Here is a 288358-nt window from a genome sequence, read left to right as displayed (position 1 = left end):
CAAAAATTAAAAAAAAAAACTCAAACCTTTTGAAAAATAGTTTTTCTTCGTTATAACATTTTGCAAATAAATAATAATTTTTCATAAATGTTGGTTAAATGTATTCTGCATTTCTTTGGTGAAAATAACCCAAATCGGAGTTTATTACCGAGTCTGTAGGGAAGTTTTAGTCTGAAAACTATGGTGTATGAGGGAGAGAGAGATTTCATTTCTTCTCAAGTTATTTTTTGTCTCAATTATTTTGAAAATGAAAAAAATGAAAGAATATTTTTTTTTGTTTTTTAACATTCTGTCACCAGTGCAATACAGCATTGTCATAGTAGTGGTGTGGCAGTGATCAGGGACATTGACTGGTGACGGTATGAAAAAAAAAAATAAAAATATATATATATATATATATATATATATATATATATATATATATATATATATATATATATATATATATATATATATATATATATATATATATATATATATATATATATATATATATAGTGTTTGTATATAATCATCATTATTTTTTTTTTTACTCTTTTTTTTTTTTGTCATTTTCAAACACATTGCAACCAGGCCAATACAGTAACACTGTACTACTCTGGGGAAGAGATCAGGAATTATTATTTTTTTTACATTTTTTCTACATTACAATTGCTTATACCAATGAATTTTATTGGTATAAGCAACTATTTTTACTACTAGTAAAACTAGTTCATTCAGTGTCTTGTGATTAGCTTTGATTGGCCAAAGCTAATCACATGGTATAGATGGGCTGTGATTGGCCCTGTCTGAACCATGTGATCACTGTGACCAATCGCAGCTAGCGACACAATTGTATACAATGCAGGCATGAAAGGAAGCCACCCATTGTCATTACAATTGTCATTTTGATCTGCTGTGATTTTTCACAGCAATCGTATGGTACTGGCAGTGGGCTGGTACAGTGATCAGTCATCAGCTGTGTCTGATGGACATGGTCAGTGACAGTTTGAGGTGATGCATGGCCCAGTGGAAGGCTTGTTCTGGGGACGTCCTCCCAGAACAGCAGTTTTCCCGCCCGGCCATCATTGTACTATAGGCCAGGTGGGAAGGTGTTGAGCATCTTGATACTCACAATCTATAGATTACCATTCCTCGGCACAGTACCTCTTGCATGTGTGTGCGCCCTGTTACTGACAGCTGCCAGTCTATACTAACAGATAGGGAAAAAAATCTGCATAGTTTCTGATCATGTGATCAACTTGAAAGCCAATCACTTTTCACGTGAAAAACAAATCTGCCAGCTCCAGCCATCACTGTAAATCAATGTGTGTAAATACATATTCATTTAAGTGATAATTATACTTTTTAATCGAAAAATTTAATATTTCACCATGCAGTGAAAATTTTAATAGTCAACCAACACTGTTATGTGAATCACACATCATACGGGAAAAAAAATAATGAAGGAAAAAAGTGTGCAGCGCTCAAACACAGAATCGAACCACTCAAGTGAATACATGTCAAATTATGTACAACCAATTATAATCCAACTGTGTAGACATAAAAATAAATAGGAAATATGTGCAGTGATTGAATCCATTTTTGTTTTTTATTGTGATTCAACCAAAGTCCCAAACCAAGACCAGTTTGTCATATTTTTATATAAATCAAACACAACAAAGTCCCGACCCCATTCTTTCAGTAAATTGCAATGTTCTTCTTTCTTCTTCAAAAAAGGAAATCTCCACCTTCCAACAAGTGACCACCTCCACACCTGTGTAATAACTAAACGTTTACCCTCATTTATTTGTCTTAGTCTCTTAGTGTAAGCGTTTAGTTATTACACAGGAGTGGAGGTGGTCACTTGTTGGAAGGTTGAGGTTTCCTTTTAAGAGGACAATAAATGACCTGGATCCCATGGGATACGACACCATATGGTGTGGATTCCACAAGCATGGACCGGTTTAATTCCCTAAGTGTCCATATCATAGCCACAGATTTGTTTTGTCATTTTTTTTGATGCAGCCATTGTATGTGGCTATTAAGAAATGTCTTAGAATGTGTACTTGATTTGGACTGCTGACAGCATTAATTCAGCTTTGCCCTGTTCACTTGCAGTTATGCCAAGCACAGAAGATGAGGAGTTGGAGCAGAATGGAATTCTTGTGTATGATGTGGACACGTTCATCAGAAGAATTCAGAAAGTAGATGCACAGCTTCAGCCTTCTGTTTGGTGAGTATAGTTTAGATTACAAAAGTATGCTGTAACTACTGTATGTATCAGTTCTGGTAGGCTCTAAAAAGTGAGGGTTAAACTTTTGCAATGCATAGTAGCCCATTATGCTTTACCTTTGCAGGTAGACAAAGAGGAAGTAAACCCATCAGTGTTTACTTCCTCTTTAATCTCCAAACCGATGACAACAAAATTGAGTACACCCCTAAGTGAAAATGTCCAAATTGGGCCCAAAGTGTCAATATTTTGTGTGGCCACCATTATTTTCCAGCACTGCCTTAACCTTCTTTGGCATGGAGTTCAGAGTTTCACAGGTTGCCACTGGAATCCTCTTCCACTCCTCCATGACGACATCACGGAGCTGGTGGATGTTAGAGACCTTGCGCTCCTCCACCTTCCATTTGAGGATGCCCCAGAGATGCTCAATAGGGTTTAGATCTGGAGACATACTTGGCCACTCAATCACCTTTACCCTCAGCTTCTTTAGCAATGCAGTGGTCATCTTGGAGGTGTGCTTGGGGGGTTATGTTGGAATACTCCGAAGGGAGGGGATTATGCTCTGCTTGAGTATGTCACAGTACATGTTGGCATTCATGGTTCCCTCAATGAACGGTAGCTCCCTAGTGCAGGCAGCACTCATGCAGCCCCAGACCATGACACTCCCACCACCATGCTTGACTGTAGGCAAGACTCTTTGTACTCCTCATCTGATTGCCACCACACACGCTTGACACCATGAGAACCAAATACTTTTATCTTGATCTCCTCAGACCACAGGACATGGTTCCAGTAATCCATGTTCTTAGTCTGCTTGTGGGCTTTCTTATGCATCATCTTTAGAAGAAGCTTCCTTCTGGGATGACAGCCATGCAAATCAATTTGATGCGGTGTGTGGCATATGGTCTGAGCACTGACAGGCTCGCCCCCACCCCTTCAACCTCTTCAGCAACGCTGGCAGCACTCATGTCTATTTCCCAAAGACAAGCTCTGGATATGACGCTGAGCACAATTTCTTTGGTCGACCATGGCGAGGCCCGTTCTGAGTGGAACCTGTCCTGTTAAACCGCTGTATGGTCTTTGTTACTGTGCTGCAGCTCAGTTTCAGGATCTTGGAAATCTTCTTATAGCCTAGGCCATCTTTATGTAGAGCAATTATTTTTTTTTTTCAGATCCTCGGAACGTTCTTTGCCATGAAGTGTCATGTTGAACTTCAAGTGGCCAGTGTGAGAGAGCGATTGCACCAAATGTAACGCGCCTGCTCCCCATTCACACCTGAGACCTTGTAACACTAAGGCCGCGTACACACGCGCGGACTGTTTGCCCAACCTTGTTCGTCAAACAGTTTCGGCAAACAGTCCGCTCAAAATTTGCATGAGCGGACTTGCCCACACACGAGCGGACTGTTTCAGCGAACTGTTTGCCAAACAGTCCGCTCAACTTTTGAAATGAACGGACTCGCCCACGTAAGGCGGAGGGCGGCGACGGCGACAGCGGCGACAGAAGACCGGGCCACCGCCTGTAAAAGAGCTACAAGAAGGCGCGGTGGCCCGGCAGAAGAACCGAAGGCGGCGACAGAAGAACGGAAGGCAGCGGCGACAGAAGACCGGGCCACCGCCTGCAAAAGAGCTACAAGAAGGCGCGGTGGCCCGGCAGAAGAACCGAAGAGGGGGACAAGACCCCCGAAGTCGGGAGAAGAGGCCGGCGGCGGGGAGGAAGAAAGCCGGACTCCTCCGCTAGTAAAAGAGCTATACACAGATAGCGGAGGAGTCCGGCGAGAAGACCCCCGAAGACGGAAGACCCCCGGAGCTGTGCAATAAAATATTTTTTCCCTGTGTTGTGTTTTTTTTTTGTACTTTATTTCACAGGTGAATGGGTAGGGGTACATTGTACCCCATACTCATTCACATAGGGTGGGGGGCCGGTATCCGGGGGCCCCCTTCTTAAAGGGGGCTCCCGGATTCCGATAAGCCCCCCGCCCGCAGACCCCGACAACCAACGGCCAGGGTTGTCGGGAAGAGGCCCTTGTCCTCATCAACATGGGGACAAGGTGCTTTGGGGTGGGGGGGCCGCGCGGCCCCCCCTTCCCCAAGGCACCCCCCCATGTTGAGGGCACGCGGCCTGGTACGGCTCAGGAGGGGGGGCGCGCTCGCTCGCCCCCCTTTCCTGGCCGGCCGGGTAGCGTGCTCGGACAAGGGTCTGGTGTGGACTTTGGGGAACCCCCACGCCGATTTTTTTCGGCGTTGGGGTTCCCCTTTAAGCCCATTCCAGGCGGCGGAGCCCGCGACGTCTCCTTCGCGGGCCCCGCCTACCTGTACACGCGCTCGAAATGGGCGGACTTTCCGAGCGGGAACAGTTTGCTCATTTCGAAAGTAGCCTACACACGGGCGGACTGTTCGCTCAAACACAGTTTCAGCGGACAGTTTTTCGGAATTTCCGAAAGACTTTGTCCGTCCAACTGTCCGCTGAAACTGTCCGCTGAAAGCCCACACACGGGCGGACTGTCCGCCCAAACACTGTTCAGCGGACAAGGTTGGGCGAACAGTCCGCCCGTGTGTACGCGGCCTAACGAGTCGCATGACACCAGGGAGGGAAAATGGCTAATTGGGCCCAATTCTGACATTTTCACTTAGGGGTGTACTCACTTTTGTTGCCAGCGGTTTAGACACTAATGGCTGTGTGTTGAATTATTTTGTGGGGACAGCAAATTTACACCATTATACAAGCTGTACACTCACTATTTTACATTGTAGCAAAGTATCATTTCTTCAGTGTTGTCACCTGAAAAGGTATAATAAAATATTTACAAAAATGTGAGGGGTGTACTCACTTTTGAGAGATGAATATAGGTGTCTCTAGTTGCCTACGTTTTATTCATTAAAGTATTATAGCATTAAATGGACAGGTGGTCTATGTCCATCTGTGGTGCGTATTCCTGTCTACAAAGATGTGGGGGTTCCAGAGAGATGCTGTCTGTGACTATTCAAAGATAAATTAATGATCGTTGTTAACTGATTGGTGTAGACTTGCATTGTTGACGTTCATAAATCTTTCTAGAAACCTTTCCAAACATTAAAAAGGTGAATATTTGCAATTGGCCTCATACCCACGATGGTTTATATGCAGCAGGGTAGCTTACTATGCACTGCATCCCACATTAGTAAAGGAAGTATCAAATCTGATGAGAAGCACCCTTCCCTGTAAACACAGAAGGCTTTGATAAATACAGGAGAAAGAAAATAGGATTACGTTTTCATTATTTCATTATCGATCAAGGCCTATTGGTAGAAAGAGATGTACCATTACAGAGCCAAGCAATGCACTGCACAAAACCGAGAGTTTTTTATTTTTTTTTTATTTTTTTACACAGAACTGTGAAGCTTATTAGTGCTCCAGCAACATAAGTCACACCACTTCTGTTGTATTTCATTTGTATTGGTGCTTGGAGGAAAAGAGGGATGAGTGGAGGCACTTGAACTCCTTTTTTTTTTATACTTGCATATATAAGCAATTCAAATACAGCCAGAATTATAAATAGATAAAGGGACAATAGTAGTTTCAAGAGTACTACTTCCTTCCAGATAGTGTATGTAAAATAACAACAATGAGAGCCTGGATTAACACAGGGATGGCTCAATCCAAAAATCAATACACAATACCTATGGAATGATCTAGAGACATATATATATATATATATATATATATATATATATATTAATAGGTGTGCGCCTCCTATTGAATTGGGGTATGCGCCTCAAAGCTCAAAAACAGAAGCAGTGGCTAGTGGCATACACATGCCATGGCTGCAATGCTATTCATTGCAGTAATGGCAAAAATTATAGAAGCACATGTGATATTTGTTTTATTTTTTATAATTGTATTTGGTTTTTATTTTATTTTTTACATTTTTTTGTCTGACCTGTTAGGGGGGCTTTGGTGAAATATCAGGGGCCTAACAGACCCCCAATGTTTCACATTTAAGACTGAGAAATGGACGGAGGACATAAATGCATCAGTCCCTTTCCCTATGCCCTCAGCTGCACAGATGAATGAATACAAAGCGCTGACAGACTATTCATTCACAAACTGAAGCATAATAAACATAGTTAGGGGTTGGGGTCCCTGACAGGAAGGGGAAGGGTTGCAGATACTAGAACTGATCCCCCTGCAGCGCAGCCAGAGGCAGAGGAGGAGAAGCCAGCAGAGGATTGGTGTCTGCATTAAGGCAATACAGGCGATCCTCCTCAGCCCCGGAGGGCCAGTTTTATTGCCTTATCAGGGGCCCTGGCGCGCTGGGTGATAAGGATGTGCCCCGGCACACCCTTTGCGCATGCCTATGTATATATTATACAGGATTTATATAGCGTCAACAGCCTACTTGACGCTTTACAACAGGGCAGTTATAATACAATTCAATACATCAGGAATCTGAGGGCCCCGCTAGTTAGAGCTTACAATCTAACATATATTTTATAATATAAAAATGTTATTCAATTTTAGTACTTCATTTGTTTGCTTTTATATACATGTATTATTTTAATGCTGCTTTTACGTGACTCTCTTGCATATGCAGTTATAAAAGGGGTACTGGTATGTGCAGCACATGGGCCTATTATCACTAAGCATGAAATGAGTTAGTGGTGGATGTGTGGCAGTCATGTTAGGTGCTGCAATGAAAACCTAAGGAGCACTGAAATGTTTGATATTGGTACACAGTAGAGCTGCACGATTAATCGTCAAGAATCGTTATTGCGAGAGATATATATATATATATATATATATATATATATATATATATATGTTGCGCTCTTGACAAAGCGTTTTGATTTTCCCTGTCTTTGATATGCAGAGACTTTTCTCAGCAGTCAGTCTGGGAAGTCTGCCAAGTTTTAAATCATTCTATCAGTGGAATGTTAAGTCTAAACATTGTATCAATTTGTCTTTTACATCAAAGGAATAGACTTCTGTATGTAAATTAGGAGCTTAAACACTAAACCTTTTTCTGACCGTTGTTTTCAAGTTAAAATTATTATATATTTTTTTTTGGTAGACATTACTTGGAACCCCCAAACATATAGATATATATAGATAGATAGCTATATATATATATATATATATATATATATATAATCTATCTCTAGCTATCTATGTGTGTATCTATCATTATATATTTTAGTAGAGACCATAGAGAATAAGATGGTGGTTGTTGCAATATATTATGTTGCACAGTATTTGCGCAGCAGTCTTTTAAATACAATTTTTTTGGGAAAAATTACTTTAATGAATTACCAAAAAAAAAAAGCAAGCAAAAAAATTGATTCTCATTTTGGCCAGAATCGTGCAGCTCTAGTACACAGATTGGAAATATCCTTCCATGTAACTATAGCCAGAAATAAGTAGCTGGCTTGATGCACTTGGTTTGTATTGCTAATTGCACAAAATAGTGTATAATCACTAACTCATTGATACAATACATGAAATGTATGCTTGCTGATTCAGTTTAACTTCTTATTTTTCAGGTCGTGAAGCATTGGGGAATTATTGAGAATACACATAGGAATACAATATTTTTATCAGTATAATTTTTGTACATAAATATAGAAGCAAAGAAAACAGAAATGCACTTGATCATCTGCTTTAGTGGAAAGAGGAAAATGTTTGAGACGGAGTCCGCTCCTAGGACCTGTGCAGTAAAACCTGCTTATTTTATGTGTGGATGTTTTTTTCTTCGCACTTTTCATTAGTCCGATGTATAAAAGTGTTTGAAAGAAACACTGCTGCCAATAACATTCCAGCTGTCACTTTCCATAGGAAGGGAACACTGCGGCTGGTTAGTATGGTACGCAAATCACCTTTTAGACTTTTTCATGGTTGACATTTTCTGTTTCCTGACACTGAGAATCTGGCACTTTGTTCTCATTTTCTTCTGTTTCAAACCCATACAATAATCTTCTTGTAGTGTACAAAATCCATCTTGCCCACTGCTGAAAATCAGCAATATATATATATAATTTTTTTTTTTTTTTTTAACCATTTTTTTTTTAATATGTAAATTTAAGTGTTTAGCGGAATCCTGATAGCAGACTCTTTTGCAGGAAGCTATTTATACAGTTAAAATATTTCTTTATGTACATCACAATTTAAATATCTATATTTTTGTTTTTTGTATGTTCTGTAAATTATTATATGCACAACAGTAAGCTATTCTGGCTTAAAGCTAATATCAAACAGTATATGTTATTATAAATCGAACCTTGTACTATAATATGTATTGGTATATTTATCCCAAGCCTATTTTTTTTTTTTTTTTTTGGTTTCTTACAAGTGTCCATGTTGCAGTGCGTTTAGATAGATGTTGTAAATAAGTACACAGGGAAGGATTATTTCTGATACTTTTTTCTATAAAACCTGTACAGTGAATGCATTAGAATTACTTTACTGACCTGTTTGGAAGAACCTTTGTAAACAATTTTATAAATAAAGCGTGCTGAGATAAATGTTGCAAGGCGAAGCTTACGCATTCATTAAAATTTTAGAGTGTTTTAAACAGATGAACTGTGCGTCATTCTATTTACACTCCATCCTCCTGAACTGAAATGTTCCTAAAGGGCTAAAGAGGAGACGGAACATTTGGAATGGGGGAGGGTGTAAGTGAGGCTGGTTTATCACTTATTTTTGTGTTGGATTCTTATTATCTGCTTTAAAAAGCAGCAGAGAGAAGCATTTGCAGCTGGAGATCCACCTGATGTGTCCCATGGTCATAATGCTCATTCAACATCTAGATTTCTCTTATATTCGCCGACTGACACAGCTTCTTCTTTAGACCATTGAGTTGTTATGCCACCTTCAGGAGAAGACTAGGCATTACATGTTAACATGTGATAATAAAACGGGAACTTTCTAGTTCCGCCCAAGGGGCAGTCCCTTAGGTAACAACCCCTCAACATGCTACTGCAGCCTCGGTTTAATTTTGCCTAGTGAAGGAGAAGGACCTAGGAACCCTGACGGGCCCATCGGTCCATCTTTTTTTCTGCAGAAGCTTGGCTTTTTTTGCAAGATGATAGATCATGTGATCTGCTATCAACAGCTGGCTGGGTGACAGGCTGGATACCCTTATCCTTGTAGTCTCCCCAGCCTGGCCATCGAGCGTGTGCAGACCAAACCTCCACGCTGGGTCAGCCACAACGAAATCTCGGCTCTAGAGGTGGTCGGTGAGCTTTTATGCTCCGGAGCACACATATGACCGGGCTACTCATTTCTGCGTCAGTGTGCCGAGGCCAGCAGCCACCCTGTACCGATCAGAGAGTGGGTCTGTAAGGGAATGTCTCCCAGCTCTTCAGGACAGGTAAATACAGCTCTCCCTGCCTCGGTGGGGCTGAGCAGCTGGGCATTCCCTGGGAGGTCGATTCAGGGGTCCCTTACCTCCCTCTCTTCTCGCCCTATCTTCCCCCCCCCCCCCCCCCCCCCCGTGGGGGATGCTGCAGTGTGTGTGTGTGTGTGTCTGTACAGGGGCTCTCCGGGGGGGGCTCACCTGTGGGGCTGCTCTGGCTGTCTGTGTCCTGAGTCCTGTTTCTCATGTCCCTGGAGGTGCCTGTGTCCCTTGCAGCGTTGATCACCACCATTTGTTCAGCTCTGTCCCTGATGGTTTCAGCATCATCGGCCATCTTAGGTGTGGGCAAGGGAAAGCATGCTCTCCTCTGCTTCGGCGGCCATTTTCCCTGTGATTCGTCTTTATACTGGACGCCGGCAGCCCTTTTCTAGAAGCCTGAACACGTTTTTCAGCTTTCTCTAGCGGCAGCATGTGTCCCTATGCTCTGACGGACATTTTTCCAGTGTTTTATGTTCTTATACTGGATGCTGGGCAGCCATTTCCTTTGAGCCTGAGCACTTTGCAGAGCGGTTTCAGCACCATTAGCAGCTTCCACTGACACAGAGCGGATCCCTTTGCACCTGGTAGCCAATAGAGACCACAGGCACTACTTGCTGGATAGCGCAGAACCCTTCAGGGGGGTGAGTCCTGTGGGAAAGAGCCCCTCAGCCAGCAGGAGGCTGGGACTGTCCTAAGTCCCCTTCATGTGGCAGACAGGGTAGGGTCAGCATGGCTTCAGAAACTGGTGTTTCTTCCCCCGAACTCCAGGCAATTGCAACCAGTTCGCCTGCGGAATGCGCAGTGCCCTTGGACGCCTTGTCATCGATCCTCAATTAGTTTGTTGCCAAGATGGAGGCGGTGCGTGGGCACAAGGTACTAAAAAGCGGACCCTGCCCCCCCCCCCCATCCTCTGGGGAGAGCTCTGACGCTGCTGAGGCTGGTGACCCCTGTCGTTTCAGATGACCAGGACCATTCGGACAGTGAGGATGAGTCCCTGTATGGGTCCGTGCGCGACAAATCGCTTGTTGGAACACTTATCACAGGTGTGCGTGATACCCTGAAGATTCAGGAGCCAGCAGATCCCTCTAGTGATGTAGCAGTCCCTTTTGGGTCCCGTAAGACAGCCATTCACCTAAGGTGTTCTCATATCTGACGTACTTTGACAAGTTCATTTACATGGAATGGGGTCGAACTCAACAGACCTTTCGGTCCCCAAATACATGGCGGTGCGTTTGCCCCTTTGAAGAGAGCCTTCTCAAAAAGTGTTCGGCTCCTCCGGTCGTGGACCCCCCCCCAGTATCCAAAGTAACCATGATCGCGGTAGAGGGGACTCCTGCATTTAAGGATCCCACGGACAGGAAGGTCGAGGCAGTGGCTTGTTCCTTGTTTACAGTTGTGGGGTCAACCATGCGACCAGTACTGGCATCCACACTTGTGTCTCAGACACTGAGTGGGCAAAACTGTTGCACTGCAAATTGGGAGAACAGCAGGCTTCTCTTGTCTGCATGGAACTAGCAGACCAACTAGTGCATGGCCTTAAGTACGTTGTGGTGTGGCCCTGGATACCCTCCCCCTGTTATCCAGGGCTTCAGTGTCAGCAGTGGTGCTGAGGCACCTGATTTGGTCGAAATGCTGGTCTGCTGACCAGGCATCCAAAAAAAGGTGGTAAGAGTACTCTACTCCCACAGGCCAGGAAGGCTAAAGCCCCGTACACATGAGAGGACTTATGTCCGACAGACTTCCGAAGGAGTTCCGTCGGAGTTCTGCCGGAGTTCTGACGGACTTTTCGGCGGAGCGGACTTGGCCACACACAATCACACTAAACTCTGACGGATTCGAACGTGATGACGTACGACTGGATTCGAATACGGAAGTTCATAGCCAGTAGCCAATAGCTGCCCTAGCGTCGGTTTTAGTCCGTCGGAATAGCATACACACGAGCGGAGTTTTCGAAGGGACCGGGTCCGGCGGAGTTCCGTCGGGAAAATTTGAAGCATGTTCCATATTCTAAAGTCCTTTGGACTTTGGCGAGTCAAAAGTCCGTTGCAGCCCACACACGATCGAATAGTCTGACGGACTCAGTCCGTCGGACTTTGGATGTTGAAAAGTCCGCTCGTGTGTACGGGGCATAAGGAGCCATGCTGTAGGCAAGGGCCCTCTTTTTCCGCTCATAAACAGCTTTTTCATCTGCCCGGAGCTTTCGGCTAAACATTCTCAGCCCGACAGGACAGTAATGTCCCTGGAACCGCAAGCCTAATAGGCCTGCAAACAAAAGTGCTACCGCATGAAGATTTGCCCCCACCCATGACTCGGGTGGAGGGTCGCCTTCTGGAGTTTGCAGCCCGGTGGTCCTCTCGACTGTCCAATCAATGGGTCTGTGATCTGATTTCATACGGCTACAAGATGGATTTCCTCTCTTGGCCGCAAAACAGATTCTTCCCCTCCAGCATACCCGTTCTCCCGGCTCGCCGGGAGGCCCTCTTGGAGACAGTAGGGGACTTGCTGAATCAGGGGGTGATTGTACCGGTTCCGGAATCGGAACGCTTCCAGGGGTTCTACTCAAATCTGTTTGTGGTTCCCAAGAAGGAAGGGGTACGTCCAATCTTGGACTTAAAGGCCCTCAATCACTTTGTAAAGGTGCAGAGGTTCAGAATGGAATCGGTACGCTCAGTTGTCGCTGCACTCCATCAAGGGGACTTCCTGGCGTCCTTGGACATCCAGGATGCTTACCTGCACATACCCATTTGCCTTCGGCATCAAAAATTTCTGCGTTTGGCAGTAGGGGAAGCCCACTACCAATTTGTGGCTCTTCCTTTTGGCCTGGCATCAGCCCCCCGAGTCTTTACCAAAGTACTGGCTCCAGTATTGGCGTCGCTGAGGCAGCGTGGGATCGCGATCGTGGGTTACCTAGACGATCTCCTCCTGAGAGCTTCTTCGGCCTCAGAATTAGAAGAGGATGTGTGGCGATCACCAGGCAGACCCTGCACGAATTTGGGTGGCTGTTGAACCTAAAAAAGTTGTTGATAGTACTGACTCAGCGTTTGGAGTACCTAGGCTTGCTGCTGGACTCCAGGGAAGCGAGAGTGTTTCTCCCTTCAGACAAGCTGCAGACTCTCGGAGCCACAGTAAAACTGCTGATGAACCGCAAGTGGTCGATGCTGTGATAGTCAATGAGACTGCAAGGGCGTCCGATCAGGATCCAGTCAGACAACGCCACTGCTGTGTCATATTTCAATCACCAAGGAGGAACAAGAAGCTCGGCCGCCGAACGGGAGGTCGCTCACATACTTCGGTGGGCAGAGCGACATGTACTGGCCCTGTCTGTCATTTACATCGCGGGTGTGGAGAACTGGCAGGCGGACTATCAAAGTCATCGGATGCTGGACCCAGGAGAATGGGCGTTGCATCTGGAGGTGTTCAGGCTACTGTGCCTGTGGTGGGGCACACCAGACGTGGATCTTCTGGCCTCCTGTCTCAATCGGAAGGTGCCGAGATTCGTGTCCAGGATAAGAGATCTGTGGGCAGATGCCCTGGTGGCTCCGTTGGATCAGTACCAGCTGATCTACACCTTTCCTCCACAGAAACTGTTACCACATCTGCTTCGCAGAGTGGAAGCTGAGGGGATCCCAGTAATACTGGTTGGCCTCGGCGTCCTTGGTATGCAGACCTAGTGCGCCTGGTGGCAGACGCTCCCTGGCAACTGACGTTGCTAGAGGACCTTCTGTCTCAAGGTCTGATTTCTCCATTCTGCTTTACCATTGCTGGGTTTAACGGCATAGCTATTGAGAGCCAGGTGCTGAGGAACCGGGCTCTGTCGGACTCGGTGCTCCCAGCTATGTTTGTACCTGGAAGGCCTGCATCTCCATGTGTGAGGAGAAAGGATGGCATTCGTGTTCCTTTTCTATATCCAGGATCCTGCTGTTTCTTCAGCAAGGGGTGGACCAGAAATTGGTGTTAAGCACCATTAAAGGACAAATATCAGCTTTGGCTGTCCATTTTCAGTTACCCCTGGTGTCTCACTCTATAGTGAGTACTTTTACTCAAGGGGTGCGACATGTAGTCCCTCCGGTGCATCCACCGTTATCCACCGTGGGATATGAACCTGGTTTTACTGGCGCTTCAGAAACTGCCATTTGAAAATATCAGTTTCCCCTGTTGACTCTTTCCCAGAAAGTGGTCTTTCTAGTGGCCATTACATCGGCCAGGAGGGTTTTCGGAACTGGTGGCCTTGTACTGCAAGTCGCCCTATCTGGTTATCCACAAGGGTAAGATGGTGTTGCGTCTGCAACCGTCTTTCCTAGCGAAGGTAGTCTTGGCATCACATCAATGAGGACATTGTGTTACCATCTGTGTCCTAAACCGACACATCCTAAGGAGGTGGCCCTTCATGTTCTGGACATGGTTCGGGCTCTGAAGGTGTATTTGTCTGCCACGGTTCCCTTCCGGAAGTCAGACTCACTGTTTGTTTCAATGGCTGCTCCACAGAAAGGCATGGCGGTCTCGTCTGCCACCATTTCCAGGTGGATTGTAGAATAAGTCTACGCTTGAACGGGCAGGTGCCCCCCGTTTCAGTCACGGCTCACTCTACAAGGGCAATCGGAACGTCTTGGATCTTCCGACATCAAGCATTTGACGCTCAAGTGTGTAAAGCGGCGACCTGGTCGTCTGTCCACGCGTTTACAAAGTTCTACAAGGTAGATGTCAGTGCATCGGGTGATGCCTGTTTTGGCCGCAAAGTTTTGCAAGCGGCTGTATAGTTGCAATTGCATATGCAATTTTTTTCAGTTTTTTTGGGGTAAAAACGCATTACCTCTAAGTTAATGCACTTTCATTCGTTAGCACAGTTTTTGGTTTGAGGGAAGTGCTTCTCCATTTGAGGAGCACCCTGTTTTTTTGTGGTGGTTTTTCCACACACTAGTTTTTTTGTGGGTAAAGTTTGTACTAGCTCCCACATGCCATGTGGATGAAGTTTTATGCTGTTTTCCCACCCCTCGTTTTGGCACTGCTTTGGGACGTCCCAATGGTCTAAAAAGAAGCTGTGTCAGTCCGTGAATATAAGAGAATATAGGATTTTTTTTGTACTCACCGTAAAATCCTTTTCTCTGCAATTCACCAACTGACAGCACCCGCCCCTCATATTTTTCTTTGTTATACCGCTTGTTGACGTACTGAGGCTGCAGTAGCATGCTGAGGGGTTGTTACCTAAGGGAACGCCCCTTGGGCGGAACTAGAAAGTTCTAGTTTTATTATCACATGTTAACATGAAATTCCTAGTCTTCTCCTGAAAGTGGCATAACAACCCAATGGTCTAAAGAGAAGAAGCTGTGTCACTCGGTGAATTACAGAGAAAATAATTTTACGGTGAGTACTAAAAAAAAAAAAAATCCTATTTTCCCTGTACATTTAGGCCTCATGTACACGGCTGCTGGTAAACAGATGTTCAGAGGCAGTTGGATGCTTTTTTTCAGCTGCCTCAGAACTTATCTTATGTGTACATGTACACAGGTTTGTTTAATGTTGTTTTTAGGCAGTTGCGTTTTAGAGGCTTTTCTTTGAAGGTAAAAAAAATGAGTTCAGGGGCCGATGTTTCAGATGCCAAATGCATCTAAAAGCGGTACTGGCGTTTAGCTGCATTTTTGTTTCGAATCGGTTTTTTAAAAGTGCCCATTTTTTTTTTTTTTTTACATTACAAAACTTAAAAAAAAAAAAAAAAAAAATTATAGCAAATGATGAAAAACCACTCAATTTTTTTTCTTTTTTTTTAAAACTTGTAATTGCTTGCAATGCTTCATAGACCATTTATATCCCCCTAATGAGCCCATGATCCAATCCAATCCACCACTAGTATTGCTGTATATACATGTTGAAAAAAATATCCTACAGACATGTGATGTGCAATCAATGGATTGAATTTGAGCTTAAAGCGGAGATCCACCCAAAAGTCTCCTCCCACTCCGGTGCCACATTTGGCACCCTTTGGGGGGGGGGGTTACTTGTCTCTGACCCTTTCCCCACTGCTGTGGTGAATTACGTCAGCAGCTCAGCTCCTTCCTCCTTTCCCCACCGCCGGGCCAGTAGGAGAGTGCTGCAGTTCCTCCCGCATTTGCAGTAGGGACCCAGGGTGAAGCCGTAATGTTGTACTGCTGGGTTCCCTTACCTGCAATGGTGCCAACAGCTGATAGAAACATCAGCTGCGGTGCCGATATCGCTGGACTCTAGGACACGTAAGTGTCCTATTATTAATAGTCAGCAGCTGCAGTATGTGTAGCTGCTGGCTTTTAATGTTTGTAGGGTGAGCGGACCTCCGTTTTTAAAGTAGTATTAAATAAATCCTGTGTGTGTGTGTGTATATATGTATATATATATATATATATATATATATATATATATAGCTTAAACACTCGCCACACTACAATAAACATTTCCCCATAAACAATTTCTGCGAAATCTTACCTTAGTGCTTGCAGTTTACAACTGCTGGCTATTATTAGTCTATCCGTGCTCCTTCCTTACGACACACTCTGAGTCCGTCTTTTAACTTTGCGGGGGCGGCAGGGGGGAGTGTCTTGTCATTCAATGCTACAGGGCTGTGTTTCTATTGATGCATGCAGTGTAGGGAGACACAACTCTAGTCTCTGCATGCAAGGGTGGCTCCATAAGATACTGTAAGAGAAAGGAGCCCCCCTGAAACCAGAAACCTGAGGCAGCAGCTTTAACTGGAACATAGGCAAGTTTCAGAAAATATTGGAGCTGCAAATTCCTTAAGTGAATAATCAGCTGCTGAAAGTTCTTTAAAAGGTTTAATATTTTAAACTGCTTATTCCATAATGTTGGCAGTCACCATCTGCATCCACTGCTGCTAAATGGCATGGATGACTTGGTTGAACAGAAGTATATACCATATCCTTTTTACCTCTGAGACGGCTTTTAGTTTCTGTTCTCCAGCTCCCTCTAGTGTCCTACCTGATCACAGTAGGTTTATAACATTGGTGGCAAAACATGGTTACCAGCAAGGTACCCCTGGCTTCCATTCTATCGGGATGCTATCATTATTGCATGTTGTTTACCTATTAGCCAAAGGTATGTTTGTTTCCGCCAATGTTTCCATTTTCTCCCACAATCCGAGAAATAAATGACTTCTGCCTATATACTGGCTTGTGTTTGTCACTGTGTTTGGGAAATGAGTGTGTAGCCGGTGACTGATGTGTTGGGTAAAGCACAGCATTGTACACTGGAACAATATTAAAGTTATTAAACATAAACTATAATGTTAGCCTTGATCAGGACATCATGCAGCAGCAAGCTATCTGTTGTACAGGAAATTAACGTAAACATCTGGCAAAGTACACTTCCGCTTATGGGTTGGCTCCACTACCCTACAAGATCTTCCTGGAGCCACTTCTACTTGCATGCTCCTGAATGGAACTACAGCTGCACAAAAACATAATCTGTTTGCAGGTTCTCGGTAACAAGGGCTCCTCCATCTCCTGACTGACGGCTGGCTTACTAATCTTACCCTACATCAGGTCAGGTGGCCCCTCTGTAACTGCACTGTGCCTGTTGCTGTCAGGAGGTTAAGAATACTGCAGGAAGATGGAGAGAAAGGTAGCAAAGTTTTAAAAACGGGGGGAGAATCTTGGGCCCTGTTCACACCATGTGCGGAGACATGAGTTTTTCTGCAAGGAAGCAAAGAAAACAATTGTTTATGTGCCCTGTTTACAGCAAAACAATGGTATCGTGTGGAGTTTTTTTCTGCACATAAATTTGCAATGTGTATGCACTTTTCTGCACAGAAAAAAAAAAACACTTGCATGACAGCAACACTGGTGTAACCAGGGCACACAGAAAACTATGAATCTATTTCTATCCTTGCAGAGACCTACCTTTAAAAAGAAACACATCTCTGCACATGGTGTGGACAACGCCAAAAAATATTCCATGTGGATCAAATCTGCATGTTTTTTCCCATCTGTTTTTATTTAATTATTTATTTATTTATTTTGCTCCTTTTGGGGCTCCATTCACGAAAGCATATCATGTGTTATTTAGGTGCCCAGACAGATTCTCCCTAAACATCACATGCGATCCCAAAACTGTCAATTCACTATGTCCGTTTGCCGTACTTGCCGCAAAAATGCTGAAAAGTAAGTACCGCATGAAAAGGTGTTATACTCAATTCACAGAAGGAAATAAATATTTGAAGTGGTAGTAAACAGCAGTCAAAAAAAAAAAAAAAAATCCCCTGTAAGGCAATTGCATAATGTGCTAGTATGCATCGCATCCTAGCACATTATTAAATATCTACTTGCAAAGCCCTCCAGCAGTGCACTGTCACTGCTGACAAGGCTTCAATCTTCCCCCGGTCTTCCTTCCAGGTTCATGGGTTTCGGCTGTATGAGTGGTCGGAGCTGTGATGACATCACCCCACGCTGGTGATGTCATCGGCTTCAACCAGTGTTTATATCTCCTATATGGTGCACATTTTGGGAGATATTCATTTTGCGTACAGGTAAGCCTTATTATAGGTCCGATTATTACAAGCGAAGTCCGACCGCCAAAAACGCAGAGATGTACAACACGTACAATGGGACTAGAAAATGGAAGTTCAATAGCCAGTAGCCAACAGCTTCTGTCTCGTACTTGCTTCAGAACATGCGTCGTTTTTGGTCTGGCGGAGCAGCATACAGACGAGTGGTTTTCCCGGTAGGAATTGGTTCTGTTGGAAATATTTAGAACATGTTCTATTTCTAGGTCTGTCAGAATTTTTGAAGTAAAAAGTCCAATGGGGCATGCACACGATCGGAATATAAGATGAAAAGCTTCCATCGGACATTCCGCTCATGTGTACGTGGCATAATGAGCATTCTTTCCACTGATCATCACACCAATGTATCATGAGCTTAGGTAGAGGAATTTTTAGCAGGGGTTTCCTGAGACTGGAAAAGTATTTTCAAGGGATCCTTTGTGTTGGAAAAGTTGGGAAAGGATGCTTGAATGTGTAATGAAAGGCAAAATTTCGTTTTCATTTTGGATACAGTAATGGAGGGTTAGAATCTGTCAGTTTTTTTTTTTTTTTTTTTTTTTTTTTTTTTTTAAATCTGTGTCTCGGGGATATTTGCCTTTACTTCCTGTCCCATTGCCAAAACAGGAAGTGAGACCCCCTAGAACGAGTGCCTCCATTGGAAGATTTCTCCTCTATTACTCTTCTGGGGACAACCCAAAATTTGGGATTTTCTTTTAATTTCACTTTTAATGATAATAATAAACAGGACAAATAGAGAGGGTGAATCTCCCTAATGGGTGTTTGGCCTCTCCATCTTATCCAAAACAAAAACAAAAAAGTTTTTTATTTACTTATACAAAGTAACAAGAAAACAAAACAACAAATACACAAGTAAATACAAAATATCTATAAATGCAATCACACAAAAAAAAAGACAACTTTGTATTGGTGGAAAAAGGGTATTTATATAAGTTTGTGATTGTTTTTTTTTTTTTTTTTTAAATACCATTTTCATTCAATATTTGACATTTATAAAGATATTTTGTTGTCTTTGCTATGTCATGTGTGTACTGTGAAAGCAGCTTCCCTTTGACTGGTATTCTAGTCCCTGGTTTTTCTTCTGTATTAATATATATGTGGCAGGGCCCGCACTGACTTAGTGAGTTGGCATATTTCTATGGTTTAACCTCCCTGGCGGTATGATTATTTCAGATTTTTGATGCTCAAAGTGGTCCGATTGTTTTGCATGGAAATTTGGTGTTTTATATTGTAGTCCTGTAATTCTTAGGAATAACACATTTAAATCTGTCCAAACAAGAGTCTAGTAGACATCCTGGGTATGATAAAGTTTGAAACATGAAATCATAAAATATAATAAATAACTATAACAAATAATAATATTATAATAATAAAAATGATTCAATAATGTAGTCAAATCAAAGACTGAAATTTGCTCAGTTGCAGAATTGTCGCTGTCATTACTTCCAGTGTTTGATGACGAATTTCCCCACAAATCACTATCCCTCAATTCTGCAAGTGATTCCAATTTATTAACCACTTAAGGACCGCCTCATGCAGATATAACGTTGGTACTTTGAAGAGGGAGATCTCGGTAACGGTAGCAGCTGCTGCCACAACCGAGATATCCTTCTTTACAGGAGGCGGTCCTGCGTGCTATAACGGTGGTCTCTGCGGCGGGTTCGCCGCGAGATCACCATTATCGGCGGCGGGAGAGGTGCCACCCCCCTCCTGCCACTCTCCCGCGCCCTCTGCCGCTACCGATCGGGTTCTTTCATCTGCTGGGTATGGAGACGAGTGAGGCTAAGCTGGCCCCCACCCATCTCTATACCATAGGAGGGCGGAAGCGAAGGTCAAAACATCACTTCCGCCCATACCTCTTAAAGGTACATTTTTTTTCAATGTCCATTTTTTTTCAAATTAAATTTTTTTTTATTGCATTTAACCATGTAAACACCAAATCTGAAAAAGAGGCCTGGTCCTTAAAGAGGGATTCCACCAAAAAAATTTAATATTATAAGTCAGCAGCTATAAATACTACAGCTGCTGACTTTTAATAAATGGACACTCACCTGTCCCGGGTTCCAGCGATGCCGGCAGCCGAGGCCGATCAATCGCTCGGCCCTCGGCTGCTGCCGCCACCATTCTAGGTGAGGGAATCAGGAAGTGAAGCGAATCGGTTCACTTCCCGTTTCCCGACTGCGCATGCGCGAGTCGCGCAGCACAATAGAAATTCTCCGCGCTGTCACTGGGACCCGTGTGTGTCCCAGCAGACAGCGCGGCAGGACAGGAAATGGCGTAGACTCCCACGGGAGTCTATGCCCGGAAGTGGGTGTAAATACCTGTCTTTGACAGGTATCTCCACCCCCCTCCCCCCTGAAAGGTGCCAATTGTGACACCGGAGGGGGGGAGGGATCCGATCAGCGGAGGTTCCACTTTAGGGTGGAACCCCACTTTAAGTGGTTAAGTAATATATAAAAGGACTTCTGCGCTACTATAAAAACCTATTATAATTAGAAAATATTAGGAAATGCTGCCAAATCAAAAGTGATCACCAATCACATAAAAACTGAAGAATATTATACATAAATGAACGTGACTCAGCGCATAACCTCAGTGATCCGTCTACTGCACAAAATACACAGATAATACTCTACCATATGTGCATCAAAAAACATTAATTCAAACGTGTTCAATAAATAAAGTGCATGCAGTAGTCCAGTATATAAAGTGCACTCCTGCTGGTAGTAATACTAAAGTGCATCCAGTATAGTCCAGTGATAAAGTGAATTCATATGGTGCACTCTGCTACAGGCAGAGATAAAGTGCTAATCAAATAAATATGCGATGAGTGTGGCTCAGGCTTAGCGCTTTTGGTACTGAAAATCCACCCCGAGCCCCACTCGGGATTACCGCCAGGGAGGTTAACATCTTGCCGACCAGCAGCCTTCATTATGCTGTGGCAGGTTGGCTCTACGTCGGGCTGTGGGTCCTGTGGACTCGATGTCCGCTGGTGACCTGTGATCGTGGTGTATAGAGGCAGAACAGGGAACTGCCTATGTAAACAAGGCAATTCCCCGTTCTGCCTAGTGACATGTCAGAGATCTTCTGTTCCCAGTCATCGGGAATAGTGATCTCTGTCATGTCCTAGGTAGCCCACTCCCCCCACCTACAGTTAGAACACACCCAGGGAACACAGTTATCCCCTTGATTCCCCCCCCCCCCCCTAGTGTGAAACCCCTCCCCTGCCAGTGACATTTATACAGTAATCGGTGGCTATTTTTCTCTTTCATTCAATGGACACAGCACCTCCTTAATCTTGACCATTGGGTTATAGCGCCTCCGCAGGAGTAGGACTATGCAGAACAAAAACACACCTGGCTATGCTCATGGGCTGTCCTCAGTCAGTATATAAGCCCCTTCCTGCTCTAGATAGTTTATTTCTGTCTAGTCAGGAGTAAGTACCTAGCACCTTGCTGGGATCTTTTGGTCCTACCAAATTTTACTTTTTGTCTCTTTCTTACATGCATTTTCTCCTGGAAGATCTGCAATCAACTGCTGAGCTGGGCGATGGACTGGATAATCTAGATCCAGTGGTCTCCCCAGTCCAGCCAGTGAGCGTGTGCAGACCGCAGCTACGCACTAGGTCGGCCACGACATAGCCTCAATTGATGGAGGTTGGCCCACGAGTTAAACATCTCGCAGGGTTGCATACGAACTGGTTCTGGTCCGTGCAGCAGCAGTCCCTTGGCCGACAGCCCCCACTTCAGTGGCAAGGAGTTCTGCCTGGAGGGTCTCCTGCACCATGAATCGGTAAGTACAGTCCCCCTTTGTGCGGCAGCACAGACTGTGTGTGCAGTGGTAGTGTGCAGTGTGGGGGGGGGGGGGGGGGGGGGGGGTCCCATTGCAGAGAGCACAGCGGTGTTCCCTTAAATGTTCACCCTGCCTGGTGGAGTACAGTACCTTTTTGGAAGGGGGTCCCCTTGCATAGGGTGCAGCGATGTTGAAGGCACAGAGAGGATCCTGGCAGCATACTTCAGCATGTCAAACGGCCCACAGCCCTATTTGGGTGGTCCGATGACATGGCCATTTTCCCTAGGTCTGGCTGGTCTCCGGCCGGCGGCCATGTTTGTGTAGCCAATGATGTCACAGTGGCCCTTTTTCGTTAGTCTAGTGCAGGCATGTCCAAAGTCCGGCCCGCGGGCCAATCGCGGCCCGCAGTCCGGTTTTGAACGGCCCGCCTGGTGTGCTGCGGGATCAGGGCTGTCAAATGAGCCGATCCCCGGCACTGTGTGAAGCTCCGTCGGCTTCAAAAGTGAAAGTAAAGTGCAGAGGAGTGTGCTGTGCTCTCTGCTTCCCCCTACAGTGCAGTACCCGGCTGAATGAGGAAATGGAATGGAAAGGTACTGTACTACAAGCTAGATTAGTTTTAAAAAGGCTTTATTTATGTGTATGTGTGTGTGTGTGCATGTGTGTCTGTATGTATGTATGTGTGTGCATGTGTGTCTGTATGTATATGTGTGCATGTCTGTCTGTATGTATGTATGTGCATGTGTGTCTGTATGTGTATGTGTGCATGTGTGTCTGTATGTGTGTGTGTGTGTGCATGTCTGTATGTGTGTGTGTGCATGTCTGTATGTATGTATGTGTGTGTGTGCATGTCTGTATGTATGTATGTATGTGTGTGCATGTCTGTCTGTATGCATGTGTGTGCATGTGTGTCTGTATGTATGTGTGTATGTGTGCATGTGTATCTGTATGTATGTGTGTCTGTGCATGTGTGTGCATGTCTGTATGTATGTGTGTGCATGTGTCTCTATATGTGTGTGTGTGCATGTCTGTCTGTATGTATGTGTGTGTGTGTGTGTGTGTGTGTGTGTGTGTGTGTGTGTGTGTGCATGTGTGTGTCTGTGCATGTATGATTGCATGTGTGTGTGTGTCCATGTATGTCTGTATGTATGCGTATGTGCATGTGTGTCTGTATGTATGCGTATGTGCATGTGTGTCTGTATGTATGTGCGTGTATGTCTGTCTGTATGTGTGTGCATGTATGTGTGTCTGTATGTGTGTGCAGCATGTGTGTCTGTATGTATCTGTGTGCATGCATGTATGTGTGTGTGTGTGTGTGTGTGTGTGTGTGTCTGTATGTATGTCTGTATGTGCGTGTATGTCTGTATGTATGTATGTATGTATGTATGTATGTGTGTGTGTGTCTGTATGTATGTAAGTATATGCATGTGTCTATATGTGTATGCATGTGTCTGTATGCATGTGTCTGTATGTGTGTATGTCTGTGTGTATGTGTATGCATGTGTGTTACTTTTAATCCAGACCCCCCCCCCCCCCCATTCTTGTACCATCAGAACTGCTTTTTTGGTGCTTGTGTGTGTGATAGCAGCCAGGATTGCTGCTCCTCTGAAAAGCAATCCATATACAGATCGCTTTTCAGAGGCATTTGAAAGGTGGTAAAGAGGCATTATGTTGCCTCCTTACCACCTGTTTTAAGCCCGTAAATGTAGCATCACTATACCGCAACTGTGCAGTCCACACAGTTGCGGGGTAGTTGCAGTGCAGGCCCATTCACCCTGAGCATACCTCCAGCTGCAGCCACAGCATGTGTACACCCCCAGCTGCTCCCTCTGCAGCTAAAGGGGGAGAAGTTGGGGGTGGTAAAAACAGCTTAACCATGTAGTTTTACTGCCCCTCCAATAAGCCCTTGGCTCACATCTGCATGGCTGCATGCTGTGTGTAGGGCAGCCCATGCATTTCAATGGGCTTCCATACCCACAAAAATGCAGGGAAAGAAGTCCCAGAGCTTTTTTTTTTTTTTTTATTGCGCTGCACCAAAAGCACCCCATGTTTCCAATGTGTGGGGTACCATTAAGACCTAACGGTACCCCTAAAGAACAGAGCATTCGTCTGTGTGTCGGGCAAACGAGCGCGACAAAGGCACAAGAATTTTTGTTGGGCCAGGTATGAGTGCTCGAATGACCGAATTTTAATGGTTCAAAGAATGTCAGGCAAAATGGTCGGCCCTCACACATGTTCACTTCATCGAATCTGGCCCTCTTTGAAAAAAGTTTGGACACCCCTGGTCTAGTGAGACTAGAGATGGCCGGAACCTCATGAAGATGCCAGAGCTCCTCCTCTTTCTCCCCATGCTTCTCTTCCTGTCCCGGGATATATGAAATGGACACCGACAATGGTACTGCTGAGTCTGAAATGTGGCGCTTCTCCGTTTGGTGGGGTGAGCCTTTGGGGGTTCTTGTGTATCTCCCTCTATGCTGATAGGTGAATGGGCCAAGCTTTTGTGCCAGGGTCTGGGTAGTGAGCAGGTTCCTGTTGATTTAGTGGACCATTTGGTCCATGAGCTGCAGTATATTTGTGATATAGCTCCTGTACTGTCTAAGCTTTCTGTTTCAGCGATGATTAGACGTGTGCTGTGGCTTAAGAATTGGTCGGCAGACCAAGCCTCTAAAAAAGCTCTCATTGATCTGCCCTTTCAAGGTGACCGTCTGTTTGGGGCTACCCTGGATAACATCAATAAGGGTGTCACAAGGGGAAAGAGTACCTTCCTGCCTCAATCTAGGAAAGGGAAGGAGCCTCATCGCAGATGGGGGCCTTCCTTCTCAGCCCATGAGAAATTCTTCTGGGCTCCCGGGACTGCAGATAAAGGAAACAGCTCTCTCAAGTCTTTCCCGGAAGTTCCAAGTAATCTTGGTCTGGTAAGCCTAGAGCAAGCTTCTCCGGATCCACTGACAAGAATGCTTCAGCATGAAGGTCTGCCCTCACCCATTGCTGGGGTGGGGGGGGACATCTTTGCTGGTTTCCAGATTCAGGGACCTCCTTCATGAACGTCAAGGGGGTCCATGAATTGAACTTTTTGGGGGGTCCTGTGTTTCCTTGTGTGGGTATAATTCCTGTAAAGATTCGGGTGATGTCCAAACTACTCAAGGTCCCCTCTAGCCCTGGAATTGGGCTACCTGGGTCTGGCTCTGGAGTGAATGATGACCAGGTTAGTAGTTTTTCTTCTCAAACGTTGGCCCCTTCAGCAGGTTTGGTTCAATGGAAAGTAGCTGAGCTTGTGGCAATCTCACAAGTTCCTCTGGTTAGATGCCGCAGTCATCCTAGTGCCACTGCGGGGCCAACACCTTCCTCTTCTGCGGTGCCTGCAAAGGACCGAGGGTGAAAGTCTTCTGGTGGGCTTAAACATCTCTCTCTTAAAGAGGACCAGTTGTACCGAGTGCTGAGCTTCCATCTTGCTTTGGAGTAACACGTTTTAATGGCCTAGCCATTGAAAGCCAGGTACTGAGAGATAGAGGTCTGTCAGGATCAGTGATCCCTACTATGGTGAAGGCGAGGAAGTTGACCACTAGTAAGATATACCATTGTATGTGGAAAGCATACATTTCTTAGTGTGAGTGGATTGGCGTTCATCCTCGATCCTTTTCTGTGGCTCGGATTTTAGCTTTTCTTCAACAGGGCATTGAGCAGAAGTTCGCTTTGAGCAATATCAAGGGCCAGGTGTCTGCCTTAGTAGTCTTCTTTCAGCAACCCCTAGCCACTCACTCTTTAGTTCGTACCTTCATTCAAGGAGTCTGGGATGTGGCTCCGCCTGTAGGTCTCTTTTCCCACCATGGGATTTAAACTTTGTGCTATCTATTCTCCAGAAATCTCCATTCGAGAATATTCGGGAGATTCCCTTACCTACGTTGTAGCAGAAGGTGGCATTCTTGGTGGATATTACCTCGGCCCGCAGGGTTTCATAGCTGGTGAAATTATCCCATCTTAGTCCCTATTTAGTACCCCATAGGGATAAAGTGGTTCTTCATCCCTGTCCGTAATTTCTGCCGAAGGTTGTCTGTAACTTCCATTTGAATGAGGACATTATGTTGCCGTCCTTGTGTCCCAAGCTGGCTCATCCCAAGGAATTAGCTTTGCATACCTTGGATGTGGTTCGTGTGATTCAGGTGTATCTGGTAGCCACGAGTCTTTCCAGAGATCAAACTCACTTTTTTTTGGTTACACAGGGACCAAGGAAGGGCTGGCCACTTCTTTGGCTACCATCTCTACATGGATCAGACAGACTGTGACTCAGGCCTATTCTAATAAGAATCAGATTCCTCCTTTCCCCGTCACGGCGCATTCTACTCTGGTGCTTAGTACTTCTTGGGCCTTCCGTCATCAAGTGTCAATATCACAGGTTTGCAATGCGGCCACTTGGTTGTCAGTGCATACCTTCGCAAAATTCTATAAAGTAAATATTTTGGCATCTGCGGATGCTTCTTTTGGCCGTAAGGTTTTGCAAGATGCTGTTTAAGAGGGGGGTTCCCTCTTGAGGGGTGTTTTTTCTTTAAAAATGATTATTTCAGATAGGTCTCCTGTGTCCTGGTTAGGGCTCTTGTGGTTAGCCTTGGGTTATTTTGCCCACTCCTCATTTTTCTCGGCACTGATTTTGGATGTCCCAATGGTCAAGATTAGGGAGGTGCTGTGTTCATAGAACAAAAGAGAAAATGTGATTTTTGTACTCACCATAAAATCCATTTTCTCTGAGTTTATCGATAGACACAGCCCCCACCCCTCTATGGAATTTTTAATACTTCTATTACTGCTTGCTACTAAACTGAATACCTAGAGCAGGAAGGGGGTTATATACTGAGTGAGGATAGCCCATGGGCGTAGCCAGGTGTTTTTTGTTCTGCATGGAGAGAATAGAGTGCACAGCCATAAACCAACCTATGAGTGTACAGGTGAATAGTTCTCCAAAGATCGTTGGGTAAGGAAAACAATAAAAAAAAATTACTTTCAGCATAGAAAAGAATCTAAATAAGGTAACAAGGTATTTTCTGCATTATTAGTAGATGGGGGGTATATAGAAGGTAAGCTCTAGACAGGAATCTTTCTATAAACTTGAAATTACAGTATTCGTTTTATCTTCCAGGGTTACCCAATCTTCTAGAGAACTCAAATGGGGTAATAGGGAAACCCCCTAAACTCATGTTATAACGGATGAGGCAACCAATTAGCACATTTACGCTCAAAGACGTGCAGGGTACCCACGAGGGTGTGGTGTACCCTTTCCATCAATTTAATGGATTCCATACAAAGGAGCACCTGTGACCATGAAACAGAGGGACTCTGCCAGTTTAGGGCAATTACCCAGTGGATGGCACTAAAAAGTGTGTGTGCCAGCTTGGGATGGGGACGACCTTCGGGAGCTCAACAAATAAGATGCACATCCGGTAAGTCAGGGTCACAAGTGCACCTGTTATCTGGAGCACCAGCGAGGAGGCTTTTTGCCATATGAGTTTCAACACCGAATGTATGGAGAAGAGTGCTTCTGTCTTGACAACCCCTAAAACATGTGTAAGGCACTAAGGGGAAATTCTTATTCAATCTAAAGGGGGTAAAATATCAACAGGTATGCAGCTTGACCAGTTTCCTTAATGGAGATGGAGTGTGTGCATTTGTGCATGTTGGAAACCATGTCATCCCAATCCTCCTCCGATATCTCCTGGCCAGTCTCCGCCTCCCATCCCAGTATAGCTGGTGATTTGGCTGTACTATTGTAGTCATTAAAGTGGAGGGCCACCCTGAAAAAAAATATATAAAAAATTACAAAAAAATCTAAAAAAAAAAAAAAATGAAAAGAATTATTTTTTTTTTTTTTTACTTACCAGAAATGCCTGTTGTCAGGCACATAATCCTAATCTTCCTCTTCCTCCTCCGCGGAGATCTTCTTTCTTCTCTCCTCGTCGCGTTGTCTTCTAGGTAATGGGTCACGCTGTGTTCTGGGAACTGTGTGTTCCAGAACACAGTGCGTCCCATTCACAAAGCGCTGCGCGACTCGCGCATGCACAGTAGGAAACGGGCAGTGAAGCCGTAAGGCTCCACTGCCTATTTCCCTTAGAAGGAATGGCGGCGCCGGGACCCGAGAGCCAAGGGACGGGTCGGCCTCGGGCGGCCGACATCGCGGGCGCCCTGGACAGGTAAGTGTGCTTATTAAGTCAGCAGCTGCAGTGTTTGCAGCTGCTGACTTTTAAAAAAATTTTTTTTTAAACGGCCCTCCTCATTAAGGTATTGATAGAAAAAGTTGAGATAGTCCCCTTGTCTCTAGAGGCCTCCCCACAGAGGTTGTCAGATGGTGTTACAGCCCCATCATGAGCTTGAGATAACAAATTAGAGAAGAAATGTCTAATTTGTAGGTATTTATAAAAATAGAGGCGCTTTACCGCCGGCGCCTCAGTGTGAAAGTAGCCTAATTGTATTAGGCATGAAGTCGAGACGTATTTCCATAGATCAGGGCAGCCAAGGCCGCCTCTAGACTGGAACCTATACATCATCTGTTGACTCATACAGGGGTTTCTTGTTTTGGCAGATAAATTTAAACACATTGGACTGTATAACCATTATCGTGGAGCGGGGATTTACTGCATTTTTTTAAAAAGCTGTAGATACCACTTTATGAATGGAGTCCAACGTGTGAACGAGGCCCAAGGTATTCAAGCACTTACTCCTATCCTTTTTGCTATGAAAACTTTGCTACAGGACAATCGACACCTGGATTGCTGTGCATCTTACTACAGACGTGCTTACCCTGTGTCCACACACCTTACTTCATTAGTACCTTACAGTGAAAAACCCTTACAGAGAGCAATGACTGAAACCGGATGCAAAAGAACCATTGCAAAAACTCACGCAAACACTTGGCCGAAGCTTTACAAAACATTCAAACCACTCAAAGTGATGCTAGAGGAGGCCATAGAAGATTTCTCACTCGCAGGCTTCTAAACACCTGATACTATTTGCTGCACGCATATAGATTTGCTCACTTCTGCTGTGTGCTAAAGCTTCTGAAAAATAAGAGGCCTGCAAAGTCTATAAAGGCGTTCCCCTTTCATGAACAAATAGAACAGGCAATTCATGAGAATTGAGGTACTCCTGAAAAAAAAAATTCACTTTGTGAGAATCATTGCCGTGCTATATCCAGTAAAAAAGAATTCACCAAAAAAGTGGACTGTTCTGGTAGTAGACCCTGCTGTCACAGTCATAAACATCTTGCTGTTTCTATAGTAGATGTTCCTTCATTTTGGATTATGAAGCCCTAATATTTGAGATGCTCTTCAGGGGTCTCTTTGCTCTTCCAGGTCCAGCTATTGCTGCAAGTTGTTTGTCAAACTGCAGCTAATTGGACTAGGGCAATGAACAATCAACATGATCCTGTATTCCTGGACTAAATTCTGGTGGAACACTTAAGCCGGCCATACAGGGTTCAAATACACGATTTGAACCCTGTATGGGCAGGCTGACTGTACCAAAGTTGAGCAATCGATCCCCTGCCATGAGAACACATTGGCTCTGGGGGAGGAATTCCCACAGCAACACTGACTGACACGTGGTTGCAGGAATGAAAATAACTTGGACTATGGCCAGCTTTACAAGCATTATCTTCTGCCCTACTTTTCCCACATTGATCCCCTAGTCATGAGACAAATTTCCAGATTGCCTCTAATTTCTGTCCATATGCACCGAACCTTAAAGCAAATAGCATGAAAAGCAGAAGTTGCCTGCAAAAGACACCTCATTTTCATGTCTTTTAAGGGAGGATGTCTCTTTATTAACTTGTGAAGTGCATCACCAGAGGTCACAGCAGGACAAGTTCTTTCGAAGATTCCACCCCCCCCCCCTTTCTCTAGGGCTTCTCCCTTCTTTAAACAAAGAGTGCTCCAACGCTCTCCCCAGGCTTGTGGCAGCATTACATGTGCTCTCAATTGCTGTTTCCTGTGTGTACAGGACGCTAGATGGCTCCTTGCTGAATGCTGAAACTAGCTCTGCAGAACATTTCACCACTGTTATAAGCAGCTGCTGCTGACACAGTTTTCTCCTCTCTGCAACTGGGAACTTCCTGGGGACTACAGGCACTGCTAGTGGCATTCACAGAACGCCCCAGGGTGCTGAGTCTAGCGCTAAGCACCCCCCACCCCCCCACGCGGCGGCAGCAGGAGGGTGGGACCTTTGCGGGTGGCACACAGGCTAGGGTCAGCATGGATTCAGAAACTGGTGTTTCGTCCCCCGAAATCCAGCCTATAGCAACCGGGTCACCTGCGGACAGCGCGGTGCGCATGGACACTCTGATGGCGGCCCTGGACTCCTTTGTTGCCAAGATAGAGGTGGCACGTGGAAGGAAAGTTGCACGTAAGAGGCCCCTGCCCGTCCAGTCCTCTGGGGAGAGCCCTGCTGTGGCTGGTGACCCCTGCTCTGACCTATCAGGCGTGGCTGACCAGGACCATTCGGACAGCGAGGATGATTCCCCGTCCAGGTGCGACAAAGCGCTTGTTGGAGCACTCATCCCAGCTGTGCGTGATACCCTGAAGATTCAGGGGCCAGCGGATCCCTCTGCTGATGTACCGGTCCCTTTTGGGTCCCACATGACAGCACGTTCACCTAAGGTGTTCCCGTATTTGACTTATTTTGACAAATTCATCTACAGGGAATGGGGTCGCCTGCAACGGACCTTTTCGGTCCCCAAAATTTGACGGTGCGTTACCCCTTTGAGGACAGCCTTCTCAAAAAGTGGTCGGCTCCTCCGGTCGTGGACCCCCCAGTATCCAGGTTAAAAAAAAAGTAACCACGATCCCGGTTGAGGGGACTCCTGCATTCAAGAATCCCGCGGATAGGAAGGCCGAGGCAGTGGCTCGTTCCTTATTTACGGTTGTGGGGTCAGCCGTGCGACCTGTACTATCATCCGCACTGTGTTGCAGACACTAAGTGGGCAAAACGTTTGCACTGCATTTTTGCGAATTAGGAGAGCAGAACGCCTCCCCTGTCTGTGTGGAGCTAGCAGACCAACTAGTGCAAGGCCTTAAGTACGTTTGTGATGCGGCCCTGGATACTCTCCCTCTGTTATCCAAGGCTTCAGTGTCAGCTGTGGTGCTGAGGCGCCTAATTTGGCTGAAATGCTGGTCTGCTGACCAGGCATCCAAGAAAGCCCTGACGGATCTTCCCTTTCTTGGCAAGCGGCTCTTTGGAGCCTCGTTGGATGACATTATTAAGAATGCCACTGGTGGTAAGAGTACACTACTCCCACAGGCCAGGAAGGCCAAGGAGCCTCGCCGCAGGCAAGGGCCCTCTTTTTCACAAGCGGCTTTTTCGTCTGCCCGGGGCTTTGGCAAAACGCCCCCAGCCCGACAGGACGCCCATGGACGGTCAGAAGCGTCCCTGGAACCGCAAGCCTAACAAGCCTGCGACCAAAAGTGCTACCGCAGGAAGGTTTGCCCCCACCCACTTATCGGTGGGGGGTTGTCTTCGGGAGTTTGCAGCCCGGTGGACCTCCTGGGTATCCGACCAATGGGTCTGCGATCTCATTTCCACAGGCTACAAGATAGAGTTTCTCTCTTGCCCGCCAAACAGATTCTTCACCTCCAGCATACCCGTGTCCCCGGGAGGCCCTGTTAGAGGTGGTAAGGGACTTACTGAATCAGGGGGGGTGATTGTACCGGTTCCGGAATCAGAACGCTTCCAGGGGTTCTACTCAAATCTGTTTGTGGTTCCCAAGAAGGAAGGTGTACATCCAATCTTGGACTTAAAAGCCCTCAATAACTTTGTAAAGGTGCAGAGGTTCAGAATGGAATCAATCAGTTCGCTCAGTTGTCGCTGCACTCCATCAAGGGGACTTCCTGGCGTCCTTGGACATCCAGGATGCTTACCTGCACATACCCATTTGCCTTCGGCATCAAAAATTTCTGCGTTTGGCAGTAGGGGAAGCCCACTACCAATTTGTGGCTCTTCCTTTTGGCCTAGCATCAGCCCCCCGAGTCTACCAAAGTACTGGCTCCAGTATTGGCGTTGCTGAGGCAGCGCGGGATCGCGATCGTGGGTTACCTAGACGATCTCCTCCTGAGAGCATCTTCCACCTCAGAATTGGAGGAGGATGTGGCGATCACCATGCAGACCCTGCAAGAATTTGGGTGGCTGTTGAACCTAAAGAAGTCGGTGTTTGTACCAACTCAGCGTCTGGAGTACTTGGGCTTGCTGTTGGACTCCAGGGAAGCAAGGGTTTTTCTCCCTGTGGACAAACTGCTGACTCTCAGGTCTGCAGTCAATCTGCTGATGAATGGTAAGTGGGTCGTCGCTCCGCTTTTGCATGCGAGTGCTGGGGCTCATGGTGGCCTCCTTTGAGACAGTAGCTTATGCCCAGTTCCACACCAGAGTCCTGCAGAAGGAGATATTGACAAAATGGGACAAATCTGTTGTCCCTGGATCAGCAGATCCAGGTGAGCCAACCAGTCAGGGATTCCCTGATCTGGTGGTTGAGGTCCCCGGTGATTCAGTCAGGAAAGTCGTTTCTTCCTCTGAACTGGACGGTGATCACTACGAACGCCAGTCTGTCCGGCTGGGGCGGAGTGATGGGGATTCAGTCGGCTCAGGGCCTCTGGTCCAAATCCAAGTCCAAGTTGCCAATCAATCTGCTCGAATTGAGAGCGATCAGGCTGTGCCTCCACACGTGGTAGATGTGTCTTCAAGGGCGTCCGACCAGGATACAGTCAGACAATGCCACAGCTGTGGCATACATAAGTCACCAAGGGGGAAAAAGAAGCTCAGCCGCTGCTCGGGAGGTCACTCACATACTTCGGTGGGCAGAGCAACACGTTCCGGCCCTGTCAGCCATTTACATCCCGGGGTGGAAAATTGGCAGGCGGACTACCCGAGTCATCAGATGCTGGACCCAGGAGAATGGGTGTTGCATCCGGAGATATTCCAGCTGCTGTGCCTGAAATGGGGCATGCCAGATGTGGATCTCTTGGCCTCCCGTCTCAATCGGAAGGTGCAGAGATTCGTGTCCATGACGAGGGATCCGTGGGATCAGTACCAACTGATATGTGCCTTTCCTCCACTAAAACTGTTGCCACGTCCACTTCGCAGAGTGGAAGCCGAGGGGATTCCAGTAATCCTGGTTGCCCCAGATTGGCCTCAGCGGCCCTGGTACACAGACCTGGTGCGTCTGGTGGCAGACGCTTCCTGGCGACTGCCACTGCGGGAGGACCTCCTATCTCGAGGTCCAATCTTTCATCCTGCTTTACCATCGCTGGCTTTAAAGGCATGGCTATTGAGAGCCTGGTGCTGAGGAATCAGGGTCTGTCGGACTCGGGGATTCCAACTATGCTGAGGGCGCGGAAATCTTCTTCACGGAAGATATACCATCGTACCTAGAAGGCCTACATCTCCATGTGTGAGGAGAAAGGGTGGAATCCGCGCTCCTTTTCTAGATCGAGGATCCAGCTGTTCCTAAGAAGGGCATGTCGGTCTCATCGGCCACCATTTCCAGGTGGATCAGACAGGTTGTAGTCCAAGCCTACACCTTGAAGGGGCAGGTGCCCCCTTCCCAGTCACGGCCCACTCTACAAGAGCAATCGGAACATCTTGGGCCTTCCGACACCAAGAGTCTGTCACTCAGGCATGTAAGGTGGCGACCTGGTCGTCTGTCCATACGTTTACCAAGTTCTACAAGGTAGACGTCAGTGCATCGACTGATGCTTGTTTTGGCCGCAAAGTTTTGCAGACGGCTGTGTAGTTGCAATTGATTTTTTTCCTGGTTTTTCGATAAAAATGCAGTACTGTTTTCTGTTAAATGCACTGTTGCATTACTTCCGCAATGTTGTGGTTTTGGGGATCACTCCTGTTGAGGATGCCCAGTTATATGGTGGAGGTTTTCCACACACTGCTGTTTTTTTGTGGGTTTGGTTTCACTAGTTCCCACTTGCCATGGTGGATGAAGGTTTTTTTTTTATGCCGTTTTTTTTCCCACACCTCGTTTGGCACTGCTTGGGGACGTCCCATTTAGTTACAGAGAGGAGCTGTGTCGGTCGGTGAATATAAGAGAAAATAGGATTTTTGTACTCACCGTAAAATCCTTTTCTCTGTAATTCACCGACCGACACAGCACCCACCCCGCCTTTTTTCTACGTTATAATGCTTGTTGACGTACTAAAGCTGCTGGGAGCAGTGAGGAGGGTTGATAGCACAGGGTCCGCCCCCCCGGGGCAGGATTAAAAGTTCTGTGTATTGTGTAACGATTTTGCCTAGTTCTCCTAATGGCAGGCTATACAACCCATTTAGTTACTGTGTCGGTTGGTCGGTGAATTACAGAGAAAAGGATTTGACGGTGAGTACAAAAATCCTATTTTTTTCCAGCAATTATTTTTTTTGTTTTATTCAGCTGTCAGCAGGGAAGGCCATTGCCAGCTGTTGATTCATTGGTTGTTAAAGAATTTGCCAACCCAGATGTGCAAATCAATGCCAGCCCCTTTTATTTGGGAGGGCATAGCACACTGCATTAGTCTTTTTTTTTTTTTTAAACAAGCATTGTAAATACTGATTTAGGGCGATCTTCAGGCCAGTCACATGACTCACAGCCACTGTATACCTCTGATATATGGCTTCTGCAGAAGTGGTCGAGCTCTCCCTCTGACGTTAGCTGGGGAGATTACATGGCCACTCAGCCCCTCCTGCAGTAGCCCTGGAGACCGGCCACAAGTCACGTGACTAGCCTTAAGATCACACTAAAAAAAAAAAACGTTATTTTCACTGTTAGTTTTCATAAAATACTTATACAGTGTGCTATGTCTGTCTATAATAGAGGGGCTGGCAGTGACATTTTGGCAGGGGGGGGGGGGGGGGGGAGGTGACAGAGCCACACTCACAGAGCTTACAGGTAGGGAGGAGGGGGAGAGCAGAGCTGAGAGCAGATAATGGAGGGATGTACACTGACCACAGTGGTCAATGCAGAGAGGTGATTCAAGAAGTGGCAGGTTCACTGTGCTGCTTAATCTGCCTTAAGGGACCGGGTGTGTTTAGGTTAACACTTTAACCACTTTCCATCCAGCTTATAGCAAAATAACAGCTGGGAAGTGGTTCAGTTATCCTGACTGGGCATCATATGATGTCCAGCAGTATAAACAAGCAATCAGGGGCATGTGGGTACGATCGGTGGTGTGGGGTGTCAGTCTGACACACCACATATCCGATCGTGGTAAAGAAGCTCCAAAGGAGGCTCTTCACCACATGATAAGCTGAGATTTTCTTCCTTTAATAGCAAACATTGAGGGACTATTCGCAGCTTCTTTCTTACAATGCAGGTGTGCGGCGCATTACAAGACAACTGCAGTGCAGTTATGCTGGTCACAGTGCATCACACTTTTCCCTTTACCAAATTTTAGTGAAAAAAAAAAAAAATCTGTGACATTTCATAAAGTTCTACTGGCAGCTGGCAATGTGAGGTGGTGGATTGCCTAGCACTGCATGGCGCTGAAAATACAAGGCCTGCTGTATTTTAATTTTTTTTTAGCACGCACCTCCAGAACACAGTGGGGTGATCCAGGTATATAGGAGAGAAGCTATTTTGCTTTGTCTTGTGGTGGGACTGTGCTGGAAAAGGCATTCAATGCAATCCCACTGCACCTGGTGTGACCAAGACCTAAGTGATACCATTTACACAAGGCAGCACTAAAAAAAAAAAAAAAACAAACACACACACCACATTCTGTGATCCTATTTTATTCAACCCTTCATCGAACCCCGAACATTCATATTCCAGGGTGCTTGAAGATCTTTAAGCTTCTGAGCCTAAATGTGCTTTCACACTTTCAAATACACCCAGTTACCAATTAGATGCAAGAGGCAGCCCCTTTAAAAACAATAGGAGGCTGATGGCTCTTGCAGCTAATCATGCCCACACGCATGTAAACGCTCAAGCAGTGATCACATATGAGTGATTGACCCTGGACAGAGGCTGCCTGCATCCAGGGCTGATCAATGCATGAGCAATTATATGCCAATAAGTGCAATCGGCTGCGAGAGCAGTCAGCTTCCCATTGCATTCAATGGGGCTACATCTCACACCTAGTCACCAAGCAAGTGCATTCACAAATGTGAAAGCACCCCCAACTCCTTGGATTTTATGCCCAAATGCTGATGCTTCTCCCTTTCAGTTATTCTCACATCCATCTCAAGCTTCTCCAACAAATAAACTCTCCAACATACCTGGAACTAATACTTATATTCTCCTGCAGCAGAACATATGTCTAGTTCCATGTTCCTGAAATGTTTTGCACCCTTGGTTGTCCCTTTATAAAAAAAATAAAATAAAAAAAATGTATTGTAGGCTATGCTGGGTGACCCCTTTGAAACAACCTAAGCTCAGTTTTCTCCACTCTGGGAATCTTCTCCCTCTGCACGGAGGTTAGCTCCACTACCTAGAGCCCCTTTTACTCCACAAATCTCCCTGGCTTACAACCATGAAACGCTGCCCCGAACTTTGATGTACCGTTCCCTCCCTTTAGCAGGGTTACAGATTGGCAAGTCACCCATTTTACAAGCTAGGCAGCCATTGTTCTCCTACCGTCTCAAACACCTTGCTTTTGCAACAGTAAAATCTATTTTCTACTTAATACTGGAAAAGGTCTCCAATTATACAGCTGCCTTGCAGACTTTTTTCTTGAAGATCTCCTAGCTTCTGCAATTCACCTATATCACCACTTAGGCATATTCCAAACTCTAAGAGGTTTGGGTGACCCTTGCTCCTTGGGGCATGCAGGTCACTTCACGCAGGCTATCAAATCTATAATAGGTGGTAGTTTTCTCCTAGTGTGAGGATAGGCAACTTCATCTCGCAACTTGTTCTATTTGGAATTGCTAAAACTACTCCTTAGTACTATTGCTGGTATTGATTTTTACATTGTACATTCTCTTCCTAAAACCTTGGCTCTTGAACTCTTTGCAAGAATCTGCTCTTCCTGGTCACCCACTGCAACCCTCTGGGGCCTTCTTTGAGTGCTCTTACTTTGCATTTAAGAGGGTTACTTCTTTCAAAGGCCCCTTGTACAAATGGGACCTTCTTTTCTTCCTTTCCCCCTGGCAGCCTCAGCCCCCTCCTTTTCTTAGGTTACATGGGAACGAAGTATCCTAGAAGCCAGGTAATCTTGCTCCCCTTATCTAGGACTATTATTCTCCCTCCCCATGCTCAACCTGAAGGCATAGTCAGTTGTCCCTTCTCATTTTTCTGTGGGTCTTTTGTAGCCATTTTGCTGCTCCTCACTCAAATAAGTGCTTGGGGACATCCCGTGGTCTAAGAATCCATTTCTGTGTGTTGTACTGTTTGATTAAGGCAATAGCAATTTTAACATGCCTATAAATTCCATATTGTGGACTACTTCTTTAATTCTGGAAGTAACAAAAAAGCATACACAACACTCAAGGGGGAAATTTTTGCTGTAAATATTAGTACATCTTCTGTGCCCCAAACGAACCATGTTCTATGAATTCTATGTGGTGTTGCACCTGTCACAACAAATTATGGCTGCAACTAAATTATTTTCATAATCGATTAGTCGGCCAATTAATGTTTCGGTTAACCTTCCAAAAAAAAAAAAAGTGTTGTGTATAATTTAGTGAATATGTAAAGTAAAAAAAAAAAAAGGCAATTTAGTCCTAAATATCTCTATACACAGGGGTAAATATAAATATCCAGCTATATGGTTAGGGAGTACTCTTTAATCCACTCGGAGAATAACAGATAGAAGAGATATACTATAAGAAGGTTGAATCTGGTAAAAAAAAAAGGACCTGGGGGGGGGGGGAACACAACATTAAAAGACTGTTCTGCAGATTTTTTAAACAGGACTGGTATATATGCTGGCCATACAAAAACAATGTCTTGCTTAAAAAAAACAAAAAAAACAAAAAACAGTAATTTTAAGAACTTTGATTTTTGATTTTTTGATTTTCTAATAGTTTGTGTGGTCAAAGCGACATTTGTTTTCCACCACACTGACGGGAATATTTAGAAATTAAAATTCCTTTGACCAAGAAGTTTTCTAGACAGTGTATGGTTTTTGTTATAAGCAAGTGAAAATGTCAAAACATCCTTTCATTCAAATGTACAAAGATTTTTCATATGAATATTCTTGTCTGAAAATTGATCCGTGAGGCCAGCATAAGGCTCGGTACACACCTATGCAGTTTGCTTTTGATCAATTTAGGCAGTGCCTTTTGCTGTGCATGTATATTTTTTTCGCACGTGATTTTGCTGCAATTTGTGTTTTTGCTTTTTTTTATGCTTTTTTGGCCAAACAAAAAAAACAACACAAAAAAAACCCATAAAAATTGCTGCAAAAAACGCACTACATGCTTTTCTGCAGCTTCTCCATTGACTTATATTGAACCAAAAAAGCACCGTTTTGCATTGAAAAAAAGTCCTCGACTCTTTTCCAAATATGCAGCACCTGAAAAAAAGCATAGATGTGACCATTAAAATGAACTGTAGTGCATTTCTGCAAAAAGCACAAAAACACAAAAACACATGGGTGGGAACCAGTCCTAAGACATTTAGTAACATCATTGAGTAGAAAAGAAAAATAAGCCCGTCATAGTGCAAAAAGAGCAAATCACTACTGTAAGGGTTTTTTTTACTGTGCAACAGTGAAAGTGATATTTACAGTAGCGATTTGCTTGTTTTGTACTATAAGAGAGCAAATTTTAGTTTTAACCCCATTAGGTTACTGGCCAATCAATTATGAAAATAGTAATCGATTAATTTTATTATCGATTAGCTGTTTCGGTCCTACAACAAAATCATAGCGAACGTGCCTTTGCAAGTTTCTAACATAGTCCAATAGCATGCACCAAATGAATCAAGCACTTGCCTCATGCTATAACTTGTAAAGTGTTCTAAAATGTATGCCATTAGCACAGAGGCATAAATACTTTTTGAAGGTGCGAGTTGTGAAGTGGAATATATGGACATTAGTCTAAATAATAGCAACTGTCTTAATTTACAAACGGGAATTGAAAAATATTTTATCCAATTTCTCCACTTTGAGAAAAAAAAAAAAATAAAAAAAAAAAATGTATGATCTGCTAACCAGTGTCTACGGGCAAAGCACCTACAATTGGCACATGAGCATCAGAAGTGGACAATGGAGCAATGGAAGAAGGTGTTGACTTGGCCTTCAAAAATATTCCAGATGTCTGAGCATCTGGTTTGTGGCACATGCTGGAAAAATTAAGTCTGATCCATGGAAGCCCCCAGCTCGCAACTGGTGCCAGATACCACAGGAGTGGTATCGACAGGTTATGGTGGGTGGGTATGGTTGATCAGTGTATATACACAGTACCAATATGAAGCCCCAAATGTTTTTCTTTTAGCTAATTTTACCCATCTATCTTAGATTAAACAATTACATGTGAAGGTTAGACTTCCTTTACCAGACTGTCTTTTAGACTATTGTCACATCAAACACATTCCTTCTATATCACCCCCCTTAGAACAGCTATATAAAACATACATTGACAATCCAATAAAAGCTTACTTGAAATGTTGTGATGTCTGCCTGCCATCTCTTTTCCCCACTCCCTAGATTCCCTAAATGCTTTGCAGATCCTCTGATGTTTACTTTTCATTTCTAAAAGGATTATAAATACCACTGTACCTTGCTGCCTGCAAGCAGAGATTCCTGTACCGACTCTACAAAACTCCTCTCCGCATCTATGCAAGTCAGAAGGCAGGCTCTGTTCATTCTGTGACACAACAGTACCTATTCACTGGACATGCCACAGACCGCAAGGACGTAATTATTTCTATCCAGTTCCTATGTATCTATGAACCATTTTGAAATTTGTCAGCTTACTTTGAGTATCCCCACACATTTAGGAGGCAGACATTTTTCTTCTTCAACCCACGCCCCCCATTTATAGATCACATTTCATTGATAAGAGACTATAGTATAGTCCAGTGATGGCGAACCTTGGCACCCCAGATGTTTTGGAACTACATTTCCCATGATGCTCCACTACACTGCAGAGTGCATGAGCATCATGGGAAATGTAGTTCCAAAACATCTGGAGTGCCAAGGTTTGCCATCACTGGTATAGTCTCTCTGAATTGAGAGAAGCAGCAGGGTTGTCATCCTTGAAAAGTCCCTTAGCTCAAATTAACACCCACAGCACCGGAAGATTAGCCCTACAAGGATTGGGGAGTCCGAGGACTTCAAACCTCAACCAGCAGCACAAGAGACACTTTGCATCATCCCCTGTGCCACACCAAGTTATTTAGGGCTGCAAACAGCTTTCCAATCTTACATCGGGAAAGTCTTTGTATCCTTATAAGTTTGAAAGAAGCAAAGACGGAAATAGCACTGGTAGAAGCAACATACTGATCCTCTATTAATGTGGTGTGCACCACTCAAACTAAACACTATAAAAAAAAGATCTCCTTAAATTATGAAAAATAGCAGTAGACTGCAACTCCACAAGATCATCAATCGGGTACTGGAGCGATTCTGAATCAGTCACTGCAAGTGACCAATTGGTTCAATACCCTCTAATTCCACAGGCAGATCAGATATATAGAATCAACAGGAAAGTAGTGGCACGTTTGTTGCCTCTGCAGTCAGTCTGCAAATATTTGGTTGACTTGGGTTATAAAGTCTTGTATCATTGCAGTGAACACTTCACAAAAGCCTAGAGGAGAGGATTCAGCCACCGCCCAATGGAGCAAGAGGACTCCTGCAAAAGGGTAAACTTTAAAAAGCATAGGGCAACAGAATTCCATGCCGACACAGCCAGTAGGGACACTGCAAGCAGCCCAAGAGCAATAGCCAGCAGCTCTGAATCTGGAAGATACTTAACAGCTTACTATAATAAAATCTGGAAAGGGCTCCATGCAGAACCCAGTGCCCACTTCAATGTGTTTATTTTCACAGCAGCAAATTTTATAATATAGAATTCCAGGCTAAACATAACTAGTCTTAAAAATCTCCTCCTACCTTGACTACCCTACCAAGATAGAGGTGTATATACTTGCCTATTTTCAGCCCGCTCTGGTCACCTGATCCGGCTCCCCTGTGTCAGAGAGCAGCAGCTGCAGGAGATAGGAGGGAACATCAACAACAGATAGGCCATGGAAGCCTATGGGTGATTTTACTGCTCTTAAGCATTCCCAGCCATCGCCAAGCCCTTTTTCCTCCCCCCTGCTGGCTAACAGGTGATCACGTGACCAGAATGGAGCAGAAAACTAGTTAGGTTTAGCCTGGAATTCTACATTTAAGTCTTGTAGCCAATGAGCTTCTTTCAGCATAGGTGAAAGTGGTTTAATGTGAAAAGGAGGGGAACATAAATATGAATACAATGCTGTCACCGAACAGCAACACATTGATAAGTCATCAACTCTGCTCTCCTCCTCTCCGCACACGTGCACAAATCACAGCTCAATGGGCTCCTAGTGCTGCCTCTCCCAGTCCAAGGAATGATAGAGGCAGATCTTGAAAATCAGGTACAAAAGCTAGTTGTATGTAAAACAAACAAATCTTGTTATTTTTAAAGGAATACAAAAATGCATTAAAGGTTTTCTATCTTAAAGTGGTTGTAAACCCATGGGGAGGGAAGCTACCTGCAAGGCAAAGGCATAATGAGTTAGTATGCATAACATACTAGCTCATTATGAATAACTTACCTGAGAACGAAGCCCCCGAAGTGGTCCTCCATCTTCATGTCTGCCGCTGCCATGGATCCCAGAGTGACCTCCGGGTCTCGCAGCTCCAGCACCATGATTCGCCGGAGCATCGATGACGTCACTCCTGCACATGGGCACGGGAGCCGATACTTGCGGCATATCGCTGCGTTCTGTGGCGTGCCCAGTGCGCCTGCGTGCCGCTGTCTACAGCGGTGGCTGTCTTTTTGGAAATATCTCCTAAATCGTATAGGTTTAGGAGATATTTCTTGGACCTACAGGTAAGCCTTAAATGAATTTAAACACTAGGGTAAACAGGACAGCTTACGCAAATAGCATTATCAGGAGACCTCCACAATGGCAACCTCTATGTTTGGTCACTACTAGTCATTTTAGGAGATGAAGCTTAAGCATACAGTTTCCTTTTAAATATTACAAAGCATACTGGGTAGCGGGCATACACACAGTTCCATAAAATTTGTGCCAATAAATGAAAAGTCTAAGGCCCCTTGTAGAATTTTGCACTGGACAGCACAGCAAAAATACCCTTTGCTGATGTTTTTTGTGATACAAACAACTGCATTAAGTATTTTAGGCCATTTTTTATACTAAAGCTATACTTGAACATAGGTCATCTCTAGTTTGTGGTTTTAGCACTGAAAAGGAAATGGACTCTAAATATAACAAGATAAAGTGACCCATTTTTTGCATGTTCCAAAAGCACTTTTCAAATGCAATTATTAATTTTATGACATAAGAAAATGTTAGATATTTCCATAAAATCACATTTTTGCTGTGACTTGAATGCAAGCAAAGAAAAATGCTGAACTGCATTCAAGGGGTACGGCTGGCTTACGTTACCTGCTAGGCGATAAATGACACCCACTCCTCATCCTACTAACAGTGATTGGATACGGTATCATGTGCAACTGACGTTAACACTTCAGCTACTACCACTTTCTCTCTGTAATAGAGGTGTTCACCCTTACAGAATTGTTCCAGTACTACATAAATACAAATACAAAACACAGTGCTGGTTTCCACAATTTGGCTTTACTTTGCAGTACAGAAATCATCTTAAACCCTATTAAGCAACAAGTCAGGGTAGGACTCTGTCAAATCAATACTGCGTTTCTGTTTAATCCTGCCAGAAGCTGTGAGGGAATACAGAAATACAGGCAAGCTTGGCCTGCATAATACTAATGGCTTGGTACTTCATTACAATAAAAAGGAAGCAATCTTTCCCAGCTGGTGTCAAAAAAATGTGCACACCTGGTGCTCCATGTCACACTCTAAGCCCGACTATGAACTAATTAAAGCGGGGAGAAGCAGGGGCAGAGAAGCTGCCCAAATACTCTCAAGTGTTTTGCAGCACACAAAGAGTAATCTGCCAAACGTTTCTTATAATCCTGGTATCTTTATATATATAAAAAAAAAATAATATATATAAGGAAAGAGTATGTGTACCAGTGATGGCACCAAATTAAAATTCAGAGATAAAAAGTCAATATTGAAGACAGATACTTCATTGCAGGATGTACATTTTCTATTAAACTGGGGAGAAAATAAATGTGCCTTCTGTAGTATTTATGACTAGGCCAGATAGCAGCAGCTTCATCAGAAAATGAACAGGAATGGGCATAGAGCAATTACCAGTGCAGTATTCTTGGATTTCCAGGACTTTTTACAAAAAGCAGGCCTTACAATATTGAGTTTCATACAGTGTTCCTAATTTCCAGAAATATGTTTGTAGCAGATTTAGAAATTCTCCTAGGCTTGGGCATTGTATGCCTAGTTATCACCAAAGATGTCCTCTTTCTTGCGTTTCATTTCTTCAAAGTCAAATTCAGAGCCCATCACTCTCTTATAGATGTCCTTGATATCATTGCAGGTGGTTTCAAAGTGGGTGGTAGCATCATAGGAGCGTGAAATAAAGATCTGTGGAAAAGATCAGGGTTATTTGCTTCAATAAAAAGTGAATTGGAGAATGGCTTTTGTAGCAACACTTCAGGATGTGCATTTCTTTATTCTGCCAATAGGAGAAATAAACAGATTTTATGGTCAAGTGGACCTTCAGACAAACTATAATTTTAACTTGTGGAAAGAAAGCAGATGGGCAAGAAACTTCTGCCAGCCTTTTACCATCGAATGTGTTCCTGTTGGAGGATCCCTCACTTCCTGACCCAATAATGCAACAGAAGTAAAGGAACGTTTCCCTACAGAGTTGCAGAAAAAAAAAAAAAAAAAAAAAGAAGAAGAAAAAAAAAAGAAAAAAAAAAAAAGAAAATGAAACCCCACCCTCTCCCCAGAAAAGTATTAGAGGGGAATTTTTAATGGGGACACTAGTTCTGGTGACTTGAGGGTCCCAAGGGATTCCCTTAATTTGCTGGGATTTTCTCTCATTTGTGATAGAAGTAAAAGGTAAATCTCCCCAATGGGACACAGATGGCACAAAAAAATAAAAAATAATATAATATATCATATCTGACCCCTCCCTACTCTAAAATGGGGTGGGAAAGAAAAAAAAAAAAAAAATAATCGCAATAAGCAATTGGTTTGCACAAAAGTTATAGCGTTTACAAAATAGGGGATAGTTTTATGTAATTTTTATCTTTTTTTAAATGCCGGCGATTTGCGATTTTTATCGTGACTGCAAAATTATGGTGGACACATCGGACATTTTTGGGACCATTGTCATTTATACAGCAATCAGTGCTATACAAATGCACCCATTCCTGTGTAAATGACACTGGCAGTGAAGGGGTTAACCACTAGGTGGGCAGTGTAGGGGTTAAGTGTGTCCTAGGGGCATGTTACTAACCGTGGGGGGCGTGGCTGTGTTTTACAGATAACCGATCTCTGCTCCAATCACAGGGAGCAGAGATCAGTGTCACTGTTGCTAGGCAGAACAGGGAGATGCTTGTTTACTTTAGCATCTCCCCGTTCTTCCTCTCCGTGAGGCGACCGAGGGTATCCCAGCGGCGATAGAGTCCGCGCGACCGGACTCACGGCGCTTCCTGCGGCCGCGTGTGCCCCCAGCGCCTCTTAAAGGGCAACGTACGGGTATGCGATTATGCCTGTACATCAGTGTGAGGCAGTCGGGAAGCGGTTAACCACTCAAGGACTGGAAGATTTGAGCTGAGCGCGCCGCGCTCAACGGCGATATGCCGCGAGTGGCGGCTCCCGTGCACATGCACGGGAGTGACGGCTTTGCCGAATGACAGCGGCGGAGCAGCGAGACCCACGGAGAAGATGGATGCGCCAGACTACAGGGGACAGCAGTGACTTCGCCGACTCCTGTGTCAGGTAAGTGACACATAATGGACTACTATGCGATGCATAGTAGTCCATTATGCTTTACCTTTGCAGGGAATGAAAGAGGAAGTAAAACTAAATCAGGGTTTACTTCCTCTTTAAAGACCACGTAAAACTAACTTTATCTACTACGCACATATAGAAAGACAGAAAAGATAGGGCAAGCATTGAATGGTAGCAGCAGCAGCTACGTACAGGAAGGAAGAGTTTTTCAACAAAGTCAAATCAGGCATAGATCTGTATGTAGGCAGATATGCAAGCTATGTAGAGGTGAATAACTAATGTGCCATCCACACCTAGAAATATTGGCACCTCAGATATGCTGCTGTAAGGGCTATGTGACCTGCTCAGGTCCATTGACTTCTAGGCATAGCATGTCAGGGGGATAGTGCACACCATGGCTTCCTGGCCATCTCAGAGAACAGAGGGGGGGGGGGGGGGGAATATATCCAATGACTGCTTTTTTCTATATTTGTACACTGCTCTGTGAGATGTCCGCAATCACTTTTTTCCTCTTTATTATAAATTACTTAGAGCGACATTAAACCTTCAGGTTTTCTTCCTTTAAACAAAACACATCATACTTACCGGCTCTGTAAAATGGTATTGAATAGAGCAGTCCATATCCCCCTCTGCTGGGGTCTCCTGGCTCCTACTCTTAAGTGCTCCACACATGCAGTGATCATTCCCGTGTCCATTGATTACCTTTTATAGTAAATCGAGTGTTGCTATACAGACTCCTTATTAAAAAGTACTGCAGAGAGAATGGGACCATCTGTAGTTCCTTTTTCAGTCACACACAAAAAAGGGTTAATGTAGTAAGGCCCCTTTCACATGGAGTGAAATGTCAAGCAGATCCGTCTGCTCAGCAGGGATGTGTCCGCTGTGCAGGCGGATGACCAGTTAGTGTCCACTCTGCGGGCACAGTAGACACAGCCCTCTGTTCTCTATGGGGCTGTCGGATGGACACAGACAGCCTGTCCGTTTTTTTTAGAGAAAATAGCAATTTGATGAACATTTGCGCAATTAATGCGGAGTCAAAAAAAAAAAAGGAAGTAAAGAAAGAGGTTATCAGTAGCACTTTTATTCTACAGGTCATGTGCTTTCAGAAAGCGTATTTATTTATTTTTTTGGTGGGGGGGAGCATGTCTTCAAATTCTGGAAGCTGCAAAAATGATAAACCATCGGATTTTGTTCTTATTTGCAGTTTGCAGTGTGCATCTTCCGCATGTTCGCTTTTCTGCATTTCACAAAATGGTGCAAATTTAAAATGTACAAGTATTTATTAACTCAATACAGTTTTAACTTTTATATTCAGTGGGAATTTAGCAGGAAATTTATGTAAAATGTTGCCATGTATGAATCCACGCTAAATGATTTTAGTGTATTTTTAGCAAAAATATTGTTTTGGTAAACATTTGCACAAATATTGTGGTGCCTTAAAATCAGCACCTTTATTCTACTGGCCATGTGATTGCAGAAATTTGGGGGGGGGGGGGGGGGGGGGGGTGTTTTTTTTACAAACTCTGAAAGCTGTAAGTGAAAAAGGAAAACCTCCAGATTTTTTGAGAAATGTTTGCATACATCTGGTTTTTTCACCATTTCTCAAAAAGCAGCAATTTAAAATTTACTAAATATTTGTTATTTATTATTAACTCAATACAGGTTTAGCTTTTTATATTTAGAAGGAACTTGGATATAAAACAGCAAGTTTTGCAAAATTCCTGTGAATAATGATTTTATAGTGCATTTTTAGCAAAAATATTGATTTGGTAAACAGTTGCACAAATATCACGGGGCATTAAAAATCAGTAGCACCTTTTCATTCTACTGGTCCTCCGCTTTCAGAAGACATATGGTTTGGGTGGTCTTTGGCAAACTCAAGCCGTACGAGAAAAATTAAAACCTTCAGCTTTTGAGAAATGTGGTTATTGACATTTTTCCGCAAGGTTAATTTAACATTTTGCAAAAAAAAAAAAAAACACAATTAAAAAAAAAATTTACAAATATTTGTTATTTATTAACTCAATACAGGTTAAGCTTTTATATTCAGTAGGAATTTAACATTTGCTGTGTTTATATCTACTAATAATGTTTTTAGAGAATTTTTAATGAATATATTGTTCTGATATATTTTTGTGCAAATATCGCAGGCCGTTAAAAACAGCAGCGCCCTTTATTTATTCTTACAGGGTCCTCAACAAAGTCAAGCCTGCAAGTGGAGGAAAAAAAAAAAAAAGGGAGTAAAATCCTAGATGTGTTTAAATTTTTATTTTAGAGAAATTTGGATATTTTATATATTTTTGCGCATGTTCGCTTTTCACCATTTTGCAAAAAAAAAAAAAAAAAGAAAAAAATATTGGTTTGACAAATTTGCACAAAGATCGTTGTTCTCTAAAAATCAGTAGCACCTTACTTGTATTCTACTGTGGTCATGTGCTTTCAGAAAATATATGGTTTGGAGGGGTCTGTTACAAACTGAAAGCTGTAAAAGGGAAAAAATAAAGCAATGGAAAAATGGTCTGGCCAGGTAAGTTTAGTTTAAGTGGAGCACAGGGCCTGACAGCGAAAAGGTTAAACAACAAATAAAAAGAACACACAAAACACCACACGCGGACTCTTACCTGACTGTCTGTTCCCAAATCAGTGGGGGCATATAGGTCGCTAATACTAACAAATCTAGAGGGGAGAGATGAAAAAATAGATAAAGCACAAGTACAAACTTTTTCAGGACAAAAACACCTAACATTCCCTGACATACAAGGTGGTCATGTATGATTCGACCAAAATGATAACATGTATTTCATAAGATCTGTATGAATGCTATGCATGATCATCAGCGACTACGGGAAGGTACTACCTGGTCAGGATGTTAAGCATGACATGAATGAGATCATTACCTTTTTGAACATCTCAGGTGTAGCTAGCGTGCACTATACAAACATATGTAAACAACAGAAAATATATTACAAATTCAAGTTTATGGTAAAGACTAAACTGACTGCAAACAACTTGAGACACCAAAAAAAAAAAAAAGGAAAAACAAAATACATTGCTTTGTATGACATGTCCAAACTTATCAGTAATCCAACAGTGCAGAACAGTTGCATTGTATAGGCAGCTATGTTCCTGCTTAATCTTCACTGAATGCAAAAACGTAGCTTTTAAGCCTGCCACATCATATGCTTATTTTATTAAAGCGTTGTAGTACTGAAAAGTTCATCTTCACTTCATGTACCAACTGTGCCTTACTTCTGCTCAATGGGTTCCAGGAGTTCAATTGCAGGCCCGATTTCCTTCTCTGGATCATTAGTTTCTACAGTAGTGCTTACTATAGCAATATATTTTCCTTGAGCAGCCACGTTGTGTGCATATGAAATCATACACACATAGATATCTAAAATAAAAAAAATAAAAAATATATAATGCTATAGAAATACAAGTGAACTAAACAATGACAACATACATTTCAGCAAACGATTAGCAAAACCTGGCTTACACGTTCAAGCCAATACAGGTGAATTCGCGTGCTATCAAGTTGATTTCATAATTCTTCTACCCATTTGTATACACTCATCTTCACCATCAATGGATGAATAAAATAAAAAAATAAATAATAATTGCTAGGCAGTAAAAGTATGAACCCATTTGCAGTAATTATATGCCAAATAGCCTGACTGCTAAAACAGTTTTTACAATGAGCCAACTCGTGTGCATGTGCACTATTTGTTTACTCTTATTCTGCCTTCTCAAGGATGAAGACAGAAGGCAGGCTGCCAGATTGAAATTAATACTTACAGTTATACTTTCCAGACCATCCCTGCAATTATGCAGAAGCACTGAGGATGACAAGTTAAAGGAGCAGGGTGTATTACGGTGTAAAGAACATCCAGCTCAATAGACTACCTACCATCTTAATCTTTTTTTTTTTCCTTCAAACTGTCAGCTCTGGTCGGAGCCGCTGTACTAACTACCGTATGCAAAGTTAGTATAGCGATCTCCCCTGCTGGGCTGTTGTGTTTTCACAAGGGGACACCCCCCTCCACAAGAACACTCCGATCAGCACTCTCTGCCATTGGCAGAGTGTGCCGATCGGGAGTTGGTCGGCTGCTGGTTTTCCAGCCTTTATTTTTATTTTTTAACTGGCCTCGACATTTGGCCTGTGTGTACAGAGCTTTACAGAATGTGGGCGTTAGGAAAAAGATTGGCAGTACAAAACAGTCAAGCTTTTAAAATATGGCTTAAAATGGAAGTAAATAGTAAACCCAACTCTAAACCTACTCAGCCACATTCCAAGCATAATCTAGCTAGATTTAGGTCCACTTTAATTACAGGACAGAAAATGTATTTTTTTGTTGATGTTCACTAAGGAATGCATAGACACCCATAGGTGATCTGACACTGGGAAAATGAAAAAAAAAAAAAAAAAACAAACAAACAAACAAACCAAAAACACACACACAAAGTTAGGCCATCTTTAACCACTTGCCGACCGTCGCACACACACGTACGTCGTCGACACATACTTCGTCAGAATGGCAAATGGGTGTACCTGCAAGTCCCTTAGAATTTGTTGCTTATTGGGAGTCCCACGGGATAGTGCCTGCGAATCCCACAAACTCTATGTGGCTCACGTTTGCCCCGAGGAGACGCAGAACAGGGAGATGCCTATGTAAACAAGGCATTTCCCTGTTCTGCCTAGCAACACGACAGGGTTCTACTGCTCCGTCATCGGGAGCAATGATTCGCCATGTTATAGTGAGCCCCCCAGCTAGAATCACTCCCCAGGACACACTTAACCCCTAGTGTTTAACCCCTTCCCTGCCAGTGTCATTTATACAGTAATCAGTGGCTATTTTTAGCTCTGATTGCTGTATAAATGGTCCCAAAATAGTGTCAAAATGTAGCAGTCCCAATAAAAAACAAAAAATGCCATAAATACTTTTAATTATATATATTTAATAAATACATTTAATTTTACCAAAAATATGTAGAAGAATACATATAAGCCTAAACTGTGGAAGTCTTTTTGCATGCATGCATATATACACATATATACACACATATATACACACACACACACACACACATACATATATACACACACATATTCTAGCAAAAAAAAAAAAAAAAAAACTGCAGAGGTGATCAAATACCACCAAAAGAAAGCTCTGTTTGTGGGAAAAGGAGGACATAAAATTTTGTTTGTGTACGTTGCACGACAGCGCAATTGTCGCAAAAAATGCTCTAGGCAGGAAGGGGGCAAATTCTTCAAGGCTGAAGTGGTCAACTGTATTGCCTCCATTTTGTGAGCAAGTAGAACATAAGGCCAATAACACAGATGAGCCTCAATAGATTTAATTTTTTTTTTACCCAAGTACACACAAAAAATAAAAAAAAAAAAAATAAAAAAAAAAAGGAGGATTTTTGTACTCACCGTAAAATCCTCCTCTGAAGTTCATTGACGCCCAGGGGGCGGTCCCTACTGGCTATAAACCCTCACACTGCATCCAGCAGCTCAGTTTGTCAAAAGTAGTACAAACATAAATAGGAGGGGTGGGTGTTGTGTCCGTCAATGAACTTCAGAGAAAAGGATTTAAACGGCGAGTACAAAAATCCTATTTTCTCTTTCGTTCACTGATGAACACAGCAGCTCTTCTTGACCTTAGGGACGTCCCCAAGCAGTGTCAAAGAAACGAGGGGTGGGAACAGCAAACAATAACTCCACCCATAACAACCAGGGCTACCTCAACAGAGGAGTTGTGACCTTAAACAGCCACCCGCAAAACCTTGCAGCCGAAGCAAGTATCCGAAGATGCGCTCACATCAACCTTGTAAAATTTTGTGAAAGTGTGAACAGACAACCAGGTCGCCACCTTACACACCTGGAAACGGATGCTTGATGTCAGAAAGCTCAAGAGGCACCAATTGCTCTGGTAGAATGTGCCGCGACAGAAAAGGGAGGCACCCGTCCCCTTATGGAATAAGCCTGAACCACAATCTGTCTGATCCACCAATAAATTGTGGCCGATGAGACCGCCAGTCTCTTCTTTGGACCAGCCACCGATATAAAACAGAGTCAGACCTCCAAAAAAGGAGGAGTCGTAGCAGACAGATACACCTGCAGAGCCCAGACCACGTCCAAGCAATGCAAAGCCACCTCTTTGGGGTGCGACGGCCAAGAACATAAGAACGGAAGCATAATGTCCTCATTTAGATGAAAGGCCGAAATAACCTTTGGAAGAAACTAAGGCTGTGGATGCAGCACTGCCTTATCCTTGTAGAGGATCAAGTAGGGAGAGTTGCAAGACAAGGCCACCAACTCAGAAACCCTCCTGGCAGATGTAGTGGCCACTAGAAAGACTACTCAGAGTGTCAATAAGGGAATCTCCCTAAGGTTTTCAAACGGCGGTTTCTGAAGCACTGAGAGCACCAGATTCAAATCCCACAGACGTATCGATGGTCGAACTGGAGGGGCCACATGTCGAACCCCCTGAACAAAAACGTACTCCCCAATGAATGAGTCGCCAAGGGACAGCCAAAGCAGATATCTGCCCCTTAATGCAAGTTTCTGATCAACTCCTCGCTGCAAAAACCAGTAGGATCCTGGAAACGGATTATGTACGTAGACGCCACACCCCATCTCCTCACACACGGAGATGTAGGCCTTCCACGTACGATGATAAATCTTCAGAGAAGATGACTTCCGTGCCCTCAATATAGTGGATATTACCAAATCAGACAGACCTCGGTCACTTAGTACCTGGCTTTCAACAGCCATGCCATTAAAGCCAGTGACAGTAAAGCAGGATGACGTATTGGACCTAGCGACAGAAGGGCCTCTCACATCGGCAGTCGCCAAGGAACATCCGCTACCATTCTCACTATGTCGGCGTACTATGGATGCCGAGGCCAATCTGGGGGAATCAGAATTACGGGAAACCTCTTGGCCTCCACTCTGAAGCAGACGTGGTAGAAGTTTGAGTGGGGGGGGGGGGAAGGCATAAATCAGTCGATAATGCCCCCATGGAGACACCAACGCATCTGCTGCATCCGCCCAGGGATCCTTTGACCTGGCCACAAACTTCTGTACCCTCCAATTGAGTCGAGAATCCAGGAGATCCACATCTGGTGTGCCCCACCTTAGGCAAAGGAGCCAACATACATCTGGATGTAGCAACCATTCCCCTTGGTCCAGCATCAGGTGACTTGCCAGTTTTCTACTCCCGGAATTGTACATGGCCGACAGCCGGCACGTGCCGCTACCACAGGACGTGAGCGACCTCCAGTGCTGCAGCCAAGCTCCTTGTTGGTTGACTGCCTGGATCCTGACCGGATACCCCTGCAGCCTCTGACCATGTGGAGAGGCACCGCCTGACTGCCCAAAGTTAAAGCACATTGATTGGACCCAGGAAGAATCCTGCCTGCCAACGACCCTGGGCTGACTGTATGCCCCAAACTCCCCTCCAACTGGTCAGGCTGGCATCCATTGTGATCACCGTCAAATGAAGAGGAAGGAACAACTTCCCGGACCAAAGAGCCGGCAACCTCAGCCACCAGAGCAGGGAGTCCCTGACTAGCTGGCTCACTCGAATTTGACAATCTAGGGACAACGGAGATTTTTCCCATCTTGACAGGATCTCTTTTTGCAATACTCGAGAGTGGAATTGAGCACACAGTACCACTTTGAAAGTGGCTACCATGAGACCCAGGACTGCAGGACACAAACAACTTCACCGCAGCTTGTACAAAGGAAGAAAGACTCTTGCCTCCGAGGAGTCCAGAAGCAGGCCCAGGTACTGCAGGCATTGAGTCGGCACCAACACAGACTTCTGTAGTTTCAGTACCCAACCAAACTCCCGAAGAGTTTGCATGGCGATTGCCACATCCTCCCTTAATTCTGAGGCGGAAGCTGCCCTCAGAAGAAGGTTGTCCAGGTAACCCACAATTGCGATCCCTCGCTGCCTTAGCAAAGCCAAAATTGGGGCTAGCACCTCGGTGAAGACCCTCAGTGCTGACGCCAGGGTAAAAGGGAGAGCTACAAATTGGTAGTGCTCATCGGACAGCAAATCGCAGAAACATCTGATGCTTGATGCATATGGGGACATGCAAGCAAGCGCCCTTGATGTCCAGGGATGCCAGAAAATCCCCTTGATGGAGTACAGCGACCACTGAGCAAACTGATTCCATCCTGAACCTTTGTACTTTCACAAAGCAGTTGAGCGTCTTGAGGTCCAGGACCGGATAGACCCCTTCCTTCTTTTGGGACTACAAACAGATTGGAGTAGAAACCCTGAAACCTTTCCGGTGTCAGTACAGGTACTATACTGCGCAGCAACAGGTCCTGTACTGCCCCAAATAGGGCCTCCCGATGAGCCGGAAGCTGATGAAGGTTGGAGGGGAAAAAAAATAAAAAATAATCAGTTTGGCGGACAAGAAAAACTATTGTACCCTGAGGAAACCAGTTCAGTTCGCAGACCCACTGGTTGGAAAGCACCAGGCTGCAAACTCTCGAAGACAACCCCCCACCCGAGAGTCAGGCGGGGGTAAACCTTCATGCGGTAACAGATTTGCTCGCAGGCTTGCGAAACCAGGGACGCTTTCGTCCCTCAGCAGGCACGTTGTCAGACTGGAAACACTTACCTACCGACCCAGGCGGGCGAAAAATGCGCTTCTGAGCGGAAAAGGAGGGCCCTTGCCTACGGCGTGGCTCCTTCCATTTTCTGGACTGTGGGAGTAACGTACTCTTACCCCCAGTAACATTCTTAATGTCATCCAGTGAGGCTCCAAATAGCCTCTCTGCCTGGAAGGGCAAATCCACCAGTGCTTTCTTAGATGCCTGGTCCGCAGACCAGCATTACAGCCAAATCAGTCGACGTAGCACTATTGCTGATACTGAGGCTCTAGAGAGCAAGGGGGCCGTATCTAAGGCCGCATCACAGACATACTTAAGGCCCTGCGCCAGGTCCCCAGACCAGGGAAGCCTGTTGCTTCTTAAATTCACGGGGCAACAATTTAGCCCATTCAGGAAGCGTCTGCAATACCAGGGCCGTGGCTAACACTGGCCGCAATGCTGACCCCCACCACAGTAAACATTGATCGGGCAACCGCCTTGGCCCTTCTGTCGGCAGGGTCCTTAAAAGCAGGAGTCCATTCCGGGGGGGGGGGGGGGGGGGGGGGGGGGGCTGGTCAACAATCTGTGGAGTGTGTTTTTTCTTCAAGAGGAGACTCTCCTCAAAAAGGGGCAACACACCGCCATGCGTTTTGGGACTGAAAAGACCAGCTTTGGTTTTTCTCCATTCCTTGTAAACAAACGTATCAAAATAAGTTGGGAAAAACAAACACCTTAGCCATGCGGGCCAACTTGTGGGACTCGAAAGGGACCGACACCTCTGTAGATGCCCCTGCCGTATCCTCCATTTTTAGGATATCCTGCACTGCTGTAATAAGTGCTCCTATAAGCGCCTTTACCTGCGCTGATCCGGACACGGAGTCATCCTCACTGTCCTGGTCAGCATCCTCTGATACATCAGAACAGTGGGGCATTTTTTTTTACACCCCCTTGTGCCCGCATTCCACTTCCACCCTGGCAACAAAGGCCTCCAGGACTGCCGACAGAGCGTCCACAGGCACTGCAGTTGCAGGGCAACCAGTTGCAATAACAGGGATGTCTGGGGAAGAAGCGCCAGCTTCTGACGCCATGCTGACCCACACTCGCCTGTCACGATTTAGGGACCTAAGGCAAGTCACACAAAAAGTCCACCCTCCTAGCTGCACAGACTGAGACCCCCCCCCCCCCCCCCACAGGACTCGCTAACCTGACCCAGTTACTGTGCTGTGCTGCCCGCTCTCCCGTGTCATCCACGAGGTGTCTGTGTGGAAAGCGAGCCATTCTAGAAGGAAACAAGCACCCAGCGCTAGAGGCAAAACTACCCGAGGCTACTAGAAAATGGCCACCACGGCAAAAACGTCTGCGGGTGCCAAGAAAACTGCTACCAAACTACTAGAAAATGGCTGAAAAGGCAAAAGACTGGCTGTGGCTACAAAAAAAAAAAAAAAATGGCCGTGGCAGGAGGAAAATGGCCACGGAGAACGCAGTGGCCTCCCTATGTCCCACATAGCACAAACACCCCACCGTGGCCCAGAAACAGGGAAGAGGAGAAGAGGACAAGCGGGACACCCCCCCCCCAGGACCCAAAGCTCCCCCTATGGACCCCCAGCAAGGTACGTGCACCACAATGTGCCCAGTCAAATGGCGGCACATAGCATGGGGAGGAGGAAAGGGACAGGAGGGAAGGAAGGGAGAGCGAGTCCCCTAGTCGACCTCCCAGGGAATGCCCAGCTGCTCCATCCTGCCGAAACAGGTGGAACCATACTTGGCCCTCCTGCAGGGACTGCTGGACGCATTCCACAGACAGACACAGGAGTGTAAAAGATCCTAAAATATGGGGCAGTTCACCTGAGGGGTGGACAACACACAAATATCCAACAGATATAAAAATCTCACTAGAAGGATAGAAAATGGGCAGCTTCCTATGGGGGATCCCAGAAGGAGGAGGATCAGGGCTGCTCTGTGCAAAACAATTTTTGGTATTAACTAAATTATTAACCTTTAATATTATTTAAAAAAAGGATAAGTTCACACTTGAGAATACATTACATGTTTTACCCATTTTTAGGGTGGAACATGTTCCCAATGCTGCAGCCGCTGCCTGATTGGACTACCCAAATGAATCTTTGAAGAAGAAAAAAAAAAAAAAAAAAAAAAAAAAAAGGAAGTGGTCAGACTTCGAGAGACAAGCTCTCCAGCTTTCTGCCGTACCTTTATATAGGCTGTCTGTTGAATGCAACAGGGCTTGTGAGTGAACTACGAGAGCGCTCATCAGCAGTTTATGCAGAACTACAAGCCATCAGTCACAGTGTGGGTGGATTTAGAAAGTGGTGGCAGAAGCATGTTACACGTTCCACCCTAAAAAAGAGCGGAAGATGTTCCAAAAAGTGAACTTAGCCTATAATGGATGGAGCATTCCCCCATGCCGGGACAGCAGGACAAGCTGCTGTCAAAATACACTGATCAGCGAGTGCATCCTCTAAATCAACAGTTTTCCAGAATGTGCTTTCAACAGAAGAAATCAAAATGGGCAAACACCAATTGTGATTTGGCTGGTCCCTGCTGAACTGGCCAAATTTCACACAACGCATGTCCAGTTTTGAATGGTTATCACTCGAGCAGGTATCCTGTAGCTAGCATTTACCTTCCCCTATGGTTCTGGAGACCACTCAAACTTCATCACTTTGATAATTTTCCCAGCACTTCTTCTTGGTAAGAAAGGTCACAAAAACCTATGGAAAGGTTAATTCAACTAGCAAGAACAAATATAGCATAACAGGGATCTCCAATCCTGGGCAGCCTGGCCGTCTAGGGGGTGCGTGCCCGCCACGTCACTCGGGAGCCGATGAGCATGCCCAGCGGCCGCGATGTCCACCGGGCACCCAAGATTGCTGGTAACAGAGCCGGGATGTGGATCTATGTGTGTAAAACACAGATCCATGTCCTGTCAGGAGAGAGGAGACTAATTGTGTGTTCCCAGTACAGAGAAACACTGATCTGTCCCCTCCCTTGTGAGTCACCTCTGCCTACAGTTAGAAACCCTCCCTAGGTAGTATTTAACCCCTTCCCTGCCAGTGATATTTATAAAGTAATCAGTGCATTTTTATAGCACTGACTGCTGTATATATGGTTTCAGAAACCGTGAAAAGCATCCACCACAATGTCACAGTGACGATAAGTAGAAAATAGTTGGCCTAAACTGAGGGAAATTTATTTTTTAAATTGGGTTATTCTAGCAAAAAGTGTTTTTTTTTTTTATTTATATAAAATAAACGTTTTTAAAAACGTGTCACTCCTCCTATTTATAGAGCAAGAAATAAACGCGGGGGGGGGGGGCCCGATTCTAAAAAATAATTTGGGAACAGTGTTGCACGACTGCGTCATTCAAAGTGCGAGTGCTGAAAACTGAAAATTAGTCTGGGCAGGAAGGGGGTGAAAATGCCCAGTATTGAAGTGGTTAATAGATTTTTTACTCCAAAAGTATTCTAAAGATAGAGTAATTAAGTTTATTCAGCATGAAATGGAGCTTAGTTATGTAGCACGAGGCTGTATATTCTGCAATATTTACTTTTTGGTAAACTCATTCAATGAATCAAAGCTCTGCAAGCTGAGATAACATGAACTGCATTGATGCATTCATACAATTTCAAAACAGTAACCATGAGATAAAACAAAGTTCAGGAATATTCCTTTAGTCCATTATTTTGCAAATCTATGTGCACTACAAACTGTACGATTGAATCTGCTCCGATATTGCCGTTTTACGAAACGGACAGCTTATTCTAAATAGCTGCTTCCCACCGGCGCACGACGATGTACGTCAGCAGAATGGCACGGACAGGCAAATGGGCGTACAGGTACACAAATCTAAGCTGGAAGCACCTATATATTTTCTATACTTACAAGTGCAAGAGTAATTTCTAGAAAAACTCACCAGACTTCCTGTTGACCTGGTTTTGAGGAATGATGATCTGGCAGGAGTTGGCATCATTTGTGTTCTTAATTGGATGGTTTAGAATACAGATGAGACGAATAACCTTCCCTACTTTAGTGACACGGTCTGCAACATAACTAGGGTCACAAATCAGCTGCTTGCATCTGGCAACCTGGAAGACAGAATAGACGGTAAAATGCATCCATTAAAAATTAGTTTTAATTTTCTAGAGCGCAGCACTAAATTATAATAAAAAAAAAAAAAGCTTTTCACCGCAATAAAATAACGTTCACACAGCACCTTATAGTACATTGTAATCTCAGCACTGCTGGATCTCCAACCATAACTTATACGCCAGCCTCAGGGCAGCTGAAAGACCAAGAAAATGTAAAAAAGCGGGGGTTCCTACTCTTAGTTAAGGCAAACTATATCATAGATTTTCTCAACTCTTACTTTAGAGAAACCCATGAAACAGTTTATAGCAGGGGATCCCTACTGGCCATTTTCTTTTTAATACAATTTTCTTAATCAATTTTCAACGTTAACTATGAACTCCAAGGGTTGGTCTGATTGTATACAAATTGAATGTGTTGAGGCTTGACCTCATATTATATGGTTTTGATAAATCTAGAGAAACATTGTACAAGAAAATTGTTTTACGTGTGGCCAGCCTAAAGTTAAATAGTTGGTGCCTCCCCTGCTTCGAGGGTCCAGACCCCACATTACTACCTGATCCCTTCTTATCCACACTTTAGATCTGGTGACTTTTGTTATCTAAAATTAATAGCTCACAGCACATTTGTAAGATTAGTAGGTTGCAGATATAATCATACATAAACGAAAGAAAGTGGTGTGCTGTAATGGTCAGTGGGAAGAATGAACTCATTACATTAGGATTCATTGAAGACTGACACTTACATCCGTGATCAGCATGACCAAATGCCAACACTACAGACAACTAAAATGGGTCACTGTTTACTTTCCTATCAAGGTAAGCTCTACCAGTCCCATGCCGATGGCTTTACCTAATAACATTGGTACTAGAATTTTGCAGACATTGTCAAGCAGCAGTCACTGCGTTGGAAATAGGTATATAAAAAGGAAAAGCTGCAAATAAAATCCAAAAGGGCTTAGGTCCAGGTGTACTGGTATTACCTGGCATAAAACGTGGGAATACCAGTTTTGTAAACAAGTCGTAGTTTATTGAAGTAAAAAAAAAAAACATGAAGTCATGCAATCACATGTGTCGGATGTTATAACCAACCTCTGGGGCTATGTAGTGCTTGCTTGTCAGTTGGAAAAGTCCGAGATGTGTCTCAAGTTCCAGTGGGGGATGTGCGTCAGCTGAAATTGGCAGGGGATTCCAGGAGCTGCGGGGGAGCCACTGTGGGACTGGCCATAATGGTCATGGGGGAGAAAACCACTGCAAGCTGTGGCAATTCACACCGTGGAGAACGCTGGTAGTGGTGTCCATCGATGACATCACCCACTGCGCCGGCGGGTGGAATGCCATTGCTATGACAACCTGTTTTGCGATCCTGCACCTTGAATCCATGATTTGATGACATGACAAGGTGCAGGGAGCACAAAACATGTCGTCATAGTGACGGGACCAATATGTTTGGCTTGCCTTCCAAGTATTCCCTCCACCCTGGCTTCCGCCCACTGGCGCAGCAAGCGATGTCATCGCTAGACACCTCTACCAGCATTGTCTCCACGGTGTGAAATGCCACAGCTTGCGGCGGTTCTCCCCAGCACAGTTATGGCCATTCTCACAGTGTCTCCCACGCAGCTCCTGGAATTCCCTACCTAGCTGACACACATCCCCATGGGAACTTGAGTGGTGAGACACATCTCAGACTTTCAACGGGGGCAAGCAAGAACTACATAGCCCTGGAGGTTGGTTATAACATCTGACACATGTGATCCCATGACTTTTCATGTTTTTTTTTTTTTACGTCAAACTACAACTTGTTTACAAAAATGTTATTTTTGCCATGTTTTATGCCAGGTAATACAAGTAAACCTGGACCTAAGCACTTATGGATTTTATTTGCAGCTTTTTTTCTTCTGATTCTTCTCCCCAGGAGCAAGTCCTAGCAGCCAAGGTCCACTGGTTTGCCAATTTGTCATTTTCTCCACAATGCTGTCCCTCCCCATCAGGCACCTGATCATTTTGTGATTGAGAATATATATATATTATAATTTATATAAAGGAAAACCTACCTCTCCTTCCGATTTTACGCCAACAATCCTTCCATTCTCCATAACCAACTCTTCTATCGGCTTGTTAAGCATATAAGTTCCTCCATAAATGGCACTCAATCTGAAAAATAAGAAGACCACAAAATTTGTTGGTGGGCAGCACTCCTAAATAGTATTGTGGGTGCTGACCACTAGAACTTACCCAATCAGCAGTATAAAGAAAAATCACTTCAAATTATCCAGGTAACTGCACCCCCCTCCCCCCTGAAAGGTGCCGATTGTGGCACCGGAAGGGGGGGGGGGGGGGGGATCAGATGAGTGGAACTTCCACTTCAGGGTGGAGGACCGCTTTAAAAAGAATCCCAATGTTTGTATTACCCCATGTAAGATTTGCACAGTAAATATCTCAAATACTATATTTCTGTATTGCCATAGTTTGTTACAATTTGAAGGTCATCCTTCATTATATTTAAAGCTGTAAGTAGTAGCCATGTTCTCTAGTCACCGATGTCTCTATTGACAGCTACAAAAGGTTTTTCTTTGGAAATGGTTACATACATGTCTTTTCCGGGAACCAGAGATTTAAACCAATATATTGTAATTACTACTCAAGGTGTGTCCAACCCGAGGAAGGGCTACAGAAAGCTTTAAACGATTGTCTTATGAGATTGCACAGGTTTACCTAATGAGCGGAGTTCTGAATATGCCGTTTTACTGAGGATTGAGGATTCCTCAAAAGGATCTGGAGCACTAACATATTTGATATTGTATATACATACATACACACAAAACGATCAGCCACCATAACCCACCAAGGCATGAACTCCACTAGACCTCTAAAAAAAAGGTATGATGCGTTATCTGGCACCAAGCCATCAGTAGCAGAGCCTTGAAATCCTGCAAGTTGCTGAATTAACTTATTTAGCATATGCCACAGGTGCTCAATTGGTTATGGAGAATTTGTAGGACAAGTCAACACCTCAAACACATTGTGGCGTTTCTTAAACCATTCTTAAATTCATCAGCCCAGGCCACATTCTTCTATTGCTCAGTGGTCCAGATCTGATGCCGACACAGTCATGACAAGCACTTTTGGCTGTGGACAAAAAGGTCAGAATCATGGGCACCCTGGTCCCTGACTGGTCTGTAGCTACACAGCTCCCAACATAAACTGATGTGAACTGTGTGCTCTGAAACATTTCTATTGGAACCAGTTTTAACTTTTTCAGCAATCTCAACTACCATAGCTCTTTCATTGGATTACACAGGCCAGGCCACCCCATGTGCATCAAAGAGCCTTGGCCACCCATGACCCAGGCACTGTTTTTCCTTCCTTGCACCACCTTTGGTAGGTCCTGACCACTGCAGACCAAGAACATCCCACAAGAGCTGCAGTTTTGGAAAGGCTGACCTAGTCTTCCAGTCATTACAAATTGGCTATTGTCTAAGTCGCTCAAATCTTTATGCTTTGTACACATCGACTTCTGGGACTACATGTTCAATTACAGATACCGTTGTAATGACATGCACTTTACCTGTCAGTGGTTATGTTATGGCTGGTGTGTGTTCGTTCGCACACACAAATGCAAAAAATTAAAAACAAACCAAGCATTCTTTAAACTCGCAGCACACAGTTTACATCTCTGCGAATTGTTCACTGTGCCTCCTGAAAATTTGCACCACATAGGACAAAAAACAAAAACAGATCAAATTTGCAGTACATCGCATCGCAGTAGTGTGAACCTAGGCTCAAAATTGATTGGTCCTGCAAAAAAAAAAAAAAAAAAAAAAAAAGGAAGAAGAGGGGTCCATAGGCAACACCTTTAGCCCCCCCCCCCCCCCCGTTTACACCAGTATGGCTTTGAAATCGCACTCTGGGTTGCTCGGTGATCGCCAATATACTGGGTACAATCATCGTTTTAGAACGTGTGCATCAAAACACACAAGTTTGCCTTCTTATGTGGATGTGAAACACCTACAAAATTTTAGGTTTAATTTCATTAATTTTTCAAAAGTAACTTCATTATTCTTACAAGGGAGTTTACCAAATCTCTGATAGCTGCAATATTAAACTAGAGAGAAAATCACTTCCTTACCTTGCAAAACCTTGTGGCAGCTCTCCAAGGCCATAGAGTGGATAAAGGTAAGGGCTTTTGCCATATCGTGCAAGGGATTCACTGTAAAGCTTAATCCTGTTTAAAGTCTCAAGACAGGGCTGACTGAGATAGCTAGCCAAAAAAAAAAAAAAAAAAAAAAATTAACCAATGCACAAGGACAAAACTAGGTTGGAAACATTTTGGTGTAAAATAAGCCAACATGAACATATCTAACTTAAGTGAGTGAATCAGTGGTTTATTTAGGAATCATCATCAATGTTCCAAGTGACAGACATTAGCAAGTCAACACAGATAGATATACAAGTATCATGCAACACTGTACCTTAGTTAAAAAGGTAAACACTGGGCACAACCCCCCCCCCCCCCCCCCACAAAGCACACCAAAATAAGAATACTCTTGCATTAAGATGGCATTTGCTTATCCTGGAGTTCAAAAAATTAAAAAAGGAGGTTCTGTATAGCCCAAAAACACCCCCCACCCCCTCTCAGTGTTCAAGGAGATAGATATAGATATATATATATATTTTACACATATAGTCTGTGTATAGTCCAAGCCAGAACAACATGGTGCTACAAACCTCAACAAAATATGCACATTGAGATGTATAACAGCCAAGTACCTTTAGGGATAGACTTTTTTTCTTTTTACACAATGGCCTAAAATCTTCACGGAAATCTTGGTTTGGCAGGTAAGATATGGCTATGAAATATCAAAGACCCCACACCACATTATCATTTGGGTACATAATGGATAACTAAATTGAAATAAAGCTGTGCCAACGTCCCTGAAGCCTATGTAGCTTACTGAGATTACCTGGAGGATGTTCCTCCTCTGTTGATGTGGTGTATGTCCGTTATTCCTTATTGAACCAGAAATACCATATACACACAAAAAAAAAAAAAAAAAAAAAAAAGACAAACTCACTCGTCAGTTCTGTACAGAGCAAGAGCATGGCCTGTGAAGTCAACGACATCCTGGCCCAAGTCAAACTTTTTGTAAACCTCTTGCATGGTTGTTTTTTTAGGATCAACTCCTTCCATTGTTTTTGGATCATTTTCATCAAAATTTGCAACAAAGCCAAGGAACTTTTTAAACCTCCTCTTCTCGAACAAGCCCATCAAACCTTGAATAGCATTATAAAATAGTTAAAGACATACACCAAACAAGTACATTACCACTGTAACTAACTAGAAATTACCATAAAGTTTAACCACTTCAGCTCCGGAAGTTCCCCCCCCTTCCCGACCAGGCCTTTTGTAAATTCGGCATGGCGTTACTTTGAGAAATGGGCGGCCGTACAACGCTGTACCCAAACACAATCCCCTCCCCCCCACATAAAAAAAATAAAATAAAAAAAAAGCCCCCCCCCCCCAATAATCGTATATAGATTTTTGCGCAAAAAAGTTTTAGGGTCTACAAATTTTTTACACTAGTAATAGCAGCAATCGCGACTTATAGCAGGACTGCGATATTGTGGTGGACAGAAATCAGACACCTGACACTTTCTGGGGATCAGTCACACGAATACAGTGATCAGTGCTTGGGGGAATGTGCTTGTACTGTGGGATCCATGTTCCTGCTCATCAGAAACACAGAATCACTACCTTCCCTCCTCACAGAATAGTGATCTTCCTCGTTTACCGCTGTTCTGCTTCTCTCAGGAATGATAGGTTAGCTCTCGCCTTTTCCAATCAGTGGGAGCAGATCACGGGTGGGGCCCATGCACTGCAGACCCAGAAGTGTCAGATCACATGATCTGGCACAGAGCTGCCGCAGTACATGTGCGTGGGGTGATCAAACACACAAACTAAGGACTGGTAGTAAGCCTTAAGGCTAGTATTCCCAGACTAAAAACACAGCTGTACACAGCTAGTACTGCACTGGCTTCTGTTGAAGGTCATGCTGAAAAGCCTGCATTTGATCAGCGTGTGCAGCCAACGGCTATAGCATTTAGTGTATTCTAACAGCAGGGGGAGTGCCCACTGTCAGAATACAATAAGCAAAGCAGGAAAGATCGCCATCGATCCACATCGCTTGTGTGGATGAGAAGATCTGTCAGTTTTTTTTTTTCATTCAACCCACTTGAATGAAAAAATTCCCTGCGTTTTACTGTTAGCCGAAAGATACTCACTGGATGACAGAGCCTCGGTTTCTGTTGAAGGCACCTTGTAGATCTTTCCACCTTTGTAGACAAAGCTGCCTTCAACTACTTTGAAATCCAGATAGCGTGTAACTTCAGTAAATAGCAGCATTTTTACCAACTGACCTAAAAAAAAAAAATTAAAAAATTAAAAAGGGAAGAAGAATGACACCTCAAAACAGGGTATTACTATAAAAAGTTACACATCTAAAGCCCAACTCCAGACAAATGGCTCCAATCTTTGGATAAACAAGAGTAGTGCTTTAAACAGAGTTGCTGTCGGTGACCCCAGCGGGTAGGCATCTGAAACAAGAGGCGTCAAATAGAACAGTAAAGGAAAGCTCCCCAAAAAAGGGACACTGACAGCATTTAAAAATCTTATAGGATAGGACCCTTACCTATTCTATGTATTGAAGTTGGACTTTAAAACTGGAAGTTAAAAAGGGCTATAATGCAATATCATATTATATTTAGAAAAACTAAAACTTGAGTAAAAATAGGTCCAAAGCAAATCAAACTGAGCAACTTGCCTTCAAATGTCAGATTTTTCCTACATTCATACACAAATCTTGGTTTTCCAGTATAAAAGGCTCAAATATTAGGGCAGCAAAAGGGCCACAAAGTACATACATAGGCATTTTAAAAACTGTAATTTCAAGTTAAGACAGGGCTGTTGAATCTTGGAGCCAGGTTTTCTCTTTTTAAACCAACAGCTTTATTTTAAGCAACAAAACTCTTATTTGGCCCTGATGTGTTTACAGATGGCCGTCACAGGTTTACACAGGAGGTGCTGGTATGTTGAGAACAAAAAAACAAAAAAAAACAAAAACACACACACAAACACACACTTTTCGGAAAACTACTTTTTTGCTAAATGTTCTGCACTGATGAGGCGGCTCAATTAGCTGACACTGCAGGAGCCACCGCTGCATTTTGCCCCCCCCCCCCCCCCCCCCAGTTTCTCAATCCTCCTGTGCAGCTTAGGACAGTCAGCGCAGATCGAAAACTTCTACTAGTTTTAACCAGACACTGACAGAAGTCACAAGACTGCTCTAACTTCTGATGAAAAAACTATATTTAGCAGTTTATATTTACTAAAATAATGGCCTTCCCATGTTCTGTGTACTATGGGAAATCAGGTATAGTGAATGCAGGCTCCTTTAGTAACAATTAGTAACAATTACATTTTAGCAGTTGCTCTCATCTGCTGAACAGCAAGAAATTGCAGTAAATGGACTGCCAACAAGGTCTGTAAAACAAGGATATATTTAACAATTCAATGTATTGGTGTTTGTATAAATATTTATCCAGAACCAATTCATCTGCATATGAACTGCTGCTAAAAACTAACGCCAGAAGGAAGGATTAATGTTGTCAAGCTAATCTATTAGTCATAAAAGGTTTACAAGAAGATAAACTGCATCTTACCACATGCCATAAGAAATTTAGGAATCAGATCCACATTCCAGTCTCGTCCCCGTCCCATTGACTCTGGGGGGCATCCAGGGAGGTTAAACCTTTTGTACAACTAAAAATTTAAAATGACATTTATAAATAAAAATAGTCGACATGTTACACATAATTTTTTTTTTTAGAACTTTGGTCATAAGAGCATGTGTAAAGAAACCCCTAACACCCCCCCCCCCCCCCCCAAAAGAACAGAAAACAAAAAAACAAACACCACAATGTGTGCAGTACATCTCTGCACTCATCTACTGCACTCTGCCCACACATGCTTTCAGTTACTGAGCTGGATAAAGTGTCAATGGGCTAAAGAGTTTTGATTGGGATTACTACTAGTTCACTTAGATGGCAGATGGGACTTGTAGCTCAATCATTCACAGCATTCATTTGCACCTCAAAATACAGGTGTAACATGGCACAAAAGATGAAGTTGTCCATCAATACTGCACTGAAAGATATTAAAGTAACATTCTACCAAAGTAATGTTATAGTTGGCAAATAATCAAGTTAAAAGGTCACAAATTCCTTCGTCTCTATATGGGGCGCCAATAAAATATATATATTTTTTTTAAATGTGAACAAAAAGGTGTCTTACATCTTCCAGAGGTGTGATGGAAGCACTTTCTCCCCCATAATAAGAATTGCGATCCATATGCAATACCTTCTTCCCATTTACTGACATGATTCCTGACAGGATACATTCCTACAGGGAACAAGACAGGTAAGGATTATGAACAGAGTAAAATATACAAAAAAAAAAAAAAACACACACACACACACATACACATACACCACACACCACACCACACACACAACTACTAAATTAATTTAAAAAAAAATAAAAAAATTTAAAATTAAGAAGGGGTTTGTAATAGAGCTGCATGATTAATAGTTAAGAATCGAAATTGCGATTTTTTTCCCCCCTTCCCAATCTTCAAAACAGCATGTCACAATCTTTCTAACAAGTGCAAAGTTCTCACAGCTGGGGAAAAAAGAATAAAAACAATCCAGGCAGCCTGCCAAGTTTTATTACAACACTCAAAGTAGAAACAAAGCATATTTTCCTTCTTTTATCAAAAAGGAAAGAAGGGTGTGGATGAGGGAAGTTTAAAGTGGTTGTAAACCCTTACAAACCATTTTGACCTACAGGTAAGCCTAGATTAAGGCTTACCTGTAGGTCCAAGAAATATCTCCTAAACCTATACGGTTTAGGAGATATTTACCTGAAGACAGCCACCGCTGTCTACGGCGCATGCGCCGTAGACGGCGGCAGGCGCCCTGGGCGAGTCGCAGATCGCGGCGATATGCAGCGAGTGTCGGCTCCCGTGCGCATGCACGGGAGTGAGCAGCGAGACCCGCCAAGAAGATGGATGCTCGGAACTACAGGGGACAGCGGTGACTTCGCTGGCTCCTGTGTCAGGTAAGTGACACATAATGGACTACTACACGATGCATAGTAGTCCATTATGCTTTACCTTTGCAGGGAATCAAAGAGGAAGTAAACCCATCAGAAGTGACCTTAGGCCAGGGGTGCCCAACCAGTGGCCCACGGAGCCCTCTGATGTGGCCCGCGACCTCCTGGCTCTGGGATAGAATAGAATAGAAAGAAGACTGTTTATTACATCTACATCAGTTTATTACTAAAATCAGTGTTTATATGGGCATATCTGTTCTGCAGTGGTTACTGGGCTGCTATCAAACTGATCCGCAGGTGCAGAGCAGTTTACCTGCACTGAGCCATTGACTTCTATGATTACCTGTGAGTTTGGTTTGGTGAGCTTTCTGAAAGTGCACCAAACCTGCAGAATATAATATAAGTCTAAGTCTATTGCAAACTGCAGGAAACCAAAAGGTACACTGCGTTGCACACGTGGTGCGGGTAAACCATAGTGCATCAGTGTGAAAGCAGCCTTGGACCCCTTTCACACGGTCAGTCCGACAGTCCAACCAATTGGACCCTCCATTCACCTCTAAGTAGTGGCAGACATAAACCTACTTGTGTTCTACCTCCAATATGATCCGCCAAAAAGTATTGTGGGCTGCGTCTGTGTCCGTTCTGCAAATGCGGAGTGGATACGGACATGCCATCCACCCTCTCCGCTCATTGTGGCCCGCAACCAGTTACCAAGTCGCTTAAGTTGCCCTCACTCTTCAAAAGGTTGGGCACCCCTGCCTTAGGCTGTGCTAATTGCAGAGTGCTTGTTTGAAGTTTAATTCTGGATATGCCAGCACTCATTTTGTTGACACTTGCTGTTGTGGTCTGCTGCAGGAAAGCACATTTAGGTTTCAATATTGGGGGGTGGTGGGGGGGTGGTATGTACACCATACCCCCTGCCACCCCTTTTGGGAGCCAACTGGGGGGGGCTACACAGTTCCTAACGTTATAAATTTTTGTTGTTTACTATGCAGAAATTGTCATAACAGTGGTACAAAAGAAAAATTAGAGCTTAAGTAGCGATGCCAAAACAAAGACAGATCGCCAAATCTTTAGAGAATCCCATGTGTTGCGAACAACAGAAGATAGTAGATCATAAGCTCAATCATAGCAATGCCAAGCTGTGGTTTCCAAAGCGAGCAAAGTCCCTTCTTGTATTGAGAAGTATGGACTCCAGAGGGAGATAGAAATTTTTTCCCCCATACAAATCATTAGCAAGACCTCATCTGGAATATGCAGTTCAGTTTTGGGCACTTGTTCTCAAAAAGGATATTGGGGAACTGGAGAAAGTGCAGAGAAGGGCAACCAAACTGATAAGAGGCATGGAGGAGCTCAGCTATGAGGAAAGATTAGAACTGAATTTATTCTCTTGAGACAAGGAGATTAAGGGGATATGATTAACATGTATAAATATACAAAGGGTCCATATAGTGAACTTGGTGTTGAATTATTCCCTTTACGGTCAACACAGAGGACACGGGGCACTCTTTCATCTCCAAATACGGAAAGGTTTTTTCACAGTAAGAGCTGTGAAAATGTGGAATAGACTCCCTCCAGAGGTGGTTTTGGCCTGCTCAGTAAATAGGCCTGGATTTTTCCTAAATGTACAAAATATAACTGGGTACTAACATTTATATGTAAAGTCGATCCAGGGAAAACCTGATTGCCTCTCTGGGATCAGGAAGCAATTTTTTCCCCTGCTGTAGCAAATTGGATCATGCTTTTCTGGGAGGTTTTTCTCCTTCCTATGGATCAACTGTGGGTATAGGATTGCATGATTATTTTATTTTTTATGGTTGAACTAGTTGGACTTGTGTCTTTTCAACTCAACTAACTATATAACTAAAGAGATGGATTCTCTTATTAGAGAATGAGAGAGAATTTCTCAGTGTTGAAAAAGATAAGGGGAAGGAGAAAGGACAGAAGAGGGGGGGGGATAGATATATATAAAAACACCCACAAGAATGGGTGGGAATTCTAATCCTCAAAACAAGGAGAGAACTAAGGCAAAGATGTAGAAATATTAGGAGGAGGCGAGCTCGGTCACCACATGGTACCTGGGGGTCGCAGACAAAAGTTACGTGACTATAATGACACCCAGGGTTCCCATGTTCGTTCAAACAGAGCCCTTTGGTCGTTGATAATACTAGCATTTTTTGATGCATTATAATCCATGATATTTTGTGTTTAAATAATTTAAAGGATACCAAGGGTGTCTTCTATGCTCCCGCTATAGTAGTTTTTGCCACCAGTAATATAAAGCAAGTAAAATGTTTCAACGTACGCAGCCACTCAGGGAAAGCAGATTTAACGTGAAAACCCTGGTGCTGCATGCAAAGCAATTTAAAAGAAGTATGGGGTGTTTTTTTTCTCCCCCCATTCCTCTGATGCTACACATGTCCCCTGGCATCTCCAACCCTGAGAACCAAGCAAATACCACAGATTGCTCGGTTCTCACAGCTCCCTGAGCAAAGAGCTGCTGACTGTCAGCAACGATCTGCCCCCAACGCTCACTGGAGCTCTGGGCTGTGGAGGGGGTGGCTGCTCAGGTTCTCAGCAGCTCTCAGCGAGCCTGACCAGGTGCTGGTCCAGGCATGTGGGAGGACCAATTGTCGCAATCCTGCCTAAGCCTGGACCGGCTGTGTGATGTCATACAGCGGGCTGAAGTCTGCTGGAGAGCAGAGCGGACTGCACTCCTGTGATGCACAGGAGAAGTAAAGCCAAACAAGCTTTGCCTGTAATTCTCCGTTAAGACAGTGTTGTCACCCTTAGACAGGAAGTGCTGGGACAAAGTTTTGTGCTTTTTGTACTGAGAGATAAACAAAAAAAATAATGTTTATCAACATTGGTCAGCGCTGAGAGAGATAATGTATGATTTGGTTCTTTTAGGCTGGGTTCACACTGCTGCGGGGGGAGATCCGGATGTGATTCGCACCGCAAATCACATCCGATCTCCGTAGCGATGCGAGTTCAGCCATACAGATAGTATGGCTGAATTCGCAGCGTTCCCGCAGCAAACTCGCACGGGACGCTTTTTTTGGTCCGCAACAGAATCGGATCGCATGGGGGTTCACACCATGCGATTCGATTCCTGTGCGAGTCGGCAGATCGCACTGCGATATGCGGACGGATCTGGGGGTGTCATTAACATAACATTGACACTCCCAGCCGTCCGCATAGGGCAGTGTGAACTGCCGGCGGGAGGTGTGCGATGCGGGAAAACGCTGCGGATTCACGGCGTTCCCGCATCGCAGCGGTGTGAACCCGGCCTTAGATCAAAGGGATAAACTCCTGGCTGTAAATGAGGTCTGTTTAACCACTTGGGTCACTGCCTGACAGCAGCGAGAGCCAATGGTGCTTCGCTGTTGTCTCAGCCAATAAGAAGGGAGAGTCCCGGATAGCTGAGTCTCTCGTGCAACATTGCTGGATTGAGATGGGGCCCAGGTAAGTATTAGGGAAGCTGTTGCACACAGAAGGCTTTTTTATCTTAATGCATTAAGAGAAAGAAAAACCTTCTGCCTTTACAACCAATACTACAATTAACTTGGGTGGGGGGAGCACCTCATTACTTGGACAGATATTGAGGGTATGCATAAAAAAATTTAATAAAAAACAACTATGCCAACAATTTAGACCATGTCAGACTCTTTCAGAAAGGAACTCAGCCCTGACTCAACATAAGGATTTCCCCTTTTACAAAAACAGGATGCCCAACAATCCTTCATTTACCAGGAAGAGAAACAATTTAATGCAGGCTGAAAATGGAGATCTCAGGACTACAGCAATCACATAACATGATAAATCCTAATGCACCATTTATGTGAAAGAAAAATTGGTAAAAGGTGGTACTCTTAGCAAAAAATAAAAATAAAAGGCATAATGCTGTATTCTTTAACAGCCAGTACAACAGAGCTGGATAAGTCAACATATAGCCTGTTATACGGTTCCCACCCTGCAAGTAACACCTAATCTAAAGAAGTACAGTTCTATTTACCAGTATAATGTACTTTTTAACGAAGCACAGCTTGTATTTACTTAATAGGCAGCAAAGGAACAGAAATAGGTCCTGGGAGATTGTCTGTGAGCAAATACTGCCTCTGCTGCACTAAAAAAAAGCATGTTTGGGGAGGGGGAGAAACGCACCTTCTCATTGAAAGCAGTGGAAAACAAAAAAAAAAAAAAAAAAAAAAAAAACTTGCACATGCGATGCGTTTTTGAGTTACATCCTTTAACTACCGCACCAGACATGGCAAGATCGCAACAAAATCTTTTTTCAGCAGATCAGTGTGAAAGCAGCCTAGGGTTAATAATAAATGTGTGACAGGTTTGTGTTCTCACAGCAGTCAAATTCTACAGCCTCTGTATTTATTGAGCAACTCCTGGCTGTAATTTGGGGAACTGCGGTATATGGACAGGCCGTGCTACATGCATCCCATGTACTTTGATGGACGTGTGTAGCACATTCACACTTAAAGTGGATGTAAACCCAAATCATGAAACTTGAGCTGCAGTGTTTTCTTATCTCTTCAAATCCCCATGTCATGTAGCTTTCTCCTGCTCAGTAGCTCTGTTACCAGCCTGATAACTTCTGACAAGAATAAAAGGATATCATATAAAAAATATAATATCCTTCCCTACATCACATTATATTCACTTTGTTGGAAAGTTTGGCCTGTCTGGCAGAGACAGGGTTATATTTCCTGTTCTAATACAGAATGTTGAAAATCACTGGTGTTCAACACAAAAATCTAAGTACAACAATAAACAGTGTAGAAGGATCCTATTCTAAACTGTATACAATATTGCTTAGAACACCCCCAACAGTCAAAGAGGACACTGGAAACCTTTTACAAGATGACTTTGCCATTCTCTCTACCATTACATAAACTGCAAAGGTAGAACATACATATAATTCAGCCTTTGTGCAGGAACACTGTTGCCTTTGTAGTATTGAAGCAGTGGCTTATGTCTTGAGCTTTCCTAGGGCAACCCAATTAATGGAAGGCATTTCAAATTCCCATTCCCAGGAAAATAACGGGAACACATTTCTGATCATACAAGAAACATGAAAAAAATGCTGTGCATTTAGTGTTAACCATATCAAACCCAAACAAGTGATTACATAATCAAATGCCACTGGAGGCAGAATTAAAGAAGGGAGGTATTTAATGCCGAGTGTAAAGACCCTCCCTGTGTAGAATGCACACAGAACTGAACAAGCTGCCCACAGTAAAGCTCCTTTCACTCTAATACTGTTTAAAGCTGATCCCCACCTTTCATTTCACTTTAGTTTGTTTGGACCCAGCTGATCCAAATGAACCATTTACTTCAACAGTTGCAGTGGCTGGGAACACTGTACAAATTGTATCTAGCCTCGGCTACACACATTATGTGGCACTCTGTTCCAGCAGTTAAAGGAGAATTTCACAATCAAAACAAAAACCGAGTTGGGCTGAGTGCTGCTCAGCCAGAGGAAGGCATTCTAAAAAAAGGAATACAAACCTTCCTCTGATTGGAGAAAGTGTGTCTGGATTTGGTGGAGAGACAGGCTGATTTAAAAAAAAAAAAAAAAAAAAAAAAAAAAAAACAACACACGCACACAATTCGAGGAAGCTTGGTTTTTTCATTCATTGAAAGAAAGCCTTGTATTCTATGGTAGATTAGAGCTCAACCCGACTCCATTTTGCTACAGGGGCAGAACGAAGTTCTCATCTTACTGCCATAACAATGCTGTATACTGTATGTAGATGAGCTACATACAATTTATACAGCCACTGCAACTTAGTGAAGTCAATTGTTTGGACCAGCTTTAAATTAAATATGGAAATGCTTCATGCAACTAGGACCGGTCATTAAACACTTGATGAATGAGCCTTATGTAGATAAACCAGTGACAAGTCTAAATTAGAACGTTGCCTCCTTCCTGCTCTCACTAAAAATCCCAGATGCACTGTTGTCAGTTTCTAAATTAGAAGATGCTTAGTGCAAAATGAGCAGAAATCTGTCTTTCATACTTCGTCTTGCTGAATACTATCATGGGTAGACACCTTTCACACTGACGCAGTTTTCAGTTGTTTTAGCGCTAGAAATAGCACCTGAAAAGTGCCTCCCCATTAATTTGCACAAGTGCTTTCACATTGTCACGCAACAAAAAAAAACAAAAAAAAAACACAAAAACATCCCACCCACTATCGCCCAGACACAGTCGTAAAACAAACAAAAAATTTCTGCCCCTTAAAGAGGGATTCCACCAAAAAAAAAAAAAAAAATATTAAAAGCCAGCAGCTATAAATACTACAGCTGCTGACTTTTAATAAATGGACACTCACCTGTCCCGGGTTCCAGCGATGCCGGCAGCCGAGGCCGATCGATCGTTCAGCCCTCGGCTGCTGCCGCCACCATTCTAGGTGAGGGAATCAGGAAGTGAAGTGAATCGGCTTCACTTTCCGGTTCCCTACTGCACATGCGCAAGTTGCGCCGCGCAATAGGAAATCTCCGCGCTTTCACTGAGACCCGTGTGTGTCCCAGCAGACAGCGCGGCAGGGCAGGAAATGGCGTACACTCCCACGGGAGTCTATGCCCGGAAGTGGGTGTAAATACCTGTCTTTGAAAGGTATCTCCACCCCCCTCCCCCTTGAAAGGTATCAATTGTGACACTGGAGGGGGGGGAGGGATCTGATCAGCGGAGGTTCCACTTTAGGGTGGAATCCCGCTTTAAAGTGGTTGTAATCCCTCTTAAGAAAAAAACAAAAAATAAAAAAAATAAAAACACAACAAACATGTCATACTTACCTCCACTGTGTAGTTACTTTTGCACAGAGTGGCCCCGCCCCAATTCACCTCTTCTGGGGTTCCCTGGCTGCACTAGCAGCATTTGCATCCATAGACACAGAATGCCGACTCAGCCCCGCCCCTCACATCATTGTATTTGATTGCCAGCAGTGAGAGCCAATGGCTGCGCTGCTATCAATCCATCCAATCAAGAGCCAAGGCAATGGGTACAGAGGTAGAGCACGTCTCCGCCGTGGGAACCAACGGGTTTGGGTGACTAAAAAGGAGGGGGGCCTGGTCAGTGTCAGAAGTTTTTTCACCTTAATGCATAGGATGCATTAAAGCGGAGCTCCACCCTAAAGTGGAACTTCTGCTCATCCCTCCAGGGGGAGGTGCAGATACCTGTATAATCCAGGTATCTGCACCCACTTCTGGGAATATCCCCCCCCCCCCCCCGTTGTGTTCTGGGAACTGCCCAGTTTTTGTTTCAAGAGCTTTACAGGCGCTTTTTTTAACGCTAAAGCGCCTGAAAAACACCCCAGTGTGAAAGGGGTCTTATAAACCATTCAGAGGGGGACACCGCAATAGGAGGAAGAGCAGCAGGAAGGGGGGAGGGGCGGCTCACCCACAAACAGCAGAGGGGAGGGGAGAGGGCGACAGAAGCAGAGATGAGAGCAGATAGCAGGCTGCCGATAACAGAGGCATGTAAACTGACCACGGTGTCTGGTCTCAGCAGCCATGATATACCATGGTCAGAAACTGGCAGGATCAACCATGTTTTTTAGGTGTTACAGGGGGCTAAATGACACAGGACAACCACTGTCTCATAACACGCTTTAAAGGCGCAGGATCCATTTTTCTTTTGGTTGACAAACGCTTTAATTGATTTCAATGGCCAGAATGCAATTGTTCTACCCACCGGGAGAAGACAGTGATTATTGCTATAGCAGCAGCTAGTGATAATCGGCAGAGAATCTGGCTGGCTAGTTGTATCCCAAGTTGATCGATCAACTTGGTACATGTAGCCTGCCCATTAGCGGGTCAATTCTCATCCGGTTTCTGCTGAACTGGTTGAGATATGAACAGTGTAAGGCCGGCCTTACAATTCTTCACAAGCGGCAAGCATTTGTTCTCCCAGAATGCTGCTGCATGAGGCCTTACTATATACAAAACAAATATGATAATTCTTCAGACGTGTACACAATGCAAAATAGCTTGCATTTTTAAAGATTTTGGGTTTAACGCAGAGCTTGAATCTAGGATCCAGCTGGTGAGGGGAAAAAAACAAAACAGTTTTTTTTCCAACTACCTCAACTACCCGCAGTCATACAAAAACACACACACACACACACACACACACACACGTCATTTTTTTCCCCCCACACAAAAAGCTCTCTTTTGGTGGTAAACATCACTGGGTTTTTATTTTTACTAAACAAATTAAAAGAGGAAATTTAGAATAAAAATAAAAACCCTTTTTCTTTATTTCTGTTACTAATGGGAGTGCCCGGTTATCAGTTTAAATGTTCCCTGTCACAGGATAGCCATTATCGGCTTTCCTTTCACTGTAACAGCGATGATGAAAGGAAATGCCGATAGCTGGCTTTTGTTTAGCTGTGTCCAATCACATCTGATCAGATGGTAATGGGCTGCAGTGGTCGGTCCTTTAGCACGATCTGTAATGAGCTGTGTCCAAAGGGCACAGCGATCAGAGCACGTGCGACGTGCCCTCCCCTCCTAGAACTGGACAACCATGCTATAGCCTTCTTTGACTATAGAATGGTCGGCAAATGGGAGGTGGATGCAGACAGCCGACAAAAGCCCAGGCACCAGGATGCAATTTCTACTTGGCAACCTGGGATCTGTCAAGGCCTGGTTTAATGACGCTTTAATGTGCAGATGTAGCTAGTGTTTACCTGTACACCTGGCTTAGTAGATTAGCTCTAAGCTCTACATAACAATGTTAAAAACGTCAGGCGATTCTTGAGAGCAGGTATGGACAGTGAGGGAAGGGGGAGTAATAGAAAGTATCCAACTAATTATTGCTTTCTGGGTCCCCATTACAGAGATGCACCCCCCCCCCCCACCCCCCACTAATAGTGAAAAAAAAGCACAAATTTTGGGTCACCAAACAGTAATGGGGGAAATGGCCAATGGAGACACTAGTTCTGGTGAATGCCTTGTACTTTCCTCATTTTAAAGGGATTTTCTTTCACTTCTTGTTTTAGCTTTGAGACAGGAAGCGAAGGAAAATCCCTCTAAAAAAAAAAAAAAAAACAGGGGCAAAAAATAAAAAAACAACCCGGACTTCTTTATTGAAAAATAATAAAGTTTTCCTTCAAGTGAGACTAAACGATTCTGCCTAAATAGACATTCCAATCCTGCAAAATATTGGAAACTACATTCTTTTACTGAAAAATTAAAATAAAACAAAACAATCTGATTGGGCCCCTTGTATGTGCCCCAGTGTGTCTCTCTTACTGTATATTCCTGTGCACAACTAGACATCCAAGAGCCATTGTGATCCAACTGCACATGTGTCCCTGACATTTGTTGTGGATCTCCCCCCCCCCCCCCCCCCCAAGTTTGTTTTTACATGCAGCAAAGCCAGTGGCGCCACATGGAAGCACAATAAACCACCCATTGATAAACTTGAGTGTGGAACCACAATGAATGATGTCAAGAACTCATGCGCAGTTGGATCACATGCAGAAATCTATTTTGGGAGTGTGCCAAGGAGGGCGGCTACCTTCCTACATAATGAATGTAGTCATCCTCCTAAAAGGAAGCTGGAGCCATTTTCCAGATGTGCTGTCCAAATCTTCATTTAAAAAGGGATTAAAAAGGGACAAAGATCAATACAACTGATGCTGTGGATATTAATTTATTTTTTCTTGAATTGTGTTTAGTGACACTTTCAGTTCTACTTTAAAACTGAACTCTGGGATAAGCAAATATTGTTGAAATACAAGACTCATGTGTATTCCTCTTGAATCCAGGGGCGTTTGTATATGTTTTCCCTATCTGTGCAATAATCCAGTGGAGGGGCTTCCTGTAAAAGTCCAGGCACTACCACTCTCTCCTTGGGCGGGGTCACCATTATGGTCTCTGCCCTCTCCTGTAGGTTTTGCTCATGCATCCTGTAGTGGGAGGAGCCTGCTAAGCCCCTCTCTGAGCCCCTACTCTGCACAGGCTATGTAAGACAGCAATGTCAATGCTCCTTTTAAAGTGGTTGTAAACTCTTTCCCACAACTTTGTCCCATATAAAACCCTAATGAACACTGCTTGTAGATATCTCCTTACTTGATTAGTATTGTTGTCATTCTAAAGAACAAAAAGGATTACGTCACTGAGCGTGCCCAGATCTCCTGATTCATGGCACACTCTCTATGTGCTTGTCCATCTGTTGTTATCAGGACTCCCTACAGGACACTACTGAAATCCCAGGAGGCTGCATAATCACTGAGCTTCCTCCTACACCCCATGTGACATCACATGCAGTGTAAACCTGGCCATTACTGCAGTCTTAGCTGAAGCTGATAAAACTGACATAGGCAAACATTAGACAATCGGCACAAGTAAACACTATGAAATAAAACAAGTCAGCTATGAGCAGGGTTGCCATAGAAACGTTTGATTGAGAAGGAGGCTTGTACAGGAAGTGCTCAATGTAAGGGCAGAAATACACTACACTGTGGACTCAGAAAACAATACTTAAGATGGCGCTGCCTAACTCCTAGAAACAAGTTTTTTTTTTACAGTTTCTTTAAACAGCAAGTAATATGCAATGTGGGCTGGATTACAGTGGCTATAGTCTGATAATTATAATGGACTAAATGAAAAGAAGCATCAGAGTGGGAGAGTTTACTTCCTCTTTATAAAAGGTAAAACATCTCAATTACTGTTTGCAAAGGCATTTGGTGTACAAATCAATTTTAATTAACTATGGCTGTTAAGACATTTACTTAAAGTGATTGTAAACCCTTACATATATCAGGTAATGCACAAAAAAAAAAAAAAAAAAAAAAATAAAAAAAACATCCTACACAAGTTCTGCCTTTTTATCTGCAGCAATTTCTCATGTACACCCTCCTAAAGCACACTATTTACACAGAATTTCTGAGCTCCAGAAGGCAGGGGGCTGGGATGTCATACACAGCACAGAATTGAGCAGGAAGTGTAATCCGAGACCCGAGTGTAAGAAATGGACATATCCTCTCTGCTGTCTCAATGAGAAACATGCACAGTTGAGGTCAATCACCTGCTGTGTGCTGGAGGAAGTCAGAAGTCACATTCGGTGCTGTGAATTAAGGCAGGTACAGGCCATAGAAGAAAGTTTAAAGTTTTCACTTCACCACTTTAAGCCCCTGTTCACACCTATGCGAATTAGATGTGTGTTTTCCCGCATCTAATTTGCATAGCAGGAGGTGACCGGCACCCTATGGAGCTGGTTCACATATCTCCAGGGTAGCTGCAGAGCGCACTGCACAAAAAGCTGTGCGTCTTTGGCTGTGTTTCAGGTAAGCTGGCATTCAGGAGGAAATACAGTCACCTGCTGGTGCCTGTTTTTTTACCACCAAATGGCAACTTAACTTTGCAGGACTGCACCTCAACTGTGAGCCATTGATTTTGCTCACAAGCGTGGGGCATACATTTATTTACATGGGTAAGTTCAACCAGGGGTTCCACCTGTTAAACTGTGCATGAAGTGTAAGCCCACGTTCACATCGGGCCGCTTTGACATGTCAAATGGCTGTCAACGGCACCATCCAAATCAATGCAGCGCCGCACCAGTTCCCAAAAGTAGTTCCTGTACTACTTTTGGTGTCTTCGGGGTCAAATGGACTAGACATCTGTGCATGAACCCGTACATATGTCTGGGCAAGCGTTCCAGAGTCAGACTGCATTGCTGGTTTGAAATCGTGTGCGCTCAGCTGAACTCGCACGATTTCAAACCCGCCCTCAATGTGAACCTGGGCTTAAAGCTGAACTTCAGGAATTCAGCCAATGTAATATATACATTCTATAAGTCCAACAAGGTGTATGCCTCCTCCTGGACCTATCACTTTTATAGAGTTCCGGAAGGATAGTTATCACTACACTCCAGGGTCTGAGAGTAGAGATTATGTTCTCCTATGCAGCAGTAATGCTGCCTAACCCAAAGATTAGTTTCATTAGATGCTTGTTTAAGCCAGTAAAAGCTGCTTTACATGAGACCGATATCAGTAGTGACAAAATCCTTATCACTTCCATTTTCTGATGTCACACAGCAGGGGAACAATGCGAGTTCCTCTCACTGTGTCCCAGGAGCTGGATACCACTGGTTGCATCCTTACCAGGCTCCCCAATTGTACAGGAAAGTCCAATAAAGGCACTGCTGAGTTTGTAGATCTGCTGACAGACAAAGCGGAATTAAACCCTCTTATCCTTTACAGCCAAGGAAGCTGCTTCTGTTTGTTCTGCAACTGCCATGGTGCTGCACATGTGATCAGTTATGACACCAGCCATTTGATGGTTTGGTTGAGGAAACAATGCAGCAGTTCACAATCCCAGCATTCCAGGAGTGTAAACATTTTATGAATTGATGGGTTTAGTTCCTCTTTATGATTTACTGTTGTTCATGGGCTTTGGATTTCAGCAAAATGGCAGGCTCAACAAGAAACAGGAGCAATGCTGGAGGCAATTTACAGCACAATTATTAGTGTGGAATGTATTATTTTTTTATAAAGAATAGTGCGGAAACTATTCAAATACAAAATTATATCAGAAACAAATACTAATTACATATCCAAAAAATGTCCAAATGTCACTAAAATCACACTCTGTAAATGAGGGGTTAATTAGTCCACTCTCCAAATCCAACGGTGTTTCTTAGAACCGCCAAAGTGATGTTACACACAATACCCAAGAAGAGGTGCCATAGTAAAGTAAAGGGTAAAGGGATCCTCCACCAATAAAAATACTGCCACTTACCATCTGATCAGATCCCTTTTGCGAGATCTGATATTGCCTTTGGCTTATCCCCCAGCCAGGGTCATTTTTTGGATATGCAATTAATATTTTTGTTTCTGATATAATTTGTATTTGAATAGTTTCCGCGCTATTCTTTATTTTTACACTATATGGGTTAATGCTATATGGTTTCTCAGAAATTATAGCGCAGCTTTTCTTTTTAGTTTATGGTATTATTGTGTGCATCTCACATTGAGCTGCAGCTATTACGTTATTCACGCGCCACTTTAGTATTTGAGTTCCTATATTGTTTGGAGCAATATTTCTTCAGTCACGTTTTATTTCATTTTTTTCTATTGGTGAAATTTAATAGACAGCGCTGTATTGCCACTTTTTAATGTATTTTTTATCTAATTATTATGGGTAAACTTCCACTTTAAACCAGAGAATTCATTAGACAAAAAAAAAATAAAAAATGACCTTCCATCATAAGTTAGTATAGGTCTTAGAATGGGGGTGGGGTCATGTTTAAGCTTGGATAGCATGAGATTGGCCTTCCACTTTAACATTTCATTCTTTAAATGTACATAGTACTTTTATAGAGATGAACTAGTTAACCCCTTGGCGCTGGCTCCCACAGCCCTTTTAAGGGATTTAAAATGTGGAGAAGCAGGGCGGGGCTTTTGGCCATGTGACCACAGCGATTGGCCATCACACGATCGGAAAACTCCCAATTGCAAGCAGAGATCGCAGCTGCTGGTTGCCACACATGCTCTCACCGCTGTTGCACGCAAACATTCAGCAGCTCAGCGTCAAGGACCTGTTGCCAAGAAGCTGCTTATTTGCATGCGCTCTGTGCCAACAAGAAAAAGTGAAGCCCAGGAGGTGGCATGCACCTGGTTGAGGTGGGGCTTTTGGCCACCATGATTGGTGGTCACATGATCGGAAAACTCCTAATCACAAGCAGCGATCGGATGTTTCTGTTAGCCGCTTGTCACTGTCAGGAGTGCGCACCTTGCACGCAAATATACAGCTATTGAGCTCCAAAGCCCTGCCACAGGGATGCCGCATATTTGTGTGTGCTCGGTGACAAGATAAAGAGGAGCCCAGGAGGTGGCATGCACATGGTTGAAGCAGGGCTTTTGGTCACATGACCGCCATGATTGACCACCCAGGAGGTGGCATGCACCTGGTTGAGGAGGGGCTTCTGGCCACGTGACCGTCATGATTGGAAAACTCCTAATCGTAAGCAACAATCAGGATGTTTCTGTTAGCGGCTGGTCAATGTAACATATTTGGCACCAATGTTGGCACATATTTGGTGCCAACAAGATAAAGAGGAGCCTCGAAGGTGTCATGTACCTGGTTGAGGCAGGGCTTTTTGCCACGTGACCACAGTGATTGACTGTCATATGATCAGAAAACGTTTAGGTTTCCGTTAGTCGTCGGTCACTGTCGAGAGCACCCAAAGTGCACATTCTTGGTGCTATTTAACGTAAACATGCAACGCCAAGAGGTTGCATATTTGCGTGTACCCAGAGGCCAACCGTTTAAAGATGAGCCAGGAGGGGGGCATGCACCTTGTTGGACTTAACACATAGCATGCCATGGAATTCAGCTTAAAAATCATTGCAAAGCACTACAGCCGCAGCAATGCGTACTCCAATGAGCGCAATTAGGTAGGCAGTAAATTGGCTGATCAATTGCCCATTTTTACCACCTGTAAGGAAGGATCCCAACAGATGAAAGGTTGTCACCTCCCCTCCATAGGGATACAGAAGGGGATGATGCAGGTTAGAAGAGGTGTAGTCAGTGCACACAGCCGGCCGCCATTACCGGTCATCGTCCAAGGGAGGTCACGTGTCATGAAGACACGGCGCTGTGTGCACTGTCACCAGCGGGGCCGGACCGTGTGGGGAGTGTCCACCGTCTGTAGGCCCGGCTCTGCTAGGGAGTAAAAGACTACAAGACGGACGGCTGTCCGGACACGTTCTCACCGTCAGGCCGGTACCGAGCACGATGACGTCGTACTCCTCATTCATGATGTCGGGCTTCGGAGAAGTTGACGTGACACAAAGCAGGAACAACCGGGGACGCGCTCACTGACTGCACGTATGGCGGCTCCGGAAGCGTTAACAGAAGCGGAACGGCGGCGCGCACGGATCACCACTCCCAACTTACACCCGCACGTCACTAAGCAGCCAATCAGGGATTTCGATAGGGGCGTGCCGCTGTCAATCTGTGCGCTCGCTGTACGACGGTGTTCTGTCAATATCTCCAACCTATCAAAAACTCCAACCGCTTGTACTGCACTTCCTGCTACGTCACCCCAGTTAAGATCATTGGCTGCTGGCTTTGCTAGAGCATAGGCGGTGTATTGTCATCTGATTACTCAATAAACTTCATTAAAAAAAATACTGTATGTGGGGGCAGGGGGAGTACTAAACTGTCCGGTTCTGAAGTCTGTCACACCTTTCTTCAGAGAGATTAAAATGCCCTACAACTGGCAATACACACTACAATCTGATTGTACAATCTTCTTTAGCTTTACCAAAACTTTACAATAGTATAAACCTAAGCATTCCATCCAATTAGCATGACATCATACAGGCCCCTACACTACACAGTTGATGGTAGTTCCAAGATGGCCACACATCGCTCCCAACTGTCCATGATTTCGAGGGACTGTCCCTGATTTGGAAGAATGTCCCTCTGTCCCTCCTCATTTTGGTCTGATCTATATATTTCTATATAAAATGCACTATTTATCTTTCAAAAAGTGTTTCCCAGTGCTAAACCTTTCATCCAATTTCCAAATTTCTGCATTTGTAAATGTAAAAAGGCAATATAAAGGAATAACAGTGGTAAAAAAAGAGGCACTTAAAGTGGTTGTAAACCCTTACAAACCACTTTGACCTGCAGGTAAGCCTAGATTAAAGAGGAAGTAAACCCTGATGGGTTTACTTCCTCTTTCATTCCCTGCAAAGGCAAAGCATAATGGACTACTATGCATCGCATAGTAGCCCATTATCTGTCACTTCCCTGACACAGGTGCCAGCGATGTCACCGCTGTCCCCTGTAGTCCGGCGCATCCATCTTTTCGGTGGGGTCTCGCAGCTCCGCAGCTGTCATGCGGCGGAGCCGCGATGACGTCACTCCCGCGCATGCGCACGGGAGCCGACACGCGCGGCAGCTCCATTGTTGGAAATGCCGCGCTCAGTACGCATGCGCCGTAGACAGCGGTGCCTGTCTTCGGGCAAATATCTTCTAAACCGTATAGGTTTAGGAGATATTTCTTGGACCTACAGGTAAGCCTTAATCTAGGCTTACCTGTAGGTCAAAGTGGTTTGTAAGGGTTTACAACCACTTTAAGGCTTACCTGTAGGTCCAAGAAATATCTCCTAAACCTACATGGTTTAGGAGATATTTACTAAAACACAGGCACCTCTGTCTCTGTAGACAGCGGCACGCAGGCACACTATCGCGGTTAGCAGCATGCTGCTGCTAACGGCGATATGCTATTAGTGGCGGCTCCCACGTGAATGCGCGGGAGTGACGTAATCGCTGCTCCGGCGCTGTGAGTGGCCGGAGCAGCGATACCCATAAGAAGATGGACGCTCAGGGACAGCGGTGACATCGCTGGCTCCTGTGTCAGGTAAGTGACACATAATGGGCTACTATGTGATGCTTTACCTTTGCAGGGAGACAAAGAAGAAGTAAACCCATAAGGGTTTACTTCCTCTTTAACTAATGATTCAAATAATTTTCCTTTAAGGGGGCGTGGCAGGGGGTGTGCCCTATATCTACATACTTTTGCCAATAGGTGTCCCTCGCTCCCATCTCAAAAAGTTGGGAGGTATGGCCATACACACTTCCATTTTTTCAATTGATCCATGATTCAATCAAAATGATTAAGGTCCCTTTCACAGAGGCGCCTCCACTAAGCGGAATCCGCTTGCTGGGGATCTCTCTGCTATGCAGAGCAAACACGGACACAGTTCCGCTGTCTTCTATGGGGCAATCAGATGGAAACAGAGAGTGGGACTGTGCCCGTGTTTGCTCTGCATAGCAGAGAGATCCCCTGCTGAACAAGCGGATCACCTCTCTGTTTCTTTCCAATCCAATCTACCAGACAGATGGGGAATAGGACCACCATCCGTTTTTGGCAGACAGGATCGGATTGGATGGTGGGGTGGCGCTGACATTTGCCACACCATAAAGAGAACGGAGGGTCCGATCAGGTCCACCTAAAAAACCGACAGACAGACCTGATTGGACAGCCCGTGTGAGAGGGGCCTTAAAGAGGTTGTAAACCTCCCTGCATTATTTGAACCTATAGGTACTGTAAATATCTCCTAAACGTGCGCCGTTTAGGAGATGTTTACTGTATACTGCGCCAAAGATGTCATCCGTGCATGCACGCTGAAGGAACGGCTGCATGCGCCATTTCTGGTGGCTCCCACACACATTCGTGGGAGTGACGTCACATGGCTCCGGCCAATCACAAAGCTGGAGTCCAAGGCCCTAGAAGGAAGAGGGGCAAAGATAGATGCTGCCTGCAGTGGGGACAACGCAGGCTTCATTTGCAGGTGTCACGTAATGTGCTAGTATACGATGCATACTAGCACATTATGCCTTTACTTTGCAGAGTAGAAAGAAAAAGTGAAAAAAATAACTACAGCATTTACTGCATCTTTAATCTGAAAATTATCAAATAGCCATAACTTATTATCTATTGTTTTGCACCAATCGGTAGCACGGAGATAATCATAAACATAAAAATAAGGTGCGGTGCTCACACACTGAATTCATACAAAAAAACTCCAATTCAAATACATAACATTACTTAGTGACTAATAATTTTCCAGTTTTTTTCTTTTTTTTTTTTTCTCTTTTTCTCCCTTCTTTTGTAAATTTTTATTTTTTCATATAATTCGTGGATATAAATACACTTATATGGTGCAGGGATGGGGGGAAGTTAGAAAGAGGGGGGGAAGTCAGGAAGAGGGTGGGGGGTTGTGAAGAAAGTATTTTTCATAATTGTTATTTTTTTATACTGTAATTTCTGTTATTGCTATGTTCTTGGTGTAAAATTATTATATAAATGAATAAAAAAATTATTACGTTAAAAAAAAAAAATTCCAGTTTACCAATAAGAGTCTCACACCAGAGTGTGAAAAAAAGTGCTCTTATCATAAATACAATTTTCTCCACTTCTTTTTTTCTTATTACACCAGCGCTCCTCCACATGCGAGACTCCAATGCACTCACCACAGGTTTATGACCCCTTAAAGCAGAGTTTTACCCATAACAACTTGATAAAAAAAAATTATGTTCTTTAGCAATGAGCATACATTCCACAATAATAACTATGCTTCCAGTTAATGTGTGCTGTAAATTGCCTCCAGCATTGCTCCTGTTTCTTCTTGCTGGAGGCTGCCATTTTCCTGAAGCCCCTGAAATCATAAAGCAGGAACTAAACACATCAATTCAATTGTTTCAAAAAAACTGTTATGCAGGGATTGCTAACTGTCACCTTTGCTTGTGCCCTCATCCAAACTGCCAAACCATCAAATGGCTGGTGTCATAACAGATCACATGTACAGCATGTCAGGGCTGGGCTCAGCCCTTCCTTCTCTGAGCTGGCCGCTCAGCTGTTGGCTAATTGCCAGCTCCTATCTCTCCACATTTACTCATCTGTTGATGATATCCTGCTTGTTAGTCCTGCCTACTTAAGCCATCCAGCCTAGAGGATCTCTGCCTTTGCCTTGGTCAACATCATAGAGACTATCTCCTGCGGTCCTGTTTAAGATTTGCTTGGCTGACATCTCTTCTGGCTCCAGATCCTGCTTGCTGTTCCATTACACTGATCCCTGACTTTCTGGCTTGGCTGACTATTCGTTCCGGTTACCGAACTTTGGCTATGTTTTGACTACATTTAGTCTATTTACTTTTATTATTAAACAAGTGTGATTTAACTGTACTTCTGCCTCGGTCTGATTCATGGTTTCTGGCATGGCACCGTGGCAGTTGCAGATCAAACAGAAGCAGTTTTCTTGGCTGTAAAGGATAGGAGGGTTTAATTTAGCTTTAAGGCTGTCAGCAGATCGGCCTCTACAAACTCAGTGCCTAAAAATGGAAAGGAATTGAACATGTGCAGAGCAGGGTGAGACAGTGTCTTACTGGATTTTAAACACTATAGACACTTCTTTTTAAAGTGATTGTTACCTCCTCCCCTAAAAAAATCAAAAAAAAAATCATGTTCCTGTCCCTTTTCCTTAGCCCCTTTCTATCTTCTACAGTACCTGGTTGATCCTGTCTGGTCCTGACTTCCCCTCTGTGAGCTGACCACGTTTATCATGGCTGCTGAGCCATGAAAGCGTAGTCAGTTTACGTGCCTCCTTCATCCCAGCTCTCCTCTGTGCATCTCTGCACCCCCCCCCCCCCGTCAGTTCCGTGGTCAGCAGCGAGAACACGGTCTCCTTCACTCCCCGCCCCTAAATGCCTTTGTTTACATCACTAATGTGCGATCCTGTGCGATGTGATGTCAGAGGGGAAATTCAGCCCCTCCCACTAGAGAAGATATAGTACACATTTTTTTTTAAATTCAGCATCTAAATACCTTGTTTTTTTTATATCGCCTCTCTCCTTCTCTGATGTACCAGTGCAAGGTTAAGAGTGATTCACACGCTGATTGCTTTTCAGAGAGCAAAGCACATATGTATGAGCAAAATTTTAACTTATTTTTTACATTTTCTTTTTTTACATTTTTGAGAATTGTATTTTTTTTCACAATATTTTAACTGTCTTGTTGGGTGGCTTGGTGAAATCTTGAGTTGCCACTGGAACAAGATTGTATAGTGTATGGCCAGTTTAAGAGAGCATTTGCCTAATTTTGGAGAGATTACCTCGTGCCTTATTGTGTCTATTGGGCATAAGGTAAAGGTAAATGTACCAATGCTACACAAATTGCAAAAACACACAGGGTCAAGGAAGTAATCCCTAGCATTTGGCATATGGTTGTGAAACTGCCCCATTCACTAGAACAGTACTGCCAGCAAAATGCTAGGGGAGATCATTTTTGCCACGCTCTGATGCTTTGCGTGTGCCACCCTGTCTGGCTACCCTTGCAGCCACAACTCGACTACCTATATTTACCACCCTTCAAACGCAACTGTAAACTAAGCCTAACAGCTTTGGAAAACCTGCAAAGATCTGATCTCATAGAAAATCACTGTTGTGAACAGAAATGAGTTTCTTCACAATGCTTATATAAATTGAGATGAATGAGGGCTTGTTATAGGCTTACAGTAGTTTACACCTGAATCACTCTCTGCAACGCGATCCACAAGGCCTCCTGGATACCTGTTTTTTGGGGGGTTTTGACAGTCAAACAGAGGTTTGCATCCGGAGTACTGCCCCGCAAGCTTAGTGTTTGGCTCATGGTTGCAGAATGGCCCCATTAACGTGACAGGGGGTATACATTTTGAGTGTGTACAATCCCATCTGGCTACCTTTGCACTTATGGCAAAAACCTTACCCATGGCAGCTTGATAACAATTATTGTTCTTTAAATATGCCCAGGGCAGTCACTTCCTTATTGGAAACTCTCTCCCTCTCCTTAGTCTAAAAAAATGAAAATTTATTGTCAAATACTTACCGTAATTTTCCTTTCCTGATGTACTCCATTTAGCCTACGTGTGGGTTGACCCCGCCTCCACTCCAATGCTATAGGACCCCATTCAAATAAAAGAGCACTCACCACTCCACACAGTGTTCCGTAACTAGCCTCCTCATAAGACTTATGGGTGGGAACTCCGTCTGCCATGGAGTCCATCAGGAAAGGAAAATTACGGTAAGTATTTGACAATAAATTTTCCTTTTTCCCTGACAGACTCCATGGCAGCCCACGTGTGGGAAATAACTAGCCGACCACACAGGAGGGTATGCTTTAAACAGAAAACATTTAATTTGCTTTATCAACCGATAAGATCTTTAAACCAAAATTTACAAAGGATAGAGAAGCAGGCTCAACACAGTAATGTGACATGAACGTATTAATAGAAGACCAAGAGGCCGCCTTGCAGATTGTGTCAGGAGCCACATGCCGAGCCGCTGCCCATGAGGCTGCCATTCCCCTGGTAGAGTGAGCCGTCACCGCCACTGGAGGAGCCAAGCCCTTTGCCCTATATGCCTGTTGTATAGTTCTTACAATCCAGCTGGCCAGCGTCCTAGTTGAAGCTTTCTTGCCCTTGTTGCTACCTGAAGGTAGGATAAAGAGATGCTCCGAGCGTCTGAAGGGGGAAGTGATAAGAAGATATTCTTTCAAGGCTTCTCCAACATCCAAAGGGTGAACGTCGTTAGAATCTGAAGTCCTAAAAGTAGGCAAGACAATTTCCTGGTTCTGGTGAAACACCGAAGTAACCTTTGGATTAGATCCCAACATGGGAATAAGGACTACTCGGTCCGGAAAGAACGTCAAAAAAGGCTCTTTGAAGCCCAAGGATCCAATTTCCGAAACCCTTTTGGCTGAGGTGACTGCAACTAAGAAAACAACTTTTGCTGAGAAATCCTTAATAGAGAGCGGGGATGGCCCCGTCATACTTAGACCGGAGATTGAGTCCAGGACCAGAGGAAGACCCCACTTGGGGAATCTAGGCTTTCTTTGGGGTTTGAGTCTTGAAGCTCCCCGGAAGAACTGACGAATCAGTGGATGCACTGCCCAAGATGTACCTGAGAAAGCCGATAGAGCCGACACCTGCACCCTGAGGGAGCTTACCGATAAAGGAAGATCGAGGCTGGACTGCAAGAAGCTAAGAATGTCCTGTACTCCTGGATGTTCAAAAGGTCTATTCGAAGAAGAGCAGAACTTAACAAATTTGTCCCAGATTCTGCCATATACTTTGTTTGTACTTGATCTCGTTGCACTCATCAGAGTGGAAATCACACTTGATGCACAACCAATGGATTCCAGCCTTTTCCTCTCAAGAACCAGACCATCAGTCCCAGAACTGCTGGGCAAGGGTGCAGAACTGTACCCTGAGAAAGAAGGTCCGGCCTGAGAGGGAGAGGTATGGGATCTCGAACACTGAGTTGGACCAGGAGGGGAAACCAAGGCCTGTTGGGCCAATAGGGAGCTATCATCACAACTTCTACTGCTTCCACTCGGCGCCTCTGAAGGAATCTGAGGATCATGGGAAGTGGAGGGAAAGCATATGCCCTCCCGAAGCTCCACTGGTCCGTCAGAGCGTCCGTCCCGCAGGCCTGACTGCAACGACTTTGCGTGTAAAATTTCTTTATTTTGAAATTGCAAGGAGAGGCGAAAAGATCCACTTCTGGACTGACCCCTAATGACAGGATCCACTTGAAGGTTTGAACATGAAGAGACCATTCGTTGTTGTCCAGTTGAGACCGGGATAGAAAATCCGCCTGAGAGTTCTGAACTCCTGGCACAAAGACCGCTGAGATGTTCATCAGGTTTTTCTGTGCCCATGATAGGATGGGTTCGACCTCCCGTAGAAGAGTAGAGCTCCGAGTACCCTCCGGCCTTCTCACGTAGGACACTGCCGTGGTGTTGTCCATCCGTAATAACACTGACTTCCCTTTCAGAAGGTGAGAGAATTGCTGGAGAGCACACCAGGCTGCCCGAAGTTCCAGGACATTCGACCCTGGTAAGGGGAGATGAGCGTCCCACTTGCCTTGTGCAAGATTTGATCCGTAGAGAGCCCCCCAACCTGTCCCACTGGCGTCGGTCGTGACCGTGACCCAGGAGATGGGGATGATGGAATGACAGTTCAGCAGATTCTTGCGCTGTAGCCACCAAAAGAGGCTCTCATGGTTGAGGTTATACGAATACTCTGATTTTTGTCCCCTGACTTCCACTGCTTGAGAAAACCTGCTTGGAAGGGGCAAAGCCTCCACAAAGCCCATTTCACCATCGGGGCTGTCGAGACCATTGTACCAATGATCTTGAGACACTGAGAAGCTTTTAGGTGCTGAGTGTATAGAGCCCGAGAGACTCTTTCTCGTATTGTCGGTATTTTTTTGTCTAGGAGAGAGATAGTACTCTGCAGAGTGTCGAATTGGGCTCCTAGATATATTAGCCGTTGGACCGGCTCTAGCTGACTGTCACGGTCGTCTCCGGAATCCAGCGGCTCAGGGAAGACCTATCCGCAGAATCCCTTCGTTGAGCGTTAATAGGTTTCCCTGGGCGCGCGTTGGCGCGAATGGACACACGCGGGTGCGAGCAGGTACGAACGTGCGCACGCGGGTGTGCGAGGTTGCTAACGAGCGCACGCGGGTGCGCGGGGTCACGAACGGCTGCACGGTTTCACGTGGGCGCGCGCGGGCACGCCGTGCGACCGTTCTTGGCGCCCAGAGGGCTTCTTAAGGAATCCATTCTAGTGCCCCGGTGCTGTCCAGTCTACAGCGTTCCCGTGACTTACCTCTGCTTACCTGATTGTTCCTGCTCTGTTCTACCCGGCCTGTTCCTGACTACTCCTGCTTGCTGCCAGCCTTGACCCTCGGACTGTCTGACCACACTTCTGCCTTATCCTTTGTACCGTTGCTGCCTGCCGACGACCCGGCCCGTGTTTGACCCTGCTTGTTCTGCCAGCCGTTCCAGTCTGCCATCGGTGACCGCTGCTGTCTGCTGCCTGCCTGCCAGCCGCTCCAATCTGCCATCTGTGACCGCTGCTGTCTGCCTGCCAGCCGCTCCAGTCTGCCATCTGTGACCGCTGCTGTCTGCTGCCTACCTATCAGCCGTTCCTGCGTGAACACCTGTACCCGCTGACAGCCGCTGACTGCTCACCAGCTGTTCCAGAACCACCTACCAGTACCCGCCTCTGTCTGACGCCAGTTCCAGGGCCTATCCTACTACCACCTGTTTGGCACTTGTGCCCTCTGAACTCTAGAGTCCCTGTTCCCACTCCCAGGGAATCTCGAGCCAGAGGCTTACGAGAGGCCGCTCCCTGCACTCCGGGCTCCTTCCACCAGGTACGTGACAGTACTGGACAGCCATGTCTGAGCCCACGCAGGGAGCCTCTCCTATGGACGAGCTCTGCCGCCACCTTGCAGGACTCACTCAAGCGGTGAAGGATCTACAGGAGGGCTATAGCCAGCTGAAGGAACGGGTTCTGGCCCTGTCTACTTCCCCTCCAGCTGCTTCCGGGACTTCTGTTACCCCTTCAGTGGTGATGTTGCCCCCTGAACCTAGGGTACCTACACCCGAGAGATTCTCTGGAGACCGTGGGAAATTCCGAACTTTTCGCAACTCCTGTGAACTCTTCTTTGCTCTCCAGCCCAGGACCTTCTCCCTTGAGGCTACCAAGGTGGGATATGTCATTTCTCTATTGACTGGCGAACCTCAGTCCTGGGCTCACCGCTTACTAGAAAAAAAGGATCCTTCCCTTGAAACGCTGGACATCTTCTTTCAGGCCATGTCGCGGTTATATGAAGACCCACAATTAACCGCCACCGCTGAAGCAGCCCTGCATTCACTACAGCAAGGCCGCCGACCTGTAGAAGACTATGTGTCGGAATTCCGACGCTGGAGTTCCGACACAGATTGGAACAATGCGGCTTTACGTTATCAGTTCCGTATGGGCCTGTCGGAACCCCTGAAGGACGAGCTTGCCCGAGTGGGCATTCCAGAGACTTTAGAAGCCTTAGTGGAGCTCGCTATCCAAATTGACAGACGGCTAAGAGAACGTCGTTTGGAGCGGTCCTCAGCAACTCCTCGTCCAGTATGGATGCTTCCCCGGGTTCTCAGCTCTCCTCATCCTACCTCTTCCGCTGCCACGAATCAGGATCTCCCCGAACCCATGCAGTTGGGCCTACTTAGGCCTTCCTTGACGCCTGAAGAACGCCAGCACCGTCGGGTGGGAAATCTCTGTTTATACTGTGGAGAACCAGGACATTTTGTGCGCAATTGCCCTGCCAAGCTCCGTAAGTGCTTCTCCGTGTCTCCTGCCCTTACGTCTGACTTTCCAAGTACCACTTCCCATCTGACTGTGTCCATTTCCTTGCAGCTACCAGGAGGGAACGTCCGGACCAACGCCATTATTGATTCGGGAGCTTGCAGTGGCTTTATAGACTTATCCTTCGCCTCAAGACATAACGTTCCCCTTCGGCCCAGGGCAAAGGGACTTTCTATACATCTGGCCAATGGTTCCACTCTCAGATCCGGTCCTGTAACCCAGGAGACTCAGCCCTTATTGAATTCTATTGCCGGGATCCACCAAGAGTTGCTGTGTCTGGATGTCATCACGTCCCCCCTTTTCCCTATCATTCTCGGCATGCCCTGGATGAGGGCACATAACCCCCAGATTGACTGGTCCACTGGAGAATTAAAGTTCCTTTCACCTTACTGTCTCCAACACTGCTTGTTGGGAACCGACCAGGCATCCTCCTCATTGCTCTGCCTGGAAGTTGACGCAGAAACCCGTCGGGCTGTACCTCCTGCCTACCACGACTTCCTGGATGTGTTTAGCAAGAAGGGTGCAGAGACCTTACCCCCTCACAGACCATATGATTGTCCTATAGAATTACTTCCAGGGGCAGAAATTCCCTTTGGGAGGATTTTCCCACTATCAGAGACTGAGTTGGTGGCTTTGAAAACTTACTTGGATGATAATCTAAGGAAGGGATTCATACGTCCCTCCACTTCACCGGTGAGTGCGGGAATCTTTTTCGTGGAGAAGAAGGACCAAACCTTGCGCCCCTGCGTTGACTATCGGGCCCTTAACAAGATAACTTAACAAGATAACTATTAAGAATCGTTATCCCTTGCCGCTTGTGCCGGAACTCTTCCAAAGACTGGGGTCTGCAGCAGTATTTTCGAAGCTGGACCTTCGGGGGGCCTATAACCTGGTCCGCATCCGTGATGGTGACGAATGGAAGACTGCTTTCCGTACTCGCTTTGGGCATTTTGAGTACCTGGTTATGCCCTTTGGTTTATGTAACGCCCCTGCCACATTCCAGCACTTCATCAACGACATTTTCAGAGACTACCTAGACCTGTTCGTCATCACCTATCTAGACGACATCCTGATCTTCTCCTCCTCCCTGGCAGAACACCGGGAACACGTCAGGAACGTATTATCCCGACTCCGACTTCACGGGCTATATGCCAAACCGGAAAAATGTACCTTCGAACAACGGAGTATTCAGTTTCTGGGGCTGGTAATTTCCGTAGATGGCATCGAGATGGACCCTCAGAAGATCTCCGCCATTCGTGATTGGCCCGCTCCCACTGACAGAAAAGGGGTCCAGCGATTCATCGGATTTGCGAACTTTTATAGGAAGTTTATTAAAGGATTTTCTACTATTATAGCTCCCATCACGAAATTGACTAAGCAGGGCCTGAAGTTCCGGTGGTCCCCAGAGGCTCAAGAAGCTTTCACCGTTCTGAAGAACTTATTTGTGTCGGCCTCCATTCTTAAACACCCTGACCCGACTCGGCCTTATATTCTAGAGGTCGATGCCTCTGAGATCGCGGTTGGGGCGGTTCTATCACAAAGACATGGGCTTAGGTCTCATTTGCACCCAGTCGCGTTCTTTTCCCGCAAGCTATCTGAAGCAGAGGTGAATTACGACGTCGGAGACCGGGAACTATTAGCCATCAAAGTGGCCCTTGAAGAATGGCGCTACCTACTGGAAGGGGCCACGCACCCAATCCTTATTTACACAGATCATAAAAATCTGGAGTATTTGAAGTCCGCCAAGAGGTTGAGGCCACGTCAGGCCAGATGGGCTCTTTTCTTCTCCCGATTTTCTTTCCACTCTGCCACAAGTCAGTCTCCGTTCTTCGCTAACTACGGCTTCCACCCCTCATTTCTGTCCAACGACCTGCCAGAAAGCCCGGTACCAGCGGTTCAGGAGAGTATTGACTTCTTCAGCTCCAACAACAGATTGCTGTAGGAGACCATGACAAGAACCTAGAGATATAATAAGGAGGTTTTTGACAGAAAGAGAAGGGGAGAGCTTGAACTCAAAGTCGGGGATCAAGTTTGGCTCTCCACGTTGAACTTGAAGATGGCTTGTCCAACCAAAAAGTTGGGGCCAAGATTTGTGGGTCCTTTCCCAATCGTGAAGAAGGTAAATGACGTGGCGTACGAGCTGAAATTGCCAGAGTCGTTCCGGATTCACCCCGTATTTCACGTAGCCTTGCTCAAACCAGCTGTCCCAGATCCCTTTGACAACCGGAGGGTTGCCCCACCTGAACCTGTGATCATCGACGGTGAAGTCGAGTATGAGGTGGAATCTATCCTGGACTGTAGGCGTAGACGCAATCAAGTTCAATTCCTGGTGAAGTGGAAGGGGTACGGACCCGAAGAAAACTCTTGGGAACCTGAATCTAACATTCACGCCAGAAGACAGATTCTCGCCTTTGAGAGGGCCCATCCGGGTAAAATGGCTCAGTTGGGCATCCGGAGGCTGCCCCTTGGGGGGGGGCAATGTCACGGTCGTCTCCGGAATCCAGCGGCTCAGGGAAGACCTATCCGCAGAATCCCTTCGTTGAGCGTTAATAGGTTTCCCTGGGCGCGCGTTGGCGCGAACGGACGCAAGCGGGTGCGAGCAGGTACGAACGTGCGCACGTGGGTGCGCGAGGTTGCTAACGAGCGCACGCGGGTGCGCGGGGTCATGAACGGCTGCACGGTTTCACGTGGGCGCGCACGGGCACGCCGTGCGACAGTTCTTGGCGCCCAGAGGGCTTCTTAAGGAATCCATTCTAGTGCCCCGGTGCTGTCCAGTCTACAGCATTCCCGTGACTTACCTCTGCTTACCTGATTGTTCCTGCTCTGTTCTACCCGGCCTGTTCCTGCTTGCTGCCAGCCTTGACCCTCGGACTGTCTGACCACGCTTCTGCCTTATCCTTTGTACCGTTGCTGCTGCCTGCTGATGACCCGGCCCGTGTTTGACCCTGCTTGTTCTGCCAGCCGTTCCAGTCTGCCATCGGTGACCGCTGCTGTCTGCTGCCTGCCTGCCAGCCGCTCCAATCTGCCATCTGTGACCGCTGCTGTCTGCTGCCTGCCTGCCTGCCAGCCGCTCCAGTCTGCCATCTGTGACCGCTGCTGTCTGCTGCCTACCTATCAGCCATTCCTGCGTGAACACCTGTACCCGCTGACAGCCGCTGACTGCTCACCAGCTGTTCCAGAACCACCTACCAGTACCCGCCTCTGTCTGACGCCAGTTCCAGGGCCTATCCTACTACCACCTGTTTGGCACTTGTGCCCTCTGAACTCTAGAGTCCCTGTTCCCACTCCCAGGGAATCTCGAGCCAGAGGCTTACGAGAGGCCGCTCCCTGCACTCCGGGCTCCTTCCACCAGGTACGTGACACTGACTTTTTGCCAGATTTAGAAGCCACCCGAAGCTGGACAGAGAAGAGATTACTTGTTCCCGGTGCTTCAGCAGTTGTTCCCTGCTTTGGGACAGAACCAGCAGGTCGTCCAGGTAATGGTACAGTCGAATACCTTTTAACCTGATAAAGGCCACTACAGCCAGGAGGACCTTTGAAAAAACTCGGGGAGAGGTCGTCAACCCGAAGGGGAGGCAAATAAATTGGAGATGGCCTTGACCTACGTGAAATCTTAGGCCGCGTACACACGGGCGGACTGTCTGACGGACTTGGTCCGCTGGAACGTGTTTCAGCGGACAATCCGCTCGTGTGTGGGTTTCAGCGGACTTTTTCAGCGGACAGTCTGGCGGACTAAGTCTTTCGGAATTTCCGTAATATTGTCCGTCCAAACTTGGTTTCAGCGGACAGTCCGCTCGTGAGTAGGCTAGTTCGACGGACTAAGTATGGCGCATGCTCAGAAAGGATTTACACGGCCGAAGGTTGCATTGCAGTGTATTGGACGTCGTATTTCTAGTCCCGTCGTACGTGCTGTACACATCATCGCGCAAACTTTCAGCGGACTGTCTGTTCGTCGTGTGTGGTCAAGTCCGTTCATTCAAAAGTAGGACGGACTGTCTGTCGGATTGTCTGACGGACTTAGTTGGACGGACAGTCCGCCTGTGTGTACGCGGCCTTAGGAATTTTTTGAAAATCCTTTTCTACTGGGACATGGAAATAGGCGTCCTTTATGTCGATCGAAATCAACCAGTCTCCCGTCTGTATGGCTTGTTGAATGGTCGAAAGAGTTTCCATCTTGAATTTCCCATACTCTATGTATTTGTTTAGATAGGTGAGATCTATCACTGGGCGCCAGGAACCGCTTTTCTTTCGAACCAGGAAAAGAGGAGAATAGACTCCCTGAAACCACTCTTCCTTTGGCACCTGAATTATCGCTCCTTGAGCCTTCAGCAGATCCACATAAGAAGACAGTACTTGACTTTGTTCCTCTGAGCGAGGGAGGAGGGTGGGCACGAATCTGGGAGGAGGGGAGCTGGAGAAGGTCCATCTGTGGCCCACCGAGACCGTTCTGACTACCCAGTAATCCGAGATCGAGGCCACCCAAACGTGCCGAAAGAGGGATAGCCGAGCCCCCACCCGACCTGTCTGGGCGGGCGCAACCTCAGAAAGACTTAGCCTGCTCGTGGCCACTGGATGACTGGTTCTTGCTGGGCTTACGAAAGGAAGCCTGTCCTCTGTACCAATTCCTTCTGAAGTCCCGACCCGGTTTGTAGGAACGTGCGTCCCTTGTCCACTCTGGGCTGCATTTTTTATACTGTAGTCTCTTTCGACCTAAAAGTCTTCTGTCCTGGGGAAGGAAGCCAGACTTGCCACCTGAAGCACGTGTAATGGCGTCATCTAACTTGTTACCAAATAATGTAGAGCCCTCGAAGGGGATCTTACACCACGCCTGCTTAGAAACCGGGTCTGCTAGCCAGGGACGTAACCACAAGGCCCGCTTAGCCGTAACTGACGACAGCATCACACGTGCCAACAGACGGATTAGATCAATGGACGCCTCCCCCAGAAAGACTGCCGCCAGCTTCAGTTCTGCTGCTGCTGAATTCTTAGCCAGATCCTCGGAAACGCCCTTAAGGAAGGATTCCACATTTTCAGACCAAGCTTCCATGGCCTTAGACATAGCTGCTAGTGCCAGGGCAGGTTTGCAGGCCATCCCAGCCAGACCATAAATCTTCTTAAGGTCTTGGTCAATTTTCCTCTCCAGGCAGTCCTTAAAGGACACTGAATCCTCCAATGGGAGGGTAACGTGTTTGGCCAAACGCATCAAAGCCGCATCCACAAGGGGGGCATTTTCCAGATGCTTTACATCTTCTAATTTGAAGGGATACAACCTGGAAGTTTTATTAGTCATAGAGGACTTCCTGTCCACTTTACTCCACTCTTCCTCAAAAATATCTTTGAGTTCAGTAAGAAAAGGAAAGTTTGGACGTTCCCTCCCCAGCTGTTTGAAGAATTTCTTCTGCTTGACTGGAGGAGTAGATGAGTCTTCCCACTTAAGGGCTTCCTTAACTGCCTTAATCAGAGGGGAGACCATAGCAAAGTCGAAATCCCCGATATCTTCCTCACCTAGGAACTCGTCTTCCGAAGTCGCATTAGATGCTGCATAGAGCTGGGAAGTGCCCGGATCATCACGGGCCTCATCAGCCTGAGGGCCAGACAAGGAAATAGATTGACTCAGCGTGTGAGAGGTGTCCATGTCTCTCAGAGACTGCTGCACCACACGTTTCACCAGGGATTCCATACGCTGGCTTTCTGATTCTTTTTCTCCAACCGCCTGGGCATAGCATTGATTACACAGCGATTTGCCCTCCGGGACTCAAGTCCCAAATCCCCAGCAGGCTCTGTGATCAGAGCGACTATCATGGCGGTGAGAGCGGTGTCTGGAGGAGGAATGTGAACTTCTCCTCTGATGATGAGATCCATGCGGTGATTCCCTTCTGGATCTAGACGAATGGCGATGTGGCCTGGCAAGGTCTTTATCCTGAGGATCCAACCTGAAAGGGCTAACACAAGACAGGAAAGGGGGAAAAAATGGCATCAAAAAGAAAACGCAAACAAATGCGACTGTTAATTCCACCCCTCTCCTTATCAGCACATACCTAGTGCGTAAGGGCTGGCTACTTAAAGAGGAAGTAAACCCTGATGGGTTTACTTCCTCTTTCATTCCCTGCAAAAGCAAAGCATAATGGACTACTATGCATCGCATAGTAGCCCATTATGTGTCACTTACCTGACACAGGAGCCAGCGAAGTCACCGCTGTCCCCTGTAGTCCGCTGCATCCATCTTGCTGGTGGCGTCTCGCAGTTCCGCCGTTGTCATTCGGTGAAGCCGCGATGACGTCACTCCCGCGCATGCGCACGGGAGTCGACACGCGCGGCAGCTCCATTCTTGGAAATGCCGCGCTCAGTGCGCCTGCCCGCCGCTGTCTACGCCGCAAATATCTCCTAAACCATATAGGTTTAGGAGATATTGCTTGGACCTACAGGTAAGCCTTAATCTAGGCTTACCTGTAGGTCAAAGTGGTTTGTAAGGGTTTACAACCACTTTAAAGGCGGTGATTTGTCCATAATTTTAGGACGAAGAGCATCACGATACAAGATAGTCTGCAAAGAAAAGATGAGGTCCCAAGGGAAAGCACATAAATATATCTCACTTAATAATATTTAGAAAGAATTCATTAAATATATATTATATATTTTTTCTTTCTTTTTTTTAAACAAGATTACCAAATTAAAACTTTTTTTTTTTTAAATACATGTATTCCAACATGCACACACTGCATCTAATTATCCATAGTAACGATGCTCACCTTTGCAGACTGGGGCTGGAGAAAACAGGCTTGCTGCTTCCGATGCACTGACATACCCAGTGAGACTGAGGCAGCAGTCTGGTTTTTAAAATCCCCGCCCATGACGTCACCGCCCCCTCACCACGCACTTGCGTAGTAGAGGGATGGCCAAACTGCGCCTGTGCGGCCGCTTTAGCTCAGTCGAACTGCGCACACGCACACCAAGCCTCAATATTGAAAGAGCTCCAGCCGCCATACAGGGGGAATAAACAAATGCCAGGGAATAGCCACAAACATATACAAATATGTGACTGCCATGGAGAAAGAAAAAACTCTTCAGACCTTGCCAGCCGTAGCGATTCCTCCTGAACGTTCATCCGGGGCATACTGAGGCAACCACCCTCATACAGGGGACCGTCCAGCCTCAAAGCTACTCGCCCGCCCATGGCTGGGTACTGAGCTTGCACCGCATAGGTATGCAAAGAGAGAAATCCGAAATCCAACCGAATAGCAAGTGTAGGTCCAAATGGAGGAGGGCAAAAAAGGAACACCGTGTGGAGTGGTGAGTGCCCTTTTATTATAATGGGGTCCTATAGCATTGGAGTGGAGGCGGTGTCAACCCACACGTAGGCTGCCATGGAGTCTGTCAGGGAAAAAATCTATACAGTGCCTTGCAAAAGTATTCACACCCCCCTTGGCATTTTTCCTGTTTTGGTGCCTCACAACCTGGAATTAACATGGATTGTTTGAGGATTTGCATAATTTCATTTAAAGAACATGCCCACAACTTTGAAGATTTTTCTTTTTTTTTTATTGTGAAGCAAACAACAAATAGGAGAAAATAACAGAAAAAGTCAATGTGCATAACTATTCACCCTCCTAAAGTCAATACTTTGTAGAGCCAACTTTTGCAGCTATCACAGCTCCAAGTCGCTTTGGATAAGCCCATTACTCCAGCTCCTTCAAGTTGGATGATTTGCACTCGTGAACAGCAAACTTTAAGTCTGACCACAGATTTTCTATTGATTGAGCTCTGGGCTTTGACGAGGCCATTCCAACACATTTACATGTTTCCCCTTAAACCACTCAAGTGTTGCTTTAGCAGTGTGTTTGGAGTCATTGTCCTGCTGGAAGGTGAACCTCCATCCTAGCCTCAACTCACACACAGAGTGGTACAGGTTTTGCTCAAGAATATCCCTGTATTTAGCACCATCCATCTTTCCCTAAACTCTGACCAGTTTCCCAGTCCTGACTGCAGAAAAACATCCCCAGAGCATGATACTGCTGCCACCACCATGTTTCACTGTGTGGATGGTGTTCTTTGGGTGATGTGATGTGTTGGGTTTGCGCCAGACATAGCATTTTCTTTGATGGCCAAAAAAGTTCAATTTTAGTCTGATCAGAACAGAGCAACTTCCACCATACATTTTGGGAGTCTCCCACATGCCTTTTCACAAACTCAAAATGTGCCATTTAGTTTTTTGCTGAAAGTAATGGCTACTCTGCCATAAAGCCCAACTCTATGGAGCTAACGGCTTATTGTCATCCTATGTACAGATACTCCAGTCTCTGCTGTGGAACTCTACAGCCCCTCCAGGGTTACCTTAGGTCTCTGTGCTGCCTCTCTGATTAATGCCCTCCTTGCCCGGTCTGTGAGTTTTTATGTGCGGCCCTCTCTTGGCAGGTTTGCTGTTGTGCCATGTTCTTTCCCTTTGGTTATGAGAGATTTAATGGTGCTCCTAGGGATCATCAAAGATTTGGATTTTTTTTATAACCTAACCCTGACTTGTACTTAACAACAACATTGTCCCTTACTTGTTTGGAGAGTTCATTCATCTTCATGGCAGTGTTTGGTTAGTGGTGCCTCTTGCTTAAGTGTTGCAGCCTCTGGGTGTGGTGTGTATATGTAAGGACAGATCATGTGACACTTATGCCGGCCATACACGGTTCGAATTTCGAAAATTGTATCTAAGAATTTTTCATATTAATTTCACACCATTAGTGGGCTGCAGCAACAGCCGATTTTCGTGCGGAAATCAAATTTGAGCAAGCGGACACGTTGGAAATTTTTTGAAAAATTAACGATTTTCTAATCAATGATGGGAGAATCGTGCGAGAAATGTAATAAGAAAAGAAAATTTATGGAGCAAAAAGAAGATTCCCGGCCAATAAAATTATTTTCTGTAGCAACATGTGGTGAAATTGAAGGCTTGGTCAGCCGAATTTAGAAAATTAATCATCGAATCACAAAAAAAAACAAATTTTCTGATTTTGAAAATAAAATTTAGATTGCACACAGGTGGACATCATTTCACTAATTACGTGACTTCTGAAGGTAATTGGTTGCACCGGCTCTTTTTATGGACTTCATAACAAAGGGGGTGAATACATACGCACATGCCAATTATCGTGTTTTTACTTCCGAAAAATAGTTTTATGTATATATTTTTCTAATTTTACTTCACCAACTTAGACTATTGTGTTCTGATACATCACAATTCAGATTAAAAAAACATTGAACGAAATGCTGTAATGTAACAAAATAGGTAAAAAGCCAAGGGGGGTGAATACTTTTGCAAGGCACTGTATGTTACTTTCTTCAAACAAAATACGTACATTTACAGCCTTTAGTCCATTTTTACAGACTGCGCTTGCTCAGCAGGGATCGATCTGTTGATCTCTACTGTGTGTGAAAGGGGACAGCATGTGTGAAAGGGCCCTTAGTGTATGCTTGGCTTAGCTAGAGCAGAAGGCTGCAAAATCTTTCGGCCCCTCTGTGCCTTTTCACATGGGCATTATCCATTCAGTTTTCATTCGTTTTTAGTTCAGTTTAAGTCAGTTTTTCCATTTTTACAACCATCATCTGGAGTCCTTAACCACTGAAGTCCCAAAGCCATTTTTTTGTTTACATGAGTAAAAAAAAAAAATAGGCCTGAAGATTACTTAAAATTCTCAAACATTATATATTTTCTGAAAGTAGACACCCTAGAAAATAAAAGTACATTTTTCAGTAAAAAAAAAAAAATACCCTAAAAGATAATTTTAGGGCCCAAAAATGCAATGAATTACCCATTTTTTTGGTAAAATATAAAAGATGAAGTTGTACCAAGCATATAGATACCTGACATATTAAGCATTAAAATTACGCGCACCCGTGAAACAGCGAAAAAATTTCAATACCCTGTATTTTCCATAGGTGATGCTTTAAAAGACCCTACAGGTCATCAGATTGGAGTTACCACGAGCTCTGGTGCTAAAGTTATTGATCTCACTCTGGCATGTACAGTGATATGCAAGATGTGTAGCACAATTGCCATTTTTGCGCATAGGCGCCTAAACACATGCGTTTTCACATCCATCTTCAGTTCAGTTTACATCCATTTTTTGTTTGCACCCATTCTTTCTTAGTTGTTGCAGAGACCAATCAGAACTGACAAATGTATAAACAAAAAATGTTTCTTGCCCAAAAACGGACATAAACAGAAAGAATGTAAACGGAGGACATCCATTTATATCTCCCTGTGGCCAAACGAATCCCACAGTTTCCAAGTATACTACATTCAAGCTGTGCTTCTGGCGATAACTGTCACAGTTGTTAGTGTGCTTATGTCAGATCGCAACCAAATGGTCGAGCCATCAAATGGATGGTGTCTTAACTGATAACATGTGCATTGCTCTTGCATTTGCAGATGTAAATAGTGGCTACAATGGTACTGTCCTTGGCTGCAAAAGGATAGGAGGGTTACGTTCCACTTTAAGCAAAGGTAATTGCTTACCACAGACTATTATTTAAAAGGAATGGTTGGGAGTGAAACAGGATCAAAAGAGGCATGAAATGTGTTCCTAATTTTGCCTAATAAAAGGCTGCTATCAAATACAATAAAGCAAAAAAAAAAAAAAAAAAAAAAAAAAGAAGGAGTGAAATAGCAGCTTTCCTATTGCTGATATTCTAAAATTGGTGTTTTATAGCTGTCATGCCGACCCTCTGGCTTCAAGACTTTCTTCATTATGGAACTTAAAGATAAATAATGCAGAACAGGAATTCTAACTTTAATCTGACTTCACTGCATACTTGTTCCAGGTCAGTGATTCAGAGAGTACAAGGTTCCTAAAAACAAAGAAAAAACATCAGGCTTCTATCTGATACATTACGATTACAGTCACTGAGTTAGCTTTCTCCAGTCATACTGTATATCTCCCACTTTGACTTACTAGGACTTTTCCAGGGGGTACACTTTTTTATTTTATTTTTTTATTTTTTTTACAGTGGAACCAAACCCATCAAATTTAAAGTGGAACTAATGGAAAAAATTGAAAAACTGCCAACTGGCAGACTTTTTATTGCAATGGAGACATGCAATGCTTTTCCTGCAATAAAATACACTTACATTCCTGATCACAATTCCCTTTAGAATAAAATCAAAATATGAAATCTGCGCTTAGTAAAAATATTAAGATGAAGAGGATTATTTAAGAAAACAGCGGCTGAACACAATAACCCAGATACTAGGCCTAAATAACAAAAATGTTAATAACAGTGCAGCGCTTACTATTGAATAAATTTACATATAACAACTAAATACAATAAAATGGATTTTCAATGAAAAACCTTAGTGTTAGTGATTCCGAAAACTGAACATCAGTGATGAAAGATATTATGCAAAAAAATATTTAGTCATTAAACCAAAAATATGTTACTGCAAAAAAGTGCATTTACCAAAAATTGTTGCTAAAAAAGCAAACAAAAACAAAAACATTCAAAAAAAGTCCCCTGCCTTGAATGTGTGAAAGTGACTTTTCAAGGTCCCATACACATGAAGATAATAATTTATCATATGAGATATAGGTGAACAAAAGTAAAGTTGATCCCGTGTATCACAGGTGAAGGTGCTTGACCCCGTAAACTTTTTCACAGCAGCAACTCAAGTAAGTAATGCAGGCTTACCAGAACATCTATTAATGTGCGCAGATACGAATTCCCAAACGATTCGAATCGGTCGAGACGGTTCCTCAGACGCTCCAGTCACCCGGATGACTCGAATCCACTTTCGGGTGTTCGGTAATCGAAGTCCGTTCCGGTCAGTTCGCAAGTCTCAAGGTGTCGTATCACCGAATGGATAAAAAAGATAAAGCACGCCCAATCGTGTGATAAAGTTTCAAACACATGGAATTTATTTCTCAACCAAAAAAAAAAACTGTTTTGCTAGCAAAAGTATAAAACGAGCGAATAAAAATAGCACGAGGTGTAAGCATATCTACCCAAGATACGCTTACATACGCTTAGATACGCTTACACCTCGTGCTATTTTTATTCGCTCGTTTTATACTTTTGCTAGCAAAACAGTTTTTTTTATGTTACGACTAATTTTATGCGACTCGATCGAGTCATTCGTAGTTTCCAACATGTATTTGGTTGAGAAATAAATTCCACGTGTTTGAAACTTTATCACACGATTGGGCGTGCTTTATCTTTTTTATCCATTCGGTGATACGACACCTTGAGACTTGCGAACTGACCGGAACGGACTTCGATTACCGAACACCCGAAGGTGTGGGCTGTGTTTTACCTTCCCGCCCGGAAAGTGGATTCGAGTCATCCGGGTGACTGGAGCGTCTGAGGAACCGTCTCGACCGATTCGAATCGTTTGGGAATTCGTATCTGCGCACATTAATAGATGTTCTGGTAAGCCTGCATTACTTACTTGAGTTGCTGCTGTGAAAAAGTTTACGGGGTCAAGCACCTTCACCTGTGATACACGGGATCAACTTTACTTTTGTTCACCTATATCTCATATGATAAATTATTATCTTCATGTGTATGGGACCTTGAAAAGTCACTTTCACACATTCAAGGCAGGGGACTTTTTTTGAATGTTTTTGTTTTGTGTTTTGTTTTTGTTTGCTTTTTTAGCAACAATTTTTGGTAAATGCACTTTTTTGCAGTAACATATTTTTGGTTTAATGACTAAATAATTTTTTGCATAATATCTTTCATCACTGATGTTCAGTTTTCGGAATCACTAACACTAAGGTTTTTCATTGAAAATCCATTTTATTGTATTTAGTTATATGTAAATTTATTCAATAGTAAGCGCTGCACTGTTATTCACAATTCCCTTTAGAATGTTTACTGAGCTCAGGCTGCGCAGCTCAGTATACACCAATGATGTGCCAGGATGACTGCACTCCTGTGCACACATGGGAGTGGTGTCATCCCACACAGGCCAATCAAAATGCCCGAAGACCAGAAGAACCCAGGGAGAATGCCTGCACTGGTGAGGGATCTTGCAGGCCTTGAGTCATTGGAGATTAGGTAAATATTTGTCCTATCCCGAGCCTCACCCATCCTCTGGAACTCACTACCCCAAGCTGTCAGAATGTCTCCAAATTTATCCACTTTTAGGCGATCCCTGAAAACTTTCCTCTTCAGAGAAGCCTACCCTGCCTCCATCTAACAACTGCACTATTTTCTCCATCCCCCACAGCTATTACTGTTATTCTGTATAACTTGACCCTCCCTCCTAGATTGTAAGCTCTAACGAGCAGGGCCCACTGATTCCCCCTGTCTTGAATTGTATTGTATTGTAATGTCTACCCTAATGTTGTAAAGCGCTGTGTAAACTGTCGGCACTATATAAATCCTGTATAATAATAATAATTTGTATTTGTTCTGTTTAAATGGTCACAGGCAGCACTATGGTAACTGCAGATCAAACCGAGGCTAATGCCACGTACACACGACCGGACTTTTTGACAGAAAAGGTCAGACAGAATGAGTCCGTCAGCCAAATCGATTGCGTGTGGGCTCCATCAGACCTTTGCTTGCCAAAAATCCGGTGGACTTTAGAAATAGAACATGTTTTAAATTTTCCCACCGGAACTCCGCCGGACTGATAAATCCGTTCGTGTGTATGTTAGTCTGACGGACAAAAACCGACGCTAGGGCAGCTATTGGCTACTGGCTATGAACTTTCTTATTCTAGTCCGGTCGTACGTCATCACGTTAGAATCCGTCAGACTTTGGTGTGATTGTGTGTGGCCAGGTCCGTCGGAACTCCGCCGAACGTCCGTTGGACCTAGTCCGTCAAAAAGTCCACTCGTGTGTACGCGGCATTAGGGTGCATTCACACTGGCTGCTTTAACCGAGCCTAGGCAGAGTTCACCCCCTTGGTCCAATTTGTTTGTGTAGTGTGAGTGAACCATGCCCAGGAGCACTTGGAAGAGGTGGTCCCAGCCAGTGTTCACTGGTGGTCTGGTATGAGTGTGAGTCCAAACTATGCCTTGGAGCAGAACTCTCCATACATGGTGGAACACAGAAGCAGGGATCACTGGTGTCTGGTTGGCAGATGTGATTATGTAAATATACCCGGGAACTCTTGCTTATAGCCCAGTGTGACCACTAAGATGGCAGCTTCCTTTACTGTAAAGGATAGAATGGTTTAGTTCCATTTTAAGTGATCCTATCTGCACAAGGCCACTCTTAGTCAAGAGGACACCCTGTAAAAGAAGCGATTGTATACTTACCTCTCCAGTGACCCATGTTTTGAAATGGCACTCTCTCTGCTACCCAACCATTGCGAATCGTCTTCATTTCCAGTTGTGTAAAATATATTTGCTCCCCCTCTGGTTGCTGTGGTTCCTCCCACTCCTTCAGATGTCAGCATATACAAGTGGAAAGAAGCATAGTGGCTGGTGGGGTGGAACAAGTATTCAGCTCATCTGGCAGTCGAATACTTGCAGTGGCTGGGGAGCAGAGGTATGCCAGTTTTTCAAAAAAACAAAAACAAGTATATAAAAGCTTCTTTTACAGGTGACTTCTTGGGTAAAAGCGACCCTGTGCTAAGTCACTTTAGGAATACAACTGCATGGTAATGATTCCCCACCTATTGTTAGTAATTAGAAACACTCTAGCAGAGACAGTCAAACAGTACATTTCCAGCTTTATCCTTAATTCATTTTTGCAATGTGTCTTTAAAATCTGTAAAGATATTCTTGACTTGAGGTTTCTTCGCAAGTTGCTCTGCAAATATCCCATGGGAGTCTGCTGTGTCCTTTAGCCCAGATTTCAGGAGAAAGTGAACACATTCTGCATGCTGGCCAGAAGCCGCCATGTGAAGAGCTGTGGAAAGAACAAACTTGTATGAGAGAGATAATGTCTTATTTATTATGGCCCCATTCACACTTGTGCGACCTAAAAATCATGCGATATCCATTATAGCTTTACCGTGCGACATGATGGGACTTTGGATGACTTGTGCAGAATGGAAAACTTCATGTAGTTTCATTGATTTTGTTTGTTTTTATCTAATGAATTCCAAATTTTTATAAAGATTGGATTTTGAATCGATTGAAAATTGATTGATCAATTTAAATTCACTTTGAAGACTAGCTGGTTGTCGGGAAGCAGGCCATAAGGCTGGCAGCCGTGTCCTTAACAACCGATGACTCATCAACTGTCAAATGTTTCCCCACTGACAGCTGGATGTAAAAGAAAAGACTGCCCACAATAATATAAAAAAAAAAAAAAGTTCCCCCAATGCATACAAGACACGAGAAAATGTACCAAAAAAGATACATACCAAATCCTTATCCTAGCATGCAGCCCAGCAGATCAGGAAAGGGCGGGGGGCGAGCAGACCCCTTTAATCCCAAATTGTTGTGCTGTAAAATTTGTTTGCTACACCCATAAAACACTTTGTCCCCATATTGATGGAGGACAAGGGCCTCTTCCCAACAACCCTGGCCAGTGGATGCGAGGGTCTGCAGGTGAGTGGCTCAAATCCCACCCCTCCATGTGAATTAGTAGGGGGTACTCCTATCCATTCATAAAAAATAAAAAAAAAGCATGTAAAGACAAGTACACCAGTCATTTATTAAAAAATAAAAATGTTCCCAGTTGTAGATCCATCGCTCGTTCACGCCACCCACTGCTCCACCAACCCGAAAAAATAAAGAAAAAAAGCCAAGTCTTTTTTTCATTGCTAGCATTCTTTTTTTTTCTTACATTCAGCTGTCAGTGGGGAAACTCACTGACAGCTGATGAGTCAATCGGTTATTAAAGAATTGCCAGCCGGCTTCCTGGCCCGCTCCTTAACAACCAGCTATTCTTCAAACAGAATTCAAATCAGTCTATCCATTTTTAACGGATTCAAATTCCAATCGTTCTGAAAATTTGGAATTCGTTAAAAAATAAAGAACCCAAATGAAACTAAACAAAATTTTCCATTCTGCACAAGTCACACTCATTTAAAGTCGCATCAAAATAGCATCTATATGATACAGGTGTGACTTTCATGCGACATTATATATATATATATATATATATATATATATATATATATATATATATATATATATATATATATATATATATATATATATATATATATATATATATATATATATATATATATATATATACACACACACACACACACACACACACACCATAAGTGGAACCCAACAATGCTGGCTTGTGCACTTTAGAGTGTTATCCCAATCAATACCTGTATATCCAACCCAAAATCTTCTGCGCTGTTAACTTCCTGTACACTAGGACTGCATTATTGTCAGTTAGCATTGTTCACAGCTCTCTCTTTCTGTGGACTACAAAACACCTCCCCTGTGTCATAGAGATGAGGAGAGGTGGAGATTTTATGAAGGCCTTAAACACTTTTTTGTCCTAGAATGATCAAAGTACAGCACATGTATTACTGGCAGGATCACCAGGCGAATATAAAGGAAGACACCATGAAAAAAAAAAATAAAAAATAAAAAATAAAAAACTTTTGCAGCCACCACATATAAGAACTGGTAAGCTGCAATATACTACATTACAACAGTGACAAGACTATTCAAGAACATAAATGTGAAAATGTCACACAAAGTAAGCTCACAATTACACTAAAGAGTATCCTTATTCTCCAAAAAAATCCACACACATCCATTACTTAATGGCTCTGTAATCTATTTTACATGAAATGGTTTCCTACCTTTATGCAAGTCCTCCATGGGCTCTTAAACCTCTCCTTTACCCCATCACTTGTATATGCTTGAAATTAACACTGCACGTTAATTGCAGTAATGTGCACTACTCTATACACAGCAGTGGGGGTAATTTCTTTTGGGGGGGGGGGCGGCAAACAGTGCCATGGGCACCACTCCGGTCAGTTGGGTCACCCGTACCACCCCCGGTCTGGTCTGTTGATCGGCTGGGTGACCTGACCCAAGGACAGTTAGGCTGGATTCACACCTATGCATTTTTTGTGCTTTTTGCATTTTGCAGATTTGCACTACAGGCCATTTAACATGGTTTCCTATGGAACACGTTCTGTAGTGCAAATCTGTAAAATACAAAAAGCACTCAAATTGCATAGGTGTGAATTCAGCCTTAGGAGCCTGGGACTTAAGGCATCTAGGACGCGGGCAGCGCTTCCCTCCAGGGCAACGGTGTTGGCCATGTGTCTCCTTTCGGCCAATCAGGAAATGGGTCTCAGACCCGCTTCCTGATTGTCCAGAAGAAGAATCAGTGTGACAATAGCGAATATTCATTTGCTATTGTCACACAACTGGGTGGGCTCTGCGCCCCAAGCACACCCTTTTTTGAAGCTTATTAGAGCCTCTGGTTCTAATGACGTGCTTAAAAAAAAAAAAAAAAAATCCTGATCAGAAACAATACATCCGGCTCCTGCATGTAGATTGGGGGGCAGCGCCTGTGCGCCCTCATTACAGGCCGCCACTGATACACAGTAAAATCCCCACAGTTCATAGTCCATATCACGATCAAGTGAAAATGGCTACGTTCCTACATATAGTGGAACAATGGAGAAGGCACATAGCCACCCTCTGACAGACAGTTGGATCGCAATAATAATAATACTAACCCCCCCCCCCCCCCCCCTTATTAGCTGAGCACCATCTCAATCCAGCGATGTGCATGAAAGCCTTGGCTCTCCAGGGACTCTCCCTCCTCATTGACTGAGAGAGCAGAAGTCAAATCGCAATGAGCCAATGCGGAGAGGGTGGGGACAGGGCTGAGCCATTGCTGATCGCTCTGAGGGCACTTGGCAGGAGGGAGGGCCCAGGAGCGCCAGCGTGGGACTCGAGAAGAGGAGAATTTTGCATTTATTAACAGTGGGTGTTACATTAAAATTAAACTGCAATTCTGTCCCACTTTGCATGCATTTTTTATAATGGCTGTGCAAACTCTGTTAGGATACTTAGAAGAATCTGCTGTAGAAACCACAGCTAGATGCTGTGTTCAGGATATCAAATAAGAAATACATGGCTGCTTATGCATTCTTGAAAATTACTGGGTTTTTTAAAGCTAAACTACAGCCCTGGCTAAAAGTTGAGAATGTAAATATACATTTTCACAAAGTCTGCTGCTTCGGTTTTTATGGTGACAATTTGCATATACTCCAGAATGTTAGGAAGAGTGATTAGATGTATTGCAATTAATTGCAAAGTCCCCCTTGCCATGAAAAGGTACTGGATACCAAAAAAAGAAACAAAATTAAATTTCCACTGCATTTCAGCCCCGCCACAAAAAGGACCAGCTGACATCAGGTCAGTGATTCTCTTGTTAACACATGTGTCAGTGTTGACGAGGACAAGGCTGGAAATCCCTCTCTAATGCAGATTCCGTTAGAATAACAGACTGGAAGCTTTAAAAAGGAGGGTGGTGCTTGAAATCATTGTTCTTCCTCCGTTAACCATGGTTACCTTCAAGGAATAACGTGCAGACATCATTGCTTTACACAAAAGGGGAATCACAGGCAAGGATATTGCTGCTACTAAGATTGCACCTAACTCAAACATTTATCGGCTCATCAAGAGCTTAAAGGAGAGAGGCTCAATTGTTGTGAAGAAAGCTTCAGGGGTCCCAAGAAAGTCCAGCAAGCGCTAGGACTGTATCATACAGTTGATTCAGCTGTGTGATCGGGACACCACCAGTGCAGAGATTGCTCAGGAATGGCCGCAGGCAGGTGTGAGTGCATCTGCATGTACAGTGAGGTGAAGACTTTTGGAGGATGGCCTGGTGTCAAGAAGGGCAGCAAAGAAGCCACTTCTCTCCAGGAAAAACATCAGGGACAAACTGATATTCTGCAAAGGGTACAGGGATTGGACTGCTAAGGACTGGGGTAGAGTAATTTTCTCAGATGAATCCCCTTACTGATTGTTTAGAGCATCTATAAAAAACCTTGTCTAGAGAAGAAAAAGTTGAGCACTACCATATGTCCTGTGTCGTGCCAACAGTAAAGCATCCGGAGACTATATGTGTGGGGTTGCTTCTCAGCCAAGGGAGTGGGCTCACTCACAATTTTTCCTACGAACACAGCCATTAATAAAGCATAGTACAAAAATATCCTCTGACAAACAACTTCTCCCAACCACCCAAGAACAGGTTAGTGACGAACAATGCCTTTTACAGCATGATGGAGCACCTTGACATAAGGCAAATGTTATAACTAAGTGGCTTGGGGAACAAACCATCAAAACATTGGGTCCATGGGCAGAAAACTCCCCAGACCTTAATCCCATTGAGAATTTGTGGTCAATCCTCACACACACACACAAACGACAAACTCTAAGCATTGACTATACAAGAATGGGCTGCCGTCAGTCAGGATGTGGTCCAGAAGTTGATTGACAGCATGCCAGGATGAATAGCAGAGTTCTTGAAAAAGAAGGGTCAACACGGCAAATATTGACGCTTTGCAAAAACTTAATGCACCCTTTTACATTATGGACAGTCTTGAGGCATCCCACTATAAAAATGTAAAAAAACTACTCAAATCGTTTTTACAAAATGCAGCAACATCCACACGTAGGACACCCAATGTTAGAGGTGATATTTTTATTCCAAAGCAAATATACTTTTGCACACTGGTACTGACTAGTATTCCAAGGTTTCATTTCTCCCTCAATTTCTCTCCATCAGTTAGCTAATGTGACCTCAGTGCTGAGGCAGAGAGGCAGAAGAGGGTTAAACAAGGATGCTGTGGAGGCGACAGACATCCTACTTATCAACGGATGACATTGTTGGTTGGTGGGTTGCCAGTGTCTAGAAAGTCATAATGGTGTATAATGAAAACCTATGGCTTTGTGTAACTAAAAGGCAGTCTTCATCCACCTACTGGCTTGTATACAATTTTTGATCAATGTCAAGGCATTTTGCCAAGGAACCCCTGAAAAGGGCTCAAAGCACCCTGGTTGAAAAAGGCTGACTTAATTCTCAAAACTTTTGGCCACGGCTATAGTCTGTGTCAGTTTCACAAGCAAATAAGTCCTGATTTTCTTAAAAAGATGGATACTGACCTCTGCTACTATGTTTACAATATGGAGGAAGATATAAGTGAACCTTATGACTTGAGAAATTCTGATTAGCCTGAGTTTGCACATTTGGTTTTATCAACAGATAAAAGTAACATGTATATTATGGTCACTTGGACAATATTGCACTGCATTTGGGAGTGGATACAGAGCTGTATTTACCATAGGGCACTTGTGTGCTGGTGTCTTGGGTGTCAGAGGCACAAAACCACAAAAACTGTGGTTACTTTTTTTAACCTGCATCTGAAACTTCCATAGGTAAACCCAGATAAAGAACTAGTGGGAGGAAGGGTTGTAGGGTTTATTGAGAGGATTTGTAAGGTCTCTAGGGCAAGCAAAATTCAGTAATTTCCCTTGGCTCGTTTGGTAAATTGTACAGTTCAATGAAACTCTAGCCCTGCATATAAATCAATATATACTGGGGAGGGTATTTAAAAAAACTTGAGCAGACAGATACTGGAGCAGTTGTGCATGGCAGCCAGTCAGCTTCTAGCTTTGATTTTCAAAGCTTAATTGAACAAGCTGAGGCTAGAAGCTTATTGTTTATCATGCACAGATGCCACACTGCCACGGGTAAAGCACAGATACTTATGTGCTTTATTTATTCTTCTATTTCAGTGTAGAACAAATGTTTCGGGCTTCCCTGCCCTTTCTCAAGTTCTTAAGTGCGGAGGAGATCCATATAATTATATAGTTATACTTTTTTTGTTTGAAAAAAAAAAAAAAAAAAAAAAAAAAAAAGACTATCTAGTTCAACCAATAGAAGGGGGAAAAAAAATGTTGATCCAGAGGAAGGCAAAAAAAATTCCTTCCTTATCCCCCCAAAAAAAAAAGACAAAATCGGATATTCTATCATTTTTTTTTTTTAACAAACAGTGGTGCTTTATTAAAAGTTTACAAATTATATAAAATGGAGAGTCAGTGCATCAGCATTACCATTTGCATCAAATAATACAACTGAAACACAGACAGAGAGATGACAGGACCCAGTGTGGGCGCACTACCCACTAGAGTCAGTGCTGACCTAATTTTCAGGACATGGCACATAGTATTATTAAAATCAAGTTGCTTCCAACACTTATGCCATGTACACACAAGCAGAATGTCCGACAGAAAAAGTCAGACGTATATTCATCGTATATTCCGATGCCTCTCCTGTGTATGATATACCCAATGAAGAAATTTAACCTGAATCAGCTTATCTCGAGACGAAAACACGAGCTTTGTGCCTTGTTCTAAGCAATCCTCCCAATCCTCTCTAGAGATGGAATATACCCCTTCCATTACTCCCACAGTTATCCCATCCTGGATATACCGGTACAAAGAAGAGCGCCATAGAGAGTCGATAGTGGCTTGTTTAGCTCTCCAGGTGACAAAAGTTCCTCAATGGGGTCTGCTTTGAGAGTAAGAGATCTAGGGAACTGAGATCTAGTGGTGTGTTGCAGCTGGAAGTACCGGAACAGCATCCAGCCAGGCAGACCGAACTTCTGAGACAGTAATGAGAAATCTAGAAGGGTGCCTGTAGGCATAATGTCCCCCAAGAGTTCTAATCCTATAACTTGCCCATAGCTGGGGATCCGGGATGGTGCAAAAGTGAGGGAGTCCAGGATTGCCCCATAGGGGTTGAGCAGGAGACAGCTGGCCTGGTGCAGAAAAATGTTGTGTAGCTGCTCTCCATATCTGCCATGTAGTATGCGCAGGCCCTGGCAAAAAACGGTACGCCCGCGGACCTCGATAAATTAAGTTACGGAGATCCATTAAAGATCCCCAAAAAGCCGCTTCTAGACAAGTGGCCACGTTCGCCCTGGAACTCTGGAATCACCAGTAGGCAGATACCAATATTGGCGCCCAAAAATAAACCTGAAAATTTGGTAAGACCAATCTGCCCAACCTTGGAGGAAGCTATAGAGTAGATTTAGCCATGCGAGGGAGGCTCCATTCCAAATAAGAGGAGATCAGCAGACTGTCTATTTCTTTAAAAAAAGGTGATAGTGACCCAGCCCGAACAGTTGCGGAAGATATTGTTGAAACTTGGGAGGAGCATTATTTTGATCAGATTCAGGTCCAACGGAAAAAAAAAAAAAAAAAAAAAAACTTGTTTAGGGCTGCTGAAAGCAATGGACCCACATCATTCAGATATAGTAACAAATCGTATAGGGGATTTTCCTCCAGGCAACCCACCCTCAAGCCCCTGACCTCAGATTATTCCCTAATTAGAAGTGCCAGGGGCTCCAGGGCCATGGAAAACAGGGAGGGAGACAGAGGGCATCCCTGCCACGTACCCCTACGGAGAGAGAACATTTCAGACAATCATTGGTGCAGACCCGTGCCCTATAGAGCATCCTGGTATAGAGAGGTTTAGGAATAGGCATCTCAATTAATGTCTGTGCCCTTACCCAGCATGAATCCTATTTAATCAATATGCATCAGATATTCAATGACAGTGGATAAGCTAGAATTTTTGGCATCGAAATTTAAGAGCAAGATACAAGGAGGCACATTCTTGGTTTTCCTTACCAGGTTTGGGAATTAGAATAATAACCACCTCTTCCATAGATTCAGAGAGAGTATCTAGGGATAACAACTCAGAAAAAGGTTTGTAACCACATCAATACCGGGCCTATTCTGGCACTCCTCTCCTAGAACCCCCAAACATTTATAATTATAATATATATTTATATATATTTTTTTTTTTTTAGCAGACATCATAGGGAATAAAATGGGGGTCATTGCAACTTTTTATCTCGCACACTATTTGCGCAACAATTTGTCAAAGGCATTTTTTTGGGGGGAAAAAAAAAAACGTTTCACGATTTAAAAAAATAACACAGTAAAGTTAGCCCAATTTTTTTGTATAATGTGTAAGAGGTTACGCTGAGTAAATAGATACCTAACATGTCACGCTTTAAAATTGCGCACACTCATGGAACGACGCCAAACTTCAGTACTTAAAAATCTCCATAGGTGACGCTTTAATTTTTCTTTTTTTTACAGGTTTCATGTTGACAGTTACAGAGGAGGTCTAGAGCTAGAATTGTTACTTGCGCTCTAACGCACGTGGCGATACCTCACATGTGTAATTTGAATGGCGTTTACATATGTGGGTGGGACCAACGCGCGCGCTCGCTTCTGAGCGCGAGCTACTGGGGACAGGGGCGTTTTAAAAAAAAAAAATTTTATTTTACTTTATTTTTACAACTTTTTTTTTTTATCACTTTTATTCCTATTACAAGGAATGTAAACATCCCTTGTAATAGGAATCCATGTGGCAGGTCCTCTTTATGGAGAGATATGGGGTCAGTAAGACCCCCCCCCCCCCCCCCCCCCCCATCTCCCCTCCAGGCTGGAAAGCATGAGATCGTGAAAAAAATATCACCGATCCCATGCTGACAGCCGTGATCACGGCTGTGTTTACTTCCGGGAACCCGGGCGTGACGTCATAACATCGCGCCCGAGCCTCCGACGGTCATAGAGATGACTGGTGACCATCTGGTCACCGGAAATCTCTATCGTCATCATCCGGCACCGGACGATTCTTTCTTCGGGTCGCTATGATCATTCTTATGGTGCACAGAATCGCTGGCTGAAAAAAGGATATCTGAATGATGCCTGTGGCTGCTAGCATCATTCAGATATTCCCACTGAAAGTCCAGGACATCATATGACAGCCGCGGGCGGGAAGTGGGTAAGCTTGAGGGCTACAATTTCATCAAAGTTGGAATAAAATTCAGCAGGATGTCCATCCGAGTCAGGGGTCTTACCAGCCTGTAAGCTCTGAATAGCTGTCTGTATCTCTTCCAGAGAGATATTTGCCTCAAGATGCTCCCTATCCGCCCTGTCCAACACCGGAAGCTTAATGGGGGTCTAGCAAGGCGCTCAAATCATTGGTGGAATATGCAACCCTGGACTCATAAACCTCCTGAAAGAATTGCATAAAACGCCAATTTAAAGGGCTGGGGCAACTAGCAAGTGTCCATTAATGTCTCGTACACTAGCAATGTGAGTTGTGGGACTTTGGCTTTTTTGCCAGCCATGCCAACAGTCGGCTATTTTTACCACCATGTTCCAAAACTTTTACTGAGAATAAAGCAAGGCCTTTTTAGTATTCTCTATGGGAAGGGGAGAAAGCTGTCTCAGAGTCATCTGCCAGACCCGATGTCTGTCCAGAGAGAAGACAGTCTGCCTCCAACCCAGCCACCTCAGCCTCCAGAAAATCTAATGAGTGAGACCCCTCTCTCTGAAGCGTCACAATGCGAGATATATATGCACCCCTGACCCATGCCTTAAAAGAACCTCAGTGTCATCATTCATGGTCCAATAGTTGCATACAGAGTCTGTGATTGGTTGTTGTAAACAATCATCCGTTGCCCAAAACCTGGAGAGACGCCACAGTCTAACTGCTGGTGGGGTTGACAGGGAGAGAGTTAAACTAAGTGGGGCATGATCCAACACCCTCCATGGGAGTATACACGCCTCAGTAACCCAGGGGATGCTGTCAGAAGAGGCAAAAGCCAAATTCAACCGTGAAAGGGATTTAAAAAAGGTGGCAGTGTGACAAGTGTATTCTCTAGCATCGGGATGCAGATGCCGCCACGCATCCGCCAAAGCAAAAGTGGAGGCCCATTGCAACAGCAGAGAAGAACCCCGTGTCACCCCCCTGCAATCTATCCAGGCCTAGGCAAGGAACCATGTTGAAGTCACCCATCAGAAATATTGCTGAAGTGTCAGATCTCAATGCCATGGTCATGATGTAATTTAGTATAGTAATTGTAATTGAGGCTGGAGGGGGCAAATACAGTCCCACCAGAACCATCTTTTTTTTGTCTTATACACTAGCATGAAGTATGACATATTTCCCATCCGGGTCAGTACGCACCTCCAGTACTCGAAAAGGCAGTGTTTTCTGGATTAGAATGCTTACACCCCTGGCATAATTGGAGTAGGTCATGTGAAAAAGTTCACTAACCTGGGGTTGCCAGAGTCCATTTGTTTTGGAACCCTGGAGGAGAGTCTCCTGCAATATGCATACATGAGGTTTGAGAAATTTAAAGACTAGGAACTGTTTCACTGCCATGTTAAGGCCTTAGACATTCCATGAGATTATGGTGAGCTGAGACATAGGTGAATATGTACAGATAAGAGTGATAGGATTAAATGAACACGTCGCCAATGGCAAGAGAGATTCTGGATGGCAGATGTACAAACACATAATACACTATGCAGAAAATATATTAGTTGTAAGCAATTCAGTATACCAAGGCATAAGTCGGGAATAAATATCACACACGCACACAGTATATGTGTGCAAAAAATTTTGAATCTGTTCAAATCAGTACCCTTATTCACATCTTCCTAGGGCAACCCTGAGGAGATTCAATGTACACAACAGCTTGGCGTAATATATAATAATATAATGATATATAATGATAGGGGTTTCAAATAAATATAATTTTAGCAAAACTAGTACTGTACGGAGGGGATATATTTGAGGTAAACTGATTGATACAAATTCTTACCTGACCTCTCTTTGGAATCTAGGCAGTTCAGGTCAGCACCAAGGGATAGCAAAGTTGAGAGGCAGCTGACATGTCCTTCCTAAAAACATAGAAACAAAGTTTACTGAACTTCCATAACCATCATATTGTGGGTTGCAGATAAGAGATAAATTAAGAAAAATCCAAGGTAAGAACAGTTGCATCACTAGTGGGGGGGGGGGGGGGCAGGAGGTGTGGGCCAGTGGGGTGACACCCGTCAGCAGGGCCCATTGCATTGCCACTGCATCAGTCTCTGCATCTCTAGCAGGCTGAGCTGTTCCCCACTGACTTGCATAGCCGAGTAGAGTGAAGCCGCCTACCCCTCCTCTCTGTTTACATCTACAGGGGGGGGGGGGGGGCACTGCTGTGCACATTATACAAATTATGGGTCTGCACTGAATGAGGGTTGTCTGTACTGAGGGAGGGGGGTCTATAGCGATGAGAGGGGTCTGTACTGCGGGAGGGAGGTCTATACACCAAGGAGAGTGGTCCGTACTGAGGGAGAGGCTCTATACCTATAAGAGGAGTCTGTACTGAGGGAGGTCTATACCGATGAGAGGGGTCCGTACTGAGGGAGGTAGGTCTATACTGATGGAGAGGGGGGGGACTATAGTTGGTGTGTGTGTGTGTGTGTGTGTGTGTGTGTGTGTGTGGGGGGGGGGGGGGGGTGACACCACGTTTTCAGCACCAGGTGACACCAACCCTAGTGATGCCACTGGGTAGGAACGGATCGTCCATGTGAAAGGGGCCTTACTTGTGTAAAGAAAATTTTCTTTCTAAGGCCTTGTGACATTTTCCTTCCATGTGGTGCCATTGCTGACAGCATGAAATGGGAAGGGGTTTTGTTTGTTAAGAAAGACTGTCAATTAGACTCACCTGTAGTTGAATTATTGTTAGTTAGGATGCGGTTGTCTAAAATTTAACTTTGCTCCTAAGTCTTTCATTGGGGTGAATTCATTTTTGCAACATGGTCTTGAATGAATTTGTTAGGAAAAAATACTTGTGTGTGCAAATTAAAAAAAATCTCGGTTGCACTCAATGGCTCACATTTGTAGGGAGTATTTTGTAGTATAGTGAAAATGTTGATTCTGAAAGGAAAGTAAAGGTTTTCTGACAAATTTGTTGGGTGTACTCATGTACGCTGAGCACTGCATATGTACATTTCTTAATGCATGTCAAATAAACAGGCTGGAGGCAGAGAGGTGATATAGGAATCTGCTTAGCTGAACTGTTTCATCAGGAAATAAGTGTGCCACCTGCTAGGCTGTGCAAAGTTCAAAATATGTGTAAATGTGTCTATATATGGCCGAAACCAGACGGACCCACTTTCTCTGGAAGGTCTGCTGAAACAGACCCACCCAAGTACTCAGTGGGACTCCCCCGAAGGGAGACCCCATGAGAGAGGGCAAACCAAGCCAGAAGGCCATATCCACCCCCTCCCAAGACTTTCAGGGTAGGCCTGAGGACCCACACCCTACTCATTACACTGTGACAAACGTGCAACACAATCAACAAATAAATACAAAAAAGTGACAAAGGGTAAATAAATAGAAAGTGGGGCAGAAGTGGGAGAAGTTAAAAGTGACCATGTGCAATACATGGCCGTCCCTTCGGCCAGGAATAAAAAAAATTACTCTGGTCCTAGCCAAAAGGCTCGGCCCTAGAGGCAGGTGTGAAAAAACATGTATGGTGAAGTGACCATGGTGCCATAAATCAAAGTGACCCCCCTCATTCAGCGATTGTACAGCACCCCTGAACTGTAACTTCAGGGGCAAATTCACCACAGGCTTTTCCTCCCAACCCTGACCAACAGCCCAGTCAGCGCAGCCCCCACCCCAGTCAGGAAGCCATGAAGTATTAAAGATAGCAGACTCTACACCTGACCTTAGCAGCATAGTGTAGCGGGCTGAGCTGGATTGACGTTGCCCTTTCATTTACATTCACACCAAGACTAGACACCAGGTAATGGAGAGATTGGTCTTGTCCTGTAACAGCAGCTAGATGCAACGCCTGGGCTCCCATCTTATCCACAGCTAAGAAGCAGACCTGGCATTAGAACAGAAACCACAAATTATCTATATTTGTTCAATGCAGCTTTAACATTGTACAGTCACCAACATTTAGAACAAGGACATAGTTTTGTCACTTCCAAACACCACTCTTATTTTTATTCCCAAAAGATCATGTGAGAAATAAGCAAACAGAAAACCAACCTATATCAAGTCAATTGCTTCATTGCAGATATATGCAAATATAAGGCAATTCGCCAAATCTAGTTCTCACCTTAAAAAAAAAAAAAATGATGTTTTTGTATAAAAAAAAAAGATAAAGAAAACACCTGTCTATAAACACTTTTCTGATTAGGAGCCTGCTTACCAGCAATATGTATGTTGTAAAAGGCCTGCAAGTGTGTGGTGTCCTTGTCATGTACGTGCCAACCAATATGCCTGTAAGCAAGAACTTGGGTTTTTAAGAAATAAACAATGCATAGGCCACTGTGTTAAAACATCAAGTCCCTTTAGGAGACTTACCTGGTCCTATACAACTCTGAAGCAGAGAAAAGTAGAAAACAATGTACCTGTTTATACAATTCTTTTTTTACAAAAAGAAGGGCCTAGTGCAACTTTAGCACAAGGCTGCTATTTTTGTATGAAATTTTTATTCAGTTTGTATCAGAAACATAACAGTACAGCTAGGAATATAATAGTTTGTGATATACAAACATGATTCACTTCTAGAGCTGCACAATTAATTTAAAAAAAAAAAAAAAAAATTGCGATCTCGATTCAACCCCTCTGACAATCTCTATTGCAGAGTTTGCCGATTCTTTCATATAACAAGTGGAGAGACTTATCTGCTCACTCAGCTGTCAAAAGAAAACATCTGGGCAGTCTGCCAAGTTTTTAAAATGAAACATTGTAACTAACTCCCTTCTTAGATCAAAGGGAAACTTCTGTGTGCAAAGTTTTTAAACCACATGTAAATGCAGGTAGATTAACCACTAAAAGTCTAAATCTTTTTCTGATACTTGTTTCTCAAGTTAAAATCAATATTTTTTGCTAGAAAATTGCTTGGAACCCCCAAACATTATATATATTTTAGCAGAGACACTAGGGAATAAAATGTCAATTGCTGCAATATTTTATGTCACACTGTATTTTCCCAGCGGTCTTTCAAACGCAATTTTTTGGGAAAAAACAAAACAAAACACACTTCAATGAATAAAAAAAATAAAAACTGTAAGGGCCGGTTCACACTGCAGGCGCGGCGAGGCGTCTCCGACTTGCCTCGCCGCGACTTGCGGCGGCGACTTGCAGATGACTTCTGTATAGAAGTCAATGCAAGTCGCCCCCGAAGTCGCCCAGAAGTAGTACAGGAACCTTTTTTCTGAGTCGGAGCGACTCGAGTCGCTCCTCTCAGAACGGTTCCATTGTACAGAACGGGGGCGACTTGCGGGAGCGAGGCGAGGCGAGTCGTGTCGCCTCGCATCGCCCGCTGTGTGAACCGGCCCTAAAGTTTGCTAATTTTTTTGTTTTAATGTGAAAGATGATGTTATGCCTTGAGAATCGTGACATATCTTCTAAGCAAAAAAAATCGTGATTCTCATTTTAGCCAGAATCGTACAGCTTTACTCACTTCTGCACAGAAGACAGGTCCCACTATTGTATTTTGATACATTTATTGTAAGCTCTAAAGAGCAGGATCCTCTTAAGCCTGGTACAAACTATTGTGTGTTTTTTTTGTTCAACCCAGTGGGCTGAATGGGGGGGAAAAAAAAGAAAAAAAAAAAAAAACTGAGGAGCTCGCTGTACTAACTATGCAATGTTAGTACCGCGATCTCCCCGCTGTGAGCTACTGTTTTCTGACAAAGGGACCCCTGACCAAACAACAGTTAATGCTCACGGCCATTGGCTAAGAGCGCTGATCAGATGTCAATCGTTTACCGTTTTTCCAGCATGCCGACGGAAGCTGGACTTTTTGCTGCTGTCCTGTTGAACTGGCCAATGTTCGGCCCGTGTGTACCAGGCTTTAATCCCATATGAAATGTATAGTAACTGTATTGACTCCTTTTACCACAAATTAACCTTTAAAATAATGGTCATATCTCAGGAAACCCTGCTAAAAAAGGAGTGTAACCACAGCTCATAGCACATTAGCGTGATCCGTAATTTGTAGAACATTTTAAATAAAAAGTATAAAGAATGCGGTGTATCTAGAGCAGGGTCACAAAACTTTCTGAACAAAGGGCCAGTTTATTGTCATTCTGACTTTAAGTAAACATCACCACATTTGGTATAAGGTTGAGAGAGAGTGCCCCATTGTTGGTGTCCATGGGAGAAATGGTGCCCCATTGTTGGTGTCCATGGGAGAAATGCTGCCCCGTTGTTGGTGTCAGTTAGCCAAATAGTGTCTCTCATATCAGTGGGAGAATAGTGCCCCAAGGGCTGGAATAAAGGCAAACAAATGGCTGCAGTTTGGAGACCTAGAGTATTGGAGTATAGAAATCCAGGATGGATCATTTTATAACAACCTCCCGCTCTATACGGCAAAATTATGTTCACTAATAATCCTGAAATTATATAAATATTAGTAATTAAGAGAAAAAAAAAAGGGCATCCCATTCATCTAGTGGCCCATGTAAAAATGACCCTTTACATTGTGGTCAGTATAAGTCACCCTTACCTTGATGATCAGTATTAAAAAGTGTCCCCTATACTACTGATCAGTGTAGTGCCCTTTTATGTTGGTGGTCACTGTAGAAGAGTGACCACCAAAATTGGATGTCAGGTGAAAACTGTCCCCTTACATTGATAGTCAGTGTAGGCAGGAGATCAGTCTTCTGAGCATGGAGCCCATAGTACCCTCTGAAGAAACCCTAGGGTTCCACGGAGCATAAGTTGGGGGGAAAAAAAAAAAAAGCTGCTCTAGAAACACCACTCTGACGTCTCATTTAGACAGATGTAGTTTACCTGCATTTGACATATGCATCAAATGCAGCTTAGCAGATTCCAATTCACTTCAATATGGACAGGTTGAATGAAAAAATAAATAAATGTGTTTTTTTTGCAATTTGTTAGTTACATAAAATTAGTTTAATTCGTTTTCGGAATTTGTTTTGCTCTAATCGATTTGAATTCCATTCAACATCAAATTTATTCTATTCGAATTTTGGAAGATGGTTATAATCTTTCTAGTCTATTCTATATACAAATTTCGGAAGATGGTTATATTCTTTTTGTTCTATTGTTTTTTTCTACTTTATTATTTTCTATTCTAATCTAGACATGTGCAATTCGTTTCGCTCCATATTGGTTTTTTGACAAATTCGTTAATTCGGAAACATTCTAATTAACAAAAACCCGTTTAACAAATTTTTCCAGAAAATTCCTAAATGCAAAAAGGAAGAATGGAAAATCCAAAAATCCGAACTAACAACTATTACTAACTAGTAAATGATAGGTATTGCAATCTCCTTTAAAATTTGGCTTTTAGTGAATGTAACAAATAAGAATTTATCCGAAGTTACGAAGTGTCAGAAATAACGAATGCTGCATCTAAACGAATGGAACGTAATGAATAATACTAAGATTTATAAAATTAAAAAATGTTTTATTATTAGTAAAGCGTTACGCGCCATTCATTATTTTGGATAATTCGGAACTTCGGATAAATTTGTATTCGTTACGTTCGTAAACAGCCGAATTTGAAAGGAAATTCCAATACCTATAATTTAATAGTTAGTTATTAGTGAATTGCAATCTCCTTTCAAATTAGGCTTTTATTGAAAGTAACAAATACGAATTTATCCAAAGTTACAAAGTATATACCACATCTAAACAAATGGAACATAAATTCAAAATAACTTATTTAAAGAAGAGGAAGAGGAAGAGGAAGAGGAAGAAGAAAGCAGCCTCTTGCTGTGTTTTGCATTCAAGCTATGCATTTGAGTAGCACTGAGTTCTAATGTTAAAGGCGGGGTTTGGCATCAACACAGTCTACACAAGCTGGCCTGTTTAATGGCGTTATCATCCTGTATTCTTTTTCCGACAGTGAAGTGGACCACCAGGTCCCAAAAAGACTGCACTGGAAAAAACAGAGAGCTGCTAACAGAATGGATTTTGAGAGGTTTTTTTTTTGACCAGCCATTTGTTTCTGACCCGACAAATGTTACCATTCAGAAAAAAAAAAAGAAAACATTTGGTTGGTTCAGCTGATACAAAACAATTGCACTTTTTTCACTTTTTATAGGCTCCATCTATTATACATTATCAATAGGGGTGCAACGGATCAAAAAACTCACGGATCAGATGGTTCCTCAGATCAGTAAAAAAATAAAAAAATAAAACCCAAAGACAAATCTTGTTACACCCACTGGAGTCTGTCTTGTCAGGAAGTGATGTTACTTCGCCGCCATCTTGCTACACCCCACACTCCTGCACAATAATGAAACAGTGAGAAGGGGCAAGCGGACATCTTGTTACACCCACCGGAGTTTTAGATTTCAGTTATTTAACACAGAACGGAGCTTATATACGCAAATACAGTATTTGTAAATCTAACGGAATGTTTAGATGTTAAATTTTAAAAGCAGCAGCAAACCTGCTGACCTTGCATGGTTGCCAATGTGACAGAACACCTCTGATTTTCACATTTAACAAGTTAAATTAGCAACCATGCAAGGTCAGCTGGTTTGCTGCTGCTTTTAAAATTGAACATCTAAACAGTCCGTCGGATTTACAAATACTGTATTTGAGTATATAAGCTCAGTTGTGTTGAAAATAACTGAAATCTAAAACTCTGGTGGGTGTAACAAGATGTCCGCTTGCCCCCTTCTCACTGTATCATTACTGTGCAGGAGTGTGGGGTGTAGCAAGATGGTGGCGTCGAAACATCACTTCCTGACGAGATGGCGGCCGTCACCAGGTGTACCAAGATGGCCGCCGCTCCGGAGCTAGACCGAAGCCAAGGCCTTTCCAAAGCCACACGATCAGCGGAGCGCTCCGCGGACCGCGTGGTGTGACGATCCAAACAGGTTGACTCGTTCGGATCACAGATCCGTTGCACCTCCAATTATCAATTGTTTGGGACACACATGTTCCAAAAAGAGTGCTGAAATGAGCCTTTCATAATGCAACTCATGTTAAAGAGACCCTGGCACATTGCAAGAAAATTAAGAAAATATTTTTGGAAGGATAAACACTAAGTATGCATTCAAGATACTTGATTTTTCTGTGCTTTTACCTGCAATTCTTAAGTTGATGACAGGGTCTCTTTAAGGGTAATGTTATTTGCCTGATAAGTGGTACCTTCTTTTTTTCTAAGAGGAGTTGAGCAATATGCAGATGGCCATTCTGGACAGCATCCATAAAAGGGGTCACACCACAGCTGTCTTTGCAGTCAGGGTCATAACCGCACCTGCCAACAGATTAAAATCAATATATCAGCAAAAGAAGTGTGTAAATGACAAGTTCAGGTCCTACCTCACCCCCCCAATGTATTCTATAGTAAACACTACCCCCCCCCCCCCTTTCCACATCTACCCAGGTGCCTACTTGCCTCACTAAAGATGGTTTCTACTTTTTAACAGCGTTTACATCCTCCATTCATAAAACATCTTGGCCAATGCCCTTACCCTCGCTGTAGTTTCCCATAGACTTGAAGAGGCCTTACTCATTAGAAGGGGGAAAAAAAAACTATTCTAATCTATAGGAAGTTACTGCACAGACATAGGCAGAACAGAAAAGATTTTGGAATGGAACAAGACTTGGCGGATTGGAGCGGAGCCTAGTCTTCGTGGCCAAATGCTCATTTAACACAGCCCTCTTGGAGGTGGCTTAGAAGGTACTTCTCCGTTGGTATTGGTTCCCTGCCCATATTGCCCATGCCAATCCACCCTACAGTGACCACTGTTTCTGGGGCTGTGGCCATTGGGGTGACGTCCTTCACACATGACGTGCCCTAGACCAATTCGTTTTTGGTCTCCTATTTACTTTATTCCACCTCCCTACACAGGGCAGGGTCCTTGCCTCCCCCCCCCCCCACCCCTCTATGGCTCTAAACTGGGCCCCTTTCCTTGCTAACCTCTCATCCTCTCCCTCGTTCCCTACCCATCAGGTGCACCTCCTCTCTTTTCTTAGCTCAATCTTTCTGCCAATTTTCCTCCTGGTTTCTGACCTATTCCTCCTTTTAAAATCTGTATAGACTAAAAATTGCACCATTATATTGATGTAGATGGGCCTCATGCATACCCCAATGTAGGGAACCTCCCCAGGATCCCTTGGTCGTCCAGGCATTAAGAAAATACCCATCTCATGTTACATCAGTTCTCTTTTTGTCTATTTTTGTACGCCAACTTTTGTTACCACCATCAACGCTAGCCCCTGTGTGGGCGGAACCATAGCATGTTAGCTACTTGTTAAACTGAATAAAAATCATTGAAACAGGAAAGATTTCTGAATAGAGGATCTAAAAACACAGGATGCCGTCACTGTCAGGGAGGCAAGTGGGCACCTGGGTGGGGGCAGGGTTAGCATAGAGTAAATAGGGGAAGTAAGAACAAGGGCTGGGGATTTCCTAAACCAGAACTTTCCCTTACATTTAAGCAATAACCAGTTTATACTATGTTTATTTTACACTAACATACTGTAAATCTGATACTCCAGCCAAACATTACTTATAGGTGGATTAAAATAAGTAAACCCCTGATTTCGACTTGATTTCTATGTCAGTGCATGCCTCCTGCGGAACTTTCCCAGCAATACGACATGTGCATACTTCCTCGCTGATGCAGACACCTTCACCCGGTCCTTTTCCAGGTTTGGCATCTTCAGCCATCTTTTTAAATATACACTAAATTGGCAAAAGCAGTGGGGACACCTGCCTTTACACGCACATGAACTTTAATGGCATCCCAATCTTAGTCCGTACGGTTCAATATTGAGTTGGCCCACCCTTTGCAACTATAACAGCTTCAAGTCTTCTGGGAAGGCTGTCCACAAGGTTTAGGAGTGTGTCTATGGGAAGGTTTTACCATTTTTTCCAGAAGCGCATCTGTCTCCACTCTAATTCATCCCAAAGGTGTTCTAGTGGGTAGAGGTCAGGACTCTGTACAGACCAGTCAAGCTCCTCCACCCAAAAACATGCTCATCCATGTCTTTATGGACCTTGCTTTGTGAACTAGTCCAAATCATTTGGTGGAGGGGGTAGGGGATTATGGTGTTGGGTTGTTTTTCAGGGGTTGGGCTTGGCCCCTTAGTTCCAGTGAAGGGAACTCTAAAGCCTCATACACACCGTATGAGTGTTGGCAGGGGAATGCCCGTTGACAGACTGTTGTCCTAAAATCTGTTAGCACACTCCTTTATCAATTGTTGTCCAACTGTCGGCCAACAAATGTTGGATGAGAGGCTAGTAAATTTTCAGCGGACAACGACTTGACATCTGATCAGTACACAAATCCATCACAAAAAAGTACAAACACACGCATGCTCGGAATCAATGCTCAAACATGAAATTAGCAGAGGGGGCCAAAAGGGTGGTGCTCAGGAGCTGAAATTCCTCGTAGTACGTCACTATGTTTGTGTTTGTGGCACGATAATTGTGTACCATTAGTATGCAAGACAAGATCCTGGCACACGCCCTTTTGACAAAAATTAGACACTCGGTTGGACAACAATCGTACCGTGTGTACGAGACTTTAAGCAACTTCGTGGCAACAGTTTGAGGATGTCCCCTTCCTGTTCCAACATGACTGTACACCAGTGCACAAAGTAAGGTCCATAAAGACATGGAGGAGCAAGTTTGGGGTAGAGGAACTTGACTGGCCTGCACAGAGTCCTGACTTCAACCCCAATAGAACACCTTTTGGATATATTAGAGTGGAGACTGTGAGCCAGACCTTCTCGTCCAACATCAGTGCCTGACCTCACTAATGCACTTCTGGTCAAACATTCCCAAAGACACACTCCTAAACATTATGGACAGCCTTCCCAGAAGAGTTGAAGCTGCAAAGGGTGGGCCAACTTAATATTGAACCCTACAGACTAAGATTGGGATGCAATTAAAAGGTTGTGCGTGTAAAGGCAGGCGTTCCAATACTTTTGACAATATAGTGTGTGATATGTACACACACACACACACACACACACACACACACACACACTTTTTTTGTCAAATCAAATTAGATAGGGCAATGGTTTAAAAAAGCCTTCCAAGAACACCTTTGAATCCAAACAAGTAGAACATAACAAAATTAATCATCTCTCTCCATTCTAGGCTTTTACAATCATCAGGGCCATGGTCAGGGGACCCGTAAAAAAAGAGGATCAGGGCTGCTCTGTGCAAAAAACTATTTTTTTTTTTTTAAATTAACAAATAACGCCTTTAGGATCACTTTAATGCCCCTTTTACACGGACGGATAGAATTGTGCTTTTATCTGCGGATTTTCTAGTTTTCTACCGCAGCTAAAAGCACACAATGCTTTCCTATGGCTCCATTCAAACACAGCATTTAGCTGCGATTTCATTATATGCGTTTCGGTGCAAATAGAAAAAATAGAATTGAATGTGTCCAGGTGTGATGTAGAGCAGCTATATGCACATAATCGCAGGTAATCGCAGTCTTTTGTGTCAACTGCGGATAGCAGCGCGAGAAGGGATTCAAAAGGACCAAAAAAAATAAAATAAAAATGCGTTGCTATGGGAACGACTATATTAGATAACTGCAGCTGAACGCAACTGCACAGAAACGCACATAAACGCAGGTAATTGCACTGTACAAATGCAGCTGATTGCTGTGCCTGGAGTGTTGAATTTCACAGAAAAAAAATAAACATGCTAAACTGCGGCAGAACAGCCGTCCGCGTGAAAGGGGCCTAAATATCTCCGTGTATCATCAGCAGCACCCCCATCTTCCTGGCCTGGCTCCTTTTCCTGCTTAGCAGAGCTGAATTGCATTGCTGTTTATTCTATTTTTGTTGCCTTGTACTGCTAACTTAACTCATTAGTTAAACACATGTATCCTTCACTATCTCTACTGTATAGCACTCTGTGACTCTTGTCAAATTGTACATGACTGCTATATACTCTTTGGATCTGTCTGTAAGATTCTACCTAATGCTGGTTAAAGTCTATTTTTGTAGTCTATAATGTGACGTTCTAAATATAGAATTGGAAAGGAAACATTAAAATAACAGCCTGGGCTCTCGGAAAGTGGTTGGATTCTAACCCTGAAGGAGGACCCGACATGGAGCAGAGTTTCTGAACAGGACAACTTTAAAGCAAAAAAAATAAAAAATAAAAAAATAAACACTTTACCCATAACAACTTGATAAAAAAAATAATGTGTTTTAGCAAGAATCATACATTCCACATTATTAATTATGCTACCAAAATTAGTGTGTGCTATAAATCGCATCAGTTTAGGCTTGCTGGAGGCTGCTATTTTGCTGCAGCCCAGAGCCCCTGAACAGAAGTAAATCATAAAGCAGAACTAAACCCATCGATTAAACTATTTCAAAAGACAGTTAGCAATCCCAGCGATCCAGGAATGTAACTGTCACATTTGCTTGTTTCCTCAACCAAACGGTCAAGCCATCGTGATGTCATAACTGATCACAAGACCATGGCAGTTGCAGATCAAACAGAAGCAGCTTCCATGGCTGTAAAAGGATGGAGGGGTTCAATTCTGATTCAAGGCTGTCAGAAGATCAGCCTCTACAAACTCGGCAGTGCCTAAAAATGAAGAGTAACCGAGCATGTGTAAAGCAGGGTGAGACAGTGCATTACTGGATTTTAAACAGTATAGACACTTATTTTTTTATGTTTTACATAGCTATACGTGCAAAGGAGGCCAACCTGAAGTGATCTAGCAGGACTTCATTTTCTGACTAAAGTTCCACTTTAATTGGTTACCCGGCCTTGGAAGAAAGAGTGCACTATCAGTTTTGGTTCAGGAAGTTGACAGATCAGGAATCTTCCTCACTCTATACAGTGGAGAGGGGAGGAGCCTCTGACCCGAACAGCTAGCGGTTTCACTCTTCAGCGAGTCGGCTCTGCTTGTACACTGTTGCTGATACACGCTCAAGTCAGAGGCTCCTCCCCTCTCCACTGTAAACATTGGGGAAGAGAACTACGATCCTCAGGGAGATCCCAGCGCCCATGGACATAATAGAGCTGCCGATCGTCGCCTCCCACCTCCCCAGTCAGGTACATGGAAAACCTTCGGAAGGAGGGGTGCTCTCTGGGGACCCTCGTTTAAGTGGGGGATCGGCACCCAGATATGTAATGAATAATTCTATTCATATATTATTTTTACGCACACACACACACACACACACAATATACATGTGTAGGACTTTCTTTACTTCGGTGCTATGGGCTCTAGCCGGAAATCTTTTGTAAACCCAGCAACACCTCTGGTGGTGGGTCCTTCATGGTTTCTTGCACCAGGGCCCTGAAGATTTTAGTTACGCCTCTGAAATCTTTCATAATTACCCCTTCAGAATTATACGAATCTGAGAGTAGATCTTCAGATTTTTACTCAAGCCAGATTGTGACTGGTGTTAAAAAAACTGGACACCATTCAAATGCATTTATCTGAAATGAAACATATTCTTAAATGTTTTAATATTCTGTTACCTATAAAATCATTACATTACAAAATGTGCTACATTACCTCTCAAGAAGGATCTTCACCACATCAATGCAACCATGCATTGCTAAAATAAAAAAAATAAAAAATAAAAAAGAAATATATAAAAAAAGAGAGAACAGTATTCAGATACAAAGTATTATGTGTGTCTAAGGGCATGTGTGTATGTAGAGATGTAGAGTGCTTAAAGCGTAACTCCACTTTTATCGGGGAAAAAAAAAAAAAAAAAGCCATTACCCTCTGCCATTACCCTCTGGGTGATCTATATATATTGCAAGGATTATAACAAACTTTGTTAGATTCCTACCTTTTGTTCTTATGAAGAAATCCCTTTGTGTTTCTCTGCGCCTCTGTTCTGAGTGGGTCTAATAGGAGTAGTTTTATAATTAACTGTCAAGCGTGCAGCTGCAGAGCACTAATGAGGAAATCCGCTGGGCCTGCACCCCTTTAGACATGTTCCCATTGAAAGTATCTTTACAAAAATTGCATTTTTTGTTGCAAGTAATGCCTGAAATGTGATTTGTATCTTAGGCAGACTTCTGGCAAAATTGGTGAGCCAATCACACAAGCAGGAAATTAGGTTTCTGAGGAGTGGTCAGTACACATTCTGTGTACAGAACAACTCCAGGTAGCCATATTGCAACGCATTCTCAGAGATTTACAGTGGCTTCAGATTGAAAAGAAAAAAAAAAAAAAAATAACAGTTACAATATGATAAGTGTCGCAATTATATGCGTTATATTATTTTTTCTTTATTTGCCATTTTTTCCCCCCCCCCACAAAAGTGGAGTTAGCCTTTAAGAAAGGTGGGTTGCAACTGTACATTAAAACTTTTTTTTCAGCTTTCCTTTTGTTCAATTGTATTTCCTGCATCAAGATAAAAAAATATCCTAATTATTGTATTGCCTTCTCACCTTCCTATATGCTTACCTGACTCCTGTATCAATCTAATGCTGTGCCTGGTTGCCAGTCTTCTCTACCCTCTCTCTGTTATCAGTACACTACACTGAGCGCAGCAGGAGCCATGCTGATGCCAGTCAAATCCTGTGAGCAGAGAGCGGGGGATCTATGGATGCACACAGCCCAGCTCAGGATCAAGCCCACACCTCTGCCCCCACAGCAAGCGGCCATTGGGGGGACCCAAGAGGAGGAGGCTTGGGAACAGTTTGTACAATACAATTGCACAGAGCAGGTAAGTATAACGTTTTTTTTTTCTCCCCCCCCCCCCCCTCTAAAATAATAAACATCTTAGCTTTACAACCACTTTAAAAAGTGGGGTGCCCCCTAAGAAAAAAAAAAAAAATTTAAAAATTAAAAAAAAGTTAGCAGCTACAAATACTGCAGCTGCTGACTTTTAATAAATTGGACACTTATTTGTCCCAGGGTCCAGCGATGCAGGGGAACGAAGCGCCCCCCCTCGTTCCCCGCTTCTGTGGGCACCTGGCTGTGTCTTCACAGCCGGGCACCCAATGCACATGCACGATCCGTGATACGCCGCACAGTCATCTGGGACACGTTACAGGTCCCAGATGACTGTGCGGCGCCGAAGGGAAGTGATGTCAGTTCCCGGGCACTGAAGGAGGCAGACTATGAGGGACCCCCTAGCAACAGGCATTTAGGAGGTGAGTAAAATGGTTTTTTTTCCAACTTTTTTTTAATGAATTTTCATCTATTTTTTTGGGTGGAAACACTACTTTAACCATTTCCCAACCGGCGCACGCCGATGTACGTCATCAGAATGGCATGGGCATGCATATCGGCGTACAGGTACATCCATTCTAAAATGCTGCCCTACCATCGCATTGTAAACAGCATCTCCCCTTTCTGCCTAGCAACAAGTGACGCTGATCTCTGCTCCATGTGATTGGAGCAGTGTTCACCAACACAAAGCCCAGCCCCCCACAGTTAGTAACACGCCCCTAGGACACACTTAACCCCTACACTGCCACCCCCTGGATAACCACTTCACTGCCAGTGTCATTTACACAGGAATCAATGCTAATGGTCTCAAAAATGTCCGATGTGTCCGCCATAATGGCACAAAAAAAGAAATAAAATAAATCGCTGATTTTACTAGTAAACAAAAAAATTTTTAAAATAATAAAAATGCCATAAAACTATCCCCTATTTTGTAAACGTTATAACTTTTGCGCAAACCAATCAATAATCGCTTATTGCGATTTTTACCAAAAATATGTAGAAGAATACGTATCGCCCTAAACTGAGGGAAACTTTTTTTTTATATATATTTTTAGGAGATATTTATTATAACAAAAAGTAAAAAACAACGTGTTTATTTCAAAATTGTCGCTCTATTTTTGTTTATAGCGCAAAAAATAAAAACCGCAGGGGTGATCAAATAACACCAAAAGAAAGCTCTATTTGTGGGAAAAAAATTAAAAATAAAAGGATGTCAACTTTGTCTGGGAGCCACGTCGCACGACCGCGCAATTGTCAGTTAAAGCAATGCAGTGCAGAATCGCAAAAAGTGGTCTGGTCTTAAGCCAGCAAAATGGTCCAGTCTGAAAGTGGTTAAAGAATAATTCTAGTCATGGGGATTCTATACATAGTTACACTGACACAGCTTGGCCCAACATAAGTATGTACTATGTATACCCTACCTGGCCGATGCTCCTGGATAATGGAAATCACTAAATGAACAACGCTAGTCCAGTGATCTCCACTTGCTTCTGGGTCCTGTTCTGAGCGACTGCCCTTCTGCATTGTGAACACAGGGGGGGGTCGGCCACTTGTTATGTGTGCATTCAGAGAATTCTTCACATTTTCTGAGTGAATGCAAAGCCTTCTCTGATTGGACAAGGTGGAGAGGCAGGGTGGTAAAGATATGAAGAATGATAAAAGGACTACTGAACAAAATAAAAGTAGTTTTAGCGCATGTTCAGCTCGCTGGCCATCAGGTCGCATACAGTGCCTTGAAAAAAGTATTCATACACCTTAAACTTTTCCATATTTTGTCATGTTACAACCAAAAAACATAAAATGTATTTTATTAGGATTTTATGTGATAGGCCAACACAAAATGGCACAGAATTGTGAAGTGGAAGGAAAATTATAAATGGTTTTCAAAAGGTTTTACAAATAAATATCTGAAAAGTGTGACGTACATTTGTATTCAGCCCCCTGGGTCAATATTTTGTAGGACCACCTTTTGCTGCAATTACAGCTGCAAGTCTTTTTGGGTCTCTACCAGCTTTGCACATCTAGAGAGTTAAATTTTTTGCACATTCTTCTTTGCAAAATAGCTCAAGCTCTGTCAGATTGGATGGAGAGCATCTGGGAACAGCAATTCAAGTCTTGTCACAGATTCTCAATTGGATTTAGGTCTGGACTTTGACATCACTTCCGCCCATAGTTCTTAAAGGGCCATTTTTTTTTCTTTATTGCATTTTAGTGTAAATGAGAGCCAAGGTCTTTTTGACCCCAGATCTCATATTTAACCACTTTCAGACCGGACCATTTTGCTGGTCAAAGACCAGACCACTTTTTGCGATTCGGCACTGTGTCGCTTTAACTCAAAATTGCGCGGTCGTGCGATGTGGCTCCCAAACAAAATTGACATCTTTTTTTTCCCACAAATAGAGCTTTCTTTTGGTGGTATTTGATCACCCCTGCGGTTTTTATTTTTTGCGCTATAAACAAAAATAGAGCGGCAATTTTGAAAAAAAACGCATTATTTTTTTACTTTTTGTTATAATAAATATCCCCCAAAAATATATAAAAAAACATTTTTTTCCCTCAGTTTAGGCCGATACGTATTCTTCTACATATTTTTGATTAAAAAAAAAATTGCAATAAGCGATTATTGATTGGTTTGTGCAAAAGTTATAGCGTTTACAAAATAGGGATAGTTTATAGCATTTTTATTAATTTTTTTTTTACTAGTAATGGCGGCGTTCAGCGATTTTTATTGTGACTGCGACATTGTGGGGGACCCATCGGACATTTTTGACACATTTTTGGGACCATTGTCCTTTATACAGTAATCACTGCTATATAAATGCAGTGATACCTGTGTAAATGACACTGGCAGTGAAGGGGTTAACCAGTGGGTGGCAGTGTAGGGGTTAAGTGTTCCTAGGGGTGTGTTACTAACTGTGGGGGGGTTGGGCTTTCATTTAGTGAACACTGATTTCTGCTCCAATCACATGGAGCAGAGATCAGCATCACTAGTTGCTAGGCAGAATGGAGAAATGCTGTTTACACGGCATTTCCTCCATTCAGCCGTCCCGTGAGACGATCGCGGGTATGCCCGCGGCGATCGAGTCCCGCGACCGGACTCACGGGGGTCCCGACCAGCGCGGGAGCGCGCCGCCGGTGGCGTGCTCCTGATGGCAGGGCTGTATTGAAGATTGGACGTACATGTACGCCAATATGCCTGCCCGTGCCATTCTGTCGACGTACATCGTCGTGCGCTGGTCGGGAACCGGTTAAGCGCTCCTGTCATGCTTATTTTCTATTGCATGGGATGTTTACATTCCTTGTAATAGAAAAAAAAAAAAGTTACCCAATTTTTTTTTTTTTTTTTAAAGAACAGTGTAAAAACCACTCCCCTTAACCGCTAGCCGACCAGCCGCCGCAGTTGTACTGAGGCAGCATGGCTCGGCTGCGCGAATCGCCATTATGCTACGTCGGTAGCATAAACAGGCACTAGGGGGCACGCGTGCCCCCTGCTCGCTCCCCGAGCCGTTGTGAGAGCCTGACGGTCTCGATCGCCGCCGGGTTGCCGCGATCGCTCGGGGCACGTGGAGAACCGGGAGCTGTGTGTGTAAACACAGTTTCTGGTTCTGAGCAGGGAACTGACAGATCATCTGTTCATACAGAGTTTCCCTGCACAGTCCCTTCACACCTCAGTTAGAACAATCCCTAGGATACATATTAACCGTTCACTGCCCCCTACATACAGTGACATTTTTACAGTAATCAATGCAATTTTAAATCGCACTGATCAATGCCAATGGTCCCAAAAATGTGTCAAAATTGTCCGACGTGTCTGCCATAATGTCACAGTATTTGAATAAAGCAATCAGGATGACTGGCGGTTGGGACTTTAAATGAAGCAGGCAGGTGTAAAACATTTAAATTTACTGGAAAATCAATGGTAAGTTGCATGAGGGTGATCATGAGTACACCAAGAAGACCAATATATTCCACTCAATGGATAAACATACAGCAATAACAATTGACCACTAAAAATACAAATCACATATTGCAAGTGATCATTAAGTAAGTAAAACATATAGTTGGCATAAAACATGGCATATAGTAGCTCTATGCATTGCGTGGATTCATCCACTCTTCAGGAACATGCACGTGGAAAACTGAATGCTGTAGTATAATAATAAGAATATCTGTAAGGTCTGACCCTGTCACAGAAAGCAGAGATTAAAATAAAGTAATTAGAAGTAATATTGGCTAGGATAAACCCCCCAAAACCACTCTCAAAAGTACTTACATTATCTGTATCTATGCAGTAGCAATGTGCCAAAATGAATCAGAATAACCCCATCTGGGTATCACTGGTGGGAGCTGAGGTGGTTAAGGCAGACCAGGACTGGACATGGATGGTTTCCAAAAAAGGAAATTCCAAAAATGAATAATGGTCAACAGTGACCATATGTGCTAAAAATAAAAGAAAGATTGTAAAATAGGTTGGAAGATCCTATTATGTGGTACAATAGGTCAGTGATGGCGAACCTTGGCACCCCAGATGTTTTGGAACTACATTTCCCATGATGCTCATGCACTCTGCAGTGTAGTCAAGCATCATGGGAAATGTAGTTCCAAAACATCTGGGGTGCCAAGGTTCGCCATCACTGCAATAGGTCATCTGTCCTAAACTTGGTAAAGGATAGGATAATGAGATGCTAATGAGTGTATAGGTAAGGTTAACTTAGTGAGAGTAGAAAGTTAGAATGATTGGAAAGGATACATAGAATATTTTAAGAAACCATATCAACCAAAGAGATTAGATGAAATAAAATAGAAGTGCAGCATAAATCAAATAGTGAAAAAAGTGAAGATCAAAATTACCTAATAGACACTACGTCTATTGACGTCGTCCCGTGCACGAGCGGCCTGCGCGCCCCCTGAGGGACGCGCGCGGCGCGCTCTGTGATCAGCAAGTCTATGAGACTCGTCTGATCACGGATCGAAGCAAGGGGGGGGGGGGGGGTCGATCCCGACCCCTTACCACGTGATCAGCTGTCAGCCAATGACAGCTGATCATGTGATACAACGGAGCTGATCACCGGCGGCCGTGATCGGGACATCAGTCCCGATCACGGCCAGCTTACCAGTGCCCACCTGCCCCCTGCCAGTGCCACCTCAGTAAATAAAAAGTGCCCCCCCCCCCCCATCAGTGCCACCCATCAGTGCCCACAGTGCTGCACCCTAGTGCCACATATCCGTGCCCATCAGTGTCATCTACCAGTGCCCATCAGTGCCACCTATCAGAGCCACCTATCAGTGCCCATCAATCAGTGGTACCTATCAGCGCCCCTTAGTGCCACCCATCCGTGCCATCTTATCTGTGCCCATCTTTGCTCATCAGTGCCGCCTTATCTGTGCCCATCAGTACTGCCTTATCTGTGCCTATCGGTGTCACCTTATCTGTGCCTATTAGTGCCGCCTTAACTATGCCCATCAGTGCCGCCTATAAGTGCCCACCAGTGCACTTCAATGAAGGAGAAAAATGACCTGTTTGCAAAATTTTATAACAAACTATTAAACATGATTTTTTTCTTTTTTTAATTTTGCATCTTTTTTTGTTTGTTCAGCAAAAAATAAAACTCCCAGCTGTAATTAAATACCACCAAAAGAAAGCTCTATTTGTGGGGAAAAAAAATGATAAAAATTTAATTTGGGTACAGTGTTGTATGGCCGCACAATTGTCATTCAAAGTGCATCAGCGCTGAAAGCTGAAAATTGGTCTGGGCAGGAGGGGTGTTTAAGTGCCCAGTAAGCAAGTGGTTAAAGCTTGGGAAAATGTTTATATATATATATATATATATATATATATATATATATATATATATATATATATATATATATATATATATATATATATATATATATATTTATTTATTTTTTTAAATAACCTAGCCCTGCTTTAAACTTCTCCACAACTTTATCCCTGGCCTGTCTGGTGTGCTCCTTGGACTTCATGATGCTGTTTGTTCTTGCTCTAAAGACTCTGAGGGCTTCACAGAACAGCTGTATTTATAGAGATTAAAATTACACACAGGTGGACTAAATTTACTAAATTAGGTGACTTCTGAAGGCAATTGGTTCCACTGGATTTTAGTTAGGGGTATCAGTAAAGGGCGCTGAATACAAATGCACGCCACGCTTTATTTGTAAAAAAATTTGAAAACCAATTTATCATTTTCCTGTCATTTCACAATTATGTGCCACTTTGTGTTGGTCTATCCCATAAAGTCCCAATAAAATACATTTACGTTATTGGTTGTAACATGACGAAACTTTGAAAATTTCAGGGGGGTATGAATACTTTTTCAAGGCACTGTAGTCCTCAAACTAACATGGCTGGAAAAGAGCTACTGGCCCGTTTTGAAATATTTGTGTAATAGGAAAATGCTGCAGTACATTAACCAGTTGCCGACCGCCGCACGCCGATGTACGTCGGTACAATGGCACGGGCAGGCATAAGGACATACATGTACGTCCCTTGCCTCCCGCGGGTCGGGGGCCCGATCGGGCCCCCGCCCGGTGCCTGCGGCGGTCGGTATTCGTGCGGGAGCGATCCCGGACGAGGGGACGGCCATTCATTCATGGCCACCCCCTCGCGATCGCTCCCGACGAATAGAAATCCCCGATGACATCACTTCCTCTCCTGTAATGTAAACACAGGAGAGGAAGTGATGTATTCTCTCCTCCGTGTCGGTATTTTCCGTTCCGACACGGAGGAGAGCGGATCAGTAAGTTGCACCAACACTCACACACACAGTAGAACATGCCAGGCACACTCACACCCCCCCTTTACCCCCCGATCACCCCCCCAATTACCCCTGCCCCCCAGTCACAATGACACCAATGTCATTTTTTTTTTTTTTTTTTTTTTTTTGCATTGGTGTCATTTGTGACTGTAATAACTGTTAGGGCAGTTAGAGTTAGCCCCCTTTAGTTCTAATGTACCCCCCTAACCCCCCCAATAAAGGTTTAACCCCGTGATCACCCCCCGTCGCCAGTGTCACTAAGGCTGGGTTCACATTGCAGCGGTTTATGAGAACGAATGTGATTCGCACCGCACTGCAGTGCAAATCACATCCGATCTCTGTGCGATTCGAGTTCAGCCATTCGCCGCACCCGCCGCACCCGCCACACCCGCCGCACCCGCCGCAAATTCGCACGGGACCCTTTTTTTGGCCCGCAGCAGAATCGGATCGCATGGGTGTTCACACCATGCGATCCGAGTTTGCAGATCGCACTGCGATATGCGAACTGATCTGGGGGTGTCAGTAACATTTCACTGACACTCCCAGCAGTTCGCATAGGGCAGTGTGAACTGCCGCCGGGAGGCATGCGATGCGGGAACCCGCCGCGGATTTGCGGCGTTTCCGCATCGCTCCAGTGTGAACCCAGCCTAATAAGCGATCATTTTTCTGATCGCCGTATTAGTGTCACAGGTGACGCTAGTTAGGCAGGTAGGTATTTAGGTTCGCCGCAGCTTTTTATAGCGCCAGGGACCCCCATATACTACCGCATAAAGCCCCCTGATTGCCCCCTAGTTAACCCTTTCACCAGTGATCACCATATAACTGTTACAGGTGACGCTGGTTGGTTAGTTATTTTTTTATAGTTTCAGGGCACCCGCCATTTATTACCTAATAAAGGTTTAACCCCCTGATCACCCGGCGGGTGTCATTTGTGACTAATAACTGTTAGGGCAGTTAGGGTTAGCCCCCTTTAGTTCTAAGGTATCCCCCTAACCCCCCCAATAAAGGTTTAACCCCGTGATCACCCCCCGTCGCCAGTGTCACTAAGGCTGGGTTCACATTGCAGCGGTTTATGAGAACGGATGTGATTCGCACCGCACTGCAGTGCAAATCACATCCGATCTCTGTGCGATTCGAGTTCAGCCATTCGCCGCACCCGCCGCACCCGCCGCAAATTGGCACGGGACCCTTTTTTTGGCCCGCAGCAGAATCGGATCGCATGGGTGTTCACACCATGCGATCCGAGTTTGCAGATCGCACTGCGATATGCGAACTGATCTGGGGGTGTCAGTAACATTTCACTGACACTCCCAGCAGTTCGCATAGGGCAGTGTGAACTGCCGCCGGGAGGCATGCGATGCGGGAACCCGCCGCGCATTCGTGGCGTTCCCGCATCGCTCCAGTGTGAACCCAGCCTAATAAGCGATCGTTTTTCTGATCGCTGTATTAGTGTCACAGGTGACGCTAGTTAGGCAGGTAGGTATTTAGGTTCGCTGCAGCTTTTTATAGCGCCAGGGACCCCCATATACTACCGCATAAAGCCCCCTAATTGCCCCCTAGTTAACCCTTTCACCAGTGATCACCATATAACTGTTACAGGTGACGCTGGTTGGTTAGTTATTTTTTTATAGTTTCAGGGCACCCGCCATTTATTACCTAGTCTCACTAGTGTACCCCTAAATTTAGGGGTGTCTACTTTCCAAAATGGGGTCATTTGGGGGGGGTTTGTGCCATCTTGGCATTTTATGGCCTTCAAAACTGTAACGCCCTTAGAAAGCCTGAAGGCGGTGCTTGGTTTTCGGGGCCCCGTACGCGGCTAGGCTCCCAAAAAGTCCCACATATGTGGTATCCCCATACTCAGGAGAAGCAGCAGAATTTATTTTGGGGTGTCATTTCACATATGCCCATGGCATGCGTGAGCAATATATCATTTAGTGACAACTTTGTGAAAAAAAAAAAAAAAAAAAAAAGTTTGTAATTTTCCCGCAACTTGTGGCAAAATATAAAATATTCCATGGACTCAACATGCCTCTCAGCAAATAGCTTGGGGTGTCTACTTTCTAAAATGGGGTCATTTGTGGGGGTTTTGTGCCATCTTGGCATTTTATGGCCTTCAAAACTGTAATAGGTAGTGAGGAGTGAAATCAAAAAATTACGCCCTTAGAAAGCCTGAAGGCGGTGCTTGGTTTTCGGGGCCCCGTACGCGGCTAGGCTCCCAAAAAGTCCCACATATGTGGTATCCCCGTACTCAGGAGAAGCAGCAGAATTTATTTTGGGGTGTCATTTCACATATGCCCATGGCATGCATGAGCAATATATCATTTAGTGACAACTTTGTTAAAAAAAAAAAAAAAAAAAAAAAAAGTTTGTAATTTTCCCGCAACTTGTGGCAAAATATAAAATATTCCATGAACTCAACATGCCTCTCAGCAAATAGCTTGGGGTGTCTACTTTCTAAAATGGGGTCATTTGTGGGGGTTTTGTGCCATCTTGGCATTTTATGGCCTTCAAAACTGTAATAGGTAGTGAGAAGTGAACTCAAAAATTTACGCCCTTAGAAAGCCTGAAGGCGGTGCTTGGTTTTCGGGGCCCCGTACGCGGCTAGGCTCCCAAAAAGTCCCACATATGTGGTATCCCCATACTCAGGAGAAGCAGCAGAATTTATTTTGGGGTGTCATTTCACATACGCCCATAGCATGTGTGAGCAATATATCATTTAGTGACAACTTTGTGTAAAAAAAAAAAAAAATTTTTTTTTTTGTCATTATTCAATCGCTTGAGGCAAAAAAATAAAATATTCAATGGGCTCAACATGCCTCTTATCAATTTCCTTAGGGGGTCTACTTTCCAAAATGGGGTCATTTGGGGGGGTTTTGTACTGCCCTGCCATTTTAGCACCTCAAGAAATGAGATAGGCAGTCGTAAACTAAAAGCTGCGTAAATTCCAGAAAACGTACCTTAGTTTGTAGATGTGACAACTTTTGCGCAAACCAATAAATATACAATTATTGACTTTTTTTTTACCAAAGACATGTGGCTGAATACATTTTGGCCTAAATGTATGACTAAAATTGAGTTTATTGGATTTTTCTAATAACAAAAAGTAGAAAATATCATTTTTTTTCAAAATTTGCGGTCTTTTTACGTTTATATCGCAAAAAATAAAAATCGCAGAGGCAATCAAATACCATCAAAAGAAAGCTCTATTTGTGGGAAGAAAAGGACGCAAATTTTGTTTGGGTACAACATTGCATGACCGCGCAATTACCAGTTAAAGCAGCGCAGTGCCAAAGTGTAAAAAGACCTCTGGTCATTTACCAGCAAAATGGTCCGGTCTGAAAGTGGTTAAATAGAGCACTGCAAAGTGAGGCCGGTACCTGCTGTGTGAAGCGGTGTTCTCTTTATCTTGCTCTCCGTGTGCCAGATATCAGGAAAGACATCAAGCAGATATTCAATAATTGCTGGGTCTCCTTCCCTTGCTGCAATATGAAAACAGTTCCAGCCGTCCTTATTTTTCAGCATGGGGTTGGCTTTGTGTTCAATCAGATCCTTGATAATATCTAGGTTTTTCCTGGTACAAGCCATCATCAGAGGTGTCCTAAATACAAATGATATTGTATTGTCAAGATGCAGTTAATCAAATGACCATCACAGTAGCCATAATTATATGTATCAGAACCATTTCAAGGAAAGGGCCCCATGTAGGATTGCCACCCATCCGGGATTCACCCGGACAGTCCGGATTTTGAATCGTGTGTCCAGATTTGAACCCAGACACAATATTCAGAATGGACTGTGGCTCCCCAAGTAACCAAGTGCCACAACCACAGAGCACATAGGATGTGCACACAGACCCCACCCCCATACACAGGCAGAAGAGAAGGAGGGGGCTTCACCTGTTCCTCCTCCTCCCGCCCCTACCTCTGTCTGCCCACCTACACTCCAATCCCCAGCGTTCTGTGCCTCAGGAAAGAGATGTGTGGGCTGGAAGTTTGAAGCTCAGCAACCGGCAGACAAATCGTGGATGAAAGGTGACAATGCCTGAGCCTCCATCCTCGGGTGAGTGAGCTCACCATCCACTGTCTATGACTAAAGTCATCCCCCCCTTCTCTCTCCTACCTCCAAGCGAGTGAGTACACTAGGGTTAGGGGGACTCAGATGTAAGGGGTGCCCTGTGGACTCTGATGTAAGGAGGGCTTTGGGAACCCTAATTGTGGGGGGGGAATGCTGGGAACTCTGAAGTGGGAGGTTTGGTAAACAGAAACCCCCTTACATCAGAGTTTCCCTTTACACCAGTTTCCATAGCGTTCCTCCTTAAGAAGATGTTTTTTTTTGTTTTGTTTTTTTATGTGTGCAGCTAAAGTGTTCGGGTTTAGTGTAAAGAAAATGTGGCAACCCTAGCCCTAGGGCAGCAGGTAACTGGAAGACAGGAAATCGTCAAAATAAGTAAAAAATACTTTAATATACTTAGACTATGTTCACACATAGTATGTGTCAGGAACACATGCAAAATTGCCTGCATTCCCAACATGCACAGAAATGTGCACGTGCTGACATGCAGCGGTGCCATTAATTCTTAAAGCGGGAGTCCGCCGGGACTCCGCGTTTTTTTTTTTTTTTTTTTAAAAGCCAGCAGCTACAAATACTGCAGCTACTGACTTTTAAAATAGTGACACTTACCTGTCCAGCGCACCCGCGATGTCGGCACCCGAAGCCGATCTCTAGGTCGCCTGTCGGGTCCTGCCGCCGCCATCTTGGGTATGGGAATCAGGAAATGGAGCCTTTCGGCTTCATTTCCCGGTTCCCTACTGCGCATGCGCGAATCGCGCTGCGCAATAAGGACGCTCCCCGCTGCCTCTGGGATCTGTGTGTTTCCCAGCAGGCAGCGGGGCACTTGCGGGAAGGGGCGGGCACTTGCGGAAAGGGGTGTAAGTTACGCCCCTTTCCGCAGAGAGCTATCCCGGAAGTGGGTGCAGTTACCTGGATTATCCAGGTAACTGCACCCCCCTCCCCCCTGAAAGGTGCCGATTGTGGCACCGGAGGGGGGGGAGGGTTCCGATGAGCGGAAGGTCCACTTTAGGGTGGACCTCCGCTTTAATGACAGCCAAACACATCTGGTTTTCTGCAGCACTGTTATTGCTGCGGTGCGATTTTGTAAGAGGATCAGAGTCTTCTTTTGTGCATTTCTTAATGTATAGGTCAGCCCATTGAAATGAATAAACTGCTCTACACATAATACACAGAAATGTGCGCTCCATCTCACATGTATGATGTGAAACAGTGGCGTTGCTAGGGAGTGGCTTTTGGGGCTATAGCCCCGAGTCTCTGCAGGGGTCCCCAAGGGGAGGGGAGGCTCTCTGGGAATATATATATATATATATATATATATATATATATATATATATATATATATATATATATATATACACACACACACACATATACACATACACATACAAAAAGGGAAATTAAAATAAAAAAGTGTATGAAAACTATTTTCTGTTTTCCTGGCTCAGTGTCATGTCACACTATAGGACTTAAAGCGGGAGTCCACCGGGACTCCGCGTTTTTTTTTTTAAAGCCAGCAGCTACCAATACTGCAGCTGCTGGCTTTTAAAATAGTGACACTTACCTGTCCAGCGCGCCCGCGGTGTCGGCACCCGAAGCCGATCGCTAGGTCGTCTGTCGGGTCCTGCCGCCGCCATCTTGGGTATGGGAATCAGGAAATGGAGCCTTTCGGCTTCATTTCCCGGTTCCCTACTGCGCATGCGCGAGCCGCGCTGCGCAATGAGGACGGTCCCCGCTGCCTCTGGGAGCTGTGTGTTTCCAAGCAGGCAGCGGGGCACTTGCTGAAGGGGGCGGGCTCTTGCGGAAAGGGGCGTAACGTACGCCCCTTTCCGCAGAGAGCTAGCCCGGAAGTGGGTGCAGTTACCTGGATTATCCAGGTAACTGCACCCCCCTCCCCCCTGAAAGGTGCCAATTGTGGCGCCAGAGGGGGGGAGGAATCCGATGAGCGGAAGGTCCATTTTAGGGTGGACCTCCGCTTTAAAGCAGAACTAAAGCCATAAAGATCCCCCCCCCCCCCCCCACCTAATGATCTGACTCACCAACATCTTCTCCCTGCCCAGGACTTCAGCCTTTTTAATTGGCCAGTGCAGGATAATGTAACTAAAATGCATGCAGAGGAGTTCATTCATCTCCGCACACAGCCCCACTGATCACAGGGGGGTGTTCTCTAGATGGCAGAGGTACCAGGTAAGCACCCCTGTGATCTGTGCAATGGGGCAGCTGCTCAGCTTACTGTAGTAGTGCCAGCTTCCCCACTGATTGTATAATCTCTATACAAATCTCCTTTAGATCTACCAAAACTATGTAATATGAGGATATACCTAAACAATGCATTCAATATACAGTGAGGGAAAAAAAGTATTTGATCCCCTGCTGATTTTGTATGTTTGCCCACCGACAAAAAAAAAAAAAAAAAAAAGGAGATCTGTCTATATTTTTAATGGTAGGTTTATTTTAAACAGTGAGACAGAAGAACAATATCCAGAAAAACGCATTTGAATGAAATAAGTATTTGACCCCCTTCGCAAAACATGACTTACTACTTGGTGGCAAAACTCTTGTGAGCAATCACAGAGGTAAGACGTTTCTTGTAGTTGGCCACCAGGTTTGCACACATCTCAAGAGGGATTTTGTCCCACTCCTCTTTGCAGATCCTCTCCAAGTCATTAAAATTTCAAGAGTGGAGTTTGGTAACTCGAACCTTCAGCTCCCTCCGTATATTTTCAATGGGATTAAGGTCTGGAGACTGGCTAGGCCACTCAAGGACCTTAATGTACTTCTTCTTGAGTAAATTCTTTGTTGCCTTGGCCGTGTGTTTTGGGTCATTGTCATGCTGGAATACCCATCCACGACTAATTTTCAATGCCTTGGCTGAGGGAAGAAGGTACTCACCCAAGATTTGAAGGTACATGGCCCGCCCATCGTCCCTTTGATGCAGTGAAGTTGTCCAGTCTCCTTAGTAGAAAACACGTTTCCACCTCCATGTTTGATGGCAAGGATGGGTTCTTGGGGTCATAGGCAGCATTCTTCCTCCTCCAAACACAGCAAGTTAAGTTGATGCCAAAGAGCGCGATTTTGGTCTCTAACCACAACACTTTCACCCAGTTCTGCTCTGAATCATTCAGATGTTCATTAGCAAACTTCAGAAGGGCCTGTACATGTGTGTTCTTGAGAAGGGGCCCTTGCGGGCTCTGCAGGATTTCGGTCCTTCACGACGTAGTTTGTTACCAATTGTTTTCTTGGTGACTATGGTCCCAGATGCCTTGAGATCAATGACAAGATTCTCCTGTAAAGTTTTGGGCTGATTGCTCACCGTTTTCATGATCATTGAAACTCCACGAGGTTAGATCTTGCATGGAGCCCCAGACCGAGGAAAATTTACAGTAATTTTGTGTTTCATCCATTTGCGAATAATCGCACCAACTGTTGTCACCCTCTCACCAAGCTGCTTGACGATTGTCTTGTAGCCCATTCCGGCCTTGTGTAAGTCTACAATCTTGTCCGACATCTTTGGACAGCTCTATGGTCTTGGCCATGGTGGAGAAATTGGAATCCGATTGCTTCTGTGGACAGGCGTCTTATACAGTTAACAAGCTGAGATTAGGAGCACTCCCTTTAAGAAAGTGCTCCTAATCTAAGCTAATCATTACCTGTATAGAAGACACCTGGGAGCCAGAAATCTTGCTGATTAATAGGGGATCAAACATTCACTCATTAACTACTTCCCACCTGGCCAATGTACATATCCGGCCCGGTGGTTACTCTCTCCTTCTGAATGGACGTTCAAGAACGTCCTTCAGAAGGAGGGGGATCGCGCGTGCGTGCGCAGCGGCGCGATCCCGATGCGCTTGTGTCACCCGTACACATCTCCGATCGGCAGCAGGGCTCTGTGACTGGCCCTCCTGATCACATGACGGCCGTGTCCAATCACAGCCATCATGTGATGTAAACACAGAGACGATTTCTAAGCAATCGGCTCTCCTCACACGGAAGTTGTCGTTGAGGAGAGGAGAGCAGATCGCTGCAGCCGGCTGGTGATCAGTGAGTATGAGCCGTTTTTTACAGCTTTTTACTCACTGATCACCAACCTAGTGAAAACACACATGTAAAAGCACACAGTGTAAACACACGTCCCAAAATAATAAAAACACATGTCCCCCACATACGTGTATGTCCCACTGATTATCTGCACACATATGCCCGTGATCAACCGCACAGATCTGTACATGATCATTTGCGTACATATGTCCGTGATCACACAAAACCAAATATTATACACTTAACTGAATTTTTTTTACCAAACACATGTAGTAGAATACATTTTGGATTATCAGTGCAGGCCCTTCAGGGATACCCACCAGTGATGCCCAGCAGTGCCAATCAGTACTGCCTATTAGTGCCGCCAAAATAAAGCTCCATTTGTGTGAACAGAATTATAACATTTGTTTGGGTACAGTGTTGCATGACTGCGCAATAGTCATTCAAAATGTGACAGCACTGAAAGCTGAAAATTGGCTTGGGCAGGAAGGGGGTAAAGGTGCCCAGTATTGAAGTTGTTAACAAATGTGATAAAATACCACAATGATTTTCAAAACTTTTTTTGGCATTTACAAAAGAGAAAGGAGCGAGCTTCTAAAAAAAAAAAAAAAAAAAAAAAAAAAAAAAAAAAAAAATACTGCATGTGGTATTTATCATCACTTGAAACTATTAGGTGTTTTATCTCATGCCATATCCAGTGGGGTGGTTACAGTGGAGAAGAATTAGAATCCCTGTCTGTTTTTATTATTATCTAGAAAATGCGTGGGAATGCTGAATAGCATCAAAACTGCCCATCATATTCCTCTTTTATAAATCGGTACATGGTGTGTCTGTGCTCTCCCTCGAGAACTGTAATCTGAGATGCTCCAGCCGCCTCCCCCCACTGCCCATCACTGTGTGTAAGAAGCTTTGGTAACAAAACAGACATCAAAAGCCTGGATGCCCTAAATTTAATGACATTTTCTGAAATGATTACTAAACTTATACAGAGAAAGGGGATGAGAAACAAGAGGGACTGGAGGGCAACCAACCCCCGGGACTTTTATGACGGCACTAAATATACTTAAACCATATATAAAATCATTGAAATTTTTATTTGATGTACAAAAGACATTTTACGAACAAAATAGACAATTACATCCATTAAACATACAAAGTGACAAAGTGCATATAAAGAAAGTTGGTATGTGGGCTTATATAGCTCCATCCATTACCACATTCTTATGTGATTTAAACTGCATTGTTTCTTTCCTACATGTTTCGCTCTTCAGAGCTTCCTCAGGACAATTGCAGCAAACAAAAAAACCCATATAATCAGGCAAGTTGCTTGTATTATTTATCTTTAATATCGTATGTTGGGTATATCAATTAACATTGAGATGAGGACAGATAATCTCTTCCTCCTTTACTTATCAAGCCAGCGGACCGCGGCAAGAGCCCCCATTTAGGGATCCCCCATTTCTGTCCCCAAAAGGATCTGGTAGTAATATGACAATGAAGAAATGAAACCAGTTCACACAGCCCGGTATCCACATGTACCATATATTGTCAGATAAAAGTTGGATAAGATGTGTTTCTGAACACGAGAAAATTCTCTGTATTGATCTCTCTTAAATGAAGCAACGTGGTCTATTCGGTGAAGTTTTAGGAGTTTTCTCCATCCGTTTGGTGGCTCCACGTGTCCGCTCCCAATGCTAGCTTGGATAGCACTGACCGGGAGCCGCGAATTTAAACTCGTGTCTCCAGCCCAGCAGCGTCTGACGTCATTGCTGGTCTGTGGGCACACCTAATGGGAGGATTTTTCACAAAAACTGTAAAAGATATCAAACTGAAAAGATATAGCCAGATAGCTGAACTTTTTGTGAACATTTTAAAGTTTGTTTGGCATCTGTAGGTGAAAGTATGAAGGAGCTGAATCTTTTGGCAGCAGAAGATTTTACGGATTTTAAGCATGCTCTCATTGACTTCAATGTTAAAAAAAAAAAAAAAAAAAAAAAAAAAAGTGTTAAAAAGTTGAAAAAAAGTTGAAGAGCACACATCAGCTGAAAGAGCTGAACGTTTTAAAAGTTGAATGGCTTTAATAGCTGAAAGTATGCAGAGCCAAAAAACATACGGAATAATAAAATTAAAAAGATGATGATGATGATGATGATGAATAAATAAAAAAATGAAAAAATGAACAACAATAGTGGGACTGCTAAAGCAGTCCCACTAATGGAGAAGTAAAATGGTGTAAACCATAGAAATATGCAGACTCACTTAAAGTCTGTTCACATCTAGGCGGTTTGAATGGAATCGCTGTGATTCTGCACACAATGCGAGAATTGCAGCAAAATGCAGGATGCGTTTGCGAAGTCATTATTTCTTAATGGCACCCCAAACATGGTGCGACTTTGCTACAATTGTCAAATAACAAAAATCACAATGCCAAACGCTCCGGGCTCTGTGCCAAGATTTGGTTCACGAGCTTCTTTGGATCGTTTTTTTGAAGTGGAGGGAGGCCCATTCAAATGAATAGTGCTGCTCCAAATACACTCCACAAAATTTTTTTTAAAAAAGCTAAAAAAAATTAAGCCTAATGACGCGAAGGAAGGAAAGAAAGAAAGAAAGAAAGAAAGAAAGAAAGAAAGAAAGAAAGAAAGAAAGAAAGAAAGAAAGAAAGAAAGAAAGAAAGAAAGAAAGAAAGAAAGAAAGAAAGAAAGAAAGAAAGAAAGAAAGAAAGAAAGAAAGAAAGAAAGAAAGAACCCCGGATAAATTATTTTAAAAACATGTGTTGTGTTTTTTTCTTTACAGTTTTTTTTCACCAGGTGAATGGGTAGGGATACACGGTATCCCAATACTCATTCACATAGGGTGGGGGGCCGTTATCTGGGGGCCCCCTTATTAAAAAGGGGCTCCTGGATTCCGATAAGCCTCCTGCCCACAGACTCTGACAACCAACAGCCAGGGTTGTCGGGAGGAGGCCCTTGTCCTCATCAACATGGGGACAAGGTTAGAGGTCGACCGATATGGGTTTTTCTCTGGCCGATGCCGATATTTAGAAATCATGGCGGCCGATAGCCGATATATGATGCCGATTTTTTTGGGCCGATATGTTAGGCCGATTTTTATTTTATTTATTTATTTTTTTCCTTTTTTTATTTATTTTTTATTTTTTAATCCCCCTTGATCTAACACACCTTTCCCACTGGGGCGTTTTTCAGGCGCTTTTGGGCTAAAAATAGCGCCTGTAAAGTGCCTGCAAAATGGCTCCCCTGCAGTCTGTGTGAAAGACAGAGTGCTTTCACACTGAGGCGATGCGCTGGCAGGATCTTAAAAAAAAAAGTCCTGCAAGCAGCACGTTTGGAGTGGTGTATACCGCTCCTCCACCACTCCTGCCCATTGATATGAATGGGCACCACTGCCGAAGCGCATGCAATGCGATTTGGCAGCAGTGCTTCATGGGCGCATTTAACCTCTTCCTTGGCCGCTAGCTGGGTTTTATGCGCCCCACTAGCAGCCAAATAGCACCGCTAAAATTATGGTAAAGAGCCGCTAAAACTTGCGTTTTACCATCAACACCTGCCGCTCCAGTGTGAAAGCAGTCTTCATAAGTGATACAGAAAATTTCTTACATTTAAACATTTATTAAACAAAACAAACCTCCAATCAGTTTACTTGTATGTATGATTTAGATAAAAAAAAAAAAAAAAAAAAAAACTATATATTAAATAAAAACAGGTAGTCAAAACTTTTGGACGAAAAAAAAAAAAAAAAATGGGCTAACTTTACTGTTTTTATTTTATTTTTATTTTTTAAATAGTGTATTTTTTTCCCAAAAAAATGCATTTGAAAGACCTCTGTGCAAATGCCGTGTGACATAAAATATTGCAACAACCGCTATTTTATTCCCTAGGATCTCTGCTAAAAAAAGATATATAATTTTTGGGGGGGGTATAAGTGATTTTCTGGCAGAAAATACCGGATTTTTACTTGTAAGCAACAAGTGTCAGAAAAGATTTAGTCTTTAAATGGTTAAACTGAGAACTTCTACACACTGAGATGACTTCATTCATTCAAGTGTAAACATTGTATCTTTCTGTTCTTCTCTTGGCAGTCTGCCCAGAGAGGAGGAAAGACGTTTCTATGATGACTCAGGCAATTTACACTGACTTCTTAGGGTCCTTTCACACGGGGCGGATCAGTTCTGATCCGCCCCGTGGATATCCGTTTGCTCAGCGGGGATCACTCCGCCGATCCCCGCTGAGCAGGGAGATGACAGCTCCGTCTCTGCACACTGCGCAGGGACGGACCTGTCACAGCGCCGCTCTCCCCTATGGGAGATCGGATGACGACGGACCGCAGTGCCCGTCGTCATCCGATCCGATCCGCAGACGGATGGAAAAATAGCTTTTTCCTCCGTTACACTTTTTCGGATCGGAGCGGGTCGGATGTCAGCGGACATGTCACCGCTGACATCCGACGCTCCATAGACCTCTATGGAGCACCCGTTCAGGTCCGCCTGAAAAACTGACAGGCGGGCCTGAACGGGACATCAGTGTGAAAGAGGCCTTAGGCTCCATGCACACTGAAGCTCAAAAAAGCTATTTCTGGACGCCAGATTGCTGGCAGAAAACGCTGGTTGAAAAACCTGCTTTTAACAGCGTTTTATACTAGCGTTAATGGGCGTTTTTTTATAAAAATACACAGAGGACACTCCAAAAATCCCACAATGCATTGAAAAATAGAATGCCGAACACTAATGAACGAGCGTTAATGAGCGTTTGTCGTTTTTTGCCGCTGAAAAACTGCACTTTGAACGCGAATTTCTGGCGTTCAGAAAAAAGCCCATAAACTCCACTGCTCATTAAAGCTGAAAAACGTCCATGTGTTCATGGACACATAGGCCAACATAGAGTGGAGTTTATGGGCTTTTACAAAAAACGGCCAAACGCCAATAAACTGCTGTTTATCAGCTTCAGTGTGCATGGAGCCTTACAGAAGTCATTTCAAAGTCCCGCTGTAGTTCTAAATCGGCTTTTTATCAGCACAATCGGCCGATGCCGATTAATTAAAAACGGCAAATATTGGCCGATATATCGGTCGACCTCTAGACAAGGTGCTTTGGGGTGGGGGGACCGCATGGCCCTCCCTTACCCAAAGCATCCCCCCCCCCCCCATGTTGAGGGGGGATGCTCGCTCGTCCCCACCCCCTTTCCTGACCGACCAGGCTGCGTGCTCGGATAAGGGGGCGGCGACATCGACTTCCTTCGCTAGTCCCTTCTACCTGGAGCTGCGTTCAAAATGAACGGACTTTCCTCCGTGTTTGGGCAAGTCCGTTCATTTCAAAAGTCTGGTCTAGCACACAGACGGCCGGATTGTCCGCCGGACTGCCGAGTCCAGCAGACAATTTTGAGTCAAAATTTCCTTTCTAAGTCCGCCGGACTTTTGGAAAAAAAAGTCCGCCGGAGCCCACACATGGGCTGATCAGAGTCCGCCAGATATGCTGCGTGCACACGATCAGACTTAGAAAAAAAAGGTGACTAAAATACCAGTCAAAGGGAAGTTGCTTTCACAGGACACACATGGAGTATCAAAAACAATGAGGTTTGATTAAAGCGGAGGTCCACCCTAAAATGGACCTCCGCTCATCGGAATCCCCCCCCCCTCCGGCGCCACAATCGGCACCTTTCAGGGGGGAGGGGGGTGCAGTTACCTGGATAATCCAGGTAACTGCACCCACTTCCGGGCTAGCTCTCTGCGGAACGGGGCGTACGTTACGCCCCGTTCCGCAAGCACCCGCCCCCTTCAGCAAGTGCCCCGCTGCCTGCTGGGAAACACACAGCTCCCAGAGGCAGCGGGGACCGTCCGGATTGCGCCGCGCGGCTCGCGCATGCGCAGTAGGGAACCGGGAAATGAAGCCGAAAGGCTCCATTTCCTGATTCCCATACCCAAGATGGCGGCGGGACCCGGCAGCCGAGCGAGCGATCGGCTTCGGGTGCCGACATCGCGGGCGCGCTGGACAGGTAAGTGTCACTATTTAAAAGTCAGCAGCTGCAGTATTTGTAGCTGCTGGCTTTTAAAAAAAAAAAAAAAAAAAATAAAAAAAAAAAAAAAAAAAAAACGCGGAGTCCCGGTGGACTCCCGCTTTAAGTAAATAAAAAAAAAAATCTCTTTATAAAATGTCAAATATTTGCGAAAAAAAAAAAAAAATATTATAACTGTATCAAAAATTACACACACATAAATAGCATGCTTCTACAACGTGGTCTTTTTTTTATTTTTTTTATTGGTGGAAGAAGGAGAAATTATATATATAAAAATATAAAAGTTTACATGTACGAGACAAACCACTTCATGCTAAATTTTTATCCCAAAAAGGAAAAAAAGCTGGAGTCTGGCTTTGATTTGTTAGTGGGTCTAAATTGATACATTTAACACTCCCCTCCTCCCAGACTGACAATTCTGTTGTCTGCTGTGCCTCCTCTCCTTGTTCCTCCAGAGTTGTGTCTCACTAATATAGGAGGTACGCTATATTACCAAAAGTATTGGGATGCCTGTCTTTACACGCACATGAACATTAATGGCATCCCAGTCTTAGTCCATAGGGTTCAATATTGAGTTGGCCCACCCTTTGCAGCTATAACGGTTTAGGCCGGGTTCACACTATAACCCGCTGCGGATCGCACAGGAACGCTGTGTGTCCCTGTTTCAGGGACGAATCAAGACCGATTCTATGCCTGAATTCAGCCCTGAAACTGAGCCAAAGACGCAGTGTGCAGTGCGCTCCACAGCTGCAACAGACATACGTGAACCGGCTCCATATGGAGACAGTCACATTCTCCTGCTGTGCGAATTGAATACGGAGAAACCCGCATCTAATTCGCATAGGTGTGAACCCAGCCTAAAACTCTTCTGATAATTCTGTCCACAGGGTTTAGGAGTGTGTCTATGGGAATGTTTGACCATTCTTCCAGAAGCGCATTTGTGAGGTCAGGCACTGATGAGACCTGGCTCACAGTCTCCACTCTAAAAGGTTCCATTCCAAAAGGTGTTCTATCGGGTTGAGGTCAGGACTAAGGATGAGCTCAGGTGTGTTCACCTGCTCCACGTGCAGAGCCCGCCAGGAAGCTGGCGCAGCACTGCGCTGCACTAATCACAGGCAGTGAGACATTGCCCCGATGCGTGGCTGCAAAGATCGGGCAATGTCTCACTGCCTGTGATTAGCAATACGCTGCACCGACTTGCTGGCGGGCTCTGCATGTTAACACGCCAGAGCTCATCCCTAGTCAGGACTCTGTGCAGGCCAAGGTCAAGTTTCTCCACCCCAAATTCGCTCATCCATGTCTTTATGGACCTTGCTTTGTGCACTGGTCCAAATCATTTGGTGGAAGGGGGATTATGGTGCCAGGTTGTTTTTCAGGGGTTGGGCTTGGCCCCTTAGTTCCAGTGAAGGGAACTCTTCTACTCTGAGGCATACAATAAATAGCAGCTAGACTTCAAATCAGTTTTCTGTATCAGATCAGGCAGCAATTGCGATTGGTTGTTAGCAGTTACAGCATATCATTACTGCTTACTGACTAGTTGCTAGAGGTTACAGCACATCACCTCCTCACAGCAGGGGAGCATGATATACATAGGAATGCCGCCTTTATTTACATATCAATGCTGCCAGCTGCAGCTATTTACTTAGTATTGTCGCCGCTATTTACATATGAATGCTGGTTATTTACATGTAAACACAGGGTCTGCAGGTGAGTCATCTGCACACAACAATAGAGCAGAGCTGGGCAGCATTAGTACCAGCACCTCACACTGAGATATTGGTTCACAGCACAGAAATAAAACTTCAAGGGGCAAGGGAATTTAAACCTGGATAGTTGACAAGTATGAGGCAGCTGCTTTGGGCCCCACAACAATGACAGGGCCCAGGGCAGCTGCCCCTTTTGCCCTGCTCTAAAGAAGGCCTGCAGCCACCACATCCAATAATAGGTCATCTTCAATATAATAGATTTTTGGTGGATCGTTGAATAATACCTTAATTCTCTATATGATGCAGAATGAGAACCCCCCCATAGTATTGGGGAGACTTTGTGTGTATTTGCGGATCTCTTACCAATCAGCCTTCTTCAGACAGTCCACCTGTGCCCCCTTCCCTAGCAGGTACAGCAGGCAGTCTTTGTGCCCCATCGATGCCGCCTCATGGAGGGCTCTCTTGTAGTCATTGTTCATTACCTCCACATCCATAGCCACAACCTCCAGCAGGTAAGTCACTATAGGTAGGTGTCCATGTCGGGCAGCATAATGTAACAATGTATCCCCGGATTTCCCGAAGTGTTTCCTGTGGATCTCATTGTGTGTGTGCAGATCCTGGAGCTGACACAGCCGACCATCCTGCACGAGTCGGACGATGTGTCTGGACATGGCCGATTCACCGATCATCTCCCATGTCCAGGAATGTCATTGGATAGGGGACGCCTCCAGCGCTGGCTGTCCGCTTCAAATCACTAATGACACATGGACACCGATCGCTCACACACACATCGACATTCCACTGTTATTATACGATACAGCACCACGTGACTCCCACTGTCACACTGTACACTTCCCTGCCGGGGACCTCCCCTCCCATCCAATCACAAACTCAGCCAGACAATAAACCACGCCCGTGTAAGGGCTGGTCCGAATGCTTGAAACGCAATCTTCGCCGTGTGCGCATGTGCAGGTTGGAACCCTCCGTACTTGTTGGAGGGTTCGATTGGGCGGAGTCAGTGTTCGGTGATGGTGATTGGACGGTGGCGTGCATGATACCGGAGACATATGGCTGGACTGTAATGAGCGGTGGAGCTGCGAATGGATCGCTGAACAAAGTAGGGCCGATCGGGGGGGGGGGTTCCATGTACCGTACATATATAGGCCGCCCCCCAAGATGTAACCTATAGGACATGTGACTGGGGGGAGGGCCGGATTCTTCCAGTGTCACTTTCACTATTTAAAGTGACGATTTCCTGTTAGACATACCCCCAACTGTCCCTGATTTCGGGGGATTGTCCCTCTTTCCTCCATGTGTCCCTCATTTTGGTCTGATCTATATAGTTGTATATAAAATGCACTTTTTATCTTTCAAAAAGTGTTTCCCAGCACAAAACCTTTAATCCGAATTCTAAATTGCTGCATTTTTTAAATGTAAAAGCCAATATAAAGGAATAGGAGTGGTAAAAAAAAAAAAGAAAAAGCCCTTGTGGATTTATTTAACACTTTATTTTTAGTTAATGCTCCTTTAAGGGGGTGTGGCAGGGGGTGTGTCCTATGCCTATATACATTTGCTTTTAGGCGTCCCTTGTTCTTATCTTAAAATGTTGAGAGGTATGTGTCAGAGCAATAGGGGGGCACAACGTTGAATATTATCTCATATAGAGGCATTTATGTGTTATGCTACATTTAGAGTAATAGAGAAAAGCTTGGAGATACGGGACTTTTAAGGTACCTATTCATAAAGATAACACACTACAATTGCATAAAAAAATACATATTTTTTTTATTTGAAAAAAAGTAAAAAAAAAAAAGGATATGACGACTGCAATGTTTCCTGTTGTCATAAGTCTATACACACAACCTATCATAGAAAAACAGGAATCACTACAATCAAGTGCATAAAAATACTCTGTCCAGGTTTTTTCAACATGTTTCGCTGATGTGGCTTCTTCAGGAAAAAAGACGTAAAGTATTCATTATAGATAAAAGGAATTATATCTCACTCTAGACTAGATGTATATAACAAAAAGACAAAAGGGAAAAAAAAGGACAAAATTAATATATTATACATATTAACAAACTCAGAATATACATTTTGCAAATGCGTGGCTATATATCCCACACACCAAATATACTCCCTGAAAACGACCCCCGCAAAAAAAAACATGATGCTAAATGTTCCCCCTGCCTCCAAAATGGGGGGCGTAAGGGTCAATTCCAGGCAAAGAAAACTCCCCATAAGTCTCATCGCCCACACAGCCAGGGAAGGTCCACAGAAAAGCCAGATTGCCCGTAGAGAGGAATATAAGTAATGAATGTTTCTCTAGAAAGTACAGTAAGATGCCTTCAATAACATTAAACAATTCAAAACCTATACATCAAAATATGGAGGGGGGGCAGAGGAGCAGTCCAAAACAGGCTCCAAAAACTGAACTGCACCTACATCCCACTCGTTGCTAGATTGAAACATCGACGTAATTCCGGAAGCTCGGGTACACCCTACAAAGAGCTACTACATTGCCATGAGAGAAGACTTCACCACCATTAACTGACAAAATCTAAAAAGAAAAATGAAAAGGAACAAGGATGATAGAGTAGATAACTTTAAGCACAGCCCATTGTTAGATCCATTTAAATATAGCTTATAGGTCTCAGGAATAAAGCTCTCACCTTGAATATCGCCAAAACTTCTATACCGGGCACCCCAATGAGCCCCCAAAGGGAGGTGGCCAAAATGGCCAAACAAACCCCCAAGCAGATACACGTCGCCAACAGGGAAAATTGGGAAATTCAAGTCATGTGCCTAATTGAAAAAATATGTATTGAGAGGGATACAAATTAATCGTGGATCTCCAAAAGGAAAAAAGAAGGGAAAAGAGCTCCATAATTGAATAAATAAGTAATTTTTACCTATAGATGAAAGTTCAAACGTGTCCCGAGCTTCCATGTACTCCCAGCTTGTAACATGTCAAGCTGGGTTTAAATGTCCCTCTCCGTGGCACCAAAACGCGGCATGTGACGTCATGCCACGATGACGTAACGCGGACGCTAATGCGGAAGTCCGCGAGGCACAAACTAACAAACTGGAACCGTAAGTGAACATCACTTCCGGTGCGCACTCACGGTCTACACAGGAGGATACCTCCGTTCAGACACTGCCTAATGGGATACCCGTTCGGCAAGTATGTACCTAGGGAGCCTGCGCAGTGGCTCAGGAATGCTGTGCCACAGGGAGGACCTCCAAACCGGGCCTGCGGGGAAACAAGTCACCCACATCACTGGATAAGACAAATGCCTCCCCGCACACCCGTAGGGGCATCTATGGCACATGGACCAAGTAGCCAATATTGGGTGTCAGAGAAAAAAAAAAAAGCAAGTGTGTGAATTATTTATATAAATAAAGCCACCTAAATGCATTAGAACAACAGAAAATCTCTAAATCCATAAAACTAAACTGTATACAATATACATAAATTACACTACATTATCAATTAATGCTAAACCTCCTATTATTGGAGGAAGATGGCAGCAACACTCAAGGCATTGCCCCAAAGACTCACGGGGGGAGGGGGGGAGACACAGAACCACCTTCCCGGTTAGGTAAGGTCCAAACAGGAAGTGGACTTGATATATGTTGGTCAGAGAAAATCTATAATTCGAAATAGGGACCAAACAGTAAGAACCATTATAAAAGCGGCTTATAACTGATCCCCTCATTTAAGCCCGGAAAACGGGTCGCTTGTAATGAATAGATCCATTTAGTCTCTAATTGCAACAGTTTTTTTGTCCAAGTCCCCTCCCCGTCCTTGTGGCGGCAGATGTTCCAGACTAAAAAAAAACAATGAAGCTGAGGTTAAAATTGTGGTGCAGCCCTACATGGAGTCTCTACATTTAGAGTAACTATACACTGTGCAATCTGATTGGAGAATCGAACATCAACTATGTTTGATTGGATACAAATTGAAAGTATTGTTTGCGATTGTCCTCCATATTATGTGGTTTTTGGTAATACTAGAAGAGATTGTACAGATTGTATAGTGTATGTGCATAAGTGTCATTGCAGGGGATTACCTGTCATCCAAAGCCCAGCACTGTGCTGTCAAAGCTGCAGGCGCTTCCATCTTTGCCTGGTCTTTTTTCCGGGTTACATAGTTAGTCAGTCAGGTTGAAAAAAGACACAAGTCCATCCAGTTAAACTAATAAAAGAGGAAAAAAAAACAAAAACAATGATACAATCCCATATACGCAATCCTTTACCCACAGCTGATCCAGAGGAAGGCGAAAAACCCCAGAAAAGCATGATCCAATTTGCTACAGCAGGGGAAAAAAAATCCTTCCTGATCCCCCAAGAGGCAATTGGATTTTCCCCGGATCAACTTTACCTATAAATGTTTGTATCCAGTTATATTATGTACATTTCAGAAATAATCCAGGCCTTTTTTAAAAGCAATCTACTGAGCTGGCCAGAACCACCTCTGGCGGAAGTCTATTCCACATTTTCACAGCCCTTACTGTGAAGAAACCTTTCCGTATTTGGAGATGAAAGTGAATAACTCAACACCAAGTTCACTATATGGACCCCTTGTATATTTATACGTGTTGATTATACCCCCCCCTTAATATCCTCTTCTCAAGAGAGAATACATTTCAGTTCCTCTAATCTTTCCTCATAGCTGAGCTCCTCCATGCCTCTTACCAGTTTGGTTGCTCTTCTCTGCACTTTCTCCAGTTCCCTGATTTTGAGAACTGGTGCCAAAAACTGAACTGCATATTCCATATGGGGTCTTACTAATGATTTGTACAGGGGCAAAATCTCTTTCTCTCTGGAGTACATACCTCTCTTAATACAGGAAAGGACTTTGCTCGCTTTGGAAACCGCAGCTTGCCATTGCATGCTATTATTAAGCTTCTGATCTACCAAAACCCCCAGATCCTTCTCCACTATGGATTCCCCCAGTTGTACTCCCCCCCCCCCCTAGTATGTATGATTCATGCATATTCTTAGCCCCCAAGTGCATAACTTTTACATTTCTCAACATTAAACCTTGTTTGCCACTCTGTTTGGCTGCTTGAATGGCCAGGCCGCGATGACATCACTCCCACACATGCATGCAAAGAGGTGCTGTAAATGTAGTCTGCGCTGTGCATGCGTGGCTTAGTGTACATTGCCGCTAGAAACCACTGAGGTCTATTTTGTTATAAAAACTTTTTTTTTTTTGTAAACTTCTAGTTTAATTCTGCTTCAAAGACTAGAAAGTGCATTTATTATTTTTAGGGATGCACCGACACCAGTTTTCTCAGAGTGAGTACGAGTACCAATACTTTTCCTCAATTACTTGTCGATACCCATTACCGATACAAGTAAAAGGATTGAGCCGGCAACTCTGTAATCCCATATAGAGATTTTAATGCTTGGTTACAAAAAGGGACAAGCAAAGCAGCCGACGCATTTTGGCAACAGCCTTAGTCATGCTACAACTAAGGCTGGTGCCAAAACGTGTCAAGTGTTTTGCTTGTCCCTTTTTGTGACCAACCATTAAAATCACTATATGGACTACAGAATTGGCGGCTCAATCCTTTTACTTGTTTCTGTTGTAGTGTGTAAGGACACACTGACCATGAGGATCTTGCAGATTGGACTGAAAGTTCCCCACTGTGTGCGTTTTCTCTCTTCAAACTTACCAATTACTGATACCTTTAAAAAAAAAAAAAAAAAAATGCGCTGTAGGGTGATTTGAGCCCAAACAAAACGAATGGGTACAAATCACAATGCAAAGAATAAGGGTCCTTTCACACGGGGCGGATCAGTTCTGATCCGCCCCGTGGATGTCCGTTTGCTCAGCGGGGATCACTCCGCCGATCCCCGCTGAGCAGGGAGATGACAGGTCTGTCTCCGCACACTGTGCAGGGACGGACCTGTCACAGCGCCGCTCTCCCCTATGGGAGATCGGATGACGACGGACCGCAGTGCCCGTCGTCATCCGATCCGATCCGCAGACGGATGGAAAAATAGCTTTTTCCTCCGTCACACTTTTTCGGATCGGAGCGGGTCGGATGTCAGCGGACATGTCACCGCTGACATCCGACGCTCCATAGAGCTCTATGGAGCACCCGTTCAGGTCCGCCTGAAAAACTGACAGGCGGGCCTGAACGGGACGTTAGTGTGAAAGGGGCCTAATGCGGTACAATTTCAGTCTGAATTGCATTCCGCCCCCCCCTTCTGCCTGAACCCAGGCTGAAGTCATTATGACAAGCCTGGGCTTCCACAGGAGCGGTGCGGGAAACTGCATGTGATTTAGATAGAAATTGCACCGCATTCCTGTTCAAATCACATGCGATTCTTTGCAGTGAGAATTGTGCCATTCATTTTGTATGGGCTCAAATCACCCCTGTATCAGCGTTTTTGCACGAGTACAATTGCCTAGTATCGTATCGGCACCGGTATTGGTTAGAGGTCGACCGATATATCGGCCGGCCGATATATCGGCCGATATTTGCCGTTTTTTAAATAATCGGCATCGGCCGATTGTGTTAATAAAAAGCCGATTCTACAGCGGGACTTTGAAATGACTTCTGTAAGAAGTCAGTGTGAGTTGTCTGAGTCGTCATAGCAACACTTTCCTCCACTCTGGGCAGACTGCCAAGAAAAGAACTAAATGTTACAATGTTTACACTTCTGAATGAATGAAGTCATCTCTGTGTAGAAGTTCTCAGTTTAACCATTTAAAGACTAAATCTTTTCTGACACTTGTTGCTTACAAGTAAAAATCCTGTATTTTCTGCCAGAAAATCACTTGGACCCCCCAAAAAATATATATATATTTTTTAGCAGAGATCCTAGGGAATAAAATAGCGGTTGTTGCAATATTTTATGTCACACGGCATTTGCACAGAGGTCTTTCAAATGCATTTTTTGGGGAAAAAAATACACCATTTAAAAAATAAAAATAAAATAAAAACAGTAAAGTTAGCCCATTTTTTTTTTTTTGTCCAAAAGTTTTGACTACCTGTTTTTATTTAATATATAGGTTTTTTGTTTTTTTTTAATCTAGATCATACATACAAGTAAACTGATTGGAGGTTTGTTTTGTTTAATAAATGTTTAAAGCGGGAGTCCGCCGGGATTCCGCGTTTTTTTTTTTTTTTTTTAAAGCCAGCAGCTACAAATACTGCAGCTGCTGACTTTTAAAATAGTGACACTTACCTGTCCAGCGCGCCCGCGATGTCGGCACCCGAAGCCGATCTCTAGATCGACACTCGAGTGCTGCCGCCGCCGCCATCTTGGGTATGGGAATCAGGAAATGGAGCCTTTCGGCTTAATTTCCCGGTTCCCTACTGCGCATGCGTGAGCCGCGCTGCGCAATGAGGACGGTCCCCGCTGCCTCTGGGATCTGTGTGTTTCCCAGCAGGCAGCGGGGCACTTGCGGAAGGGGGCGGGCACTTGCGGAAAGGAGCGTAATGTACGCCCCTTTCCGCAGAGAGCTAGCCCGGAAGTGGGTGCAGTTACCTGGATTATCCAGGTAACTGCACCCCCCTCCCCCCTGAAAGGTGCCAATTGTGGCGCCGGAGGGGGGGAGGGTTCCGATGAGCGGAAGGTCCATTTTAGGGTGGACCTCCGCTTTAAGTGTAAGAAATTTTCTGTATCACTTATGAAGGCTGCTTTCACACTGGAGCTGGCAGACGTTGATGGTAAAACGCAAGTTTTAGCGGCTCTTTACCATAATTTTAGCGGTGCTATTTGGCTGCTAGTGGGGCACATATAACCCAGCTAGCGGCCAAGGAAGAGGTTAAATGCGCCCATGAAGTACTGCTGCCAAATCGCATTGCATGCGCTTCGGCAGTGGTGCCCATTCATATCAATGGGCAGGAGTGGTGGAGGAGCGGTATACACCACTCCAAACGTGCTGCTTGCAGGACTTTTTTTTTTAAGATCCTGCCAGCGCATCGCCTCAGTGTGAAAGCACTCTGTCTTTCACACAGACTGCAGGGGAGCCATTTTGCAGGCACTTTACAGGCGCTATTTTTAGCCCAAAAGCGCCTGAAAAATGCCCCAGTGGGAAAGGTGTGTTAGATCAAGGGGGATTAAAAATAAATAAATAAAATAAAATCGGCCTAACATATCGGCCCAAAAAAAATCGGCATCATATATCGGCTATCGGCCGCCATGATTTCTAAATATCGGCATCGGCATCGGCCAGAGAAAAACCCATATCGGTCGACCTCTAGTATTGGTGCAACCTTAATTATTTTATTTATTTAGATTTGTAAATGAGCAATCGGTGGCCCACGGATGCAATGCCAGGCTCCTGCAGACACTTTCACCAGCTCTTTGTCCATTCTGAGGTGTAAGGATGAGCTCCGGCGTGTTTGCACAGTCCACGTGCAGAGCCTGCCAGGAAGTCTGCACTGCGCTAATCACAGGCAGTGATGCATTTACTGATCGCTGCAGCCACGCATTGGGACAATGCCTCACTGTTTGTGATTAGTGCAGTGCCAACTTCCCGGCGGGCTCTGCACATGGGCTGTGCGAACATGCCGGAGCTCATCCTTACTGAGGTGTAGACCTTCAGTTATTGAGTTTTATGGAGTCTCAGGGGACTGCGAGCATTGGCACGCAGTGTTTTTTTTTTTTTTTTGTGTTTCATTAAAGAGGAGCCTCAGTGGATTTTCGCCCCTTTCTAACCAGTGACACCACAGAACTCCTAGTTCACTCCCTGGTCATTCTCGCTTCGCCTACTGCAACTCTCTACTCACAGGATTACTTTTAAAGTGTCCTATCATTTTCACCCAAGGAAGCTGCCATCTTTGCCTCTGTTTAATCTACAACTGCCATGATGCTGCACATGTGATCAGTTATGACACCAGCCATTGGATGGTTTGACAGTTTGGTTAAGAGCACAACCAATGGCACGTGCTGGAAATGAAACTGTTTTACGGATGGGTTTACTTCCACTTTAAATAGTCTATATCCCCTTCAGTCCACTATGAATACTGCTGCCAGCCTCCTCCACCACCTTACCAACCATTCTGTGTCTGCTACTCCTCTGTCAATCCCTCCCCTGGCTTTCGCTAACCCAACTAATTTAATTGAAAATACTAACAATAACTTGCCAAAGCCCTCCACATCTCTGCCCCATCTACATCACTCCCAAGAACTCCTGCTCTCTAGCTCCCTCGTCACCTCCTCACATGCTCGCCTCCAGGACTTTTCCCAAGCCTCTCCCATCCTATGGAACTCCCTACCACAATCTGTCTATCTTCTACTCTGTTTGCTTTTAGATGATCCCTGAAATCCCTTCTTTGCAGAGAAGCCTATCCTGTCCACACCTAACTGCACTTTTATTTTCTCCATTAGCTCATCCTCCACAGTTATTACCTTTTTTGTATCACTTGACCCTCCCTCCTAGATTGTAAGTTCTAATAAACAAGGCCCTCTGAATCCTCCTGTATTGAATTGTATCGTAACTGTACTGTCTGCCCTCATGTTAAAAAATGCTGCACAAACTGTTGGTGCTATAAATCCTGTATAATAATAATAATAATAATAATACATGAAGTTGTACTGACTTTCAGTCAAAAACATTTATATATTTATTTTTTTATCATATAGTGAAAAGGCGGAAGCATCTGACAGAGTGGGATTGTCGAGAATTGGCCCAGAGCAGAGAGGGTTCATGTTCTCTCACTCAACCATTTTATCAATGGAGAGTCAGCAAGGATGTAAACAAAGGCCTATATCCTCGTAGTAGGAGCAAATCATGGCCCAGAGGTAGGACTTACCACCTGTTAAAGCAGTTGTATTAAAATAATAAATATATTCTACTTACCTGCTCTTCTGGGGTCTCCCACTAGCGTTGTCTGATCCTCCTCTTCTCTGAGTTCCCCCCACTCCTTAACAAGCTGTGTGCTGTGGGGGCACTTGTGCAAGAGCAGCACTGAGCCAGGCTGTGTGCATCCACGGACATGCACAGCGAGGCCCAGACCCACCCCCTCTTCCCTTCTCCCAGGATTTGACTGCAGGAGGAGCTAATGTGGGTCACAGCGCTGGATCAAAAGAGGAGCCAGGTAAGGCCCCTTTCACACAGGGCTGTCCGTATTTAGCATCCGCTTGCTCAGCAGGAATCTCTCTGTTGATCCCAGCTGAGCCGGCGGTTGTCAAGTCCGTCTCTGCATGCTGTGCAGGGACAGACCTGTCAGAGAGTCCGCTCTCCCCTATGGAGGGATTGGATGATTACAGACCGCCTGTCCGTTTTAATCCAATCTGCCAGACGGATGGAAAATAGGGTTTCCATCCGTCTGGACTTTTCCGATCGGATCGGATGTCAGCGGACATACATCGCTCCATAGAGCTGTATGGAGCGACCGTTCAGATCTGCCTAAAAAACTGACAGGTGGATCTGAGCGGTCCGCACACGTGAAAGGGGCCTTGGTATTTAAGGGGGAGGGGAGGTGATCATGGAGAGAATGCATTAAAGTGATACTAAAGGCTCCTCCCCCCCCCCTTAAAAATAACAAACATGTTATACTTACTTGCTCTGTAAAGTGGTTTTGCACAGAGTAGCCCAGATCCTCCTCTTGGTTCCCTCTTCTCCTTTCCCCTACCTCCTGACTGACCCCACAGCAAGCAGCTTGCTTTGGGGGCACCTGAGCCGAGTCACAGCTCCCTGTGTCTATTCAGACACAGAGCCGTGGCTAGGCCCTGAGCCCTCTCTCCTCATTGGTTCACTGTCTTTGACAGCTGCAGGAGCCAATGGCGCTCCGCTGCTGCCTCACCCAAAAAGGAGGGAGAGTCCCGAGCAGCTGAGTCTCTCCTGCAACATCGCTGGATAGAGATGGGGCTCAGGTAAGTATTCGGGGGGCTGTTGCACACAGAAGGCATTTTCATCATGGTGCAAAGAATGCATTAAGATAAAAAAAAGTCTGCCTTTACAATCACTTTATGGTAAACAAACTTTATGCCTTTAGAACCACTTAAAATTGGTAGTAAAAAAAGAAAACAAGCAATCTTCTTCCTGCAATTCAAGAGCATAATGTGCTCATGTGCCTCTCATGCGAGCACATTATGAAAGACTTACCTAAAATTGAAGCCCTCCAGTAGTGCGGTGTCACCGCTGACAGGGATTCCATCTTCGCTAGTGATGGGCTTGGGTGTGTTTGGATCGAACCCACCAGCAACCTTCCCTGTACACCGCCAATCATAGGCAATGAGGCGTTTCCCGATTGGCAGCCGCACATACACACATGGCCTATGATTGGTGGTGTGCAGTGTCGGCTTCCTAGCGGGTTCGATCTGAACACACCCGAGCCCATCACTAATCTCAACCACTTCCCATCCGGGCCTATTTTGGCACTCCTCTTTAAACGCGTAAAAAACAAACAAAAAAAAAGTTTCATGAATTAAAAAATAAAACAGTAAAGGTAGCCCAATTTTTTTGTATAATGGGAAAGATGATGTTACGCTGAGTAAATAGATACTCATGGAATGGCGCCAAGCTTTGGTATTTAAAAATCTCCACAGGCGACTCGTTACATTTTTTTTTTTACAGAGGAGGTCTAGTGCTAGTATTGTTGCTCTTGCTCTAATGCACGCGGCAATACCTCACATGTGTGGTTTGAATAGCATTTACATATGTGGGCGGGACTTGCACGTGTGTTCGCTTCTGTGCGCGAGCACACAGGGACGGGGGAGATTCCAATTTTTTTACTTTTACACTTTCTCTTTTTTTTTTTGATCACTTTTTATTCATATTAGACATCCCTTGTAATAGGGATGGTGTGTGACAGGTCCTCTTTATGGAGAGATATGGGGTCTATAAGACCCCACATCTCTCCTCCAGGCTGATGAGCATGTGTTTAAAAAAAATGATCCCATACTTTCCAGCCAGGATTGCAGCTTTGTTTACGACCGCGGCCCGGACGTGTTGTCATAACATCGCACCCAGGCCTCCAACGGTCATAGAGATGACTGGTGACCATCTGTTCACTTGAAATTTCTATGCTTGTCATTCGGCAGTGGATTCTTTCTCTGGGTCCCCGATGGCACGGGAGAGCCCGGAAAAGCAGCAAAGGGCGGCGGGGGGGTGATCCCTCCGATCGCCTGTAACAAAGATCAATCGGCACAACTGCCACTGTGATCTTTCTTGTGGTGCACAGAATCGTTGGCTCTAAAAGATATCTGGATAATGCCTGTAGCTGCAGGCATTATTCAGAGATTCCCACTGAAAGTCAAGGCCGTCATATGACTTACCTTGGGTGGGAAGTGGTTAAAGAGTGCAGGTTCAGGAGATATTTACTGTACATACAGGTAAGCCTTATTATAAGCTTATCTGTAGGTATAAATCAACAACTTGCTACCGCTTTAAAGTAGAACTATAGGCAAATAGAGCAAGGGAAGGTTATAACACCTGGCAGATTTTTTTATTTATTTTTTTGCCATCTATGTCCTATTGTGGAGATTTCTCTTCACTTCCTGTGCCATAGCTAAAAAGGAAGTGAGGAAATTCCTATAAATTAAGGGAATTCCTTGGCGAACCCCCGGGTCCCCATACCTAGTGTTCCCATTGGAAGATTTCTCCTCTATTACTTTTTCTAGGGACATCCCAAAAATTTAGATTTTCTTTTACTTTCACTGATAATGATTAACAGGATAAATAAAGATGGTGAATCTCCTTAATTGGGGTGCAGACAGCAATAAAACCTGACAGGTGTTCTAATCCAAAATGGGGGGGAGTTTTTCCTACAAGTCTAATTTTAATGCATGCAACGCATTAAGACTCCTTTCACACTGGGGCATTTTTCTTTCCCCTTTTGGCTAAAAATAGTGCCTGTAAAGCTCCTGAAAAATGCCTCCCCTGCAGCCCCAGTGTGAAAGCCCGAGTGCTTTCACACTGGAGCGGTGCGCTTGCAGGATGTTAGAAAAAGTAATTCAAGCAGCATGTTTGGGGTGGTGGAGAAGCGATGTATACACCACTCCTCCACCGCCTCTGCCCATTGAAATGAATGGGGAGCACTGCCGAAGCACTGCTTTTCGGACGCATTTAACCCTTTCTTCAGCCACTAGAAAGGGGGTTAAAAGCTCCCCGCTAGCTGCCGAAAAGCACAGCTAAAACGTTTTACCGCTAGCGTCTGGCGCGGCTCAGTGTGAAAGGGCTCCAAGGTGAAAAAAACTTCTTTGATCAGCCCCCCTAAATACTTACCTGAGCCCGATCCAGCACTGTGCCCAAGAGCAGTGGCTCTCTTCTCCCTTTCTCTCCTCACAGGACAATGGAGGCAGCAGTGGGAGCTATTGGCTCCTACTGCTGTCAACCAAATCCCGTAAGGAAAGAGCAGGGGGCAGGGTAGGTCTGAGCTGCTCTGTGTCATTAGACACACAGTCCGGTTCAGTATCAAGCCCACAAGTATGCCACCATAGGAAGCGATTTACTATGGTGGCAGACAGAGAAGAGGAGGAGCTGAGAGTACCAGTGGGGGACCCCAGAAGAGGATGATCAGGGCAGGTAAGTATACCATGTTTGTCATTTGAAAAAAAAAAAGCAAAAAAACTTTACAATCACTATTAAATCATACATTTTGAAAGGGGATTATGCAGACCATGTGGTAAGGAAAGAGATAACTACTGTGTGAACATTTTTTAAAATGTCATTAGCTGCAGATGCAGTTAATTATAATTGAACAGTTTTCTTAAGAGTAGAACCAGGTTCCACACTGTAGTTGTTCCAGCAATCGGTGCAGAAAGAGCTGACAGTGGATCTACAAATTACACCAACAGGAGTGTATCCAACTGAACAAACATATATGGGGCATATTAGAGCACAGGGCATGGGGCACATAGCACATCAGGGCACATTATGGGACACATAGCACATCAAGGCACATTATGGGGCACATAGCACATCAGGGCATGGGACACATTAGGGCATGGGTCACATAGCATATCAGGGCACAGGCACATCAGGGGGCACATTACAGGGCACATGAGGGGATCTTACTTTCCAGTATGCGGGGTAGCGCAGAAAGCGTCTGTAGTAAGTTCTCTCTCATATCACTCAGTGCTGCTCGCTCCCCGGTGGCCCTTCCTCTCTTCTCGTCTATCCCAGATGATGTCACAAGCCAATGGAGATAGACAAGAAGAGAGGAGGGGCTGCCGGGGAGTGAATGAGTGAATGGCGCTGAGTGACATGAGAGAGAACCTATTACAGACAGGCGCTTCCTGCGCTACTCTGCATACATCTCATTCGGCTCGGGCGGCTCTAGTCCTGCAAAGGGAACGGCATTCGTGCTGTGAAAAAAGTGCAGGGACGCCGTTCCCATGCGTTCCCGCAGGACTCGTGCCCTGGTTAAGAGTATGAATAATCCCTGTTCTAGTCATGGCATACCGTCACCCCAGGGATTAGAAGATAATCAACCATGGGGGTTTGATCCTCTGAATTGAAGTGAGCATACAAGAGGAAAGAAAGAAGGATTCCCAAAAGAATTCTTCAGAAAGGAACTGCCGGTATTATAAAAATTAAAAATCTTTATTGAATATTTCGCATAATACTGACAACTAGTGAATATATAAATATACACACCTCCACCACATACATCTAAAATAGACAAACCGCTCTGTAAACCTTACATTGATAAATTGGTATACAAGGAGGCAACGAGGGTGTGTAAAGAGCTGATTTCTGGCGTTAAAAAATAAATGAAGGCTATACAATCAATGCTTTCACACCTTGAAACCCCAAAGCAACCAGCCGGAGTTCCCCCTGCTTCAGCCCCAGTGGAGGATGACGAATTGGGGGGGGGGGGGAGAAGACTCAGATTCTTTGGAGCAACTAAGGGTAACAGCGCCATCCAAAGATACTCCGAGCCAGGGGACAAGATCGCCTAGATACAGGCTCTCGCTCAAGGAGGTGGATGCCCTATTGGGGGTTATTTACGAGATGCTAGATATTAAAGAAGAGCAGGCCTTGTTGTCTCTATATGACCAGATGTACGAGACCCTGAAAGAGGACCAAGGCAGGGTATTTCTGGTCCACAGCGCACTGTCCGACTCTATTAAAAAGTAATGGATGGGGTCTGAGAAAAAATTATTTTTCCTTAAAAGTCTGAAGAGGAGATTCCCCTTCAGTGAAGATTCTGCTTGTATTTGGAACAAAGTGCCCAAGTTGGACGTGGCTGTTTCAGAATACACAAAATCTACATACCTCCCATTTGAGGACATGGGGGTCCTTAGGGAACCCATGGACAAGAGGGTGGAGGTACTGCTAAAACGGTCATGGGAAGTAGTCATGACAAATTTAAAACCAGCAATGGCTACAACAGTAGTGGCTCGTAATTTGGAGGTTTGGGTGGACCAGCTACAGGCCCATTTGGAAGGTGGGACCTCCAGGAAGGTCATTTTAGATTCCCTTCCCATGCTAAATAAGGTGGCAGGTTATATGGCAGACGATTCTGCAGAGTCAGTCAAGCTGCCGGCAAAGGCCGCAGCCCTAGTGAATTCTTCTCGTAGGACCCTATGGCTAAAATCCTGGTCGGGGGGACCCGGCCTCAAAAGTAAGGCTTTGTGGCATCCCACTTGAGGGAGACCTCTTGTTCGGACAAGATCTAGAGAAAATGCTAAACCAAACTGCTGACAAGAAAAAGCTTTTCCTATTAAAAATTAGAAGGTGACTGGAATTTTTTTTTTTCGCCCCCAAAGACAAGGAGCATCACAGGGACAGACCCCTAAAAGGTCAAGCTCTAACAAACAATGGGGAAGGGGGAAGCAGAAAGGTATCCTGTTTTCCTCTCCTAAGAAAACCACCAAATCCCAATGACTTGAAGGCGTGAAGGCTACTGAATCCAGTTCAAGGGCACTCCGCTCGTGAGAACGTTCGTAACCTCGCCTCCCATGGATCCCCAGAAGATGACATCTTTGTTGTCATAAATTGGCGACTTAATAGACCAGCGGCTTCTTATACAATTGCCACTGTGAGAAATAAATCAGGGTTTGTATTCTCTTCATGGTACGAAAACCGTTGGGCAAATTCCGCCTAATGTTTAACTTGAAGTCACTGAACAAATGGGTGATCTACAAGAAGTTTTGGATGGTAACAATATTTCATGGCTTCCCTCGATCTGAGGAATGCTTATCTGCACATCCCGATCCACAAAGAAGGTCCGACTTCTCCAGTTCAGGGCCTTGCCATTCATCCTATCCTCCTCCCCAGGATTTTCACAAAAGTCCTGGCGATGGCAGCCTTTTTTTTTAGAACAATCTGTTCAGCCATGTCGGGTCTAGGTCTCCTGGCAGTAACAATCCCAGTACCATGGGCAAGGGCCCATTTGAGGGGTCTCCTGACCAATATCCTGAGCAGCTGGGACGGGGCACAGGAATCGCTGGACAGGACTTTTCGCCCATCTCCAAAGACCAAGAGGTCTCTGTGGTGGTGGAGGGACTAAGAGCCTCATGCAGGATCTACTATGGTCTCTTCCAGTGTCTGTCCGTATCACCACGGATGGCAGTGCCTGGGGCTGAGGGACCCAAGAGTAACCTAAGGGCGCTGGGAGAAAATGCAGTCCCAAAGATCAGCCAACTAGAGGGAGTTGCAAGCAATCTGGGAAGCATGGACGGCATTCGCCAAATTGCTGAAAGGTCACCACGTACAAGTCCTCTCGGACAGTGTGGTAGCAGTCTCTTATTTAAACAAACAAGGGGGAACACGGTGTCCGTCCTTAATCAGACTGGTGAGCGCCATCTTTTTTTGGGCTGAGAGGAACCTGAGGTCAATATCCGCAGTCCATCTAAAGGGAGTGGAAAATCATCTGGCAGACTTTCTGAGCTGACACCAAGCATACAAATCACAATGGTCACTAAACAGGGAAGTTTTCCAGCTAGCGGCAGAGAAATGGGGCCTTCCAGAGGTGGACTTGTACACCAATAAATCAAATGCCAAGGTTCCAGTGTACTTCTCGCTGGAAAGAGAAGTAGGGGCCAAGGGGATAGACACCTTGGCCCAGAAGTGGGTGTTTCGCCTATGCTACTCCTTCCCCACCCCGTTCAAAATTATTCCCCTGGTCCTGAGAAAGTTTGTTTAAGAGCATACTACAATGATCCCAGAGGTACTGTATTGGCTGAAGAGTCCTTGGTTTTCCACACTGTTGAGCCTGGCAGAAAAGCCTCCTCTCATGCTGCCCAAGAGGAAGGATCTGATGTCTCAGGGCCCAGTCCTGTTGCCAAAAATACAGGCCCTGAAATTGGCAGCTTGGTGTCTGAGGAAAGCCTCCTGAAGTCTAAAGCCGTGTACACACGGGCAGATTGTATGGCCTACTTAGTCCGTCATACAATCCGATGGACAGTCCGTCCTACTTTCAAATGAACAGACTTGACCACACACGGATGCACAAACAGTCCGTCGAAAGCTTGCACGATGACGTGTACAGCACGTACGACGGGACTAGAAATAGGAAGTCCAATACACAGCAATGCAACCTTCCGCCATGTAAATCCTTTCTGAGCATGCGCCATTCTTAGTCCGTCGAACTAGCCTACTCACGAGCGGATTGTCCGCTGAAACCAAAGTATGATGGACAGTATTACGGAAATTCCGAAATACTTAGTACGCCAGACTGCACGCTGAAAAAGTCAGCTGAAGCCCACACACGAGCGGACTGTCCGCTGAAATGTGTTTCGGCGGACTAAGTAGGCCATACAATCCGCCCGTGTGTACGCGGCATAAGGGGCTCATGGACAGGGTGGTAAATACAATTCTTTCCAGTAGAAAGAAAGTAACCCAATCAATTTGTTACATTTGTTACATTTTGGAAAGTTTTCTAATCGTGGTTAGACACCAAGAAGGTGTCTACAGGTATTCCAGCCATCTTGAAGTTCTTACAAGATGGCGCGGACCAAGGACTGGCCATTAGTACGTTTAAAGTTTAGGTTTCGGCTTTGTCTGTGTGTTTTTTTTTTTTTTTTTTTCAAAGCAACCCCTGCCATTAGACCCGCTAGTTAGCAGGTTCTTTATGGGATTAGACAGGCTTAGGCTTGTTCCTTTCAAGTTTCTGCAAAATGGGATTTGTCAGTAGCATTGCAAGGTTGGATAAAACGTTGGCAAGCAGAAGAGCTGTCCTTAAAGTGCGCCACGCTCAAAGCAGTCTTTTTAGTGCCACTCTCCACAGCCAGGCGCACTAGTGAGCTGCAGGCACTTTCTATTAAAAAGCCTTTCCTGCTAATATTTGAGGACAGACTGGTATTACGTACAGACCCTGGGTTCTTGCCTAAGGTGGTGTCTAAATTATACAGGACTCAGGAGATTGTTTTACCTTCTTTCTGTGCGTCTCCAAAAAATCCAGAAGAAGCAGAATTCCGCCAACTGGACATGAGGGCCTGTGTCTTGCATTATTTGGAATTGTCTGAGAGCATTAGAAAATCCAATGCCTTATTTATTTTACATTCTGGGAGAAAATTGGGGTTTCAAGCTTCCAAAGTATCAGACTCCTACGTACCTGACCAGTGAGTCCACTTGGGCAGAGGGTGGTCTCCTTTGCGTATCTGGCTCATGGCCCCTGATAGAGAGGACAGGAAGCACGGGAGTACGGAGGAGTATGAGAACTTGGTAATGTAGGTCCTGATGCTGGAAGTGGAGAATCTTCTGACAGCAAGATGGCAAACAGGAACACAGGCAACAGGTGCTGAGCAGGAGCGGGATAGGCAAGTCCGGGTTCAGGCTGGGTTCGGTAAGGCTCGGGCAACGAAGTACAAAGGAGTGGGCTGGAGCAAGGTCAAAACAGGCCAAGGTCAGATGCTGGCAGAAATCCAGGTAGTCCGAAGGGCAAGTCGAATCAATAGGTAATTAAGCAGAGATACGGGTACAGGAACACGGTCGCGGGAAGCTGTTGATCAGGCAGCACCGGGCAATGGGTTCAGCCAGACTAAATAGACCAGTCGGCGCCAAACAGTGCGCACGTGTGTGCGTCAATGCGCACAGGCGTATGCACACGCGCGCGCCCGAACACTGGTGCCCACAGAAGCACGCGAACCAGTGCCCACAGGGACACGTGCACCAGCGCGCTCATCCGGGTCAACCGGAACATGCACACAAGTGCCCACAGGAACGCGCCAACGCGCATCGGCAAGCACCAAAGCGGCAAACCATCCATCTAGCAAGGTAACCTCTCTGACACAAAGGCACAATCACCCGGTGGATCAAGCAGGCTATTGTGGAAGCTTACAAGATCTTAAAGAAGGAATGTCCTTTTTCCCCTACGGCTCACTCCACAAGAGAGCTGTCTGCTTCTTAGGCGGAGCAAGTTGCATGTACCTCGGAGTGTGAATAATGATTTATAACACGCTATTTTAAAAAAAAGATATATAAATACTTTACCATCTTTAGATGGGAATATTTAAAACATTACAAACTGAATGAAGATACAATTTACTGTTAGGTTGACCCAGGTTGTGCGAATCCTGGTATAGAAACTCAAGGATGTGGCCTAAGCATTTTGCGGGAACCCCGCTTCGTCAGAGCCTTTTGAGACAGCACAAACAGCATGTAAGTATTAAAGATGTCCTAAAGATACAAAATTGCGAAATTAACTATATCCTACAACAATATCTATATTTTATGATCTAGTTAATTTTGCATTAACTATACATAAACACATAAAAGATGGGAGCTGCCCTTTATGCCTCCAGAGGTGGAGCCTTTCTCTCTAGTCCTGTCCTGGGCGACTCCCAGAAACAGAGTTACCAGTAAGTCTAATTCCCCGTACATACGGTTGGACACTCTGACAACAAAATCTGTTGAATTTTTTCCGAAGGATTTTGCCCCAAACTTGTCTTGCATACACACGGTCGCACAATTTTATCGGAAAATCCGATCGTTCAGAATGAGGTGACGTATATCACATACGACGGGACTATAAACGGGCCACTAGCCAATAGCTTTCATATCGTAATTATGAGCATGCGTGTGCGTGTCTACACACGATCGGAATTTAAACAATTGCATTTTGTTGTCGGAAAATTTTGGATCCAGATCTCAAACTTTGTGTGTCGGAAATTCTGTCAGAAAAAGTCAGATGGAGCCCACAAACGATCGGAATTTCCGACAACACAATCCGATCGCACATTTTCTGTCGGATAGTCCGACCGTGTGTACGAGGCATAACTGGTTTTCCTTCAAATCCATGAGATGGGAAATGTAGTGCTTACGGTGAGTTGGAAGAGATCCTATTAAAGGGTTAGTTTGCCTTAATGGACTGTTGCTCACAATAAAAGAAAAAATAAATCATTGCTCCGTCCTGCAAATAACACATGCCGAGTGTTGGGCGCACAGCCCCAGAAACTCATAAACGAGCACTTGACTAAATCCAAACGCGCATCAACCGCATGAGGCCTCTACAAGTACAGTTTTCCCATAGAAATTAATGGAGTCACAAATGGCTTGAATGATCTGCGATTTTCGATCGCTTGGTTCTCAGTGCATAGGCGTTGGGGAACAGATGCAGCATGGTACCCATGCTGCATCCACTTAAGTATGAATCTGCAAAAAATAAAAAATCCCCATACTTCTCTTGTAATGCAGATGCAATAAGTGAAAATGTGTGTGTATGTATTTCACACACACAGTTGTGCTCATAAGTTTACATACCCTGGCAGAATTTATGATTTGACGATTTTTCTGATAATATGAATAACACAAACTTTTCTTTCACTCATGGTTAGTGTTAGGATGAAGCCATTTATTATCAATCAACTGTGTTTACTCTTTTTAAATCATAATGGCCACAGAAACTACCCAAATGACCCTGATCAGTTACATAGTTAGTCAGGTTGAAATAAAAAGACACAAGTCCATCCAGTTCAACCACAAAAAAAAAAAATATATCATACAATCCCATATACCGTATATACTCGAGTATAAGCCGAGATTTTCAGCCTCTTTTTTGAGGCTGAAAGTGCCCCCTCGGCTTATACTCGAGTCACCGCTGTCTGACTGCTCGATCAGCGTATCGAGCAGACAGACGGCGGACATTAAAATTCAAAAGCCGCGCCTCCTTCTCCGCCTCCGCCTGTGATAGGCGGAACACTGAATTTCCCAGCAGTCAGTGTTCCGCCTATCACGGACATCCGTTCATTCTCATACTACGGACGAGTATGAGAGGATGTCCGTGATAGGCGGAACACAGGCTGCTGGGAAATTGAGTGTTCCGCCTATCACAGGCGGAGAAGGAGGCGCGGCTTTTGAATTGTAGAATGGCCGCCGAGAAGAGCGGCGATCCTGGAGCGGCGATCCATCGGCACGACACGGGACGGAGGAGGCACGGGACGGAGGAGGCACGGGACAGAGGAGGCACGGGATAGAGGAGGCACGGGACAGAGGAGGCTCGGGACGACGGCGGCTCGGGACGGAGGCTTGGGACACAGGTAGGCTGGACACACACACAAGGCTGCACGGACACACACACACACACACACACACACACACACACACACACACAGGGATGGATGGATGGATGGATGGATACACACACACACACACACACAGGGATGGATGGATGGATGAATACACACACACACACACACAGGGATGGATGGATGGATGGATACACACACAGGGATGGATGGACGGACACACACACAGGGATGGATGGATGGATGGACACACACACAGGGATGGATGGACGGACACACACACAGGGATGGACGGACACACAGGGATGGACAGCCATGTCTCACCCTCGGCTTATACACGAGTCAATAAGTTTTCCAGTTTTTTGGGGGTAAATTGGGGGCCTCGGCTTATATTCGGGTCGGCCTATACTCGAGTATATACGGTACCCAATTCTATACCCACAGTTGATCCAGAGGAAGGCGAAAAAAAACCCCAGCAGAGCATGATCCAATTTGCTAAAGCATTGGAAAAAATTCCTTCCTGATCCCCCCGAGAGGCAATCGGATTTTTCCCGGATCAACTTTACCTATAAATGTTAGTACCCAGTTATATTATGTACACTTAGGAAATAATCCAGGCCTTAAAGCAATCCACTGAGCTGGCCAGAACCACCTCTGCAGGGAGTCTATTCCACATTTTCATAGCTCTTACTGTGAAGAAACCTTTCCGTATTTGGAGATGAAATCTCTTTTCCTCTAGATGTAAAGCGTGCCCCCTTGTCCTCTTTGTTGACTGTAAAGTGATTAACTCAACACCAAGTTCACTATATGGACCCCTTATATATTTGTACATGTTGATCATATGCCTCTTACAGGGGTTGACAAATTTGCTTGGAATCTAGGAGCCAGCTTAAAAAGTTAGGAGCCAGGTCCGTGACGGCGATCCGGGACCTGTCCCTGGCCTGACATGGAGACGAGTGAGGGGAAGATGGCAGCGCCGTCGCCGCTCCCCCCCCCCCCCCCCGTCTCCAAGTCATTGCCCATAGCTCTTAGAGGGCCATTTTTTTTTTTTTTTTTTTTTTCAAATGACAATTTTTTTTTCAATTGCATTTTAGTGTAAATATGAGATCCGAGGTCTCTCTGACCCCAGATCTCATATTTAAGAGGACCTGTCATGCTTTTTCTATTACAAGGGATTTTTACATTCCTTGTAATAAGAATAAAAGTGACACAACATTTTTTTAAAAAGAACAGTGGAAAAAAAAAAAAAGTTAAAATAAGCAGAAAAAATAATAATTTTTAAACGTGCCCTGTCCTGCCCGCATATAAAATCAGTGTTCGAACCACACATAGGAGGTAGCGCCGTGATTGGTAGAGCGAGAGCAATAATTCTAGCCCCAGACCTCCTCTGTAACTCAAAACGTGCAACCTGTAGAATTTTTTTAAACGTCGCCTATGGAGATTTTAAAGGGTAAAAGTTTGTCGCCATTCCATGAGCGGGTGCAATTTTGAAGCGTGACATGTTGGGTATCAATTTACTCGGCGTAACATTATCTTTCACAATATAAAAAATAATTGGGCTAACTTTACTGTTGTCTTACTTTTTTATTAACTAAATTATTTTTCCCAACAAAAGTGCGCTTGTAAGTCCGCTGCACAAATACGGTGTGACAGACAGTATTGCAACAACCACCATTTTATTCTCTAGGGTGTTAGAATAAAAAATATATATAATGTCTAGGGGGTTCTAAATAAAGGGAAGAAGAGGCAGGCAATATAAAACAGTCATTAGCATTGCTGGTTTGTCATACCAACGGCGACCACAAGAGGGCTCCAGATTCCATAAGGAATCATAGGACCGCAGAAGGCCTCAAAGCCGCGGCCTAAATTTTCGGCCGCCGGCGGAACGGCCCGACGCGATCACGCTGGGGGGGTCCACAGAGACAGGATACCCCCAGCTGTGCTGCCCCAGGCGCGAGGTCGCTATTTCTAGTCGCCAATGCGACCTGGCGCCCGGGTTTTGTCGAGCCCTGGCCCCTTAATCTCCTCATATCAAGAGTGAATAAATTCAGTTCCTCTAATCTTTCCTCATAGCTGAGCTGCTCCATGCCTCTTATAAGTTTGGTTGCCCTTCTCTGCACTTTCTCCAGTTCCCGATTATCCTTTTTGAGAACTGGTGTCCAAAACTGAACTGCATATTCCAGATGAGGTCTTACTAATGATGTGAACAGGGGCAAAATGATATCTCTCTCTCTCTGTCTCTCCATACCTCTCTTAATACAAGAAAGGACTTTGCTCGCTTTGGAAACCGCAGCTTGGCATTGCATGCTATTATTGAGCTTATGGTCTACCAAAACCCCCAGATCCTTCTCCACTATGGATCCCCCCAGTTGTACTCTCCCTAGTATGTATGATGCATGCATATTCTTAGCCCCCAAGTGCATATTTACATTTCTCAACATTAAACCTCATCTGCCACACAGTCGCCCAATTAGACAGAGCATTGAGGTCGGCTTGTAAATTGGAGACATCCTGTAAGGACGTTATTCCACTGCATAGCTTGGTGTCATCTGCAAAGACGGAAATGTTAATTTTGATCCCAGACCCAATATCATTTATAAAGATATTTGTCTGACAACTTCTGTCTTTCGTGAATCCATGCTTTCTGTTGCTTAAAATATTTTTTTTCCTGCAAGAACTCGTCTATGTGGTCTTTTATTAATCTCTCCAGTATCTTCCCAACTATAGAAGTTAAACTAACAGGTCTATGGTTACTTGGTAAAGACTGTGTTCCCTTTTTAAATATAGGCACCACATTGGCCCTGTGCCAATCCAGTGGTACTATTCCTGTCATTAATGAGTCCCTAAAAATTAGGATCCGTGGGTGGATGCCATCAGGTTCAGGTGCTTTATCCACCTTTATTCTGTCCAAATATTTCTGGACCATATCACTTTTGAGCCATTGTGGATTTTTGGGCTGTGTCACTACTAGAGGTCGACCAATATATCGGCCGATATTTTGGCGTTTTTTAATTAATCGGCATTGGCTGATTGTGCTGATAAACAGGCCGATTATAACTTCAGCGCGACTTGCAAATGACTTCTGTAATAGAAGTCAATGCAAGTTGCCGGGGTCTTCAGTGGAGCTACTTGTTTCGTCTCTGGGCAGTCTGCCAAGAAAAGAGCAAAGAGATACAATGTTTACACTTATGAATGAACTGAACTCAGTGTGTAGGAGTTCCCAGTTTAACCATTTAAAGACTAAATATTTTCTGACACTTGTAAAAACCCTGTATTTTCTGCTAGAAAATCACTTAGAACCCCCAAAAATGATATATATATTTTTAGCAGAGCCCCCAGGGAATAAAATAGCGGTTGTTGCAATATTTTATGTCACACGGTATTTGCGCAGAGGTCTTTCAAACGCATTTTTTTTTGGAAATGATTAAAAAGTAAAGTTAGCCCATTTTGTTTTGTCCAAAAGTTTTGATTACCTGTTTTTGTGTATTTAATATATAGTTTGTTGTTTTAATCTAAATTATACATACAAATGAACTGATTGGTTTGTTTTGTTTAATAAATGTTTAAATGTAAGAAATTTGCAGTATCACTTATTACTTAAGGCTGCTTTCACACTGGAGCAGGCAGGCGTTGACGGTAAAACGCTGATAGTTTTAGCGGCACTTTACCATAATTTTAGCGGCACTATTCGGCTGCTAGCAGGGCACTTATAACCCAGCTAGCGGCCGAGGAAGAGGTTAAATGCGCCCGTGAATTGCCCCTGCCGAATCGCATTGCATGCGCTACGGCAGTGGTGCCCATTATATACCACTCCAAACGTGCTGTTTTTTTAGCATCCTGCCAGCACATCGCCTCAGTGTGAAAGCACTCAGGCTTTCAAGCAGACTGCAGGGGAGCCGTTTTACAGGCATTTTACAGGTGCTATTTTTAGCCCAAAAGCGCCTTAAAAACGCCCCAGTGTGAAAGGTGTCAGATTTTATGAGATGAAGGGAAAAAAAAAATCGGCCTAACATATCGGCCCAAAAAAATCGCCATCATATATCGGCCATCGGCCGCCGTGATTTCTAAATATCGGCATCGGCCAAAGAAAAACACATATCGGTCGACCTCTAGTCACTACCATCCCCATTATGGACATTAGCTCCCCCATGCTCTTTTGTATACATAGAGCTGAAGAAATTATTTAGTAAAGTAGCCTTCTCTTTGTCCCCAGTCACCCACTCTAGATTATTTTGTAAAGGGTCTACATGCTTAGACTTCACCTTTTTACTATTAATATATTTGAAGAATTTTTGGGGGTTTGTCCTACCATCTTTTGCAATCTGTCTTTCGTTTTGAATTTTTGCATCCTTGATTTCCTTTTTACATATTCTGTTATATTCTTTGCAACATTTAAATGACACTATTGTTACTTCATTTTTATATTTTTTAAAAGCTGTTTTCTTAAAGTTTTATAGCTTTTTTAACTTTGGCCGTGAGCCACATAGGTTTTATTTTTAGTCTTTTAGTTTACATCAGAAAGTTTACATACCCCAGTTCTTAATACCGTGTATTGGCCCCTTTAACATCAATGACAACTCAAAGTCTTTTGTGGTATTTGTGGATGAGGCTTTTTATCTTCTGGTAAAGCTGCCCATTCCTCTTGGCAAAAAGCCTCCAGTTCCTGTAAATTCTTGGGCTGTCTTGCATGAACTGCACATTTGAGATTTCCCCAGAGTGGCTCAATGATATTGAGGTCAGGAGACTGAGATGGGCACATTTCAGAGTCTTCACTTTATTCTGCTGTAGCCAATGACAGGTTGACTTGGCCTTGTGTTTTGGATCTTTGTCATGTTGGAATGTCCAAGTATGTCCCATACGCAGCTTCCTGGCTGATGAATGCAAATGTTCCTCCAGTATTTTTTGATAACATAATACATTCATCTTGCCAACAATTTTGACCAATTTTTCCTGTGCCTTTGTAGCTCACACATCCCCAAAACATCCGTACCTTTCATCCTAGGCCTTGTTGACTCCTCTCCAAATATAGCGTTTATGGTTGTGGCCAAAAAGCTTGATTTTGGTCTCATCACTCCAAATGACTTTGTGCCAGAAGGTTTGAGGCTTGTCTCTGTGCTGTTCGGTGTATTGTACGTGGGATATTTTGTGGCAGTGCCTCCTTATTGTACATCTTGAAACAGCCACACCACGTTTTCAGATAGTCCTGTATTTCACCTGAAGTTATTTGTGGGTTTTTCTATGCATCCCAAACAATTTTCCTGGCAGTTGTGGCTGAAATTTTAGTTGGTCTACCTGACCGTGGTTTGGTTTCAACAAACCACACATTTTTCCACTTCTTGATTCGAGTTTGAACACTGCTGATTGGCATTCTCAATCCCGTGGATATCTTTTTATATCCCTATATCCCTTTCCTGTTTTATACAGTTCAACTACCTTTTCCCGTAGATCCTTTGACAATTCATTTCCTTTCCCCTTGACTCAGAATCCAGAAACCTCAGTGCAGCACTAGATGAAAGATGCAAGGGTCTGTCTGGAGTACAAACAGATCACAGATGAGGAGGGTTACCTTTTTAGCCATTCAACCCCCCTTGTGTCAACTTCTGTGCATGTTATCAGGCCAAAATCATCAGGGTCATTTGGTTAGTTACTGTTGCCATTATGATTTAAAAAGAGTAAACACAGTTGATAGTGTATGGATTCAACCAACACTAACCATGAGTGAGAAATGTTTTTGTGTTATAATTCATATTCTCTGAAAAATGGGCAAGAAATCATAAATTCTGCCAGGGTATGTAAACTTATGAGCACAACTGTATATACAGTATCTCACAAAAGTGAGTAAACTCCTCACATTTTTGTAAATATTTTATTATACCTTTTCATGTGACAACACTGACAACACCATGACACTGGGGAGGGAAAATGGCTAATTGGGCCCAATTTGGGCAATTTTTCACTTAGAGGTGTACTCACTTTTGTTGCCAGTGGTTTAGACATTAATGGTTGAGTGTTGAGTTATTTTTAGGGGACAGCAAATTTACATTGTTTTTATACAAGCTGTACACTCACTACTTTACATTGTAGCAAAGTGTAATTTCTTCAGTGTTGTCACATGAAAAGATATAATAAAATATTTACAAAAATGTGAGGGGTGTACTCACTTTTGTGAGATACTGTATATGTGTGTGTATTTTTACACAACGTGTAAATAAAGTATTAAAGACGTCACCATTTTTCTAGATAAATATATTTATAAAGGTACTATTGACATGACATTTTCACCACATGTCGGCAAGAACCCATACAATCCATACATGAAAAGAAATCAAAACAAAGTCCAGAAATGAAGTTATGTGAAATAAAATAGAATGACAGGGAAAAAGTATTGAACACATAAAGAAAGGGAGGTCCACAAAGGCACGGAAAGCCAAGACACCAGTTGAAATCGATCAGTAATTAGTGCAAATTAATATCAGCTGGTTCAGTCTCAACTGATGGCCAAGAAGGCATCTCATTACCAAGGTGTCACAAAAGAAACATCTCATGATGGGTAAAAGCAAAGCGCTCTCTCAAGACCTTTGCAACCTTTATTATCGAAAAAAATTATGATGGCATTGGTTTCAGAAGGATTTTTAAACCTCTAAATATGCCAGTGAGTATTGTTGGGGCCATAATCCGGAATAGAAAAGAACATGATTTCACCATAAACCAAGATTTTCAAAAAAGCAAGATTTCTGGCTGAGGAGTGAAAATAATTATCAGGAGTTGTCCAAGAGCCAAGGAACACTTACGGAAAGCTTCAGAAAGACCTGGAACTAGCAGTTACAATTGTTTTAAAGCAAACAATAAGTAATGCACTCAACCGCCATGGCCTGTATACAAGCTCACCATGCAAGACTCCATTACTGAAGAAAAAGCAGGTTGAAGCTCGTTTAACGTTTGCTGCACAAAAATTAGACAAGACAAGTGAAATACTGAGAGAATATAGTCTGGTCAGATGAGACCAAATTTAATTCTTTTGGATGCCTTAATGCATACCATGCTTGGCGGTCAAATGCACTGCACATCACCCCAAAAACACCCCCATACCAATGGTAAAGTGTGGAGGTGGGAACATCATGGTGTGGGGCCGTTTTTAAGCATACAGTACTGGCAAACTTCATATCATTGAAGGAAGGATGAATGGGAAAATGTACCAAGACATTCTTGATAAAAAATCTGCTGCCATCTACCAGGATGATGACGATGAAACGAGGGTGGACATTTCAGCAAGGAAATAATCCCAAACACAAAGCCAAGGAAACTCTCAATTGGTTTTATAGAAAGAAAATAAAGCTTCTAGAATGGCCCAGCCAATCACCTGACTTGAATCCAATAGAAAATCTATGCAAAGAACTAAAGATCAGAGTTCACAGAAGAGGCCCACGAAACCTTCAAGATTTGAAGACTGTGTTGAAGAATGGGCCAAAATTACACCTGCGCAATGCATAATATTATATTAGTTTAGGCAAGACTCTGGAGAGTAAAATGGCGTTGCAATATTTTATGTCACATGGTATTTGTGCAGCAGCCTTTCAAACTCAATTTTTTGGAAAAAATTAATTTCACTGAATTAAAAAAAAAACTAAACAGTAAAGTTAGCCCAATTTAAAAAAAAAATTTTGTATATTGTGAAAGATGTTACACCGAGTAAATGTATACCTTACATGTTACGATTTAAAATTGCGCACACTGGTGGAATGGAGACAAACTGCAATACTTAAAAATCTCCTTAGGCGACTGTTTAATTTTTTTTTAACGGTTACCAGTTTAGAGTTGCAGGGGAGGTCTTTTGCTAAAATTATTGCTCTCGCTCTGGCACCTCACATGTGTGATTTGAACACCATTTACATTTGCAGGCGCACTTTAAATATATTTCTCTTTTTATTTTTTTATTTTTTTTTACACTGTCTCTTTAACCACTTGCCGACCAGCGCACGATGATGTACGTCGACAGAATGGCACGGGCAGGCAAATGGGCGTACATGTACGTCCCTTTAAATTTGCCGCCCTGCCATCGGGAGAGCGCCGCCACCGGCGCGCTCCCGCGCTGGTCGGGACCCCCGTGAGTCCGGTCGCGGGACCCGCGGACTCAATCGCCACGGGCATCCCCGCGATCGTCTCACGGAGCGGCCGAATGGAGAAGTGCCGTTGTAAACAACATTTCTCCATTCTGCCTAGCAACTAGTGACGCTGATCTCTGCTCCATGTGATTGGAGCAGAGATCAGTGTTCACTAAATGAAAGCCCAACCCCCCCACAGTTAGTAACACGCCCCTAGGAACACTTAACCCCTACACTGCCACCCACTGGTTAACCCCTTCACTGCCAGTGTCATTTACATACGAATCACTGCATTTATATAGCAGTGATTACTGTATAAATGACAATGGTCCCAAAAATGTGTCAAAAATGTCCGATGGGTCCCCCACAATGTCGCAGTCACAATAAAAATCGCTGATCGCCGCCATTACTAGTAAAAAAAAAAAAAAAAATTATTAATAAAAATGCTATAAGACTATCCCTATTTTGGAAACGCTATAACTTTTGCGCAAACCAATCAATAATTGCTTATTGCGATTTTTTTTTTTTACCAAAAATATGTAGAAGAATACGTATCGGCCTAAACTGAGGGAAAAAAATGTTTTTTTATATATTTTTGGGGGATATTTATTATAACAAAAAGTAAAAAATAATGCATTTTTTTTTCAAAATTGTTGCTCTATTTTTGTTTATAGCGCAAAAAATAAAAACCGCAGGGGTGATCAAATACCACCAAAAAGCTCTATTTGTGGGAAAAAAAGGACGTCAATTTTGTTTGGGAGCCACGTCGCACGACCGCGCAATTGTCAGTTAAAGCGAGGCAGTGCCGAATCGCAAAAAGTGGTCTGGTCTTTGACCAGCAAATTGGTCCGGTCTGAAAGTGGTTAATAAAAAAACAATGTGGTCACTTTTATTGCTGTCACAAGGAATGTAAACATCCCATGTGACAGTAATAGGCAGTGACAGGTTATCTTTATGGAGGGATCGAGGGTCTAATCCCTCCCACCCCAAATCCCTCCTTTGCACTTAAAAGTATTCAAAACGCCAAAATCTGTATTTTGGAATACTAGGTCTTTTTTAAAATCGGTGCCATTAGCAGCCGAGTAAACCAGAAGGGATGTCGTGACGTCACCTCAGGGGTTACTACATCGGAGACCCAATCAAAGCCGATTCTGGCTTTGTTTGGGACTCCGTCCAGAAAGTGGATGTGCCGGCTGGTCGCTCATGTCTCCTGGTGGGACAGAAGACCCGGGCGGAGCTGCGGGAAGCAGGGATGCCCCCTTCCGTTCCTTGTGATAACAGCAGAGCGGCTGCTGGGCCTCATCGGTTGTTATTGCATGAAAGCTGACTGCCAGCTCTAAAAAAGAAAAGAAAAAAAAACAGTACCGGGGTAAAGCCTGCAGGCTTCACCCAGGTACAACTGCTTCCTCCAAATGACATACAGGTACATCGTTTTGTGTGAAGTGGTTAAGGTGAAGGAGAGAAAAAAAAATAGGGTGAAAAAAAATGCACCAGAAAAGCATCCGCGTGTTCTACTTTTCTTCTTTTTTTTTTTCTGGAACTGACTGCACTGGTGTGAACTATGCCATTAAAAACCATGTAACCTACTATCTAGAATGGCCCTGGACTGCATGTGGTGTGAACTAGCCCTTAAAGCCGAATGAATCCTGCCTATCCTTTGCAGCCAAGGAAGCTGTGTGTGTTTGACCTGTAGCTGCCATGGTGCTACACATGTGATCAGTTATGACACCAGTCATTTGATGGTTTGACGAGGGACACAAGCAAATGTGACAGTTACATTCCTGCAATGCCGGGGTTGCTAACTGTGGTTTGTTAATCCGTTAAATTGCTGGGTTTCGTTCCGCTTTATGATTTACCTCTGTTCAGGGGCTCTGGACTTCAGCAAAATGGCAGCCTCCAGCAAGAAGAAACAGCAATGCTGGAGGCAATTTACATCACACTCTAATTTTGGTAGCATAATTAATAATGTGGAATGTATGTATATTTGTGGGGTAACATGCTTGCAAAGATATATTGTGTATACACACACTGTCAATAATTTATATAGTTCAGGCGTCTACAGCCTTTGTTTGCAACTTAAGTATTTTTTATTATTGTAATATGTCACTTGAAGATAGGGAAAATGAGAGGAAGGAGCCGTGCATGGAGAAAATCCAGTTTATGTGCTGACAAGAAGCATGCTTACAGGAGGAGAAAGCAGAGTGACAAAGATTAGCTCATCACTGTTGTGCTGCACCTTTCAGAGCCGGTTCACACTGAGGCAGCACGAATTGCAGTGTGACTACCTCAGGCGTCCTGCACACAACTTCAGCGGCGACTTGCAAAACGACTTCTGTATAGAAGTCAATGCAAGTCGTCTGAAGCCGCCCCAAAAGTAGTACAGGAACCTATTTCTAAGTCGGAGCGACTTGAGTCGCTCCTATTAGAACGGTTCCATAGTACAGAACGGGACACGACTTGTCAGGTGGCTAAGTCACCTGACAAGTCGTCCCTGTGTGAGGCTCTTACTATCTGGTAACAGCCTGACGTGGGTCCAGAATAACCTGGTCTCAGAAGATTAGGTTGAATGATGCTGGCTATTAGTGGGGGGGATCTTTGAATTGAAGCTAAATATTGCAGCAGGAGCTGTTATTTTTAAAAGGGCTATTCATTTTTATGTTTCTATTTTTGGTTGAAGTTTTGCTTTAATGTGACACATGATTTCCCCCTGCTGGATATGCATGAATAAAGTGTCTGTAAACCCCATAAAGGCAGTGAAGTCACACAGAAACAGAGCTGAAGCTGACAATCTGCTGGAGGTCCCTGCCCTGTCACCATTTTTCTCTTGGTATCAGGAAAATTTGTCATAAGTGACTCATGCTTATAGCAGAGGAATGAGACAGCGGACAGAAATGACACTTGGTGCTCTGGATTGAGACATGTACACACTATAGAGATATATGTTTTTATTCAGATTTCATGCCTGAGGTTTACAACCACTTTAGCCCCATAACATGTCATTGGATGAGTTACAATGCTGCTGTCTACTTAAAGCAGGGCTCGACAAACTCCAGGCGCCAGGTCGCCAATGCGACCAGAAATCCCGACCTGGCGCCTAAGCTGCCACCAGCCGACTCGCTATCGATGCCCCAGACATGCAGCAGCATTAACACTGACTGCCGTCCTCCTCACTCCTTCACACTCTGCAGCACTGCGCTGTGTGTGAAACTGACACGCAATGGAGAGAGGAGGATCTGTCAGCCTGATGTCGGGGTGGGTGGGACCCGGCCGGGGTGGGGGCGGGACCCAGCAAGCTATCAAACACCAGCCAATGGGATCTGGGTGGACCGCTACGTGTATGTGGCCCGCCCCTTTTCTTAAGCAGCCCAATCGTTGGCTGGTGTTTGATAGCTGCTGAGTCCCGCCCACCCCGGCCGGGTCCCGCCCACCCCGACATCAGGCTGAAATCTGACATATCCACCTCTCTGTTACTTGTCAGTTTCACACCCCGGCAGGGTCCCGCCAGCTCCTCTGTTACATTTAAGTAACAGAGTGCTCCGTGTGAAACCTGCCAGTGCCAATCAGTGCCACCTGCCACCAATCAGTGCCAACCAGTGCCACCTCCAATCAATACCACCTGCAACCAACCAGTGCCACCTGCCAGCGCCAACCAGTGCCACTGCCAATCAATACCACCTGCCACCGCCAACCAGTGCCACCACCAACCAGTGCCACCGCCAATCAGTGCCACCTGCCACCGCCAATCAGTGCCACCTGCCACTGCCAATCAGTGCCACCTGCCACCACAAATCAGTGCCACCTGCTAGTGCCAACCAGTGCCACCGCCAATCAATACCACCTGCAACCACCACCCAGTGCCACCTGCCACCACCCAGTGCCAATCAGTGCCACCGCCAGTCAGTGCCACCTGCCACCGCCAACCAGTGCCACCGCCAACCAGTGCCACCTGCCACCGCCTACCAATGCCACCACCAACCAGTGCCACTTGCCACCGCCAATCAGTGCCACCACCAATCAGTGCCACCTGCCAACACCAACCAGTGCCACCGCCAATCAGTGCCATCTGCCAGTGACTACTAGTGCCATCGCCAACCAGGGCCACCTGCCATCGCCAACCAGGGCCACCTGCCAGTTTGAAACCAGTGTCACCTGCCAGTTTGAAACCAGTGTCACCTGCCAGTTTGAAACCAGTGTCACCTGCCAGTTCCAAACCAGTGTCACCTGCCAGTTCCAAACCAGTGTCACCTGCCAGTGCCAACTAGTGTCACCTGTCGGTGCCATCTGGCAGTTCCACGTGCCTTCCAGTGGCAACCAGTGCCACCTGGCAGTGCCAGCCAGTTCCATCTGTTGCCAGCCTTACTCTTTCTGGTCAGCCCATACCCCTGATGTAACAGCTTTTCAATGGAGTTATTGACTGGGTGCTCCATTGTGAGTTAGGGATAGGGGGTGAAAATGAGTGGCCTTACCCCGGGAGTTGAAAAAAAAACTGGCTCCTAACTTTTTTAACTGGCTCCTAAATTCAAAGCAAATTTGTCAACCCCTGACTTAAAGGATTGCTGCAGGTCTCCTTTAAACTTCATTCACATGTTCATATGCGCATTTTCTGCATGGATTGTAGGTTCCTGCTGCCAGAACTAGCAGAAGATCCTGCGTAAAATGCGGCTGAAGTACTTTTAGACGCATATAATTCTTCTACTGACTTACACACACACATACACACACAAAAAAAAAAAATATATATATATATAATTTTATATATATGGCCCCGGGTGCAGCGGTGTACTGCTTGTTGTGTGCGACGCAAGTTTTCCTTTGTGGACACAATTGATTTCTACAGTACTGCATTTAGATGCATACCATACCGTTTTGTATGCATCCAAACAGAGTGCTTTAAAGTGGTTGTAAACCCTTACAAACCACTTTGACCTACAGGTAAGCCTAGATTAAGGCTTACCTGTAGGTCCAAGAAATATCTCCCAAACCTATACGGTTTAGGAGATATTTGCCCAAAGACGGGCACCGCTATCTACGGCGCATGCGCCATAGACAGCGGCGCGCAGGCGCACTGAGCGGGGCATCGTCGATGACGGCAATGCCGCGAGTCTCGGCTCCCGTGCGCATGCGCGGGAGTGACGTCATCGCTGCTCCGGCGAATCACAGCGCCGGAGCAGCGAGACCCACGGATACCCACCAAGAAGATGGACGCTCGGAACTACAGGGGACAGCGGTGACTTCGCTGGCTCCTGTGTCAGGTAAGTGACACATAGTGGACTACTATACGATGCATAGTAGTCCATTATGCTTTACCTTTACAGGGAATGAAAGAGGAAGTAAACTCATCAGGGTTTACTTCCTCTTTAAGGACCAGGCCTCTTTTTCAGATTTGGAGTTTACATGTTTAAAACAATTTTTGTTTGCTAGAAAATTACTTGGAACCCCCAAACATTATATTTTGTTTTTTTTCTAACACCCTAGAGAATAAAATGGCGGTCATTGCAATATTTTTTTTCACACCGTATTTGCGCAGCGATCTTACAAGCGCACTTTTTTTTGGAAAAAATTCACTTTTTTGAATAAAAAAATAAGACAGCAGTAAAATTAGCCCAATTTTTTTTATATTGTGAAAGATAATGTTACGCCGAGTAAATTCATACCCAACACGTCATGCTTCAAAAAAATTGTATTATTTATTTTACTTGATTTTATTTATTTTTACACTTTAAAAAAAATAAACTTAATGGATCACTTTTATTCATATTACAAGGAATGTAAATATCCCTTGTAATAAAAAGCATGACAGGTCCTCTTAAATATGAGATCTGGGGTCAAAAAGTCCTCAGATCTTATATTTGGACTTAAATGCAATAAAAAAAAAACAGGACCCGATCGCCTCCGCCGCTACCGACGGCTTCGGTAAGCGGCAGAGGGTGCGGGAGAGCGGCGGGAGGGGGGGTGGCACCTCTCCCACCGCCGATAACGGTGATCTCGCGGCGAACCCACCACGGAGACCACTGTTATTGTACACAGGACCGCCTCCTGTAAAGAGGGATACCTCGGTTGTGGCAGCAGCTGCTGCCGTTACTGAGATATCCCTCTTCAAAAAAAGGACGTATATTTACATGAGGCAGTCCTTAAGTGGTTAAGATGTCCATGTGAATTAAAGTGGTTCTAAAGGCTTAAGGAATTGTACTTTTAAAGTGGATGTAAACCCTCACATATACCCAGTGAAGTGAACAGCCTCAGATGATACAGAGATAAAACAAATCTCCCTACATAAGTTTTACATGTATATCTGCTGTCTTCAGCTTTCTGCACTCTTTCAACAGGGCAGATCATGTTAAAATACTTTCTTCATCTTTCAACAGTACATAGGGGAGGGTGGAGAGACTGCCCTTACACTCTGTGAGAGCTGATTGCAGGAAAGGCACACCCCCCCCCCCCCTCCACATAGGCAGAGAAATGAAGGAGCTGTATTCTGTATTCTGCTCATCTTCCTTTAAGCACCCTCACTGGCACAAATTTTTAACTCATGTTATTTCCTGTGTCGGAGAACTTGTCAGAAGTAACTCATGCTGATAACAGAGGAACCAAGCACCAGAGAGAAACAGCACTTAGAGCTTTGGAGAGGGAGACAAGTAAACACTAGTGCTTAGGTAAAATTTCATGAATGCCATTTGCAACCACTTTAATGCATTCTCTGCTTTTAAGGTAAGAACCTTTCTGTTCTATAGGATCCCCCCATCCCTAATACTTACCTGTGCCCGATCTAAATCCAGCGATGTGCCTGGGAGCAGCAGCTCTCTCCCTGCTCACAGGGCAGATTGATAACAGCGGGAGCCGTTGGTAAGCATGACATGTTTGTTATGTAGAAAAAAAAAATAACAATCACTTTTACCACTTCCGGACCGCCCACCGCACATATACTGTGGCAGGGCCACTCGGCTGCGGGAAACAACGTAGCTTTACATAGTTTAGTGCATGAGATACTGTGAACGTGCGTGGCCGCTGCAAGCCGGGGGAGTGTGGAAGGAGTCTGCCGGCCACCCGCCATCGCTCCACAGAAAGGCGGATCCCCCGTTCTGACAGTGATCAGGAACAGCGATCTCTCTGTTGTCCCAGTGGGGCCCCACACAGTTAGACCACACACTGAGAGAACACAGTTAATCCTTTGCTCGCCCCTAGTGTTAACCCCTTACGTGCCAGTGTCTATTTATACATTGATCAGTTATTTATTTATTTATTTAGCACTAATCACTGTATTGGTGTTACTGGTTCCCAAAAAGTGTTACTTGGGCTCAGATTTGTCTGCCGCAATGAAGCAGTCCTGCTAAAAATTGTAGATCGCTGCTATTACCAGTAAAAACCATAAACAAAAAATTAAAGGTCCCTAAATCTATCCCCTATTTTTTTTGTAGATGCTATAACTTTCACGCAAACCAATCAATATATACGTTTTATTGAGTTTTTTACCAAAAATATGTATAAGAATACATATTGGCCTAAACTGATGAATACATTTTTGTTTTGTTTTTGTTTTTTTGGATATGTATTATAGCAAAAATTTAAAAAAATCCAAATATATATATTTTATTATATTATATTTTTCTCAAAATTGTCTTTTTTTTTTTTTTTTTTTTTTTTTTTGTTTATAATGCAAAAAATAAAAACCGCAGAGGAAATCAAATACTTTCCACCAAAGGAAAACTCTATTTGTGGGGGAAAAAAAGGACATCAATTTTGTTTTGGTACAACATCGCACGACCACTCAATTGTCTGTTAAAGCGACGCAGTGCTGTTTCGCTAAAAATGGCCTGGTCATTAAGGGGGTAAATCCTTTTGGGGCTGTAGTGATTTAAACAAAAAAATAATAATTATGAAAAAAACAATAGATGCATATATCTTTTCTCTCTCTCTCCTTCTGCCTATACCTATATACAGGCTTTAGTTTGAAGGGGGGTGTGAATGAACTACGAGCATGTTGATCAGCATGCTCGCAGTCCATTAAAACTACAAGTCCGTCTGCTGCAGTGGCAGATGGGACTTGTAGTTTATTCACAGATTTCTGTGAATGAATGACTTGGTTGCGAAGGCAGAGCCTGCAGGGGAGAGGAACTCCTGCCCGCTGTCATAGGGAATGGGTGTTGAAGCCTGGGGGGAACATGTTGCATGCTAACATGTAACCGGTTCAGGTGTACTTATCCTTTAACATTATATCATGATAACCTGATTGCATGGTGCAGCATTTGGTGGCTTTTTGTTGCAGTGAGGAGCAATGCAAACAGAGCTGGCGTTAAAATAAAATGCAAAAGCTGGGTATATTGTGCACTTTCGCACATCTGAATCCTTAAAGTTAAAAATCCCCAGGTGACATTGGGCATTTAAGTACGTTTTGTGCCTTTTTAAAAAAATGTATTTGTGAATTTTTTCTTTTGATATTTTTCTCTTGATATAGGCACTTCAAGATCTGCTAGTGTGAATAATTCAGTGGCTTGTACAGATCTTGCATGTCCCAAATCTAATAGCAGCCACACAGCTGAAATGGACGGAGAAGACGATGCATTATTCTCTGGTCATATAGATGAAGATGTGGCCATGTTTGATGGGACGGACTGTTCTCCTAGACCCGCTTCAAATCGAAAACGGCCTTTTTCATCTTTGGCATGTTGGAGCCAAGACCCAAATATAGATCCATCGGGAGAAGAAGCCATGTCTTCCAGTGATTTCTTCGAAGAAGAGGACGATGATGAAATGGGTCACCTGTTGGATTCGCTTTCTGATTCACACTATGGACTCCTCGGAGTAACTGGAGATAACAATCAGTCATATGACGTAATAAGCCAGTTTCCTACTGAACTCTTGCAGCATATATTTGGTTTCCTTCCTATTGAGGACCTGTACCAAAATGTGAGCTTCGTCTGCAAGGAATGGAAGGCAATAGTTGATGATGTATTGGTTTGTATCAATCTTTTTTTCCATACTTTAATATAAAATGCCTTGTTTAGTCCTAAAGTACATTGATTTTTCTAAATTCTTGCTTGCAAAAGTAATTGGGACCTTGCAGGTAGAGAACTTTCTCTGTAACTGCATGTTTAAGGTCTTAAATGGGCAAGAGGTTTCATGTTTTAAAGTGATTTTAAAGTTTGTTTTTTTTTTTTTTGTTTTGTTTTTTTAAATAACAGGAATGTCATACTTAACTGCTTTGTGCAATGGTTTTGCACAGAGCAGCCCCGATCCTCCTCTACTTGGATCCCCGAGTGCCCCCATTGTAAGCCGTTCCTAGGGGGTCACTCATGAATGCTTCCAAGCTGGCTCTGTGTGTCTAAAAGCCCTTGTACACATGGTCGGACATTCCATCGGATTTTGTCCGAAACTGTTGCATACACACGGTCGGACACAGTTGTCGGAAAATCCGATCGTTCAGAACGTGATGACGTTATTTTGTTACGACGGGACTACGTTCAGGCTAGTAGCCAATAGCTTTGGTCTAGGAATTTGATCTAAGCATGCGTGGCACTTTGTCCGATCGGAATTCTCTACACATGATCAGACAAGGTCCGATCGGATCATGTTGTCGGAAAGTTTTATAGCCAAGCTGGAAAACTTGGTCCGTCGGGTATTCCGACGGAAACAGTCCGATGGAGCCCACACAGGGTCGGATTATCTGACAACACGGTCCGATCGGACATTTTACGTCGGAATGTCCGACCGTGTGTACAAGGGCTAAGACACACAGAATGGGATTAGACTCGCCACCCACTCTCTCCTTACCAGCCAATTATTCCTGCTGCTGTTGTCTGAGCCGATAAGGAGAGATAGAGAGCGCGCCTCTGCTCTTGTGCACGTTGCTGAATCTAAATTGGGTACTTTTTGCTGGGAACTGCCTTCAGAAGGTTCTTTACCTGGTCACATTTGCACTACGCAATCTTATTGCTGCTTCCAATAACTTATCTCTCCATACTCTTGGAACAACTTTCTGAAACTGCACATTGTATACAAAATTAATAATACAGTGTTGCAAGATAGTGGATGAGTCTACCTCTTCTGTAGTTCTAGGATCAAGAGGCACAGTTTCACTTTTATTCAGCACATGCTCCGTGAAAGTGATCTGTGGTCAACAAGTACTGATATATACAATATGAATGAAGCCAACTTCAACTTATGTGAAATCTGTGTTCTTAGACCCCTTTCACACTGGGGCGCTTTGCAGGCGCTACAGCACTAAAAATAGCGCCTGCAAAGTGCCCTGAAAGAGCTGCTCCTCACCCTCGGGCTTTCACACTGGAGCGGTGCTCTGGCAGGACATTAAAAAAAGTCCTGCTAGCAGCATCTTTGGAGCAGTGAAGGAACGGTGTGTATATACCGCTCCTTCACCGCTCCTGCCCATTGAAATGAATGGGGCAATGCGGCTATACCGCCGGCAAAGCGCCACTGCAGCAGTGCTTTGCGGTGGTTTTAACCCTTTGTCGGCCGCTAGCAGAGGGGGTAAAACCCCCCCTGCTAAGGGCCAAATACCGCCGCTAAAACGACGGTAAGGCAGCGCTAAATATAGCGCCGCTTAACCACCGGCGCCCACACCGCCCCGGTGTGAAAGGGGCCTTAATGCTTACATTTGGCTGTTTGGGCAAACTTAAAGTGGAACTTAACCCATCAATTTCACTGTTTCCCAAAATCAGAATACTTAATCCTAAAGGGAAATTTCATCACAGCCACATTCAACAAAGACAACACAAGATCACAACAATGTACTGAACAAGACACAATGGAGTTGATTTACTAATAGCAAATAAACTGGTCACCAGGGTGAATTTAATTTCAAATCAAGTCGATTTAAATCACGATTGAAATCGCTAGTAAAAAGGCTTGATTTAAATCAACTTGATTTAAAACATAATTTTTAAAGAGCACCTGTCATCTCTGTCCTGCAGCAGCTCCTCCTCTGACCTGCTCTTGACTCGCCGACAGTCCCTTTCACTTTAATGGGACGGCTGGTGATGCCGCAGTGACACAACAAGGTGTGGGACGTGGCGGCAGCAGGTGAGTGGATGCTCGCTAACAGGCGCTGCCATGATGGATCTAAAATGACAGGTGCTCTTTAAATGTAAGGACTTCTTCTTTCTGGTAGTTAGAATCTTTAATATTTGGAAACAAAATGAAGGTTTCCTATTTAGAATAATAAGCTGTCAGGTTAGTAAACCCGGAGTTCCCTGAAAACTCAATCAGGGAAGGCTATCCCACACCCACCTAACTGTCCCCGAGCCACCCCCATCAAATCATTCTCTGCAGCTGTTACCTTTTGTACCACCACCCCCCCCCCCTCCCTTTAGAATGTAAGCTCTACGAGCAGGGCCCTCCTGTACCTTTTTTATTGTACTGTAATTGTGTTGTCCCCCCCTATACATTGTAAAGCGCTTCGTAAACTGTTGGCGCTATATAAATCGTGTATAATAATAATAATAATATCAGTACTAATTCAATCATACAATTTGTAGTGTACATAGATTTGCAAAACAATAGGATGGACTTTCCGAATGAACGGACTTGGACACACACAATAACACCAAAGTCCGCTGGATTCGAACGTGATGACGTACGACCGGACTAGAATAAGGAAGTTCATAGCCAGAAGCCAATAGCTGCCCTAGCGTCGGTTTTTGTCCATCGGACTAGCATACACACGAACGGATTTCTCGGTCCGACTGAGTTCCGACGGGAAAATGTAAAACATGTTCTATTTCTAAAATCCGCCGGATTTTTGGCAAGCAAAGGTCTGATGGAGCCCACACATGATCGAATTGTCCGACGGACTTGTTCTGGCATTACTTGCCTCGTTTTTATATAGAGGATTTCTTTCACAATTTTGCATTACAGAATGTTATAGCTGCAGAGTACAGTACTTGCACCACTTTCCTTTACATTTTCCAGTAGAACTTTGTGCTGATTCTTCATATACAGTTAGGGCTGGTTTACACCACAAAAACACACTCTAGATCTGATCCGGGTGGGTTAATGTACGCGCGTTTTTGCCGCGTTCTGGTGCATTTTTGATGGCATTCCAGATCCTTTTTTTTTTTCTTGTTTTAGTTTTTCAATGTACTGGGGTCTGGTGTGTTTTTGATGCGTCCCAGTGCATTCCGGGGCTTTTTTTTTATGTGTTTTACTGCATCCCAGTTCAGGGAAATTGCAGCATGTTCTACTTTTATTTTCTGAAACTGGAAAAGCCTGGAACTGATTGCACTGGTGTGAACTATGCAATTGGAAACCATATAAATTACTTTCCATGCATTTTTGATTTAGAAAAAAAATGCACAGGACTGCATGTGATGTGAACTGGCCTATAGAGTGCAAATTCGGTAGAATGTGTAAAAATTAAGTCTGCGGCCCTATTTTTCATTTTTAAGGCACATTAACCTCCCTGGCGGTACGATTATTTTGGATTTTAGGTGCTGAAAGCGGTACAATTATTTTGCATGAAAATTTGGCATTTTATATTGTAGTCCTGTAATTCTTAGGAATAACTCTCTTAAATCTGTCCAAACCAGAGTCTAGCAGACATCCCGGGTATGATAAAGTTTCAAAAATGAAATCATAAATTATAATATAATAAATAACTATAAATAATTATACCAAATAATAATATAATAATAATAAACATTATTCAATAATGTAATCAAATCAAAAACACTGAAATTTGCTCAGTTGCAGAATTGTCACTGTCATTACTTTTCAATATTTGATGACGGATCTCCCCACAAATCGCTATCGCTCAATTCTGCGAGTGATTACAATTTATTATCGCTGTTTTCTAGCTGGTCTAAAACCATTTTTGATGTAAAGGGACAGTTTTGGTTGCTATGGACAATCTCCAGTTTCCAGGCATAAAGAAAAATTGTTATATTATAAAACTGCATGCAGGACACTGGGCAGACCACTAGGGACAAAGGGGATGTGAAATATTTACATACAGCAATGTAATCTGTAAGATGACATTATACTCTATGTACAGTGGTGTGAAAAAGTGTTTGCCCCCTTCCTCATTTCCTGTTCCTTTGCATGTTTGTCACACTTAAGTGTTTCGGAACATCAAACCAATTTAAACAATAGTCAAGGACAACACAAGTAAACACAAAATGCAATTTGTAAATGAAGGTGTTTATTATTAAAGGTGAAAAAAAATCCAAACCATCATGGCCCTGTGTGAAAAAGTGATTGCCCCCTAAACCTAATAACTGGTTGGGCCACCCTTAGCAGCAACAACTGCAACCAAGCGTTTGCGATAACGTGCAATGAGGCTTTTACAGCGTCCTGGAGGAATTTTGGCCCACTCATCTTTGCAGAATTGTCCTAATTCAGTTACATTAGAGGGTTTTCGAGCATGAACGGCCTTTTTAAGGTCATACCACAACATCTCAATAGGATTCAGGTCAGGACTTTGGCTAGGCCACTCCAAAGTCTTCATTTTGTTTTTCTTCAGCCATTCGGTGGTGGACTTGCTGGTGTGTTTAGGATCGTTGTCCTGCTGCAGAACCCAAGTTCGTTTCAGCTTGAGTACACGAACAGATGGTCGGACATTCTCCTTCAGGATCTCTTGGTAGACAGCAGAATTCATAGTTCCTTTTATCACGGCAAGTCTTCCAGGTCCTGAAGCAGCAAAACAGCCCCAGACCATCACACTACCACCACCATATTTTACTGTTGGTATAATGTTCTTTTTATGAAATGCAGTGTTCCTTCTACGCCAGATATACTTGGACACACACCTTCCAAAGAGTTCCACTTTTGTCTCATCGGTCCACAGAATGTTGTCCCAAAAGTCTTGGGGATCATCAAGATGTGTTGTGGAGAAATTGAGACGAGCTTTGATGTTCTTTTTGCTCAGCAGTGGTTTTCTCCTTGGAACTCTGCCATGCAGGCCATTTTTGCCCAGTCTTTTCCTGATGGTGGAGGCATGAACGCTGACCTTAACTGAGGCAAGTGAGGCCTGCAGTTCCTTGGACGTTGTTGTGGGGTCTTTTGTGACCTCTTGGATGAGTCGTCGCTGCGCTCTTGGGGTAATTTTGGGCGGCCGGCCACTCCTGGGAAGGTTCACCACTGTTCCATGTCTTCGCCATTTGTGGATAATGGCTCTCACTGTGGTTCGCTGAATTCCCAAAGCTTTGGAAATGGCTTTATAACCCTTTCCAGACTGATAGATCTCAATTACTTTCTTTCTCAATTGTTCCTGAATTTCTTTGGGTCTCGGCATGATGTGTAGCTTTTAAGGATCTTCTGGTGGACCTTACTGTGTCAAGCAGCTCCTATTTAAGTGATGCCTTGATTGTGAACAGGTGTGGCAATAATCAGGCCTGGGTGTGGCTAGAGAAATTGAACTCAGGTGTGGACAACCACAGTTATAGTATGTTTTAACAAGGGGGGCAATCACTTTTTCACACAGGGCCATGACGGTTTGGATTTTGTTTCACCTTTAATAATAAACACCTTAATTTACAAATTGCATTTTGTGTTTACTTGTGTTGTCCTTGACTATTGTTTAAATTGGTTTGATGTTCCGAAACACTTAAGTGTGACAAACATGCAAAGGAACAGGAAATTAGGAAGGGGGCAAACACTTTTTCACACCACTGTATACTGTGTGTTTCACTTTTTGAATTTGGCGCCGATATCCATCCCCGTGCGTCGCACCGCTCGCAGGGCATGGAGATCGGCTCCGTGATGAATCGAGCGGAGGACGAGCCGCTCGTACAGCGGGGGGACATCGCTAGATCCAAGGGAGAAGGTAAGTAAACCTCCTCCTGCATTCAGCGATGCGGTCCCGAGTCTGGCTCGGGGTTACCTCTTTTGGTATAAAACTTCCACCCCGAGCCAGACTCGGAAATACTGCCAGGGGGGTTAATACATTTTTGTCAAGCACAATGTGAAAATTGCTATTCGGCTACATTTTTTATTTTTTTTCCCCCCATTATTAGTTTATCCCATGGAAAAAGCTGTATTACCGATATGTTTCTAAAGACTCAAAAGCGGTAACAGAAGTTAATAATCTTCTTAAGAAGAATGGCATAGCTACAGAAAACCCAAATTACATCCTGAATCTAGTAAGGTAAGACGTGCATACTTATGACTATGTTATACGCAATACTTTTTCCCAATGCTTAAAATGTATGTAAACCCCAACTGAACTGCTCCTCCTGTCAGTTAAATATATAATTTGAAAGTGTTTTATTATATCTGTTTAAACCCAAAAAGTATATTTAAAGAGGGAGTCGGGCGAAATTTTTTTTTTAAAAAGTTAGCAGCTACAAATACTGCAGCTGCTGACTTTTAATAAATGGTCACTTACCTTTCCTGGAGTCCAGCGATGTCGGCAGCCGAGGTTCTCGGCTGCTACCAGCGCCATTCTCGGTGAGGGAATCAGGAAGTAAAGCATTGCGGCTTCACTTCCCGGTTCCCTACTGCCCATGCGCGAGCCGTGCAGCACAATGAATGGTCCTCGCTGTCTCTGGGACCCGTGTGTGTCCCAGCAAACAGCGCGTCGGGACAGGAATTGGGTGCAAATACCTATCTTAGACAGGTATCTGCACCCCCCTCCCCCCTGAAAAGTGCCAAATGTGACACAGGATGGGGGGAGGGTTCCGAAAAGTTAAATTTTCACCTCTCTCCGTGCTAAAGCGTGACACCTTAAAACTAAGTGTTAAAATATTGGTGAAAAAAAAAGTGTAATAAATACTTAGTAATAATAAAAAAACCTTCTAACTTCATCAAATACATGTTTGCTGCAGCCACAATATGATAACAAACTAAAGTGATGTCACACAAAATTCAAAGAAAAAGTAACGTTGTGGACAAACACCATCAGCATAAATAACGTAAAGTCTCTGAATACACCCAGTGATGATGTGTATAAATCAAAGCCCACTGCATCTTCCACACACTGCGGGTGTCAATACAATGTTAATGACACCCCCAGAACGGCTCACAGATCGCAGTTCGAACTGTAGATTCATACAGGAATTAGATTGCATACAGTGGCTTGAAAAAGTATTCATACCTCTTGAAATTTTCCACATTTTGTCATGTTATAACCAAAAAAGTAAATGTATTTTATTCTGATTTTATGTGATAGACCAACACAAAGTGGCTCATAATTGTGAAGCTGAAGGAAAATGATAAATGGTTTTCAAAATGTTTTACAAATAAATATGTGAAAAGTGTGACGTACATTTGTATTCAGCCCCCCTGAGTCAATACTTTGTAGAACCACCTTTCGCTGCAATTACAGCTGCAAGTCTTTTTGGGTCTCCAGCTTTGTATATCTAGAGAGTTACATTTTTTGCACATTCTTCTTTGCAAAATAGCTCAAGCTCTGTCAGATTGGATGGAGAGCATCTGTGAACAGCAATTTTCAAGTCTTGCCACAGATTCTCAATTGGATTTAGGTCTGGACTTTGACATCACTTCCGCCCATAGCTCTTAAAAGAGCTAAGTTTGTGAAAAGTGAAAAAAGGGAAAAGTTTGGCGTGCATTTTTATTCAGCCCCCCTGAGTCAATACTTTGTAGAACCACCCTTCGCTGCAATTACAGCTGCAAGTCTTTTTGGGGATGTCTCTACCAGCTTTGCACATCTGGAGAGTGAGATTTTTTTTGCCATTCTTCTTTGCAAAATAGCGCAAGCTTTGTCAGATTGGATGGAGAGCGTCTGTGAACAGCAATTTTCAAGTCTTGCCACAGATTCTCAATTGGATTTAGGTCTGCACTTTGACTGGGCCATTCTAAGCCCTTGTACACACGATCGGACATTCCGACAACAAAATCCGTCTGACTTTTGTCCGAAACTTGTGTTGCATACACACGGTCAGATAAAGTTGTCGGAAAATCCGATCGTTAAGAACATGATGACGTTAGTTCGTTCCGACGGGACTACGTTCAGGCTAGTAGCCAATAGCTTTGGTCTCGTAATTTGATCTGAGTATGCGTGGCACTTTGTCCGATCGGAATTCTCTACACATGATCGGACAAAGTCCGATCGGATCATGTTGTCGGAAAGTTTTATAGCCCAACTCTAAAACTTTGTCGGTCGGATATTCCGACGGAAACAGTCCGATGGAGCCCACACACGGTCGGATTATCCGACAACACAGTCCAATCGGACATTTTTTGTTGAAATGTCCGACCGTGTGTACAAGAGCTAACACATGAATATGCTTTGATCTAAAACATTCCATTGTAGCTCTGGCTGTAGGTTTAGGGTTCCAATAATATACATTTACGATTTTGGTTGCAACATGACAAAATGTGTAAAATTTCAAGGGGTATGAATACTTTTTCAAGGCACTGTAGGTGAGAACACCCATGTGATCCAATACCAGTGCAGGGAAATATGAATCCCTGCACCTTTTTTATGTGCAAATCTAATGCGAGTTCAGCCCTCCAACTGTACGGCTGAACTCGTATTGCTCAGACATCGCATGTGATTGGCACCTGCGGTCTGAGATCACACTAGTCTGAACTTAGACCCCTTTCACACCACACCACCCATAGCGTGTGCGGTAAAACGCCGGTATTTTTAGCGGCGTTTTTGCAGCACATTTCAGCTGCTAGCACGGCGCTTTTACCCCCGCTAGCGGCCGAGAAAGGGTTAAACCGCCGGCAATACGCCAAGCCAAGCCAAGGAAGCCGTCATCTTGACCTCTATTTGATCTTCAACTGCTATGGTGCTGAACATGTGATCAGTTATGACACCAGCCATTGGATGGTTTGACAATTTAGTTTAGAGCACATCCAATGTAAATGTAACTGTTTTTTTTTTTTAAACTGTATAATCTATGGATTTACTTCTGCTTTTAGTCCTCACTAATACTTCTTTATCATGTCCAATCCCTAGGTGTTTTGCTTCTGTGGTGCATTCCCATCCGATTGACTATGAGAAAATCTTAGACAGTTTAAAGTGTCATCATTTATATCAAATGGCTGAAAGATCTGCTGCTAGATTTCCTGATCTGAGGGATGACACGGGGGTATGTGAACATCTATTTCTTTTATAGAACCAGATACCATCATAAAGCCTGTGTGGTTGCTTCATATCGACATCCTTGTTGACTGGGTGATGATTCAACCAACAGGTTTTAGAGCATTGGTTCAATTAAGGAAGGACACTGTTCTTGTTTTTTTTTTTTTTTTTCATGTGTATTAAACAGACAAGTTTATAGCAGGCTTTGGTAGGCTTTCAGCCAAATTAAACTGTGTTAGAAAAGTACTGTAAACATCCTGAAGTCTGCTAACGGCCTTTTTCAAGACACTTCCATTAAATCATAATGAAACCCAAAAACAAATAGGTAGCACATTGCATTTTACAAGTTACAAGCCAGATATGCAATGTCCTTGTCACTTCTGTGATGTTCTTTTGCAAACTACTCATCATATTGCCCCCACATGTAATGGAGATGAACAAAGATAGACATGGTGGATGTCAAGAATGGGTGGCTACCATGGCTCCTTCCATAGAAACATTGGGAGAGTGCAACAACCCAGGGACAAAACGTGTGTTGTTCACAGGATTACCAGATCAGAGTAAGGGGAAAAATGAAAACGAATTCAGACACCTCGTTTCGGGTTTAAATAAATTTTATTATTGGTGTTTAACACCCCTAAACTGGAGCTGACATTTTTTTTGAGGGCTACAGAAAAACTTCTTGAAGTTTGCTGAAAGCTTTAATGGTTAAATAGCATTTATGAGCTAGGCTTCAAAGTAAAACTTTTTTTGAGGGAAAAATGAAAAACGCATCCATTAAAACTATATAAACTGCACTAGTGTAGGCAGAGTTATCCGCTTTACTGTGTTAAAAAAGTTGATGTAGACCTCAGACTGCTACGGACCCCAGCATTAACATTGATGCTGAAATCCATATCAATTTATGGTACAGGATTATATAAGTGTGTGTGTTTTGTTGTTTTTTTGTTTTTTTAATACCCATCAATTACAATAAGGCTTGTGTAGGAAGTAGTGAAGCTTTACCTTTAATTTCTTATAGTGTAAAGTAATATCTATACTGGATTATTCTGGACTGGTGCACTAGTTTTTAGTGACAAAAACGATACCGAGATACAGGCTTGAATAAAAAGAAAAGGGTCATGCGCAGGGGGTAGCAAAATGGTAAAGCACATGTAAACGCAGAAGAAACACATTTTCGCAGATTTCTAAAGCTAAAAGTAGAAGCATCTGGCATCTAGAGTCAGAAGTGACCATTAGTAACTAGGCAGAGGTGCAGGACATATTGAGGCAGTGGGGAGATCATAAGACCACAATAGGTTCCACACTTGGAGTCATGAAGTATACTAGTAATTTTCTCATGCAGCATGAGGGTAGTCAGTATACTCTTCACCTCTGCAAACCCAACCAATGGCTTCCTTCAAGCCCTGGGAATGGCATGCTTTACAACAATGAAAAGGTAGGTGGCCAGCTTCTGCTGGTAAGAGAAGAGGCCTGTGAGCAGGCAGAGGAGAAGTGCATGCTGGGCGTTCTTGTGGCAGAGTATGTGGAAAAGCATTGAGGAGGCTGTAGACCCTTAACCAGAAGGCCACAAATTGGGGGAAAGACCACCAAATATGGGTCTCATTTCTGCATTGGCCACAGCCCCTGAAGCATTTATCACTATGACGGGTTCATATGAGCTATGCGGGCCGGGACCCAATACCGGAGGAGGAGAACCTTAGAGCGCCGCATCCATGGTGACGTGTTGAAAGAACATTTGGCTACTGATGACCAGGCCTTTCTACAATCCTCTAAATCTGCGGCGGCTGCCATGTCTCGCTCCCATTTGGAGATATACAGGTAAGAGCGAGACGAACCCTCAGTAGTCAAAGAGGAGTTAATGGAGAAGATGGTCCCCCAAGCTCCAGGTGAGTGAAGACGGATATGTTTGAAGATCAGTGGAACAGGAAATAAGAGTTGCAGCAGAGGGCAGAAATCGAGTGTCTTGAGTTGTAGGTAACGGAACAATTCTATAGGGAGTGCGCCAAATAAAAGCCCAGGATGGAAAAGTATGCAACCCCAAGAAGTGGTGGACCTGAGAGTAGCCATGGGCGGTCCATCAGGCAAAAGCCTGGGGTTGTTCCAGCCCAAGTGGAAAGAGAATTGTTGAGGAGAAGGATGCAGGAGTCCAAGTCCCAAAGATGCAAGCTATGGGCTATAAGAGGGCTAAGAGAGGGGTGGGGTGAGGCTGTGGAAGCTGCAAAAGGGCCAAAACTGTGACAGGAGCGCATTTAGGAATTTCCAGAAGTACCCATAAAGGGACATCTGAAGTCGCGTGCAGCATTGCAAGCTCTGAAAGCTCCGCAGCCAGGTAGTACTTATGCCGCGTACACACGACCGGACTTTTTGAGGGACTAGGTCCGACGGACTTTCGGCAAAGTTCTGACCGACTTTCTGAATGAACGGACTTGGCCACACACAATCACATCAAAGTCCGACGGATTCTAACGTGATGACGTACGACCAGACTAGAATAAGGAAGTTCATAGCCAGTAGCCAATATCTGCCCTCGCGTCGGTTTTTGTCCGTCGGACTAGCATACACACGAGCGGATTTCTCGGTAGGAACTGGGTCCGGCGGAGTTCCGGTGGAAAAATTTGAAACATGTTCCATTTCTAAAGTCTGACAGATTTTTGCAAATCAAAATTCCGCTGCAGCCCACACACGATCGAATGGTCCACCGGAATTGTGAAGTCTGAAAGAAGTATAGAATCTTGGAGCGCATGGCCATTTTAACTGCGTTGATGCGTCCTATACATGACAGCAAGGGAAATAGCTAGAAGTGTAGTGATAATAATCAGTGGCAAAAAGAGAAGAATAAAAGGGGGTCAGACAGACTCCGAGGTATTCCATGGATGAGCTAGCCCAACAGTACAGGAAAGATGTCTGGAGGTGAGAAACCATCGAGTCCGGGAGAGAAGCGTTCAAGATGGTTGTATTATGGTGGCTGATCTGTAAGCTGGAGATGGCCGCCAAGTGGACCAACAGTGCATGCAAATTGGTGATTGCAGTGATTGGGTTGGAGAGCGTCAGGAGAGCATCGCCTGCAAATAAGTTTACCTTATAGGACTCGCCAGTTTAGGAGATCCCCGTGATTTTGGGGTCAGCACGGAATGCTGCCGCCAGAAGCTCCAAGGCCAGGATAAAGTGGGCCGGGGAAAGGGGGGCAGCCCTGACACAGTCTTTGGAATAGAGGTTGAGATGGACAGACGCTGCAGGTCAGAAGTACAGGGCTGAGAGCCAGGTCAGGAAGGATTCACAAAGTCCCAAGAGTGTAACACGTACCGCTACACTGGATTATTCATGCTTGACATTGTCACTGTTCTGTAAACTTGATTAATAAGTTTTATTTTTCTTTTTGCTTTATTTTACTACAGACAATTAATGCGTGGACAGTGGTGGCAGTGCTCATACTTCTATCAAGAGATGTTCCTGACATCCAAAAGCTCATAATATGTTTACAACGTCCTAGCTCTCCACTTAAACTGACGGAAGTCATGGAGGCCTTATACTGCCTAGCGCTACTTGTGTATGCAATGAGAGAGGAGAAGATTCTCCTTACTAACAGGTATTCATGGAGCTGCTAGAGGCATAGAGCAGATTTTTTGTGATGAAAAATAAATGAATGCCAATAATGTATACATAGCTTAGAGTATGTATTTTTAAAATAATATATGATTCATAACTCGAACGATTAGATTGTTTTGTGGATTGTTAACCCTTTCATGACTAAGCCTATTTTTGACATTTGGTGTTTACAAGTTAAAATCCATATTTTTTGCTAGAAAATTACTTGGAACCCCCAAACATTATATATATATATATATATATATATATATATATATATATATATATATATATATATATATATATATATATATATATATATATATATATTTTTTTTTTTTTTTAGCAGAGACTCTAGAGAATAAAACGTTGATTGTTGCAATATTTTATGTCATACGGTATTTGTGCAGCAGTGTTTTAAATGCAACTTTTTGAGAAAAGGGACACTTTCATGAATTAAAAAAAAAAAAGAAACAGTAAAATTAGCCCAATTTTTTTGCATAATGTGAAAGATAATATTATGCCGAGTAAATAGATACCAAACATGTCACACTTTATAATTGCACGCACTCGTGGAATGACGACAAACTACGGTACCTTAAAATCTCAACAGGCGACTCTTTAAAAAGAAATTCTGGTTACCAGGTTAGAGTTATAGAGAAGGTCTAGTGCTAGAATTATTGCTCTCGCTCTGATGATCGCGGCGATACCTCACATGTGTGATTTTAACACCGTTTACATGTGCGGGCGCAAATTCCGTATGTGTTTTCTTTGCTGCGCGAGCTTGCGGCGAGGGGGGCACTTTAAAATTTATATATTTTTTTCTTATTTATTTTAAAATTAATACATTTTTTTAAAAAAATAAATAAAAAATTGATCACTTTTATTGCTTTCACAAGGAATGTAAACAGTAATAGATGGTAACAGGTACTTTTTATGGAGGGATCGGGGGTCTAAAAGACCCCCGATCCCTCCTTTGCACTTCAAAGTATTCAGATCTCGGTTTTCGGCGATTCTGAATACTGTATATATTTTTAAATCCTGCGCCATTGATAGCCGAGTAAACCGGAAGTGACGTCATGACGTCGCTTCGGTGTTTACAATTAGGAGACTGGAATGAAGCCGCTTACGGCTTCATTCCAGTCCCTCCCTAGCCGCCAGAAGCGGCAGATTGTGGATCGGTGCTCCCGATTGAACGGGAGCCCCGATAAGAGCGGCATCGGTTGTTATGGCTGGAAAGCCAATCGCCCGCTCTGAAAAACGGTACCGGGATGGTGCGGGCATCATTCCGGTATAACCCCCGGAAGCCGAGTACGCACATCTGCGTACGCTCGGGGGCAAGGGGTTAAACATGAAGACTAATCTGTATTGCATGGATAGGTTGGTTGAAGGTGGTCTGTGATTCATAGGATAAGTATAGCCAATAGACCGTTGGCCATTACTTTAAAATAATAAAGCATAAATAATAGTGATGCACCGAAATTTCGGCCGCCGAAACATATCGGCTGAAAATACCCTTTTCGGCAATTTGCCGAAAGAGAAAAACGGCCGATAATGGAGCCGAAAATGGGGCGTGGCCTGGGTGGGGGCGGGGCTCCGCCCCTGGTGACGCCCATCATGGGGGGTGTATAGCGCAGGAGAGCCGCCTCCGCCGCCTGTTTGATCACAGCGCCGGGAACATCACAGCTTTCATTTCAATAGCTGTGTGTTCCCGGCCGCGCGCCGTCACACACAGCCCCTCCCCCTTGTCCGGGCACTTAGATAGACAGATCATCCGCAGGATTGGACGGATGATCTGTCTATCAAAGTGCCCAGACAAGAGGGAGGGGCTGCGTGTGATGGCGTGTGGCCGGGAACACACAGCTATTGAAATGAAAGCTGTGATGTTCCCGGCGCTGTGATCAAACAGGAGGCGGAGGCGGCTCTCTTCCCTGCACAGGCTGGCTGCAAAATGGCACACAGGCTGCAATGGGACACACTGGCTGCAAAATGGCACACAGGCTGCAATGGGACACACTGGCTGCAATGGGCTGCAATGGGACACACTGGCTGCAATGGGACACACTGGCTGCAATGGGCTGCAATGGGACACACTGGCTGCAATGGGGCACACTGGCTGCAATGGGGTACACTGGCCTGCAATGGGGTACACTGGCCTGCAATGGGGCACACTGGCCTGCAATGGGGGATGCCTCCTGTACCACGTCCTCGGTCTCTGACCATCTCCTGTACCATGTCCCCAGTCTGACCATCTTCTGTACCATGTCCCCAGTCTCTGACCATCTCCTGTACCACGTCCTCTGTCTCTGACCATCTCCTATACCGTGTCCCCAGTCTGACCATCTCCTGTACCGTGTCCCCAGTCTGACCATCTCCTGTACCGTGTCCCCAGCCTGACCATCTCCTGTACCGTGTCCCCAGCCTGACCATCTTCTGTACCGTGTCCCCAGTCTGACCATCTCCTGTACCGTGTCCCCAGTCTGACCATCTCCTGTACCGTGTCCCCAGTCTGACCATCTCCTGTACCGTGTCCCCAGTCTGACCATCTCCTGTACCGTGTCCCCAGTCTGACCATCTCCTGTACCGTGTCCCCAGTCTGACCATCTCCTGTACCGTGTCCCCAGTCTGACCATCTCCTGTACCGTGTCCCCAGTCTGACCATCTCCTGTACCGTGTCCCCAGTCTCTGACCACCACCTGTACCGTGTCCCCAGTCTCTGACCACCTCCTGTAGCATGCATGCAGTCTCTGACCACCTCCTGTATCATGTCGCCAGTCTCTGACCACCTCCTGTACCATGCATCCAGTCTCTGACCACCTCCTGTACCATGCATGCAGTCTCTGACCACCTCCTGTACCATGTCGCCAGTCTCTGACCACCTCCTGTACCATGTAACCAGTCTCTGACCACCTCCTGTACCATGTCCTCAGTCTCTGACCATGTCCCCAGTCTCTGACCACCTCCTGTACCATGTCCCCAGTCTCTGACCACCTCCTGTATAAAAATATTTTTAAAAAACAGTCCTCTTCGGTATCGGTGCTGTTTCGTTATCGGTTTCGGTTTTCGGCCTAGTGTATTTTTCATTTTCGGTATCGGTTTCGGCACCAAAAAACTAGGGCTGTTACTGATTAAAATTTTCCTGTTCGATTAATCGATTCTTTTTTTAATCGATTAATCGACTAATTTCGATTAATTATAATGCACATACAGTTTTTACAATTTTTTTTATTAAACTTTAAGAAAAACGTAGAAAGTTAGTTTAACTTTAACTGTAATGTCCACATCTCCCCCATACTGTACCGTCCACATTTCCCCCACATCTCCCCCCATGCTGTATTGTCCACATCTCCCCCCCCCATAAAGTACTGCCCACATCTCCTCATATCTCCCCCATACCTTAATATTCATGATTGTCTGCTCTGTCTGGAATAGACAGCAGGCAGACCCATCCGTCCTCATAGTAGACACAAGCAGGCGGGCGATGATGACGTCAATGCGCGCGTCTAGGCCGCCGTCGGGTGGACCAAGATGGCCGCGGCTCCGGAGCTAGGCCGAAGCCGCGGCCTTTCCTATGGGCGAGACCGCGGAGCTCACTCCGCGGATCGTCCTCGATCAAAATTATTTTGATCGATCAAAGAAATTAACGATTAATCGAACAATTAATCGTTAATTTCCGCAGCCCTACAAAAAACCCATTCGGTGCATCCCTAATAGCAGGTTTTTACATAGAACATTATAGGTAGCTACTCTTGCTTATATGTAATAGAAATGTGTGGATAAGGGACAGTTTTATGAAATGCATTAGTATAGTTATGCTATGTGAATGGGAACATGTAACAAATATAATGTAGGTTTTACCCCAATTTGATTGCAAACGCGGAAATACACTTACCGTAAGTCCCTATTTACTCACCTAAATCAATGAGAACCTGACGTGACAGATGCCGAGCCTTCAATGTTTCTTATTGCAGGGTTTGCAGGACCTTCTTGTTCCCACTCTGCTGCTGGAACTGGATGGGTCGGCTGAATCAGCCAAATTTCGATCCATGTGTGGCCATCTATGTTTGACAGACAATTGATTGTTAGATCGCCTTTTGAGCAGGAATGTTGGAAAACTTTTTTCGTTCAGTGGCCGCAACCACTGATCAGTGTATTCGGACAATGGAGAGTCTCGATGTCCATTAAAGTGGTTCTATAGTCATATTTTTAACTTGGACCTACAGGTAAGCCTATAATAAGGCTTACCTGTAGGTAAAAAGAATATCTCCTAAACCTGTACAGTTTAGGAGATATTACCCTCGCAATGAGCCGCTGACTTCAGCGGCACATGCGCACAGGGGATTCTCGGCTGAAAGTCCGGCAGACTCCAGACCCTGCCGGGAAGAAAACTCCCACGCCCATGCCTGGGAGTGACGACATCAAAGACTCCGGCCACTCACTGCGCCGGACCTGCGATACCCGGAAGACAGGCTGAGGGAACATGTCAGCCCCCTCGGTGTGGACCGAGTGAAATGCTGGCGCCTCATTCTAAGGTATTTTATAATGAGCTAGTTATGCGGTGCATACTAGCTCGTTATGCCTTTTCCCTTACAGGTGTAGAAAAAAAAAAATGTCAGCGGGTTTACTTTAATGAGACGGTAGAAACAGCAATGGAGGGTGGAGTAAAAAAAAAAACACAAATAAAAATTTACAAGATTCCTTTGAGCTTACAGTGCCAATAGAAATATCACCACTGCCAGCTGTTCAGTAGCTTTAGGTGGGTTCATATTGTAGTTCAAACTCACGTGAGCAAACCCATAAGGAGGCTGGTGCTGGGACATTCGCAAGCAGCCAAGGCATTCCCTGTCCCACAGTAGCATATGTACAAGGGGCATGTATACGCACGGCTGCGGGAAATGCCACAGTCTCTTATAATTGATTTCCAGTACAGTAACAGCTTCCTGGCAGGCTCTCACAAGGGTTCGGGTTGAGTCCAAACATGCCTGAGCTTATCAATGCTTTTTAAATTAACCAGTAATCTTCAACCTTTGTTGGGTAAGGAACTACATTTAAGTAATAGTGGTATTGCACCCCTAAAATGGAAAAAAAAAAAAAAAGCTGATATTTTTTAATTTGTTTTAAAAGTGGTATTAAACCTACAACCAAAAAAGTCATAATATTGCAGCTTACCAATCATTTAGCTGTGGTGGCTGCATTAGTTATCTTTTTTTTTAAGCCAAACTCCACTTATAAGCTCTAAGCTCTATAAGCTGTTACAGCAGTTTTTTTTGTTTTTTGGATAAGGGCTTTACATAAATAAATCCTTGTAAACCATTTACGACTGGCAGGGGTGCTTGTCCCATCTCTGTAACTGATACTGCTGCAGAAAAGCTTGATCTTTAAGAAAAAAAAAAACTTACTGGTCAGATCACCAGCACAGCCAGAAAACTGACCACTCTGCGATGGATCTGCTCTCATGCCTAGTGTGGTCAGTTTGAAAAAGAAAGAAGGGGACTGGCAGGAACACCAGGAATTTTATACAAAATGAGCAATACAAACAGAACAGGATAATGTTTAACACCCTTGGTACAGCAGGCTCATATCAGGAATATGAATTGTTTGGGCAACTTCATGTTAATTAGAATGTCTTGACTGTATGTAACCTCAGTATATGGCCAAACATTTGTGAGTTCAGGTGCACAAAATCTGCTTCGTAAAAGACATGGGGGTTGATTTACTAAAACTGGACAGTGCAAAATCTGGTGCAGCTATGCATAGAAGCCGATTGGCTACCAACTTCAGCTTGTTTAATAAAGCTTTGACAAAAAAAAACCTTGAAGCTGCTGCTTTCTATGTAGAGCTGCACCAGATTTTGCACTTAAGTTTTAGTAAATCAACCCCATCCATGGTTTGATGGAGAGGAACTCAAATTCGCAGAGACCTGTCATTGATCTTACTGTATGAATAGAAAGACCAATTGTGATTGGGTCTTCTCTTGCATTAGTATTTGACCTCAAAATTCTGTTTTGGCTGAAGGGGCACAAATTCCTTTAGATGCATCTGTAAATTTTGTGGAAAGCCTTCCTAGAAAAGTGGAAGCTATTACAGCCACAATGCAAAGGGGGTAACCCCATAGCTCCTATGTGTTTGGAATGGAATGTCCAACAAGCAAGAAATTAGAGTTATCTGACAACCATTGATGACCCAGAAAGTAATTTGACTTAAACAGGTTGTAAACCTCCATAGGGAAGTTGTACCAATAGGTAAGGCTTACCTATAGGTACTGCAAATATCTCCTAAGGGCCAGTTCACACCACATGCAGTCCAGTGCATTGTTTTTTTTTCTGCATCAGAAACACATTGAAAGTAGGTTATATGGTTTTCAATGGCATAGTTCACACCGGTGCTTGCAGTTCCAGTTCCAGAAAAAAGAGTAGAACACGCTGCATTTTTCCTGTACTGGACCGCTGTAAAAAGCATCAAAAACTCACGGGAAAGCACCTAAATGCACCAAAAATGCACTGGAACACCCATGTTCTTATTTAAGGTTAAGGGGAAAAAAAGGGGGGCGGGGGATGCACTGGACTGCATCAAAAACGCACTGGAACACATAAAAAAACACGCATGCAAAAAAGCACGTGCAGCACATCTGGACTGCGTTTCTATGGTGTGAACTGGCGCTAAATGTGCGCCGTTCAGGAGATATTTACGGTTTACAATTATGTAATCGGCGCATGTGCTCTGAAGGAAGGGCTGCCTGTGCCGTTTCTTCAGGTGAGTGTGCTGCGACCGGCAGCCCTGGAAGGAAAGCGGGCAAAGATAGATGCAGCCTGCAGCGAAGATGACGCGGGCTTCGTTTGCAGGTAAGTGCCACATAATGTGCTAGTATGCAATGCATACTAGCACATTATGCCATTACTTTGCAAGGAAGAAAAACCCACCAGGGTTTACTTCCTCTTTGAACAGGTGAAATTTAACTTACTAGAACAGAGATTCTGATTTTAATTTTAATGGCCTAAGGAACAGCATTGTCAAAGATAATCCATACATTTTATTTGCTTATATTTGTTTTCTATACTTCTTTTGTTTTTCTTCCAGGGTTCACTACAAACTCTTCTACTGCTTATATCTGTTAGAAAATGAAAGCTCAGAATTTAAAAAAGGTTCCAAAGTAATGTCCAAGTGAGTATCTGTCTTGTTTTTCTTCTGTGCACCCTAAATGTATACACAGTGAGTGCTGCACAGGGTAGAATAGTGGGTCTGCTTTCTGCTCCTCAATTTATCTAGCTGAGAATAAAAAATCCATCTCAGAACTGTGTAAAGCTGAACACCAAGCAAACTGCTAAATACACACATGAAATCCATATAAGGGAGCTGTTTTGATTTGCATTTCAGTGCAATCTGAGATTTGCACAGTCCAGCTTGACTGTGCAAAAGACCTCCTTGTGCTGCTTCTTCCTCTCCCAGTCTGAGTACTGCTGTAAAGGAGGAAAGAGGCGGATACCACATTAACTTCAGTTAATTGCATTTAAAAATAAATAAATGTAATGAGTTCTGAATAAAGAAATGAACTAATTTGTGTCTATTATATTTGCCTTTAATTCAGCTTGATCTATTTTAACATGGAATGGTCCTCCCTGTGAGCCACAACAGAGGATATAATGAGAAACACGTGGATAGTTTTATTGCAATTCAGTCACAAGCAATAAAGACTGAAAAGAATGCACATAACGCTGTTTTGAAGTGGTTGTAAAGCCACTATATTATATTTACACCACCCCATCTGTTATATAACAATATGTGTCCCAGTGCCTGTGCTGTATAAAAACTATGCCAATTTCTACCTTTATATCAGAGCATCTCCCAGCGCTCACGTGACTCCTCCACTCTCTCCTCTCCCGGGCTGACAACTACAGCGGGGGGAGGGCCGATAACTCCCACTGACGTCAGCCGGGAGGAGAGGAGCAGAGAGAAGAAGTTGTGTGAACGATGTGAAACGCTCTGAGATGAGGTAGAATTCGGCATAGGTTTTATACAGCACAGGCACTGGGACACCTATCGTTATATAACAGATGGGATGGTATAAATATAATATAGTGGCTTTACGACCACTTTAAAGCAACATTATGGGGGTTATTTACTAAAGGCAAATCCATTTTGCATTACAAGTGCAAACTACAACTGCAAAGTGCACTTAAATGTAGATCCGAGGGGGACATGCAAGGAAGATGTAAGAAACAGCACTTTAGCTTGCACATGATTGGATGATAAAATCAGCAGAGCTTCCCCTCATTTCAGATCTACCCCCTCCGATTTACAGGAATCCTGTATAATAATAAAAAATAATATCTCCATAAGGCTCAATTCACATATGTCCAGCTGTGGTTTCAGTTTTTTTTTCTTTCCAGGCGATTCAGGTACAAATTTGTACCTGAACTAGACTGAAACGCACAGGACTCTTTTTAAAAATGCACCTGTCTGCCCCACAGATATGTGAGCCGGCTTATTTTTTTTTTTCTTCCTTGCCACATCAGTGTTTCTATACCAGAGACTAGGTTCAGCTTGTCGCTCACTCGTGTCTCATTCTCAATTCCACATCATCGTGGCGTATTTAGTTGTACAAATATTTGACTTAGTGTAATCACATAAAGATTTTGTGTCATTTAATTTAAATACAAAGGTAATAAAAGATCCCCTAGTGTTTGTAGACTACCCATCGTGACGATATCTATTGTCCTGGTACCTCATATCTAATACAAATTTCCCTCTCCCTACTCCCCTCCTCCACCCCCCCCCCCCATCCCCAGCTCATAAGAAGACATACTAAACAATTAAATACATAATAAGAATAGGTGGTAGAGATATACAAGCTAGAGGGCACTTACTTATAGAGGGCAGTTACTTATAGGGGGATCCCTAGTTTTCCCAATCCAGAGCCCCATATCTTTTTGAACTCCTTACCATTACCCTGCTTAAAAAAGAAAACCCTTTCATTACCGATATTTTTTCTTATATTGGCCAACCATATTTCTGGTAGTGGGCTAGAGTGTGCTTGCCAGTTCTGGGCAATTAACTTCCTTGCCTGGAAAAGGCATCTAGTAACTGGTGCAAATATATTTTTAGAGATATTATATCCCTCCGGTATAGCCAACAAGCAAGTCCTCACTGTTGCCTTTAACCACCTTCAGACCGGACCATTTTGCTGGTAAATGACCAGAGGTCTTTTTACACTTTGGCACTGCGCTGCTTTAACTGGTAATTGCGCGGTCATGCAATGTTGTACCCAAACAAAATTTGCGTCCTTTTCTTCCCACAAATAGAGCTTTCTTTTGATGGTATTTGATTGCCTCTGCGATTTTTATTTTTTGCGATATAAACGTAAAAAGACCGCAAATTTTGAAAAAAAATGATATTTTCTACTTTTTGTTATTAGAAAAATCCAATAAACTCAATTTTAGTCATACATTTAGGCCAAAATGTATTCAGCCACATGTCTTTGGTAAAAAAAAAGTCAATAATTGTATATTTATTGGTTTGCGCAAAAGTTGTCACATCTACAAACTAAGGTACGTTTTCTGGAATTTACGCAGCTTTTAGTTTACGACTGCCTATCTCATTTCTTGAGGTGCTAAAATGGCAGGGCAGTACAAAACCCCCCCAAATGACCCCATTTTGGAAAGTAGACCCCCTAAGGAAATTGATAAGTGGCATGTTGAGCCCATTGAATATTTTATTTTTTTGCCTCAAGCGATTGAATAATGACAAAAAATAAATTTTTTTTTTTTTTTTACACAAAGTTGTCACTAAATGATATATTGCTCACACATGCTATGGGCATATGTGAAATGACACCCCAAAATAAATTCTGCTGCTTCTCCTGAGTACGGGGATACCACATATGTGGGACTTTTTGGGAGCCTAGCCGCGTACGGGGCCCCGAAAACCAAGAACCGCCTTCAGGTTTTCTAAGGGCGTAAATATTTGACTTCACTCCTCACTACCTATTACAGTTTTGAAGGCCATAAAATGCCAAGATGGCACAAAACCCCCACAAATGACCCCATTTTAGAAAGTAGACACCCCAAGCTATTTGCTGAGAGGCATGTTGAGTCCATGGAATATTTTATATTTTGCCACAAGTTGCGGGAAAATTACAAACTTTTTTTTTTTTTTTTCACAAAGTTGTCACTAAATGATATATTGCTCACGCATGCCATGGGCATATGTGAAATGACACCCCAAAATAAATTCTGCTGCTTCTCCTGAGTACGGTGATACCACATATGTGGGACTTTTTGGGAGCCTAGCCACGTACAGGGCCCCGAAAACCAAGCACCGCCTTCAGGCTTTCTAAGGGCGTTACAGTTTTGAAGGCCATAAAATGCCAAGATGGCACAAACCCCCCCAAATGACCCCATTTTGGAAAGTAGACACCCCTAAATTTAGGGGTACACTAGTGAGACTAGGTAATAAATGGCGGGTGCCCTGAAACTATAAAAAAAATAACTAACCAACCAGCGTCACCTGTAACAGTTATATGGTGATCACTGGTGAAAGGGTTAACTAGGGGGCAATCAGGGGGCTTTATGCGGTAGTATATGGGGGTCCCTGGCGCTATAAAAAGCTGCGGCGAACCTAAATACCTACCTGCCTAACTAGCGTCACCTGTGACACTAATACAGCGATCAGAAAAACGATCGCTTATTAGGCTGGGTTCACACTGGAGCGATGTGGGAACGCCACGAATGCGCGGCGGGTTCCCGCATCACATGCCTCCCGGCGGCAGTTCACACTGCCCTATGCGAACTGCTGGGAGTGTCAGTGAAATGTTAATGACACCCCCAGATCAGTTCGCATATCGCAGTGCGATCTGCAAACTCGGATCGCATGGTGTGAACACCCATGCGATCCGATTCTGCTGCGGACCAAAAAAAGGGTCCCGTGCGAGTTTGCGGCGGGTGCGGCGGGTGCGACACGAATTCAGCCATACTATCTGTATGGCTGAACTCGAATCGCACAGAGATCGGATGTGATTTGCACGGCAGTGCGGTGCGAATCACATCCGTTCTCATAAACCGCTGCAATGTGAACCCAGCCTTAGTGACACTGGCGACGGGGGGTGATCACGGGGTTAAACCTTTATTGGGGGGGTTAGGGGGGTACCTTAGAACTAAAGGGGGCTAACCCTAACTGCCCTAACAGTTATTACAGTCACAAATGACACCCGCCGGGTGATCAGGGGGTTAAACCTTTATTAGGTAATAAATGGCGGGTGCCCTGAAACTATAAAAAAATAACTAACCAACCAGCGTCACCTGTAACAGTTATATGGTGATCACTGGTGAAAGGGTTAACTAGGGGGCAATCAGGGGGCTTTATGCGGTAGTATATGGGGGTCCCTGGCGCTATCAAAAGCTGCGGCGAACCTAAATACCTACCTGCCTAACTAGCGTCACCTGTGACACTAATACAGCGATCAGAAAAATGATCGCTTATTAGGCTGGGTTCACACTGGAGCGATGCGGGAACGCCACGAATCCGCGGCGGGTTCCCGCATCGCATGCCTCCCGGCGGCAGTTCACACTGCCCTATGCGAACTGCTGGGAGTGTCAGTGAAATGTTAATGACACCCCCAGATTAGTTCGCATATCGCAGTGCGATCTGCAAACTCGGATCGCATGGTGTGAACACCCATGCGATCTGATTCTGCTGCGGGCCAAAAAAAGGGTCCCGTGCGAATTTGCGGCAGATGCGGCGGGTGCGACACGAATTCAGCCATACTATCTGTATGGCTGAACTCGAATCGCACAGAGATCGGATGTGATTTGCACTGCAGTGCGGTGCGAATCACATTCGTTCTCATAAACCGCTGCAATGTGAACCCAGCCTTAGTGACACTGGCGAGGGGGGGGTGATCACGGGGTTAAACCTTTATTGGGGGGGTTAGGGGGGCACATTAGAACTAAAGGGGGCTAACCCTAACTGCCCTAACAGTTATTACAGTCACAAATGACACCAATGCAAAAAAAAAAAAAAAAAGCAATTGGTGTCACTGTGACTGGGGGGGCAGGGGTAATTGGGGGGTGATCGGGGGGTAAAGGGGGGTGTGAGTGTGCCTGGCATGTTCTACTGTGTAGTGTAGGGCTTGTGCAACTCACCGATGCTCTCTCCTCGGTGCCGGAACGAAAAATACCGACACGGAGGAGAGAATACATCACTTCCTCTCCTGTGTTTACATTACAGGAGAGGAAGTGATGTCACGGGACATTTTCATTCGTCGTGAGCGATCGCGAGGGGGTGGCCATGAATGAATGGCCGTCCCCTCGTCCGGGATCGCTCCCGAACGAATACCGACCGCCGCAGGCACCGGGCGGGGGCCCGATCGGGCCCCCGACCCGCGGGCAGGCAAGGACGTACATGTAAGCCCTTATGCCTGCCCGTGCCATTCTGTCGACGTACATCGTCGTGCGGCGGTCGGCAAGTGGTTAATGTCAACCCGAAAATCTCGTTCACATGATCTATAACTCGTGTCCAGTATCTAAAAAGTTTCGGGCACCTCCAGAACATATGAATGAAATCTCCAACCTGCCCGCATCTGGGGCACTGATCATTATCCCTCCATCCCATTTTAAACATTTTCCTAGGTGTATAATATACCCGGTGAAAAAAGAAGAGTTGAGAAGCTTTCTGTGCCGGGGAAATAGAAACCTTGGTTCCCTGTTCCATTATCCAATCCCAATCGGGTATGGACACTGGACCCACATCATTCTCCCATTTCATTTTACTTTTGATCATACCGCTTCGATCTAACACTTTGTCCCCCAGCCTAGCGTATATAAGCGTAATCAAGCCTTTGAGCGTATCTCGAGACATGATTTGAGATATCACCGGGACCTGGATCAACTGTATCTCCTGCGATATAAATTGGGCCTGAATTGCGTGTCTAATCTGGAGATATTTGTAGAATGAGCGGTTTGATAGAGAGAATTCAGATCTTAGGTCAAAAAATGATCTAATAGCTGAACCCTGGACAATTTGCTCTAACCTATTGAGTTTCCCATTCCCTACATCTTTCCACTTTAAATAGCTCGTCTAGGTTTCTATTATCCCATAAGGGAGCCAACACGGATATCTTCTGATATCCTAGTAAGGCCTTAACTGTTTTCCATAGTTTAACTGCCTGAGTAATTGTTGGGCAGTGCATATTAAATGAATTTGCCTCCAGCGCCTCCACAAGCATCTTGTGCGGACAGCCTAGCATTAACAGCCTATGGCAGGGATTAGCTTCACTTATTGCCCTTGCTCCAGCTAAATGCTGTAGCTGGGCCGCTAGGTAATAGAGTCTAGGATATGGGATCGCCAACCCCCCTTGTTCCAACGGGAGCTGCAAGGTCCGTAAGCTAATCCTCGAGGGGCCCTTTTTCCATATAAGAAGTCTAAATAAGGATTCTATTTTCTTAAACCATCCTTCCCCTATCCATATTGGTGAGTTATGAAGGAAGTACAAAATTTGAGGGAGCCATACCATCTTGACCAGATTGCAGCGGCCCGCCATCGAGAGGGGGAGGCGACTCCAGATATCAGCCTTTTGTTTTAATTTTACTAGGAGAGGAGATAAATTATCTTCCAGGTAAGAGTTTACGTCCCTAGTAATCCACACCCCTAAGTATTTAAACTTCTCAACCTGTTTCAGATTCTGAATCTCTTGGGGAGCGCAAATGAACCCCGGTTCCAGCGGCAACAAAGCGGATTTATCCCAGTTAATAGTCAATCCTGATATGAGACCAAATTCTCTAATTATCTTCATTGCCGTTTTCACCGAGGCCTGAGCATCCCCCAGGAAAAGCAGAATGTCATCAGCAAATAATGCAATTTTTTCCTCTACCTGTCCTCTCCTAAATCCCTGTATATCAGGGCTAGCCCTAATAGCGATGGCTAATGGCTCCACTGCCAAAACAAACAATAAGGGGGAAAGGGGGCACCCCTGCCTTGTACCTCGTTCCAATAAGAAGGTCTCAGAAAGCTCATTATTAATTTTAATTTTCGCTCTTGGGTCTGTATAGAGCAATTTTATCCATTTAAGAAAGTTTGGTCCGAACCCAAATCTAATAAGCACTTTAACCACCTTCAGACCGGACCATTTTGCTGGTAAATGACCAGAGGTCTTTTTACACTTTGGCACTGCGCTGCTTTAACTGGTAATTGCGCGGTCATGCAATGTTGTACCCAAACAAAATTTGCGTCCTTTTCTTCCCACAAATAGAGCTTTCTTTTGATGGTATTTGATTGCCTCTGCGATTTTTATTTTTTGTGATATAAACGTAAAAAGACCGCAAATTTTGAAAAAAAATGATATTTTCTACTTTTTGTTATTAGAAAAATCCAATAAACTCAATTTTAGTCATACATTTAGGCCAAAATGTATTCAGCCACATGTCTTTGGTAAAAAAAGTCAATAATTGTATATTTATTGGTTTGCGCAAAAGTTGTCACATCTACAAACTAAGGTACGTTTTCTGGAATTTACGCAGCTTTTAGTTTACGACTGCCTATCTCATTTCTTGAGGTGCTAAATTGGCAGGGCAGTACAAAACCCCCCCAAATGACCCCATTTTGGAAAGTAGACCCCCTAAGGAAATTGATAAGAGGCATGTTGAGCCCATTGAATATTTTATTTTTTTGCCTCAAGCGATTGAATAATGACAAAAAAAAATTTTTTTTTTTTTTTTTACACAAAGTTGTCACTAAATGATATATTGCTCACACATGCTATGGGCATATGTGAAATGACACCCCAAAATAAATTCTGCTGCTTCTCCTGAGTACGGGGATACCACATATGTGGCACTTTTTGGGAGCCTAGCCGCGTACGGGGCCCCGAAAACCAAGCACCGCCTTCAGGCTTTCTAAGGGCGTAAATTTTTGAGTTCACTTCTCACTACCTATTACAGTTTTGAAGGCCATAAAATGCCAAGATGGCACAAAACCCCCACAAATGACCCCATTTTAGAAAGTAGACACCCCAAGCTATTTGCTGAGAGGCATGTTGAGTCCATGGAATATTTTATATTTTGCCACAAGTTGCGGGAAAATTACAAACTTTTTTTTTTTTTTTTTTTCACAAAGTTGTCACTTAATGATATATTGCTCACGCATGCCATGGGCATATGTGAAATAACACCCCAAAATTCTGCTGCTTCTCCTGAGTACAGGGATACCACATATGTGGGACTTTTTGGGAGCCTAGCCGCGTACGGGGCCCCGAAAACCAAGCACCGCCTTCAGGCTTTCTAAGGGCGTTACAGTTTTGAAGGCCATAAAATGCCAAGATGGCACAAACCCCCCCCAAATGACCCCATTTTGGAAAGTAGACACCCCTAAATTTAGGGGTACACTAGTGAGACTAGGTAATAAATGGCGGGTGCCCTGAAACTATAAAAAAATAATTAACCAACCAGCGTCACCTGTAACAGTTATATGGTGATCACTGGTGAAAGGGTTAACTAGGGGGCAATCAGGGGGCTTTATGCGGTAGTATATGGGGGTCCCTGGCGCTATAAAAAGCTGCGGCGAACCTAAATACCTACCTGCCTAACTAGAGTCACCTGTGACACTAATACGGCGATCAGAAAAATGATCGCTTATTAGGCTGGGTTCACACTGGAGCGATGCGGAAACGCCACGAATCCGCGGCGGGTTCCCGCATCGCATGCCTCCCGGCGGCAGTTCACACTGCCCTATGCAAACTGCTGGGAGTGTCAGTGAAATGTTACTGACACCCCCAGATCAGTTCGCATATCGCAGTGCGATCTGCAAACTCGGATCGCATGGTGTGAACACCCATGCGATCCGATTCTGCTGCGGGCCAAAAAAAGGGTCCCGTGCGAATTTGCGGCGGGTGTGGCGGGTGCGGCGAATGGCTGAACTCGAATCGCACAGAGATCGGATGTGATTTGCACTGCAGTGCGGTGCGAATCACATTCGTTCTCATAAACAGCTGCAATGTGAACCCAGCCTTAGTGACACTGGCGACGGGGGGTGATCACGGGGTTAAACCTTTATTGGGGGGGTTAGGGGGGTACATTAGAACTAAAGGGGGCTAACCCTAACTGCCCTAACAGTTATTACAGTCACAAATGACACCAATGCAAAAAAAAAAAAAAATGCCATTGGTGTCACTGTGACTGGGGGGCAGGGGTAATTGGGGGTGTGATCGGGGGGGTGTGAGTGTGCCTGGCATGTTCTACTGTGTGTGTAGAGTGTTGGTGCAACTCACCGATCCGCTCTCCTCCGTGTTGCTTCTGCAGTATAGGTCTATTGTCCATCTTATACCTAATAATTGTCTTAAATTCTTGCTGTTTATCCAGCCAAGCCTTCTGTGTAGTAGGATTCGGATTCATAATGTACTGTCTTTCTGTCTCTAATACCGCCTTGGTAGCTTCCTCTTCCTGTTTTTTCATCTCGGCCCTACTTCTGGCGATTTGTTGAATAAAAAGACCTCTTAAAAAGGCCTTTAAAGAGTCCCAGATGACCCCCACTGATGCTGTGCCCATATTAACCTCAATGAACTCCTTTAACATGGTTGTCACCCGATCCGTATCCTTCATTAATTCCAACCATACGGGGTCCAGTTTCCATTGGCCAGAGTATTGTTTCTTAGCTACACAAAGTGTCAATATTAGGGGGGGAATGGTCCGAGACTCCTCTCGGGCCATATTCTACCTCATCCACTCGTGACATCGCACTGTTGTTAACCAAAGCCATGTCGAGTCTTGATAGTGTAGAGAAAGTTGCGGAGTAACAAGAGTATTGTCGCTCCCCCGGGTACCGAGTGCGCCATGTATCGCATAGGCCAGCTTCAAGTAGGAAACGAGCTAACCTCGTTTCCTCTTTCACCGTTGATGTTTTTCCAGTTGGAAACCTGTCCAAGGATTTGTCCAAGACCTCATTAAAGTCCCCTACTGCTATCACCGGGGTATCAGGTTTATCTATTACAAAGGCTAATAGCTTGTATAAAATCTCCAATTTAGATGGAGGAGGGACATATATGTTGGCTATCACGTAGGGACTATTTTCAATTTGACAATATAAAAAAATATACCTACCCTCTACATCTATACAGCTATTATAGCAAGAGAAACGAATCGCCCTGTCAACAAGGATGCTAACCCCTCTTGCATAGGTTGAGAATATGGAATGGAACTGGGTCTGGAATTTCCGACCTTGTAGGCACCGAATCGTATCGCCCGTTAAGTGGGTCTCCTGAAGGCATAATAATCCGGGTCCTTTACCCTCTAAAGCTGACAAGACCACTTTTCTTTTGGTTGGGTCTCCCAGGCCCCGCACATTCCATGATACTATCCTAATTCTTTTCCCCTGCATCACTACTTAATAACCTAACAATTGGGCAGTTTTGAAAATAACAGAAAAACCGGTGAAGAAAGTGTATAAATATATTAATACCAGAAAAGAGAAAGAAAGAAAGGAGAGAACCTTCCCCTCCTTTTCCCTTCCCCTTAATCTTACATACATATACTCTATATAGTGCATACCATTTTCTCCCATCCCCCTCCTAGATAGTGCATCTCCAAACTTATGTATCTTTGTATTATTTTTATTATCATTCCCTTACTCAAATTTGTATATCCTTGTATTACTTTTATTGTCATTCCCTTACCCCGCCCTCCCTTCCCAACTCTCCCACCCAAATATATGTGTCCTTGTGTTATTTTTATTGTTGTTCCCTTTCCCCTCCTTCCCACCTCAACTCTCCCCCCTCCCTTTTTACTGAACTCCCTCTCCCACCCCCCTCGCCCCATAGGGCTACCCCCTAGGGGTACAATTGTGACCTTCTTGCAACACTCCCACCACTCACACATACCAAACCTACTCGGTGCTCTTACCCCAATTTTCCACCCACTCATGGGAACTCTTTATCCCCCACTACAAATACCCAGTTGTACTCCACACGCCCTTACTGCTCAACCCCTGCCCCCCACTCATATTGTGCATAATACCAATGTAACAATTTTCAACAAACTTACCCCTTATTCCTATCCACCCCCCCCAAAAATATATACCCCCGAATCCCTTGAAAACCACCTAACTGCCCTGTAACATATATTTATAGGTCTTTTTTACTTGCATCTAACCATTGGGATGCTTCCTCTGGCGTATTGAAAAAGAGCCGGCTTATTACAGAAGGCTGCTGGGTCACATGTCATGCGAATTTTTTGCGGCTCAAAACGCATCCAATTCGCATATATATATATATATATATATATATATATATATATATATATATATATATATATGTGAACCCAGCCTAATGCCCCATACACACTATCAGTTTCTCTGCTGAGTTTTACCAAACCACAGATTTCCCAAAACCATATAATATGAGGTCAAACCTTAGGAGTTTCAATGTGTATGCAATCAGGCAGACCCTTGCACTACATGATTTTGGTAAATCTGAAGGAAAAAATCAGCAGAAAAACTGATGTGAATGAGGCTTTAGGCCTCTTTCACACGGGGCGGATCAGTAATGATCCGCCCCGTGATGATCCGCTGGCTCAGCGGGGATCGCTCCGTTGTCCCCGCTGAGCCGGCTGCGGACAGGGCGGTCTCCGCACACTGTGCGGGGACCGCCCTGTCAGCTCTCCTCTCTCCTCTATGGGGATCGGATGAACACGGACCATGTGTCCGTGTTCATCCGATCTGCTCTGCAGACGGATAGAAAAATAGGATTTTCCTCCGTCTGCAGAATCGGACTGTTGTGGAGGCGGAGGAAATCGGGTGTCTGCGGATGTTCATCCGCAGACACCCGCTATCCCATAGGGATGAATGTATGCCCGTATTTCATCCGCAAACGGATGGATGAAATACGGACATACCATCCGCATGTGTGAAAGGGGCCTTAGAGTTTCTAAGACAAGTTGAAAAAGAAAATCATTTTTTGGATGATCCAACCTTTTGTCTGCTAAGATGTTTTCCATATATATTCTTATACAGTACTGTCCTTTTTGAATGTTTGTTTGCTGTTAGCATGTGTAATTCATTTGAGAATAAAGTGTGTCGGAGACCTGTTTCTAGCCCATCTTTGCTATGTTGAACAAATAAATGTACACTTATTTAAAAAATAAAGGATTGCATGCTTTATTTTCATGCTGTTGACTTTTTATTACATATTTTAGAAACAAGCCCTCCTTTAAATTAACAAATGAACAGCAGCAAATTATTAACCACGATATCCAACCTGGACAAGTTGTAAAAATCATGGCTTTTGCAGGTAAGACATTGCTAAAGACTATATTGCTTCTGGTAATTTTACCAAAGGTCAGGACATTAGGCTTTGTTCACACCTATGCAGTTTGCTGTTGATCCATTTTTCGTGGTGCATTTTGCATTTTTGCACACGTTTTGCATTTTTATGTTTTGGGTTTTTTTTTTGGCCAATTTGCATTTTTTTTAATCCACCTCACTACATGCTTTTCTGCAGCTTCTCCGTTGAAGTCTATTGAACCAAAAAGTTTTTTGCTTTTAAAGTTCCTGACGTTTTCCAAAAACGCAGTGGCTGAAAAAAGCATACGTGTGAATGTGTCCTGTAGGAAACCACGTTAAATGGACTGTAGTGCGTTTCTGCAAAAAACAATAAAACACGCATAGGTGTGAACAGTGCCTTAGGGTTATGGTGAGAACATATTTATTTTTTATTGCTTTTATCAACCTCAGCCCTTACTTAAAAGAGAAATATGGGAATTAAAAAGAGTTGAAGCTGTTAGAGCTGCAAAGGGTGGGCCAAATCAATATTGTACCCTACGAACTAAGACTGGGATGCCATTAAAGATCAGATTATATAAAAACAATGACAGGGCCTTGAATAAATCAAAAAGTCTAACAATACCAATTCATCCATTGGGACAGGGGGGCCCTTCGCAACTAGGAATACTCTGCTAAACAAAACAGAAGATTGTGGGAAAAACTAAAGTAGCTAGCCCACAGGAAAGAAGTTGCATGAAGAGGACCAGCCGCGGTTTAATTATATCAAAGTGAAAATGGATATAACGTATTTATCGGCGTATAACACGTGCCGGCGTATAACACACACTCCAAGTTTAGGAGGAAATTTTAAGGAAAAAAACTTAGGAGGGAAGTTTAAGGAAAAAAAACGTACATTTAAACTCCCATCAATACAGCCTTATCAGTGTCCATCTGCAGCCTTGTCCATCATTGCAGTCTTGCCCAGTGTCCATCTGCAGCCTTGCCCAGTGCCTTTGCAGCTGCTGATTATTTAAAATTGGTGCCAATCTCCGCTGTGAGCGGAGATGGGCGAGCACCACCGACATACAGAAAGCCGAGTGTACTTGGCTAGACTCGGCTCCTCTCGCAGTCCCGCCCATCTCCGCTGACTGTGAGCGGAGATGAGCGAGCACCGGCGACATACAGAAAGCAGAGTGTATTCGGCTCTGCTCACAGTCAGGGGTGGGACTGCAAGAGGAGTCAAGTCTAGCTGAATACACTCGGCTTTCTGTATCCCGGCGCTCGCTCATCTCTGCTCACAGTCAGCGGAGATGGGCGGGACTGAGAGAGGAGCCGAGTATACTCGGCTTTCTGTATGTTGGCGGCGCTCGCTCATCTCCGCTTACAGTCAGCAGGGATCAGCGTATAACACGCAGACGCGGTTTTCCCCTGATTTTAAGGGGGAAAAAGTGCGTGTACGGTAAATGACTTAATTGGAAAATTTCGATAAATATCAATATATGGCAGGCACATGCGGTCAACACCTCCAAACACCAATACAAAGGTTAAAAAGAGTGGACAACATTGTCACACACACACACACACACACACACACACACACACACACAATTAGCACAGCAGGGCCCCTTCCACACATGCAAGCATACCACATTAAACCACAAGAGTACTTCCAGTTATCACAGCAAAGTAAGGACTGGGTAGGGGGTATCGGGGTTCTCAGCTATACTTGCCTCTTTTGTGGCTATTGTACTCTGGGAACACCACTGGATCCACAACTACCCTGGGCTATAGCCGCCGGCTGTATTACGGGAGCGTGCCCGCAAGTGCTTCTCACCATGCGAGGGAGCTCGCATGAACGTGAGAAGTACTTGCGGGGGGGAAGCAGAGACAGCCGCTGAGGGACCCCAGAAGACCAGGTTCGGGGCCACTCTGCGCAAGACAAGCTGCACAGTGGAGGTAAGTATAACATATATTTTTTATTTTTAGAAAAATAATTCTCTTTACAACCCCTTTAAGAACAATTTCTTTCAATTCACTGGCTCCAATTACCAACAAATAAGAGGCACCGCAATGGGAGCTCCATGGGTGCTAGCCTATGCGTGTCTGCACCTGGGTTGGTGGGGGAGGAGGAGATAGCATATGCCTCGTCAATGTACCTTGGCCACGCACGGTTGTGGCTGAGGTACATTGATGATGTACTTATGCTATGGGATGGCTCTAGAGAAGATTTGGTATGATTCATTGAAGAATTGAATTGCTGCATAATTTATGCAATGGATCCATGTGAAATTTCTTTCCTAGAAGGTCTTTAAGAAACTAACTGCCGTCAATACTCTGCTGTATGCTAGTAGCCACCACCCAAGATCTCTGGTTCAGGGGATCCCGATTGGCCAGTTTCAAAGAATTAAAATAAATTGTTCAACAGAGAAGCAGATGAATGGTATAGGTGCTTCAGAGACGGAGTATTCACACCGTACCCTTCGGAGAGGTGACCCTCTCAAAACCAGAGGGACTTCACTAGAAGTCCCAGATAGTCTGGTGAGGATCATCACAAAGTTTGGAGCTCAGTGGGAAGAAGTGGGAAAAATCCTACAAAACCATTGGCACGTACTTACACAGTTGAGTTGAAAACCATAGTGGGCCCAAGGTATTTTCTTGTAGCTAAACGAGTAAGTAATTTGAATGATACACTAGTCCAATCTGAGTTTGTGAGGACACTAAATAGAAACTGGCTAACAGATCTCCCAGAATTAAAGGGGATGTACCCATGTGGTCACTGTACAATTTGCAGGTATCTGGATTGTTCTGGGGTGTTCACTGGCTCTGATGGCATGAATAAATACTACATTAAGCAATTTATTAACTGTGCTACTATGCAGGTACTGTATAATTTTTGAGTGCCCCTGTAAGAAAATATATGTGGGTAAAACTAAACGTCAATTGTGCATCAGAGGCGGTGAGCACATGAAGAGTATCAATTTGAAGGAGGAAAATCCCATTGGATTGCACTTTGCAGAGTACCACAATGGACGACAACCAAGGGGACTCAAGATAAAGGAATTCTTTCCCCTGAAATTTTTAAACCGCAGAGAAGATTTTGATACATTATTACTGAGAAAGGAAAAATCCTGGCTCTTTATATTAGGATCTTTCGTACCTAAAGGGTTAAATAATGAGCCTCAATGTGTTCCTTGATCTTTGATCCAGTTCAAGGAACACGTTCTTACTTAAACAAATGAATGTTTAAGTAAGAAAAAATAGAGGGTAATTTAAAAATGATTAAATCTCTATGATAAATTGCACCAAGTAAGTTCCCCGGTGTGTAAATGTAATTGAATGTAATTGAGTGAATGAGTGTTTAAATAACAAGTTCAAACAGTTTCTTGTGTGTCTGTGTGTGTGTATATTTATATATGATGCGTTTCACCAGACTGGCGTTGTTTGAAACGTGGTTCCAGCATCCCTAGATGGTTACACGCTGTGACTTGGCAAAGCCTCCAGAGCACACACACTTTACAGTGTGAACAGCGACATGGACAATGGGAACTGAACTTCTCCATACGGGCCGCCATTACTACAGAGATCTGCAATCACTGCATATTGGCAAGTGATTGGAGAAACGGACAAATACAGAGACCCAGTACCATGGAGTGGTAAGAGCCTCCAGGCAGCCCTGTCATTACATATACATCCTCGTGTATCTACCTCATGTATCAGTCCAAGATGCTGTTATGCCGCGTACACACGGGCGGACTGTATGGCGTACTTAGTCCGTCGAAACACATTTCAGCGGACAGTCCGCTCGTGTGTGGGCTTCAGCGGACTTTTTCAGCGTGCAGTCCGGCGTACTAAGAATTTCGGATTTTTCGAAATTCTGTCCGTCGTACTCTCATTTCGGTGGACAATCCCGCCGTGTGTATGCCAGTCCGCCGTACTTTTGAAATGAGCGGACTTTTCCCGCTCGGAGAAAAGTCCGCTCATTTCGAGCGGGTCTCCAGGTAGGCGGGGCCCGCGAGGGAGACGTCGCTGGCCCCGCCGCCTGGTATGGACTTAAAGGGGAACCCCAACGCCGAAAAAAATCGCCGTGGGGGTCCCCCCAAGTCCACAGCAGACCCTTGTCCGAGCACGCTACCCGGCCGGCCAGGAAAGGGGGGCGAGCGAGCGCCCCCCCCCCTCCTGAGCCGTACCAAGCCGCGTGCCCTCAACATAGGGGGGTGCCTTGGGGAAGGGGGGCCGCGCGGCCCCCCCACCCCAAAGCACCTTGTCCCCATGTTGATGAGGACAAGGGCCTCTTCCCGACAACCCTGGCCGTTGGTTGTCGGGGTCTGCGGGCGGGGGGCTTATCGGAATCCGGGAGCCCCCTTTAATAAGGGGGCCCCCGGATACCGGCCCCCCACCCTATGTGAATGAGTATGGGGTACAATGTACCCCTACCCATTCACCTGTAAAAAAAAAGTACAAAAAAAAAACACAACACACGAGATAAAATACTTTATTGCACAGCTCCGGGGGTCTTCCGTCTTCGGGGGTCTTCTCGCCGGACTCCTCCGCTATCTTCTTGTAGCTCTTTTGCTAGCAGAGGAGTCTGGCTTTCTTCCTCGCTGCCGGCCTCTTCTCCCGACTTCGGGGGTCTTCTCGCCGGACTCCTCCGCTATCTTCTTGTAGCTCTTTTGCTAGCGGAGGAGTCCGGCTTTCTTCCTCGCCGCAGGCCTCTTCTCCCGACTTCGGGGGTCTTGTCCCCCTCTTCGGTTCTTCTGCCGGGCCACCGCGCCTTCTTATAGCTCTTTTACAGGCGGTGGCCCGGTCTTCTGTCGCCGCCGCCTTCCGTTCTTCTTCTTCTTCTTCTCCAGGAGATGTTGGCTCGACGCTCTCTCCGGCCACAATGCCAGGGACACACTGCGCGGCCACTTATATAGGGACAAGGGGCGGTGTCACATAGCTTTATGTCACATGGGTTGGTCACATGGGTTGATGTCACATGGGGACTGTGACATCGTAAGGGGGCGGGGTCACCATGTGACACCAACCCATGTGACATAAAGCCATGTGACACCGCCCCTTGTCCCTATATAAGTGGCCGCGCAGTGCGTCCCTGGCATTGTGGCCGGAGAGAGCGTCGAGTCAACATCTCCTGGAGAAGAAGAACGGAAGGCGGCGGCGACAGAAGACCGGGCCACCGCCTGTAAAGAGCTATAAGAAGGCGCGGTGGCCCGGCAGAAGAACCGAAGAGGGGGACAAGACCCCCGAAGTCGGGAGAAGAGGCCTGCGGCGAGGAAGAAAGCCGGACTCCTCCGCTAGCAAAAGAGCTACAAGAAGATAGCGGAGGAGTCCGGCGAGAAGACCCCCGAAGACGGAAGACCCCCGGAGCTGTACAATAAAGTATTTTATCTCGTGTGTTGTGTTTTTTTTTTGTACTTTTTTTTTACAGGTGAATGGGTAGGGGTACGTTGTACCCCATACTCATTCACATAGGGTGGGGGGCCAGTATCCGGGGGCCCCCTTATTAAAGGGGGCTCCCGGATTCCGATAAGCCCCCCGCCCGCAGACCCTGACAACCAACGGCCAGGGTTGTCGGGAAGAGGCCCTTGTCCTCATCAACATGGGGGACAAGGTGCTTTGGGGTGGGGGGGGGGGGCGCACGGCCCCCCCTTCCCCAAGGCGTCCCCCCATGTTGAGGGCACGCGGCCTGGTACGGCTCAGGAGGGGGGGGGCGCTCGCTCGCCCCCCTTTCCTGGCCGGCCGGGTAGCGTGCTCGGACAAGGGTCTGCTGTGGACTTGGGGGGGAACCCCAACGCCGAAAAAAAATCGGCGTGGGGGTCCCCCCCAAGTCCACAGCAGACCCTTGTCCGAGCACGCTACCCGGCCGGCCAGGAAAGGGGGGCGAGCGAGCGCCCCCCCCTCCTGAGCCGTACCAGGCCGCGTGCCCTCAACATGGGGGGGTGCCTTGGGGAAGGGGGGGGCCGCGCGCCCCCCTTTCCTGGCCGGCCGGGTAGCGTGCTCGGACAAGGGTCTGCTGTGGACTTGGGGGGGACCCCCACGCCGATTTTTTTTCGGCGTTGGGGTTCCCCTTTAAGTCCATACCAGGCGGCGGGGCCAGCGACGTCTCCTTCGCGGGCCCCGCCTACCTGGAGACGCGCTCGAAATGAGCGGACTTTCCTCCTCGTGTGTGGGCGAGTCCGTTCATTTCAAAAGTAGGGCGGATAGTACGGCGGACTTAGTACGCCGTATTAGTCGGCTCAAAAAGTGCCGTGTGTGGGCAAGTAGCCCGTTCGGAAAGTTCGACGGACAGTCTGGCGGAAAGTACGCCAGACTAAGTACGCCATACAGTCCGCCCGTGTGTACGCGGCATTAGTATTGACATATAGGGAACTTTTCTGTAGTGGCCATTCAAGTTGGTCCATTCAGAGTGGGATCAAGGTCCTCATCTGCCACATTAAATCTGTCAGTTTGTGATTACTCTCCAAAAGTACTCATACAGCTGACTCATAGGCATGAAGAGACACCAAGTTTGTTTCTGCAAGTAAACGTCTACCGGCTTTGGATGAGGGCTGAGTGTCATATTACCATCCCATATGTTGGGCAGCTAGCCATGTGATTTATCATTTAAGCCTTTTCCAAGGACTGGTTGTGGTATTCAACCAAAACATTCATTCCACTTAATACACTATAGCAGATTCTGCTTATACCAACTGGAGAACTATGGAGGAAATATACAAGTATGGACAGATACGCTATTATATTTGAAAGTAATACTCAGTGCCAATTCTGTCTTAGTCTTATGAAGCCTGTAGCCAGGCTATGTACTATGAGCCAACTGTTAACACACTTCCTATAGGTATACTTAGGCATAGAGTGAAGGACTTCTGGAATTTTCCCAGGTTAGTTGTGGATCCAGTGGTGTCCCCAGCATACAATAGCCACGTAAAAGTATAGCTGGGAACCTCCGATACCCCCTACCCAGTCCTCCCTCTGCTTTGATACCTGGAAGTACTTTTGTGGTTTACTGTGGTATGCTTACATGTGTGGAATGGGCCCTGCTGTGCTGATTGTGTGTGACAACCTTGTCCACTCTTTTTAACCGTTTTTTTTGGTGTTTGGAGGTGTTGGCCGCATGTGTCTGCCACATTTTCATATTTATCAAATTTTTCAATAAAGCTATTTATATCCATTTTCACTTTTATATAATTAAACCGTGGTTGGTCCTCTTCATGCAACTTCTTTCCTCTGGAATAGCTACTGTAGTTTTCACACGATCTTTTGTTTTGTTTAGTGGGATGCCATTAAAGTTCATGTGCATGTAAAGGCAGGCATCCCAATACTTTTCACAATATTGTGTATATCACACTGTAGCCAGAGGGTAACAAACATAATTCCTGGTTCTGCACATCATATCATTGGTGAGAGGTCTGGTTGCCTGGCAAAGGCGTCGCTGAACCCTGCTGATCGGATATATCTGACAGATGTGTCCAATCGGCGAAATAGCTTTGCCATTGATTCTCAGGTTCAGGGCTGGGATCCATGTGGACAATGGAAGTCCCTTATCTATATTCATTAACCCATTGTAAATTCATTTTTTTTTAAAATACCATATTTACCATTATGGGTTACTACTATGTAGTTTTTGTTTAGCTAATCATGGTTTTGCTTGATTTATGACGTCAGATAATGTCAGAAGGTGGGAGATGGCCTCTTACATTTTGTGTGTGGTGGATGTTACTCTAAATGTTTTTGCACCATTGTAAGCACTTTTCACATGACTAAAGAAATGGTCCCCTGTGGCCCCCGAACTCCTTTTTTGCACTCTTTGATCTTTACTTAAGGAACGATGGTGCACTGACAAATATGTATGCTGATCAGTGATGTAACTGGTTCCCAGCTAGTTGTTGCTGCAGCAACAGATTAGTCTCTCATCCTACAGAAAAGTGTGGGACAGGAATGTCGTTTGTCATTTTGTGGTTCAGAAGAAAGGTTCAAGCAGAACTCCAAGAATGAGACAAAATACCTCCCACTCACACTGCAAGAGTTAAATACTTGTTTATTCTAGGAATACAAAGATATAGTGTATTACCTACCTTTTTTCCTGATTCTGGGTCCCTTAATCCATGCGACCAGTGTCCCTGCAGCATCCCCTCTAAGATGCTTTGGGCTGCCTTAGCAGGCTCTCTTCCTCATGTACTGTACAGCAACGTGCATGATGATGATGATGTACTGCACTGTGCATGATGTTGGTGGATTGCCCTAGGGCAGGGGTAGGGAACCTTGGCTCTCCAGCTGTTTTGAAACTACAACTCCCATGAGACATTGCAAGACCCTAGCATGACTGCTAGAGGCAGAGGCATGATGGGATTTGTAGTTTCAAAACAGCTGGAGAGCCGAGGTTCCCTACCCCTGCCCTAGGGCATGGGGACAACGCTGAAGCCTCTGAAACCACAAATAAGGTACTGTATCGCATCATATCTCTGCATCCCTAGACTAAAAACATTTAACACTTGCAGTGTGAAACACCCCACCCAACCCCCTGTAAGAGTAAATTTTTTCTCATTCCCGGAGTTTAGCTTTAATTGCATTGAATGAGGACAACCGCATGTTGATATGAAGTGGTGGGGGTGGACAGCAAGGAGGAATTTCTCTGGTATTGTAGTGCGGGCCTGTTTGTGTGCTGCTAGGTGATGTGTACCTCCACCTCCGGCCTGATCACTTCTGTTAGCGAAGTCCTTTCACAGTTACTGGCCTCCAATGGGGGTTACAGGTATCCCAGCTGCATTATAAGTATTAAGAAATGGTTTTCTTTAGCACTGAATAAAACTCCCCCTATTTTACATGGTCTCTGTGAAATATTATACTTACTTTCACCCTATTGTATTTTACTGTAGGTACTGGAAAGACCTCCACTCTCATTAAGTATGCAGAGAAAAGACCAGGTCTACGTTTTCTCTATGCAACATTCAACAAATCCATTGCAAATCATGCTTTCAACATATTTCCTAAAAATGTCACCTGTAAAACTTTCCATTCACTGGCTTTTCAAGAGACTGGAAAATTGTAAGTTTTTAATGATATAAACGAACAAGTATTTCCTACTGCTGCTGATGATATAAAATTCAAAGTAATTTTCTCACATATACCTTGATAGGTAGTCTATAATTTTCAAGTTCGCATTATACTTTATGAACCAGGTAAAGATAATTTCTGCCAAAAAAAGTTATTGATTTTCTTTTTTTTTCCCAAAGAAAATCAAGGGAAATGGACAAAAGGCAACTTTTTCTAACACCCTAGAGAATAAAATGGCGGTCGTTGTAATACTTTCTGTCATTCCGTATTTGCGCAACGGTCTTACAAGAGCACTTTTTTTGGAAACCATACACTTTTGAATTAAAAAAATAAGGCAACAGTAAAGTTAGCCCAATTTTTTTTATATTGTGAAAGATAATAATACGCTGAGTAAATTGATACCCAACATGTCACACTTCAAAATTGCATCAGCTCGTGGAATGGTGACAAACTTTTACCCTTAAAAATCTCCATAGGTGAAGTTTAAAAAATTCTACAGGTTGCACGTTTTGAGTTAAAGGTCTAGGGCTAGAATTATTGCTCTCGCTCTACCGATCGCGGCGATAACGCACATGTGTGGTTTGAACACCGTTTTTACTATGCGGGCGCTACTTACATATGCATTCGCTTCTGCACGCGAGCTCGGGGGGCGGGGTGTGTTTTAAAAAAAAAAATTCTTATTTATTTTACCTTTTTTTTAATTTTTACAGTTTAAAAAAATAAAAATAAAATTGTGTCACTTTTATTCCTATTACAAGGAATGTAGAAAAAAAAGTATGATAGGACCTCTTAAATATGAGATCTGTGGTCAAAAAGACCTCAGATCTCATATTTACACTAAAATGCCCTTTAAGAGCTATGGGCAGAAGTGACATTTTGGCATCGCTTCCGTCCTGCAATGTCATGGAGACGGGTGGTGGCCATCTTCCCCTCACTTGTCTCCATGCCACTGACGTGAAAGGACTAGATCGCCTCCGGCGCTGCCGACGGCTCCAGTGAGCCGCGGAGGGCACCGGAGTGTGGTGGGAGGGGTGGGCCTCTCCCGCTGCCGATAAAAGTGATCTCGCAAGGAATCCACCGCAGATACCACTTTTATCTTGTAGCCGACCACCGACTGAAGGCTAGAATACCGGGGGTTATGCTGCCATAACAACGATATCTGTCCTCAAAGTAAGGATGTATATCAGTGGTCAGCAAGTGGTTAAAGTGGATGTAAACCTGATTCGTGAAATCTGACCTGAGGACAAATATCTGCAGTGTTTTCTTATCTCTCTCCAAAGTCATGTAGCTTTCTCCTGCTCCATTCTTCTGTTAGCAGCATGATAACTTTTGACAAGTTCTGTGATAAAACCAGGCTTTGTGTCAGGGCAGGTGATGTAAATAGATTAAAATTAAATTAGAAGACAGCTAGCCAATTCACTTCACAGCTCTTCAAGTCTCTGCCTATGTGGTTGGGGGTGTACCTTTCCTCCAATCAGCTGTCTCACACTGTATGGCAAGACTCTCCCCTGTAAAACCTATGTAGGGAGATTTGTATCATGTGAGGCTGTTCACTTCACTGGGTATATTCTTTAGAAAGTTCAATTCCTGTTAGGAGATTTTCTCTTCATGATTAGCAGTGAGTGAAGCCTGGACATACAGCCAAGACAGCTGATTGGAGGAAAAGCGCACACACTCCCTCTCCTCATAGGTAGAGACTTTTAGAGCTGTTCCTTGAATAGTTCAGCTCTGTGCTAGTCTATTTATAGCATCTTCCCCAACACAAAGCTCAGGCTGCTTTCATCCCCTGACCAGAACTTGTCAGATGTTATCAGGCTGACAACAGAAAAAAGTCCAAAAATAAGTGTATATTCCACCACCTAGTTACTGGATGGAGGATTTTCAGTGGCACACCACATACAGTAGTCAGGGACTCTTACCAGTTGGTTTGGACACCTATCACTAGAATGGTCAAACAGGCAAGCAGAATAACCTCTGTTGGGTTGTAAGAACCTAGCCTCCAAGGGCAATAGGATGGCGGATGAATCTTTCACAGTAGTCACCCCTTATAGCAGGACCTCCCAATCATCCAAGGGCAGAAGATATTCATACAAAAAAAGAAGTAGGGACAGTAGGATCACCCTTTACTACGATGAAGCATCGGTCTTACAAAATCTATACAGAATACAGGTATCCTGCCAGCACTGCAGATCCTCACCGCTAGTCTTTGGTCCCATGCAGGGGCTAGGCTCTTCCAAGTAGGGGTGCAAGGACAGACCACAACAAATGGATCTTTTCTGATCTGTTAAAGTTATACAGTGACTAACCACTTCAATACTGGGCACTGTCACCCAGGCCAATTTTTAGCTTTCAGAGCTGTTGCACTTTGACATTTGCGCACTGTACCCAAAGAACATTTCTATAATTTTTTTTGTTCACACTAATAGAGCTTTCTTTGGTGGTATTTAATCACCACTGTTTTTTTTTCTGCAAAACAAACTAAAAATGACCAAAAATGTTGAAAAAAAAAAAAGTTTGTTTTTTAGTTTCTGTTATAAAATTTTGCGAATAAGTAATTTTTCGCCTTCACTGATGTGCGCTGACGAGGCTGCACTGATAGGCGGTACTGATGGGGCTGCAATGATAATTGGGACGCTGATGATCAGTGTACATTTCTCCTGTCAGACTTGCTGGTTACCAGCTCTCCTCTTTATTTACATGTGGTCAGCTGTGATTGGACAAAGCTAATCACATGGTAAAGAGCTGCTGTTATTTGCCCTTCACTGCGATCTGTGATGTACAAAGTGTCCAAAGAACACAGCGATCACAGAGCATGCCCCAGGGGGAAGTGGTTTTGGAAAGAAGTCCATGGACGCCCTTCTCGGAAAATGGAGTCGGGCCGTAGCCATCTTTCGTCTTTTCTGATTGTCTGCATGCTTTCACAATTTTATTTTTTTTAAGGAAACCCCCTAGCCCACCTATTTCACCCCCTGTTCAAAAAAAAGCCTAGTAGGCCTAAATTTCAGCCCTCTTGAAAAATGTCCTAATAATGTGCAATGGTTAACAAGACTCCATGAGATTATGACAATGGAAGACCTAATATTGTCTTGGAAAGGCACAAATGTAAAAATAATTACCGTATTTGCCGGCATATAAGGCGACTGGGCGTATAAGACGACCCCATATTTTTCAAGTGAAAACATAGGTTTTGGGCAATACTAGTGGTATAAGACTACCCCCCTTCTGAGGCAACACCATTTAAAAAAAACACAAAGCAATAATGCCAACTACTCATCCGCCATGCTGTGATATGTCATAAAGTAAATCAAACAATAATAACACAAACAGAGATCTATTGAATGCCACAACTCTGGAAAGTAGAATTTTTTACTAACCAAACCTATACCACTTTTGGGTTACATTCTATGGGAATTGTCCACCAAAATGCATTTAATAACCCCCCCTGTCATATGTCCCAGATTTACCTGTCCCTCTTGGGTGCCTGGGACCTCAAAGGCAAATAGCAGGATGTATAGTAGTAGATCAGTGAATGGATTTACCCAGGGAAGTGAGCGGTGTATTATTTTAATGAATGCAACGCCTGCTTGGATTGGCAGAGGCTGTAGCATCATCAGCCCTTGCCTCTCTCTCTCTAAGCCAATCCGAGCAGGCTACATTGGCAGAGGTTGTTACTCCAATCCAAGCAGGCTCTGTATTCATTAATAGAATACATCGCTCGCTGGGATTGGCTCAACGGCGTATACTGTTTGTAGCTGAAGCCACATACAGTATTAGCAGACATTTGGGGGCTGACATCCATTGGGCAGCATTGTATACCTGTATACCCGGCGTATAAGACGACCCCCGATTTTTGGGCATTTTTTTTTAAGTGTAAAAGGTAGTCTTATACGCTAGAAAATACAGTAGTTCTACTGGATTAACAAACCTCCCCTAAATATTGGCCCCACCTCAATTATACCACTTACTGGGGGGAAACCTCCTCCTTGGATGTACCCTAAGGCTGACCCCAGGACCTCCACATCATTCTTCCAATTCTCAGCCCATTCCCCCCCCCCACTTCCTCGCCATCTCTCACACCCTACATCTCCCTTGTAAACAAAAAGTAAAAAAGACCACAAACAATAAAACAAATGTATTCTTCCTCAGTTGACTGCAGTACAAGTTGAATATATAATCTTTACACATACTGCTGATGTACTTTTCTTTTATTTTCTATCTTGCCATTGGATGGCCTCTGGTGTGTTATCTGGTATTGTTCTCAATTGTGTATTGCCATCCAGTGTGAACTAAGATATCCCTATTGGAGCTTCTTGCTATTTCACATTCTTAGAGCCTTTAAAATGAAAAATTATGTTACATTGGTGCAGGCCATACACAGTTCGTGTCTCGAGTGGTTCAGCAGGAACCTGTCGAGATTCAAACCATGTGCGGGAAGGCTGAATGTACCAAGTTAATTGATTAATTAACTTGTGTACAACAAGTTGGATTTTATGCACGATCATCGCTAGCTGCCAGGGTGGGCAGCTTCCCCCGCAAGGAGGAATACCATGGCTCAGCAGGAGGTATTCCCCTGTCAGCATTGTCTGCGTTGATGGGTCAATCAAGTGAATTTACAGATTGCAAGGAAGAAATTTGCACCTAGTATGGCCAGCTTTACTCACCTGATCCATTCCTCTACAGTGGTGTGAAAAAGTGTTTGCCCCCTTCCTCATTTCCTGTTCCTTTGCATGTTTGTCACACTTAAGTGTTTCGGAACATCAAACCAATTTAAACAATAGTCAAGGACAACACAAGTAAACACAAAATGCAATTTGTAAATGAAGGTGTTTATTATTAAAGGTGAAAAAAAATCCAAACCATCATGGCCCTGTGTGAAAAAGTGATTCCCCCCCTTGTTAAAACATACTATAACTGTGGTTGTCCACACCTGAGTTCAATTTCTCTAGCCACACCCAGGCCTGATTATTGCCACACCTGTTCACAATCAAGTCATCACTTAAATAGGAGCTGCTTGACACAGTAAGGTCCACCAGAAGATCCTTAAAAGCTACACATCATGCCGAGACCCAAAGAAATTAAGGAACAATTGAGAAAGAAAGTAATTGAGATCTATCAGTCTGGAAAGGGTTATAAAGCCATTTCCAAAGCTTTGGGAATCCAGCGAACCACAGTGAGAGCCATTATCCACAAATGGCGAAGACATGGAACAGTGGTGAACCTTCCCAGGAGTGGCCGGCTGCCCAAAATTACCTCAAGAGCGCAGCGACGACTCATCCAAGAGGTCACAAAAGACCCCGCAACAACGTCCAAGGAACTGCAGGCCTCACTTGCCTCAGTTAAGGTCAGCGTTCATGCCTCCACCATCAGGAAAAGACTGGGCAAAAATGGCCTGCATGGCAGAGTTCCAAGGAGAAAACCACTGCTGAGCAAAAAGAACATCAAAGCTCGTCTCAATTTCTCCACAACACATCTTGATGATCCCCAAGACTTTTGGGACAACATTCTGTGGACCGATGAGACAAAAGTGGAACTCTTTGGAAGGTGTGTGTCCAAGTATATCTGGCGTAGAAGAAACACTGCATTTCATAAAAAGAACATTATACCAACAGTAAAATATGGTGGTGGTAGTGTGATGGTCTGGGGCTGTTTTGCTGCTTCAGGACCTGGAAGACTTGCCGTGATAAAAGGAACTATGAATTCTGCTGTCTACCAAGAGATCCTGAAGGAGAATGTCCGACCATCTGTTCGTGTACTCAAGCTGAAACGAACTTGGGTTCTGCAGCAGGACAATGATCCTAAACACACCAGCAAGTCCACCACCGAATGGCTGAAGAAAAACAAAATGAAGACTTTGGAGTGGCCTAGCCAAAGTCCTGACCTGAATCCTATTGAGATGTTGTGGTATGACCTTAAAAAGGCCGTTCATGCTCGAAAACCCTCTAATGTAACTGAATTAGGACAATTCTGCAAAGATGAGTGGGCCAAAATTCCTCCAGGACGCTGTAAAAGCCTCATTGCACGTTATCGCAAACGCTTGGTTGCAGTTGTTGCTGCTAAGGGTGGCCCAACCAGTTATTAGGTTTAGGGGGCAATCACTTTTTCACACAGGGCCATGATGGTTTGGATTTTTTTTCCCCTTTAATAATAAACACCTTCATTTACAAATTGCATTTTGTGTTTACTTGTGTTGTCCTTGACTATTGTTTAAATTGGTTTGATGTTCCGAAAAACTTAAGTGTGACAAACATGCAAAGGAACAGGAAATGAGGAAGGGGGCAAACACTTTTTCACACCACTGTATATTCGCATACATATTAGCAATTCAGTTCATGCTGCAAAACTCCTACTGACTTTTTATTTCTGGTTCAGACTTGACTGTCTGCAACATACTTAGCTGGGTAAAAGCTAGACACAGGACCAAAAGATTCCTAATTTTGGCATTTGTGTTGTAGACACATTTGGAATGCCATCAAATGACCACCTTAGATGTGTTTGCATTTTTCTAAGACTCTAAGCGTTCATATTACATGTCTGTTGTATTTACATATAGTTCTCAATGGAGCCCATACTATTGGCATGTATTATAAAATTAAGACGTAGAATATGTGCTCTGGATTGTGGCAGTCTCTGCATCCAGACAGAGTGGAACAATTTTAGTTTAACTAAATGGATGATTTTGCTGTGCTACAGTCTCTGTTTTTGTCTCACAGATATTCTCAAAGACAGAAGATAAACCCCTCTGGACTTACAGCGTACACTGTCAATTTCGTTCTTCCTGAAGGCCAGGCTGGCTTTGTCAGAGCAAAACTAGTTGTCAAGACTTTAGGGAATTTTTTCGCTTCTGCAGACTGTGAAATTGAGGTAGAGCATGTTCCAATATGGTACAAAAATAATCGTGGAGAACGAGAGATGGTCCCTCCAGACCTACAGCAGGTGACTATTTTATATATTTATCTGGCAGATAGGATCGGATGGAAACAGACAGATGGTCGGTTTCCATCTGATTGCCCCATAGGCGAGAGCGGGCTGCGTTATAATGTCCGCTCTGCATAGCGGATAGCAGGATCAACAGTGAGATCCCCACTGAGCAAGCTAAACAAGCTTCACAGAGGCATCCATGTAAGGGGCCTAAAAAAAGATATAGAGAAACGAGATTTAACGAACATTCTAAGGGATAAGTTCACTTTTTAGAAAAAAATAATAAATGCACATTTTTGTGCAGGTAAAAAATGTGCATTTATTTATTTTTTGGGATCCTGTAAAGCACTGCACCAGCAATGAACAGATCACTGATGCCACGCAGGTCTCCAGCAGATCTGTCATTGTATCTGTGTGCCAGTACAGGCAAGTAGATACAATCTGACAAGAGGAGACAATGCACTCCACAGTGCCGTGGTAGTTCATTGAAAACTACAAGTCAACAGGCGCAAAGGCTGCCGGTAGTTTTCAAGATACTAGTGCCAACTCACCTGGCTGATCCCGCCAGGAAGCCGACACTGCACACCACTAATCACAGGCAGTGCGGCATTTCCCAGTCCGCAGCTATAGAGGCCGGGAAATGTCTCACTGTCTGTGATTATCAGTGTGCAGTGTCGGCTTCCTGGCGGGATTGGGCAGAGGGATTGGGACTAGAATCCCGAACACGCTTGAGCTTATCTTTAGCTGCCAAACCTTGTAGCTTTCCATTCACAGGACACTGTGAATGCATAAAGCAGGCTGGCAGGCGGAGTCTCGCTCGACCATGTGTTTGTTTTAGGGCTGTTACTGCTTAAAATTATAATCAATTTTTTTTTAATCAATTACCGACTAATTTAGATTAATTATAATACACATACAAACCAATTACTTTTAGCTGATCTCCTTGCATTGCAACTCTGCATTAGTCAGTGGTAAATATGGTATACACTATATACAATCACCCGACACTAGTTAGTTTCCACAATCCATGACTTAACTTCACAGTTCACACAAATACGTTTTAAATTCAAACTGTAGCACTGACGTAAGTCATTTTCTTTATTAAACTTTAAGAAAAATTTAGAAAGTTAGTTTAACTTTAATTATAAAACGTATCTAGTATATTGACTGTCAGTCACTTTATAGTAGGCAAGTAGGCATCACTTTAGCCAGTCACGCAGACATACCAGAGTGTTTTACTTTTTGTTGTTTTTTTTGCAACAATGTTAAAAACTGAGGTTATCAAATTTGCCTACACTTAGCTCACTAAATGATCCCAGTTAACCACATCCATATTTACCATCACTGTCCAGGCTGTCCGGTGACGTCACGAACATCGACGTCACCGGACTCCTCCCCCCTTCCCTTCATTAGACGGAGGCAATTGGGGAAGGGGGGAGGAGTTCGGTGACATCGATGTCCGTGACGATGTCCGGTGTGCTGACCAAAGGAGAAAGTAGAGTGAGCAGAACCCATGATTATTTAGTATATTGCTGCTTTCTTATTGTCCAGTAAGCAGGCTATGTGCAGGAAGGTGATTCTTTATAACTCTGAGTGCTCATTCAGATGAGCAGCTGCCCTTGTCACCCCTCTGAAAGCAAATGTGGGTCGAGAGACAGGTTGTCTTTTAAATGTTAGAAATCCAAAATCTTACAGTTGTAAATGGGAACACAAGTTCTGTCAATTAAACTCTATTTTCTCTAACTTCCTGTTCTGTCTTCACAACAGAAAATGGGAAATCGCTCAAATAGGAGACAGACAGCAAAATATAAACTGTCCAGTTTTAACCTATTTCTAGTCTATCCTAAATTGAACAAAAAAAATTGGGTCTACACACACACAAAAATGACTGGACATGATTTAAATCCATAGCAGACGTGTATATTTTATCTATGTAGTTAGAGGTTTGTCTGGAGTCTAAAATTGAATACATTAGCATGGTGTCAATTGAGCTGACTTTGATTTTTTTTTTTTTATGTGTGAATATGTTCATAAATAGATTTTTTTTTATCTGTAGTTTACAGTTAGTGAAGCAAACCGGATTTGGAAAAGAATGAAAAGTCTTGAAGAAACCAGGGAGCTTGCTTACAAAATGACACATGATGGTGAGATCTTCTGATTCTCTATATGATTTATTCGTAGACATTTTTTAAAAATAAAGACTATGGGGTCACTAAGCATTAAATGACGACTAATCCTGTGCAGTAAAATACTGCATGCGGAAACAATTGTGCAATCATTCAATTCACTAAGAATTTGTAGTTCAATACCGCATGTGGTATTTGTTTGATTGAGCTGGTTGCTAAGGAGCGGGCCACCGCATCCTTAACAACCAATGACTCATCAGTGTCAGCGGGCTTCCCCACTAACCGCTGATTTAAAAATAAAAATGACAATTAAAAATTGCGAAAAAAAACGGCATGGGGTCCCTCCCAAAATCCATACCGGACACTTATCCGAGCATGCAACCTTGCAGGTCAGGAAAGGGAGCGGACCACCACTTCCTCCAACGCTGGCTGCTTCCATTTTGTTGGCTCCTGCTGTCTGCAATTTCCTATATAGCCATGGAGCGTGGCCATCCGGTGACGTCACCTAGGATTAGAACTCGTATTGGGTTTTTACTACTATTCTGGAATCTGTTAGATATCCACCTTCACTTCCTGTCTTGCTGATAATGGTTTCACCAGAAAAAAAAGTAACAAAAAAATTTGTAACCAGGATTAAATAATCTGGGCACTGTACTGAAGTGCTAGCCTTCTACTAAAGAAAAAAAGGAAAAGGCATTTTTTTCTTTCTCATCCATTGAGGACACAAAGTCTTAAACCAATTGTACTGCTGCCTACAGGAGGATTTAACACTGGAAACACAAAAAGCGCACCAGCCCAGGGTATAATGCTCCCTACTAGTATTTTATTCCATTTTTTGCTAGGGTCCAAGGAAACGGGTGCCTTTTTTTCAGCTCTGCTGTTTTTAAGACTACCCCTTTGATTTTCTAGCAAATTCTTTTTTTCAATTAAGACTCTTCTCTATACCGCTGCTAGAGGTTTTCCCACTGGTTTGCACCTATCTGGCACGATTGTCCCCAGCCTGTCTCTTGGTCCAGATTACATCCATACTATGCTGTACAGGATGTTGTGGAGATAGCCTGGAAGTAACCATCATGCACTTGGCTCCATGTGGGGCAGTCTCCGTTCTGATTTAGTTAGCTGTGGAGCGCTTTCCAGAGTCCCTGGCATTGCCTCTGCACTTGTGGTATTCTGAAAAAGTATTGCATGCACTGAGTGCTTTCTTTCCCACCATACAGCATCAAGGAAGCATCTCCCTCCTGCTGCATCAAATGCAAGGAGCCATGTAGGACTTTTGATTTGTTCCTACTGCCTGCCTACATTGATTTTGGTCACCTTTTGGCCTTCTGACTCTCTTGTCACCGACACTCGTCGGTTAACAGCTGTCTGGGTTTCGTGAGTATTTGAGACTTTACCTCTTGCCCTGAGGCTTTACAATGTCTAACTATGCTGCAGCCACAATATCACAAAATACATTTCCCAGCACACTTATTGGCTAGCCTGAAAACAAACCAAATTGACCCTGTCTAAAAATTCAAGTTAAAACCAGAATGTTCTTTTCACACATTTGAAAATATTTGTGGAAGCCCAAGTGCCCTCGTCAAGGCTCCTCTGTATACTGTGGTTTTGGGAGTTGAAACATGTACAGCAGTACACAATAGCAGCATGTTTGTAGGCCAGCTGGTAAGTGTGCTGGGAAATTTTTGTTTGTGATGTGCGTTGCCCTTCCACGCACACCTTTTGTACATTGGATGCCTTCAGCTGCCATTGTGCTCTTACTGGGCGTCCAATATGTCCCTGTGCCTTTTAAGGCTTAGTTCACACTGATGCGACAATCGTTCCAACTTTGAAGCACTTGTCGCATCAGTTGGACCCCATCCTGTGCAATGGAACTGTTCTAATTGGTGCAACTTCAGTCGCTCTGACTTAGAAAAAGGTTTCTGCACTACTTTTGGTCCGACTTTGGTACGACTTGCATTGACTTTTGTTAAAGAAGTCGCATGCAAGTTGTGCTGGGGTCCGACTTCAAAGTCGGGGGGCATTGTGAACCCGGGCTCAGAGGTAGGCTCTCTCCAGGCAAACCTGCTCTTAATTTATCCACTGTGTCCCATTTCTAGATGACTAATTCGAAACAGATTAGGACATATGCGACTTTCCAGGTGTCATATAGATGTATTACATATGAACATTATATCTTCTTAAAAATCTTTCATGCTACTGGTAAATGTTAAAAAACATGTTTAAAACAAAGGCAGGTGTACTTTTCTTGAAAAGCCTTTTAAGGACTAAGTATATGCAAGAAAATACTTAATATTCAACTCTCAAATATCAACCTGGTTACCCCACCTCTCAGAGCATTACCTACAGTATAATAATATATTCATTTGTTCTTCCATGCTGATAGTAGTGATGGGGCCCAGGCAAGTTCAGTATGTTTTTCAAGTCTGTTAACTCACTTCATCGGGAACTGTGAAAATGGGGATTTGAACAATCAATCAGCTGAATGATCAAGGTATCCATCCAGAAATATTGAATTTTTTTTTTTTTAAATAGCTTTTTTGTTCATGATGTAAATCCTGCAGTATGGCCTTTAAAGTCTTATCTGCAAGTGGATACCAGCACTTCAAAGAATCGTGCCTTGTTCTACTCTTTTAGTATGTAATCCAGGATTCATTGCTGTTAATGTGAACAGAGCTGCTCCAACTACTGCAGCCAATCAACTGGTGACTCTATATAAACTGCTGTTAATGTGTTCAAACTGCAAATGTTGACTACGCCTGCAGATAAGTACTGAAGCTAACCAATGGTGACTCTGTGTATGTAATGAATCCTTAGGCTAAGATATCCTTCCAGAGAAGAGGAGCGTATAGGGAAACTCCACGATTTTACCCTGGCTGCATCTCTAGGTGACTTAGACATACCATCATTCAAGCTTATGGTTTCAAGGATCGGGTTCCCCCTTTCCATTTAAGGCTCACTCCACAAGGGCTTTAAGCTCCTTTTGGACTTTTTGTCACAGACCTCTTTTACAGATTTCATGTGTTTTCTGATGTGGACTCAATTTGTAAGGTCCTTCGGGGGCTCTTTGAGCTGTAGTTAGTCCCTATTTCTTGCAAGATCAAAGCATTCTGGCGCAGGCACTATGTGAAGGGACAGCTAAAAAAGGTATACACCAAGTGGACCACAAAGTCCATGGTTAGTACCAAAAAGAGTCTATATACAAAGTGCCTATGATGTGGGGCACTGGCAGCTGCTATCCTCAGAGTTGAGCCAGCCAATTTCTTGTTGGGCTTGTTAGTGTTTGTGTGCTGTTTTTTACCCCTCATTTGGACTGCTTTTGGATGTCCTGAGAGTTTAAGACTTTCTGTGTCCCTCAGTTAGTGAGAGAGAACATTTCACAGTTCTCCTTTTCTTGGAGTCCATTGAGGGACATCAGTCCCAACCCTCTGTGTTCATGGTTCTCCTCTTGGTACTGCTTGGCTACAAAACTGAGACCTGTTGGTAGAAGGAGGCAAACTACCCTCAGCCGAACTACAGGTTTTCTGTTCGGCAGCTTATGTTACTCCAGTGAGTAGCAAAATAAACTGAAGGTTTAAGACTTCCCCAGTGGGCTCCAAGAAATAGATTTCTCCAAGAAGTGGAGTGGGCTCCAAGAAACGGTAAGTAATTCTGTTTGTATTGCTATTGGAGAATTATTTATACTTCTGTTTAGTGGAGTGTTGTCATTAGAACAGGTTTATTTTTCATCGCTCCTGGAGCTCTACAATTTGTAAAAACCTACTTTAACAATGTCAGAATGTTATGGCGCAGATAATGATTAGCTATATGCATGGGAAATTGTACACTAAGAAGCTAGTTATGGTTGCACTTTTTTTTTCACACACAGGCTATCTGAAGTTGTGGCAGCTCCGTAAGCCCAATCTCTCTTCATCCTACGATGTTATATTTATTGATGAAGCGCAGGACTGCACACCATGTAAGTTAAGCTCCATGTTCAGATTGTTTTTTCATCAGCCCCAGTACCAAGCCTGAGCACCTCTGCAAAAAGTGAAGACCAATAAATATCTCTTCTAATGCATATTTATAGGTTGGACTTGATGGAATATGCTTATATTTATAGGTTTGACTTGATGGACTATGTAACTATATCTAAAACCAAAAACAAAATGTAATCTATTGTAGTTTATCATTTCTTAGATGTGGTGGCTGCATTGGTTTTATTTGTCCAGGCTTTTTCTAATTTATTTCCACCTAGTGATTTTGTGATCACCACCTATAAAATCTAATCGAAACCCTTGCTGATCTAGGGAAACTCTGTTCGGTTACTAGGCTACTCTCCTGATTAGGTCTACAAATATGTCTTCGTTTTCATGCTACATTACATTGCAAATGGGGGAATTGGCAATGTACAGGATATAAACTTGAAAGGAAGATAAAGCAGTTTTTTTACTGTTAACTCACAGGAAGTAATTGTGTCACTGCATTTCTGGCAAGAGCAATAGGTATTTTTAGTATTTACTGAAAACGCTCTTAGCCTGAAAAAGACGTTGTTTTGTTTGTGATTTTTATGCTTTGTATTTTTCTGCATTGCGCTCTGCTGAGCTAATTAGGTTTGCTGTTTTATACTTTGTATGCAAATTTAAAATAAACATGTTTTTTGTTAAAAACATGTCTATAAAAATGATTATTATTTAACGTCCATTATTCATTTACTTGCAGCTATTATGGAGGTTGTCCTTTCTCAAACATGTGGCAAAATATTTGTTGGGGATCCACACCAGCAAATTTACACCTTCCGTGGAGCAGTGAATGCACTTTGTGAAGTGCCACACACTCATATCTTCTATCTTACCCAGGTTAGTTTATACCTACCATGATATTCAGTATCTGCTAATTAACTACATTAGTAACCGTAACACACCTGTATATTGTTGATTCCCATGGCGTTTGAACAAACCAGAAAAGATAAAACAGAGCAACAATGTAAAGGGACATGCTCATGGATGTTTGCAGCCGCAAATATCCTCTAGTGTAACATTCCCTTCGTATTCTTGGGGTGCCGCAGTTGGCCGTAGATTCGAATGGCTGTTCGCGCCTGTGGTCGTGTAATGCCCTGTACTAGGGATGCAACGGATGAAAAAACTCACGGATCGCATTGTTCCTCGGATCAGAGTCACGGATCGGATCATTTTTCGGATCAGCAAATAATAATTGAATTTGCAAAAACCTGTGAAAATGCCACCACCATATAGTCCCCACTGTAATATACATCTCCCCCACTGTAATATCCACGTCATCTCCCCCAATGTAATATTGGATGGGTATGGCTGGATATCGGCAGAGTATTGGCAGGATAAGTATTGGCAGGGTATTGCAGATTATTGCTGGGTATTGCAGATTATTGGCAGGGCATTGCTGGGTATTGCAGAGTATTGTCAGGGTAAGTATTGTCAGGGTAAGTATTGTCAGGGTAAGTATTGTCAGGGTAAGTATTGTCAGAGTATTGTCAGGGAAAGTATTGGCAGAGTAAGTATTGCAGAGTATTGGCAGGGTAAGTATTGCAGAGTATTGGCAGGGTAAGTATTGCAGAGTAAGTATTGGCAGGGTAGGTATTGCAGAGTAAGTATTGGCAGGGTAGGTATTGCAGAGTATTGGCAGGGTAGGTATTGCAGAGTATTGGCAGGGTAGGTATTGCAGAGTATTGGCAGGGTAGGTATTGCAGAGTATTGGCAGGGTAGGTATTGCAGAGTATTGGCAGGGTAAGTATTGCAGAGTATTGGCAGGGTAAGTATTGCAGAGTATTGGCAGGGTATGTATTGCGGAGTATTGGCAGGGTATTGCTGGGATGGCTGTGGCTGCCATCCGATTTCTCCCCTCCACTGTACAGATTAGTACAGAGAGGGGAGAGAGGAACCGGCGTCATCATGACACCGGTTTGTTTACAGGTGATCGCTCCATCATTTAATGGAGCGATCACATTGTAAATGCCAACGGGTGTATCAAGATGGCCGCGGCTCTGGAACTAGGCCGAAGCCGCGGCCTTTCCTAAGGCCGAGACCGCAGATCGCGGCATGTGCCGATCCGAGCGGGGTGGCCCGTTCGGATCGCGGATCGTGCCGATCCGTTGCACCCCTACCCTGTACACACGGTCGGATATTCCGACCACAAAATCCGTTGTATTTTTTCCGACGGATTTTGGCCCAAACTTGTCTTGCATACACACGGTCGCACAAAGTTGTCGGAAAATCCGATCGTTCTGAACGAGGTGACGTCAAACACGTATGTCGGGATTATAAACGGGCGAGTAGCCAATAGCTTTCGTCTCTTAGTTTATTCTGAGCATGCGTGGCACTTTGTCCGTAGGAATTGTCTACACATGATTGGAATTTATGGGATCGGATTTTGTTGTCGAAAATTTTAGATCCTACTCTCAAACTTTGTGCGTCGGAAAATCGGATGGAAAAAGTCCGATGGTGCCCACACACGATCGGATTTTCCGACAACAAGATCTGATCGCACATTTTCTGTTGGGAAATCCGACCGTGTGTACAGGGCATAAGAGGTGACGCTTCTTTTTGGTGTCTAGCCATGCATGCACGTGGGACACTTTCTCATGGGAAAACACCTGAATTTTACTCTAGAGGAAATTTTGCACCTGCCAACATCCGTGTGCATGTACCCAAATAGATGAAGTAAGTTGGCCTGTTTGGAAATCTGAATTGCCCTAATGATTCCTAGAGCTGATTTATAATGGTACCCCCTTATTTTTCAGCCTCTTTTAGTAAAACCAACAGGTGGATTAAAAATGCTGCCATGTTTGTGCAGAATGCAGACTAATAAAGCAAAGCAGCAATGATAGTTGGGCCCCATGAACCCTGGAGAGGTTTAGACAATAAAGGTTGTTTACAGCTCTTGGATTTTAGGGAATATATGTTGATTGCTGAAAACATAATTTGCTTTTTTAATTAAGGGAAATAGCATTTATTTGTTCTGCTTAAATTGATAGTTGGAGTATCTGACCTGTCCACCCACTGAATGCAACCTCTCTACCAAATTATAACAGAAAGCTTTTTCTTAAGGTTTCTTTTTATAAATGAATTGTTAATATTATGTCCCCCGACCTCTTGTTGAATTTTACTGTTATCCGGGGCTCCATTAGAAAGTATTTCTATCACTTCCTGTGCTACTGACAATGTTTTACCAGACAGGAAGTGAAAATAACTCTTCAAGAGCAATACATTTTTTTTTTGTAATACTTGATTATGGGAACCAAATGATTTTCTTTGCCAGAGTAGGGGAAAGCTCGAGCTTTTGACAGCGTTTTTATCTGTGTCTGCAGGGCAGGTATTAATGGGTGAACCTTTTAACAGAGCCTTGGAGAATAGTAAAAATTTAAAGCAGAACTAAACCCTCCTATCCTTTACAGCCAAGGAAGCTGCCATCTTGACTTCTGTTTGCTTCGCTGTTGGCATGGTGTGGCGCATGTGATCAATTACGACACCAGCAATTTGATGGTTTGACAATTCATATGAGGGAACAGCACCTGGGACAGTTATCATTCATGGCATGCCTTGAATGAAACTGTTTTGGAAAACCCATTAAATTATGGGTTTGGGTTTAGCTCCACTTTAGCGGGAGCACTAATGCTTTCCCACACTGTGAAAAATTAATAAAGTTTTTGGCAGACACTTAAGGCTTTTGATTTCTTTACTAAAAGAAATGTTGGTATTTAGAGGAAACTTCCTCTCTAGAACACGCTACCCACGTGTGTCCCCTGGGGCACGCTTCAGGAAGTGTCTGTGATCGCTGTGTCCCTTGTACACAGCGGATCGCAGTTTGGGGTAAAGGGCCAATCACAGCATTTCTTTACCATGTGATCAGCTGTGTCCAATCACAGTTGGTCACATATAAACAGTCTTGTGCGTTATCGGCTCTCTTTTCCTCATACAGAGACAGCGTGAGAGGAAAGGAGAGCCAATCTAACAGGGTACAGTGGGTATAGCATTTACACTGATAATCGGGCACTGATCATCAGTATCCTGATGATCAGTGCTGCCTCGTCAGTGCCCATCAGTGCAGCCTCAAACTAAAACATTTTTTTACATAATGTTCAGGCTTTTTTCATTTACTTAGCAAAAAAGTAAAACTCCAGTGGTGATTAAATACCACAGCGATAAAACTTTCATATATGTACAGTATTGTATGACTGTGCAATTGTCATTCAAAGTGTGGCAGTGCTGAAAATTGGCCTGGGCAGGAAGTGGGTGAAAGTCCTCCAGTATTGAGGTGGTTAAATGGTTCTTTGGCTATATTTTTGCTCTTGAGCAGTGAAACTAAACCTCTTCAGCTTCCAAGCAAATGTAATCGCTCCCTGGAACAATTGTCAGAGAATAACAAAATGTGTTGGTTGTTCTTATATTGTAGAGCTTTCGATTTGGTGCTGAAATTGCTTATATTGGAGCCACCATACTTGATGTATGTAAGAATGTACGGAATAAGACCTTAGTTGGAGGTTACCAGAAAGGTAAGATTAATTGTGGCCATACTCGGTGTGATTTTATTTTTGCTTGTATTGTCGGTTGATTTAATACGATCAGAACATCAATCAGGCATCAATACAGTAATTACAATCATTTAATCAGATCATATAATTGAAATAAATCGAAAACAAGTTTGAAATAGAATATTGAGAACCAGTTGACCCATTTTGATCCTACGTGACATACAGATTCTATGTGGCATACTATAATCTGCAAAAAAAAAAAAAAAAAAAACTCTTTAAAAAGGTAGCTATATAATGATGTGCATGTACACTTCTTCTTTTGAAACAAACCGAGCAATACACATTTGCTGTCATTCGTAAATTTCCCAAACACAATGTGCAAAAACACCTAACAGTCCTATTGATCTATTCACTTTCTTATCGAATTTTCTGTCCACACTGATTTAGAATAAGTTTAATAAAAATTTGTGGTTTTGCTTAAAATTTATCAGTGACACACACTATGTCTTTCCGGTTATTCATAGTTTTAAAGTGATTCTAAAGTCTTTTTTTTTCTTTAACCACTTACAGACCGGACCATTTTGCTGGTCAAAGACCAGACCACTTTTTGCAATTCGGCACTGCCTCGCTTTAACTGACAATTGCGCGGTCGTGCGACGTGGCTCCCAAACAAAATTGACGTCCTTTTTTTCCCACAAATAGAGCTTTCTTTTGGTGGTATTTGATCACCCCTGCAGTTTTTATTTTTTGCGCTATAAACAAAAATAGGGCGACAATTTTGAAAAAAACGCATTATTTTTTACTTTTTGTTATAATAAATATCCCCAAAAAATATATATAAAAAAATTTTTTTCCCCTCATTTTAGGCCAATACGTATTCTTCTACATATTTTTGGTAAAAAAAATCACAATGAGCGATTATTGATTGGTTTGCGCAAAAATTATAGCGTTTACAAAATAGGGGATAGTTTTATGGCATTTTTATTAATATTTTTTTTTTTACTAGTAATGGCGGCGATCAGCGAGTTTTATTGTGACTGCGACATTATGGTGGACACATCGGGCATTTTTGACACATTTTTGGGACCATTGTCAGTTATACAGCAATCACTGCTATATAAATGCAGTGATTCCTGTGTAAATGACACTGGCAGTGAAGGGGTTAACCAGTGGGTGGCAGTGTAGGGTTTAAGTGTTCTTAGGGGTGTATTACTAACTGTGGGGGGGTTGGGCTTTCATTTAGTGAACACTGATCTCTGCTCCAATCACATGGAGCAGAGATCAGCGTCACTAGTTGCTAGGCAGAATGGAGAAATGCTGTTTACAACAGCATTTCTCCATTCAGCCGCCCCGTGAGACGATCGCGGGTATAACCGCGGCGATCAAGTCCGCGGGACCCGCGACCGGACTCACGGGGGTCCCGACCAGCACGCGAGCGTGCCGCCGGTGATGGCAGGACGGCATTGAAGATTGGACGTACCTGTACGCCAATATGCCTGCCCGTGCCATTCTGCAGATTTTTTACTGAACACAGGCGCAGGGAAATTTCTTATAATGGTACAGAGCACCATTTAATAGCATATTTGTGATCAGCAGAAGCAGGGAGCGGGGAGGAGGACAGAGGACAAAGACACAGGGAGAGCTGCCGACAGGAGAGCTGCGGCTGACGGAAGTGCACAAACAGACCACGGTATCCGGGGCCATGATTATCGTGGTCTGTTTGCAGAGGGGATGGTTTAGCCAGGCAGGATCAGCCAGTTTTTTTAGGGTATACAGGGGGCCAAATTACACAGCACAAGCACTGTGCTGTATAACATGCTTTGAGGGAACAGGATCAGGATTTTTTATATTCTTTTGGGGGTTAACAAATGCTCTAAAGCAGAATCAAAACTTTGCATAAAATTAATTTAAACTCCCCCCCCCCCCCCTGGAGCTTTCTGTCATAATGTACTAGTATGCACATTATAACAGACTTACCTGCCATGCAATCTCTTCCAGCTCTGCAGTGTCAGTGCACTTTGCTGTCACAGTCACTTCTGTCTACTCTAGGTCTTCCTTCCAGGTTTGGACTCTTTGGCCGCGATAATGTCACTCTGGCGCATGCGCACAGGCGTTACATCATCATGGCACAGAGTAGTGCTGTAAGCTATACACTGAGCTGTGCATGTGCAGCTCAGTGGAAGTAAGTGATGACTGTCAGAGAGAAGTCCAAACTTAGTCCAGACTGTTTTTATTTATTTATTTTTTTCACTTTAATATATAAGTTGCTCTGTTTTCTTAGTCCACTAGTCATAATATTATGTTTAACAGGTACTGTCCGTGAGCCCTCCCAATCAAAAGTTGCTATTTTATCCAGAAGTAACGCCTGTGTTTTTGATCAAGCTGTCCATGTTACTGATGGTGAATCCCCTTCAAAGATCCATATTATTGGGGTATGTTTTTCTTCTGTGTGTATAAAAACAAAATGTGTAGATGCAGTTTTTGTTTCCGCAATAGTAATTTGACAATTTTTGTATATCTAGTTACATATACATATTATAGTGTTCAGTGAAATCATACTTTGCATTAATTATCTGGGGAAAACCCTGCTAGCACAGAATGGGGAAGTGGGGTCCAGGGATAAAGAAAGGGGGGTGGGGGTGGACTCCTAAAGCAGCCCATTGATGGCTCGATTTTTTTTCTTTCCACCAGGGATACAGTCAGCATTGATGGGGGAATGCCTCCAGCAGCTCTGGTGTGTTCTGCCGGCAGGGGGAGCGTGGGGAACCTTCCCGGATGGCATAACACGATGATTGCTGCTGGTGGCTATAGCTGGTGGCAGTGATCAAATATAAAAAAAATCCCACAGGCTGGTTGTACCCAAGTCACTTGATGGATCAACTTGTGTACAATCAGCTTGACCATACGTGGGTCAAATCTTGGCTGGTCCCTACTGAAATGGCCAATTTTTGATCCATGTATGTCTGGCTTAAGGAAACATAGGGAACCACAAGCCTATAAGAAGGAGGTAGATGTAAGAAGGAAAAAAGAGCTGTGGGGTGGGGGAATGCTTACATGAGCAAGTAATAGCAATATGTAATTGGCCAGAAGTTCACACACGACAGTGAGTGGTAAGGTGAAGTGATAATAATCAGTGTTAGTAAAGGGGGCACAGCATTAGACTCCTAATTACAATTGTTTATATTTGGATGAGCTTTTAAACGTTTTGACTATTTTTAATGTGCTTTTGATACAAATTTTTTATTAAAACATATAATTGACTGTGTAATTGTGTGTATAGCCACCAGAGGGCACCTTTTTATATTCATGTGCAAGCATTGCCTTTGCTAAACATTAAAGTGGTTCTAAATGCCTAAAATAATAAACATGTTATACTTGCCTGCTCTGTGCAATAGTATGATCACCCTTTACCTCCTCTTGTGGGGTCCCCCACTGGCGCTGTCTGCTTCTCCTCTCTGAGAGTGCCTCCATAGCAAGCCAATGGCTCCCGCTGCTGCCTCTGTGTTGGCCTGAGAGAGGAGAGAGCCTCTACAGTGCTGGATTGAGAGAGAACTCTGGTAGGTATATTTGGGGGGGGGGGGGGGGTGATACTACTAATGGGACATTTTTTACCTGAATGAAGGGTGTGCATTCAGGTAAAAAAAAAAAAATGTTGCCTTTAGAACCACGTGAAGGCTTCATTCACACTGCCAAATCTTTCCTGGTTTGGCAAGTATCTTGCAAGAAACTGTGCCCAGGAGCCTAGGTGTGTGCCAAATATACAGTATCTCACAAAAGTGAGTACACCCCTCAAATTTTTGTAAATATTTTATTATATCTTTTCATGTGACAACACTGAAGAAATGACACTTTGCTACAATATAAAGCAGTGAGTGTACAGCTTGTATAACAGTGTACATTTTATATCCCCTCAACGCAAGTCAACACACAGCCATTAATGTCTAAACCGCTGGCAACAACAACGAGTACACCCCTAAGTGAAAATGTCCAAATTGGGCCCAAAGTGTCAATATTTTGTGTGGCCACCATTATTTTCCAGCACTGCCTTAATCCTCTTGGGCATGGAGTTCACCAGAGCTTCACAAAGTTGCCACTGGAGTCCTCTCCCACTCCTCCATGATGACATCACAGAGCTGGTTAGAGACCTTGCACTCCTCCACCTTCCATTTGAAGGTGCCCCACAGATGCTCAATAGGGTTTAGGTCTGGAGACATGCTTGGCCAGTCCATCACCTTTACCCTCAGCTTCTTTAGCAAGGCAGTGGTCCTCTTGGAGGTGAGTTTGGGGTCGTTATCATGTTGGAATACTGCCCTACACCCCAGTCTCCGAAGGGAGGGGTCATGCTCTGCTTCAGTAAGTCACAGTACATGTTGGCATTCATGGTCCCCTCAATGAACAGTATGTTGAATTTCCAGTGACCAGTATGAGAGAGTGAGAGCGACAACACCAAATTTAACACACCTGCTCCCCATTCACACCTGAGACCTTGTAACACTAACGTGTCACATGGCACCAGGGAGGGAAAATGGCTAATTGGGCCCAATTTGGACATTTTTCACTTAGGGGTGTACTCACGTTTGTTGCCAGCGGTTTAGACATTAATGGCTGTGTGTTGAGTTATTTTGAGGGGACAGCAAATTTACACTGTTATACAAGCTGTAAACTCACTACTTCCCTACATTGTAGCAAAGTGTCATTTCTACAGTGTTGTCACATGAAAAGATATAATAAAATATTTACAAAAATGTGAGGGGTGTACTCACGTTTGTGAGAAACTGTACATAGCATAGAATTAGATGTAACCAAGCAGGTACCAATGTAAATTAAAAAGAAAAATTTGTAATTGTGTTACAGTGTAACACTGTACAGTTACAGTTCTAGTGTTCAACTAGAAGATCATTGACTTGTCTGCAACGTTTGACCTTGTACACCTTTATCTATCTGGGAAGAGGGTAGTATTGGATGTACTAGCAGATTTAGATGGAATTGACTAGCAAATTAAAGCTGAACTCCAGCTAACACATTCTAGGCATTTATAACAACATTTTTAACAACATTTTTTTTATTTTCTATTGGGATAAAGGTTTTACAAAATATAAAAAATCGAACCTATGGAGGCACCTCTGTGACTAATAAATGGTTTGTGTTTATTAAGGCTCCTGCGCTGTATATAGAATAAGAAGTGATGGTTTAACTTATTAGCTGGATGCTGCAAGCACTTCCATGAGACACACTCTCATGCAAATTAAATGAATAAAAAGAAAGAAAATAGTGCTGCGCTCCCAAAATAAAATAATATGATAAGAAAGTAAAAGAACCCCTTATCTCATAAAATAAAAGTATGTGACCTTATGACACGTGGTCTAATCAGATACTCGGGACTAGCCCAGAAAAGAAAAATGTTCATAAATGTATATCCGCAAGTCAAATCAAATATAAATCAGCATATTAGTGAAGTGTCCAAACAGCACATATTAACCACTTAAGGACCGCCGCATGGCAATGTACGTCGGCAGAATGGCACCGACGGGCACAAGCACGTACATGTACGTGCTTGCCTTCCAGCGGGTGGAGGGTCCGATCAGACCCCTCCCGCTGGATGCGGCGGTCCGTTTCACTTCAGAAGCGATCTGGGATGAGGGGATGGCCGTTGGTTTCTGGCCATCCCCTCTCGATCGCTCCTGGCGAATGAGAAGCTTCCCCCGCCTGTGTAGTGTAAACACAGGCAGGGAGCAAGTGATGTGATTCTCCTTGGGGCAGTCTTTTTGACCGGACTGCGAGGAGAACACAATAGTAAGTGCACCAACACTACACTGACACGTAGGTGCACATAAGCACACAAATTACCCCCCGATCGCCCCCCCCAGTCACAGTGTCACTGATTGCAGTGATCATTTATTTACTGATCACTGCATTTAGTGTCAGTTGTGACAGTAAAAACTGTCAGGGCAGTTAGTGTTAGGTCCAGTGTAGCCCCCCCCCATAAAGGTTTAACCCCCTGATTGCCCCTAGAGTTAACCCTTTCACCCCCTTTTGCCAGTGTCACTAAGCAATCGTTTTTCTGATCGCTGCATTAGTGTCACTGGTGCCGCTAGGTAGCTAGTTATTTTTTTAGGTTCACCCCCAGGTTTTTATAGCACTAGGTACCCCCATATATTTCCCAATAAAGGTTTTAACCCCCTGATTGCCCCTAGAGTTAACCCTTTCACCAGCTATCACCGTATAAGTGTCACTGGTGATGCTGGATAGCCAGTTAGTTATTTAGGTTCCCCATCAGGTTTTTATATAGCGTCCGGGACCCCCATATATTACCTAATAAAGGTTTTAACCCCCTGATTGCCCCCAGGTAATCCTTTTCACCCCCTTTTGCCAGTGTCACTAAGCGATCATTTTTCTGATCGCTGCATTAGTGTCACTGGTGCCGCTAGGTAGCTAGTTCCCCGTCAGGTTTTTATATAGCCAATTGGTCCGGGGCTGAAGTGGTTAAACGTGACGTGATCCAGAGGACTACCCCCAGCTAAATTGCTCAAAGTGTAAATATCTAAGAATCCAATATATATACACATAAAACAATTAATCCATGAAAATTGTCATGCGTGGTAAAATATAAAAAGTGATCAAAATACGTTAAAGTGCTAAGTGCATATAATGAACAGAACCAAAAAAAAAAACACAGAACAAAAATAAAACACATAATAGTCCAACTGGGTGGAAAATCCATTGAAAATATCAGATGCAATAATAAAGTGACTTGGTGCTTGCAAGGTGCAAAAAAACTCTTTCTCCACTTCAGTGATTCCACGTGTTGCTAGGCACACCAGGTAATTACCTCACCGCTGTAAGGTATACAGCGTATATGTAGCCTTTTCAGAGATACACAGGGAATCAGGAGGAGGACTTCAAATAGCCATACTGTTGTCACCATCCATATAACCGCTCCATAGGTGGATTCAGATATTGCTCAAGAGATAAATATGAGGGTGACCATAGTGCAGTAAGTTTTAAAACAACAGATTTATTTACCAATTAAAACTACTCACAAAACAGCAGAGGTGAGTTAGACAATAACAACAAAGCTACAAGTGGACCCCGCTCGGGTGTAGGCGTCACTTCCGGTCTCCGTATCCTACGCGTTACGTCACTTCTTGTGACTTCAACTGGGATGTGAGAATAGTGAACGGAAGCGACATTAAGAGGACTGGGCGGGACTGTCTCCGCCCTGTATTCAAATATGGACACTGCCTATGTAAACTAGCGCAGCGGTGCATCAAGGCAAAAAACCGAACGAAGGAGGGGATGGGGGGATGCCTTACCTTAATGATCTCCCAATAATGGTCTCCCATGTTGTGGCTGCAGTTTGTAGTGTCATGGCTGATTGATTCCCCTACGTCCATGTATTCCTTCATCTAGCTTGTCCCGAGTCACAATTCATGCCTCACCATTTCGTCTGTGTTGCATCCCGAATGCAGGAGTGCCAATGTGATGAAAGACTGCAGGATGATGGTAACTACTCTGCCTGTTTTTGTCGGATCTCTTTAATTGGCTCTCACCTGCAGAGCACTAGGCTGAGACCCGGGATTTTGGCGTATGTAGTTCCTTCATAAGAAGTATCAGTTCTTAGTCTACAGACAGTGGTCATGTGTAAACCTGTACAGTGCCATGCCGCTTTATTCATGTTTGAACACAAACAGAAACTTTTGACATCAGAATGTAAGAATTTACTCTATTATAGGCTGTGCACAGAGCTACAAATGATACCCTGAAACAACATGATCAATGCACATCTTATGCAGGTAAAACAAAATACAAGGTGCAGTTAGGTAGATTTATAATGCCTTTTATTGCAAGTTGGCAACATTTGTGTATATGCCTAAAATAAAAAATGATTATTTTTAGTTGTCTGCACAGGAAAATAAGTAAAAAAAATTTCTTTTTTTATTTCAGGGGCCAGAAAACTTTGGACTGAGCAAAATCTTTGACATTTGGATACTGCTTCAGCCAGAACTGGAAAGAAAGAGACGTAGGTTTTTCTTCTGTAGTATCTTGAACACATTTTTGTTTTTAAGAACAAATGAGTGTGGAAGGATTAGAACCTCTGGCAAGCTGCTATTACTGTCTGTGTCCTCCAGTGAGGAGATTTTCCCTAATCTCTGTCTAGGTAATTGATGTCAGAAGAGAATTCAAAGGAAAATTGCCTATAATTTTTTGCACTGCCTTTAAAGCCTCCTGGGAACATATGCCAGCCTGGTCTCACAGTACTCCTAGGCACATCATTCACACATCACTCCATGAGTGCCATGCTCAGGGCTGCCAATCCAGGGATATTATTATTTAAGGTACTTCTATAGCACTGTCAATTTACACAGCGCTTTACACATACATTGTACATTCACATTAGTCCCTATCCTCAAGGAGCTTACAATCTAAGGACCCTAACTCACATTCATATATTAGGGCCAATTTAGAAGCCAATTAACCTACTAGCATGTCTTTGAAGTGTGGGAGGAAACCCACTCAGGCACAGGGAGAACATGCAAACTCCAGGCAGGTAGTATCGTGATTGGGATTCTAACCAGTGACTTTTTACTGTTAGGCAAGAGTGCTACCCACTACACCACTGTGCCGTCCTATAGCACCAATCCTCCTGTATTGGGCTAGGGGGGCCAATGCATCAGGGGAAATGGATGCGAGCAGGAGAGGGGGTGATCAATGCGGCGGGGCGGCAGTTACAGTGACCGATCCCCTGTGTTTCTCATTCTGCAGCAGCTAAAAGCTGGTATTTCCTCCTTTCCCTCCCACTGGCTTTTAGCTGCTGCAGGGAGAGACACACAGGGGATTGGTTCCAGTAATTGCGCCCACCACACCCATCATCCTCCCTGTCCAGAATATAAGTCCCCCTGCTGCCCGTGCCCCCTGTGTGCCCCTTTGCAGCGCTGCTGGCTTCCCTTCGCTGCCGGCACACCGGCCGGGGGATCTTTTTGGGATGGAGAGTGGGGGAAGGGGCCATTAAATATGTCATATTTACCATCCCCTTCTTTTTGTTAATGAACCCAAAAAATGAAAACCATATTTACTATGCTTCAGCTTATGAATAATTAGGAGCCACTGTACATAGCGCTTTCTATTTATTCACTGTCCAGTGCAGCTAAGGCTGCAGAGAAAGGGATGCAGGAATCTATGTTCTTAGTCCCTTTCTTTGTCTAAAAAGTGAGACATCAGGGGTCTATTTAGAACTCTGGTATTTCCCCAAAGGAACCCCCCCCCCCCCCCCAACAGTTTTGTTAAAAAAAACTCTGTGAGGACATAACGGCTGTACAAACACAGCTGTGGGTCTTAATTTGACAGGTGTGGCTGAGTGACCCCAATGCACACTGTCTGTCTTCAGGGGCCGTACACCTGAATCCACACACCTGACGTATTGGGATCTGCAGCTGTTTCCGTACAGCTTCTTCGTCCACATAGCGTAACATAGGCTGCCTGCGCACAGCTCCAGCTACACAAAAAAACACTGATTCACACTGCACATGCCACAGCACCCATGTTAATGAGCCCCAAGACCTAATTCACACAGATCTTTATTAATTCAATACAGTTTTATCTTTTAGCTTTAGCAAGGAGTTATTTTGTGTTTGTGTCCGCTGATAATGATTATACTGTATTTTTATCAAAAAATATTTGGTGTGGGAGGGGCAGGTGGGCTGTACGGGGACCTGCAACATCTAACAGCCATGGCTGCGCTGTCCAGGATGGAGGACTGTCCTCCAACACTGCTGCAGGTGGGAATAGTGAACTGTTTTTCTAGAAGAGTGGGTAAGGGTTCCACCCTTTGGCAGAATTGTATTGCTGTCTGTGCCCCTTAAAGTGGAACTAGATCACTTCATGATGGACCCTTTTGCAGGGCCCCTTTTTAAATTATAAAAAATAAGTACCTATACTGTTGAAAATCCAGTAATACACTGTTTCGCCTTGTTCTGCTCATCCTCAGTTGCTCTCTATTTTTTGGCACTGTGCCGAACATCAGAGCCCCTGGAGGACAATCTGCTGACAGCCTAAAAATTTGCTGCAGCAAAATAGCAGCCTCTGGCAAGATGAAACAAAAGCAATGCTGGAGGCAATTTACAGAACGCACTAATTTTGGTAGCAAAATTATTAATGTGGGATGTATTTTGCTTGCTAAAGAACCTCATTTTTTATTAAGTTGTTATGGATAAAACTTTCCTCTGGCTTCCCGTCTGAACTTAATGTTGGGCTATAAATACAAGTAATATGTTTATAGAGCAGGGGTCCTCCAACTACGGCCCGTGGGCCATATGCGGCCCGCCGAGGACATTTATCCGGCCCACCCCACCCAGGGCCAGATTCCTGACAGGCCAGGCCTCGGGGAAGGCCAGTTGTAACACAGCGGGAGACTGCTGTGTCACAGAGCTCACTGTGAAAAGTTTGTGCACGCTGTGACAAAAGTCCCGCCCTCCTCCTAGACCAGCTCGTGTGATGGAGGCAGTGTTCTGTCTATCACATGAGCTGGTCTCGGAGGAGAGGGGACTTTTGTCACAGCGTGCACAAACTTTTCACAGTGAGCCGAGCAGCAAGAGATGCCCGATGTGCACACACACTGACTGGTAAAACATTGTTTGGCACAGTAAGGCTGTGAGGGGGGGGGCTTGCAATGATGGTGAGGGGGTCTTGCAATGATGCAATGATTAACTTTACTTGTTCTTCATTTTAAATATTGTATTTGTTCCGTTTTTGTTTTTTCACTTCAAAATAAGGCATTTGTTCATAGTTTTTTTTTTTGTTTGTTGTTTTTTTTTTAAACTATAGTCCAACCTTCTAACGGTCTGAGGGACAGTGAACTGTCCCCCCCGTTTAAAAAGTTTGAGGACCCCTGTTATAGAGAAACAGCAGTTAGCAAAGCTACTAGGTAGATATTTTTTGTATGTTATTTGCAGTTGTTATGTTCTGTTTTGCAGAGAGTCTTTACATTAAAGACAGGTTTATAGCCAAGTGGCTAAAGAAAGGAGGATTTGCGGCTTTAAAGGAGTATGCGGTGAGCTCTGAAGACAGAGAGTTGGAAGGCAAAATTGCTATTGTTGATAAATACAATCAACGAATACCCGAATTGGTGAAGAGAATAGAAGTATGTCATACTCCTAATGTGGATTCTGCAGGTAAGGGCAGACAACAGAGTAAAGTTTATTTAGCATAAAAATACAAAAACAAGGTGTACATTCGAATTTTAAGTGCAACAAGCACCAAATAAAACAATAAAGCATTTGACAGAACCTTCATACCTTCATGTCATATTTTTTAAGTAAGGTCAGAAATCGATAGTATTCACCCCCCCCCCCCCTTGGCATTTTTCATGTTTTGTCACCTTACAACCTGGAATTAACATGGATTGTTTCAGGATTTGCATGATTTCATTTACAGAACATGCCCACAACTTTTGAAGATGTGTTTTTTTTTTTTTTTTTTTATTGTGAAGCAACCAACAAATAGGACAAAAGAGAAAAAGTCAATGTGCATAACTATTCAAAGTCAATACTTTGTAGAGCCACCTTTTACAGCTATCACGGCTCCAAGTCGCTTTGGATAAGTCTCTATGAGCTTGCCCCATCTTACCTTTGGGATTTTTGCCCATTCCTCCTTACAAAACCGCTCCAGCTCCTTCAAGTTGCATGGTTTGCGCTTGTGAACAGCAATCTTTAAGTCTGACCACAGATTTTCTATTGGATTGAGGTCTAGGCTTTGACTAGACAATTCCAACACATTTACATGTTTCCCCTTAAACCAGGGATCCTCAAACTACGGCCCTCCAGCTGTTGCGGAACTACACATCCCATGAGGCATTGTAAAACTCTGACATTCACAGACATGACTAGGCATGATGGGAATTGTAGTTCCTGAACAACTGGAGGGCCGTAGTTTGAAGACCCCTGCCTTAAACCACTCAAGTGTTGCTCTAGCAGTGTGTTGGGGTCATTGTCCTGCTGGAAGGTGAACCTCCATCCTAGCCTCAAATCACACACAGAGTGGTACAGGTTTTGCGCAAGAATATCCCTTTATTTAGCACCATCCATCTTTCTCTCAACTCTGACCAGTTTCCCAGTCCTGACTACTGAAACTGGATGGTGTTCTTTCAGTGATGTGATATGTTGGGTTTGTGCCAGATATAGCATTTCCATTGATGGCCAAAAAGTTCAATTTTGGTCTCATCAGACCAGAGCACCTTCCTCAGTACATTTTGGGAGTCTCCCACATGCCTTTTCGCAAGCTTAAAACATGCTATTTTGTTTTTTGATGAAAGTAATGGCTTTCTTCTGGCCACTCTGCCATAAAGCCTAACTCTGTGTATGGCTTATTGTCGTCCTATGTATAGATACTCCAGTCTCTGCTGTGGAACTCTATGGCTCCTCCAGGGTTACCTTAGGTCTCTGTGCTGCCTCTCTGGTGAATGCCCTCCTTGCCCGGTGTGTGAGTTTTGATGTGTGGCCGTCTCTTGGCAGGTTTGCTGTTGTGTCATGTTCTTTCCATTTTAGTTATGGTAGATTTGATGGCTCCTAGGGATCATCAAAGATTTGGATATTTTTTTTTATAATCTAACCCTGACTTGTCAACATTGTCCCTTACTTGTTTGGAACGTTTCTTGGTCTTCATGGCAGTGTTTGGTTAGTGGTGCCTCTTGCTTAGGTGTTGCAGCCTCTGGGGCCTTTCAAAAAGGTGTATTTATGTAATGACAGATCATGTGACACTTAGACTGCACACAGGTGGACATCATTTCACTAATTATGTGATTTCTGAAGGTAATTGGCTGCACCAGAGCTTTTTATGGGCTTGATCTGGCACTTCCGCCGGCTACAGTGGTTTACTCAGCTGACAATGGCGCCATTTAAAAAAAAAAAGACAGTATTCAGAATCGCCGTTTTTGGCGATCTGAATATTTGGAAGTGCAAAGGAGGAATATGGGGTCTGATCTCTCCATGACAAGTACCTGTCACCACCTATTACTGTCACAACGGATGTTTACATTCCTTGTGACAGAAATAAAAGTGATCACATTTTTTTTTCTTTATAATGAGTGTAAAATAAATAAAAAATAAGATTTTTTTTAAAGTGCCCCTGTTCCCATGAGCTCATGCAGCAAAGAAAACGTGCACCTAAGTCACGCCTGCATATGTAAACGGTGTTCAAATCACACATGTGAGGTATCGCCTCGATCGCCAGAGAGAGCAATAATTCTAGCACCAGACCTCTGTAACTCGAACCTGATAACTATTATTTTTTTGTTTGTTTTAAGCGCTGCCTATGGAGATTTTTAGGTGCCGTAGTTAGTTGCCATTCCACGATAAAAAATTTTTGGCTAACTTTACTACACTAATAATACAGTGTGACATAAAATATTTCAACGATTGCCATTTTATTCTCTAGATTTTTATATATATAATTATATATAATATATATATTGTGTGTGTTTGGGGGTTCTAAGTAATTTTCTAGCAAATAATATGGATTTTAACGTTCAAGCAACAAATGTCAGAAGTAGGCTTGGGCATGATCAAAGGGTTAAATCATTTTCAGTGTGATGGATGTTGGTGAGGAATGTGAGGCATGTGAGACATCTGGTGGAACGAACTGAACATTATGGTTTCTGAAAAGTATTTAAGCTGGAGCCAACAAGCCCCTCACTGCTCTGAGGAAGTTGGCGAAACATGTCAGTGTGTTGACATCACAAGTGCGGTGATTTATCTGGGACGGTTTTTACTTTGCTATTGGACTTGATGAACCCTTTTGGAGGCACTGGATGGCTATTTGGATGTGGGGCACAGGATGAATAAACTGTCATGGTTATGCAGTGATCTTCCTGTGTTTGCTTACCTTCCCTCATGTCTTCAGACTAAGAGGTCAGCCACTTCCACCTGGTGGTTTTTATAACCTCTCCTCTAAGCATGGCTCCAACCCAGGCCCTATCAGTGAGCCCTATATTAACCTGTGCACTGCAGGCCATCAGTGCTTATCAACCATTGTGTATTCCTTTGTGTGTTAGCTTCCTGTTTCCTGCCGTGTGCTCTGCTACTGTTTTCCGTTACCAACTTTGGCGTGTCTTGACTATCCCTGTTTGCCTGTGATCCTGACCTTTTGGCGTGTACCCGACTATTCTTGTCTGCTTGTGGCCCCGACCTTGGCTTTGTCCCTCACCATCCCTATCCTCCTGTTGCCTACTGTGGGTGTGAGCTGGGGGACCCTGGGGGTCGCGACCTGGAGCCAGTTGCAGCCAAGTCCATCCTCACCACCAGAGGCGCTGGTGAACACCTGCTGGCTCTTAGACTCCGCGCCCCAGGGAATCTTACGCTCTAACCCCAGTGGGATCTGTCCCCCGTCTGCAGCAGTCAGCCGTAAGGTCCACAACCTTGCCGTCCACTCCAGATCCCTACGGTGTGCACCTGTCGCCTCGCCTCAAGGTGACCTGACATAAACTAGATGGAAGACATCAGTGGTGGTGTGCATCCACTTTTCCCAAGTGTATCTCCTAGTTGTGGGCTTAACTTTAGCAATCCACAAACCGCACCTGAAGAGGCATTTTAGTTTGCAAGTTCTTCATACATAGGAGTACTAACTTGCATTTGCACCCTCCCAGTTTATTGTGGAACTAACCAACGGACCCAAGCTTAACTGGCTGATTTATCTCCAAAATGTTGTTCAATTAAACTGTGATAAAAAAAAACCTGGAAGCTGATTGCATCAGATTTTGCACTCTCAAGTTTTAGTAAATCAACCCCAGTGTGTTCTGTGTTTTAAGACTCATGGTTCAGTCATTTGAACTTTCTGACAGATGCCCTTATCTGTGACACTTGTGCTTACAGGAACCTCCCTATTGTATCGGGCACAGGTGGGAGGGAAATCATGGGTGTGCCAGTTTACTGCCATTTCTCAAAGTGTTACCGGTTTATATAGATAGCTTTATTACGGTTCGTTTATTGGATTTTGTGGTTTAGGGTTGTTTCACATGTGCATAATTTAATACAACTTTTTCTGTCTTTTTTTCAGACTATATTTTAGGAACTGTTCATAAGGCTAAAGGCATGGAATTTGACACTGTTGAGATAACTGATGACTTTGTAAAAGTGCCTCTACCTAGACATAATCTCAGGAGACTAAACCTCCCCATAGGTGAGTAAGTGGCGCTTATGCTGAAACATTGAGGCTGATTTACTAAAGGATCCTAATAAACTGCGTGATTGTTCACTTTTTACTTATTTTAGCTGCATGAGACGATAAGTGAACAGGATTTTTCTTTTTGCATGATTGGATAATTGAAGTGAATCTGGAAACCTTTTATTGTGTGAAGTTTCTTAAATCCTTCAGTAAATCGGTCTTGCTGTGTCCCTGTGTAGTACTAAGTGATTTCTTTAGCATTGCTCTCTAAAGTAAATTGAAAATATTGTATGTATAACAGAGAGGCATTGCTGAGGGCTTTCAATAACTGGAAAAAGTCTGTCAGAGATTTATATTTTTATATAGTGCCCCTAAATTAGACAGAATATATTTCATTTTGGTCACATGTTTATCCTTAGCTCTACCCTACGGCTTCTGCTTATGGTACACCTTCCATGAGAGGATGCTATTTCTGCTCTCCTAAACTGCTATCTGCTTGGCCGTGCCCTGCTTCAATTTATTAAATTCGCTGACCCAGAACATGCGAAAGTCAAGGAAAATCACATCTTCGTTAACACAAAACATGGCAGCCAGTTTCTTGTACTGATTTAAATGAGAATGAAAGTTCAAGACATATTTGGTAGAAGATATTTTGACATTAAATATTTAGGTTGTACCTAACTCTGTGCCACCAGAGATTCAACTGTATGTAACTTTTTAACCGGTTTCCCTACCGGCTCACGCAGATATACTGCGGCATAATGGCTCCCCTGGGTGAAATCCCATATGGGTACTTCCTTCTCTTTTGCAGCCACCAGAGGGCACGTGCCAGCTGCATGGCAGGCAACCAGATGCGGGTGGCCGGCAGGCACGATCGCCGCCGGCCACACACAATCGTGTGCACGAGCAACAGCACAGAGATTTCTGTGTGTAAACACAAATCCCTGTGCTGTCAGGGAAGAGGAAACATATCCTTTGTTCCCACTAAGTAGAAAAAACGATATGCCTCCTCTCCTGGCCACTCACATTCCCATACAGTTAGAACACACTGAGGGAACACACATTTAACACCTTCATTGCCCCCCTAGTGTTAAGCCATTGCCTGCCAGTGAAATTTACACAGTAATTAGTGCATTTTTATAGCACTGATCGCTATATAATTGTCAATGGTCCCAAAAAAATGTCAAAAGTGTCCGATCTGTCCATCGCAATACTGCTAAAAATCGCAGATCGCCACCATTACTAGTAAAAAAAAAAAAAAATGGCATAAATCTTTCCCATAGTTTGTAGAAGCTATAACTTTTGAGAAAACCAATCAATATACGCTTATTGCGATTTCTTTTATTTATTTATTTATTTTTTACCAAAAGATATGTAGAAAAATATATATTGGCCTAAACTGATGAAGAAATTAGTTTTTAAAAAATTTTTGGGGATATTTTATTATGCATACTAGCACATTATGGCATAACCCATCTGGGAGCCCCCAAAAAGAAAATTTATATAGCAGAGTTAACTACTGCTTTAAAGGACGAGAGATGAAGTAGTTGATGGAAGGGCAGCACATCACACTTGAAAGAGTAGACCTTTCTACCTGCAAAGTGGCAGGAACAGAAAGATGCATTTAAATTTCTCACCCCATGCTTGTAGAATCTCAGCAAGGAGCCCAGCACATGTGCTGGATAAAGACGGGACCTACTATAGAAAATAATGGCAATCTTCTAGTGCATGCACGAAATAATCTTTATCCACTCACACAGGCCTTTACATACCTACATACATAGTTGTTGGTGATTTAATGAGTGGACATTCAAATTGTATAACATATGGTCAGCTTTATACCCTATGGTAGGGCCCATCTTTAAACTGTGCATCCGTATGGACGAGTTTGACATCAAATGGGTCTCGTGCTGCAGCAGCCTGGAGGAAAGACCAGGATTATGGGTTCTGTGGATGGCTTGATAAAGGTGCAGTTAACCTTTAACCTCTTGTCATGCTGTAAGAAAATGATCATCAGGTATTTGCTTACACAGGCTTCAACTTATAAAAGAGCAGTATGTGCAGCATGTTTTTACAAAGTATTTGCTAAACTTTAGGCAAGCATTGAGCACATATTTTAAAGTCTTTAACCACTTGCTTACTGGGCACTTAAACCCCCCTCAGTCCCAGACCAATTTTCAGCTTTCAGCGCTGATGCACTTTGAGTGACAATTGCGTGGGCATACAACACTGTACCCAAATGAAATTTTTATCATTTTTTTCCCACAAATAGAGCTTTCTTTTGGTGGTATTTAGTTACAGCTCGGAGTTTTATTTTTTGCTAAACAAACAAAAAAAGATGCAAAAAAAAAAAAAAAAAATCATGTTTTAATAGTTTGTTATAAAATTTTGCAAACGGGTCATTTTTCTCCTTCATTGAAGTGCGCTGATTAGGCGGCACTGATAGGCTGCATTGGTGGGCACTGATGGGCTGCATTGGTGGGCACTGATGGGCTGCATTGGTGGGCACTGATGGGCTGCATTGGTGGGCACTGATGGGCTGCACTGGTGGGCACTGATAGGCATAGTTAAGGCGGCACTAATAGGCACAGATAAGGCGGCACCGATGGGCACAGATAAGGCGGCACTGATGGGCAAAGATGGGCACAGATAAGATGGCACGGATGGGTGGCACGGATAAGTGGCACGGATGGGTGGCACGGATGGGCACTGATAGGTACCACAGATAGATGGGACTGATGGGCACTGATAGGTGGCACTGATAGGTGGCTCTGATAGGTGGCACTGATGGGCGGCACTGCTGGGCACTGATGGGCGGCACTGCTGGGCACTGATGGGCGGCACTGGGGTGCAGCACCTTTGAGGCAGATTGGGTGGCACTGTGGGTGGCACTGTGGGTGGCACTGTGGGTGGCACTATGGGCACTGACGGGGGGCACTTACTTTTTCTTTTATTTTACTTCAGGATGGCACTGCGGGAGGCAGGTGGGCACAGGCAGGTGGCAGGTGGTCCCTTGTATTGATGGCCGTGATCGGGACTGATGTCCCGATCACGGCCGCCGGTGATCGGCTTTTTTTTTCTCTCCTCGCGCTGTCAGCGCGAGGAGGAATAATAGCCGATTACCGGCTCCGTTCTATCACATGATCAGCTGTCATTGGCTGACAGCTAATCACGTGATAAGGGGTCGGGATCGACCCCTTACACGGATCGGTGATCAGGCGAGTCTCACGGACTCGCCGATCACAGAGCGCGCCGCGCGCGCCCCTCAGGGGGCGCGCAGGCCGCTCGTAACCAGGACGACGTCAATAGACGTAGTCCTGAAAATGTAGGTCCGTGCTAATGCCGTCATTTGGCAATAGCGCGGATCTGAAGTGGTTAAACAAACCTTTAATTCCAGTTTGTGAATGTTAAATACACATCATAATGACAATAATAAATGCCACTTTAAGGGATACTGTACTTTCAAAAATTGTGCCCTCTGTACCTGACCTAAATTAACCCCATGACCAAGGTGTATACTTACCTGAGTCAGGTGATCCAGGAATTTACAGCACTTCTTGAAATCTTCATTCCTCTTGCTGCACCTGAGCAGTAGAAACCCAAAAGGTGATGGATCCATAGAAGTCTTTTGAGTCATACTGTGGAGTAGGGATGAGCTCAGGCGTGTTCTCATGGTCCACGTGCAGAGCCCGCCAGGAAGTCGGCACAGTTCTGCGCTAATCACAGGCAGTGAGATATTACCCGATCTCTGCAGCCGGGCATTGGAGCAATGTCTCACTGCCTGTGATTAGCGCAGCGCTGCGCCAACATCCTGGCGGGCTCTGCACGTGGACCATGCGAACACGCCTGAGCTCATCCTTACTGTGGAGGCGTGGCCAGAGAAAAGTGGCCTTTGGCAAGAAGGGCTGAAGATCCGGGCCGACCGGGGTCATTTGAAAATACGTTTAGGTCAAAGGTCTCCAAATTTCTAAAGAAAGGGCCAGTTTACTGTCCTTAAGACATTAGGGGGGCTGGCCTGTGCCCAGTGGATGAAAACAATTCCTGATCTTTGGTATTAGGGGGAGAAATATTTGGCGTCAGTGGGATATTGCCCCATTGTTGTTGTCACTGTAAGGAATTATGCCCCATTGTTCAATGGTAGGAATAATGCCTCAGCTGCTGCATAACTGCTGGATAAAGGCAAGGGCCGCATTCGACCTCAGGGCTGCAGTTTGGAGACCACTGATTTAGGTCAAGGGTGGGGGTAAAAAGTTAACTTTATATGAAAGTTATCCTTTTAAACTGGCTGCTAACAGATTTAAGTGCTACTTGAAACTTATTGAAAGTCTAAAAAAAAATGCTAGCAGCTTCTGTCTCTCAGCACTACTACAGCATGTTTACTATTGCCAAACTTGAGTTTTTAATAAACTTTACTGAACCTTGTTAAATCTCCCTAAGGATGGGAAACCAATCAACTTCTATCCTCTGCTTGTTCAATTAAGCTTTGGCAATTATACTTGGAAGCTGATTGGTTTCTATGCAGATGTGAGCCTGATTTTCCACTCTCCAAATTTAGTAAACAAACCCCATTGTGTCAAGGGCCAGTCATCTGCACCCTAATGGAGTGTAACCGCTCGATGTATGTTACATGGTAACAGGTGTAATGCCTGCCATTTATACACATGCTTTCTTGTTACAGCTGATCATAAATGCCTATTATCTCCCCTGCAGAGGTGCGATCATTCTTGTTGTACTGGGGCTCCAATCAGCTGTGTGAATTAAGCCTAAAAACCTTGCTGTACCCAATTGCTCTTAAAAAAAGCTAAAGCACGTGTGTACAAATCCTTATATTAGCCCTCAAATTTTCCACTTTTCTACTCGCATTTTATGAGTGGAAAATGAGGGCTGGCGAGGAGCGGGTGTGCGAGCACCGCCGGTGGGCGGAGTTGATCGGGAGCCGTTCTCCCAGTGGATCACCCCGGGGAAGAGAGCATGGAGGAAGAGAGAAGCGGTGGGATCACAGAGTACGGATAGCCCTCTGTAACAGCATACATTATAATTTCCCCCGCTCTGCTCACCGCCACACACAGTCCCGCTCTCATGACACCGCGCCTGTGATAGGCAGAACGCCGGTCCAATGCTGGGATGTCTTCTGTCTATCACAGGTGCAGGGTCAGGAGGAGGTGGGGCTGTGTGTGACGTCAAGCAGAGCGGAGGCTATTGTAATGTAAGCTGTTCTGGTGTGCTATCCCACTCTGTGATTCCGCGGCTTTCCTCTTCCTCCAGTCATGATCCAGCCTCTCTCTTCCTCTGCCCATGTGAGGCTACAATGGTGGACACAGCCTGGTGGGCACAGGTAAGGCTGCATTGGTGGGCACAGGTCACACTACAATGATGGGCACAGGTCACGCTGCATTTATGGGCACTGACGAGGCTAAATTGATGTGCACTGGTGAGGTTGTGCTGAGGGGCACTGATAAAGTTGTTGTTAATATTTATTTTTGTAACTTGATTCTGCATAAAACATTTAAGTGTCATTTCATGAGATAATTCATGAGAGCGTGTTTAGGGGTGGGGCAGGGTAGTGGTTGGATGGGGCAACCAACTGGTGGCAAGTAACCCTTGAGCCCTGGCTAGTAGCTCAGGACTTTACATTTTTAGCTCTGCTTTATATTACAACCAGACTAGCTGATAACCGGTTTCCTTACACCCAAACTTTAAGTTCTCATTAATGGCAGTATTTGGCTGGACCATAATTTAAATCTAAAGTTTTGCTTTTTCTCTTTTTAAATGGCATCAGGGACGGTACCCACAATGAATGTGCTGTTAGGTTAAAATCTTTGGTCTTTTGCCCCCCAGATACCCTCGCAGTTGTGATCTTCTGGTGCTTTGGGGGCTAACATGCTTGGCTGTAGCTGTGACTGGCACTCATAAAATGCCAACTGTACGTGTCCTTTACATTCTTGTGCTCCATTCATAGAAACCATACTATTAGTGCCAACAATGGAAAGCACTCTATAATCAAAGTAGGCAGAACTTTAAGCAGATAGAAGGGCTTCTATAAATGAAGAACGAGTGCAGAAAAGGTGGGCATGGCTAGCACTTCAGCAAGTGCCCGTTACAGTTGCAGCTGTTTATATTAAATCCCTGCAGCACCATAAAATCACAGCCGCACGAGTATTCAGGTGCAGAAGGCTTAAGATTTCAACCTAACACAGCCATCCCGCATGGGAAACTTGTCATTTAAAAAAAAAAAAAATTAAATAAAAAAAAAAATCACTAAACTTCAGATTTAAAGTGATTGTAAGGGGGTTCATTTTAAAAACAAAAAAACAAACATATATCATACTTGCCTCCACTGTGCAGCTCGTTTTGCACAGAATGGCGCCAAACCTGCTCTTCTTGGGTCCCCCGTGGCATTCATGGCTCCTCCCCGCATCAGATAAACCCCCCAGGGATGCACTTCTCAGAGGGGGTTACCTTGGGCGCGCGTTCCCGAGTCCAGCATTCGGCGTCCATAGTCACTGCCAGGTGTTTTTTCACCTTAATGCATAGGATGCATTAAGGTGAAAAAACACAAAGGTTTACAGCCCCTTTTAAGGTCAGGTGCTGTTGATGCAGTTTTGTTCTTTTCCAGTGGTCTATGCAACAGCTCCAAAACTTAGGAATAAGAAATAGGAAAGGTGGGAAATTTGCATCTTTTTTTCCTTTTCAGTCCCATCTCACCTATGGCTACTGCATTGAGTGCTGTCATAGAGATTATATGGAAAATCTAATTCCAGTAATAGTTTTAGCATGGAGCAAGGGGTAACCAAAGAAATATAAAAATGTTATGCTTCCAAACATTATCCATCCAAGATCTCATCCAAAATATTATAAAAGCTCTACAAGTAAAATGTCACCACCGTCCTACCATATGCAACTCATTTGTGTGACCATCACAAGGCACTTGGTGACACAGTGACTATTCAGAAATCTGTATCTCCTTCAAAGTGTGCTGTGCTTTCTTTGTTTCAGATTGGTCTGTAGAAGATGAATGGAATTTGCTGTATGTGGCTGCAACTCGAGCAAAGAAACATCTCATCATAACTAAATCAATCGAAAATATTTTAACTTTGGCTGGGGTAGGTATTACCATTTTTCTTTAAGTATAGGCAGCAGCAGTGTGCATACTTATATTTTTCTCTTCTTTGGTCACATTATAATGTAGCTGGTGGCTATTTTGTGAGATCATATCCTATCTTTTTTTTTTTTTTTTACTCAATCTATTGAATTGAGATTTCAAAAAAGAGTAGGATACAGAAAGAAAAAAGAATTGGTTTGCACATTGCAAGTCAAAAGTTGTTTGCTCCATATAACCCAAGAAGAATACAATGATATCTAATGTGCAATAACCTCCTGAATCCTAATTTATCACCAGTAAGTAGAGATTTTAACAAAATTCAGGCGACTCATCGGTTTTGTGGAAAAAAAGCGGTGGCAGCCTTATGTAATGCATACAGTAGAAATCCGAGAGCTTGATTCAGAATATGAAAACCCCAAAGTACTCCAGAGTGACAAATGTAGCTGTGTAGCCAGGCAGATAGAAGAAAGTGAGTGCAGTTCCCTATCCTAATTAATACACAGTATATCACAAAAGTGAGTACACCCCTCACATTTTTGTAAATATTTTATTATATCTTTTCATGTGACAACACTGACGAAATTACACTTTGCTACAATGTAAAGTAGTGAGTGTACAGCTGGAATAACAGTGTGTAAATTTTCTATCCCCTCAAAATAACACAATGCACAACCATTAAAGTCTAAACTGCTGGCAACAAAAGTGAGTACACCCGTAAGTGAAAATGTCCAAATTGGGCCCAATTAGCCATTTTTCCTCCCCGGTGTCATGTGACTCGTTAGTGTTACAAGGTCTCAGGTGTAAATGTGGAGCAGGTGTGTTAAATTTGGTGTTATCTCTCTCACTCTCGCATACGTCTCATCATGCACCTCATGGGAAAGAACTCTGAGGATCTGAAAAAAAGAACTTTTGCTCTACATAAAGATGGCCTAGACTATAAGAAGCTTGCCAAGACCCTGAAACTGAACTGCAGCATGGTGGCCAAGACCATACAGCAGTTTAATAGGACAGGTTCCACTAAGAACAGGCCTCGGCATGGTCAACCAAAGAAGTTGAGTGCACATGCTCAGAGTCCTATCCAGAGGTTGTCTTTGGGAAATAGACGTATGAGTGATTCCAGCATTGCTGCAGAGGTTGAAGGGGTGGGGGGGTCAGCCTGTCAGTGCTCAGACCATACACCCCGCGCACTGCATAAAATTGGTCTGCATGGCTGTCGTCCCAGAAGGAAGCTTCTTCTAAAGATGATGCACAAGAAAGCCTGCAAACAGTTTGCTGAAGACAAGCAGACTAAGGACATGGATTACTGGAACCATGTCCTGTGGTCTGATGAGACCAAGATAAACTTATTTGGTTCAGATGGTGTCAAGCATGTGTGGCAGCAACCAGGTGAGGAGTACAAAGGCAACAGTGTCTTGCCTGCAGTCAGGCATGGTGGTGGGAGTGTCATGGTCTGGGGCTGCATGCGTGCTGCTGGCACTGGGGAACTACAGTTCATTGAGGGAAGAAATCATGAATGCCAACATGTACTGTGACATACTGAAGCAGAGCATGATCCCCCCTCCCTTCAGGGACTGGGCCGCAGTGCAGTATTCCAACATAAGGACCCCAAACACACCTCCAAGACGACCACTGCCTTACTAAAGAAGCATAGGGTAAAGGTGATGGACTGGCCAAGCATGTCTCCAGACTGAAACCCTATTGAGCATCTGTGGGGCATCCTCAAATGGAAAGTGGAAGAGCGCAAGGTCTCTGACATTCACCAGCTCCGTGATGTCATCATGAAGGGGTGGAAGAGGACTCCAGTGGCAACCTGTGAAGCTCTGGTGAACTCCATGCCCAAGAGGGTTAAGGCAGTGCTGGAAAATAATGGTGACCACACAATATATTGACCCTTTGGGCCCAATTTGGACATTTTCACTTAGGGGTGTACTCTTTTGTTGCCAGTGGTTTAGACATTAATGGCTGTGTGTTGAGTTATTTTGAGAGGACAGCAAATTTACACTGGTGTACAAATTGTACACTTACTACTTTACATTGTAGCAAAGTGTAATTTCTTCAGTGTTGTCACATGAAAAGATATAATAAAATATTTACAAAAACGTGAGGGGTGTACTCGCTTTTGTGAGATAGTGTGTGTGTGTGTGTGTATATGTATGTATATATATATATATATATATATATATATTATAATATAAATTTACTGTCCGTTTCCAGGAGTACTCGTTAAAAGCAGAGTTGACCAGCGAGGTGCTGAAGGACGGCCCTGTACTTTGTGCTCTAGGGCACTGCAGAAATCCCATCTCTGAAAACTCAGTGCTGACCATGAGAAGATTGCCAATCACTTATGTAAGTATACTTTACACCAATTGAGCCTTTATTAAATAATTCCTTTATACTGGGAAAATGAAATCAGTTTAGTTGCATGTAACACATAAATTCAAGCTGGTATGACATTCTGCTTCCTTCCCTACAATGTGGGGTGCCAACTACCATTGCATGGAGTTGTGATGCAGCTGTACTTTGTGGTTTCCATATAAGTGCCTTTTGTGATTGAGAGAATGCAGGCTGCAGGGAATTGTAATCCCAGTAGTGTAATTGTAATCCTACTTAGTCTGGCTTTTGCTTGCAGCACTCCACAGAAACTGCCCTACTAAAACTCATTAACGATTTACTAACTGCTAAAACTAATGATCACTACTTCATACTCTTGCTACTAGACCTCTCTGTGGCCTTTTGATACTGTTGAAAAATGTTCCTTCTCAATAAATGCACTCCCTTGGCTGCCAAGATCCTGCTCTATCTTGGTTGTCCTCCAGCATATCACAGCACTCCTTTAGGTTTACCACCAACTCTGTCTCCTCCTCCATTTCCTCTTTCTGTAGGGGTCTGCCAAGACTCTGTTCTTGGACCACTTCTCTATCTACATCTCCTCCCTTGGTTACTTGATAACCTCACATGACTTCCAATACCATCTCTACGCTGATGACACCCAAATCTATCTCTCTATTCCTCACCTAAAACTCCTTCAGTCTCCTGTCACATTACTGACATATCCGCATGGATGTCGCACTGCTTCGTTAAGCTGTCCTTTCAGCCCCAAATCCAAGTATTGTCAAAAGCTTGTAAACTTCACCTCTAACTTCTCCAAAATATGCCCCGTTTTAACTAAAATCACCAAGCTACTCATTCACTGCCTTGTTTTCTCTCATCCTTGACTATTTCCATTTCAGGTCACTCCAGAGTTTCCCCCTAAAGGCATGGGACCACAGTCCAAAAACCCTAGACACAAGGGTAAATATCCCCACCAGGGTCAAGAGGACCCTTCGGTGGTGGAGGAATCAGTCAATCTTGTCAAAAGACTTGCTATGTTCCTTTCCATTCGAAAGAACAGTGACGACAGATGCCAGCGTTTGGTCCCAAACAGAGGCCGTGAGATCCTCAAATTGGAGAGAATTCAATGCAGTCACCTTAGTATTGGCTGCCTTCTCTCAGATTTTAGATTCTATCAGACAACGGCGCTACGGGGGCCTACTTGAACAAGCAAGGGGGCATGATAAGCAAGGCCCTTCAATTGCTGACAACAAAAATCGTGGAGTGGGTGGAAAATCATTTACTTTCCTTGTCACTGGTCCATCTCAAAGGCAGATTAAACGATGTGGAAGACTTTTTGAGCAGATGGCAAATTCAGGAAGCAGAGTGGAGCTTTAATCCAGAAATGTTTGCATTGATTGCCAGCCAGGACTTGGTGGCATTCTCAGGTGGACCTGTTTGCATTCAGGGAACGCACAGCTCCCTCAGTTCTTTTCTCTTCACCGAGATGACTGTACTCTCTGGATAGATGCCTTAGTGCATCCTTTGAACTTTCACCTGGGTTACGCCTTCCCCCTTTTTCAGCTAATCCCTTTGGTATTGAGGAAGAAATCAGAAACCATCAAACCATTCTGGCAGCTTCCTTTCAAACAGGATTTACTGCTTCAAAGCTTAGTGAGTTTCCTGGATGTAGCCAGGCTAAGCCTCACCGCCTGGTATCTGAGGAGCAGCTATTAAGGAGCCACTTTGCTTTCTAATAGGAAGAAAGTATCTAGCTATTTACACTAAGGTTTGGAAGGTCTACAATGCTTGGTGTCGTTCGAAAAATCGAACCTTGGAAGATATTGCGTCAGTGTTAGAATTCTTGCAGAATGGTGCAGATAAGGTCTTGCAGTTAGTACCCTTAAGGTGCTAACTTTCTTTGTTGGCAAGATTTTTTAGGGCTCTTGCTCGATCCAGACCAGCCCCTGCTAAACATTTTCCAAAGTGGGATCTGTCGGTTGTTCTGCAAGCCTTCACAAAGGAGCCTTTTGAACCAATAGAATCAATTTCTTTGAGGAATCGAACCTTCAAGACTATTTTTAGTTGTGATTACATCTGCCAGAAGAATCAGTGAACTACATGTCCTATCAGTTAAGGAGCCTTTCCTGTCCATATACCCAGATAGTATTATACTAAAAACAGGTACATGTTTTTTGCCAAAAATAGCATCAGTTCAAAACCATTCTCAGGATATTATCCTGGTAACTTTTTGTTCTAACCCTTTAGTGGATAAGGAGAGACTGTTTCACAATTTAGATGTGAGAAGAATTTTATTGCATTACCTGGAGAGACTTTAGGTCTTCAGACATATTTGTTCTTGTTCCTGGCAACAAAAAGGGCCACCAGGCATCTAAGAGGTCAGTTGCTAGGTGGCTTAAATAGGTTATTTTGGAGGCTTACTTACCAAATGGAATTGTCTCCCCCACTGGGAATCCGAGCACACTCCACTAGAGCTCTTGCCACTATATGGGCAGAAAAAGCAGGTACAACCCCAGCTCAAACTTCTAAAGCGGCTACGTGGTCAAGCTATTTAAAGTTTGTTCATCATTACAGACTGGACCTTCTGTCAGCAGGTGATCAGGCATTTCGCAGAAAGGTCATTTTAGGCTATTGTCCCTACCTATTTGGTAAGTCTCATTTTATCCTTTTCAGGCGCTGTCCTGAAAGACATTTAGGGAAAATTCAAGTTAGACTTATTGGTAACTTGTTTTCCAAAAGTCTTTCAGGACAGCAGCGACTGGCCTTTTTTGCTGTTATTAACCATATTATGCTTATGTGTTCCAGCCTGGGCTAGAGGTACACTACTACAACTGACAAGCTGTGGGGAGAAGCCTCCTTTTAAAGTTCAATGGAAGTGGTGTTTCCTGTTGGCATGTGGGAGGGGCCACTCTCTCAGGTGCTCTCCTGAAAGACTTCTGAAAAACAAGTTACCGGTAAGTCTAACAAATTTTTTCCATGCACACATGGATCGCATACGATGTGCTAAAATGCACTTGTGGGTTATGTGGCAACACACTGCTTAGCTGCATACATTATCATGCTTAGCAGTAACACATTTTCCATGCATTGCTGCTACACATCAGTGCAAATTGGCCCTTTGAAGTCTTTGCAAAGGCTGCTAACAGTTTACCTCTGTAGGGTCAATGGGCTGGAAGTCAGCTATAGGTTAGAAAATATACTTACTCTACTAACATTATCTTGAATGATACTATCATTTAAAAGCTTTTTACGTTATGCTTTGTGTCCATTGATGCAAGTTAAAGCTCTTTTATATAAATGTATACTTACTGGTCCTTTTTAAAGTGGAACTAAGCCATTTAAAAAACTGCGAGTAGGCAAATCTTTACTATAGTAGAGACATGCAATAATCACATAGTGGGGAAGGGGGAAAGGGGAAAATTTGTGACTTTAAATGAGGTCATAGCCTCCATCCCTATCCATTGTAAGGCACAAAGTTAAAAACAGGAGCTGAGCGGGACTTTAAATGAAGTACGGGGTTAAAAAAGACAAATTGGTTATTGAAAAAAAGGAAACATTTTATTATTCGTTTTTCTAACAAGACATAATAACAACATGTATATTGGAGAGGTGCGCAGACAGGCACATTATTGACATCAACATTTTGCTTTATACAATCATCATGACCGATACAGAATACGTTAAAAAAAGCGCACCTCCGTTATATACATGGAATAACCAAATATAGTAATAGATTAGACAGATAATACAGTATAGGCAACAACTTTGAATCTATGACTTCTTGGTTGTTGCAATAAATTAGTAAAAAGAACATAATTAATGCATTATTTCAAAAATTAATGCTGGTTAGGGTTGGGGTACCAAAATGCACGGCAACTATTAGCTCTACGCGTTTTGCGGCTTACTGCCGCTCATCAGGAGCAAACTCGTGATTGGTCTGAAAATACAGAATAGTAGTGAATTAATTTTTGCAGTGATGGAACATAGGGAGGTTGAAAAACCCACCTAGTGGTCACTTACACATGGCCATGCAGTCAGAGGAGCATTCTCGAAAGCCACCAGGCACCCAAAGCAATGGTACGGGAGCTGAGGAGGCCCATCCGGCAGCAAAGAGGCCCGCAGAATGCACACACAGGCAATCACCGGGACAACAAGGGCGTTTGATAAGTGAGAACAAAATCAGCGTGTAAGTATGAACCTAGTGGGTGAAAAAATACATGATAAGAAATACAGGTGTTATGTGATTTATCTGGGGGAAAAGTGCAATAAAAAAGTGGGATGGGTATATGTGAGTGTAAGAGGGGTTGGCAGAGGGAAGGGAAGGGGGGGGGGGAAAGGAGGGGCCAATATGTACCATGACCCAATCTGAATTCCAAGTGACAGAGTGATAGTGAAAAGAAAAAGGAACACTGAAACTATTAGAGCAAAGATACCTTGTGTGTGGAGGAAGCACGGAAACAAGAGGTAGCAATATATGGTAAGTGATTAGCCCCGGTCGTTCCGGTCCCGCCTGCCGCCGCCAACCACGGACACAACCACACCGCCGCCAGAAGGCCTCCAACGTCACACACTCAGAGACACCATGGGGAGGAGTGGAGAACGCCGGACCCGGGATACAAGAACACTCCGAGCCTGCGTCCACACCCACACTCCAGGTGACGTGAGGATGTAAATCAAAATCGCCGGAAAGGCGGCACCCATCAAATTGATGCCGCACATCCGGCGGTGAAAGTGTGACGCCGATACGCAGTGGGAGAACGCGCCCCACCCCCAACCAAAAAAAATGGATGAGGAGGGCGTCCCCCAGTGTGCATCGCAGCTCCCGACCCAGGCAAAAGGGGATGCAACGGGGCCGACGCCACCAACACCACCCGACTGCACAGGTGTGTCAAGGACCAAACAATACACAAAAAATATGATATGTAAAAAAAGAAAAATATGAAAATTTGGAAAAACACTGTAGTAGCTGCTATAACTAAATAAAAATGATGAATGATAGGGTACTTGAAACGATTTGGTCCAAGAATTTAAGCAAAATTAAACAAAAATAGAGTATTTGGGTGCCTGGTGGCTTTCGAGACTGCTCCTCTGACTGCATGGCCATGTGTAAGTGACCACTAGGTGGGTTTTCAACCTCCCTATGTTCCATCACTGCAAAAATTAATTCACTACTATTCTGTATTTTCAGAGACATGCAATGTCTCTTGTGTTTTATTGTATTTGCCTAAAATAATAAAATTTCTCTTATATTCACCGACCGACACAGCTCCTCTCTTAGCCATTGGGTTGTATACCTTACCTCTAGGAGAATACTAGGCAAAGTTGTAATACAACACTCAGAACTCTCAGTTCCGCCCATGGGAGCGGTCCCTAAGGTATTAACCCTCCTGCCTGCTAGCAGAACTCAGTTTTATTTTGCTTAGTGAAGGAGGAAGACCTAGGAACCCTGCGGGCCCATTGGTTTGTGTTTTTTTTTTTTTAGGCAGAAGCTTGGCTTTTTGCGCAAGATGAGTGATCCTGTGATCTTCTATCAACAGTCGGCTGGGTGACAGGCTGGTTTACTTATCATTGTAGGCTCCCCAGTCCAGCCATCAAGCGTGTGCAGGTCACAGCTATGGCTCGGCAGGCCACGACATACCTCAGCTCCAGAGGTGGTCAGCGAGCTCCGGGGCATACATATGACCGGGCTACTGATGTCTGCGCCACAGTATGCCGAAGCCAGTAGCTACCCTGTACTGATCAGGAGTAGATCTACAATGGAATGTCTCCCAGCTCTTCAGGACTAGTAAGTACAGCTCTCCCTGTTCTGACGGGGCTGAGCAGCTGGGCATTCCCTGTGAGGTCGATTCAGGGGCTCCCTCACCTCCCTATCTTCTCTCCCCTGTCCCTATCTTCCCTCCCTCCCCCGTTCGGGGGGGGGGAATGCTGCATGTGGCTGCTGAGCGGTGTGTGTGCCTATATAGGGGCTCTCACCTGACATGGGGGGCTGGCTAAATGGCGGTGGTCCTGGGACCTGTATGGTATGCCCCTGGAAGGTTCCTGTGAGGGTCTGCTGGGAATGGTGCAGCGCTGTGGCTTTGCAGGGTTTTTTTTATATTTACATCATGGCGATGTTTGGCGGTCATTTTAGGTGTGGGCAGAGCAGGCTGACTGTCTGGGCTTCAGCGGCCATTTTCTATGTGATTCCTATTCAAGGCACTGGCGGCCATTTTCTGGAAGCCTGAACATATTTCAGTGTTCCCTGACAGCAGCATGGCTCGTGCCTTTTTTTTTCCCCCTGTGTTTCCCGTCTGTGTACTGGACGCTTAGCGGCCAATTTATGGAAGCCTGAGCATTTTTTCTGATCGTTTTAGCGATCGTTCCAGCGGTTATCACCAACTCAGTTTTTGGTTTCCTCTGCACCTGAGTGCACTCAGGGACTACAGGCACCACTCGTGGACAGCACAGAACTCCCCAGGGTGGTGAGTCCAGCGGGAATGAGCCCTTCAGTCAGCGGGAGCAAGGAGGGTGGGACTGTCACTGTCCTAAGTCCCCTTTGGGTGGCAGATGGGATAGGGTCAGCATGGCTCAGAAACTAGTGTTTCTTCCCCCAAAGTGCAGACAATGGCAACCGGGTCACCTGCAGACTGCGCAGTGCCCATAGACACCCTGATGGCGGTCCTCAACTCGTTCATTGCTAGATGGGCGGTGTGGGAAAATGGGTGTAATAAGGTGGCCCTGTTCCCCCCTGTCCTCTGGGGAGAGCTCTGGCACAGACTCGGGTCCCGATGAGGCTGGTAAACCCTGCTCTGTCTTGTCAGATGACGCTGACCAGGACCGTTCGGACAGTAAGGATGAGTCTGGGTGCAAAAAAGCGCTTGTTGGAGCACTTATGACAGCTGTGCGGGTTACCCTGAAGATTCAGGAGACAGCAGGTCCCCCTGCTGAGGTACGGGTCCCCTTTGGGTCCCGCAAGCCAGCATGTTCACCTATGGTGTTCCCGTATCTGACTTATTTGACAAATTCACCTACAGGGAATGGTGTCGCACGCAACTGACCTTTTTGGTCCCCAGACACAGGGCTGTGCGTTACCCCTTTGAGGAATGCCTTCTCACAAAGTGGTTGGCTCCTCCGGTCGTGGACCCTCCAGTATCCGGGTTAAATAAGTAACCATGATCCCGGTAGTGGGAACTCCTGCATTTAAGGATCCCGCGGACAGGAAGGCTGAGGCAGTGGCTCGTTCCTTGTTTGCAGTTGTGGGGTCCACTGTGCGACTAGTACTGGCATCCGCACTTGTGTCGCAGACACGGTCTAAGTGAGCAAAACTTTTGCACTACGAATTGGGAGAGCGTCAGGCTTTTCCTGTCTGCGTGAAAGTGGCACACCAACTAGTGCAAGGCCTTATAGTACGTTTGTGATGTGGCCCTGGATACCTCCCTCTTGTTCTAGGGTTTCAGTGTCAGCTGTGGTGCTGAGGCGCCTGATTGGCTGAAATGCTGGTCTGTTGACCAGGCATCTAAAAAAGCCCTGATGGATTTTCCCTTCCTTGGCGAACGGCTCTTGGGAGCATCTTTAGATGGCATTAATAAGCATGCCACCGGTGGTAACAGTGTATTACCCCCACAGGCCAGGAAGGCTAAGGAGCCATGCTGTAGGCAAGGGCCCTCTTGTTTACGTCCGCCTGGAGCTTCGGTATAATGTCCCCAGCCCGACAGGATGACCACGGACAGACAAAAGTGTTCCTGAAACCGCAAGCCTAACAAGCCTGCGAGTTTAAGGCTACCGCATGAAGGTTTGTCCCCACCCATGTCTCGGGTGGGGGGTCTCCTTCGGGAGTTGACAGCCCGGTGGTCCCCTCGGTTTTCGACCAATGGACCTGCAACCTTATTTCCTCAGGCTACAAGATAGAGTTGCTCTCTTGGACGCCAAACAGATTCTTCCCTTCTAGCATACCCGTATCCCCGGCTTGCCGGGAGGCCCTCTTGGGGGCAGTAAGGGACCTACTGAGTAGCAGGGTGGTTGTACCGGTTCCGGAATCGGAACGTTTCCAAGGATTCTACTCAAATATGTTTTGTAGCTTCCAAGGAGGAAGGGGTACGTCCAATCTTGGACCCAAAAGCCCTCTATCACTTTAAGGTGTAGAGGTACAGAATGGAATCATTCGCCCAGTAGTTGCTCCATCAAGGGTTCTCCCTGGCGACCTTAGGCACCCAGGATGCGTACCTGCACATACTCATATGTCTGTGACAGCAGAAGTTTCTGTGATTTACAGTCGGGGAAGCCCACTACCAGTTTGTGGTTCTCCCTTCGGTCTGACATCAGCCCCCGAGTCTTTACCAAGGTTTTGGCTCCGGTTTTGACATTGCAACGGCAATGTGGGATCGCGATCGTGGGATATCTAGACGATTTCCTCCTGAGAGCATCTTCCACCTCAGAGTTAGAGGAGGATGTAACGATCATTATGCAGACTCTGCAAGAATTTGAGTGGCTGTTGAACCTAAAGAACTCGGTGATTGTACCGACTCAGCGTTTGGAGTACCTAGGCTTGCTGCTAGACTCCATGGAAGCGAGAGTTTTCTCCCTTCAGTCAAGCTGCAGACTTTCAGATCTGCGGTAAGACTGCTGATGTACCACAGGTGGTCGTCGCTTCGCTTTTGCATGCGAGTCCTGGGGCTCATGGTGGCTTCCTTTGAGGCTGTACCATTTGCCCAGTTCTACACCAGAGTCCTGCAGTAGGACATCTTGTCTAAATGGGACAAATCTAAGTTGTCCCTGGATCGTTAGATTCAGGTGAGCCAATCAGTCAGAGAATCACTGATCTAGTTGCCGATAAATCTGCTCGAACTGAGAGCGATCAGGCCGTGCCTCTCCACATGCTCAATGAGACTGCAAGCACGTCCGTTCAGGGTCCAGTCAGACAACGCCACTGCAGTGGCATACGTCAGTCACCAAGGGGGGACAAGAAGCACAGCCACAGCACGGGAGGTCACTCACATACTTTGGTGGGTAGGACGACATGTACAGGTTTTGTCGGCTATTTACATTCCCGGAGTGGAGATCTGGCGGACTATCTGAGTCGCCAGATGCTGGACCCAGGAGAATGGGCATTGCATCCAGAGGTATTCGGGTTACTGTGCCTGAGGTGGGGCACACCTGATGTGGATCTTCTGGCCTCCCATCTCAGAGGGGGCCAAGATTCGGGTCCAGGACAAGGGATCCGTGGACGAATGCGTCAGAAGCGATGGTGGCTCTGTGGGATCAGCACCAGCTGATCTATGCCTTTCTTCCACTGAAGCTGTTACCATGTCTGATTCGCAGAGTGGAAGCCGAGGGGATCCCAGCAATACTGGTGGTCCCAGATTGGCCTTAGTGCCCATGGTACTCAGACCTGGTGCGTCTGGTGGCAGACGCTCCCTGGCGACTGCCATTACGAGAGGGCCTTCTGTCTCAGGGTTCGATTCTCCATCCTGCTTTACCATCGCGGGCTTTAACGGCATGGCTATTAAGAGCCAGGTGTTGAAGAACCGGGGTCTGTCGGACTCAGTGATCCCAACTATGTTGAGAGCCTGGAAATCTTCTTCTAGGAAGATATATCATCATACCTGGAAGGCCTACATCTCCATATGTAAGGAGAAGGGTTGGCATCCGCACTCTTTTTCCATATGCAGGATCCTGCTGTTTCTTCAGCAAGGAGTAGACCAAAAATTGGCGTTTAAGCACTATTAGACAGCAAGTTTCAGCTTTGACTGTTTTTTTCAGCGACCCCTGGCGTCTCACTCATAGTGAGTACCTTTGTTCAGGGGGTCTGGCATGTAGTCCCTCTGGTGCCTCCACCGTTACCCCCATGGGATTTAAACCTGGTGTTATCGGCTCTTAATCCGGCTTAAAAATATCAGGGTGTTCCCCTGTAGATGCTTTTTCAGAAAGCGGTCTTTCTAGTGGCCATCACATCGGCCAGGAGGGTCTCAGAACTGGCGACCTTGTCTTGCAAGTCGCCTTATCTGGTTATCCATAAGGATAAGGTGGTGTTGCGTTCGCAACCGTCCTTTCTAACGAAGGTGGTCACGGCTTTTCACATTAATGAGGACATGGTGTTACCATCTCTCTGTCCTAGGACAAAAACACTCTAAGGAGGTGGCCCTTCATGCTTTGGCCGTGGTTCGGGCTCTGAAAGTGTATTTGTCTACCACTGCTCCCTTTCGGAAGTCAAAGTCGCTGTTTGTTTCGGTAGCTGGTTCCAAGAAAGGCATGGCGGTCTCATCAGCCACCATTTTCAGGGGGACAGATTGTAATACAAGCCTACGCCTTAAAGGGGCAGGCGGTCCTCTTTCCGGTTACTTCCCACTCCACAAGGGCAATTGGAATGTCTTGGGCCTTCTGACACCAAGCGTCTATCGCTCAGGTGTGTAGGGTGGCGACCTGGTCATCTGTCTACACGTTTACCAAGTTCTACAAGGTAGACGTCAGTGCATTGGCTGATGCCTGTTTTTGGCCACAAAGTTTGCAGGCGGCTGTATAGTTGCAATTGAATATGCAAGATTTTACTTTATTTTTTTTCAATTAAAAACACAGTACATTTTAAGTTAATGCACTGTTGCATTACATTCTGCAGTTTTTTGTGCGGTTGGGGGTAGTCACTCCTGTTGAGGGTACCCTGATTTTGTGGTGGATTTCTCCACACACTGTTTTTTTGTGGGTAAAGTTTCACTTGTTCCCACTTGCCACGGTGGATGAAGTGTTTATGCTGTTTTTCCCACCCCTCATTTTGGCACTGCTTGGGGGCATCCCAGTGGCTAAGAGGAGCTGTGTCGGTCGGTGAATATAAGAGAAAATAGGATTTTTTGTACTCGCCGTAAAATCCTTTTCTCTTTTATTCACCGACCGACACAGCACCCGACCTTCCTTTTTTCTTTAGGTTATACTGCTTGTTGACGTACTGAGTTCTGCTAGCAGGCAGGAGGGTTGATACCTAAGGGACCGCCTCCATGGGCGGAACTGAGAGTTCTGAGTGTTGTATTACAACTTTGCCTAGTATTCTCCTAGAGGTAAGGTATACAACCCAATGGCTAAGAGAGGAGCTGTGTCGGTCGGTGAATTACAGAGAAAAGGATTTCACAGTGAGTACAAAAAATACTATTTTTTGCTTGCTTTAGAAATTTTAATTGTGTGCCCATTTATTTCATGTTTAATTGAAATAATAGAAGTGTATTTACACTTTTATCCTTTTTTCTGTTTTGCAGAGTGACAAAAGTGAAGATAAAGGGGGGTTTTTCTGCCATGCGTGTGTGCAACAGCGAGTTGGAAACATGACACAACTAATGCTATCGCCAGATATTTTGAAAACCATAGAGAGCAAACTTGAAAATGTAGTTATGTCCAGACGTCTTGAATTTCTGTTGCAAGTTATTTAGGAGTAAATGTGTTTTCGTTATTTCCTGTTGGGCGCCCCCAACAGTGTGCGGTTTTGTATGTCCCAGGAAATCACAGAACGTTGTGTGCAGTTTATTTCTGCAGAATGATTCTCATGTGCTTTTCATTTTTAATTAAACCTGTCAAACATCTGGTGTTCCCAAACTGTTCTTATGATCAAGAATTACACTTAAAGTAAAACTATCCAAAGCAAAAAAATATTTTGCCTTTAGAGTGTAGAGGGATTAGAATACCTGACAGTTTTTATTGCTGTCTGTGCCCCCATTAGGGAGATTCGCACTTTCTATTTGTCCTTTTTACCACTATCATTGAATGTGAAAGTAAAAGAAAATCTCTTATTTTGGGTTTTTCCCAGAAAAGTAATAAAGGGGAAACTTCCAATGGGTACACTTGTTCTGATGACCTGGGGTCCCCTAGGAATTTCCTTATTTTGCAGGGATTTCCTCTCACTTCCTGTTTGGCTATGGGGCAGGGAGTGAAGGAAAATCTCAGCATTGGGACACAGATGGAGAGAAAAATCTGACAGGTATTATAACCCTCTGTTACTCTCCCCAAAGTGAAAAAAAAAAGTTTTGCCTATAGTTCTACTTTATCTCCTAAATGAAAAATGCATGTCAAAGCAATCAGCAGATTCAGAGGTATTGGTGGTTGAAGTTTCATTCAAATCTGCTTTTTTTTTTTCTATAAGACATGAGCTTAACACAACCCACTTCTACCTCCTTCTTCTTATAGGTCCATTAATGTGATACGTGGCTTTGCATATATAATGTACTTCGATCTGCTGATAATTTTGACATGTGATTTTTACTTTTACCCACAAGTTTAGCGTGGGTATATTTTTTAAGGTACTGTATATGTTCTATTTCATCTATGTGCCACTATTTGTGCAAGGAACATGTTATATTCCTTGTTTGATTGCACTGTCTGAATAAATCATGTACCTTCTAAATTACAGGCTGTCAAGTTTGCAATCAGATGAAAATATTCTATTTAAATATATATTTTTATATTATAGGAAAGAAGAAAAAAACATTAAATACAGTTTTACAAAGTTTTTAAATTGTAAAATTACATACTTGGTCTAAGCATTTTTTTTTTTCTGTTTTGTTTTAGGAAAATAGATTGTTTTTGTTTTTTGCATACATGAATTCAATATTCATATTCAGTATTTCTTTGACCAAATAAATTAATATTTGTTCAAAATCACTACATACTGTATTACTTTTAAAATGCCCATGAAGCCTGACAAAAATTGTCAATGATCCAAGAGATTGAGATAATCCTCTACACTGCACATTCCTTCTTTAACAGAAGTGTATTGATGTGCAACAGATTGTGTCTTTAACAGAAGTACACCTGTGGTGTGATGAATATGGGGATTGCCAGGGCCGATACACTGATCAAAGTTTATCTGGTTTAGCAGGGACTGACTGAAATTCAATTACTGTGTGGCCTTCCCTGCCACCGTCTATGATCAGCTTAAGGAAAGTCAAAGACAAGCCAAAAGGTTTCCTTTAATATGTTTGACACCAGACAGGTGAACCTTGTAGATGACCACTTATTGTTTAGTTAGATATAATACCTGATAACCAGTCAGCTTCTAGAAGTTCTAAGGCAGGCCATAGATCATGAGATTTTCTGTCCTTCCACCATGGGTGGAAGGACAGAAAATCCCATGATTCCCCTATCAACACACTCAGTGTTGGTGGCGGAATCTCTTGCACAGCCTTTTTGTATTCTGCCAGCGGGTAGCACGAGTAGCCATCCCTGCAGGCAAAAAGTAATGATTAGAGTTGCCAGCTACAGTGGGGATCGAAAGTTTGGGTACCCCAGGTAAAAATGTGTATTAATGTGCATAACGAAGCCAAGGAAAGATGGAAA

The 288358-nt window shown here is 44.1% G+C and overlaps 4 protein-coding genes across 12 annotated transcripts in view; 2 read left to right on the top strand and 2 right to left on the bottom strand.

Moving 5' to 3' along the window:
- The window catches only part of TASOR2 (transcription activation suppressor family member 2), a 112395-nt gene extending 103632 nt beyond the window's left edge, over positions 1-8763 (top strand). For all 8 annotated transcript variants that reach the window (XM_077471894.1, XM_077471892.1, XM_077471893.1 and 5 more), the window contains 2 exons: positions 2101-2215; positions 7732-8763. In XM_077471894.1, the coding sequence (XP_077328020.1) occupies positions 2101-2215; positions 7732-7738 (122 nt within the window). In that variant the 3' untranslated portion in view covers positions 7739-8763. The remainder of the gene's footprint in view (positions 1-2100; positions 2216-7731) is intronic.
- A 33876-nt stretch (positions 8764-42639) lies between these two features.
- GDI2 (GDP dissociation inhibitor 2) lies at positions 42640-81714 on the bottom strand. The gene is made up of 11 exons (XM_077470778.1): positions 81548-81714; positions 65988-66095; positions 65357-65456; positions 63920-64054; positions 62713-62911; positions 61767-61898; positions 59692-59791; positions 57466-57637; positions 48173-48317; positions 47545-47599; positions 42640-43543 (listed from the first exon to the last, which is right to left on the bottom strand). Exons 1-11 carry the CDS (start codon positions 81590-81592, stop codon positions 43397-43399), a joined length of 1338 nt encoding a protein of 445 aa, XP_077326904.1. The 5' UTR covers positions 81593-81714; the 3' UTR covers positions 42640-43396.
- A 24465-nt stretch (positions 81715-106179) lies between these two features.
- ANKRD16 (ankyrin repeat domain 16) lies at positions 106180-154473 on the bottom strand. Its single transcript, XM_077469436.1, has 7 exons — positions 153952-154473; positions 141128-141348; positions 129799-129841; positions 124433-124541; positions 119010-119171; positions 117108-117186; positions 106180-106375 (listed from the first exon to the last, which is right to left on the bottom strand). The coding sequence occupies exons 1-7, from the start codon at positions 154275-154277 to the stop codon at positions 106209-106211; spliced, it is 1107 nt and encodes a 368-aa protein (XP_077325562.1). The 5' UTR covers positions 154278-154473; the 3' UTR covers positions 106180-106208.
- Positions 154474-154542: 69 nt separating this feature from the next.
- FBH1 (F-box DNA helicase 1) lies at positions 154543-287429 on the top strand. 2 transcript variants are annotated; one of them, XM_077469434.1, is made up of 21 exons: positions 154543-154705; positions 163201-163359; positions 191530-192029; positions 198041-198171; positions 200953-201085; positions 204477-204667; positions 211744-211827; positions 223839-223933; positions 232779-232947; positions 239667-239889; positions 241931-242018; positions 245866-245955; positions 246699-246835; positions 250404-250503; positions 252793-252914; positions 258427-258502; positions 261453-261650; positions 265528-265650; positions 272632-272738; positions 274952-275083; positions 286288-287429. In XM_077469434.1, coding segments are annotated over exons 1-21 (3030 nt in total). In that variant the 5' UTR covers positions 154543-154704; the 3' UTR covers positions 286459-287429. The 2 variants fall into 2 exon arrangements, with proteins under 2 accessions (XP_077325560.1, XP_077325561.1); XM_077469435.1 differs by lacking the exon at positions 163201-163359 and having other exon boundaries at positions 154550-154705.
- Positions 287430-288358: the final 929 nt, after the last annotated feature.

Source organism: Lithobates pipiens, unplaced genomic scaffold, assembly GCF_037356315.1.
Source record: "Lithobates pipiens isolate NorthernLeopardFrog02 unplaced genomic scaffold, aLitPip1_a1.2 Scaffold_8, whole genome shotgun sequence".
Taxonomy (NCBI): domain Eukaryota; kingdom Metazoa; phylum Chordata; class Amphibia; order Anura; family Ranidae; genus Lithobates; species Lithobates pipiens.
The sequence above is the reverse complement of the archived record's forward strand: the minus strand, read 5'-3'. Positions and strand labels throughout refer to the sequence as shown.

Coding starts and splice junctions, on each gene's coding strand:
- GDI2 (XM_077470778.1), bottom strand. CDS start 81,592: ATGAATGAGGAGTACGACGTCATCGTGCTCGGTACCGGCCTGACG. Junction 64,055..65,356: donor TAAATTTCTTATGGCATGTG/GTAAGATGCAGT, acceptor TTTTTTTTTTAG/GTCAGTTGGTAAAAATGCTG. Junction 62,912..63,919: donor AACCGAGGCTCTGTCATCCA/GTGAGTATCTTT, acceptor ATGCTATTCAAG/GTTTGATGGGCTTGTTCGAG.
- ANKRD16 (XM_077469436.1), bottom strand. CDS start 154,277: ATGATCGGTGAATCGGCCATGTCCAGACACATCGTCCGACTCGTGCAG. Junction 124,542..129,798: donor GTGAAGATCCTTCTTGAGAG/GTAATGTAGCAC, acceptor ATCTGTTGGCAG/GTGCGGTTATGACCCTGACT. Junction 106,376..117,107: donor AGATTCCAAAGAGAGGTCAG/GTAAGAATTTGT, acceptor TTCTTTCCACAG/CTCTTCACATGGCGGCTTCT.
- FBH1 (XM_077469434.1), top strand. Junction 163,360..191,529: donor GAGCAAATCATGGCCCAGAG/GTAGGACTTACC, acceptor CTCTTGATATAG/GCACTTCAAGATCTGCTAGT. Junction 250,504..252,792: donor AGTTGGAGGTTACCAGAAAG/GTAAGATTAATT, acceptor TATGTTTAACAG/GTACTGTCCGTGAGCCCTCC.